The sequence below is a fragment of the Triturus cristatus genome, chromosome 8, assembly GCF_964204655.1.
Source record: "Triturus cristatus chromosome 8, aTriCri1.1, whole genome shotgun sequence".
In the NCBI taxonomy this organism is placed as follows: domain Eukaryota; kingdom Metazoa; phylum Chordata; class Amphibia; order Caudata; family Salamandridae; genus Triturus; species Triturus cristatus.
The window spans coordinates 11,066,202-11,309,994 of NC_140591.1; the positions used below are offsets into that span (position 1 = coordinate 11,066,202).

The 243,793-nt window shown below is 48.8% G+C and overlaps 1 protein-coding gene across 10 annotated transcripts; it reads left to right on the plus strand.

Moving 5' to 3' along the window:
- Window positions 1-29,438: 29,438 nt before the first annotated feature.
- HAO2 (hydroxyacid oxidase 2) lies at window positions 29,439-240,359 on the plus strand. 10 transcript variants are annotated; one of them, XM_085620712.1, is made up of 10 exons: window positions 29,440-29,676; window positions 105,886-106,007; window positions 123,911-123,971; window positions 179,221-179,374; window positions 203,783-203,934; window positions 205,752-206,035; window positions 218,689-218,907; window positions 225,622-225,780; window positions 226,490-226,559; window positions 239,797-240,359. In XM_085620712.1, the coding sequence occupies exons 2-10, from the start codon at window positions 105,975-105,977 to the stop codon at window positions 239,850-239,852; spliced, it is 1,188 nt and encodes a 395-aa protein (XP_085476838.1). In that variant the 5' UTR covers window positions 29,440-29,676; window positions 105,886-105,974; the 3' UTR covers window positions 239,853-240,359. The 10 variants fall into 10 exon arrangements, with proteins under 10 accessions (XP_085476847.1, XP_085476838.1, XP_085476841.1 ...); XM_085620713.1 differs by lacking the exon at window positions 29,440-29,676 and adding an exon at window positions 51,861-51,981; XM_085620714.1 differs by lacking the exon at window positions 29,440-29,676 and adding an exon at window positions 103,100-103,170.
- The last annotated feature ends 3,434 nt before the right edge of the window (window positions 240,360-243,793 follow it).

Here is a 243,793-nt window from a genome sequence, read left to right on the forward strand (position 1 = left end):
CCACCGTGAGTATGAACAAGGAAAATCAGGTCAGGCTGTACAGTGGACACTTGTACTACATTTTACGGCAATATACATGGTGCCAGGGGACAATGGCACAGAGCACAACCTATGCTGTAGACTATGAGAGTGTCCACATTTTGTGATGACACACATGACACCTAGGAAAATAGGCCCCAGGGGACAGTAGTGGCCACTCAACTCCATGGTCCTGAATGGGAATGACTGCAACACACGCCACCATCCCTGCACCATGCGTATCGCACACTCATGCACATCATGTCACAGGCCACAACATAGGACATGCGTGCTGTAAGGCATGACACTTGAGAGACTAACTCCCATGTCTGGACTCAGCATCAGTGCCAACTGACATGGAACCCACAAGTACTGAACTGGACAGGGCACAGGCAAGGTCCCAAAACCTGTTACACACCACCCCCACACATGATGCTGCAAGCATTGGTCACGTGGATAAACTGCCAGCCCAGATGACCTTGTGAAAGAGTGACTACACACAGACCAGGGAACACATTGCAAGGAGGGGAAGGGAGGCAAGAGAGCACCGCTATACTGTGGGTAACCGGATCTGCACAGCACCTTTAAACCCTGGCAGTGTATCCATGCAACTGTGCACTTACAAATGCTGGTGACACACAACAAACACACATGTACCTACCCCCTTCCTGCTGCTGCTTCTCCTGTAAGCGCCTGTCCAAGTCTGGAAAGACCACCGCCAGCACACGCTTGTGGATGTGGGTCAGACGGCGGCGCCCGCGGTTCTTATGGGTCTCAGGTGAGTCCCCCAGCAGGACCCGTGCGATCCTCCGCGTCCAGCACCGGATATCCTGCCAGCGTTTTCTCACCTGGGCCAGGCGCCGCTTGCGACCCTCCGTCCTCCTCACGGCACTGACGGCATTCATCCAGATCTGCTTCTTGGCAGAGGCGCCTACCTGTGAGGATGAACAAGTGACACTACATCAATACACCTGGCACATGTCACAGAGACACATATTAGAACAAATTTGCTGTTTACAACAAGGCATAGTATGCATCCAACGCATTGCACCTTTGTCATAGGGACATGATCCTCAGGGGAAGGGCAAAAGCAGTACGTGCCATTGAAAGTACACAGGTGGAATGAGGGCAACGACACAATCAATGATCCAGGCTCACACTGTGCATCACAAGCTACACCAGGATTATGTGCAGCACCTCTAAGCAGTCACATGCCACAGGCCACTGACGCTACGGCAGCAGAGTACACAGACACACACAGGCACAGGACATTCACCTGCCATTGCCAAATGCTGCTACAAACCTCACTCTGCACATGTGCCACTAGACGGGGGGGGGCTCACAGGTGTGGGGCTGGCTCTGCACGTCAGACACACAGCACTGCTCCCTGCTCACATCAGATGGGCAGGGTATATCCATCCCTCATGCAGGCCGGGTGCTACACACCACATATGCACCCACCCACATGACAGGGGACTTACACACACACCGATGTCCAGGGTACGAACACATCATGTGGACACTCTCAGCACAGGTACACAGAACTAACACACATCTGTGGGTACAGTCACACTGGGCTGACCACATCATCAAATGAGGACTGTAGAGGCCACATTCCCAGGAGGATAAGACAGGCAGAATGTGGCATGCACCATGCAGTGATTGTCACAGTAAACACAATGCAAGTGAGGACGGCAGACATGCACCACAGCATGCTCTGGCTGGGAGACATCAGGCATTCCCCCCCCTGGGACCCCCCCTACAGTACATTGCATGTGTGTCACACCTGATCACAATGCCAGAAGTCACAGTCACAAAAAAGGGACACAGTCTGTGCTAGTAGCTCTGCACTCACCTGATACCCTGGTCGCCCATACAGCATGGGGTACTGTGGGAGGATCACATCCAGCAATGCCAGGTTCTCCTCCAGGGTGAATGGTTGTGACCTCTCCACAGACCTTGACATGGTTCCCGGGAATCAGGAGCAGCAGCAGTGTGGTAGAATCCAAATATGTGCAGGCAAGTGCTCCCTCATGGGACCTGGCTGCCTTATATCAGCCTTGCTGGCCTGTTTCATGCACAGGAGTACAGAGTGATTGGTCACTCACATTTGCATCCTATGTTTCCTCCAATCCCTTCAAACCTAGCACAGTCAGTCGGTTTTTATTGGTTTTTTTCTTGAGCATGATGTCAACTCCAGAACCACATTGAAACAAAGTAGATTCATTCAAACTGACTTCTGCTGTGCACCTGCAGAAAAAAATTCATACTTAAAAATTGGTCTCCATGACAAACAGCATGCATGTAGGCCTTTATACTTGTCCCTCATGTGTCCCCTATGTAATTTGGAGTTTCATACACAGGTACGGTGCGTTCCGGGGCCCTAGGGCACCCCAAATGTAGCTGGGTCCTGGTAGGAGTGTCACCTGGCAGCCATACGTGTCCAGGGCATGTAGCACATACCTGACTCCGTATGTAGCATATGTGTATAGACAGATTAACATGTGCTCAGTACAAATTAATTGTTGTTGTGGTGCACTCACTCTTCCTTGTCACTTCCAAATTACTGCAGAGCGCCGCCTCTTCCCCGACCAATTCCGGACCTGGCTGACATGCGGGAGAATGACTGTATACGCTGCTACCGCTTCCCCCAACCGTTGATTGAGGAGTTGACGGCAAGGCTGGCACCACACCTGCAACCGCTGCACAGGTATCCTACGGCACTGATACCCAAGCTGAAGGTAATGGCAGCCCTACATTTTCTTGCCACGGGTACCTTTCAATATACCATAGCTCATGTTGGTGGCATGTCCCAGAACATGTTCAGCCGTGTGCTGCATGATTTCTTAGAGGCCATGTTGCTTCACCTGGATGAGTTCATCCATTTCCCAACTCCTGAACTGTTGACTGGGGTCAAGCGTGGATTCTATGCCCTGGGAGGGATGCCCCATGTCATTGGGTCCATAGATGGGACACATGTGGCTTTGGTACCACCACAGGCACAGGAGGTAGCGTACAGGAATCACAAACACTACCACTCCATCAATGCCCTTGTGGTGTGTCTGTCCAACATGGTGATTTCACATGTCTGTGCTCGTTTTCCAGGATCAGCACACGATGCCTACATCATGAGGCGTAGCAGGGTGCCTGAAATGATGATGCAGCTGCGCAATGAACGAGCATGTGTTGTTGGTGGGTACACTCTGTCTGTCCTGTATTTTGCGTAGACTTCCAGCACGACCACTTCTCCTGTACTACTTATGTCCATGTGGTTTCCATGTAGGGGACGCTGGCTATCCCAACATGCCATGGCTATTCACACCTCTCCGCAACCCCAGCACGCCGGCCCAGCTCCGCTACAACACCGCCCATGGCCGGACAAGGCGAGTGATAGAGAGGACGTTTGGCATGCTGAAGAGCCGATTCCGGTGCCTCCACAAGACCGGCGGCGCCCTCCCATATGCCCCGTTGAAGGTCTGCAAAATCTTCATGGTCTGCTGCATGCTGCACAACATGGCAGTTGAGAAAGCTGTGCCACTCATCCTGGATCAAGATGACGAGGACCATCCACCCGTGGAGGACGAAGGCCTTGGCAATGGGGCTAGTGATGTGGAGGATGTGGAGCCGCAAGAGGACATCCGGACTCGGCTCATACGCGACTTCTTTGCTTAGTGGTGAGTACCAGTGTCTGTGTGTGCACGCATTGGTCCCCGTGTGGCATGTGTTGCGATGTGTGTGTCCATCTGCATGTATGCCACATGAGTCAGAGGTGTGTGTGGGTGTGTCACTGGAGTGATGGTGGCAGGGATGGTTGTATTTCCCCACTCATAATTGTGACCTAGCATGTTGTCATCCTTACATGTGTCGAGTACATGCACATGCAAGTGGCTGTGCTTTTTGTGGCTGACTTCTTGTGTGTCTCTCATCCCCAGGTACTTGCGCATGCCGTCTGCTGGTTGCATTGTTGTGGCACTGCTATTCCTCATGGACACGTCATCGTGTGCTGACTCAGCGTTACACGCACGGACAAGTTTGGAAGTCTCCTTAGGGTAAGGGATGCATCAGGGGTGTATTGGGTGTGGCAGTTGTTCACGATGTATGCACACTGCCCCTGTCGATGTTTGGTTCCTCTGCAGACATGTAGCATCACCATGGGACACATGACATGTAGCTGGGTACACCTGAATAGATGGTCAGACTTGTTGACAGTCATCTGTGATGGGATAGTGGATTGTGATGATGGCATCAATGTGTGTAACACTGCCCTCGGACACATACGGTTTGCATTGGCTTGACATGGTGTGGGACTTCCACATCAGAGGATCAATGGTGTTTGGCAGCCTCTCCGTGAGCAGCAGGGGGTGTTTAGCTGTTAGCCGACACTTGTGTGCCAGTTCCATGGCTATCACGCATTTGTGCTGCAGAAGGGGGGTTCCAGTGTTGGACCCACATGTTACTCCACATGACCTATGTATGTGTACTCCGAGTTGCCTCTGTATTCCCGAATACATGAATAATAAAGGTGTCCCTATGCCTCCAAGGTGCCTATTCTCAGTCAATGCTGGTGTGTTGCCACGGTGCATACGGCATGTCTGGCATGGTTTTCCCTGATAGTGGCTATGTGTCTATGTGTCGAGTAGCAAGATGCAAGCTGTTTGTGTGGGATTAAACTGTGTATTGTGCATGATGTCCATGACTGTGTGGGTATTGTGACATGTGCCATCCCCATGCATCCAACGTTGGCCAGGCCACCTTTTTCTGCATCCACCTGACTCAAGCTTGCAGGACATGGTTCTGCCACCTGTCCACACATACCTGGGTGCCCCCCAGGACACTCCACATGATCCCTGACCTCTGCGCATGGCTGTCGCTGTACTCAATATGTCTGTTGGCACGGTTGTGCGGCCACCCTCTCAGCTGGTTGGGCCCATCACGGGTGTGTATGGTGCTCCATGTCTGTGTTGCCTAATACATTGTGACCCATGTGTGTCCTGTGCCAGACTCAGGCCCCAGGGTGTGGATGGTTGAAGTCATATGAGAACTCAGTCATGGTTAGACTTTACAAGACACATGTAAGGTAATAATGCAAAATGTAGGCATCATCTCTTTATCGTGTAACTTTTTATTTTTGTTGGGGTACGTGGGGGGGGGGGTATGACATGAGGGACTTTCCGGGTGTGTGGAATCCAAAGTTCACTAGGGGAGTTGGTGTCCTTGCCATTGGAAATCCTCAGAGTCCATGCCACAGTCTTTGTCAACATTGGTCAGACAGTGACCAGCAAGTCCATGTGGCAGAGAATGTCTTTTGCTGCTGTGCTGCTGTTGGTCCAGTGGGCCAGGTGCCAGGCCAGGTGTCCTGGGAGATGGTGCTGTTGTGCCGACCCTCACGGTCTTTTCCGTGGACGACCCGCCCTCCTGCAGGGACCCTCAGAAGCAGGCCGTGACGATGTTTGGGATGCTCCATCGGATGTCTCCTCCTCCTCCTGATCCCTCCCTGTGGGTGGTGATGTTCTACGCCTGGTGGCACAGGGAGGGTTGCCCATGTTGTCGGCTATCCGACGGAGTGTACGGTGAATTCCCGTGAACACCTTCACGAGCTCAGCCTGTCTGTCCTCCATCCGCCCTTGGTGTCGCAGTAGACAGGCATGTTGCTCCGCATGTTGCTGGGCCTGCTGGGTCTTGATCTCCTCGAGGATGGACACAACCTGGGCCATGCCCGTGGTGTCCTGCCGGTATGTCTCCAGGATGTTTCTGACATGGGAATATACCGGTTCCGCAGCCAACTGGTCAGGCTCGCGCCTCCGCCGTCCTCCACTCCCACCACCCCTGCCCACTTGCACCTGGCCTGCCCTTGTGGGCACATCGGGTCTCCGGGACCCCTGAGGGGTGGCATAGGTGTTGTCGCCTGCCTCCTCCTGGGTGCCCGGTACACCGTGTCCCTCCTGGACAGCCTGGCTGCATTGTGGTGGTGGGGCAGGGATCCTGGGTGTCTCCTGGGATGTGGCAGGAGTGGGGGTGGTGGTTGGCCCAGTTGTACCTGACGCAGGTGCTGCAGGTGGTTGGACACCAGAGGGGCCAGGTTGGTCAGGGTCGTCCACAGAGTGGTGAGAGTCGTCGCTGCCGGTGGGTCTGTCATCCCGCCGAGCCGGGTCCTGTGAGTCTTCCCCCCCAGTGTTGGGGGGTGATCCACAACGTTGACCTGTGTGTGAGAGAGACAATGTTAATTTTGTTCCATGCAACATCCATGTTTCATTTGTTTCTAAGTTGGCACATTTCCTCTGGGAATTTGGATATGTCTTGCATTCCACTCACAGTGCACTTGTGCATGGGTATGTCCCTTGGCCACAGCTTTTGAGACTTTACCTATGTGTGGCACAGTCTTACTTGCTGCGTCAATTGTGACTGCAGTCAGCAGTGGAGTGAGCAGGTGTGGCGAGCCATGCATTGGCGCCTTCCGTGTTGCACTGTACGTGGGCACATGGAGTTGTTCCACACACTTATATAATGCAGGTAGCTGGCGTTGTGCTCGTGCACAGGTTGAGACATGGCCCAGTGTTTTACCATGGAGAAGAGAGGGGGATTCAGGCACTGGCCACCCTTGTCTACATGCACGCAGTCCACCTGCTGACGAGCAGACATTCCCACACCCCCAAGGCTGAATTGGTCTCCCTGTGTGTCCCTTTCTCACTCCCTCTCTGTCCCCCTCTCCCTCCCTCCCTGTGTCAGCCTCCTCCCTCTGTCCGTCTCCCTGTGTCTCCCTCCCTCTCTCTCCCCCTCTCCCGCCCTCTGTGTGTCACCCTCTGTCACCTCAGCCCAGCTTCCTAGGCACACACTTTTTGCAGATCTTTGAATGGCCCTTGGCTTGTTGATGTGAGTTTGTTTCTGATCTCCAGGCACCCATTGGGTGTAGTGTGTGTGTCTGCGCTGCTGCTGTGGTGGTGTGTGCTGCCACTCTTTCACAGTGTTGGCTGTTCATTAGCTGCTGTCATGTGCAAAAACGTGCCGTCACCCCCATGTCTTAATGCAAGGCGTCCGCCATTTGCTGGCAAGTCTTTCCTGTGTGGGGACACACTGTTTGTCTGGCTGTGACCTAGGCCATATGGGCAGAGGGCATTGTTGTCTGCTTCTGAGTTGCACTATGTGATTTTTGGGGCACACACTCCCGCCATCCGGCTTACCGTGTCTTGTGTTGGTGTTTTCTGTGGCCTGTGACTTGGCATTGTCCAGCTGGGTGCATGGGGCATGGTGGCGCCAGTGGCATGTGCGTGTTCATGGAGTGTGGTTGAGTCATGCGATAGCTTGGGGTGGTTGCGTGCCTGATTGTGAGTTTGGTTGTGGATGACGTTCCCCCCATGTGAGGTGAGTTGTTTGTGTACTCACCCGGGTCTCGGAGTCCTTCTAATCCGTCCACTGACACCACCGGCAGTATGGCCATCGCCCTCTCCTCCCAGGGATGGTATTGTAAGCGTCTGCGGGGCGGCCCTCCTCCAGTGATGTTGGCCTGGTTGTGGTTGTCGGTCATTTTGGCTCGGACCCTCCTCCGCAGATCGTACCACCTGGCTTGGCTTTCATGCCTGGTCCTTCTGGTGGACGCAACAGCATTCACAGCATCGACAATCCTCTGCCACATGGCTGTTTTTTCGGTCATGCAGGTCTGTCTGACCAATGTTCCGAAGAGGTGTGGCTCGACTCTGAGGATTTCGTCGACAAGGACCTCCAACTCTTGGCTAGTGAACTTTGGATTCTTGTTAGTGGGCATGGTGAGGGGTGTGGATGGTTGTGGGGGGTGTGGGTGTGGATGGTTGTGGGTGTGTGGGTGTGGTTGTGCAGGCGTGTGTGTGTGAATGTGATGAGGGGGTGTTTGTGAAGGTGGGTGTGTGAAGGTGTGCAAGTGTAAGGTGTAGTAAAGGTTCAAGTATGGTGTTGTAGGTTGTCTGTGGGGTCTGGCAGCAGTGAGTCTGTTGCAAAGGCTCATGGTTTGTGTCTGTGGGCCCTTTTTATTGGTCCATTGGTGGGTGTGGCTGTGTTTGAACTTTGGGTGGGTGTGTTATAAGGAGTGGTTGTGTTTGGGATTTTGGCAGTTGCAGGTCAGTGAATGTGTTGTATTTGTGCTTGTTGGACATGTTTTGTGGCTTTGTGCCATTCAAATAGTGTATTCTTGAGTATTTTCTTGCTCAGCCATTCAGTGTGCCTCTGCTGGGTTTGTAGATTGACTGGCATTGGGAGGAACAGTGGCTCCAGAGAGTCTAGATGGGTCAGGGATAGGCTGAATAGACCTGGGCTGCAGTTAGAGTAGCGGGACGGGATTTTCTTTCACCTGAATGGGCCTGGTCTGCCTCTGACAATGCTGTCTCCACCTCCTGCCAGGAAGTTGCACCAGAGAGGACAGAACTGATTCTGGCTAGGCACAGACACTCTCTGCCTCCAGAGAACAAAGGATGTTGGGCTATAAAAAGTGGGGCCCGAACCCATTAACTTTAGAACTCTTTTGGAACCAAGAAGACTGCAAAGAAGAAGAGTTGGAGAAGCTGTGAGGAGAGACTATCACTTTGCTGTGTACTTTGCTGTGTTGGCCTGCAGTGGCTGCTTCTGTCTTGGGCAGGGAAAGGACGAGGCTGAACTTTCTACAACTTCTTTATTGAGTCTCTGCAAGGGCTTGAGGTAGAGGTTGCCCCCTGTTCAAGAAGTCTCAGGAACAGCAAAGACTTCAAGCTCTTCTGCCGTCAGCACTGGGGACTGTGTGTTTTGTGCTGCAACAGAAGAAAAGCAACCTGACGCCGTCTACGATGCCGACTCCGTGTCCTGAAAGCACTGCAGAGGGCACCGCCACACCGCAACCCTGTTCTCACCGACGCCATCTGATGCCGTCACCGAGCCGCTGCTTGTACCGCGACCTGTGGGCACCGCTCTTTGCACCGCCTCACTTCACGACGTCGCCTTGGCATCTCCAACGACGACACTCCACATGGACATCGATGCCGCTGCTTGCACCGTGGTTCGAGGGCACCGTTCGTAACTTACACAGCACACCGTCTTTATCCTGCACCGCAGCCTTAGCCTACCGACGCCAGTGCCATCGACTCCAGCTCATCAGCCAACGACAGCGCCTCAGCAACGACGACGACGCTGCTTGCACCGTGACCTGCCAGTACCGCGACGAGCACCGCATCACTTCGCACCGCAGCCCTGGTCTCACTGACGCCACTGGATAACCGTCACCGAGCCGCTGCCTGCACCGCAACCTGAAGGCACTGCACGCCACACCGCTGCATTGCGCACCGCATGACCCAACGCCTGCTGTTGCCGGCGCTCCTGACTTCAACCGCGAGAAGTTTGATCTGCAATGCGTGTGACTTTAAGGGCCTGACGACTCCTGTACCGACCTCCGGAACTGACGCCTGCGGAGGCCATGCTTTCAGAGCTCAACGAGAGGTTGCGGACGCCCTGCACTTCTAAAGGTACTGATTTGCAAGTCTTCCTGACACTGAACCTGGCCCGCGACGTCGCGGTCAGCCAGAACTGTTTGGATTTGGTTTGGGTTTTTTTAATAACGATTTTTCAAGATAACAATATAGAGCATAAAGGCACGTATTTAAAGACACAGCTGTGTATATAGACTTTACATTGATTGTTCCATTTGGTGCAGCATGGTATTATATAATCAATTGCTTAGTTCAACATATTTTTTATGTGCTTTTCGAAATCCAATCTCACATTATATTAGTGTACAGAGCATTTGCATTAGTTACATAGCATATAATAGAAAGAGGCCAGTTGGCTATTCAACGGAGCGTCAGTGGTCAGGCATACCTTAGGGCTAGATATGAATATAACAAGTGGCAACATGCTGGATGGTCGGCCTTGGGAGGATTTCTAGACACATTATCTGGTGCATACACCACAATTGGTTCTCGTGTCTTCCTATGGGACAAAGTTTAAGGCGTATTTGGTGTTGTATTGTCAGCCGAGTTTTTCCTCGGGTGTGTGAGAAGGTAGCTTGTGAGGGGGCTCCATATATCTCTGGGTCATGATGCGCTGGGGAGTAGTTTCGCATAATGGGACAGCTGTCCCTGGCAATACAGTAGGTAATTTAGCAATCCTTAAACTTAGGCACTCTTCCTCTGCCCCGGCGGCATGCAACGCATCTTTTGGCAATCAAAAGTCCTAGGGAAACGTACTTGCGTTGTGGTTTAGGGATGTTTTTGGTATACCCCAGCAAGGCAAGTAAAGGGGTTTTCTCGATAGTCAGTGCTGTCATTTGTTCTAAGTCTTCCAGGACCTGCATCCAGTAATCATGTACTCCAGGGCAGTCCCAGACTAGATGTAGGAAATCCGCACTCGGGGTCCCGCATCTATCACAACAGTCTGAATCCCTGAGTTTATATTTGTGCATCTTAACAGGAGTATAGTACAGGCAGTGGAGGAATTTGAAGTGCATGATGCATAGCCTGCTGCTTGCAGAGATTTGCTCCGTCTGCATGCAGCAATATGTCCATTGGGCGTCCGACAATGCACAGCTGAGTTCTGAATCCCAGTACGCACGTGCGGGGCATGGGGACGTCCTCCGTTGATTATGTGTTGTGTGATATATCATGGAAACCAGTCACCTCGGAGAGGTCGCGCCGAGCATCAAATGCAGGGTGGTGAGATGGGGAGGATCCTGTGGGAGCACCGGGGTGTTGGAGTGTATGCTCTGCTGGAGACGCACATAAAGTAAAATGTTTAGGGGGGTTTGCTGGTGCTCTCGAAAGATAAGGTCAGAACTTCAAAATGTGCCGGCCTGATACAGATCTCCCCATGTGGTGATATAAATACGTTCTTTGAGTCATCGGAAAACCATCTCTTGTAGGAGTGGCCTATTGGGGTGGTATGCAAGGGGGAGTGATGGAGAATATAGCATATGACTTTGCAGGATAGAGTTTATGCGATTCCAGGCTGTTATCATACATGTGAGTGTAGTGGGCTCTTTATCTCGTGGGTTGACAACAGTGTGAAGTACTCCATCGATGGGTATTGGGTCGGCTAACCAGTGTTCTTCTGCCACTTGTGGCATGTATTGTGGGGGATGTATCCAATAGTAAGCATAGTGAGCTTGCGCGCTGGAATAATATAATTCAAAATTAGGAATGTCAAATCCTCCCTGTTCATAGGGTCTAATAAGGACGTTCCATTGCAATCGCGGCTGTTTGGCCCCCCATACCAGTCGGATCATTTTAGTTCGTAGCGTTTTAAAAAAGTTTCCCCTGGGGTAATAGGGAATATTTTAAAACAAATAGAGTAATTGCGGGAGTATAACCATTTTGATTAGGGACGCCCACCCCGCCAAAGATAGCGGTAATGCAATCCAACGGGTGACACTTTTTCTGATGCGCTCGATTGCTGTGCCATAATTAAAGCGCATCAGCTCTTCCCCGTCTTGAGAGATGCGAATACCCAAGTATCTCATGTCAGTGTCACACCATTCAAATGGGAAATCTAGGGGGAATCTAATAGTTGATGTGGTGAGAGGGAAAATATTGGATTTCTCCCAATTAATATGTATTCCGGATAGCTTCCCAAATACGATGAATTCACGTAAAATAGGATTCAGATCCTCGTGCGGGTCTCTGATGTATAAGGTTATATCATCCGCATAAAGAAACACGAGAATCTGCCGTAAATTGCAGCGGAGTGCCCTGTTTTGATGGTGTTGCCGGAATTTAGCCGCTAATGGTTATACCGCTAGGGCGAAGAGTAAGGGCGATAAGGGGCAGCCTTGCCTGGTGCCTCTAGAAATGTCGAAAGCTTGGGATATATGACCGTTAATAAGAACCTTGGCCGTTGGTCGTTGATAGAGAAGCTTTATCCATGAGAGAGATAGAGGGGGGAAGCCCATTCGTTGCATCCCCCCAAATATATAATCTCATTCGACTGAGTCAAATGCCTTAGTGGTACCGAGAAAGACCGCAGCCGAGGGGAGTTCCGGCGCTACATTATGAAGAACTGTAAAAAGGGTCCTCAAATTATGGGTAGTTGCCCTCCCGGGTATGAAGCCTGATTGGTCAGGAAGGACCAGTTTATCCATGAAGAGATTGAGCCTGTTGGCTATGAGTTTGGCTAGGATTTTAGTGTCACAGTTAATCAGGGAAAGTGGTCTATACGAGTCACAGTTGGTTGGTGATTTTCCGGGTTTGAACAATGAGGTTACCAGTGCTTCCCTCAGAGAAGGGGCGAGCGTATTAGATTCCAGGGAGTCTTCATATACTTCGCAAAGAATGGGAGCTAGTTGCTCTATGTATTTCTTATAAAATTCGATGGTTATGCCGCTTTACCGAACTGTGTGTGCATTATAGCCTCCCGTACCTCGTCTAGTTCGAAAAGGGCACATAAGAATTTGTGTTGTGCATCTCCTAACCATCCCAGTGCTTCATCGCCAAGATACTCGTCTAGGTCGAGTTGGTCAGTTCTAGTGGAAGCGTAGAGCGAGGAATAATGCCTGGTGAATATATTGAGGATGTCTGCTGTGTCGCGATGGAGTGACCCTCCCGGATCATGTATTTCTAGGACGTAATTGGAGAATCGTGGCTTTCATATGGTTTCTGCTAGTGCTTTCCCAGGGCGTTCTCCCTCCCCATATCGTCTGGCCACCCAGTATTTGCCCCTGAATTTGGCTTCTCGGTTGGTGGTGTCTGTGTAGTCCGAGGGTGTCTCTCGAAATTTACATAGGACCTCTCCATTCGAGCCAGTAGAAAGTTATGTCTCTAATGCCTTTAGCTCGGTCTCAGTGTGTTTTGTATGTCCCTAAGTACCCCCGCACTCTTGGATATGCAAATTACCCGAATGGTAACTTTAAAGGCATCCCAAATGGTTTCCACTTTCTCCACAGAGCCCCTATTTCTGCGGAAAAAGTCCTGTATTTCTTCTTCTAATTCATTATGGAAAACTGTGTCTAATAGCGTTGAGGATTGCAGTCGCCATCCGCAGCATGGGGTGCCGTAGCCTGGTGAAACCAGCGTCAATAAACTGGAGAGTGGTCGGAATTTGTGCGTGCCAAGTGTGTGACGCTCGTTATGACACGGCCAAGTCCCCGTGAAAGAAACCAGTAATCCAGACGTGCTCACTATGCTGCCTGTGTAGTAAAATATGTGCCTTCACGTTCGTGCGGGTGTGTGTGCCGCCATGCGTCGATGAGGAAGCTAGCTTTGGTTATGCCTTGTAGGGCTGCGCAGGATTTCGTGTAATGATGTGGGGCAGGGTTGGAACGATCGATGGAAGGGTGGTGTGCTACATTAAAATCCCCCCCCCAAATTATGTGAGTGGAACCTATCTCCACTATCTTGCCCCATAGGGTCGTGAAGAAATCTGGGTTGTCTACATTGGGGCCATAACAACATGCAAGTGTTACAGAATCTGTGCCCAGTCGTCCCCATGCGAGGCAGTATCTCCCGTCAGGGTCGCTGATTGCACCAGCCAGAGCAAATGGTGTTCGTTTTTTGATGATAATGGCTGTCCCTGTAGCATATGATGAATAGGATAAGAAAAATTCTATGATCAGCCCATTTATGTGCAAAGTATTATTATATGTGGGATTGATATGTGTTTCTTGTAGCATCGCTATGTTGGTTTGGTGTCTATCCAGATAGGCTAATATATGCCGCCTTTTCCGTGGATCTCGTAGCCCCCTGACATTCCAAGTGATGATGTTTATTTTCCCAGAAGATATTGTGTCTGTCATGGGTCCAGTAAGTTTGCGGTAAGTGGCTCAAAAGTTGCTCAGTGTATGTGATTTTGGACACGGAACTACATTTCGGGCTATTTTGCCGTGCTGTGAATGTGCTGAAACTGGAAACAACCCCCCCTTCCCTCCCTCTCCCACTGAAGCAGCCCCAACATGCCAGTAGTACATTCCCCACCCACCTACCTAAGTCCCAACATCCAAACAATATATGCTGCACATAGTATGCAGTTGAAAATAGTGGGGGATTGCCCGCTAGGGGGAACCCCTAGGTGCTGGCATGGGTACACCTTGCCATCAGAGATCATGGTAGGTGGTGTGAATGATCTCAGAGAGGGCCGAGGGTGCCCGGCGCTTCATTAACGTAAAGACCCCCAATGTCACCTGATGACGTCGTAATGTTCAGAGTAAGACATTTGGAGAATTTTTGTGTAAGGTAGGATTCTCTGGATACCGCCGTGGTTTGTCGTTTCTCTTGACCGCGTGGTTGGTAACTGGCAAGCGTTCAATGTGGAGCAGACTCTTTGGCCGGTGAGGTGGATCGGGGAGATGTATTAGGTGAACCAGGCTTTCGGTTGGTGCGTTTAAGATGTTTTAAAAATTCGTCCACCTGTTGTGGTTTAGTGAAGAAGAGCTCCTTGCCTTGGTGAGTAATCCTGAGGCGCGCTGGGTATAGCAATGCATAGTCTATTTGGGCCTGTCGCAGCTTGTTTTTTGCATTTGTAAATTTGCGTCGCTCTTCTTGCACTGTCGCCGTGAAATCAGGATATATGGAAAATGTGCTGTCATCGAAGTTCAGTTGTTGTTTGTTTCTTGCCACTCGAAGTGCAACGTCCCGGTCCCTATAATTCAGGAGTCTTCCGATAATGGGCCGAGGCGTGCTACCTGGTGGCGGCCGTGGCCCCAAAGTGCGGTGCGTTCACTCAACTATGAACTGGGGCGAAAAGGACTCTGCACCTATGGACGTCAACAGCAGTTTTTCGATGTACTCTTCCATTTTTCTGGTATTGGTACTTTCCGGAATACCAAGGACGCGGATGTTATTGTGCCTGCTTCTCGCTTCTAAATCTTCATTCCTGGCCGCTATTAGCTTCAAAAGTTTGTCCATTTGTGTGACATGTGTTTTAACCTGAGAGGTGGTGTCTTCAGTGTCTGAGATGCGACGCACCGTCTCCTTGATGCGTTCCACGTGACCCTCGAGTTTATGAACAATGGCGTCTATCCGCGTTGACATGCTATCCATTTTATCAGCTATGGTGGCGAAGCCTTGTCTAACCTCTTGCAGGATAGTTTACATGTCCTCGTTCTGCATGGTGGAGGAATCTTGAGTGACGTCCCCACCGGTCGCGCCCTGTTTGTCCTGTTGTATGTGAGTGCTTTTCTTGGCCTCAAATGTGAGTCGTGGTTGTCTTGTGTCTGGTTTTCCCATTGTAGGCCACAGCAAGGAGCGTCAGTGCAGACCGCAGTGATGTCGTCCCTCGGGTGTATTACAGTGTCAGTAATGCCTGATACACTCGCTGGTTCGGCTGAGGGGGGGTGTACCAGTTTTTTCCCCCGTTTCTTCTCTTTTCTCCTCTGGAAACGTGCAGCAGTGGGACCTACTGTTCCGGTGCCGCGGTTATGGTCAGAACGCAGCGCATGTAATTCACCAAATTTCCACACCCCCTGGACATGCAGAGTTCTGTAAGTGCTGTACCCTGACGCTTTCCACGATTCAGGTATATGTCAGTGGCTTTGTTAGCAGCGGGCTAGGGGGGCCCAGCGCTGTGTGTGAGTCCCCTCTTTAAAGCGTGAGATGGTGGCAGTATTGCAGGGACAGCGCTTAAATGCAGATTTTCCCACTATTGTGAACACGGTCCCAAAGAATAGTCTCATGCAGTGCATTGTGTAGCGCATTAATGGCTGGCAGGGCCGTCCGTTATGCCCAGGGAGAAGGGGGGCTTCACAGGCTCTTCTGACGCATCGTGCCTCTTACCGCATATGCGTCCTCCGGGGCCAATTCAAATTTCCTCCCAATTTCACCACCATTCGGCGCCAGGAGTCGTGCAGGTCTTGCTGCAGCGAAGAGCCACGGGATACGGCTTCACTGCCCCCGGCATAGGGCTTCCCCTCCTCGCTCTGCCTAGGGAGGCCTAGCCGCCTCGTGAGAGCCGCGGGCCTTGCATGATGTCACCCGCCGGCTGGCTGTTCCGAGCTGCTCAAACGGCCGCAGCGATGTGGCGAGGATGGTCTCGCAGTGGCGGCCAGGAGAGTGCTATCGAGTTCAAACTCGCACCGGAGTCTCAGCTGTCTTTGGACTCTTGATTGCTGCAGTCATTACTGTTACAGATGCATATGGGCAGGATAAATAACGACTCTTGACGCCGAGCTGCAGGAGCCTCACGTTAGTGCGGCCATCTTGCGCATGCGCAACCTAGCGCCCCCCCGTTTGGATATGTTGTTCACAATGCCACGATAGCCACAGACAGAGCTATCGACTTCAAGGAACTTTATTTCAAGTCTATTTTGATGACTGAAGACTTCTAAGTACTGTATTGTTGGGGGGCGTGGTCTAGCCGAGCATCGAAATGGCCGCTCTTTGAGAGGGCTCTGCCGGCTGGGTCAATATCCGTGTACAATCCACCTGCATCTGAGAACGTGACGGCTCTACCTCACCAGTAAACCATTCTCCGTCCACTGGGGAGCTGATTGAGCCCGGTCCGGAGGCTGTGCCAGGTGCCATCGGACTGTTACGAGCTGCTCCGCGCCGCGCTCGGGTCTGCGTGTGCGAGCTGCGAGCATGGAGCGCATTGGCGTTTACATCGACACGCGGCATCGGCGGAGGCCCCAGAGCTTGGTGATCGTGGCCTGTCTGTGCCCAGACGAGGTACGAGACTTTGAGCCTGAAGGCCGGACCGGGACTACGTGGCCGGCTCGTGAACGCAGAGAGTGCGCCGATCTGCAGGTGAGAGGTTGGGTGGCCTTGCGGGGTGGCTCTGGCTGTGCCGGCGGGGCTGGTGCGATCCCAGCACTGGGAGCGGCACTGCGAGACGGCACCCTCTTGCTAGCAGATACTGCGATGTGGGCTCTGATGGCAGACTCAGCTGGATTGACAGCCTCCGAGACCCACTGAGCGCCATAGCTGAGGGCGTGTGTGACGGTCCTCGCCGAGTTACGTGGGAAAGGCCCTGGCCGCCGGGAGAGCTGGAGGCCCAGTCGCGCATAAGGAGAATCCATGGCCAAGGGAGTCTGCTGCGGCCACTGAATCAACACTGAGAACACCACACGCGCCTTTTACTGTTATTGTGCTGGGGGAGCCACCAGAGGACTTAGAGGCCAGATCCCACCACAATAATATTCGCATAACTGAAATCCCCTAGACAACAGCCGCGCGCAAGGTGGAGGACTTTGTTGAAAATCTCCTTTGCGGTTTTTTGCGACATCTCTCTCACCATTGTTCATAGTGGAATGGGCCCATAGATACCTGGCCCCCTGACCACCTGTGGGAGGAACACCTAGACCTATCTTGGCCCGTATTTTGAACTACCGGGATAGAGACACTATCTTGCGGGTAGCTAGATAAATGGGCCAGATAGCGCACCAGGGAAACCAGATCTCCATTTTCTCGGACTTCACTCCAGCTGTACAATCAGCGAGACGCGAATTTTGTCCCCGCCAAACGTCTCCTCAGACAGGCAGGTGTCACATATGCCATGCTATACCCGGCCAAGCTGAGAGTTAATCATGAAGGAAAACAGCATTTTTTCACGGATGTGAAATCAGCTTTAAAATTTGCCAAACACGCCGCGCACGGAGGGATCACTTAGCGACAACAATTAACTTGAGCTCACTTTGTATTGATCTGCCTTTAATGTGCTGAGGGGAGAACATCTCATTGCCGCTGTACCTTATGCTACACTCGGCCGTCTTACAGGCCTTTGCTTCAATGGACTGGACGGAGAGTCAGAACACTGTGATCCTGTTCGTTTGAGCCACGGTCTCATGAGAACTCCCAGCATGCACCTGGTTTTTGACCAGGGTGTTCACCAGCGACATTTCGCCCCAAGGGAGATCGCCAACTCTTAATCAGTATATTCATGTTGTTGGTTTGTTTTAAGTTCGGGGGAGGGTGGGATATTGTGACTCAACCTATTTGGGGGTTGGTGTGGGCGGGGGGGTGCAACACAGCAATGCTTGATTTTCTTGTCACACATCACCCACTTTGTTGGAAATGGGAGGAATGAGACACACCCAGCATGGACCGCAATGACGTAAAATGACATCCCTGAGGCTTTTAACCTGGAATATCAGAGGTCTGAACGACCACAGGAAGGCCAGGTTAATACACGCATGCTTGATCCGCCACAAGATAGACTGCTGCTTCCTGCGGGAGACGCGTCTCCTTGACGCATCAAGTGTTAAGCTGCTGCATGGCTGCTGCGGCAAGACGTAGTCCACCGGCTATTCTAATTATGCACGTGGAGTAGCCATATTGACGTGCAGGGGATTGAACTGGACAACAACACATACACACATTGACATAGAGGGCAGGTATATTGTTCTCAAAGGCTCCCTCTGCGAAAGTGAGGTAGTATTTGCGGCAATATATGGGCCAAATACAGACGACCCTGATTTCTTTCACATGATTTGGGCCCTTGTAGCAGGCTTGGACTGCGACACAGTCATTTGGAGGGGGGGGATTTTAATGCTATATTAAACGACTCCTTGGACAGAAGGGGTACGTCCCGCAGGGCAAGTGCAGCACTGAACTCCTTGATCCAAATTAATGATCTGGTAGATATATGGAGACACCGAAATCCGGATAAAATGGAAGGATCATGCGTAACCGTACAGCATAGCGCCTGGTCCAGGCTAGACTTCTGGGTGGTGTCCCTGGACATTGCGGCATGGACCTCGGATGTCTCCCTTCTTCCCAGAACCTTCTCAGACCACAACTCATGGCTATTAAAGCTAGATCTCCCCAAAGTACTGAGGCATCCCTTCTCATGGAGGCTTCCATCAGTCACTACTTCAGTGAAAACGAAGGCTCAGTTGAGACAGTGGGTGCACTGTGGGAGGCGTTAAAAGTGGTTATAGGGGGCAGTTGTATAGTGAAACAGGCCGGAGTTCTAAAATCGATTAGACAGGGGCTCCATATGCTTGAGAGTCAATTGAAGGATAATGAGAACTGATTTTTTACATCTGACAACGGGACACATTTGGCTGCAGCTAGAAAACTGCTCTCTGAATATACGGAGGAGGCTAACCGTGAGGTTAGGTTTGTGGGGAAATATAGCGCAGCTAGAAGGTACGGGGAAGGCGATAGACCTGGGAAGACACTAGCAGGTTTGCTTAGGCTGTTGAGAACCACTAACATTATCACTGAACTCCAACCGAGCGGGGGGACCCCATCAGAGGGTCGCAACAAATACTGAACCACTTAACTGCTTTTTTTATGCAAACCTTCACACGTCCACCATTCCTAATATGCAGGAGGAGCTATGCAAATATTTTGATTCATTATAGCTGCTTTGGCTTAATAAAGCGCATAGGGAGTACTTGGATGAACCTTATACGCTAGAGGATATAACAAAAGTCATCAACAGTCTTCCTAATGATAAAGCCCCCGGTCTTGATGGCCTACCAGCTTCCTTTTACAAAACGTATCGTGACATACTTGCCCCAAGACTTTTGGACGTTTACCAAGAATCGTTGGAAACCGGCTCCCTCCCTCCGTCAATGCGCAAAGCAGTCATACTTACATTACTGGAGCCTGATAAGGACCCTACCTGCCGGATTTCCTATCACCCTTTATCACTTATTAATCTGGATAATAAAATCTTGGCTAAGCACATTGCTCAAAGATTACAACCACTGCTCCTATTGATAGCGAGGCCAGACCAATCCGGTTTCATACCGTGCAGGGTGACGGCACATAACTTGCGAACATTCTTTCCTCTGCTCCACTACTCGCTGGTAGAATAGCCATCGCAAAGATGGTCGCGCTGCCCAAATTTTTGTATCTCTTCGCCAATCTTCCCATTATTCGCACTAAGACCTCTTTCAATAAACTCAGATCCCTGTTCATTATGCTTGTGTGGGCTGGAGGGCAGGCTCGTATTGCTTGGGAGCTTTTAACTCTGCCTCTGAACCAGGGTGGACTGGGTGCGCCAGACATCTTTCTATATCTCTACTGTGCACAGGCTCAGTTTCTGCATCATTGGGTTTTCCCTACCCCGTTCCAACCACATATAGCGATTGAATTAGATAGGGCTGCAACGGTTGAGCAGAATGGTGCAATCTTTTCTAAATTCCAGAGACCGAAAACGAAATAGATACAACAGAGACGCTTAGATGGGCTAGGCATCAACTGCGTACAAGAGCTGGACATAATGTGTTATTCACCCCATCTGCTCCCCTTGCATATAATCTCCTAATACTGGTGATGGCAGAGCAGGGAAAAGTGCTCAGGGCTGGGAGATTGGGCTAGTCGACCGTAGCTGATCTGTATCCGGCGGACACCTTCCGCTTCCCCTCAGATAATATGGAGACGAGCACCACACACGTTTTGGACCTGCTTTTATAATATAGAATCAGGGCCACCTGCTGCAAACTGCACGATTCCCTTCCTTCCCCCCCACCCACCTTGAATGCACTGAACCAGTTGATATCGAATAGCTCCCAGCATAAGTTGATCACTCGTCTCTACACTACGATGCAAACCGACTTCCCTATAGCCAAACATACGTCGTTTGAAGGCTGGAATGAGGAATTACCCACACCCCTGACTGAGGAACAGTAGAAGTTCTGCTGTGGGCAGCTAGAGCTGCTCTCCCCAAACTATAAACTACGATTGATCCATTTTAAATTCCTGCATAGGTACTATAGAACACCTGCGCAACTCATGCGTATGGGACTCCAGGGGGATGCCAGAAGCTGGCGATGGAATGCATTGCAGGCTCCCTTTCTTCACTTGGCCTGGCATTGCCGCAAGATAGCGCAATACCGGGTGACGATTTTTGCCTTCATAAATTAGATACTTGACCTAAGACTGGAGCCATCGCCCTTGCTGGGTCTCTTGGGCTACACTAAAGACATACCAGTGGAGTCCAGACGCCTATTGGCCATGCTGTTACTCTTGGCGAAGAGACGCATGGCCATGTCCTGGGGGAGAGCCGGGGTCCCGCAAACAAAATGCTGGATAGCAGACGTTACACTCTGTCAGGAACAATTGAATACATTTTGGGAACTAATGCCAGCAGCGTCAAGACCCCGGGAAATTTGGGGCCCATTCCAAGCTTGGGTTCGGGCCCGGGCCATGACAAGGGATAGTGCAGAGGTGCTCTAGGGCATCGACACTCAGATGCATAAGCAGAGACTGGGAAGGGATATGATACTGTTGTGCCTATGGGCACGGGGGTCGGTGTCGTGGGGTCAACATATGTTTTTTTTCTCCTTAATATATGCACTCCCTTTAATAAGTGTATCGTTGACAAAGAATACGACGCTGTGGCTTTCCATTTCACCACATTGTGATATAACTTGTTGCTGTTGTTTGTTTACCCCCAATTAGCTGTGGTTTATTTGTGTTTTTATCTCTTGGTTAATGCTAGTCTTTTTGCTCTTTATGGTAATTTTGACCTTTTTGTGTACATGCAAACCTCGATCCTTATATGACCGCTTCTGTTCTATGTATAATGTTACCAGTAGATGACCAAGAATGATATGGGATAGGACAACGGTTCTCAACATGTTTGCTAGACGATGCATTCTATGTTTTTCTATGTAACAAGATTTCAGTAAATAAAAACACGAAAAAAAAAGTACTGCATTGTGAATTTGTGTTGTTTTTGGTCTTGTCTTAAGTATATAAAAATATTGGATATTTTTCTAAACTGGTATGGTGTCCTTTTGTAGTGCTTACACTGTGTTACTGTTGGCTACATGCAAATGCTTTACACACTGTCTCTAAGATAAGCGTGACTGCTCGTGCCAAGCTACCAAGCGGGTGAGCAGGGGTTATTTTAGGAGTGTAACTCCCCAGCCCTGACTAAAAGGAAGGGTCCCTACTTGGACAAAGGTGCAAACCATTGCCAATTAGAGACCCCAATTTCCAACATTGGTTGTCAGCGGTGAGGATAGGTCTTGCGTTTGCACTTGACTTACAGTGATTGGTGTGCACTACTACCACATCGCAGACCATTACGTACCTGATACTGTTTCTTTTGGTCTATTTTTGCCTTTCCATTGGTTTGAACTTGTACTCTCCAGTACAACATGCCTGAATCAATTGCATCATCTGTTGCACCCTTGGAAGTGGCCTTTGAGGAGGAGAGGTTAGGAACCTACACTGTGAAGGGATTGAAGGTGGGCTGCAAAAACCTCAAAGTCCAAATCAGGGGCCTCACCAGAAAAGAGGAGCTACAAAAGGCGCTGAGGGCCTAGGTAGCAGCCAGACATGCTAGTGAGCTGTCTGGGGGTCTTGGCATGGAGGCAAAGGAGGCTAGTCCAAGGGTGGATGTGCTTTTGGGAGGGGGGCACCCTCAAAACCAGGCAGCAGTGGCTTGACCCCAGAGGAGCTAGAGGTCAGGCGGGAAGCAATTAGAGTTGCTGTGGAACTGGGAGAACTTAAGTTATCCATGGAAGAGAAAAGGATGATGCTAGACCATGAGATCAGGATAAAGGAGCTGGATCAGAGGAGTGGCAGCAATTTGTCAGGGCAGGCAGATAGAATTGTGCACATCCCCAAGAATGTAGGCAAGCAATTCAAGAAGGGGGATGACATACAAAGGTGGTTCCAGGGGTACGAGGCTTCTATTCTCATGAATGGGGTCCCTGAAAGGAATTGGGGGGCAGGGTTGAGGCCTCTCTTTCCAGAAGAATCAAGGGACACTCTGATAGCTTTGGGTAAGGGGCAGAACCTCACCGTTTGGTGGAGAGATTCAACCAAAACTTGAAGGTCATGATTAAGGGTCTAACAGAACCCTTGAGGCGTAAGTGGGACGTCCTCTTGCCATGCATTCCCTTTGCATACAGGGAGGTGCCTCAGAAGTCTCTTGGGTTCCGTCCCTTTGAGCTCCTGTATGGTCTCCCTCTGAGTTTAATGAAGGAAGGCGGGAGGCAGCTCCCAGGAAAAATCCCCAGGATATGTTTAGTTACATGCTGGCTTTCAGAAAGCAGACTGCCCGCTTCAGGAAACTCACTCAGGCGAACCTGGAAGCAAGCCAGGAAAAAATTAAGAAGTGGTATGACCAGAATGCCACTCTGGTCAAATTTCAACCTGGGCAAAAAGTGTGGGTCATGGCCCCAGTGGAACCTTGTGCGTAGCAGGACAAGTGGACTGAGCCTTTTGAGGTGGTGGAGTGCAAAAGTGATGTCATCTGCCTGGTTAATTTGCAGACTCCCAGGAACCGCCTCAAGCCACACTTTTAGAAGTCCGAAGTGAGCATGCTCTTGGCAACAGATGATGGGGTGGAAGAGGAGAGTGAACCTCTCCGTGACTTCCTGTCTACCAAGGAGCACGATGGGTCAGTGGAAGGTGTGATCCTCTCCCCTACACTAACCCCAGAGCTTTCCCCACTGTTCTCTCTGACCCCAGGTGTTACTCACTGGTGTACACATGACGTGGACACCAGTGACAGATCTCCTGTGAAGCACAAGATTTACAGGTTGACTGACCGGGTCAGGGCCAGCATCAAAGAGGAGGTCTCTAAGATGTTGGTGTTGGGGGTGACAGAGCCCTCCAACAGTCCTTGGGCCACCCCAGTGGCCTTGGTCCCAAAGGTTGCTGCACCCGGTGCCACTCCAGAACTGCTGTTTTGTGTGGACTTCCGTGGGCTCAGAGCCATCACCAGAACTGATGTACACCCCATCCCCAGAGCTAATGATCTCATTGATCGGTTGGGAGCTGCTAAGTTCCTCAGCACGTTTGAATTAACGTCTGGGTACTGGCAGATTGCCTTAACTGATGGGGCCAAGGAAAGGTCAGCATTCTCAACCCCAGAGGGACACGACCAGTTCAGGGTGATGCCCTTTGGGTTGAAGAATGCCCCTGCCACCTTTCAAAGGTCGGTCAACCAGGTGTTGGATGAACTGGAGGATTTCAGTGCCGCCTACCTGGATGACATCGCAGTGTTCAGTTCCACTTGGGAAGAACACTTGCAGCACCTCGGGGAAGTGTTGAGGGCACTGCAGAGGGCAGGCCTCATGATCAAGGCCAGTAAGTGCCAGATCGGGCAGTGTTCTGTGCTGTACTTGACACACCAGGTAGGAAGCGGCCAGGTGGTGCCTCTACAGCCCAAGATTGACACTATTCTGGCTTGGGAGCCCCCCAAGACCCAGACAAAGGTGAGAGGCTCTTTAGGTCTCACCACTACTACAGGAGATTTGTTAAGGGCCACGGCACCATTGTTGCCCCCTTAACAGCGGTGACTTCCAGGAAGCAGCCCAGGAAGGTGATCTGGACCGAGTCCTGCCAGAAATCTTTTGATGCCCTAAAGGCCGCCATGTTCACTGCGCCCATGCTCAAGGCACCCGACTTTTCCAAGGAATTTGTCGTGCAGACTAATGCTTCAGAGCATGGTATGGGAGCGGTACTCTCACAGCTGAACGAAGAGGGCCTAGACCAACCCGTAGCCTTCCTTAGTAGGAGACTACTCCCCAGGGAACAGAGGTGGAGTGCCATAGAAAGGGAAGCTTTTGCTGTGGTCTGGGCACTGAAGAAGCTAAGACCCTACCTGTTTGGGACTCACTTCCAAGTTCAGTCAGACCTCAGGCCCCTCAGAAGGTTGATGCAAATGAGGGGTGAGAATCCGAACTGTTGAGGTGGTCCAGCTCCCTACAGGGAATGGCCTTTACAGTGGAACACCGCCCTGGCACAGAACACGCCAACGCAGATGGTCTGTCCAGGTTCTTCCCCCTTAGTGAAGAGAACTCTCAGGAGGTTATGTAGTTCTCCCTACTTTCAGCTGGAGGGCACATGTGTTAGACTTGGCATCTTTTGGAGTGTTTCCCCTGTCTTTTTGCCCTCTTACCTCCCGGTTTTTGCCAGTGTAGTGCCTCTGCGCACATTCTTGCTGCTGTTCAGTGTTAAAGTGCAAGTGCCTCTGTTGGAAATTGTGTTATGGATTGGTGTTTCCATGATTGGCTGATTTGATTTACTAGTCAGTCCCTAGTACAGTGCACCGTGTGTGCCCAGGGCCTGTAAATCAAATACTGCTAGTGGGCTTAGAGCACTGGTTGTGCCACCCACACAAGCAGCCTGTAAATGTAACTCTGGCGTGCCATTGCAGAGCCTGTGTGCAGTCTGGTACTGCCATGCCGACTTGGCAAGTGTACCCACTAGCCAGGCCCTAATCTTCCCTTTTCTTACATATTAGTCACCCCTAAGGTAGGCCCAGGGTACCCCTGTGGGCAGGGTGCGGTGTATTAGAAAAGTAGGACATGCCCTGGTGTGTAGGGCATGTCCTGATAGTGAATTACTGCCAATTTCGTTTTTCACAATTGGAAGGCTACCTGTTCCCATGGGAGTATGGGAAGTTAGCTTAGAACATTTTATAAACAAAACTACAGCGGGACAAGGTAGGAAAATAAAGTTTAGTATGCCGGAACTCAGAATCTAAAGATGCATCTTTTAGTGAAGGTGATTTTTACATTCTGTATTTGTAAATACCACTTTTAGAAAGTAGGTATTTTCTTGCTCAGCCATCCAGTGTGCCTCTGCTGGGTTTGTGGATTGACTGTCTGGCTCTGGGATGACAGGGGCTGGGGAGGAGCAGTGGCTCCAGAGAGTCTAGATGGGTCAGGGATAGGCTGAATAGACCTGGGCTTCATTTAGAGTATGGGGAGGAGATTTCCTTTCACCTGAATGGGCCTGGTCTGCCTCTGACAATGCTGTCTCCACCTCCTGCCAGGAAGCTGCACCACAGAGGACAGAACTGGTTCTGGCTAGGCACAGACACTCTCAGACACTCTCTGCCCCCAGAGAACAAAGGATTTGGGCTATAAAAAGTGGGGCCCGAACCCCTAAACTTTAGAACTCTTTTGGAACCAAGAAGACTGCCAAAAAGAAGAGCTGGAGAAGCTGTGAGGAGAGACTACCACTTTGCGGTGTGAATTGCTGTGTTGGCCTGCAGTGGCTGCTTCTGTCTTGGGCAGTGAACAGACTGGACTGAACTTTCTACAACTTCTTTATTGAGTTTCTCCAAGGGCTTGACGTAGAGCTTGCTCCCTTTTCAAGAAGTCTCAGGAACAGCAGAGACTTCAAGCTCTTCTACCAGCAGCACTGGGGACTGTGTGGTTTTTGCTGCAACAGAAGAAAAGCAACATGACGCCATCTATGACGCTGCTTTGACTCCGCATCCTGAAGGCACCGCAAAGGGTACCACCGCAACGCCGCACTGCAACCCTGGTCTCACCGATGACGCCATCTGATGCTGCCACCAAGCCACTGCTTGCACCGCGACCTATGGGCACCGCACTTTACACTGCCTCTATGGTATCCCCGATGACGCAATCCACGCCAACATCAACGCCGCTGCTTACACCGTGGTTCGAGGGCACCGCTCGTAAGTTACACGACGCACCGTCCTCATCCCGCACCACATCCTTGGACTACCGATGCCAGCGCCATCGACTCCAGCTCGTCAGCCGACGACAGCGCCTCATCAACGGCAACGCCGCTGCTTGCACCGTGACCTGCCAGCACCGCGATGAGCACCGCATCACTTCGCACTGCAGCCCTGGTCTCATCGAAGCCGCTGGATGACCATCACCGAGCCACTGCCTGCACTGTGACCTGAGGGCAATGCACGCCGCACTGCTGCCCTTCGCACCGCAGTACCCGACGCCTGCCGATGCCGTGCTCCGGACTTCAATTGCGAGGAGTTCAATCTGCAACGCGTGTGACTTCAAGGGCCCAACGACTCCTGCACTGACCTCCGGAACCGATGCCTGCGGACTCTGTGCTTTCAGAGCTCAACGAGAGGTCGCCGACACCCTGCATTTCAGGTACTGTTTTGCGGGTCTTCCCAACACCGTAGCTGGCCCGCGACACCGCGGTCAGCCAGAACTGTTTGGTTTGTTGTTCACAACGCCGTGATAGCCCCAGACGGAGCTATCGACTTCAAGGAACTTTATTTCAAGGATATTTTGATGACTGAAGACTTCTAAGTACTGTATTGTGGATTTTTATCGTTTTTTGTCTTGTCTTAAGTATATAAAAATATTGCCTAATGTTCTAAACTGGTGTGGTGACTTTTGTGGTGCTTACACTGTGTTACTGTTGGTTATGTGCAAATGCTTTACACACTACCTCTAAGATGAGCCTGACTGCTCGTTCCAAGCTACCAAGGGGGTGAGCAGGGGTTATTTTAGGAGTGTAACTCCCTTATCCTGACTAGAAGGAAGTGTCCCTACTTGGACAAAGGTGTAAACCCTTGACAACTAGAGACCCCATTTCTAACACTGATGCATGGGTGGAGCAGGTTGGCAGCCTTGTTTTGCTGTTCAAAATCCACTAAACACCTTGAGCTAATCAATACTTTTCAGCCAACAGCCCTGTGGATTCTGGGACTTGTAGTTTCGCTGTCACTATTGTATGTTTATGGACTCACAAATCCCAGCATACAGGGCGATGTGAGGTTAAATACCAGTGCTACCGATACTGTCCTATGCAGATGATGCAGTTTTAATTGCAAGAACGGGGATAGGACTACAAAGACTTATAACAGCATTTGTCTCTTTTATGGACTCATTACAGCTAAAAGTAAATCAATCCAAGTCTTTCATAGTTATAGCTGGGGGTACTAAAAGAGACAAAGTCCCGCATTTTAGTGCAGATGCAGGAAAATTGAGGTCGTAAACTCTCCCCTATTCAGGTATTCTTTTTGACAAATATCTGTCATGGGCAAAACTGATGGAAGGAAGGAGGTTGGCGATGGAGAGGAGTATCACTGCCGTAAAATCTTTTGCAAAGAAATTGGGCGCCAAACCCCTATTGGCAATAAAAAACATATATCAGGCTAGAGTAAAAGCAGCCGTGACCTATGGAGCTGGGGTCTGGGGTACGGTCGCACCTACACCACTACAAATTATTGAAAATAAATTCCTTTACGAATGTGATCTTACATACAGAACTGACCCTCCCCTACATATCAGATTATCTACAACTAGCCCCACTCCTCCTACGGCATTCTATTTGGAGGAGAGATAAATGACCTCTGACCCAAATGATAATCAAGAGCTGTATAGAGATGGATACATGTAAAAGATCTAAGTGGCTAAGTGATGTGGAGAGAGTCTTAAAAGAGATAGGCCTCCACGAGCGTTTAAAGATCCTCTGGTGTGAGAGGGTGTCCAAGCAGAGAGTTATTGCCATGTTTATGTTGATGGCTGAATATAAGCGTAGGGGATACTATAAAGAGAAACACGCAGCACAGGCTTATTACCTTCGCCCACCACTCATGGAGGGAGATTTCTCCTACCTAGTCAACATAAACAGTGCGCAACACAGAGTCATGTTGTTAAGATTCCGCACCAATATGATTCCCCTAATGTTTGGTGATCCTGAAAAAAAGTATAATCACTCCAATCTGAGCATGTGCCCGTGTGATAATGCGTCACCTCAAACTGAACTGCATTGGGTTTTATTCTGCGGACTCTGCGAGAGTGGAAGGAAACCAATCCTAAAGAAAATGGGCTTTACGCAGGGTCGGGTAGCACTATTCTTTTTAAAAACACTGCTCGACCCTTTGGTTTGCTTCTCTGTAGCAACATTCTCACAGGCCTGCACGAGGAAAAGGAAGGGGGGACATGCAGCCCGGTGAGTTTGTCTCGCAATCCTGCGATATGAAATGCTTTATCTATTTTTATCTTTTATGTATTCTCATCTCAGTCTAGGATTGCAAAGAAATATTTGGAATTTTAAATGATAATATTTTGTAATAATATCTTTTTATAGATGTATTTATATGTGCTTTTATGGTTATTGTTTAATATGACCGAATAAAGCTGATGATTGCTGGAGGTGTCAGGATGATGTGGCCAATCAGTAAGGGTTTCCTAAACACAGGGGTCTGCCTTGGGATAAAGGCGGTAACATGTAACGTGTGCCCCGGTCCATTTTAATCCACCGTCCGGTGAGTATTAGCAGATGGCTCCATGTCACCAGGACATGACGTTTCCAGGCCTACACTTTCTTTTTACCACTCTTTGTTACCAGGTGACCTGAACCAAAACTACATCTCCCAGGATGCAATGATTGGGTAAATGGCAGCTCGGGCTGGATAAGTGACGCTCCAGTGACGTAGACTCGTGAGGTACAAGGTCCTTTATTCAGCATCAGCCGCGTGCCCAGCGCCTCTGCTCCACGAGCCACAAACAGCCTGAAACCGCGGTGATTGTCGCCCATCTCTGAGAGCTGCTGTCCTGTTAAAGTGACACTGCCTTTACATTAGAATATTATTCTGAACTTTTGCTTGGAAGTCTTAAAGCTGAAAGGGCACCCCTCAGTGAACGTGCCTCCTCTGTTTGTACCTAAACACCGAACCCGCAAAGGGCTGCGGGGGGGGGGGACAGGACACACACAAACCAGGAAAGCGTTCTGCCAGTGAGAGAGGCCCGGGCGCTCTGTGCGGGAGGGGGCAGGTGCTGACAGGGCAGCTCACCAGGGCGCACGGGGAGCTCCACCCCCAGACAGAGGTGACCGTGCCCCCCAGGACCCCCTCCTCGCTCTCGGCCATTATCAGCACAAACTCAGCAGCAGGGGACAAAGGGTGGCGCTTTAACCCCCTCCTGGCTGTGCGCTCCGTGCCATAAAGAGGATACAACCCCCCAGCCGGCCCTCTGCGCCACGAGGCTTTCACTGGGAGCTGCTCACTACACCCTGGGGCCCCTGCAGGGCGGCTTGGCGTGGGAGGGGACCCCCCGACCGCTGGACACCGCAGACTGGACGCCTTGGAGGAGAGGTGAGTGCACAGTGCCCCTCTTCAGGGTGGGCACCTCGGCCCCGTCTGAGCTAAAACACATCTCTCTGTGGGTGGCCGGATGGAGAGGGCGACGGGGGCCCACGCACCTGTGATCGACCACTTCAGTACAGCTGCAGCGTTGTTCCCTACCCCATGTCAAGAGGGGGCCTGGGCTTTCAGCTAGCAGAACTAAGCATGTTGGGGACTCGAGTTTGTCTATAACTAAACTGCTCCGATGTGCCAGCTGTTGTTGGTAAACGTCGGTGATTCATTGCAAAGGTACGTGATTCACGTCAATGCATTTGGTTCAAAGTGAATGACGACTACAACCCCCAGAATGCATTAGGCTTTTTCAAGTTCCGCAAAACAGATTTTGATTTATGTCTGTGTTTTATCGGTATATGGTTCCTCCCTCGCGGTATTACCGCGCGGTACACAGACCTTCAAACACAGATGCAACAGAGATGCATTTATTTTGAAACAAAGCGACAAACGATGTACATTCGTATTTTGATGACCAAGAATTAATGATGTTTCCTGGTAACCACAGATGCCGGCTCGTGTCCTTCGTGGCACCTTCAGCTAAACGCGTGGTGTGTTCGGCTCCTGGAGTGTTGCCTTTTTGTACATTTTTTTTCCTCGTCCCCTTTACTCTGGAGACTCGGTGTGGATATCCACTGATGCTGTGGGGCTGATGATTCTGGAGACCTGCTGTGGTTCTGTGCTGATGCTGTGGGTGTTGTTGACTCTGGAGACCTGCTGTGGTTCTGTACTGATGCTGTGGGTGCTGTTGACTCTGGAGACCTGCTGTGGTTCTGTACTGATGCTGTGGGTGCTGTTGACTCCAGAGACCTGCTGCGGTTCTGTACTGATGCTGTGGGTGCTGCTGACTCTGGAGACCTGCTGTGGTTCTGTACTGATGCTGTGGGTGCTGTTGACTGGAGACCTGCTGTGGTTGTGTGCTGATGCTGTGGGTGCTGTTGACTGGAGACCTGCTGTGGTTGTGTACTGATGCTGTGGGTGCTGTTGACTGGAGACCAGCTGTGGTTGTGTGCTGATGCTGTGGGTGCTGTTGACTGGAGACCTGCTGTGGTTGTGTACTGATGCTGTGGGTGCTGTTGACTGGAGACCAGCTGTGGTTGTGTGCTGATGCTGTGGGTGCTGTTGACTGGAGACCAGCTGTGGTTGTGTGCTGATGCTGTGGGTGCTGTTGACTGGAGACCTGCTGTGGTTGTGTACTGATGCTGTGGGTGCTGTTGACTGGAGACCAGCTGTGGTTGTGTGCTGATGCTGTGGGTGCTGTTGACTGGAGACCTGCTGTGGTTGTGTACTGATGCTGTGGGTGCTGTTGACTGGAGACCAGCTGTGGTTGTGTGCTGGTGCTGATGCTGTGGGTGCTGTTGACTCTGGAGACCTGCTGCGGTTCTATGCTGATGCTGTGGGTGCTGTTGACTCTGGAGATCTGCTGCGGTTCTATGCTGATGCTGTCGGTGTTGTTGACTCTGGAGACCTGCTGTGGTTCTGTACTGATGCTGGGGGTGTTGTTGACTCTGGAGACATGCTGCGGGTCTATGCTGATGCTGTGGGTGCTGTTGACTGGAGACCTGCTGCGGTTCTATGCTGATGCTGTGGGTGCTGTTGACTCTGGAGACATGCTGTGGTTGTGTACTGATGCTGTGGGTGCTGTTGACTGGAGACCTGCTGCGGTTCTATGCTGATGCTGTGGGTGTTGTTGGCTCTAGAGACCTGCTGTGGTTCTGTACTGATGCTGTGGGTGCTGTTGACTGGGGACCTGCTGTGGTTGTGTACTGATGCTGTGGGTGCTGTTGACTGGAGACCTGCTGCGGTTCTATGCTGATGCTGTGGGTGCTGTTGACTCTGGAGACCTGCTGCGGTTCTATGCTGATGCTGTGGGTGTTGTTGACTCTGGAGACCTGCTGTGGTTCTCTGGAGACCTGCTGTGGTTCTGTACTGATGCTGTGGGTGTTGTTGACTCTGGAGACCTGCTGTGGTTCTGTACTGATGCTGTGGGTGTTGTTGACTCTGGAGACCTGCTGTGGTTCTGTACTGATGCTGTGGGTGCTGTTGACTCTGGAGACCTGCTGCGGTTCTATGCTGATGCTGTGGGTGCTGTTGACTGGAGACCTGCTGCAGTTCTATGCTGATGGTGTGGGTGCTGTTGACTGGAGTCCCGCTGTGGTTCTATGCTGATGCTGTGGGTGCTGTTAACTGGAGACCTGCTGCGGTTCTATGCTGATGCTGTGGTGCTGTTGACTGGAGTCCCGCTGTGGTTCTATGCTGATGCTGTGGGTGCTGTTGACTGGAGACCTGCTGCGGTTCTATGCTGATGCTGTGGATGCTGTTGACTCTGGAGACTTGCTGTGGTTCTATGCTGATGCTGTGGGTGCTGTTGACTCTGGAGACCTGCTGTGTGTCTGTACTGATGCTGTGGCTGCTGTTGACTCCGGAGACCTGCTGTGGTAATCTACTGATGCTGTGGGTACTGTTGGCTCTGAAATCCGGCTGTGCTTCTGTACTGATGCTGGGGGTGCTGTTGGCTCTGAAATCCGGCTGTGCTTCTGTACTGATGCTGGGGGTGCTGTTGGCTCTGGAGTCCGGCTGTGCTTCTGTACTGATGCTGAGGGTGCTGTTGACTCTGGAGACCTGCTGCGGTTCTATACTGATGCTGTGGGTGCTGTTGACTCTGGAGACCTGTGGTTGGTTGCGTGATGCTGTGGGTGCTGTTGACTATGGAGATCTTCTTCGGTTGAGTGCTTGATGCTGTGGGTTCTATTGACTCTGGAGACTGGCTGTGGTTGTGGTTGTGTACTGATGCTCTGGGTACTGTTGTCTCTGGAGACCTGCTGTGTTTGTGTACTGATGCTGTGGGTTCTGTTGACTTTGGAGATGCACTGTGGTTGTGTACTGATGCTGTTGGTGCTCCTGACACTGGAGACCTGCTGCCGTTCTATGCTGATGCTGTGGGCTCTGTTGACTGGAGACTCGCTGTGGTTCTAAACTGATGCTGTGGGTCCTGTTGACACCTGAGACCTGCTGTGCTTCTGTACTGATTCTGGGGGTGCTGTTGACTTTGGAGACCTGCTGCGGTATTGTAGTGATGCTGTGGACCCTGTTAACACTAGAGACCTGCTGTGGTTCTGTACTGTTGCTGTGGGTCTGTTGTCTCTGGAGACATGCTGTGGTTCTGTACTGACGCTGTGGGATCTGTTTTCTATAGAGACCTGCTGTGGTTCTGTACTAATGCTGTGGGTGTTGTTGACTCTGGAGACCTGCTGTGGATCTGTACTGATTCTGTGGGTGCTGTTGACTCTGGAGACCTGCTGTGGTTGTGTACTGATGCTGCAGGTGCTGTTGACTCTGGAGACCTGCTGTGGTAATCTACTGATGCTGTGGGTTCTGTTGACTCTGGAGATGCGCTGTGGTTGTGTGCTGATGCTGTGGGTGCTGTTGACTGGAGACCTGCTGTGGTTGTGTACTGATGCTGTGGGTGCTGTTGACTGGAGACCAGCTGTGGTTGTGTGCTGATGCTGTGGGTGCTGTTGACTGGAGACCAGCTGTGGTTGTGTGCTGATGCTGTGGGTGCTGTTGACTGGAGACCTGCTGTGGTTGTGTACTGATGCTGTGGGTGCTGTTGACTGGAGACCAGCTGTGGTTGTGTGCTGATGCTGTGGGTGCTGTTGACTGGAGACCTGCTGTGGTTGTGTACTGATGCTGTGGGTGCTGTTGACTGGAGACCAGCTGTGGTTGTGTGCTGATGCTGTGGGTGCTGTTGACTCTGGAGACCTGCTGCGGTTCTATGCTGATGCTGTGGGTGCTGTTGACTCTGGAGATCTGCTGCGGTTCTATGCTGATGCTGTCGGTGTTGTTGACTCTGGAGACCTGCTGTGGTTCTGTACTGATGCTGGGGGTGTTGTTGACTCTGGAGACATGCTGCGGGTCTATGCTGATGCTGTGGGTGCTGTTGACTGGAGACCTGCTGCGGTTCTATGCTGATGCTGTGGGTGCTGTTGACTCTGGAGACATGCTGTGGTTGTGTACTGATGCTGTGGGTGCTGTTGACTGGAGACCTGCTGCGGTTCTATGCTGATGCTGTGGGTGTTGTTGGCTCTAGAGACCTGCTGTGGTTCTGTACTGATGCTGTGGGTGCTGTTGACTGGGGACCTGCTGTGGTTGTGTACTGATGCTGTGGGTGCTGTTGACTGGAGACCTGCTGCGGTTCTATGCTGATGCTGTGGGTGCTGTTGACTCTGGAGACATGCTGCGGTTCTATGCTGATGCTGTGGGTGTTGTTGACTCTGGAGACCTGCTGTGGTTCTCTGGAGACCTGCTGTGGTTCTGTACTGATGCTGTGGGTGTTGTTGACTCTGGAGACCTGCTGTGGTTCTGTACTGATGCTGTGGGTGTTGTTGACTCTGGAGACCTGCTGTGGTTCTGTACTGATGCTGTGGGTGCTGTTGACTCTGGAGACCTGCTGCGGTTCTATGCTGATGCTGTGGGTGCTGTTGACTGGAGACCTGCTGCAGTTCTATGCTGATGGTGTGGGTGCTGTTGACTGGAGTCCCGCTGTGGTTCTATGCTGATGCTGTGGGTGCTGTTAACTGGAGACCTGCTGCGGTTCTATGCTGATGCTGTGGTGCTGTTGACTGGAGTCCCGCTGTGGTTCTATGCTGATGCTGTGGGTGCTGTTGACTGGAGACCTGCTGCGGTTCTATGCTGATGCTGTGGATGCTGTTGACTCTGGAGACTTGCTGTGGTTCTATGCTGATGCTGTGGGTGCTGTTGACTCTGGAGACCTGCTGTGTGTCTGTACTGATGCTGTGGCTGCTGTTGACTCCGGAGACCTGCTGTGGTAATCTACTGATGCTGTGGGTACTGTTGGCTCTGAAATCCGGCTGTGCTTCTGTACTGATGCTGGGGGTGCTGTTGGCTCTGAAATCCGGCTGTGCTTCTGTACTGATGCTGGGGGTGCTGTTGGCTCTGGAGTCCGGCTGTGCTTCTGTACTGATGCTGAGGGTGCTGTTGACTCTGGAGACCTGCTGCGGTTCTATACTGATGCTGTGGGTGCTGTTGACTCTGGAGACCTGTGGTTGGTTGCGTGATGCTGTGGGTGCTGTTGACTATGGAGATCTTCTTCGGTTGAGTGCTTGATGCTGTGGGTTCTATTGACTCTGGAGACTGGCTGTGGTTGTGGTTGTGTACTGATGCTCTGGGTACTGTTGTCTCTGGAGACCTGCTGTGTTTGTGTACTGATGCTGTGGGTTCTGTTGACTTTGGAGATGCACTGTGGTTGTGTACTGATGCTGTTGGTGCTCCTGACACTGGAGACCTGCTGCCGTTCTATGCTGATGCTGTGGGCTCTGTTGACTGGAGACTCGCTGTGGTTCTAAACTGATGCTGTGGGTCCTGTTGACACCTGAGACCTGCTGTGCTTCTGTACTGATTCTGGGGGTGCTGTTGACTTTGGAGACCTGCTGCGGTATTGTAGTGATGCTGTGGACCCTGTTAACACTAGAGACCTGCTGTGGTTCTGTACTGTTGCTGTGGGTCTGTTGTCTCTGGAGACATGCTGTGGTTCTGTACTGACGCTGTGGGATCTGTTTTCTATAGAGACCTGCTGTGGTTCTGTACTAATGCTGTGGGTGTTGTTGACTCTGGAGACCTGCTGTGGATCTGTACTGATTCTGTGGGTGCTGTTGACTCTGGAGACCTGCTGTGGTTGTGTACTGATGCTGCAGGTGCTGTTGACTCTGGAGACCTGCTGTGGTAATCTACTGATGCTGTGGGTTCTGTTGACTCTGGAGATGCGCTGTGGTTGTGTACTGATGCTGTGGGTGCTGTTGACATTGGAGACCTGCTGTCGATCTATGCTGATGCTGTGGATTCTGTTGACTGGAGACCCGATGTGGTTCTGTACTGATGCTGTGGGTATTGTTGACTCGGGAGACCTGCTGCGGTAGTGTAGTGATGCTGTGGGTCCAATTGACACTAGAGACCTGCTGTGCTTCTGTACTGATGCTTTGGGTGTTGTTGACTCTGGAGACCTGCTGTGGTTCTGTACTGATGCTTTGGGTGTGGTTGACTCTGGAGACCTGCTGTGGTTCTGTGTTGATGCTGGGAGACCTGCTGTGTTTTTGTACTGCTGCTGGGGGTGCTGTTAACTCTGGAGACCTGCTGTGGATCTGTGTTGATGCTGGGGGTGCTGTTAACCCTGGAGACCGGCTCCAGTTGTATACTGATGCTGTGGGTGCTGTTGACACTGGAGACCTGCTGTCGATCTATGCTGATGCTGTGGGTTCTGTTGACACTAGAGACCTGCTGCGGTTCTATACTGATGCTGTGGGTGCTGTTGACTCTGGAGATGGGATGGGATGGGAGCCTGGTGGGCTTGAAAGAGCCAGAGGCCAGGGTGGGTTTTGTTCACCAGGCACCCCGCTGCGTGTTCAGCATTTGAATGTTTTCTGAAAGGGGCCTGTGGGGGCAGTGCAGGACATTGTGCTGCCCTCTTTGTGAACTAACACTAGGCGTGAACAATTGGACACAAGTGTTTGTGGTGAGGCCTGGTGCCGGGGTGGCGGCACAGCTTCGGTGGGGACTGTGAGGTAGATATATTCACTGAAAAAACACCAAAGGGTAAAGTCACATTATAGTTAAATGAATTTGTCGGTGTGAACATTAATGAATTGAACTAAAAAGAAAACACAGGAATTTACCAGTTATAGTTAGCAGCACTAACATTAACTTGACCCCAGCCAAGCCCTGCTTATGACCTCGCATCACTCATGACATTTTATGACATCCGTGATGTCATCACTCATGACATCATCCAATGAGTGTGCTTGTTTGTTTTATAGTTTAGATGATGGCGGCTAACTAGCATATTACTTTTCCACGTAATTTTGTATAGCTTGGGTCCAGCTAATGGGTGTAAGAATTTAGAAAAGGTAGCTGCGTCGAGTTATTGAATGCGTTATAAATCTTTGTAACAAGAGGAACTCTGTGCACCAGTAACAGTAGACTTGTGTTCATTACATAATGTTACTTTACCCGTGGGGGGAGGGGGGGAAGGGGAGGGACAGGAGAGAGGAGAGATTCACTGTTATTGGTATAATCTTTGTACAACAATTGCCTTTTGGTTGTTTGGACGCTATCTGATATATGACGTGTGCATTTCAAATGTCGACATTGACCCAGTGAGAATGCTTTCTCTGCTGTGCAATAGAATGGGCACTTGCCCGGTTTCCCGTTTTTTGAATTTTCTTTAATTTTTTTACCCTCCGAGGGTTCAAGTATTTACCTTTTTATCCCCCTTGGGCAATTTTAAAGGAATGTAACACAAGCACTTGCCTGACCATGCTCTCCCTGAGGTTTTTTCTTTAAAACTCTGCTCGCAAACCTATGAGTAGTGGGTTTCAAGAGTTTTTTTGTTAATAATTTGAATGTCACAAAATTCATGAATCTATATTTCTTCTAAATTTATTTATTTTCATTTTACTTACAAGAAAGATTATGAATTCAGAATCTCTTTGCCATGCATCTTTTATGAACATTTCCATTGTTTTCAACTGTGTAACTCGGCTGGGTATATTTTAATGACACCTGTCTTCTATGTTCACAGCATGGAGGAGTAAGCCCTTCTGCATTTTGTCCTTTGTTTATGTAATTATTTTTAAAGGTGATTTGACACAAAGGGTATTCAGATTTGTCTGTGACTAAGCCCGGTATCGGGTGAAACGCGTTGCCGCAAACAAATCTTTCTTCTTACTACAAGACTGTGGAGTGCATGTTTACCTTGGATTTATGTTTTTCCAGGGACTCTTTGTACATTTATTACGGGTCCAGCACCCATATACTCGCACCAGCCCCATGAGAGTGAATGTGACCGGTGAGTTTGCAGGACTATATATATATTCACTGAAAAAACCATAGGTTTCAGGGACGTTATAGTTAGTTGGACATTTGACTCATATAAAACCAGAGAAATCCACCCGTTATAGTTAGTTGAGCTAACTATAACTCGCGTGCCCGCAGTGCACTGATGATGATGTCACATATTACATCACTCATGACATGGTCAGTGACATCACTGATGACATCTCAAATGACATCACTGATGACATCATCCAGTGAATGTGTGTTTCTGTAAAGTTAAAATATTTCACATATATATCTATGCCAAGCTGTATTGAAGAAAGAATGAATTTACAAGTCCCTGAGTGGATTATTTAGTAGGTGCGTGCCTGACTGTATAACTGAGTGATTGAACATGTGTTACTGAATGTATGGGTTAATGGCTAAACTGTGTGAAAGTCTGTATTAGTGTCTCAGTTGGTGTATAAGCGGCTGCATGGGTTGGTGAGTAGCTACATGAGTGTCTATATGAGTTATTGATTTGTTGTCTGAGTATCTGTATGAGTGCCTGAGTGTCTGTGTGGGTGGGTGGGGGGTGTGTGATTCTGTGCATACATGTCTGAGTGGGTGATTCACTGGTTGTATGGATTCAAAAGTACATCTGGGAAGGGCTGTATGGGTGAGTTAGTATGTGTATGGGTGTGTTGGTGAGTGAATGAATGTCTCACTGGTATATGTGTGAGTAACTACATATGTTTTAAGGCAGTATATGTGAGTGTTGGAGTATATAAATGACTATACGTGAGAGTAAATTATTTGAATGAGTGGGTGTATAAAAGTGTCTGCTTGTATCAGTGATTGTATAAGACAGTAAGTATGTGTTAGTATCTGCATAAATAAGTCATGTGGTGTGTGTATAAATAACGCAGTTGGTCTGTATAACTGTATACATGAGTAAATGGGTATGTGATAGATTCTTTGCATGACTGACTAGGTGTGTGAGTAACTCTATGGATGAGTGGCGGACTGTATGTATAGGTATACGAGTGCATATTATAGTACTGTATTGATGAGTAACTGCATGTATAAGTGAGTGGATGTGAGTGTACACCTAGGAAATAGTGGGTGGTATGTAGTTTCTGGCATTGTTGTGTGTATGGTTTGAAAAATAGTAATCTGTATTTTAGAGTGCTTGTATCAAAGTTTATATTAGGCCATCAGTATGTGCATCAGATTATCCGGTGGATGATGCCATCAGTGATGTCATTTGAGATGTCATCAGTGATGTCACTGACCAGATCATGAGTGATGTAATGTGTGACGTCATCACCAGTGCATTGCGGGCACGTGAGTTATAGTTAGCTCAACTAACTTTAACGGGCGAATTTCTCTGGTTTTATGAGTCAAATGTGCAATTAACTATAACGTCCCTGAAACCTATGGTTTTTTCAGTGAATTTCTAAGGTTTTTTAAATGCTAGTTCCTAACTATAACGTCTGTTAAACCTATGGTTTTTTTCAGTGAATTTCGAAGGTTTTTAAATGTTAATTTCATATTTTAATATTTATAAAACTTATATTTTTTTCTATTTTTTTGGTAATATTTTGGAACGCTATTATCTTTTTTGTTTTTAATTTGAAAAATATGTAATGTTTTATATCTTCAAAAAAAAAGTATGTATATTTGTATTTTTATTTTTTTGTTGAGAAAACTGAAGTCCCGTACCAGTAGTGTACCAAGCTCCAACAGCACACCTATCCTATCCGCCATATTGCTAAACTCGTAAAGGATGTGCATTTCGTATCCGACGGATTCGTGGCACCGCGTCCCGCGTAACATCATATACGTATGTGGTCGTGCCAGCTGCTACTTTGCTATGCGACGGGTACGCAGTACCAAGCTGCGCCTTACGTCATGTACGTATGGGGTCACGTTCACTGTGTGTTGCGTATGCGACGAGTGCATGCTGCCGGGCCCTTTGTTACGTCATAGACGTGTGGTGTCGCGCCGGGAACGGAATTCCCTCATTTGTTTTTCGTCTCAAAACTATATCTAAATAAGTTTAAAGTGTATATGAGAACAAGCGATAATCTAAAATATTTTAAACACTTATATATTTCTAACTGTAATAAACATATATTATGGTAATATTTTCTCAAAATCGCGTTGGCTGCGGCCCCCATGCTCGCTCGCTGCGCGATTGCCATGTGACCTTAAAGAAAAGCATTTGATTGGTTCATAACATTTCCCATTGTAACAGTTGGAGGACCCCACCCATTTTCGCCATTCTCTACAGCGTTTGATGAGAGACTCCTCTTCTGCTTACAGAGCTTTTTTGAAAACTTTTTGCTATGTACACATATCTGACACTACACACGACATGCAACAATCATCAATATTCATGCTCTGTAAAGCAGCCTTCCACCTGTGATAGCCATGCATCTAAAAGCTACATAACAGAACTTTTCCCCACTGCCAGAGGTAACATGGTTGCATACGCTGTCCACAGCACAATGTAATGTGGTACGGCCCAGGGGCAGTATCATGCATACATAATGAACACACGGACACAGATAGATAGTGGAAGTGGGTACGGACACGTGCGCTCGACTCCTTTTTATTACCAGGGTCACATATCCAGTGACGTCTGTGCTGGATGCGTGTGGGGTGAGTGTAAACCAGCCTTCAGGGAATGGTTGCTGCTAGCATCCACTACAACAGTAATCATTGGATCACACACACAGATTCAATAATAAAAGGGTCAATAGTTTGTGCTGCAGTAAGGTAGGGACACTAGATGTGAAATAATACAGAAAAGATTCTATCGTAAAACAACCATAACTTGTGGTATACTGAGATACAGGCAGTAGATCTGAAATAATACACAAAAAGATTGTATCTTAAAGGGTCCATCAGGTCTAGTGCACTCAGATAACCACATCAAAAGCAATCAGCATGTGCACAGCCAACGATGATGTGTGCTGCGGGCGGGCCGTACTAGGAGCAATGTCTGTTTCCTACAACACCACATCATCTGCAATAGCGACTCGATCTGAATTGTAAACACTGCTGTCTGCAGTGTAGGCCAGAGAGCGGTCAGCAAGGGCCCACAGCCACGTGGCGTTGACTTGAGCTGCCCAGTTTGTCATACGCGAAGCAACAAAAACCGTGTGCGGACCCTGTGATTATGCGTGGTGCGGACAGAGCGCACTAGAGCAATGTCTTTTGCCTACAGGACTGCGTCCTCTACAATAGCGACTCGATCTGAATTGTGAACACTGCTGTCTGCAGTGTGAATTGAAGGCAATAGTGAGCACAGTCATCCATGAATACTTTTTCTCACGTCCTCTTCACAAAATACAACAACATAAATTACACAAAACTCTGCAATAAATAAATCAAAACACTTCGAACTGCGATCTCTGCTGTCCACAGTGTAGACTGTTATTCAGTGTTCTTTATCACTACCAAGAAGAACTTGGTCATTGTACTAGACCTATAAGTCATCTTAAAAAATGTCTTCAACCAAGTATACTAAAAGGCTATTGTGTATATTTCAATAGACGTTGTAGTTAGTTGCCTACTGGATTCTGTAATTAATCAATCCCCACTCCATCTGAATTGTGAGCCCTGTTGACCGCACTGTAGGCCAGAGGCAGTTGTCATTAACGCCTCACAGCCACGTGCCGTTGGATTCGCAAGCACGCAGTTGGTTGCACCTGATCAGAGGGGGAACACAGAAATCATCACAAACTTTAACTTCTGACATCCTCAATCACAGAATCAAGACCCCGTTTCACTGTTCAGACCTGCTGTACCACGGTGTACTCCACCGACTTCAGTCACCCAACCCCAAAAATCATGTGCAGCAGTTAGCTACGGAAGCACAGAGTGTGATGCACCTCAACGGAGGGAGTTCTGTGAATACCAAGCAGCAAGTAATATCAGACATTGTCCATTTTCAGATCAAGACACCGTTCCACTGTTGGGACCTAGAGTTGGTTGCACCTGGTCGAAGGGACTACCTTCATCTGCACTCTCAGATACAGTTCTAACATCTTCCATTGTGGGATCAAGACACCGTTCCGCTGTTGGTACCTCTTCGACTACTGTGTTAGTAGTATACAGAGCACTTCACGGTGCTGGGCCTCAGGCTGGGCGCTGTCTGCCTGTGTCGCGGTAGCCAGCGTTGATCTCAGGAGCCTTCCCAGGTCGCAGACCTCTGCCCAAAAGCTTCCGCCGGCACGTAGTGGACCCTCTTTCACATGCAACGGTGTCGAAAGGTGAACTGTGGGGCATATGTGCGTTGCAGCGGCCATGACGGTTTCTGGGTAGCAGCAGGCTGAGAGCATTATTCCCACAGCCACTTTCGCTCACGGCGTCAGCCTCATGGCGGTGTAAGCTGCGCAGACCTGACAGACTTGTTTGCCATTTCGGAAGAGAACCACACCCAGAGAAACGTGCCTTTTATTCATACCCCTACGATAGCCTTGTGTACGCCGAGCCAGCCCACTACGCTAAAGATTTGGGGGGGGGGCACGTACGCACTATGTTTCCGTAATCTTCCCTACTGACTGTACTATCATGGTTGAGTCCACTGTAGACTTCACTCAATAGACCATCAGTGTATGTTGACATGTAAATGTCTGTGCTCTGCATACTCAAGTCTCTCCGGCACATCCCCTCAACACTTTGCGTTGTATACTTTTATAATCGAGAATCACTTGCCACCTTTGCACATACTTTGCTCCCATCTCTCCCCGCATTCTGCATTGTGTGGCAGAGGTGCCATGCCATGTTTGGTTTGTGTACATGGCTAGCCACGGTTCCCACAGTACGTAGTGTCGTTGTGTCTGCTAGGTGTACATGTTGTTTGTCATGTTGTATGTGATTATATAAGGTAGCGCGTTTATTTACGAGCAGTGGTTTCTCCCATTTACATATCACTATCTTAAAGAGGATACAGAAGTTTTTCTCACAGGTGAAAAGTGAGACCACAATGGCAGTCATTCATTACTATGCAAGAATGTCCAACTGCACGACGCTTCTAAGCTTACAGCCCCCAATCTTGCGTGCTTTCTTAAAAGCACGCCAACTCCCACAATCAGACCAACATTCACGCAGCTTTCTAACGGCAGTTATCTGCTTCTCAATAACATGGACTGCTACGCAATGTGAGCTGGCATACCGTATGTCCTTACTGTTTCAAACCGGATAACTTCCTCTGGCAATCTCTATTCCCAGCCACACAAAGTAACTCCCAAAGTTCAACTTGGCCTTCAATACCTACTTTGAAAACAGATTTTATTAAACGGAGCAAACTGAAAGTGCTTTTGTTTCAAACAAAAGTGTCCCTCACTTCTCCAAAAGTAATTTATCGACTGCAGATAGCACGAACTTCAAGTTAAATACACTCCCTTTAAATATGAACCTCCCATTTATTATTTATTTATTTTATAGAACTTATAATGCGCAACAGCTACTCGCAGTGGGTTTCCCGGCGCCAGGGATAGACTAAAGAAGAAAAGAGAACACAATACTATGTCAGCACCAGCTAAAACAACAAAAAAGCTGTTAAAAAAGCAGGGTCTTCAGTTTTTTCCGGAAACCAAACAAATTGGCTTCCAGCTTAAGGGCAGTAGGCAGTGTGTTCCAGAATTTGGGTCCCAGATGGGAGAAGGACCGACCACCCATTCTTACAAGTTTAAATCTTGGGACAACAAAATCGCCATTTGCCGAGGATCGTAACAAGCGGTTAGGTTTGTAGGCTTGAACAAGACTCTTTAAATATTTTGGGGCCACACCATGTTTGATCTTAAAAAGATAGCACAAGGCCTTAAATTTTATGCGGCTAGGGATTCTCAGCCAATGCAGATCGCAAAGGGCCTGTGCAGCCGAGGATCTCCGCGGTAGATTGCAGAGAAGTCGTGCCGCCGAGTTTTGTACCACCTGGAGTTTATTCAAGGCGAGATATAACTAACGCTTGTACGACAGTTCTCTGGGTGGAATGAGGAAGCATCCACAAAATTTTCTGAAGCCATTACACTTTGTGAATTGTTACACAATTTTCAACACATCTGACATTTAAGGTCCGGCACACTTTTTTAACATTGTCTCCTCCGGCCTTCTCACAGGCTTTCAAACTGTTTTTAGTCTAATACCAGACTTCATTTATTTGATCATCTCTGGAATAACAGCAACAGTGCCCATAATTCTCGCTCTGTTTGCGGCCATCCTACTACTATTTTAGCTTGTTCAAAATGGCTACGCTCCCTGTGGTAATAAGCATGTCCGACAGAATATGCCTCTACGCGAAGCTACATCAATACCATGAAAAAATGGAACAACTTTTCGGCTGCCTGGCTCTATCTATCATCGGAGCCAGCTACAACATGACATTTATTTACACATATACAATCTGCGTGCAACCATCTTTTTATTGCAAAACTTGCCCAATCAACTGGCAAATGGATCTATGCCTTGCCAACATCCCAGCAAATGCTCCCGATATCCAGCAGGTAATGGAGTATCTTGAAAACCATGAACTTGATTGTTCGGGCAGTGGAGCAATGGCGGATGCAACGCAAAAAGGTATCCTGGCTGAATGGGATTTCTGCGCAGCCGCGAAACATCTCCTCCTGATTGCCTGCCAATTCAAATTGCCGGTCCAACATTCGAGGAACATTACTGTCCCTTTGAGGATATGAATTGGATCGCTTCGCTTTTCTCACACAATGGCAACAATCGCCTCTTGGAACTTTACACATCTCAAGCCACTGAAGAACTTCAATCTCCAAGACTTGTAAGAAATTCAATTTATTCTTGGATTGATTTTTTTTCCAACTTTTTTGACTTCTTCCTATTAAATTTTTTAATGCACTTCAATTGAACTATTTTCATATAATAACTTTCTAAGTATGCTTAGGCATTTGAACTCTGTTTTCATTATTGGCCCTTACCTCTCCACACTAACCAGGGATAGATGATGTATGGCCTATGCAAATACGCTATTTACTTGCGAAATTAGCCTAAACCCGACATCCATTTTGAAACCATATCTATTCTTTGTACACACGTCTCTCTGCCTGCCACTTATCCACGAAGCCCTTTCACACAAATTAGCTCATCCTCAGCCCCTGCTCACAAACTGGCGATCAAGATCAAACAAGCATTGGCATAGCCAATAGGTCTCGCCTTTGGGACCTTATAATAAGTGTTTAGCCATGCAACAGTTGCATAACTAAATACTTATAAGGTCCCAAAAGCGAGACCTATTGGCTATGCCAAGCGGCCGTGCGGCCGCAAAAGGGATCGCGATCAAACATCAAAGCGGCCGTGCGGCCACGAAAGTTAAAGTAATCGCGGTAAAAGCGGGGCGCGCGCCCACGCACATGCACTGTAGCTCTAGGCTGGCCTGGTAGCACTTTTTGGAGCCCTCTCAATAAGTCTCGTCAGACCAGCGCATGCGCTGGGTCAGGCGAGACCTAAAAACACGGCATTGTTTAGGAACTGGTTGGCACAGTTTGGTAATCTTATCCTACCTTAATTTTAATTCTACAATTTACAGTCATTCATGTCTAATAGGTATTGTTTATGTCACACGGAACTGTAACATGTATTGTGGAATTGACTGTTGCAGAAGCTTAGCTTTGAATACAGCAGAAGCGGTTGGAGTTTGCCTCAGCTGGATGCCTTAGCTCTTGCACCAGTGGGTCCATTTATGGCACTTACATAAAGACACTTTTTATATAACTTGCAGACTCCATCGCTTTATTACACACAGCCACTTTCTTAGACCTACCTGATTTCACCATTTGTCTTCTGTGGCATTGCAACCTTCTGCATTATATTCCTCACAATTATTTCTTTATTCCTGCTTGCTAAAACACTCCATTCGAGTCTTCAGACCGGTAGCCGTGAGTAGTTTTCAGTTGATCAATTCCATTGAGATTATCTGGTAAAACAATAGCAAGCTGGAATCCCACACGCTGCCACCAATGTGAGAAGTTGGCCTGATATAAGCTGTCCTCTAGTTCGAGTGGGCACCTTGTATCAGTCCAAACAACCCCTTATTGATGATAGGTTAAAGACAACCTTTATTGAAAGCTATCCTAGTGGTAGCTATGGAGAGCAGCCTTCAGGCTAAGTCTTGAAGGAATGTAAAGCAGCTTGTTTTAGCAGTCTATAATCTCTTGAATGACCAAATGAAAGAACAACCACACCAGGTATATATTTAAAATATATGAATTTAAGATCAAACACACCCCTCTAGTCTATTTATGAGCACAAATACACGTTTGGGCCCTAGGGGCGTACCAAACCATACACCAAAAAAGTGGTATAAGAACCACGACTGAACTAGACACAAGGCCCAGAGCCTGTAGAATCGCTGGGACCCCAAGGAACCACCCAAGGTAGTGATACGGGGGCCGTGTGCAGTGTGTAAACACAACCGCGGGGTCCCGTTAGCTTCTAGGGGCAATGTGGCGGTTGGAAATTTAAAGATTAGGGACACTTAGAATCGTGTTAGGACCAAACCCTTTTGGACTTAGGAAGTTCTAGGGCTAGCACCCACAGGAGCACCGGAGTACTTGTGTTACCTCATTCAGGGAAGCCGGGTGCATAGGTGTCTTTTGGTGTCGGGTCGCGTCGTCGATTTCAATGGCAGCTGGCGAAGAAGTGCTGCTGCCGTGAAGAGAAGAAGTGTCCGAAGAAATCCAAACCAGGATCTAGGATGTAAGGAACCTGAAAGTTGAGGAGTCAGAGTCTGGGTCACTTGCCAGTGACCGAGGGTAGGATGGACCAATGCCCACAGATGTCGGGTGCTTCAGGTGAGTTGATGGGTGTCTTGACTCTTCAGCCTTGAGATCCAGGAGGCGTCGACGAAGTCCATGAGCCGGATTCAAGCTGGCCCACAAAGTCTGTCGAGTGCTGCGGTATCGGCGACCAGAATGGACCCAACAAGCCTTGGCAACGGCAAGTCTTGTGGAAAGAGAAGAAGGACGTCGGTGCAGACCAGCAAGGTCTGAGGGACTCACCCAGCAAGGGTAAGTCGGGGCACGTCTGGAGCAAGCAGGAAAGCCCAAGCAGAAGAGGAGTTGCCTTCGTGGGGACCCACTTGCCAACGGGCTAGCGATCACGAAGGAGCCTCGAGCGGTCACACTTGAAACTGGCCCACGGGTCACTTGTGGAGTGGAGGCCAGCAATCTTCGGTGCAGGAGGTGCTCAAGGTTGGGGCTACTTGGAGCCCAAAGCACAACGTCAAGGAAGACCAGGAAGATAGTGTTGCTGCAAAAGTTCAACGTATCCAGGGGTCACGGTTCCAAGTCACCCACAATAGCCACGGGCCTCAGCTTTGCTGTGGACTAAGGGTAGCCTCGGGGAAGTCTGGAAATCAACCTCTGGTGATGCAAAGACTTTGGCGTCTGGTGGGAGCTTCAGCGATGCAGACTGGTCAGTTGCTTCTTTGGTGCCTGCCAAGCAGGGGAGTCACTCCTTGACTCCAAGGGAGATTTCTTCCGTCTTCTAGTCGAAATAGAAAGTCGAAGGTCCAGGATATATGTTGCAGAGTTTCATCCAGGGTAATCTAAAGTCGGAAGGACTGGGTTCCCATACTTATACTAAGTTTGGGGGTTGGACATACTCTAGGGACCCACCTATGGGAGGGTTTGGAAAGAGGGGTGGTTACACCCATTTCCTTTGTCCAGTTTAGCACCAGAGCAGGGGCTGGTTTGAACTGGACTATTTACAGGGACACCAAGTGTGCCCCCAGTGCAGGACTTTAAAGCACCAGAGAGTGCTCCCGCCCAGCCCCAATACACATCTGCCTGTCTGGGGAGGTGGTCACACCTCCCTCGGACAGGAAACCTATTGTCCTGGCCTCCCCTACCGGAGTTTCGGTCAGCAGCAGGAGGCCAGACCTGTGTCTGTGGCAGAGGCATCTGTTTTGTGATGCCAGGGCTGTAGAAAGTCCTACCGGGTTAGACCAGTGTGAACATGTCTCTCCCTCTAGAAGGATGGAATGCTACCCCCGCCGCCAGAACTGGCGGGGGGTAGAATTCCAAAGCGTTTGACACCAAACACGACATGTTTCCGTGCAGCCATCCCAAAGTTAGCATTTACCGCGAGGTTATAATGCACTTAAGAGAATATGGTCAGGCTGCACCACAAACCGCATCAGAAGAGGTACTCCGAACGCTGCAGAGGGGCTCTGCTCATGCAGGGGCACCCTTTCACATAAAAACCAAGCACTCTGTCTTCAGGATTGATAAGGCCTGCCATAGGAGTGACTTATAGGTTTTATATGTGTGCAATGGTAGTGATTTAGGTAACCTATACCACTGTAAGGGGTGCAAGCACACCCTTACCCAAGCTGCAGTAGCAGACCTGTGGTGCCATTTTGGAGTGCTTCCCAGGAGTAGCATAATACATGCTTCAGCCCCTGCTAGGCCTCTGATGTACCTATGCCCTAGGTACATAGTATACCATATACTAGGGGCTTATAAGGCACTCCAGAATCCAATTCGCTATGTACCTAATGTACATGCAAACCATTTTAGAGAGGATTAGCCAGGCCCCAGCCAGACTAAGGTCGAAAAACAGTGAAACACCAGCAAAAAGTGGGGGTACCCATGTGAAGCAGATCCTACTCTCCTACACTCTGTGTCAGGCGGACCCCGTTCACCACCTCAAGTGTGTCAGGTGGACCCCGTTTACCGCCTCCTCTGTGCCAAGTGGACCCCGTTCACCGCCTCCAGTGTCTGTGTCAGGTGGACCCCGTTCTCTGCCTTCTCTGTGTCAGGTGGAGCCCGTTCACTGCTTCCTTTGTGTCAGGTGGACCCCGTTCACCGCCTCTTCTGTGTCAGGTGTTCCCCTTTCACCGCCTTCTGTGTGTCAGGTGGAGCCCGTTCACTGCTTCCTTTGTGTCAGGTGGACCCCGTTCACCGCCTCTTCTGTGTCAGGTGTTCCCCTTTCACCGCCTTCTGTGTGTCAGGTGGAGCCCGTTCACTGCTTCCTTTGTGTCAGGTGGACCCCGTTCACCGCCTCTTCTGTGTCAGGTGTTCCCCTTTCACCGCCTTCTGTGTGTCAGGTGGACCCCGTTCACCGCCTTCTGTGTGTCAGGTGGACTCCGTTCACAGCCTCCTCTGTGTCAGGTGGACTCCGTTCACAGCCTCCTCTGTGTCAGGTGGACCCCGTTCACGGCTTTCTTTGTGTCGGGTGGACCCCATTCACGGCTTTCTTTGTGTCAGGTGGACCCCGTTCACGGCTTCCTATGTGTCAGGTGGACCCCGTTCACCGCCTCCTATGTGTCAGGTGGACCCCGTTCACCGCCTCCTATGTGTCAGGTGGACCCCATTCACCGCCTCCTTATGTGTCAGGTGGACCCCGTTCACCGCCACCTATGTGTCAGGTGGACCCTGTTCACAGCCTCCTATGTGTCAGGTTTTCTCTGTTCACTGCCTCCTGTGATTCTGGTGGACCCTGTTCACCACTTCCTATGGGCCCCATTCCCAGCCTTCTTCTATGGACCCAGTTGCTATGTTTTAGGTGGACCCCATTCACCGCCTCCTGTATAAGGGTGACCCCATTCACCGCCTCCTATGTGTCAGGTGGAGCCCGTTCACGTCTCCTGTGTGTCAGGTGGACCCCGTTCCCGCCTCCTATGGACCCCGTTCCCGCCTCCCATGGACCCTGTTGACCGCCTCCTATGGACCCTGTTGACCACCTCCTATGGACCCTGTTGACCACCTCCTATGGACCCTGTTGACCGCCTCCTATGGACCCTGTTGACCGCCTCCTATGGACCCTGTTGACCGCCTCCTATGGACCCCATTGACCGCCAGCTATGGACCCCGTTGACCGCCAGCTATGGACCCCGTTGACCGCCACCTATGGACCCCGTTGACCGCCACCTATGGACCCCGTTGACCGCCTCCTATGGACCCCGTTGACCGCCTCCTATGGACCCCGTTGACCGCCTCCTATGGACCCCGTTGACCGCCTTCTATGGACCCCGTTGACCGCCTCCTATGGACCCCGTTGACCGCCTCCTATGGACCCCGTTGACCGCCTCCTATGGACCCCGTTGACCGCCTCCTATGGACCCCGTTGACCGCCTCCTATGGACCCCGTTGACCGCCTCCTATGGACCCCGTTGACCGCCTCCTATGGACCCCGTTGACCGCCTCCTATGGACCCCGTTGACCGCCTCCTATGGACCCCGTTGACTGCCTCCTATGGACCCCGTTGACTGCCTCCTATGGACCCCGTTGACTGCCTCCTATGGACCCCGTTGACTGCCTCCTATGGACCCCGTTGACTGCCTCCTATGGACCCCGTTGACTGCCTCCTATGGACCCCGTTGACTGCCTCCTATGGACCCCGTTGACTGCCTCCTATGGACCCCGTTGACTGCCTCCTATGGACCCCGTTGACTGCCTCCTATGGACCCCGTTGACCGCCTCCTATGGACCCCGTTGACCGCCTCCTATGGACCCCGTTGACCGCCTCCTATGGACCCCGTTGACCGCCTCCTATGGACCCCGTTGACCGCCTCCTATGGACCCCGTTGACCGCCTCCTATGGACCCCGTTGACCGCCTCCTATGGACCCCGTTGACTGCCTCCTATGGACCCCGTTGACTGCCTCCTATGGACCCCGTTGACTGCCTCCTATGGACCCCGTTGACTGCCTCCTATGGACCCCGTTGACTGCCTCCTATGGACCCCGTTGACTGCCTCCTATGGACCCCGTTGACTGCCTCCTATGGACCCCGTTGACTGCCTCCTATGGACCCCGTTGACTGCCTCCTATGGACCCCGTTGACCGCCTCCTATGGACCCCGTTGACCGCCTCCTATGGACCCCGTTGACCGCCTCCTATGGACCCCGTTGACCGCCTCCTATGGACCCCGTTGACCGCCTTCTATGGACCCCATTGACCGCCTCCTATGGACCCTGTTCACCACCTCTGGTATTCACCCTCCAATCACCCACCCCTTCCCTCACCGCACTGACCCCTCCAGCTCCATCCCAAGGGATCACCCTTCTCCAGGGGCCTCCTGTGCGGACGGAATTCCACGTCACCTCCTTGTGACGTCACAATCTCGGTCCATCCTGCTGAAGCACTTCCCACCCGGTGACGTCAAACCTCATTCAAAGCCATGATGGACTATGGCGGCAGCATGGAGACAAAGTGCAGCCAATCCTGTGTCTTCTGAGCTCCAACACCTGCTCTAAATGTGACGAGGATCCCTAAAGCTCTTAGAGGGGGACCACTGACGTCACTGGATCCGGGCCTGGGAGCCGATCGAAGCATCCCTTTGGCACGATGCACGCGGGAAGGAACGCCCACAGGTCAGAACTCATCGTCTCTCAGATGTACCTTGTCCTCTCTGCACCCCTCGGCTCTCCTCCTTGTTTCAACACCCCTCCACATTCAGGGGGGGTCTGATGAAAAAGCTTGCTTGCACCCCCGGCCTGCCTACACCTTTCACTCCATCATCTCACCTGTCAGTTGGACACCCTGGGCTTCTTGCCTCAGACATTATAATGTATTATCTTGTTAGAGGGAAGGAAGTGAGATACAATCCTGGCTTGTTGTCAGTAACCCGGAAGAGAATCTGTTCCTTCCACTCCTAGCCTTCAACTGCCCCCAGAGGTACACGTGCGTAATTCTAATACAGAACCACGACACCCTGTAGTAACAAGCAGATCTCTTTAAGGTGGGATGGAATTAGAATAGGGCTATGTAATAAGAATGTCTGGTGAATCGGTGAGATGAGAATGCTATGATTCATTCTCCAGCTGTTTTTGTACTGAGCTGCATACATTTGTACCTTTCTACTTAATAAATCTTCAATTCAAGTTTCTGCATTAAGTGTGATTACTACACTTAATTTGGCGACGAGCGGGCACCCAAAGGAGTTTAGCGCGCATTGCCTGAAGGATTCATCAAGTACATGAAGGAAGCGGGACGACGCTTTGCCGATCGCATATTTCATCTTTGCGGATTGTGAGTGTCTATGCATGAATTTCGAACACTTTATGGAAGTAGACGGCGTTTGAGACAGCGGGTGATTTATTAGTAAGTGTATATTTGTAATTACACTAATACGCTTACCTATTGTATGAATCAACGGCATTAGGCAATTTTCCAAATGCCGTGCTGCTGACCCGTTACGAAAGAGGACCCTCGATGATCAGCGTTCTTCTTCAACCGCGCGTCACAAGTCAGAGTCACAAACATTGAAAGAGGACAGCATGTTTCAACGTAGTTACGCTGCTCTTCACACATGGCAGCCATTTTGAAGGTAGTTTGTTATTATTACCTTTGAAGTGAAACGCTCCGTGCATAAGGGACACAGTGGACCTCTGATGTTGTTGAATGAAATATCGGTAATTTTGGATTTCGCACGCCAGGAAACCTCCAATCACGGTATTTGTTTGTGACTGATTGTAATTTTAGGTACATTCACAAGTGCATGCAGCTCTATTTACTTGAAGTTCAATACTAGAATGAGTGGGCCATCCATTTTCATTTTCAACTATCGTGATACTGTTTTTCCATTTGAATTTTCGACATTTTCCAGTTGGATATATTGTGTTTCTGTCCTCAGTGGGGTTTTCTCCATGTGCAAGAAGTCTCTGTTTTTCTTTTTTCAAATTATTACTGTTGCTTTCACTTGTTTAGCATATTGCTTATCTCAAGTCATGCCTACCAATGCTTCTGACGCAACTTCATCAAGAACAAACTCTGCAGGAGATTTTAATTTGTCAAACTTGCATATAAATTCTCCAAAAGAATGTGTGCCAACACCTGGCGAACCTGCAGTGGCATGGTTGGACTGGAAAAAATATTTTTGCAATTACATTGCGAACCTAGAAGATGTCAGTGGACCTTTCTATCCTGAAAGAAAAAAAGGATGTTATTATGTTCCTTGGGTCCAGAAGGGTTGCGCATATTTAACGAATTGCATAAGCGTGAGAGAAGTGAGGGTGATATGGAGGTTTTTAAAATGGCTATCTTAGACCTTGATGACCACTTTTGCCCTTCTGTGTGTATTCGCTGTCACGAGGCACACTTTCTTTCACAGGAAGCAGGAGAAACACGAAACAATTGAAGAATACGTGTCTGCTTTAAAAAAAATTGCAATTAGGTGTAGGTTTGCACAACTACACGACGAGTTCATTCGTGACCAGGTTGTCATGTATACTAAAAATAAGAGTTTACAGGACAAGTTACGGGTGGAAGGCGAAGGGTGTTTGAAGGGGATGTATGATGGTACATCGCAAACGCTTACATCGTATGCCATTACGTCGTAATTGTTACATCGCATGTTCCCTTAGATCGTGAGTAATCACAACGCATACCATGACATCGCATTTGTATAGCAATGCATGCAAAATACATTCACACCGCATACAGACACCCCGCATGCTTTTAAATCGCGATTTTTACCCATATGCGCATTTCCCTTCACCCGACCCTAAACCCTAATCCTTGAATCATAAAACAGTACCCTACAATATGGCACGCTAACACTTACCTAAGCCCTAAACAGTAAAGGCTGTATAGCAAGCCTACACTACAACCTCAACCCTAAACCCTAATCCCCAAAGGCCAAAACAGTACCTACACAGCAACTAGTCCTAAGCCCTAACGCAACCCCAAAATAGAGCCTATACTACTAGTAGCCCTAAGCCCTAATGCCTGAAGCCAACAACAGCACTTATACTACCATTAACCCTAAGCCCTACCGCAATACCAAAACAGTACCTATATACTAAAGGAAAAAACAGAACCCTACACTCTAAGCCCTAAATACGAGCAGCCTCCTTACCTGTCTCTTGTCGCTGTTCCAGCGTTGCCTCCTTGTCGTCTGTGTCCCCCGGAGCCCGTCTCGATGGCCCCCGTAGCCCATCTCGACGCGCGTCCATTACATCCCATGCGTTGGGAATGCACGCGTTCTGAAAGCGCATGCGATGTAATGGCGTGCGTAGACAACGCACGCATCGTGACGTCGCGTGCGTTGTAAGTGCACGCAATGTAAACGCATGCGTCATAACGCATGCGTTGAGATGGTTGTCTCCCGTTTGAAGGAAATTATTGCAATGGTAAAGAAAGCTGAACTCTCTGAACGTTGTGCAAAAGCTACACTTTCTCAAGACAAAAAGAATTCTGAGGAAATTGTGGGGAAGGTCGTAGAAAAAAAATCTAATTATAAAAGTTACAGAGGTGCGAAGTTGGAAAGAAGAAAGCCAGATAATACGGAACAAAAGAAATATGGTTATTTGATTTGTTACAGATGTGGTAGTTACTCACACTCTGCAGCGTACAAGAAATGTCCTGATAAATCTGCAAAGTGTTTGGGATGTGGCTTAATTGGGCATTTCTCTAGGGTTTGCAAACGTAAGCCTAAACCGAAGTCTAAAGGAAAAGTTGTCTGTGTACAAGAAGGGGATGATGAAAGTCGCTCAAGCTCTAGTGATGAGGATGTGCAGGTTAACTGTGTCCAGAAGAAGAAAGTGGTACTAAACATCACTAGTGGTTCTTCTTCAAAACCCTTGTGTCTGGTCTCTCTTGGGGGCATCACAGTCCAATTAGCTGCAGACTCAGGGTCCCCCTTTACCATTGTTTCCCAAGACGTATGGAAAAGTCAATTCAGCAACAGTATTGGGATATGGTTAGAACCAGATGACATTTCTGCTGAGAGTTTCACAGGGGAAAAAATTGACATGTTAGGTTTTAGAACCTTAGTATTTTGTTTTAAGGAGAGACAATCTGTTGGGAAACTTTATATAGCTAAGGAAGGACCATCGGTTTTGGGGTGGAAAGACCAACAGTTGTTAAACATCATTCTGGATCCGAACAGTAAGGAGCAAGTTTTAGTGTCTTGTGATAGTGAGGACACTAGGAAGTGGGTCCTAAAAGACTTTCCCGAAGTTTTTGACAATAGTATGGGAAAACTAAAGGGCTTTACGCATCAAATTTGCCTAAAGGAGTGAGCTATTCCGAAAGTACACAAGGCAAGAAATATTCCCTTTAAAGATAGGGAGGAAGTTAAAGGCGAATTAGAGAAAATGTTAAGCATTAAGCAATGACGTCATTGAACCTGTGGAAGCGGGCAAATGGGTTTCTCCATTGGTCGTTGCTCGTAATTCCAATGGGAAGGCCCGTCTATGTGTCGACTTAAGATATCTGAATAACAATATTTTGATTGACCAGTTTCCCCTTCCCAGGATTGACAAAATGTTATCGTTGACACGAAATGCTAAATGGTTTTCCACGTTGGACCTATCTGCTGCATATCACCAAGTGATGTTAGACAAAAGGAGCAGACAGTTTACCACATTTTGTACACCTTTTGGTTGTTTCAGATTTAAACAAATGCCTTTTGGTTTGGCATCAGCCGCTGCCGTATTTCAGAGGCTGATGTCAAACTTATTTGGTCACATTCGTGAGGTGGTATTCTTTCGGAATGACATCCTGATAATGGGAAAAAACAGATCACAGCATGATGCCATTCTTAGAGAGGTTTTGAGTATTCTTAAAGACAATGGGTTGGTCGCTGAAGGCAGCAAATGCAAATTTGCAGAAAAGTCTGTTACATATTTGGGGCATGAGATAGGTGGAACAGGCATTAAACCTAAGAGCAATCTGGTGGAAGCCATACTCAGTGCTCCTTCACCAAAATCAAAGGACGAGCTCAGATCTTTCCTTGGCTTAGCAGAATTGTATTCGAAGTTTGTTAACAACTTTTCACAGAAAACGTATGAAATGCGGTTACTAATCAAGAACAGGGTTACTTTTGTATGGAATGACGCTTGTCAAAGGTCATTTGAGAGCATCAAGGAAGCTATTGCCTTTTCCCCTACGTTACAAGGATTTGAGCCACTCGCAAACACATTTGTAACTACTGATGCCAGTGGAACTGGGTTGGGTGGTGTTTTGTCCCAAATGTCTGAGCAAGGCAAAGAGGTTGTCATTGCCTTTGCCTTTCAGTGATAGAACGAGAAACGTTGGCTTGTGTGTGGGCCATGGAGCCTTTTCGGAAATTCATATGGGGCAAGAAATTTATTTTACGCTCTGATCATAAACCATTGACTAAACTGCTCACTACTGAGGGTCTTTCGAGAGCCTTGGCAAGAATTGCTAGGATGTCAATGAGGCTTCAAGGTTTTGTATACGAAGTACAGTGTGTCCCTGGAGCAAAAAACGTTATTGCCGATTTTCTCAGTAGACTGTCCTTACCTATGAAGGAAATTGACCCCGATGCATGGTGTGATTTTTGGGTGGCTGGGGTGTTTACTGACACTACTGGTTTGCGTAAGAGTGATTGGGAAGAAGAATATAAGAAGGATGATATCTTGCTAGATGTCAAGAACAGGATCACGAACAGGTGGTCTAACGAGTGCAAACTCAATGCAGAGTTAAGATCATTCTGGGAGGTACGTGACGAGTGGAGTATGGATGGTGAATTCATTTGTAGAGGAGAAAAAATCATACCGCCTAAAGGCATGCGGGCAAAAATTGTTTCAATTGGTCATGAGGGACATCCAGGGGTATCTCGTACTAAGAGAAACATTAAGGTGTTGTATTGGTGGCCAAAATTTTTTTTAGACATCGAAAGATTTGTTCGTGCTTGCATAAGTTGTGAGAGTTCAGACAAAGCACAAAAGACCCTCCTATGTCTTCACTTGCGTGTCTCAATTTGCCATGGGAATGCGTCGCTTTAGATATCATGGGACCCGTGGTTTGGCAAGATGGTGTTGCCAAGTATATTTTAGTATTGATTGACCTTTTTTCAAGGTGGCTGGAGGTTGATGTTGTCAAGAAGGTTGACGCTGAGAGTGTTATTGATTTCTTGAGTAAATGTTTTTTAAGAGCAGGTTTTCCGGTTTCCATATTAACCGACAATGGAGTTCAATTTAAATCAGATTTGACGGAAAAAGTTCATGTATAAGACTGGCATTGAACAGAAATGCACTGATTTGTATCGCCCCAGGGGTAACTCTGTTGTAGAGAGAGTTAATAGAATCTTGAAAGGTGTCTTACAGTTAGCAAAAAAAAGCAACAAAAATAGGGATGATGAACTCAACAAGCTGATTTGGTCCTACAGAATTACTGTCCATGATACGGATGGGGAGAGTCCGTTTGGATTAATTTGTGGAAGGTTCCCTCATTGCAAAATTAATCCCGGATGGATGGGTAGAAGTTAAACGTACGACTGGGATTGTGAACAGGTGAAGGAATCCACAATCAACTCTCAATGCAAAAATAAACTGTATGTTGATGCTAAACATGGTACTAAAGATGTTTGTATAAAGGTTGGACAAAGTGTCAGGGTTAAATGTGGATGAAAAGTGAGTAAGTTACAGTCCAAGTTTTCTGATCCAAGGATTGTGACTAAAGTCATGCGTAACACGGTTGAACTGGATGGTGGTGGTGTACATCCCATGAGTCGTATTTCCATTTCAGATGTTTCTATTGTTAGAAGGAAGACGCGTTCTATGGAAGGAAAACAAAATGATTGGTGGATGGATGTTGTACCTTCTGTTGAAAAGGGAGAAGATGTGACTAAGAAGTCTAATTTGTCTGAGTCTGGTTTCCTTTCTGGAGTTCAGGATCCCACTTGTTGGATAGTCCACGGGTTACACCAAGTTCTGGCGGCGTAGTGAGTTTTTAAGTTCCTCAGGAGAGGTGTAGCAGTCGATGTGAGCTGGGGATGGATCCCGAAGGGAGTGAATCTGATAATCATGTGAATGTTGGGGAATCTGGTTTGCAGAATGGAGTCGTGACCAAAGAGAACAGTGTGCAAAACAAATCCAGCAAATTTGGAAGCCGCATAATAACTCCAAAGAAATTTGAGGAATATGTTCGCTTTTGAATTTTTCTTTCTTGTATTTTTTTATTTTTATTTTATTTTTATTACGAAGGGGGATGTGTAGTAACAAGCATATCTCTTTAAGGTGGGATGGAATTAGAATAGGGCTATGTAATAAGAATGTCTGGTGAATCGGTGAGATGAGAATGGTATGATTCATTCTCCAGCTGTTCTTGTACTGAGCTGCATTTGTACCTTTCTACTTAATAAATCTTCAATTCAAGTCCCTGCATTAAGTGTGATTACTGCCCCCCCCCCTGAACTGTCAAGCAGAGCTGTCCTGGTGTGCCCACGGCCCCACCTCTGTCTTGTCCAGGTGTGCCCACGGCCACACCTGTGTCTTGTCCAGGTGTGCCCACGGCCACACCTGTGTCTTGTCCAGGTGTGCCCACGCCACACCTGTGTCTTGTCCAGGTGTGCCCATGTACACACCTGTGTCTTGTCCAGGTGTGCCCACGCCACACCTGTGTCTTGTCCAGGTGTGCCCATGTACACACCTGTGTCTTGTCCAGGTGTGCCCACGTACACACCTGTGTCTTGTCCAGGTGTGCTCACGTACACACCTGCATCTTGTCCAGGTGGGCCCACAGTCACACCTGTGTCTTGTCCAGGTGTGCCTGCGGTCACACCTGCATCTTGTCCAGGTGTGCCCATTGTCACACCTGCGTCTTGCCCAGGTGTGCCGACGGTCACACCTGCGACTTGTCTAGCTGTGCGCCTGGATCCTATCAAGTGCTGTTTGACTGGTCTGCACCTGGCTAGAGATGGTTCACCACGGAGGCCCCTCGGATTACGGCACAATGGATTTGTGTTGTTTCTCTGCATGTTTTAGTGTTCGGCAGCCTCGTAGGTGGTAGGGGATGTCAGGGCATCCAGTGGTCTGGTGGCAGTACGCATGCCACTGTGGTAAATATTTCATTACCGGTACTATTTTTTATGCGGTAAAGTCTAGTAAGAATAACTCAGTAAATATAAGAGGCAGAATCCGTGGTATTAGAGGTTCTAAAAGGCTTTATTCCTATACAAAGGAATACAATTCGAATTGCAGGCTTCTATTCCATCACCACGAAAGTTCAGGAAGGAAGGGCATACATTATTGACAGATAATCAGTTTTATAGGAAATGCATTACAGTGAAACAGATGCAAGAGGCGTAACAGCTGATAATACAGATAAAATGTGCATACGTAACTAATAGAGGCGGACATATAGGCGTAACTTAGTAAACGTCATTATACATGATGTCACAAGTGGGTGGATCCATAAAAGAATCCTGCAATGTCAGCAGAAATATTTGGCAGAGATGCGCGCGCAGCCGCATGACGTGTGATTGACGTGCAACTAGAGGGTGAAGGGGACTTGACATTTAGCTCTACATGTGGAGACAGAAGTCTGGGGGGTCATGTCAACCTAATCCCAAATCATATCTAATATCCTATGTTTAAAGAACTGTGTTATCCAAAAGGAAAGGTCTCTAGGATAGAATCTATTCTATACTGACTGTTAGTGCGTGTACAAGCGTCTAAGTGTCTACACGAGATGCGAGGGGGTAGGAATATTCCATGGTAACAGGGGCTATGAATTACTTGCATGAGGACAGCGAGGCCTGGCTCTTTGCACAGTAGCTGGAGGAATGTTTACCTAAACTACTAGACAGGAATGCATCGGATGAGGAGCGGAGCAGATAATCTTGAAGGTGAAATGCAGTTTTTGGCAGGCAACAGGCTGGATCAGGCACCGTTAGCCGCGCAGGGAGTAGGACAAAGTTCATGGATACAGATGCAGGCTCAGACTGGAGCTTTCAGAGGCAGAAGGCAGGAAAAGGCTTGATGACAGAATTCAGGGCCTACTCGCCTGAATCTGTAAAATGTGGAAAGTGAACCACATAAAGTCGGTGGCCTTTCATACTTAGGAATGGAATATCTGACCCATTCATGGCGGATCTGAAAGAGGACATGTTGACGGTGGACGCACATATATTTGCGTCTTCAAAACTGGAACTGGAGGGAACATACATGTACTTATAGCATGCACATGGAGCCGTTGGGGTCTACGATAGGGGACATAACTGATCACAAAATTCATATTTCCTCACCACCATCAGCAGCCTGGCATCGTGCAGCAATGCTGTGGTGTCCATGTGGTAAGTTAAATGTACCCCAAAGTGCAGGGCCGGCTCTAGGGCGCTGCGATCGGTGCCATCGCACCGGGCGCTGACTTGGGGTGGGGGCACCCTGTTTGTTGTTTCAAAAGCACCAGATGCCACATTCCTTGACTCGGCGATTTTCAACCATCAACAAAAATTTCACAATCTCTGGTGATTAATGTTCTTCCTGGACAGAGACTGGAGCTTTGTCTGGTAGACGAAGTTTTGACTCATCATAGTGCAGAAGGTTAAAGTGCCTGCTGCAAAGAACGTGTCCCTTTCAGATCACAAAGTGCATAGACTATAAATAGGCCAGTGGGTTATCGCTTTGTCAGAGAGATCCTTTTGTGCCTTGCAGTTAAAGAGTTAAAATCCTGATATAGAGAAGTGAGCGCTTACCTGTCCTGGAAGAGCTGCCTGCAAACTGCAAGGAATATATTACAGTTACATGTGTGAAGTGACCACGATCACAACCGATTAGTAGAAGAAGAAGTATTTAATACTGCTCATCACAACAACAGCTTCCAGGGAATGAGTCTCTGCTTCAAGCACAAACATTCCATCACCCAGGAGCTAATAGAACATTCAAGGTGCCATGACATCACCACTGTAGCTATTACAATATCTCCCTTCTTTGCAGAAACAATATAGCAACACAATAAAGAAAAAACAGCAGAACATAATAAATGAACTACATACATACAAAGGAAAACAAATAACAAGAAGAATTACTTAAAATACAAAAAGCAAACTTAATAAAAACTACAAATACTGTAACATTTTACAAATCCATACGTTTGGGAACAAATCTTTTGCGGGTACTCCGCCTTATCGAGGAAGAAAATCCCTCTGGAGACCTTTCTTGAGATGAACCATTACAGGACCAACTTTTCCCACTCAATACAAACTTCCCATCCTCAGGGGAAGAATTATTGAAAAGAGAAACAGAGTTATCCTTTAAACCCATTCGAAGTGCAACCTTATCAGGGATTCTATAAACCCTAGACACATTCCACCAATTCTTACCATTGACTCTCACAGCATGACGCAAAACCAAATCTACACACACAGGTTGACTGAATTTAGAAAGACCCTTGGGTACATTATGCGGCATCTTTATCTTAACCCAATCCCCCTCTTTGATATTGTGAGACCACTCATCTTTAAGAGAACTTTCTCCAGAAAGATAAGAAGTGTTTTCCTCAGCATAATTTTTATTGCATACCTGTGAAGGCACATTCCCCTCAAATCTCTCGAGAGAAGATGACAAAACTGTACTTGACAATAGTCCCCACTGCCTCATCCAAGCTGGACACATGTTAAACGTAGCAACTCTCCCTCTCAGTAATTCAAAAGGACTTTTCCCAAACTCAATACCCGGTGTAGTCCGATGCGCCCACAACATGCTCTGAAGAGCTCCCCCAATATCCATATTTCCAGAAACAGCCCATTGCACATAATCAACCAAAATACGATTCATGCGCTCAATGAAACCATTTCCCTGTGGGTGATAGAGAGCCACACGCTTATGAAGAATACCAGATTGATTTAAAAAACAAGACATTTCTTTGGAGACAAATTGCACTCCATTGTCTGACACTAATTCCTTAGGAAAACCTTCCCTTGCAAATAGGCTTTCCAAAAAATTTATAACTTTTGTCGTATTAGGCTCAGTCATAAAACACACTTCCCACCACTTGCTGTAATAATCAGCAACTACCAAAGCGAATTTATACTTGTTAGATAAGACATTGAACGGACCAATGAAATCTAAAGCCAGTTTCATCCAAGGCCCCGATGGTAGATCAACTTTTACTTTGGGAGGAATGACAGTCTTGATCACTTTGTCACTGGAACAACATGTATAACAATTCTCAACCATACTCTCTATATGCCGATCCATTGAAGGCCACCAATAAATGGAACAAATTCTGCACTTGGTACATGTTTGCCCCAAATGACCTTCGTGCCCTGCCATAATTATGCGATCTCTCAAACTCACTGGAGGTACAAATTTGTCACCACGTAAAATCATCTCACCTTCTTCTAAAGAGAGTTCATCAGCCACTTTAGCGAACGGTTGTAATTCAGAGTCTAAATGTTTTTCCTTTGGCCAACCCTGAATGATACACCTTTTAACCTCCTTAAGAACAGAATCTGATTGTAACGCATCAAACCATTCATCCTCCTTGAAACACCCCTCTTTACAAACATCAATACTTGCAATTAAGCATTCCTCATCCTCTTCAGCAACACATTCCTCTTGCACCATCGGCAACGGCAATCTGGAAAGAAAATCTGGTCTAATGTTTTTTCCCCCAGGAATATGTTCAACATTAAAGTTGTATTGAAGAAGCTTAGAGCTCAATCTAGCAATCCTGGGCATGTGATCGTTCACAAGAACACCATTAAGAATGGGAATAAGAGGTTTGTGATCAGTCATCAGCTTGAAAGATCTACCCCAAAGAAAACCTGTAAACCTTTCAACGGCCCAACAACAAGCAAGAAGTTCCCTTTCGATCACAGAATAGTTTTTCTCACTAGGACGCTATGATCTAGAGATAAATCCAACCGTGTGTTCCGACCCACCTTTCATTTGAGTCAACATGCCACCCAGACCATCCAAACTAGCATCCACTGACACAATGGATTCTAAAGCAGGGTCATATGGAGTTAAAATGTTACAATGGTTCAGTTCATTCTTAATTTTGTCAAAATCAGTTTGACATTCCTGATCCCAAAGAAAAACAGTTCCTTTCTTCATAAGCTCACGTAGATGAGTGGTCTTAGCTGAAAAATTAGAAATGAGTTTAGCATAAAATTCACACATACCAAGAAAAGATGAAACCTGTTCCTTGGATCTGGGGGACGGAACCTTAACAATTGCTTCAATCAAACCAACTCTTGGAAGAATGCCCTCGCCTGAAATACAATGCCCTAGATACTCAATGGACTGCACTCCAAAAACAAATTTGCTCAAATTCCCTACAATACCCTTTTCTTGTAATCTGTTTAACACCTCAGTTAAACTCTTATCATGTGAAGACCTGCAAACACCAGCTACCAGAATGTCATCCTGAAAAACAACTGTATTCTGCACACCCATTAGAACTTTTTCCATGACACGCTGTAATACAGAAGCTGCGGAAGCTAATCCAAAAGGCATCCGTTTAAATTGGAAAGTTCCAGATGGAGAAACAAAAGCAGTCAAGTGTTTAGATGACACATCCAACTCCACTTGATGGTATGCTGAAGACAAATCTATCTTTGAAAACCATTTGAAACCTTGAAACTTTGACACTATGTCGTCAATGCGGGGTAGTGGGTGTGAATCCACCCAGATGTTCTTATTGAGACTGCGTAAGTCAATGCAGACTCTGAGATTCCCATTTTTTTTCCGTGCGACGACCAAGGGACTTAACCAAAGAGATGATTCAACCGGCTCAATCACTCCTGTCTCACACATCCTTTCCAACTCTTTCGTTAAATCATCTCGAACACTCAAGGGTACATTGCGCAGTTTGTGTTTGCAAGGAATGGCTCCATCTTTTACCTTGATGAGATGTTTAATACCCTTGATTAACCCTAGTGATTCAGAAAAAACTTTTGGAAATCTGCTTCTCCAGCTGGAATATTCATTACAACCTATTGACTCCTTAACAATGGATACAGGTTCCTTAGTGCCTGGCCTAAGAGTCATTCCAAATAACGCTTGGTGGTACCACCCCAAGATATTTAATCCTTTGATAGCCACATAAATTTTTCCTGTGATAGTTTTTTCTTTGAACATTAAAGTGCTTTCAAAGAAACCTTTTAGTTGAATCTTTCTTCCTTCATAGGACACAGGACTTCTATCTGGAGGTTCCAAATGCCTGTCACCCCATACAGATTCAAACAATTCTTCCGTGATCATCGTCATGCGTGCTCCAGAATCAGCGAGCAATTTTAGAATCTTACCGTCCACTAATATGTCAACTATCGGGTCTGCACACTCCTCACAATCATCCTTTACTACTAACATTAAGTCTCTCATGGAGCTCACAACTTCTGTGTTGTTCCCTAATTTGTCACTCTTTCCACACAACATTGATGTTCCTTCTGGAATTACACACCTTCGCAAAATGTCCTTGTTTGCCACAGTTTCTACACAAAGCATTACGAGCAGGACAAACTCGTGAATTGGGAAAATGTGTAGAATAGCCACACTTTGAACACATATTCTTCTTTTGTAAATAGAATTGTTTCTTATCTGGTCTTACAACCTGTGACTTCCCCTTAACCTCATTGCTATTTTTTTCACTACTGTTTTTTTCAGATATACTATTCTTATCTGCACCATTTTTTTCCTTCATTTACAACACCAACAGTGGCTTTATCTGATCTGAGCTCATTGGAAGACGATTGCGATAACTCAATGCTTTTAACAATGGAAATTGTTTCTTCAAGTGATGGGTTTTTCAAAGTTAATAACTTTTGTTGGACTTTTTTGTCTCTACACCGTACTACAATTTGGTCTCTTAATTAGTTGAGATGTAAGAGTCTCAAACTCACAATCAGACGCCAATATACGTAGAGAAGCAACATATGACACAATACTCTCCGAGGTTTGTTGTTCCCTCGTGAAAAACTTATGCCTGGCTACTACCAAACTCTTTTCCACATCGAATTGTTTTTCCAACATTTGAATTGCTTGATCAAAATCATTAAGCGGTTCGACACCCTCTGCTTGCTCTGGCAAGGTAAATGTTCAAGTACAGCTTGACCCTCCAACCCAAATTATGTTCAAGAATAAATCTTTTACGTTCAGCACTGAATCTGAGACCCCCAATGGCTCCTAAGTACTTCGTGAATGCCCTGTACCATACCTTCCACTCTACTGGTGGGTCCCCTGGAAACTGTAGAAAAGGAGAAGGTGCTTGTACTTTCTGCATGATAAAATGGCTGAAAACAACAAGCTAAACAATAACCTAGAAATGCCACAAAATTTTCACTAGCACTGTAAGTTTTCCCCTTTTTCCCTGACCATAAAATGACACTGATGCTGTAGTATAATATTCTACGTCACCTTAAACCTTATGTATTTACGGATTTTCCGTTTACAAAAATAGTGTGTGAATTTGCACTTTGTATTTGACCATATGTGCTATTTTCAAATTTATGCTGCAGCATAGAATGAAGCAAAATCCTTTGCTTAAACAAATATCCACAAGATGGCGCTAAAGTACAGGTGGAATAACATCAAGTAAAACAATAACCGATCCGATGGTTGTGCTTAAAAAAACTATACAGCATGAAACAGTACCTTGAGCACAACTAACTGTTTATTCATATGCTGATGTCTTGTCCACTGTTCACGTCAAAGGATTGACCATATTCCCGACGTGCTTGATACTAACACGATGGTGTGGAGAAAACGGGCGCTGTAATCTTTTGATGAGTGATGACCAATAGGATTAGAGCATGTCTTGAGTTGACGTCAAATGCGCACAGAAACGTATGCCGTGTGGCTCAGGGCGCCCTCCTGCTGCTGAGCGTGAAGAAGCAGGCACAAAGAACGAGAAGTCCATGGAATCCTGGTGATAGACTCCGCGCGACTCAATAAAGACGGTGAGTACGCGAGCTAGTTTCAAATGGCAATTAATCGTAACTGTCAAGGCAAATATGCAGCCAACACCTCCGACTCGAAATTTAGGACTGCAAGTCTGTTGACTATCCGACTTCAATTCTGTTGAGTGTCAGACCCCTTCAGTGTTGCTTGTTAGAAAAAAACAATCACCGTTCGTGCATTTCGTCCGTGCACACACCTCCCGATGACACTCCCAGGAGACAACGGTGCGGTAGAGCACACCCAAAAGGTCGAATCCAAATTCAGGGATACATACCCATGCACCCGCTCAGGACACAGTCAGCAGGCCAACACCTCTCTTTTTGCCCACACGTTACTGGCAATAGCAACGTTCCGTGGACAAACAACTGGTGAAATTGACATCCGATATGCCCGTAACCGAGACCGAATGTCCCATCGGCTATACGAGCAAACATGGCAAATAACAGAAGTCCTTGATCCAAAGCTGGTAACGGTTTTTCCTCCAATAAAAAAAATCCACAGGCAAAAAAAACCTAAAAAATAGCTAAAACAACGCCACACACGTGGGTATGAACCAAGGATGAGCAGTTGATCCCAAAACGCGTCGCCAATTGAAGTGACCACGATCACAACCGAGTAGTAGAAGAAGACGTATTTAATACTGCTCATCACAACAACAGCTTCCAGGGAATGAGTCTATGCCTCAAGCACAAACATTCCATCACCCAGGAGCTAATGGAACATTCAAGGTGCCATGACATCACCACTGTAGAAAACCCCTAAAAATGGTGTTACATTTTAAATTTTGAATTTGTGATTTTCCGGATCACAGACTCTTAAATTATACTGCCTACCAGTATGGATGGCATGTGACTCCTACACCTTGTAGGCCTCTGTCTTATGTAACATTTTGTGGCGAGGTGTTCATGGGGGTGCCAACAAACATTGTCGCACAGGGCGCCACCAGTACTAAAGCCGACCCTGCCAAAGTGGCTTCTCCGTGACCGCTCGCTTCTCCATGCCATGGTCACACACACACCACAAAGCAGTGCTGTCGGCAGTGAGTGTGCACTGCACAGCTCCAGCGTCTGCAGGAGGCCGGGAGGGCTGGCCCAGGGTCCAGAACTGGACGTCCGCTGAGTCCAGATCTCATTCCACAACGGTGCCGTGTAGTTTCATGTTTGTATACAGTACGCACTCTGGATAAAGCGCCTAGAGGCATTATCAGATGGCATCTCCAGCGCTCTATATTGGAGACAATAAGTGCAGATACTCCTAGCATTGGGTCTGAAGCGAGGTAAGGGGCGGGGCCAGTATCCTGGCTAACAGGGGGGTCTATTGGGCTAGCGCTGAGTGGTACTAACCTGCGCTCTAAGCGCTTCTGACATGCAGTAGACAGGACTACGCCAGCGCTCGTCCGATTATGTGATGGGTTGGGACTATTCTTCTCTGGTGCACCCCTCAGGAGAGAGCTGTTCTAGTTCATGTGAGTCTCTTCGCCTCCAAGGGCGTTCCTTGGACCCCAAACGTCACCACTGAACACGTCCTTCCACGAGTGAGCACCACGGGTGTGAAGGTCGACAGCAGAAGTCATTCTTGCAACAGACAGAGACCTGTTTCTTCTCAGCATCCGAGAGGTTGTCATCACTAGAATAGAAAGATAGACTCCTTGGCTTTGTCAGTGGTTGTTATGCGCCTGGAGACTTCTAGCAGAAAGTGAGAAAGCGTGATCAGTCACTGAGTTCATAATACGTCATTTTATGTCTTATCTTGATTTAAACGTTGTCTCAAAACTTCAATAAGTCATTCTTCACTGCGTGTCAGCCGAACATTACAGCTTTCAGGACTCCTACGGCGGTTATCTGGACGTCATAAAGCTGACGCAATGTATCGATGTGCGTCATCTAAAACAGAAGCATGGAATGCTTTCTCTTCACCAGGGGCGTTGCGGCTCAGCGGCTATGGCGTTTTGCGCATAATTATGGATCAGCCACACTTGCCGCATAATTCTTCATATGTACATCGTTTATTAGACTTGCAAAAAAGAATAGTTTGTAACTTCTACAGACCGGAAGTTACTGAGAACACTGCCAGCTTTGAGGCCCTGCAGTGGAAGGGCCAGTGCAAAGGTGGATTGGTCACTCCACATTTTCTGAGCGCTGAATCTGGGTGTTCCAGAGAAACCGAGGGGCTGAAACATGTCTCCAGAAAATGCTTATGATGCAGTGCGAATTGATTCTTAGTCACAAAGGTTCATTCATTCATTCATTGGTGGGGCCCATAACACCAACACGCTTCTCATCCACACAAACTCACTCGAATCTGTACACAGGAGAAGGGGCTGCTGGACAACGTGGGTACCTTATTACCTGTCAGGACTCATTTTCTACTATTTAATATATACATTGTAGGAGATTAGGATCTGCTTCACATGGGTACCCCCACCTTTTGCTGGTGTTTCACTGTTTTTCGACCGTAGTCTGGCTGTGGCCCTGCTAATCAGGACCCCAGCCTAGCTGCTTCCTCTCTAAAATGGTTTCCATGTACATTAGGTACATATCCAATTGAATTCTGGAGTGCCTTATAAGCCCCTAGTATATGGTATACTATGTACCTAGGGCATAGGTGCCTCAGAGGCCTACCAGGGGCTGAAGCATGTATTATTCCACCCCTGGGAATCACTCCAAAATGGCACCACAGGTCTGCTACTGCAGTCTGGGTAAGGGTGTGCTTGCACCCCTTACAGTGGTATAGGCTACCTATATCACTACCATTGCACACACATATAAAACCTATAAGTCACTCCTAGGGCAGGCCTTAACAATCCTGAAGGCAGAGTGCTTGGTTTTTATGTGAGAGGGTGCCCCTGCATGAGCAGAGTCCCTCTGCAGCGTTCGGAGTACCTCTTCTGATGCTGTTTGTGGTGCAGCCTGACCATATACTCTTAAGTGCATTATAACCTCGTGGTAAATGCTAACTTTTGGATGGCTGCATTGAAACATGTCGTGTTTGGTGTTAAACGCTTTGGAATACTACCCCCCCACCCCCGCCAGTTCTGGAGGCGGGGGTAGCATTCCACCCTTCTAGAGGGAGAGACATGTTCACACTGGTCTAACCCGGTAGGACTTTCTACAGCCCTGGCATCACAAAATGGATGCCTCTGCCACAGACACGGGTCTGGCCTCCTGCTGCTGACCGAAACTCCGGCAGGGAACGCCTGGACAATAGGTTTCCTGTCCCAGGAAGGTGTAGCCACCTCCCCAGACAGGCAGATGTGTATTGGGGCTGGGTGGAAGCACTCTCTGGTGCTTTGAAGTCCTGCACTGGGGGCACACTTGGTGTCCCTGTGCATAGTCCAGTTCAAACCGGTTGCAGGGGCTACCTGCCCCTGCTCTGGCGCAAAACTGGACAAAGGAAATGGTTGTAACCACCCCTCTTTCCAAACCCTCCCATAGGTGGGTCCCCAGAGTATGTCCAACCCCCAAACTTAGTATAAGTATGGGAACCCAGTCCTTGCGACTTTAGACTACCCTGGATGAAACTCTGCAATATATATCCTGGACCTTTGACGTTCTACTTTGCTTAGAAGACTGAAGAAATCTCCCTTGGGGTCAAGGAGTGACTCCCCTGCTTGGCAGGCACCAAAGAAGCAACTGACCGGTCTGCATCGCTGAAGCTCCCGTTGGACGCCGAAGTCTTTGCATCACCAGAGGTGGATTTCCAGACTTCCCCGAGGCTACCCTGAGTCCACAGCAAAGCTGAGGCCCGTGGCTATCGTGGGTGATGTGGAACCATGACCCCTGGACATCGTGAACTTTTGCAGCAACATCATCTTCTTGGTCTTCCTCGGAGTTGTGCTTTGGGCTCCGAGTAGCCCCAGCCTTGAGCACCCTCTGCACCGAAGACTGCTGGCCTCCACTCCACGAGTGTCCTGTGGGCTAGTTTCAAGTGCGACCGCTCGAGGCTCCTTCGCGATCACTAGCCCGTTGGCTAGTAGGTCCCCAAGAAGGCAACTCCTCTTCTGATTGGGCTTTCCTGGTTGCTCCAGACGTGCCCCGACTTACCCTTGCTGGGTGAGTCCCTCAAACTTTGCTGGTCTGCCCCGCAGTCCTTTCTCTGATTTCCAGTAACTTGCCGTTGCCAAGGCTTGTTGGGTCCAATCTGGTCACCGACACTGCAGCACTCGACAGACTTCATGGGACAGCTCGAATCCAGCTCTTGGTCAACATCGGCACCTCCTGGACCTCGTGGCTGAAGAGTCAAGACACCCGTCAACTCACCTGGAGCACCCGACATCTGTGGGCATTGGTCCATCGTGCCCCTGGTCACTGGCAATTGACCCAGACTCTGTCCCCTCTGCTTTCAGGTTCCTTCCATCATAGATCCAGGCTTGGATCTCTTCGGACACTTTTCTTCACGGCAGCAGCAGTTCTTCGCCAGCTTCCATTGAAATCGACGACTCGACCCGACACCAAAAGACACCTATGCACCCGGCTTCCCTGTTTGAGGTAACACAAGTACTCCGGTGCTCCCGTGGGTGCTAGCCCTAGAACTTCCTAAGTCCAAAAGGGTTTGGTCCTAACTCGATTCTAAGTGTCCCTAATCTTTAAATTTCCAACCGCGACATTGCCCATAGAAGCTAACGGGAACCCGCGGTTGTGTTTACACACTGCACCCGTCCTCCGTGGGTCCCCTGTGTCACTACCTTGGGTGGTTCCTTGGAGTCGCAGCGATTCTACAGGCTCTAGGCCTAGTGTCTAGTTCAGTCGTGGTTCTTATACCACTTTATTGGTATATGGTTTGGTATGCCCCTAGGGCCCGAACGTGTATTTGTGCTATTACTGTTGATTGCTAACTTGTAAGTTAAGTACTTCAAACTCCAGTCTCATAAAGAGACTAGAAGGGTGTGTTTTATCTTCAATACATATATTCTAAATCTATACCTGGTGTGGTTGTCCTTTCATTTGATCATTCAGGAGATTATAGACTGGTAGAACAAGCTGCGTTACATTCCTTCAAGACTTAGCCTGAAAGCTGCTCTCCATAGTTACCACTAGGATAGCTTTCAATAAAGGTTGTCTTTAACCTATCACCATAAGGGGTTGTTTGGACTGATATAAGGTGCCCACTATAACTAGTGGACAGCATATATCAGGCCAACTTCTCACATACATTCTATATACACTCTTCAGAATCCTGACTTTATCATCAAGGCACTCCACTGTTTGGTTGATGGACAAACTAGTTGGACTGGTTGATGGTGAATTAGAACCAGCTAAAACACAATTAAAGTCTAGCAAACATTTGATATCTTCAGTGATTAATTTAAGAACCACAAACTCATTTCTTGTTATTTCAATTTTGTTTATCTAATTATTCAATCCCTTTAACCTTACATTTATATACTACAGCTCATAATTTGAATTTTTGATTTATTAATGAGTAAATAAACATTTAGAAATCTCTTTAAGCATGAACTTAAGAAAAATGCAGTAAATCATTTACCAATAAACAGGTGACGAATAGCTTCAGGTCGAACCACCCAACAAGAACTTCCTCTCAAATAATAACCTAAAGACAAACGTAGCCGCAACTCCAACTGCTACTCTCGAACTCCTCCCGAACCCACTAACTCCACCTCCAAAAACCAACTGCAGCTCTCGAACTCCAACAACACTGAACTCTGACTTCGACTTCCCCGTAAAGACAGATGAGGGGTTATTATACCTTTTTGTGTCTTACTTCATACAAACTATGGCAACTTTAGGGGCAGACTAAATGTTCTGATTGGACGGCTCGGGGTTCTCAAAAGTTCATTGCACTCTTCCCAGTGCAAACTGTTTCTGCATAGTGCCTTGGCACAAGAGTTTACAAGTTGTCCCGGTCCCTTCCGATTCCCATGCGGGACCAGTAAATGTATCTTTTCAAGGCAAAAGGGTCCGATTGACAGGTTCATTCTTTGTCTCTTCCGTGGTTCTCATACGCTCATCTTCTGGCTTGCGGTCAAGTCCCCATCACATCGACCTTGGCAAGGAACACGATGTCATGAGTTCATGTCACCTCGTGATCTCAAGAACCATCTGCGCATGTGCAGAAATCATCGCGCGCACAGGGTGGCATCTGCTTCAGAGAACTCCATCTTGAGTAATGCGGTCTAGTAGGCCCGAACATTTACTAAGCGAAAATAGACATAGAAGCAATTAATGTGTAGAAATGAAGGTTCTAATGTTCAGACCCACACTAATCCCACTTCATATTAGTATTTTCCTAGCTGCAGCAACATTTAAAGCGATAATACTTCCCATACGATAACTTTAAGCCACAATACAATCACAAAGCAATATAAATAATGCAATTTTACTATCTCACCACAATCTAAGGTTAGTTTGCGTACCATTGTTAATTATTTAATTTTGTCATGCAATTAGCAATTTAGTCCCACGTGTATTTGGGTTTATCAAGGTGCAAATATTGATTAGTACCACCTCCACTGCAAACATGTTATGTAAATTAATTTTAGAATAATTACGTAATTAATTTCATGCAAATTAGAGGAGGTATACAACATTTGGTTTTACCTGCGCCATCACTTACATGTGTGTGAAAAAAGGTCAAAATAACGAAATATTCGCACAAAATGTGCTGCATTATTCCACATAAGGTTCCTTTCCTTGCCACATAATCAAGTCTACCCCCACATAATCTTCTCCTCCTCTTCTGTATCATTTGAGTAGTCTTGGTCTTTCTCCCTGCAGTAAATGTTCAAACAATAATGCATTGTAAACATTTTAAATCATTTACAGAAATGAAGTGGAAATGAGATGTGTGTTGCAGTTCCAGGGTCAGAATGCCCGAATGTTCCTTTCCGCTCTGACGTGTTTGCATACAGGGGCTGCCAGCTACGCCATAGAGGGTGGGGTGTGGTGGGAAGGGCGTTGTCTCTGTTTTCTGATCCTTTGTGGGAAGTGATGTGTTCTATGGCACCGCCACGCGTGTGTCTCTTGTTTGTGAACCTTGCTTCCGTTCCACCAGCTCCTCAGTCGGGGTTCTGGAGCCTTGTCCGGTTCAGCTGGAGCCAGGGAGTGGACGGAAGGGCTGCTTTGCTGTGGTTGTAAAGCTGTTCCAATTCTGTGAATAAAGACGCTTTTAATGAATGATACGACTCTACGTGTTGCTGTGTGTGTGTGATGGCCGCGCGGTGCGGTTGTCGTGGTATGGGACGCACTGTGTAGCAGTGTGGCGGATGGTGGAGCATGAGAGACAGACGTGCAGTTCATGGTTGCAGGATGCTGGTAGCTTTGAGCAGCTCCGCAGGTTCTTTGATGACATTTCTTATGGTTATAATATGCTTAGTCGCTGCACCGGCTTGTTGTGTATAGTTGTGTATAGTTGGCGGCCCTGACGTGCCATGGCTGGCGGGTGGCGAGTTCCGCCAGGATGTGCATTCTTTCCATCATCTCATATCCGAGTGTCCTTGTGAGATGTAAAGGAGCCGCCGTAGTGTAGAGATGATTGGGACCTGCCGTCGCACCCTGGGTTAAAGTCCTCCGATTGGCCCGCAGCGTGTGACCGACCTTTTCAGCTGCTTCGTGCCTGTTCATTTAGTGATGGTTGGTTGATTGGCTGCACAGTACTGGTGATGGAGAACCCCTGCAGAAGATATGTCTTTTGTGAATGTAAGAGGTGTAAGTTACTGTTGGTTGCCGACTGCTGAGTGTTATGGTATTAGTATTGGTGTTGGCCAGACATTTATATATGAAATTTCAAAGCTATAGAATGCCCGGCGAACCATGGGTCAGCCCTCCTTAACTTACCTAGTTAACAAAAGTAGTTTGCTGGCTGTGTTGTTTTCAGTCTGTGGGTCGGAAGCTGAAGACTGACGGTGCGACTGCCTTTCCAGGTTCTGTTGCCTGGATGTGTTGTGGTTGTCTTGGAAATAGGCATGTTTTATTTTCAACTCTCTTTGGAAGTGTGTGTGCTTCTGAGAGCTTCTAATGCTGGTTGGCAGTGAGTTCCAGGGCTTTGTGTCTTGTCCAGAGACAGCAGTGCCGCCTATGGATTCCTTACGGTACGGTGGTACGATGATAAGTGGTGCAAGCCGGAGCGCGGCGCCCTGATTGACTTGTATTGCTTGAATTTAACTTGCAGGTATAGGGGTCCATTACCTTGGGAGGCTCTGTGGACCGTGCGGAGGGCCTTCAGCGTTGCCCATCTAGCTACAGGTGACGCGATTGCACGACTGAGGTCACGCGTTCTCTGGGGTGAAGGCGGAGAAGACGTCTCGCAGCATCATTGTGGATGGGTTGTATTTTGCATATGATGAATGTGGGTGCGCCAATGTAAAGGCTGCTGCCATAGTCGAGTGTTGAGATTACGAGCGCGAGGACGGCTTACAGTTCATATTGCCATGCGAGGTCAGGGAAGATGCAATGTGGTGTTTTTGTTGTGTAAAAGCTGCTGTTCGCATGAGGAATCACAGACGGGGCTGAGTCCATGGTGACGCCTGTGGTCCTAAGCGCCCTTGATATTCTTGGAGGGGCCTCGTGGTCCTTAGGCCGCGTGACGTAGGCTGGCATTCCTGCCACTGTCCACGGGTCCTGATCTCTGTTGTTTTGGTATCACGCTTTAGAGGATTATTCATCATCTGTGTGTTTATGGTACGAAGGCAGACATCGAGTTATAAAATTGTTGAGGTCTTCTGGGGAATCCCTTTTTAAACTGATGGGTGTGCCATTTACATGGTTGTAACAGGTGAGGTTGATTGATTTAATCTGGTTTGGTATGGAGGTTGGGTAGATGTTGAAAAATAGAGAGGGTATGATGAACCAGGAGGGACGCCACAGTGTTGTGTGAGAGGGGGGGATGTGAAAGGTGGTACCAACACTAGCTCTCAGTCGCAGCTGAGAGGCCAAGAATTCAATGGGCATTAGCTGAACTCCCGTCTCACCTTTCACACATGGTAGGTCAGACAAGAAGTTGCAGTGTGCACAACATTGAGTTATGTTCTTAAGCCAGCAACTTCCATGACCTTTCCTATTCCTGATACAGAAGTGGTTGTGACTACCTACACCTCCCGGCCATTCAGAAGCAACGTCCAATCAAGAAATCGTCGATTCCAATATGGCTCAGTGCTTTGATTAGCCGAGTGTGCTGGAGCAAAGACATCACCAGTCAGCTACGACCCACATCTGACTGACATTGCTGCAGCCTACACTGCCCTCTTGTGAAATGTAGCCTGGCGTGATAATGTATCTACTCTGGAGATCTTTATTTTGTTTGCAGGAGCCAGATAGTTTGTTGGGGTATTGTGCCTGCGGCAGAGGGCTTCAAGAACCCTAACTAGCAGTATTGTGAATCTGAAATGACCCAATATAGCCGAGCATGTCACAAAGGGCTGCTGTCACAGACTATCTATCTATCAGAAATGGTTCAATATCTCGATAACCCTGCCAGGGTCAACATGCGGAGGATTCACCTCCTTGAACCAAGCATTGTGGAAGCCGTAATCCGGGCATCTGAGGCTGAAAGAATGTTGTATTATATTTGTCCTCTCTACACATCCCTGCAGAACGTCGGCTAACATTTTCTGATGTTTATATATTGTGATTTAAGATCTCTGTAGTATGGATCTGTTTTTTATTTGGGAGAAGTGTGCAAACTCTGAGTGGTAGGAATTTTAGGCCCTCACAGACTCTGGAAATGTTCTTCACAGACATGAGGAAAAGGTATGACTTAGCCAACGTTTGGTGTTTGCAGGGCATTCTGGGTAAGGAAAGATATTGGGATCCAAGCAAGCCACACCACGTGTGCTACCCTAGGGGACTTTATTTGTCTATTAAATGGACCTGGCAGGTTCCCCGGGTACCGACGAGCCCTGGCCTAAGTATGGCAGGTACCCAAATCGCAGACTAGCTCAATTTGCGAGGCGAGCTCCTGATCTTTCCTCGTTGCATTTTGGGGCCTCTTTTTCACGGGTGCGAGCCCAGCCACACAAGTGGGCACTATTATTATCGGGAGAAGTGTAGGAACCCTGTGTGGTAGGAAATGTGTGGATCCCCTCAGATCCCATTCGTGCGGTCTGCTTTCACTTTCGTTTTTTTGTTTTGGTGTGATATCAGTGCGGAAATCTCTATACCTTGGCTGGAGCCACTATCATGGCCGTTTCTGTCAGTGCAGAAAAACGTTGATGGATGACTCTGTCAAACAGGGTGACTGAAACAACCAGCAAACTTATGGCTACTTTAATTGTGTTTTTTCGGAAAATGGGCACTTACAGGCACATGCATCACAGCTTTTTGCGATCGCAAACTGAGCGATTCGCAAAAATAGCTTTTGCGATGCATGAAACAATTTGCCACTCGCAATTTAAGAAATCGCAAATTTTTGTGATTTCTTAAATTGCAATTGCATTTAAGGAATCGTAGATTGCAATTCCTTAACTGCAATGCAAGATGCCTGTAAAAATAGCGATTTCGCTATTTGGGCCCGCTATTTACCGTGGAATCATACCACATGGTAAATAGCGAAAACTTTGAAAAATGCACTAAAGGGCATTTTTGCAAAGTCGTAGGTTACGCACACACATGTCCACATTTGTGCCCAGATCGATTTCAGGGGTGCAACGGGGTGTCGTCTTGACACCCTTGAAATTGCATTCACAAATTGAAAATGTCTTCCCATTGATTCCTATGGGTCTCTAGGCCCATAGGAATGAATGGGGAGGTATTCCTTAATTGCGACTCGCAATTTGTGAGTCGCAATTAAGGAATGTTTAGAAATCGCTATTTTTCAAGCGATTTCTACATGCATAGGCTTTTGCGATTCCTTAATTGCGATTCCTTACAAATCGCAATTAAGGAATCGCAACAGCCAATATTGATGCATGTGCCAGTTAGTTCCCGCGTCCAGTAAATAAGGCCACAACGTTTCTCTCTAGCTCGCAGCCAACTCATCCGAGGTCCACGAAGCAAAAGTGGCTGACAGCAGAAAAAGCTCCCTTGTCCAATCAGATCAGAACAGATTCAAACCAAACCAAGCAAGCTGTTTTAAGGGCGGCTCAGCACACCTCTCTGACCACAATGAAATAATTAGCGAAACAAGGAGGTCTTTCAGGCACATGCATCAAAGCTATTTGCGATCGCAAACGGCGCGAATCGCAAAAATCGGCCGTTTGCGATCGCAAAAATAGCTTTTGCGATGCATGAAACAACTTGCCACTCGCAATTTAAGAAATCGCAAATTATTGTAATTACTTAAATAGCGATTGCATTTAAGGAATCCCTAATTGAGATTCCTTAAATGCAATGCATTACAGTTTCCAAAATAGCGATTTCGCTATTAGCGTGAGCAAATTACCATGAGGCTGGACCTCATGGTAATTTGCGAAAACTGAGAAAAATGCACTTATTTGCATTTTAATAAGTCTCATGTTGCCCACACACATGCCCTTAGAGCATGTGTGTATGCAACATTTGTGCAGAGTGAACATACATGGGTGCAATAGGGTGTCATTTTGACACCCTTGCACCATCGAAATTGCGGGAGCAATTTGCGAGTACCTACTGGTACTCGCAAATTGCTCCCGCAATCTCTAATTCATTCCTATGGGCCTGGAGGCCCATAGGAATGAATGGGAAGACATTCCTTAATTGAGACTCGCAATTTGCTAGTCGCAATTAAGGAATTTGTGGGAATCGCTATTTCTTTAGCGATTCCTACATGCATAGGGTTTTGCTATTCCTTAATTGCGATTCCTTAATAATCGCTATTAAGGAATCGCAAAACCCTATGATAATGCATGTGCCTGTTTGTGCCTCCGCCGGGTTTGCTCCGTAGGTTACAGCTGTTGGAGGAGATACATGCAATGTGCAGCATGCAGACCAGCATGTTCTGTCACTATGTCAAATCTGTGTCTGAGAAACATTCCAAAGCAAAAAGAATACTGATAATTAACTGTAGAGTAAGAGGTTTCCGAAATGTACGTAATTTGCTTTCGTGTAATGACGTGAAATTTCAGGAAAATGGCTCACAGTGCAAATCTGTCCCTTCGTACCACATTTACCAAGAAATGCATTCTTGCACCCATGTTTAATGCGAGGACGCATTTCTCAGTAAAAGGTTACTGCAAACAGCTTGTAATGACGCAATGTGGTGTAATTTTAGGAATTACACATAACGTGTTAACATAAAATAATAATTTAATAATATGAAAATCATGCGAATTATGCCGGTGTAATCTAGATTTCATGTGGATGTGGTACGTGTGGGCCAGAGGTACTAACATTAGGAATACCAACTTCCTAATTGCGACTATCTCCGGATCGCAAGTAGGATATCGGTGTTCCTAATGATGAACCTTTTTATTTCCAAATAGTGATTCATAATAGGCCGTAAATTGACCTACCTCATGAGTATTAATGAGGTATATTACAATATAATAGGTACATTGCGACCCCTTAGAAATCACAGCCATCACATGACTGGTGGCCTGCTGGGGTCAGCTGACCACCAGGTTTGTGATTGCTTTTTAATAAAGCAATTCCATTTTAAATGCTTTCCGTTTTCCTTAAAGGAAAACCGGATGCGTTTTAAAAGAAAAAAGTGAATCTTAAAGCTTCATTTTGTAAGAGTGGGCTGTGGTCCTTGGGACCACCACCTGCTCTTAAAAAATATTTTCTCATTTGCTAATGGGTTACCACCACGTTTAAAAAGTCATCAGGAATTACGTCGCGAAATAGTAATACATGCCATACCGCTTCAGTATTTGGAAAGGGCGCCCAAAACACGCCCTTCCCAAATACTGAATCGCAAATGCAAATTGCGATTCAGTAATAAGTTACTGAATCTTATTTTGTACATTTGAAAAACAAAAATCTGGTTGCAGACGTCCAGATTCTGATAATGTGGCTGTTTGCAGACAGAGATACTAGTTGACGCCAGTCCCATAGGCTTCAGGGCAGTGCTAAGCCAGGAGAGGGAGCCAGGAAGATGGGCGGCTCTGGCGTATACCAGCAAGGCTCTTTTACTCACTGAGAAGCGCTATGCACAAATTGAGAGGGAAGCCCTGGCCATCCGTTGGGCGTGCCGTCATTTTCATTTATACGTCTGCAGCTAGCCATTCAGGGTTATTACCGACCACCAGCCGTTTATCAGAGGGTTAGCACTACACCCACCCCGAGGATCGAGCGATGGGCCATTGGACTCCAGCAATATGAAATGGAAGTGGCCTACCGACCAGGCGCCAAAAACCCTGACGACTTCTTATCGAGACATCCGGCCCCCCAAGATAGTCAAGGTGAAGACAGACGTCGAGGCGCTTGAAGTCCACCTGAACATGATCTTAACCATCACGTGCCCAAAAGCCCTGATGCTAAAGGACGTTGCCACTTCTGCGGAAAGGGGTCCTGTAATCACCAAAGTATGCGCAGCCGTACAAGGAGGCCACTGGCGCCAGTTCTTGCGGTCTGCCAGCGATGGGGCCAGACCTGAGAGGGAGGGCCGCATGAAGATGTGGAGGATCAGGAACAAGCTAAGTGTAACTCAAGGAAGGATTCTGTAATCACCAAAGTATGCACAGCCGTGCGAGGAGGCCACTGGCGCCAGTTCTTGCAGTTTGCCAACGATGGGGCCGGACCTGAGAGTGAGTGCCTCATGTGGAGGATCAGGAACGAGCTAAGTGCAACTCAAGGAGGGATTCTGCTAAGAGGGTCCCGAATCGTTATACCGTCGGCCTTACAAAATCAGGCAACCCAACTGGCTCACAGAGGACAACAAGGAGTTGAAAAGAAGAAGGCCCAGATGTGAGAAAAGGTGTGGTTTCCGGGGCTCGAGGTCCAGATGGAAGAAGCTGTGAAAAGATGCCCAGCCTGCCAGTTAACCAGCGCCTCGGAAAGACCAACACCCGTCCAGACGGAAGAGCATGGGAAGGCCCAGTGGGAGAAGGTGAGCATCGATTTTGGAAGTTTTCCCGATGGCCGGGTGACCGTGGTCATAATCGACAGCTACTCCAAATATCCCCGTGGTAGAGGTCGTCAGCTCCACTGCATTCTCCCGGGTTGCCCCAGTGCTCGAGAAGACCTTCGCAATGTTCAGATGCCCAGAGGAGATCAAGAGTGACAATGGGCCTCCGTTCCAAGGGAACGAATTCCACGACTTCATGCAGCACCACAGCATACGACATCGTCGCATCACCCCACAGTGGCCATAAGCCAATGGAGAGGTTGAGAGGTTCATGAGGACCCTCAACAAAGCCCTGCGGATTGCCGTGGCAGAAAATACAGACCCCGAGCGACACCTCCAGCTATTCCTCCGAGAACATAGAAGCACCCCCCACAGCACCACCCGCTGTACACTGTGGGCGCTTATGTTCAACGGAGCCCGCCGTGACACCCTCCCTGTCTGCCCAGGGTGGACCCCGCATCCATACAGTGAAGGAGACGCCCTCGAGCAGAGAGAGAAGCAAAATCTCACTGCTAGCCGGACCAGGAGAGCGGTGCCCTGGAAGATGCAAAGAGGGGACACGGTGATAATGAAAGACCGGAGACCAGGAGGAAAGTTCAGAACGAGGTACGAACTGGGCCACTGGACGGTGGTCGGGGTAAAAGGGACCATGATAACAGTAGAGTAGGGAGGAGAGAACGTGACCCGAAATATCTCCTGGTTTAAAATAGTTCCTGAACCTCCCTCCAGTATGGAAGCTGACAGTGTCCAGGACACCAGAGGAAACAACGGAACAGAGGAAGAGGAAGTGCCTATGAGCGCCATGCCACCAACGGGCCATGAGGCACACAGTGGAATGTGCCAAGAAACAGAACCAACTACACCAAGGGACTGTGAGGCAACAACAATAGCATCTGAGCCACCAGAGTCCCAACTCGTCTGGGGGGACCACCCTAGGTGTACAGACTGAGAGAGAATCCCAGACCAAGCTCCCGCCTGAAGAACTGTGTGTGCCAAGCGGGGAGACGGCGGGCTCACAGCAAAAGGAACAATCATTTGCAATGCATTAGGTCTCGCATTACTGAATGTTTGAGCTATGGGTGTTGCATTATTATTAGCAATGCCAATAGCTCAAACTTTAATAATGCGAGACCTCTTGCATTGCAAATGCTTGTTTAAAACTTGCATGGGCGAAGGTTGCACCCCATTAGTAACAGTATAAAACCCACGTATAGAAATAAGCAACAGAAAGATGAACAGTCCAGCTTAGCAAAGGGCTTCCACTGGCCAGCAACATGTGTCCCTGCATTTTTTGTAACTTTTGACCGGTTTGAGCTAGAAACATTTTTTTATAACTGCAGATTATGGGCAGATGATGGATTACACGTGAATTGGGCGCATAATCACATAATTCCAATGTCCCTGCCAATAGCTAAACCAACCCATCCGTAGGAGCTATAAACCAAGATGCTGCTGTGCTGGGCCTCACCAAAGAAGTTAGAAGAGACCGCACCAGCTCAAATTAACCCTATCATTATTCTGTGCCATACTACGACAGTTCAACCAAACCTTCAGCGACTGTACAGCACGATACCCCGGCATCATTCCTCTATAGTACAACATAACCCATTTACAAAGAGGCATCATTTCAGGTTCAACCTCACAAGAAGCCATTTGTTTCTTGTTTGTCTTTTAAGATGTGGACACTCCGACACCAGCCTATAGATGAGGGGGGCAGCAAACAACATCCAGTTGAGCAACCAGTTGCTACATGCCGGGGGAAATATGCCGTTCTATAACTGGGCTTTCAATTATCCTGATGTATTCTGGGATTTGTAGTGTTGGTGCAATAGATGGTTCTGCGGCCCCTCACCTCGCTTTGGAAAAGACAGTATTGATTTCTGCAACCCCGCCCTGAAAACTCTACCGCAGCTTCTGGTGAAACAGCGGTTCTGAAGTAGAGGATCACACAAGCTCTAAAAAGTGAAGCCAGGACAGCGGGGCGACTCAGGGTCACTGAAGGAAAACCGTACTATGTATAAAAGCAGATGGGTGCTCACGACACGTGGGAGCCCGTCAAGTGACAACACGTCAAGTGTGGGGAAGAGTCTGCTGTAGGTATCCCCTGCCCCCACCCCAGCATGTGCACGAGGAGGAGGGCGGGGGCGTGAAACAGGAGCTGCATTCATTATGGTGTTACCAGCATTGACTGAAGACATCCGTGGTGGGAGTGCACCCCCACCCCACCAAGGGAATCCATCTTCATTTTAAAAAAGAAATCATCGTTATTCAGGTAACCTCTCACCTTTTCAAAACGCAGACACATTTCAGAAGAAAACACAGATTACACATTTCGTAAGCAAACCACCTCGCCCCGCCCCCATTGCTAAAGCGACTTTTGGGAGCGTGTTCTCGCTTTGTAAACAAGGTGAACAGCGCGATTTGAACCTGTGGCGCGCGCGCACCACAGAGGAGCGGGAATCGAAACTAGTAGTGCGTGCGCACCACAGAGGAGCAGCGGCGAGGGAGCCTGTTGTCTGTGCCGCGCTGATGCACGTAACGGACACCGACGGGAATGGGCTGAGCAAAGGCGGGACATGCGCCCGCCTTTGCTCAGTTGAGTGCCTTATAAAAAATAAAGCACGCTAAAGCCAATGGCAGCCGACGAAAGCCCCACCACACGCACGAGTGTGTGGTCAGCTTCCAGAACCCCCTTACAAGACATCTCATGCTGCGCGAGCAGTGCTGCACACTGCAACGCTAGGCGCAAGACCTAAAAAGGACTAAGTTGGGATGGGATGTGATAATTGAGCTGTCTATTGGATTGTCCCGGCTGAGGCCGGATATGTCGCACTCACGCCGACGGGCAGAGCGCGCAGCAATAAAAGAAGGGGCGTGCCCGGTGCTGGGCAGTCTGCACCCAGACCGTACAACTGTGTGGTATATATTCGATTTGTATGCGCACCCAGACCAGCGTGCACTGTGCCCTGAGACAAGGGGCTTACACTTGTAACTTGAAATGTGTCCGAGTTAATGTATGAAGTGCAGAGCGCATGGCTCACTGGCAGCGAGAGAATATGCCTGCCAGCGTTGGATTGGGGCAAAAAATAGGCCCAGGCACCTTTATGTGGCCCACTTTTAGTGCACCCCTAAGTGCACCCCTAAGGGCTTGTTTGCCCCTGGCCCACATCCCTAATTTGGCGCAGAGGCAACGTGATGATCTCATTTGCATGGGGCCATGCCCCATGCAAATGAGGGAACACCTTCTGTATTACAGAACTGGACGCACAAGAGTCTGCAACCTCTTTTGTAATATCATTATGATCTGGGGGCACACTAAGCAGATGCACACTTCCATTACACCCCAGGGTACAATGTATAATACGGCCCAGATAGCTTTAAAAAAGTGGCCCCACATTTGCAAGCCAGGCCAGCTTTGAACTTGCGAAGACACGTATGGTTATTTTGGAAAGTCCAGGAGACAACATGCTGGTGTTTTTAGCTTGAAGACTTGTTTGAATACATTGATAAAACTTTAGAGTTCGTTAGATTTATAATTCGACAAAGAAGCAGCGTGAAAGACTATAAATGGCCCAGTGACTCCTTCTATTAACATCATTCATGCTCCATTCCCCAATGAGGTGTCTCTTGAACAATCTGTGAGTCCCCTTAAAGTGCTGGTCCAACATCTTTTGTTTTTTCTAACAATAAAAAGGCCACGTTTATGAGGTTGATTTACTGTCCAATGAATTCAGCATTATTCCCTGCATTGTTGTGGGTGGCTAGCTTGCTTCCCAAATGGTTATTTATTTATTTAATATGTTTTCCATAGTGAGGAGGCATCCAACGACTACATATGGCCCTTTTATGGCTCACCGTCTCCAATACTGTAAACACTTATGTTGTCAAAGGGCCGTGCCCAAGGGGAAGGCCAAAATGGCCGCCCAATTGCAAAGCTTTGTAGCCAAATATGTACCAACGGTGTCCATCATGCCTGTGGTATATCAGGTACTGAACTGGTGAGACATCCAGTGCAAGGAAGGAACTGGTAAGAACCTTGGATTGAAACCTGAGAGGGCTTGGTGTGCTCAACGCTGTGGGCCACCTGTGGGAGGAGCCCAGCGCAGCATAGCCTCAGAGGACTGGTGGTGACGGGGCCTCCTTGTGAGCCTCAGACTGCACCCATTCTTACCCCCAAACCTTCCCAGTCAGAGGTACCAACACACAGTGGCATCCACAAGGCCCTGCTGAGGCCTGCTCGTCCTGGCTGTGGTTGATGGACCTTGGCAATGCCTTCCCATGTTCACATGTTCTTATAGGTGAGATCAATTGTGCTCCTGTACATGGGTGAGAAACACACAATCAAACTGAGGTCTCGGGGGAAGCTCATAGAGGCATCAGGCCAGCATATATAGGTCACGACAGTAGATTCCTGATTAAATCGTGGTCATTCGTCGACACACCAATAACCCCTGTAAGTATAATGCACTCTCACCTGCATTTGTGATTATGGGGCATATGTATCAACATCACCATTTGCGATTCTCAAATAGCGATTTTTAATGAATCGCTATTTGAGAATTGCAAAACGGGATGTATTTAAAAAATTGCAATCTTTTTGCGATTTCTTAAAATTCCTTAATTGCGATTAGCAAATTGCGAAATCGCAATTAAGGAATACCTGCCCATTCATTTCTATGGGCCAGGAGACCCATAGGAATGAATGGGAAGTAATTCTCAAATAGCGAATTCGCAATTTGCTAATCGCTATTTGAGAATAATTTCAAAGGTGCAAGGGTGTCATGATGACACCCTGATGCACCCCTGAAATGAGCATGTGTGTGCATATGGCGCACATACATGCCCTAAGGGCATGTATGAGCGCCACGTAGCACCTTGCAAAATTCAAAAAAGTGCATTTTGAAAGGAAATCGCAAATTACCACCAACTGGAAGTTGGTGGTAATTTGCGATTTCTTAAGGACAATTCGCACAACTTGGGTGCTTTTTACATATCATTTAAGAAATCGCAATTTGCGATTTCTTAAATGCTTACGCAAAATTAAGAAATCGCTAAATTTGCAATTCCTTAATTTTGCGATGGGATTTGGCTCATACATCCCGATTACCGATTTTTTTAATCGCAAACGCTGTTATTTTGCGAATCGCAGCGTTTGCGGTTAAAAAATCGTTTGATACATATGCCCCTAAATGTCCTAACGTGTGCTGTTGGTCAACTAATTGTAACAACGTCTGTGCTGGAGACTTCAGTCTAGATTTAATCCCATGCTGGATAATCCCAATCTGTCTGGGTGGTCGAGAGCTCAGCTGGGAGGGCAGCGGTTCAAGTCATGGAGATACTTGAGTTTGAGGAAGAGGCGTTTGAGGATACCCCAGGCCCAGCTCTCCCCGTGCTGCTGCAGCGGTCCGGCTCCTGCCTTCTCTTTGCTTTCCCCCTGTTTTTTCACTGCTTTCTCCTTGCTTTTCCCTCATTGCGACTGAACGATCAGATCACCATGAAGCAGTTAGTAACTCCAGCACCTTGAGACCCTCACGGGTGATATGCCACGCTCCATAACTCCTGATTGATTGATGCTTGGTGTGTGAACTGGGGTGACAAACTAGCATTTTTGTGCTGTCCTTCTCTACATGACTCTAGGCCACAAGCGAAGCATGGGTTGTTCTCCAGAAAGATGACTACAGATATCTTGAATGTTACATGCCTCATATCCCAGGACTCTACGAGCTGCCTGCGGCTCCTGAGTCTCCACTCGTTGGATATTGGTGATTCCGTAAAGAAGCACTCCTTGATTGAGTGTTTAGGAGCAAGAGGAGGTTGCCTATACAGACTACTTTGACATCCTGGTGGGATTAGTGCTTAAATATGCCTGTGTGGGAGGTGTTTAAAGTCTACATATGGGGTATAAGCCTTTTTAAGCAACTAGAAGTCCTTAAATATAGGCGTAGACACAAAGCCTAGGGACCAATTTACCGAGCTCGACGAGAAATATTTCAGATCTGGACAGAGAACAATCCTAGCAGCGATAGACTCAAAATGATTGGTTTTTAGGGAAACAGCTGATACTGAAGTCAAAATCTCAAATAAATATGGAAAATTCCAGAACCATGGTGAAGAGAAAAGACCAAGGATGGATATGGTGAGGCGGACCCGCAGAGCATTGTGACAAGCCTGCTGGACTCTTTGGGGTTTGAGATGGGATTCGTGATGGAATGATGAAAACATGTTGGTCCTAGATGATTGTAGACTTAACCTATGGCCCTCCTTCTGATGGACGCCACACTTGCTTGGAGGGAGGCCTCAGTCAGTTATTGCTGAGATCAGTGCGGCCATAGGCGGCGTTGCTGGCGCAAAGGCTCCTTGGGTAGGTGCTCTGATGATGGAACTCTGTAAGGAATGTCCGGAGGTTCTTGTTGCGCATCTATGCGAGGTGAGTGAAGTCGCCTTCGCAAATCGAGAACTCCTGTGCACCGCATGAGGGGAATTGTGACTATTTTGAAACTGAGCAAAAACAGTAAAATGTGTAATTTGTGTAGACTTCTGTCTCTTTGTAAAGTAGACAAGATTTTTGCTAAAATAATTGCAAAAGGGCTCACCCGGTAATCACGGGCCTGGTCTTCACAGATGAAGCAGGATTCATTCCTGGTAGGAAGAGAGCTCATGGTTTGCACTCCATGTCCACTAAGACCGGAGTTCGCGACAGTGATTGTGTTTAATGATGCCGAAAAAGCCTTCGACTGAGTGGAGTGGCCATACCTGTCAGCCGTACTGTAGAAGGTAGGCATGTGTATACAGCCATACGCAACCCAACCCATTATCCTTTTATCTGTGAATCTTGAAGCAATAGTTAGAGAAAATGACTATTAGTCTGGGTTTATCAATAAGGGGCGGCTCTATCTGAGGGTGCTGCACCCTCCTTGTTTTCTGGGCATCTCTGTGTGTCTAAGTGGGCGAGTGAGAGCATGGGCTTGAGTTGGCATCTGTGTGTCTATGTGGGCGTGTGAGACCATGGGTTTGTATGATCATCTGTGTGTCTATGTGGGCGTGTGAGACTGTCAGTGCAGGGTTGAGTCAGTGAGTGATAATGAGAGATGGGAAGACTGAGTGCGAGTGAGAATGAAAGAGTGAAAGAGAATGAATGTAAGTGTTAGTGAGTGTGTGAGAGAGTGAGGCACAGTCTGATTGAGTCTTAGTGGCTCAGAGAATGAGTGACTTGGTGTGAGAATGACTGGCACTGCCTGAATCAGAGTGAGTCAGAATGAGTGAGACTATGCTAGTCTGAGTGAATGAGATTCAAAGAGAGTGAAAATGAGTGAGATCGAGTCAGAACGAGTGAGAATGAGTGAGTTAGAGTGAGATTGATTGGGAATAACTGGCACTGACTATGAATGAGCGAGACTGAGTGAGTCTGAGTTAGATTGAGAGAGTCACAATGAGAGGGATTGAGTAAAAATGAGTGAGCAACGTTGAGATTGAGTGAATCAGGAAGAATGAGTGAGTGAGACTGAGTGGGAATGAGTCGGCCATGGTGAGATTTTGTGAATCAGAATGAGTGAGACTGACTCAGTTTGAGACTGAATGAATCAGAAAGAATGGAACTCACTTACAGTAAGTGAGAATGAGTAAGAGTGAGTGCGTCAGAGTGAGGATAAGTGAGGGTGCATGAGTCAGTGAGACAGAGTAAGTAAAAGCGAGTGCAAGTGTGAATAGGAGTAACTGAATGCGAATGAGACTAAGTGCAAGTGAGTGTGAGCGAACCTGCCGAGAAGTCCGGCTCGCTCATGGTAATTCAAGCCAAGGGTCAGGCTCTCCACTTTTAAAGGTCACCAGCCGCCACTGCCATTAAAATTGGTTGGAGGACAAGACCGGGATGTCAACTTCCAATAGAGTCATTGCCTTGTTGACTCCAGGACCATCGTGCCTTGAGAGGACTGCGGTATCATCGGGGTGGGGTACTCATTTCTGTATATGAAGATGATATTCTTGCCTTTACCAAAAATCCAGGGCAGAATGTATCTGCAGATATATAAGATATAATAGAATGTTAGGACTGATTGACATTTTATGTTATTTGGGAAACGTTGGAGGTGTTCCTACTTATGGTGAGCGAGTTCCGCTGGAATTCCCAGTGCACAGGTGTATGTACACAGTCAAACACCTGAGGATTAGGATAGATGGGGTCTGAGAGGTGTTGATCAATAGAAGTTATAGGTGAGCAATGGATTGGGTAAATACCCAAGAGGACCAATCGATCACATGGTCGTTATTGATTGGTGGCAGCATAGCCTTAAATAAAATAGTAGGTTTACCTGAATTTTTCTGTCTATTCATCAGTATTCCGCAAAAGCTGTATACATGTTTTTTTGCCAGTTTGAGATTTGCCCTAACCTGAATTTTGGCGGGAAGGAAACCTCGCATACTTTGGGAAATGAAGACGTCCCTGTTTGACAAAGCTGGGTTTGTGGTCCATGACTTGGAGTTATATGTCTGTGTATCTCCGGCCTGATATGCCACGTTCCAGGATCCTCCCATAATCCTTTCACCCACATAGAACAAGCGTTGACATAGCCAATAGGTCTCGCTTTTGGGACCTTATAAGCGTTTAGCCAGAGCTATTGGCTTTGCCTGCGCTACCAGTCTCTGATGTCAGTCTTTTCAAAATTGGCACAGGTGTTCCCTCTTGTCTCTGGAGGTGGGTGCACTCCCTTTGGTGGGTGCACTCCCTTCGGTGGGTGCCCTCCCTTCGGTGGGTGCACTCCCTTTGGTGGGTGCACTCCCTTTGGTGGGTGCACTCCCTTTGGTGGGTGCACTCCCTTCGGTGGGTGCCCTCCCTTCGGTGGGTGCCCTCCCTTCGGTGGGTGCCCTCCCTTTGGTGGGTGCCCTCCCTTCGGTGGGTGCCCTCCCTTTGGTGGGTGCACTCCCTTTGGTGGGTGCCCTCCCTTCGGTGGGTGCCCTCCCTTCGGTGGGTGCACTCCCTTCGGTGGGTGCACTCCCTTTGGTGGGTGCACTCCCTTTGGTGGGTGCCCTCCCTTCGGTGGGTGCCCTCCCTTTGGTGGGTGCCCTCCCTTCGGTGGGTGCCCTCCCTTTGGTGGGTGCACTCCCTTTGGTGGGTGCACTCCCTTTGGTGGGTGCACTCCCTTTGGTGGGTGCCCTCCCTTCGGTGGGTGCACTCCCTTCGGTGGGTGCACTCCCTTTGGTGGGTGCACTCCCTTTGGTGGGTGCACTCCCTTTGGTGGGTGCCCTCCCTTCGGTGGGTGCCCTCCCTTCGGTGGGTGCACTCCCTTCGGTGGGTGCCCTCCCTTCGGTGGGTGCACGCCCTTTGGTGGGTGCACTCCCTTTGGTGGGTGCCCTCCCTTTGGTGGGTGCCCTCCCTTTGGTGGGTGCCCTCCCTTCGGTGGGTGCACTCCCTTTGGTGGGTGCACTCCCTTTGGTGGGTGCCCTCCCTTTGGTGGGTGCCCTCCCTTTGGTGGGTGCCCTCCCTTTGGTGGGTGCACGCCCTTTGGTGGGTGCACTCCCTTTGGTGGGTGCACTCCCTTTGGTGGGTGCACGCCCTTTGGTGGGTGCACGCCCTTTGGTGGGTGCACGCCCTGCTGTTGTCACTGGGTTTGGTTAAAGGGAAAGGGCTTGGGTGAGAGAGAGGAGAAATTATTTGTTATGCTCCGTGTCCGATGAGTTCAGAGCTAAGAGTTGGAAATAATGCCAGACGTCAATAAAAAATGTAAAATGTCTGGAAAGGAGTATCTTCAAATGTAGCACAGGAACGGCCACTCTCAGCTTTAAAGGTTTCCACATCCCACGCTGCGTCTCTTCGTTGTCTCAACCGCCTCGGTAGCTGGGAGATAAGTTTAAAGAGACAAAATTTGACATTTTGACCGCCTGTCACTTTCACTCTTTCAAAAACATTGACTTTTGGAATTCCTTGCCATGAATAAAGTGCAATTATCAATTACTATCAAGCGTGGCCTTTGTACCTGCGACAAAACTTTCCATTTTGGAAGTTATCTTACTGTAGGTGCTGTCTAATTGTGAGGGGAAAAAACTAATTGGAAACCCTTTAAAGACAGCCGGGAAAACACTCGGAGCGCAGCTTGTGCACGGGCTCTAAGATCCGAGCCGGGCCATAGGATTGACTCTGACCCGGCTTTCCCTGTAGGTGGGCGGCCCGCCCAGCTATGGGTGTTGCTCGGAAACACGACTGTTAAAAGGTCGGCCTTGCGTGGCCTTGTATATCGCTAGAAGCTTCTAGATGATCGCGGACTGGCGCGCCTTTCTGTGCATCCTTCCTGCTTTTTATCTCGACCACTCTCATGTCTCAATTACAATTGTTTTATTCTTGTTACGTCTTGTGATATTTTTAAAACTTAGATGTGTAGATTCGGGAATCGGGAGGAGAAGGAATAATTCCACTCAGAAAAATTCCTGCGCTGCCACAGACAAGAACGGCTGACAGCTGTCAGCCTCTTGTCATGAACTGGCACAAGAACAGTCCATGACACACTGATTATTCACCAATGAGAAGGAATAAGGACGGGTGGGGGAGGGGTGAAGGAGGAACAGAGGGGCGGGTGGGGAAACCAGTAATCGAGGCAGAACAAGTCAATTAAAGTAACGTGCTGATCAAATACAAGCATTTTTACTTGTCCGTGGGTAAACTCACATTTTAAAATCTTCTGACCTACGTGGAATGTTGCCAAAGTCCCTGTAGGTTCCGAATTGGGTGCCATCCAGCTCCTGCTCCTCCGCCCCATCCGCGGCCATGAGGGGCTGTTTATGTAGAAGCTAGATTCTCTCTGGGAGTGTTTTCCTTCGAGGAAGAAGCTTAACTGTTTTACTAAACAAGCATTGGTCGCGGGGAATGCAAAGATGGGGCTGCAGCGGGAGAGAGAGGCGGAGGGAGTTGTGTGCACACGCACGCGCGCCGGCAAACACACAAGTGGTGCGGGCACAGCAGCGCAGAAAGTGAAAGTAATCAGAAAGCTGGCGGCTGTGCACGTTCACGCTCGCATGAACACAAACATTAGGCCAGCAAAAGCCAGTGGGAAGCACTTTTAAAACCCACTTACTAAAAGTCGAGCAACAGCGCATTCGACTGTAGGCTTGACATAAAAAGGGAACGGGAGGCGTCTCTCTCTTACCAGGGACAGTTTAGGCTAATCCAGACTCCGTGTTAGGAGACTAATGACCCTGTCGGAGGAGCTCGTCAACTGGCACGCCCTATTTAGGGCGCATCCGTTAAAGAAACCGGCCTTGGGTTGCTTGTGTTCTGAGTCGGCAAGGACCTGGCTTGGAAGTTCAGGCTGAACTGTTCCTATTGGAGCAGGGTCAAGACCGATTTGCATACGGCTGAGTCCAAATTGAGGTGGCATGGTGAGCAAGAGAACGATGAGTTGGAATGCTAGACCAAGCAAATGCCCGTGGTTCGACTTCTTGTAAAAAAAGGGCCTCTTGTTGTATGATCACCCTCCAAGCCTTTGAACTGCTGCTGTTGGTTTTTCGACTCCAGCACACGGTGCCCTGCTGACCAGCCTCCAGTGCATGTGCTCTGACCCCTCAAAGTGTGTTTACAATTGGCAAATCCCTGATTGGCATCTTTAACTTACGATAGGTGCCTGGTATATTGTACGAGGTGTACCCAGGGCTAATATGTTGAAGGTCACTCGTGGATCACAGAACTTGGTGTGCCACCACTACAGTGACGGGGTGAAAACATGGCTCTGGGTCTGACACCGCAGCCTAGTCGGGTAGCTGTAAAACTGCTAGCTCGGCATGGCAAAATAAACCCTTTTGCCGGGTCAGAACCTTTTTTTTTAATAGTTCTAACACACCCCTAGTGAAGGCCTTAGCAGCCCACAAGCCAGGTTGCTAATTTTTAAAAAGAAGGACCTCTTTCTTTTGTGATTGAGATGTCCAGACAGTTAAAACTTGAAATTGTTGTTTTGACTGCAGCATGGCCGGTGAGCCCGTTGCCTAACACTGCAGCAAGGCCGGTGGTCTCGTTGCCTAACGCTGCAGCATGGCCGGTGAGCCCGTTGCCTAACACTGCAGCAAGGCCGGTGGTCCCGTTGCCTAACGCTGTAGCATGGCCGGTGGTCTCGTTGCCTAACGCTGTAGCATGGCTGGTTGTCCCGTTGCCTAACACTGCAGCATGGCCGGTGGTCTTGTTGCCTAACGCTGCAGCATGGCCGGTGATCCCGTTGCCTAACACTGCAGCATGGCTGGTGTCCCCGTTGCCTAACGCTGTACCATGGCCGGTAGTCTCGTTGCTTAACACTGCAGCATGGCCGGTGATCCCGTTACCTAACACTGCAGCATGGCTGGTGGTCCCGTTGCCTAACGCTGTAGCATGGCTGGTGGCCCCGTTACCTAACACTGCAGCATGGCCGGTGGTCCTGTTGCCTAACGCTGCAGCATGGCTGGTGTTCCCGTTGCCTAACGCTGCAGCATGGATGGTGGTCCCGTTGCCTAACGCTGCAGCAAGGCCGGTGGTCCCGTTGCCTAACGCTGCAGCAAGGCCGGTGGTCCCGTTGCCTAACGCTGCAGCAAGGCCGGTGGTCCCGTTGCCTAACGCTGCAGCATGGCTGGTGGTCCCGTTGCCTAACGCTGCAGCATGGCTGGTGGTCCCGTTGCCTAACGCTGCAGCATGGCTGGTGGTCCCGTTGCCTAACGCTGCAGCATGGCTTGTGATCCCGTTGCCTAACACTCCAGCATGGCTGGTGGTCCCGTTGCCTAACGCTGCAGCATGGCTGGTGGCCCCGTTGCCTAACGCTGCAGCATGGCTGGTGGCCCCGTTGCCTAACACTGCAGCATGGCTGGTGGTCCCGTTGCCTAACCCTGCAGCATGGCTGGTGGTCTCGTTGCCTAACGCTGTAGCATGGCTGGTGGTCCCGTTGCCGAACGCTGCAGAATGGCCGGTGGTCTCGTAGCCGAACGCTGCAGCATGGCCGGTGGTCTCGTAGCCGAACACTGCAGCATGGCTGGTGGTCCCGTTGCCTAACGCAGCATGGCCGGTGGTCCTGTTGCCTAACGCTGTAGCATGGCTGGAGGTCCCGTTGCCTAACACTGCAGCATGGCCGGTGATCCCGTTGCATAACACTGCAGCATGGCCGGTGATCCCGTTGCATAACACTGCAGCATGGCCGGTGGTCCCGTTGCCTAATGCTGCAGCATGGCCGGTGGTCCCGTTGCCTAACACTGTAGCATGGCTGGTGGTCCCGTTGCCGAACAATGTAGCATGGCTGGTGGTCCTGTTGCCGAACACTGCAGCATGGCCGGTGGTCCTGTTGCATGGCCGGAGGTCCTGTTCCCTAACGCTGCAGCATGGCTGGTGGCCCCGTTGCCTAACGCTGCAGCATGGCTGGTGGTCCCGTTGCCTAACCCTGCAGCATGGCTGGTGGTCCCATTGCCTAACCCTGCAGCATGGCTGGTGGTCTCGTTGCCTAACGCTGCAGCATGGCTGGTGGTCCCGTTGCCTAACGCTGCAGCATGGCCGGTGGTCTCGTTGCCTAACGCTGCAGCATGGCCGGTGATCCTGTTGCCTAACACTGCAGCATGGCCGGTGGTCACGTTGCCTAACGCTGCAGCATGGCCGGTGGTCCCGTTGCCTAATGCTGTAGCATGGCTGGAGGTCCCGTTGCCTAACACTGCAGCATGGCCGGTGATCCCGTTGCCTAACACTGCAGCATGGCCGGTGGTCCCGTTGCCTAACGCTGCAGCATGGCCGGTGTTCCCGTTGCCTAACGCTGCAGCAGGGCTGGAGGTCTCGTTGCCTAACACCGCAGCATGGCCGGTGATCCCGTTGCCTAACACTGCAGCATGGCTGGTGGTACCGTTGCCTAACGCTGCAGCATGGCCGGTGGTCCCGTTGCCTAACGCTGTAGCATGGCTGGTGGTCCCGTTGCCGAACACTGCAGCATGGCTGGTGGTCCCGTTGCCTAACACTGTAGCATGGCTGGAGGTCCCATTGCCAACGCTGCAGCATGGCTGGTGGTCCCGTTGCCTAACACTGTAGCATGGCTGGAGGTCCCGTTGCCAACGCTGCAGCATGGCTGTTGTTCCCATTGCCGGACACTGTAGCATGGCTGGTGGTCCCGTTGCCTAACACTGCAGCATGGCCGGTGGTCCCATTGCCTAACACTGTAGCATGGCTGGAGGTCCCGTTGCTTAACGCTGCAGCATGGCTGGTGGTCCCGTTGCCGAACACTGTAGCATGGCTGGTGGTCCCGTTGCCTTACACTGCAGCATGGCCGGTGGTCCTGTTGCATGGCCGGAGGTCCTGTTCCCTAACGCTGCAGCATGGCTGGTGGTCCCGTTGCCTAACGCCGCAGCATGGCTTGTGATCCCGTTGCCTAACACTGCAGCATGGCTGGTGGTCCCATTGCCTAACGCTGCAGCATGGCTGGTGGCCCCGTTGCCAACCACTGCAGCATGGCTGGTGGTCCCGTTGCCTAACCCTGAAGCATGGCTGGTGGTCTCGTTGCCTAACGCTGCAGCATGGCCGGTTGTCTCGTTGCCTAACGCTGCAGCATGGCCGGTGATCCCGTTGCCCAACACTGCAGCATGGCCGGTGGTCCCGTTGCCTAACGCTGCAGCATGGCCGGTGGTCCCGTTGCCTAACGCTGTAGCATGGCTGGAGGTCCCGTTGCCTAACACTGCAGCATGGCCGGTGATCCCGTTGCCTAACACTGCAGCATGGCCGGTGGTGCCGTTGCCTAACGCTGCAGCATGGCCGGTGTTCCCGTTGCCTAACGCTGCAGCATGGCTGGAGGTCCCGTTGCCTAACACCGCAGCATGGCCGGTGATCCCGTTGCCTAACACTGCAGCATGGCTGGTGGTACCGTTGCCTAACGCTGCAGCATGGCCGGTGGTCCCGTTGCCTAACACTGTAGCATGGCTGGTGGTCCCGTTGCCTAACGCTGTAGCATGGCTGGAGGTCCCGTTGCCTAACACTGCAGCATGGCTGGTGGTCCCGTTGCCGAACACTGTAGCATGGCTGGTGGTCCCGTTGCCTTACACTGCAGCATGGCCGGTGGTCCTGTTGCATGGCCGGAGGTCCTGTTCCCTAACGCTGCAGCATGGCTGGTGGTCCCGTTGCCTAACGCTGCAGCATGGCTTGTGATCCCGTTGCCTAACACTGCAGCATGGCTGGTGGTCCCATTGCCTAACGCTGCAGCATGGCTGGTGGCCCCGTTGCCTAACGCTGCAGCATGGCTTGTGATCCCGTTGCCTAACACTGCAGCATGGCTGGTGGTCCCATTGCCTAACGCTGCAGCATGGCTGGTGGCCCCGTTGCCTAACGCTGCAGCATGGCTGGTGGCCCCGTTGCCAACCACTGCAGCATGGCTGGTGGTCCCGTTGCCTAACCCTGAAGCATGGCTGGTGGTCTCGTTGCCTAACGCTGTAGCATGGCTGGTTGTCCCGTTGCCTAACACTGCAGCATGGCCGGTTGTCTCGTTGCCTTGTGGAAATATGGATTTTTCTGGTCAGTTATGTCCCCTATCTTGGACCCCAACGGTTCCATGTGCATGTCACAAGTACATGTATGTTCCCTCCAGTTCCAGTTATGAAGACGCAAATACATGTGCGTCCACCGTCAACATGTCCTTTGACAGATCCGCCATGTATAGGCCGGATATCCCATTCCTAAATATGAAAGGCCATCGGCTTTATATGGTTCACTTATGCCACTTTTCAGTCCAGGCAAGTAGGCCCTGATTCTGTCATCAAAACTCCTCTTGCCTTCTGCCTCTGAAAGCTCCAGCCCGAGCCTGCATCTGTGACCATGAACTTTGTCTCATTCTCTGCGCGGCTCACGAAGCCTGACATCAGCTTACTCTCTGCCAAGAACTGTATTTCACCTTCGAATTATCTGCCTCCCCCTCAGCCGATGCATTCCTGCCTAGTAGTTTAAGTAAACATTCTTCCAGTTACCAAGCAAAAAGGCCCATCTTCTCTGTCCTCATGCAAGTAATTCATAGCCCTGTTACCATGGAATATTCCTACCCCCTCGCATTCAGTGTAGACACTTAGACGCTTGTACACGCACGCACAGTCAGTATAGAATAGATTCTGTCCGAGAGTCCCTCTTTTATGGATAACATAGTTCTTTAAACATAGGATGTTAGATATGATTTGGGATTAGGTTGACTTGACCCCCCAGACTTCTCGTCTCCACATATAGAGCTAAATGTCAAGTCCCCGTCACCCCCTAGTTACACGTCAATTACACGTCATACTGCTGCGCGCGCATCAATGCCAAGTATTATCTTATAGATCCACCTATGTATTACATCATAACCAATCATGTTCCTTTTTACTCATTATTACACCCATTTTCGGTTACGCAGACCAAACGTCAATGTCCTTATCAATTGTTACGCCTACTGTATTCACTTCATTATAATGCATGTACTATAAAAGTTACTTCTTGTCAATAAAATATGTACTTCACTTCCTGAACCCCCGTGGTGATGGAACTTGAAGCATCCGATTATAATCGATTATTGGAATAAAGCCCATTCCGAAACTCTAATATCACGGATTCTGCCTCTCATTTTACTGAGCTATTTTATAATGTTTCTGTATCAAATTCAGTCCCGGTAAAGGAATTTTTATTTACCACAGCCTAACGCTGCAGCATGGCCGGTGATCCCGTTGCCTAACACTGCAGCATGGCTGGTGGTCCGTTGCCTAATGCTGCAGCATGGCCGGTGGTCCCGTTGCCTAACACTGTGTCATGGCCGGTGAGCCCGTTGCCTAACATTGCAGCAAGGCCGGTGGTCCCGTTGCCTAACGCTGTAGCATGGCCGGTGGTCCCATTGCATAACACTATAGCATGGCTGGAGGTCCCGTTGCTTAACGCTGCAGCATGGCTGGTGGTCCCGTTGCCGAACACTGTAGCATGGCTGGTGGTCCCGTTGCCTTACACTGCAGCATGGCCGGTGGTCCTGTTGCATGGCCGGAGGTCCTGTTCCCTAACGCTGCAGCATGGCTGGTGGTCCCGTTGCCTAACGCTGCAGCATGGCTTGTGATCCCGTTGCCTAACACTGCAGCATGGCTGGTGGTCCCATTGCCTAACGCTGCAGCATGGCTGGTGGCCCCGTTGCCTAACGCTGCAGCATGGCTGGTGGCCCCGTTGCCTAACGCTGCAGCATGGCTGGTGGCCCCGTTGCCAACCACTGCAGCATGGCTGGTGGTCCCGTTGCCTAACCCTGAAGCATGGCTGGTGGTCTCGTTGCCTAACGCTGTAGCATGGCTGGTTGTCCCGTTGCCTAACACTGCAGCATGGCCGGTTGTCTCGTTGCCTAACGCTGCAGCATGGCCGGTGATCCCGTTGCCTAACACTGCAGCATGGCTGGTGGTCCGTTGCCTAATGCTGCAGCATGGCCGGTGGTCCCGTTGCCTAACACTGTAGCATGGCTGGTGGTCCCGTTGCCGAACACTGTAGCATGGCTGGTGGTCCCGTTGCCTAACGCTGCAGCATGGCCGGTGGTCTCGTTGCCTAATGCTGCAGCATGGCTGGTGGCCCCGTTGCCTAACACTTCAGCATGGCTGGTGGTCCCGTTGCCTAACACTGCAGCATGGCTGGTGGTCCCGTTGCCTAACGCTGTAGCATGGCTGGTTGTCCCGTTGCCTAACACTGCAGCATGGCCGGTGGTCTCGTTGCCTAACGCTGCAGCATGGCCGGTGATCCCGTTGCCTAACACTGCAGCATGGCCGGTGGTCTCGTTGCCTAACGCTGCAGCATGGCCGGTGATCCCGTTGCCTAACGCTGCAGCATGGCTGGTGGTCTCGTTGCCTAAGAAGGAGTTACACTAGCCAAGTGCTATTTTCCCTTTGTGGCCACCAAATATAGTATTCCAAGGTATCAAAGCATTTGTTCCATTAAACCAGACAATGCTGACTTCGGATTTAAAGTAACGTTTAATGCTAAGGTGACTTTAGAAAGTCACCACTTTCCTGCCCCAAACTTCTGGGATCCTTTTCTGGTTCACTGCAGCAGTTGTCACCTGAGACCACATGCTGCCCTCCTGCCAGGAGGTGTGAAGCGTTCCCAGGAAGGGGAACAAAGGTTCTGCTGGGGAGAGGAGGTGTGACCTCCTCCTGCCAGGATGGCCCAGGGGCAGGGGCCACAGATGACCCAGCTTCAGAGGGGCTTCCACCTATGAGAACCAAAGGGAGTCACACCTTAGCTTTTCCACTGCTTTGTGTAGGTATAGAGGCTCTGAGGAGTTGTTCTCTCTGGCCCATGGGATAGCCGCCTTCAAGTTTACTCCAAACCTACAAAAAAATCTATAAAACTGTTTGGTCGTACTATAGTCCCAGTAGCTGATAGGAGTGTGTGTGTTGTGCGTCATTTTAGGTTTCTCACATTAATTCTCAAACCTAAATACTGATTATTTTAAAAAGCTATACCCATTGCTAGGTTTTGTGCTAACTCTGTGTGAATATATTTTAGGAAACAAGGGAACCCAATAAACAAGGGAAAAACGGCTCCGGCAAGAGAGTTTGTTCGCATCTTATACAACTACATACGGCAAACAAAAAATGCTTCGGACTCCAATACATATCAGAATTATCCAATAGGTAAGTGTAAAAGGTGTACTTATTGGTCGACGATGTTTCGATCCCTTAACCACCTATATGGGATCATCATCAGGACATTGCGGTATTGCTTGAATAAATAGCCTGGTGTAAATTGCGATCGGTGGAGAGACCAGAAGAACAGTTAAGGTTACGACGAGCTTCCGCCACGGTCCTGGTTCGGATACAAGTAGACCGCGTGCCTGCCGCAAAGCCACCGTTGGGCTTGTAACTTTAGGTGAGGGACGCGTCCGCCTTGCTGGAGCTGCTCAGGGTCTGAATTGACCTCTGAATGAGCGGAGAGCAATGCCAACACGTCAGGGATCCGATGATTCTGGGAGACAGTGTGGGGTTTTTGTTTGCCATATGTAGATGCATAAGACGCAAACAAACTCTCTTGCCTGAGCCCTTTTTCCCTTGTGTGTTATTAGGTCTCGCCTTGCTATCGCGTAAGCGATTGCAAAGCGAGACTATTGTAAGCGGGTTTTAAAAGTGCTCCCAAAAAGCGGATTGCATGGCTAGCACGCGCACAATCACGCGCATCGTGCCGCCATGCAATCCGCTTTTTGGGAGCACTTCAAAGGGTCCGCTCCCCCGCCTGGAATGCGCTCACCCGCCCCCAAGCGCGCGCGCACCATGCTCCGCCGGGCTTGTCTTTTTTTTCGTTTTTTTTTTAAACTTTAAGCGCGAGGCGCACGTGCGGCCAATGCTTGGTTGTTAGGCTGCTCGTGTCTTTGGGCCAGAGCCTGCTCTCTTTGTACGCAATGCTAGCGACCGTCTTTTTTTTGTGTGTCTTTGTACATAATGCTAGGGACCGTCTTTTTTTGCTTTTTAAATAAAACATAGTTTGCGCTTTTCCGAAACGCTACAGTATACATGTTTCTAGACTCTTCTCCTCCATCTCATGTCTCAGCTCTGGCTCCCCCTCTCTTTCATTCAGCCAGCGGGCTGCAGCCTGAGTCAACGTCGCAGAAGAGCAGCGGAGCCAGGCAGATGAAGGAGGGCTCTGCTAGGGTGAAAACATAGCAAGACGTTAAGGGGCTCATCGCTGCCTAACACTTGCCTGCTGGCTTGCTGCACTGCAGTATCCAGCTTGAGACGACATGGGCTGCTGCCATAGAAAAGCATGCTAAAGTTAGGCTGCCTAATCCGACACGCACACAGAGCCAGGCTCAAAGGGGATCTAACAGTACTTTAAAGACAAGCACAAAGAAGAAGGGCTTCATATTTTATGTACAACTCTCTGCTTGCCCACAACAATACAAAGTGAATCCCTCAGAAGTGTTGCATAGCATCACGAAAGAGCACTTTGTTACTTGCTCAATTACTGTGCACGGGCGCCACGCTTTCTTTTAGCATGGCACCCTCTTCTATATTTACAACACAGGTGCCACGCTTTATGTTCAAGCATGTCACCCATTTTTATGTTTAAAAAATAAACAATACCTTTAAGTCTTGTTAAATACTTGGGACAAGCGTTAACTGCTAGCGAGGTGTCCGTGGAACATACTTTAATCGCGGCTGCCATTTCAGGAGCGCCTTGCTTAGTTGAACCATCATGTAAGTGGGGGGGGTGTTTATGTAAGTAAGTGTAAATGCTTCAACGTACACTAGAATTGGTACAAAGCACTTTTAAAAAAAAAATCATTCATTAGCGCTATTATGTTTGCAAACGTGAAGAAGTGCGCTTTATTTTTTCCCGGAAATGGCATTCTAAACCGTGCAGTTCCACCCGCGATTTGGTTTCATCCTGTCGAATGTTTTGCTTCCCTTGGGTTTCGCTGCGCGTTCTCAGTGGTTGTCTGTACTCCGGGTTCTTAAAGGAGGCAAACTAGTCTTTTTTGCAGTAGGGAAAGTAAAACAAGTTATTTTTTTATCATTAGCAATGTTTATTGTTTATACCAGCACGGAGGAGGGTAATGAGGGACTTCAAACAGTGTGAGGTCTGGACATGTTTTTTTTTTGTAGCAAGGGCTCAAATTACATTCTCAGCCGGGGATCAGAATGGAGTGGACACCCATGGTGAGCATGTTTCGGACGTAAAAATATGGACCTTTACAGTGGCTTTGTCTGTGAAAAGTAGATTACCCGCCCCTTTTCCTCCAAACAGTCCTGCGTTTCTTCTCATCCCGTACCCAACCCTGCTCATTCATTTCATTCTACCGGCTGGCTTGTTGCCAGCATTCCTTACTGTGGCGGAGGTCCTGCTGCAGCGCATCTCTGTAGTCTCTTTACGAGCATGGCTGCTAAGCTGTAAATGGGAGAGCCTGCTTCTTTCCATTCCCCACTCCTGCATCCCTCTCCTTCCATAGGCGCCGGGTTTCAAACACACTCTTCTACTTTAAAATGACTTTAAGAGCCCCAGCATCGGACTGTAATGGGGCAGAGCAAGGAGATTACATGGCTGGTGCTTCCATAACAAAAGGTTAAGAAACAACCTCAAGGCACCACCTATTGGCGATAGTAAATTGCCATTTCAAAGTTTTTGGAAAGTGCTCTAGAAGGCAAATTTCTATCCTGCCTGCAGTGCTAAAAATCCTTACCCTGTGCTGGTTTTCGATGTGGCACATTAAAGCTCTTGTCGGCAGGTGCTTTATGATGCTGCCTTAGTGGGCGCTACAATTCAACTCGGGCTTCACACCTGGCCCTGTTGCTAAGGCAGAGGAAGCACCAAAATAATGCCAGGGACTCTGAAAGTACCAACAATGCCAGGTACTGCTCATTAGATAAGCATATCAATGACTCACCTAAAGATTGCTTTGTTGTTGCAATTTCTAAATCACTTAGACGGCACACACAACAATCTGCTGTACCTGTCGCTACTTTACTGAAAGGCAGTGTACTTTTTAGGTCTCGCCTGAGCCAGCGCTTTAGCGCTGCTCTGGCGAGAGCTATAGAAAACGGGGATCTGGAAGTGCAAACGAGTGCTTTTCAGGCCCCCAACTACAGTGCATGTGCGCCGGGCGTGCGCACCATTTGGCAGCCTGCGTGTACATTTTGCGGGTGCTTTGATGTTCTCAGTGAGCCGCGCGGCCACTGCGAACTTCAAAGCGCCCGCGAAATGATTACTTTCACTTTAACGTTCGCACCTACTTGGCAGACTGGTTCTCTGTTGCTCTTTCCTCCTCTGCTCTCTCTCCTCAGAGTCCGTCCCTCCCCCTGTTGCAGCAGCTGGCATTACGCGGGAGGGTGGCTCTTCGTGCCTACCAAAAAACAAGCATTGGCATAGCCAATAGGTCTCGCTTTTGGGACCTTATAAGTATTTAGTTATGCAACTGTTGCATAGTTAAACACTTATAAGGTCCCAAAAGCGAGATCTATTGGCTATGCCAATGCTTGTTGTTTCAATGAGGAGAGAAACCCGCAGAAAGGTTGCTTCTAAACTTGAGTGCGAGAGGGGGGCGGGAGAGAACATTGCATATATCTCTGGGGTGTTAGAATCCCAGTAAACACCGGGAGCTTTCCTTGTGGGTTTCTGGTGTGTGGTTCTGTATTCTTCTCGAATGCTGTTGCAGGTGAGCATGAACTATATCTCACCCTCGTATCCTGGCAAGTGGAGCTGATCGGCATCCTTTTGAACTAATAGGGGATCCATCTGTGAATATCTGATGTTCTATCGTGGTCGCATTGTTTCACCTCTGGTTGCTAATGACGTATCATTTTTGTATTCATAGATTATCATTTTGGGGTGTATCCGTGGGGTAAAGGCGAGGTAGATAGGTGGTCGTTTGTTAATGTTGCTTTGTTGTGGGGTACTGAGAACAGTTGGTGTATCGCTTATGGTGCGTGTGGATAATGATATGTGCACTCCTGGCTTATTCCTTTTTGTTATATGTATTGTAAACAACTTTAAATAGGTTCTAAGTGTATATATTGGGGCAAAATACAGGGTATCACATCTGCATTCACTCGCACCAGGTTAATTGGGAGCCATCCAGTTATGTTAATTATTGTTTACTTTTTAACAAAATGCTCCCATCGTGTAAAGTATATAGCAAAGACATTAATAAAATCTTGGGAAGTAAAACAAATAGCTATAAATCAGACATCTAACATTTACATGTTACTAATGTTTAAAGCAAACTGTTTTCTGCATTTTACGTACGGGTTTTGCAGGCATTGTGCTCAAGTCGCTGCTGGCAAAAGCCTATTGAAATTCACTCCCAGCCCGTTTCATGTTTAATTTTGTTTTATTTATAGTTGCATGCTACTGTTACCTTTTTCACCTAAACCTAAAGCGCTACATTACCTTCGAGTCAGTAATAACAAGCATTTGCAATGCAATAGGTCTCGCAGTTACACGAGTTAAAGCTATTGGCATTGTAAATGACAATGCCTTTTATTTATGTTTTTAAAATGAAAACAAATATAAAAGGCATTGTTATTTGCAATGCCAATAGCTCAAACTCGCGTAAATGCGAGACCTATTGCATTGCAAATGCTTGGTTAAGTTGTGTCCCTTAATTTGAATGTAAGGCTTGCAAATTAAAAACATAGATAAGGGCGAAAAGACACGCCCCTTTCACATGCCCCTGGTTGTAAAAGGAAGTGACACGTAGGTTGAAAGCCCACAGCATGTGTTGTGAACATGAAAGTGACCATCCGGAAACAAAGCAGGCTGGCCGGCTCTGTGGTCTGCAGAGATCTCATCGGCGCTATAACGTCTCCACCATCAATGGACCCTAAACACCATCGATCGCCCAAGTGGCCCTATGCTAAAGTGATGCTTCACGTTAATGGGTGTTTTCCACTTTGAATTCTCCCAGCTCTGCCCGGAAGAGGAACCTTTTCGTTTCAAACTGCTGTGCCCAGGGCTGTTCTATTCACTTTATTTCTGAATGTGAAATTGTGCTTGCATTCAATTTGTGCACACAAACGAAATGGATGTGTTCCTAAAAGTAGGGCATAAATAAATGGAATAAATGCAACTTTGAGTCTTTCATTAAGGATGAAAGCTTGTAAGAGCGCCTGTGTCAACCAGGGAGGCCTTGAGGACACACAGCTGTGCTTTCAGAAACGTGGTCCGAAACACGACTTGCTAATGATATGAATGTATTCTTTTTTTATGAGTGACTACGTTTATATTTTGTGACTTGGAGATAGCACACACACACATCTAGTCAGGCGCAAAGGCAGCATCCAAGAGTTAGCACATGAAAGTCCGATGGTTTGCCCTCAGCAAGGCACGTTATGAGCTTCACTGGCCTCGGGACAGTTTGTGGTTCATGAATGCAGCAAACAGCTGTGGTAAGAGATATAGTATTTGCATTAACAGATGTATATTATTTGCAACAACTGATTACAGAATATGGGCCCTCCATATGTGCGGTCTGTGCGGAGACACAAATGTATAGCTTATGTAGCTTTAAAAGCCACCTTATTTTTCGTATTTTACAGTGGCAGTGAGCTGCACTTTAAGCAGGACTTTGCGTGCCACTGACACGGCCCCAGCCCTTCCAGTGTATCCAACGTGGTAACATGGATTTTTTTACTTTAACTAACAGGCGCCATAGTTTTCACCTTTTACAGTGGCAGTGAGTTGCACGTCAAAGCAGAGTTTGCCATTTCACTAATACTGCCCCAGCCCTTCCAGTCTTTCCAATGCACAATCCCACTACAAATAATTCCAGTACACTCAAAACCACATAATTACTATCCACATAATTCCACTGCACACAATGGCACATAATTCCAGTACACACATCTGCGCTACACCACACATTTACGCGTCACACAATTCCACAATTAGCAATTTCAATCTAACGCACATAATTCCACTCCACGTTCATGCACTCCGCTCCATAACACATGGGTAAAGCACATTGTCATTTACAGCGCCAATAGCTCCAACTCTCGCAAAAGTGAGACCTATGGCCATTGCACACAATAAATTCAACTTTGTAGCATGCCACATAATTCCAGACAATATAATGCTACTCCACACCATGCCACATAATCCCACACAACACCACACTATTTAATGCCACACAATTCTACATCACACAACATAATTACACTCCACACAATGCCACTCAGCGCTGCATAATTACACTCCACATAATAACACTCTACTCAATACAACATGAATACACCCCACATAAATGTACTTTATCCCACATACCAGCAATCCACATAAATGCTCTCCACACCATGACACATAATTCCAATAAGCATAATTTCACTCAACGCCACACAGTTCCAAGCCACACAATTCAACTCCACACATTTCCAATACATACCGCACAATTCCACATCAAACAACATATTTCGAATACACAATACAATTCCACAACACACTACATATCCCCAATCCACACCACATATTTCCACATCGTGCCACAAAATTTAACAGCTCACCACATAATTCAACTCCACAACATGCCACTCCAAAACACACAATGTCATTTTACACAATAAACTCCATAACACACAATCTCACTCAACATAATTCCAGTACACCTAAAACCATTTAATTACTATCCACATAATTCCACAGCACACCATGCCACATATTTCCACTACGCAACTCCCCACCACACCACACAATTCCATGCCACACAATTCCACAACAAACAATTCCAATACAACAAATCTCTACCTCCCCCTTCCACCACCACTGTTATCTCCCTCACACACAACCACTGCCCCTCTCATCTCCTCGTCATGCTGCCACTACCCCCTCTTACCTTGCAATCCCACTGCCCCCTCTCATTCCTCCCTCACATTCTCTCTATACTGCCTCCTCACACATGGTGCCTTCCAGTACCTCCTCGTGCAGTGCACTGGTCCACCTTTCAACTCCCCCCCACCTCTTGGTGTCTCTCCCTCTCAGCCTCTCTCTCACCCCTCTCTCACCCCCCTCTCGCTCTCTCATGCACTCCTCCTGCCTCTGTCATGTGGTTGACTTCAGGTCTTTGAGCACGATATCTTCCAGTGCCTTTTTTCAAGGTTTCCGTCCCTCAATCCCGCGCTCTCCTCCTCTTCTTGGGGTGTCTTCTGCGTACACAGGCGCTCCCTCTTCATGCGTCTGTGGCCTGCTCTCCACTTCTTTCTCTTTCTCAAACCCTCTCTCTGCACCACTTCCTGCACAAACTACCTATCCCTCCCTCTCGCTTCCTTTCTATCTATTCTGTGCAGCTCTCACCACATCTATTCACCATGCCACATAATTCCACTACACAAATACACTACACACCACTCAATTCTACCCACTCAATTCCATTCCAACCCACATACACCCACTCCACTCCAAACCAAAACACATAGGTAAAAGACATTGCCATTCACATCGCCAATAGCTGTAACTCTCCGAAAAGCGAGACCTATTGCATTGTAAATGCTTGTATATTTCCTTTCTTGTCTGTCCCCTGTACATGTACCTCATTGTGTGTTGTTCTGTGTGGTAGGCTGGGATGCATGCTCGTGTCCCACCGGTTTATTTTTGTCCTAATCATTGAAAGTAACGATTAAACGTATTTGGCCGGCTGGACAAACCACAATATAGTACTGATTCTTAATCTATATGTATGAGTTGTTCCCATCCAAGCCTTATCTCGGGAACACTGTGCCTTATAGCTAACTGTGTCAATGCCGCATAGCAGGGGAGAGGCGCACACAACAGGGGAGAGGTGCGGTCGAGAGGTGCACACAGCAAGGGGGAGGTGCACATAGCAGGAAAGAGGTGCACACAGCAGGGGGGTACACACAGCAGAGGAGAGTTGCACACAACAGGGGAGAGTTGCACACAACAGGGGAGAGGTGCACACAACAGGGGAGAGGTGCGCACAGCAGGGGAGAGGTGCGCACAGCAGGGGAGAGGTGCGCACAACAGGCGGAGAGGTGCACACGTAAGGGGAGAGGCGCACACGGCAGGGGAGAGGCGCACACGGCAGGGGAGAGGCGCACACGGCAGGGGAGAGGCGCACACGGCAGAGGAGAGGCGCACACAGCAGGGAAGAGGCGCACACAGCAGGGAAGAGGCGCACACAGCAGGGAAGAGGTGCACACAGGACGGAAGAAGTGCATATAGCAGGTGAAAGGTGCATACAGTAGGGGAGATGTGCACACAGCAGGAAGATGTTGCATTCAGCAGACCCTTTCCAGCTATCAGGCAGGGTGCACGCCTGCAGACTGTGTTTTGTGGCTGGGGGTGTCTGGTCAGTCGGTGAACTCAGATTTTGTCTTGCAGGAAGAGACCCCAGACCGAGAATGGCTTTGAAGACTGTATCTAGCGCCTTGACTCCTGCCTGACCTTGAGGCCCATGGAGACTCCAGAGGATGGGCGTGGCCGCTGCCCAGCAGGAGGAACTGGTGAGCAGCCGAGGGGCGTTGACATGCATGACTTTTAACTGCCTGGTTTGTCTTCGTGCCAGACGTAGGTTTATGAGTTTACCGTAAGCTGCCAGGCAGTGTCTTCTGGATATGAGTTTACCGTAAACTGGCAAGGATGATATTGTGCGTATGAATTTACCATAAGCTGGCAGGGGTGGTCTTCTGTATGTGAGTTTACTGTAAGTGGGCAGAGGTGGTCTGTATATGCGTTTACCGTAAGCTGCCAGGCAGGGTCTTGTGTATATGAGTTTACCGTAAGCTGCCTGGCAGGGTCTTCTGTATGTGAGTTTACCGTAAGCTTCCTGGTAGGGTCTTCTGTATGTGAGTTTACCATAAGCTGCCAGGCCGGGTCTTCTGTATATGAGTTTACCGTAAGCGGGCAGGGGTGGTCTTCTGTATATGAGTTTACCGTAAGCTGCCAGGTAGGGTCTTCTGTATATGAGTTTACCGTAAGCGGGCAGGGGTGGTCTTCTGTATATGAGTTTACCGTAAGCGGGCAGGGGTGGTCTTCTGTATATGAGTTTACCGTAAGCTGCCAGGTAGGGTCTTCTGTATATGAGTTTACCGTAAGCGGGCAGGGGTGGTCTTCTGTATATGAGTTTACCGTAAGCTGCCAGGCAGGGTCTTCTGTATATGAGTTTACCGTAAGCTGCCAGGCAGGGTCTTCTGTATATGAGTTTACCATAAGCTGCCAGGCCGGGTCTTCTGTATATGAGTTTACCGTAAGCGGGTAGGGGTGGTCTTCTGTATATGAGTTTACCGTAAGCTGCCAGGCAGGGTCTTCTGTATATGAGTTTACCGTAAGCTGCCAGGCAGGGTCTTCTGTATATGAGTTTACCGTAAGCTGCCAGGCAGGGTCTTTTGTATATGAGTTTACTGTAAGCGGGCAGGGGTGGTCTTCTGTATATGAATTTATCGTTAGCTGGCAGAGGTTGTCTTGTCTATATCAGTTTACTGTTAGCTACTAGGGTTGGTCTTGTGTAAATGAGTTTACCGTAAGCTGCCAAAGATGATCTTGTGTATATAAATTTACCGTAAGCTGAGGTGGTTTTTGTGTGTATATGAGTTTACCGTAAACTGGCAGAGGTGATCTTGACTATATGAGATTACCATTAGGTGACAGGGGTTTTCTTCTGTATATGAGTTTACCATAAGGTGGAAGGGGTGATCTTGTTTATATGAGTTTACTATAAGGTGGCAGGGGTGGTCTTGTTTATATGAGTTTACCATAAGGTGGCAGGGGTGGTCTTGTTTACACGAGTTTACCGTAAGCTGCCATGGTACGGTCTTCTGTATATGAGTCTACCATAAGGTGTCAGGGGTGGTCTTGTTTACACGAGTTTACCATAAGCTGCCATGGTACGGTCTTCTGTATATGAGTTTACCATGAGGTGGCAGGAGTGGTCTTGTGTATATGAGTTTACCATAAGCTGCCATGGTAGGTTCTTCTGTATATGAGTTTACCATAAGGTGGCAGGGGTGGTCTTGTTTATATGAGTTTACCATAAGGTGTCAGGGGTGGTCTTGTTTATATGAGTTTACCATAAGGTGGTAGGGGTGGTCTTGTTTATATGAGTTTACCATAAGGTGGCAGGGGTGGTCTTGTGTATATGAGTTTACCATAAGGTGTCAGGGGTGGTCTTGTTTATATGAGTTTACCATAAGCTGCCATTGTAGGGTCTTCTGTATATGAGTTTACCATAAGGTGGCAGGGGTGGTCTTGTGTATATGAGTTTACCATAAGGTGGCATGGGTGGTCTTGTTTACATGAGTTTACCATAAGGTGGCATGATAGGGTCTTGTGATGAAAGAAGGCTCAAGGTGGGCCACGGATTAGACGTGAAGAGGGTCTCGGAGCTCCATGGGACACCTACCGATTTCCAAGCTCATCACCTTGTGGGGGGGGGCAGTGATTTGGAAGGCAAGGGTCTTCCAGTCTTTTCCAGGTCAGTGATTGGTCCAAACCAGGAAGTGTTGGCTCTGAATAAAATTCTTATTTTTGTTTCACTGGTATTTTGTTTGTTCTGAACTTGAGATATTTACCAAACTTCCACACAGACCGGTTGTTTTGTTGAATCCCCGGTGTGTATGTCTGAGCTCAGGTACATCCCATACACCTGGATGTATTGCCGCATTAAGCCCTCTATAGGCGGAAGCTTCTTGAAGACCATTTCAATGATTGCATCCGCCTTAGAGCCTGCGCATGGGTGACCACGGGTCTGCTTCATTGTCAGCTTCATCTGTGTGGTTGTTATCTGATGGCTGTCCTTCCTCTTCATGCGTTTGTCCCTCCCAAGGAGCACTCCCTGTTTACCATCCTAAGTCTGCCTGACTTCTCGGCGTGGCTTAGCACGCGATGAAGACGGACGTGCCTGGGTAGAGCTCCCGGCTAAGCTCTCCTGTCCCGGGCCGATTCTACGGCGAAAGTTATCCTGCGCGGCCCGAGGCTGCTGGCGAACCTGCCTTGGGCCCCGGTGCACGCTCCGGCTGCCTCCGGTGAGGAGCGGCGGTGAAACTTCGCACCGACCCCGGCGGCGGGGCTGAGGCCGCACAGGCGACGACGCTGCGGGGACTCCTGGCGCCGCAAGTCCGCGGCTTCCGGCGATTTACTGGGCCCAGTGCTGCGGCCTGCAGAGGAAACATCGCGGCAACGCGTAACAACCCGCGACCCTCCCGGAGTGGTCCCCCGTACGGCTGTGGCTGGGCTTGGCAAACACTGGAGCCATTTCCCCCCCCCCGGAGCCACGGAGCTGAGGGCGGCCTGGGGGGACCCACGAGAGGGGAGACACGGACGCCTGGCCTGCCTGTGAGTAGCCTGCCTGGGACCCCGGGGGCGGCGGGGTGGCGCCAGGGCGAAAGCAGTGCCAATCCGCTCTCACGCAGCAGTAGATGCTCTCCGGACGCTGCTGGGACTGACTCGCTTGCTGGGGGAGTGGGCTACTCCCGAGGATAGTGGACACTGGGGGTGCGCGAGGGGCCACCGGGGCTCCACCCCCCCCCCCCCCCCTGCTCCGAAGCGGCTTCTCCTGAGCTGGGGCAGCTTCCCCCACCCTTTCCTGGAGAACACTGGGATCTGGGGACAGCCTTCGACCGGCTGGGGGTGACGCCTCTGATGGACATGGCTGCCTTCGACACCGCCGCTCGCCGGCGCCCTGGGGCCTGACGGCGTGACTGGCTGGAACTCATAGCCCCTTTGTAGTGCAGAACCTACGCCTCTGGACGCTGCGGGAGGTGAGCGACTCCGCGGGGAGGGTGAGAGACGCGGATGCGATCACACGACCGGGGTGGGGGACATCTGGCACCCGCCTGCTGACGTCGGGCCCCTGGCTGCCTGGAGCCCCCCGAGGCCGCGACGACCAGGACACACTCCACGAGACCCGGCGGCTCACAGCTGCGGAACCCGGTGGCGCACGGGGGTGAGCGCGTGGGACACCCCACTTCTTGGGGGCGGCCCGCGACCTGCATCGGCGGCCTCGACGTTGCGGGGGAGACACGCCACGTGGGACGGGCCTCCACCCCCCCCCCGCGACAGGGGGGAAATCCTTGCACGCACCGCCAGCCCCATGCCTGGAGGGGTGCGAACACGCACCGGATCAGGGACCACGTCCACAAAGGGAAGGCAAGCAAAAGCGGCGCCCAAGATGGATACTGAACAAGTGGCGTCGAAGCTGGACAGCGTCCTAGCAGCCATGGAGAGGATGGAAGACTCCCTCCAGCAGACACGCGCCTCCCTGGAGACCAGAATAGACGGCGTGGCAATAGACCTGACCCACCTCAGAGCCGACCACAAGAAGCTGCAAGATCGCGCTAAGGCGCTGGAAGATATGATGGCGGCCATTGAACCAAAGGCGGCGCAGACTGACAAAAGAGTGCAAGACCTCCTGAGCAGAGTGGAATTTTTGGAAGACCGAGCTGAGGATGCGGAGGGACGGGCGCGAAGGAACAACATCCGCCTAGTGGGTATCCCGGAGAAATGGGAAGGGGTGGACCCGGCTCGCCGTGTGGAGGAATGGCTAAGAGACCTGCTGCCTGCGGGCGTGCTCTCCCCCTACTTCGTGGTGGAGAGAGCCCACCGAGTGCCCACGAGACCGCTCCCCCCTGGCTCTAATCCTAGACCGTTTCTCCTCCGGATCCTCAACTACAGGGATCGCGATGCCATACTGCGCGAAGCCAGGAAACTGGGGGACATCCAAATAGATAACGCCCGGTGATGTTCTTTCCGGACTATACGGTGCAAGTACAATGACAGAGGCATTCCTTCCTGGCAGTAAAACGGCGACTGCGCGAAGCAGACCTCAAGTACTCGCTACTTTTCCCTGCCAAGCTCCGAGTGATAGCACAAGACAAGACACACTTTTTTACGAGCCCTGAGGAAGCGGAGGCCTGGCTGGATGGAGGAATGCCTGAGGCGCCGAGAAGAGGGCTGGGAACCGCCACCACTGAGCGGACCCGAGTAACACGACGACGACGCCGCCGCAAATCGCACACGCCTCCACGGGCTGGAGCTGCAATGATTCACTCCCCATCGGTGGACCTAATACAGCACGAACAACGAGATGCCCTACGCAAGGTGGCGGCAATCAGCAACTCTCCGGCGCAATCGCCTCATCCGGGCGCTAGCCCTGCTGTGTCCTTGACGGATGATGAGGCGATCTATGGCATCCCGGATACCCAGTGCTCTGGGGAACCCCAGAACATCACGCCGCAAACAGTGGATCTCTTTGGCTGACTGGGACCCGGCGGCGGCCTGCCCCCTGTGGTAAGGTACAGACCTACCTAAGCTCCAGCCTTGTCCTCTTTGACCCCCCGCTGGGAGAATTATGGGCATCCCTGCGCCTGGGCCGTCGCTGCTCCAGGGACTCGAGAACGGAGCCAGACACTGTGAGTACATTTTCTATTTGTAGACACCAGACTCCATCACCTGACCGGAGATGCTGTCTCACCGGCCTGCTGGCACAAGGGACGCTTAGAGAGGGATATGCCCCCCTGGGAACCTTGCGCACGCCTGATAGGCACCCGGGCACGCCGCTGACGTGGCACTGAGCGGCAGACACTGGGCGTCCGCCGGACAGCAACGGCCTCCACTCCTCGCCCGGGAGGGATGCTGAGCACTTCAAAGACTACACCGTTTTGTTTACTGTTACAATCTAAGTCACAAGATACCCCCTAAGACTGTATAGTTTACGAGCTCACTCGAGCGTTTGGACGGCGACATGTTGTGCAGCCGACCTTTTGGCATTTTTGACTTTGTTGCCATGTTGAGGCTCTATGTTTTCCCCTTTCTCCCTATCCCCATGTCCTGCTGGAGATCATGGCATTGCATGTATGACACCAAAGATAACTTTGCGGTGGGGGCGAAGCGCGGGACCTGGGGGAGCACTGTGCTGGGCGCTCCATCTTGGGAGGAAGCGGGGGACGCGCGCACACACGAATGCAATGGCTAATGTACAAATCTGCACCTGGAACGTCCGGGGAATGCACACACCGGCTAGACGCTATCACATTTACTCTTATCTAAAACGACATAAAATCAACATAGCACTCCTCCAAGAAACGCACTTAAACGGGGCTGAGGTTCGGGTGCTGCACCGCAGATGGCGAGGGCAACTGTATGCCACGGACTACTCCTCATACGCTCGCGGAACACTGATATGGGTCCGCCCCGGGACCCCTTGGGAGGTCACAGATGTTGCAACAGACCGGGAGGGCAGATTTACTGCTGCACAAGGCCGGCTAGATGGACAGCACGTTGCACTAGTGTCCCTCTATTCCCCCAACGTAGATCAGGGCAGCTTCCTGGCGCGTCTCTCAGCGACCATGGCACCTTGGCATGCAGCCTCGTGGATACTGGGGGGAGACTATAATTGCACCCTAGATACCACATTAGATCGCTCCTTCCCGCCCCCAGCTAACGCCTCTACACGGGGAGCCACGAAAGCACTACTGCGCAGTGGGACCTACACGATATTTGGAGAACGCGCAACCCGGGGACGAGGGCATATTCCTACTACTCAGGCGCTCATAGATTGCACATCCGACTGGATAGGTTCATGGCATCCACTGGCCTTATACCCCACGTAACAGATACACATTATATGGGTCGCACGCACTCAGATCACAACCCACACTTTATGTCCATAGCCTGGGAACAACCGCGCCCCCCTGTGCCCACATGGCGACTGCAACCCGCATTGCTACTAGACGCGGCTTTCCGCGATTCCCTACTCGCGCGCGCTGCACAGTACTTTGAAGATAACACAGGCACGGCATCCACCCCCAGGTGGAGTGGGACGCCTTCAAGGTAGTGCTCCGAGGACACTGTCTGCACACACAGGGCCACATGCGACATCAACTGGAGCGGGACCTCACCCGGCTGGAATCTGACTTGCTCGCTAGGGAAGAGGGGGCTATAGAAGGGGACGAGGACCCGTTACACGAAGCTCGCACAGAACATGCGCGCTTATTAGAGCGACTCCGAAACATCAACTACGCTGCACACTCGGCGAGAACGCACCACCTGAGTGACAGACCAGGCAAACTACTAGCCTGGCTAATTTCCCAGGACGCCCGCTCGGCCCCAGTGGCAGCCATACGAACAACGGGAGGGGACTTAGTATACACGCAGCGACGTATACATGACGCCTTCATCGCCCACTATGAAGCGTTGTATCGCTCCCGCCTACCAATCCCCCACCCTGATATTGCTGGCTACCTCTCCCCCCTGCAACTGCCGCAATTGGCCATCGCGCAGCAGGATGAATTGGGAGCCCCACTCGCACCAGACGAGCTCCGAGAAGCTATCTTTAACCTGTCAAATGGCAAGTCCCCTGGCCCGGATGGGCTACCAGCTGAGCTTTACAAGGCCGGCTCGGATCTTCTCGTCCCGGAGCTCCTGAGAATGTACAACGCGGCGGCGGACGACGCCGCTCTGCCCCCCACGTTAAACGAAGCCACCCTGGTCTCCATTCCCAAACCTGACAAAGATAGCACGCGGGTGGGCTCTTACCGCCCCTTGGCGCTGCTGAACACGGATTACAAGATATTGGCCTCGGCATTAGCCAGGAGGCTGGCCCCCCATGTGCCCAACCTGGTGCACCAGGACCAAAATGGCTTTGTCCCCATACACCACACTTCTCACAATATCCGGCGCCTTTTTCGAGTGCAGGAATACGCCACACAGCACTGGCCCAGAGCGGGATGCCTGATACTGGACCTGGAGACGGCCTTTGACTCGGTCGAGTGGCCGTACTTGAGAGCAGTTACGGAGAAGTACCAACTGGGGGGAGGGTACGAAGCCATGTCTGCACGGGGCAGCTCCTCTCCGACGTCATCCGGGTCCGCAGGGGCACGAGACAGGGCTGCCCACTGTCGCCATTGTTGTTTTCCCTGGCCATGGAACCCCTGGCCGTGACGCTCAGGACACATGGACTGGAATGGGAAATCCCATTGGCGGATGGTCTACATGCGGTGTCACTGTATACGGATGGCCTCTTGCTCTACGTCAGAGATATAACTGCCATCCCCGCCTCCCTTACTGACGTTTTCCGCACCTTTGAGGAAGTGTCGGGCTTGAGAGTCAATTGGTCCAAATCGAGGGCCTACCCCTTTGGCCCGGACACGCCTGAATGTGACATCCGCCTGGGCGGGGACAGGCTGCAATGGTACCCCACCACCTTTCGTTACTTGGGGATAAGAATATATAGAAACCCGACAGACGTCTTGGAGGGTAACCTCCTCCGAACGGTAGCTTCCATCTGAGCGCAAGTCGGCTTCTGGAACACCCTACTGCTCAATGTGCCTAGCCGCATTGCGCTGACCAAGATGATTGTGCTGCCTCGACTGCTCTACTATTTTGCGAACGTGCCCACGTATGTTCCCACCAAGATATTCCGCGACTTAGAAGTGCTGCTGCGCAGCCTCATCTGGAACAAGGGGAGACCACGAGTGGCACTGGCCAAACAATACATGCCCGCAGACTCGGGGGGCTTGGCAGTCCCAAATATGGAGCTATACTACATCGCGGCGCAGATGCAATGGGTGGCGGGATGGCTAAGCGGCAACCACCTCGAGGATACTGCCTCGAACGCAGCTGCCTGGACGCATACGCAAATTAACATGCTGTTCCATCCGACCACCCGCACTCCATGCCCCTCCCAGATATACCTGGCGGTGGCGCGCAGGTGTTTCCTGCGGTGCCTCCATCTCACACGAGCGACTAAGCCCTATGCCCCGAACTTACCACTCTTAGGCACACCTGGGCCAACGGGACCGATTACTGAGGCCCATTTGGCTAGCTGGGAACGTGCAGGGGTAGACACGCTGGGCGACCTATACGCAGATGGTGAGCTGCTAACCTTCGCAAACCTGGCTGATGACGTAGCCCTCCCGTTGGGGCAGTTCCTACTACACGCGTCCCTTTTGCGCACGCTCACTGCTTCCTGGGGCGACATCACAGAAGAACTCCCGATGCATAGCTTCATACAATACTTGCATGTTATGGGCAATGGCTCGCACATCATACACTGGCTAGCGCAAGCTCTGCAGTCACACTCGAAACCCTCCACACTACCGCTGCGAGACCGCTGGGCGACAGACAGGGGAAGAGACTGGACAGATAAGGAATGGACATTGATCCTGGCTGGACCGACCAATATCCCCCGTAATCCCCGCTTCAAGCTTATACAATACTACATATTGCAACGTGCATATCTCACGCCCGACAAGATAAATAGATACTTCTCGCTGACGGACGCAGCTTGCCAGCGCTGCTCGCTACCGGGAGCAGACCTCCTACATATGCTGTGGCACTGCCCTGACATACGGGCGTATTGGGACGACACACTGACACTACTCGCGTGCGACACGGAGGAGCGCCTGCCCCGCACATGGGAGGCGTGTTTATTAGGCTTGTATAAGCGCACCAAGAATAACAAAGTGCAGGCACGCTTTTGGGACATGGGGCTTATAACGGCTAAGCGCTTGCTCACTAAACACTGGAAGGCCACGAGCCCCCCGCACATTAGGCACTGGAAAGCCTCCTTCATTAACTGGGCACAAGCGGAGAGCACGGTGCTCCTTTGGGAGGAAACCGCGGGTCTTCGGAAATTCCCCATCGCCCAGCTCTGGGATGACCGCCTTAAGGCATTCCAGATGGCTTGCCAGGAACGAGGGATAACCTGAAGTTATAGAACTACCTGATCTCTAAATGACAGGCAGAGATGGCCCCACGGCTGTGGCGGAGTCGACTCCCGACCCCCCCCGCTCGCCCCCGGTGACCTCTGCCCTCGCCCTAGCTGAGACCGACATCCGGGATACAACAACGTGCAGATGTCACATACTACGCACATGCTGCTGCCCAGCCCCGCAGTTGCACACATGACATTTGGCGGGAAACACAGACGAGGAGGCATAACCACCTCGCCGCACTTGGCTCTTCTCCCCCCAACGCAGCAGAGCGCCCGGCACACCAAGGAGCTACGTGTAGGCGCCGAAGCACTGAGTTTACGACCTGCCTGGGGGCCCCTCCCCCCCCCCCTCTTCCGCCCGCTGCCACCAGCACAGCCCTGCTGCGCCCCAATGGACAGTGGCCAACCCCCCCTCGCTGCAGCACATGTTGATCTCCCCCCACTCCCCTTGAATTTACAACCCTTACCCCTACACTCCCTATCGCCACGCAAGCATAGGGAACAGTTAGTTAACTGGCCATGTTCCCTGGCCAGATTCCTATCTTATTGCGGATAACAGAGAATGGACGCGTCGTCCGGTATCCCGGGAGCGATGCCCTATTGAGCACACGTCGCTCTCTGGTAGCAGAGAGGCGATGATGTACGCACCCCATTAAGGGCGGGAACGTCCAACGCTCCCTGTGAGATCCTGACAAGGACACATCAAGTAGATCACTGGACATAACCCCGACACCCGGCGACCTCAGGGGCGCAGCGCTAGGGGGATAGACACGCACCATACGCCCCGCGCATGGACCCTAACTGCGAAACTGTAGGCTAGCCTCGCCGCACTTCAGGGTCAACTCTCATGCCTCTGTGAGCTATACTAAACCACTACTGCGGTGCTCCGGCCAGCGTTGCGAGCACGACACTGACACTGAGCAGCCCGGGGGCCCTCACGTTAACGATTAGCCACCACACTTAGGACAATTCTCACTCTAGGCTTGGGGGACAACCTGCAGGCCGGAACACTGCGTCACCACTGTTGCCGCTATTAAGAATAAGGAAAAAGGTAAAAGCAGAAAACCATAGACCTGTAATTTCTCAAGATACTTATCTAACGACTGTACCAACAACACCATGTACAACACCGCCGGACCCCCGGGTTACCGGCTGAATGGCTGTGTCAATCTGTCTGGCAGCATAGGTTTAATGTCTCCTTAATCGACCAGCATGGGAGACAAATGTATACTGTACTATGACTCAGCTGTGCAAAATAAAGGTCTTTCAAAAAAAAAAAAAAAAAAATGTCTGCCTGACTTCTCTTTCCACTCTTCACATTTAGGGAACTACTTTTTTCTTTTTCGTTCCACACTCCTTGATAGAGCATGTGTTTTCCTGCTCTCTCCCTTGTGTCATGCTTCCTACTCCCTGCCTGCCCCCTTACCCGCAAAGGCCACCCCCTCATGCTCTGGGTTGCTCCCACCCGTCCCAGCTTGTCTGTTAAAGCACAGTCATACATTAATTTGTTCCAGCGTGAGGCTGAAGTGGAAACTTTAAGGGTTATTTTGTTTATCCTTCTGCCGTCCACATGTTGCACAGAAGGTCTTGGGACAGAGAGGCGTTTCTGCGGCTTTGGGAGGGAGAGCCTGCGGCACCTTTTCAGATAGCGTCTGAGGGAGAAGGTGTCATTGGACTCGGCATGACTGAAGAGGCGATGCTGCTCTTTCATCACTCCGCCCTCTGGGCTGCAGCAGAGCACCAAGTGGCTGGAGCATGTTCATCTGAGGCAGAAGGTGTCATTTGCTTCTCCATCACTCTGTCCTCTGGGCTGTAGCAGAGCATCAAGTGACCGCAGTACGTTCGTCTGAGGGAGAGGGTGTCATTGGACTCAGCATGACTGAAGAGGCGATGCTGCTCTTTCATCACTATGCCCTCTGGGCTGCAGCAGAGCACCAAGTGACCGAAGCATGTTCGTCGAAGGTGTTATCGGACTCGGCATGACTGAAGAGGCGATGCTGCTTCTCCATCACTCTGCCCTCTGGGCTGCAGCAGAGCACGAAGTGGCTGGAGCATGTTCGTCCGATGGAGAAGGTAACATTGGACTTGGCATGACTGAAGACGAGACGCTGCTTCTGCATCACTCTGCCCTCTGGGCTGCAGCAGAGCACCAAGTGGCTGGAGCATGTTCGTCCGATGGAGAAGGTATCATTGGACTTGGCATGACTGAAGACGAGACGCTGCTTCTCCATAACTCTGCCCTCTGGGCTGCAGCAGAGCACCAAGTGGCTGGAGCATGTTCGTGTGCCGGAGAAGGTGTCATTGGACTCTGCATGACTGAAGAGGCGATGCTGCTTCTCCGTCACTCTGCCCTCTGGGCTGAAGAAGAGCACCAAGTGACCGGAGCATGTTCGTCAAAGGCAGAAGGTGTCATCGGACTCGGCATGACTGAAGACGAGACGCTGCTTCTGCATCACTCTGGCCTCTGGGCTGCAGCAGAGCACCAAGTGACTGGAGCATGTTCCTCGAAGGGAGAAGGTGTCATCTGACTCGGCATGACTGAAGACGAGACGCTGCTTCTCCATCACTCTGCCCTCTGGGCTGCAGCTGAGCACCAAGTGGCTGGAGCATGTTCATCCGAGGGAGAAGGTGTCATTGGATTCGGCATACCTGAAAAGGCGATGCTGCTTCTCCATCACTCTGCCCTCTTGGCTGCCGCAGAGCACCAAGTGTCTGGAGCATGTTCATCCGAGGGAGAAGGGGTCATTTGATTCGGCATACCTGAAGAGGCGATGCTGCTTCTCCATCAGTCTGATCTCTGGGCTGCAGCAGAGCACCAAGTGACCGGAGTATGTTCGTCAAAGGGAGAAGGTGTCATCAGACTCGGCATGACTGAAGACAAGACACTGCTTCTCCATCACTCTGCCCTCTGGGCTGCAGCAGAGCACCAAGTGGCTGGAGCATGTTCGTGTGCCGGAGAAGGTGTCATTGGACTCGGCATGACTGAAGAGGCGATGCTGCTTCTCCGTCACTCTGCCCTCTGGGCTGCAGAAGAGCACCAAGTGACCGGAGCATGTTCGTCTAAGGCAGAAGGTGTCATCGGACTCGGCATGACTGAAGACGAGACGCTGCTTCTGCATCACTCTGGCCTCTGGGCTGCAGCAGAGCACCAAGTGACTGGAGCATGTTCCTCGAAGGGAGAAGGTGTAATCTGACTCGGCATGACTGAAGACGAGACGCTGCTTCTCCATCACTCTGCCCTCTGGGCTGCAGCTGAGCACCAAGTGGCTGGAGCATGTTCATCCGAGGGAGAAGGTGTCATTGGATTCGGCATACCTGAAAAGGCGATGCTGCTTCTCCATCACTCTGCCCTCTTGGCTGCCGCAGAGCACCAAGTGTCTGGAGCATGTTCATCCGAGGGAGAAGGGGTCATTTGATTCGGCATACCTGAAGAGGCGATGCTGCTTCTCCATCAGTCTGATCTCTGGGCTGCAGCAGAGCACCAAGTGACCGGAGTATGTTCGTCAAAGGGAGAAGGTGTCATCAGACTCGGCATGACTGAAGACAAGACACTGCTTCTCCATCACTCTGCCCTCTGGGCTGCAGCAGAGCACCAAGTGGCTGGAGCATGTTCGTCTCAGGGAGAAGGTGTCATTGGACTCGGCATGACTGAAGAGGCGATGCTGCTTCTCCGTCACTCTGCCCTCTGGGCTGCCGCAGAGCACCAAGTGTGGCTGGAGCATGTTTCAGTTCTGAGACCTGAGTGAAACGAAATTAGGTCTTTGCAAGCAGTGTCCTTTAAAATTCCTTATTCTTTTTAAATGCTGTTAAGAGTTTCTTGAGTAAAATGTTTTTGAAAAAGAAACCATGCCATTTATAAAGCTTGCGGGGAGGGGGGGGCCCTAAGGTCTTGTTACACCACTGGTGTGCAGGCAGACTCTGCCCCCGCCATGGGTCTACAGAGCCTTTTTCCGTATTAGAGAGGCCCCTTGCGCACGTGTCCGTCCTGGTTCCCTCTGCACAGACCCTCAAGTTATCTCTGGGCGCCTCTCTCAAGATTAACCTTGTAGGGAAGAGTTTTGGTTTGGGTTACTGCCTCTGACAAGCCCTAGGGGTATTGTGTTGCATATATGTAGTGCTTACTACCCGTGACAAGGCATCAAAGCGCTGTTCAACGATTAGCACGCTACTCCACAACCCATAAAAGATTAGTGGTGAATTAGAATAGTGAAATATGAAAGTAGTTTGAGTGGTGGATATGTTAGTCAGTTATTTGGATGAGAAGGTAGCAGAGAGATAGAAGAAGGAAAAAGGTTTGCATTTATATAGCACTTGCTACTCCTGATGAGGTGTTGAAGCGCTTTTTCGGCAAGTAGCACGTTACTCCGGAACCCATAAAGGAATAGTGGTGAATTAGTATAGTATAGTGAAATATGAAGTTATTTGAGAGGTGAACATGTTAGTCTGTTATTTGGATTGAAAGGATAATGGAGGGATAGGAGAGGGAAGGATTTAGAATTTTTGTTTGTTTGTTTGTGTTGGAGGTCATAGTAGTAGGAGGGGGCTTGGGACGAGGAAAAGGGAGGGAGGAAGAGTCCCAGGGAAGGGTTTAGAAAGGCTTGTGTTTTAGGAGATCGGAATAGTAAAAGAGGTATGAGATGGTGCAATGAAGAGTCTCGAAAGGGTTATTTTGGGGATCATAGTAGTGGTCACAGACCTGCTCTCTTCCCCAAAACCTCTGCTGGTGTGCCGCTGCCCTGCTAAGGTAGGTGTTCGAGGCCCTCCTCCACCCGCAGGCTCCTGCCTGCGCCTCATCCCTGGTGGTCCAGTCGGAGAGCCTGCTCTTCTGCTTGTCCGCTGTTGTCTGTTTTTTGTTTTGTGCCCTGTTTCTGTTTTCTGTCTTTTGTAATTGTACCTGTATTTTGTATTGTATTGTAATTGTACCTGTATTTTCTGTTCTTGTACCCGTGTTCTCTGTGCCCATTTTTGCTGCCTTTCTCCTGCCGCTACCCCTCCCCCCTGCCGTTTCCTGCTTCTGCCTGTGCTTCCCTCCCCCTTCCTTATTTAATGACAGCTGCTGGCAAATGCAAGCCCGTCTTCACCTGTACGCGACCCGACCAGTGCCAGGGACCCTGGATCTCCAACCACCCACTGCTGCGACTCAACTGCCCTTCTCGCACTCAACCCCGGAAGGAACAACAACTGCCGGCTGTCTACACCAAACACCACCCCTGGCGAGTCTCCTACCGACACTGCCGCCAAACCTTCACCACCCTCCGCACCCCCACGGCCGCCGTCCCCACGTCGGACGCCAGAACCCCCAAAGCCATTAAGTGTGTCCTCCTCAATGTACGCTCCCTGCACAGACACGCTGTAGAGATCTGGGACTTCCTCGACACCCTCTCACCAGACGTCGCCTTTTTCACAGAAACTTGGAGCAACCCCACCTCCGCCCCCGACATCGCCACCGCCATCCCTGACGGATACAAGATCCAAAGGAAGGACCGCCCCAACCACCCGGGAGGAGGACTTGCCATTGCACACAAGGGCTCCCTCCAACTCACCCCCTCCAACACGAGCGACAGTCCGCCCACCACCGAACACCTCCATTTCCAGATCCAGAACAGCCCCAGAATGACCCTCCAAGGTACCCTCGCGTACAGACCTCATGCACCTCAAACCGTGTTCACCACTACCATCAACGACCTCATTGCGCCCCACACCATCACCTCCCTGGACTACTGGACTACATACTCATTGGAGACCTCAACTTCCACCTCAACAACCTCAGCGATCCCAACTCCGTCACCCTCCTGGACAACCTCGCCAACCTCGGACTGAAACAACTCGTCACCACCCCCACCTACAAGGCAGGACACACCCTCGACCCCATCTTTGCAGGAGTTAACATCCACTTCAGCCACACCACGCACCCCACCAGACGGATCACCACTGCATACTCTTCCATGTCGACAAACCCACCGCCCCCAAACCTGCACCCCACCCTCCGCAAAGGAACTGGAGCAAGGTCACTGAGGAGCAGCTCAACTCCACCCTCAACCATGATGCCCCCTCAACCATGACCAACGCCAACCTCGTAACCAAAGAACTTCACTGATGGATCACCAGCTGTGCAGACGAGCTCGCACCCCTCCACAACCCCGACAGACTGCACCCCAAAAAGGCCACCTGGTTCACTGCTGACCTCCAAGAATCCAGACGCACCTGCAGAAGTCTCGAAGAATTGGAGAAACCTGCAAATCCTCGGAAGACCGCACCATATACAAGAACGCCATGACAGAATACCACCAACACATCAGATCCACGAAAGGGACCTTCATCCAGAACAAGTCCTCGCCAACTCCAACAACTCAAAGGAACTCTTCAGCTTCATTCAGGAATCCACCAAACCCCCCAGTGAGACCACAGACATCTCTCCCTCCCAGGACCTGTGCAACAAGCTCAGCTCCTACTTCCATCTGAAAATCAAGTTCCTCTACAACAACTTCAATGAACAGAGACCTGACTCCGAAACCACTCCCTCCTCCAGCAATGCCAGCCAGCCCACCATCTCCTTCTGGACCCCAGTCACCAACGAAGACACTGCATCAACCATGAATGGCATTCACTCAGGAGCCCCCACAGACCCCTGCCCTCCACACATTTCCACAGAGCCACAGCCGCCATCGCACCATTAATGCCACCTTCAAAACCGGCACATTCCCCGACAACTGCAAGCGCGCAGAAGTCAAGCCCCTACTCAAGAAGCCCTCAGCAGATCCTACAAACCTCAAGAACTAGCGATCCATCTCCCTCCTCCCCTTCGCGGCAGAGAAGACCATCAACGTCCAACTAACGAAATTCATCAAAGAGAACTCCATCCTTGACCCCTCTCAATCTGGATTCGCAGCAACTACAGCAGCGAGACTGCTCTACTTGCTGCTACAGGCCACATCCGCACCCTCCTCGACCAAGGCCACACCGCGGCCATGATCCTACTTGACCTCTCTGCAGCCTTCGACACATTCTCCCACCGCACACTCACCGCCAGACTCCACGACGCACGCAGACAGGGAAGTGCCCTCGACTGGCTCCGCTCCTTCCTCACTGGCAGAACCCAAAGAATCAGACTTCCACCCTTCCTCTCTGAACACACAGAGATCAGCTGCGGAGTACCCCAAGGGACATCACTCAGCCCAATGCTCTTCAACATCTACATGGCCCCCCTTCATCGCCATCATCAGACAGCACGGACTCAGCATAGTATCCTATGCCAACGACACCCAGCTCATCCTCTCCTTCACCAAGGACCCCATCACCACCAGACTCTGCTTCTAGGAAGGAATGAAGGACGTTGCATCCTGGATGAGCAGCAGCTGCCTGAAGCTCAACTTGGAGAAGACAGAGGTCCTCGGACCCTCCCCCTCTGCATAGGACAACACCTGGTGGCCCATCCCCCTCAGCAGCCCCCCCCCACCCCTACGGACCAAGCCCAGAACCCCAGCATCGTACTCAACTCCTCCCTCTCCATGACCCGACAGATCAACGCCGTCATCTTCACCTGTTTCAACACCCTCCGCATCCTTCGGAAGACTGTCAAATGGTTCCCCCCCCCGAATGAAGAAAGACCGCCACTCACACACTCAAAACCAGCAGACTGGACTATGGAAACACCCTCTATGCCGGGATCAACAAGTCTCTGCTCCGCAAACTCCAGACCATACAAAACACTGCAGCCAGACTCGTCCTCGGCAACCCTCGACACGAACACATCACCAAACACCTGCGAAACCTCCACTGGCTCCCCCTCAAGAAGAGAGTTACTTTCAAGATACTCACCTATGCCTACAAATACCTCCACAACACCGTACCCCAATATCTCAACGAAAGAATCTCCTTCCATGTACCCAAGACCAACAGAAACCTTCGATCTGCCGACTTCGCCCTCGCCGTACTCCCGTGCATCCGCAGAGCAAGAACAGGTGGAAGAACCTTCTTCACATCACGGCTAAGACCTGGAACGATCTCCCGATCGACATCACATGCTGCCATTCTGCACATCTTCAGGAAGACCCTCAAGACCAGGCTCTTTGACTGACTGGAGCTGCTCCCCTCCCTCCCCCCCCCCCCCCCCCCCCCGGCGCCTTGAGACCCTCATGGGTGAGTAGCACGCTTCAAAATTCCCTGTTTGATTGTTTAGGATGAATGAGAGAATGGAGGTAGAGGATATATTGAGAAGTATAGGGTGAAAAATAGGGTGCGGCATTGGATATGCTGAATTAGAAGAAAAGTAATAAATATAAAGATCCATAAGTGCATGGAAGGTATATAGATGCATAAAGGAAGTAAGTATATGTAGATTAAAGATGCATTAAATAAACTTCAGCTTTCAAGTGTCGTTGCACTTGAAATGAATATATATATATATATATATATATATATATATATATATATATATATGTATATATAGTATATGTGTGTATATATATTCACTGAAAAAACCATAGGTTTCACACATGTTATAGTTAGCTGGACATTTCACTCATAAAAAACCAATGAAATTCCCCCGTTATAGTTAGTGCAGGCAACTATAACTCACGCGACCGCAATCCTCTGCTGATGACGTCAGATATTACATCACTGTATTTAGACACTTATTTACCCATGTCTTCTTCCATTCATGTTTAGCTATACATATATTACATTTTTTTTTTTCAGAAAGACACATATGTCATCAGTGAAGTAATATCTGACGTCATCAGCAGAGGATTGCGGTCGCGTGAGTTATAGTTGCCTGCACTAACTATAACGGGGGAATTTCATTGGTTTTTTATGAGTGAAATGTCCAGCTAACTATAACATGTGTGAAACCTATGGTTTTTTCAGTGAATTTGCAAGGTTTTTTAAATGCTAATTCCTAACTATAACGTGTGTGAAACCTATGGGTATTTCAGTGAATTTGTACGGTTTTTTAAATGCAAATTTTTTTTTGAGATTTTTTGTAAACCTATGTATAAAATAATATATGTACTATATCCTGCATTATGGAATGGTTAAATTTTTTTTTTTATGCATTTTTTTCCGTGCGCGTACGGTAAGCTGACGCTACGTGCTCCGTACGTCATAAGTACGGTGCGCTTACGTGATAGGATGCGCGTACGGTAAGCTGACGCTATGCGCTCCGCACGTCATAAGTACAGCGCGCTTACGTGATACGTACGTGACGTACGCGTACACGCGGAAGCAACGTCGCAGTAACGCAGGGGCGTGTAATGCGCATGCGCGAGTGCGTCTTACGTACGCGCTCCATAAGCGCTCCCTAAGCGTCACGTTTGCGCATGCGTACTTGTTTGCGAGCGCGTACCGTAAGCTTACGGAGCGCGCACGGTAGGTCATGTGATCCACAAAGAACACTTTTCATTGGTTGAAACTACTTTCAGTTCCAGAAACTTCCCACACTACACCCATTCCCCTCATTACTGCTTGAGATCCCCTAGGAGAAGGAGCTGAATTGACATTGAGATACAATGGCAGAACAGCAGACCTCTTCTGAGAGTGAGGCTAGCAGCACCACCATCATCCAGAGAAGGAGGAAACAAAATAATTCTTTTGTATGGGAGTATTTTACTTTTCCAGAGGGGGAGAAAAAGGTCAATGCTCCATTGGTCACTTGCACACTTTGTGACCGTGTTTTATCTAGAGGAAATCCAAGGAAGAAGTATTCCTTTGGAAATCACTCTATGATGAGACACCTTAGGGATAGACATCCCAGGACCTTTGCTCGACATACTGGAGAAAACTCTTCAGTAAGTCACCAGAGCCCAACCTCAGAAGCTCAGCCGAGTACATCATCGGCAGCTCAGCTGAGCCCTTCCTCTGAGGTGGGAGCATCACCTTCTTCTGCTCCTCTGGACGTTAACCCTCGATTTGGGAGGGTTGTAATGAGGTGTATAACGTGTTCTGGTCTTATTGTTTTTGGGGAGACCAGTGTTCCCCTTATTAACAATAAGATAGACCAGCACGTTTGTAGACGCTCATAATATTCCCATTCTTTCTTTCCTCCATCCCTGTATTAACCCAACGGCTCTTTTAAGAGCCAACCTTACCTCACAATTTTTTTTATTTTTTTTAAGCTTTCCTTTTTGAAAATTTTTTTTTGCCGTGCGCGCACGGTACGCGTAATTACACGAAGTTCGCGGAATTTTTCCTCGCGGAATTTCTCCGTTTACGCCGTGCGCGTACGCTGCGCGCATTCGGCAATTTTTTTGAAAAAAAAATTTAAATTAATTTTTTGCCCTTGGGGGTCCTTCTGAGACCCCCTGACAAAGGCTAGGGGGTCAGGAACTGTCCAGCCTGCCCCCTTTTCACGTTATCCACCTTTGTTTTTCACCCCCTCAGACTGCGAGAGACAAAATGGCAGCCGTCACTTCCTGGTTTCGACCGATTCGAATGTTTACTTTGATCTAACAACCAATCAGAATCGCGCTCGCGCACGGCACCGTGCGCGTACGGTAAGCTTACCGTAAGCGCACGGAGCGCGCCCATAGATATATATATTGATTTAAATGCTATTTTCTCAGGAAATACTGAACAGATTTACACAAGACCTTCAAAAGGCACATCCCTGACCTGAGGGCTACCTCTCTGCCAAATTTCACATAATTCTGTTCAGCCGTTCGGGCTGTAGCTCGGACTAAAGGTCCTATGGAAAAATGCATGGGGAAAACGCGTTTTGGGACCCCCCTTTTTTCTCAGCCCCCGCTTGACGAATCCCCCCGAGACTTTCAGGGTGGGAGCGGAGCGTAGCGCCCCATTAGTTTTGAAAATTTTGCGAGGATTCGTCAACCGGCGCCAAAGTTATTCAAAATAGAATTTTGAGATTTCCTATGGAAACACGGTCCTAACTATAACTATCTACTGGCGACCGCCAGTAGATAATATATATATATATATATATATATTTCCATTGCTCCGTCAACAACATCCATTCCAGAAAGACGAAGATAGACCCAGGACAAATGTGGTGTTTTTGGATGTTGAGCTTGTTGTCAATCTAGACAAATTAGACACTAGACTCCATAGAAAACCTACGGCAGGTTATGCCATCCTTCATGCCAAAAGCGCACACCCAAAACACTTAGTGCAAAGCATTCCATATGGGGAGTTACTGCGCATTAAACGCATCTGCAGTAACGATAAATATTTGGAAACAGCACAATTGGAATACTTAACCAGATTCAGAGAACGAGGCTACAGTAAAACATGTTTGATTAAAGCTCTTAACAAAAGCAATTTGAAAACAAGGGATAATCTGCTAAAGCAAAAAAATAAAAGCGAGCGAATTAGATACATCAGACAGTAAATTTAGATTTATCCTGGAATACAATCAACATGAGTCATCAATACGCAAAATTATCAACAAGAACTGGTATCTGATTAAACAGGATCCAATCATAGGTGAAATAATTTCTAAAAAACCATCTATAACATATAGAAGAAACACCTCTATGAAAGATACTTTGGTGGACAATGATCCCTGTGGCGTTATAGCCAAGGGGTCATGGCTAGCTCAAAGGACCGGATTTTACAAATGCAAAACATGCAAGGCTTGTCAGTTTGGAGTAACGACCACCGAATATTCAACCCCCTTCGGTGGACCAATCAGACAGATTACTAAGGCCTTAAATTGTAAAACCGAATTTGTAATTTATGTGTTGGAATGTGCTTGTATACTGAGATATATCGGCAGTACCATCTTGCAAGGACATAAGCGTATACTCCAACACATACGGGCCATTAAAAATCATGACCAGGCTTATCCTGTGGCCCGCCATTTTCATGAGCAACATGATGGAGATCCAAAGGATCTCAAGTATTTCCTATTGGACTCAGTCCCCAAAAACAAGCGAGGGGGCAATAGGGAAAGAGCCCTCCGTATCTTGGAAATGAACTACATCCTCAATCTAGATACCAAACAGCCAAACGGACTCAATAGTTCTGATGAATTACATGCCAGCCTGTAGTAACATCTATGGTCCACCAGCATTAATACCAAATGAGTCACAAAAAATGCTCTTCAGAAGTACATCTTGGAATAATCTAAGTGAAATGATAAACTAAAATGATAAAATGAGAAATTGCCACAGCCGCAAAAAACGGCCTCAGTAACAAATGTATTCGCAAATTAAACCATTATAAAGTTACCGTCAATATTATAATCAATCGACCTACTGAATTTTCCCTTCCTAAGTGTATTGTTTTTAACCACGTTTTTTAGATTAATTTTAGGCACACAGCACTTTTTTTACCAGCACTAAATTCTTACACATTCATGGGTGTTATTTATTTAATAAACACAACCAATAATCTCAAAATGAAATTAACTAGTAAGTAAAGATATTAGACATCACTTTGAATCCAGTTTCAGACTAAGGTGGATAAATTGCCAACGCATTGGCTTAACAATATCCTATTAAAATACCAGCATTGGAAAACTAATATATGAAAATGATTAAAACCAAACCATCTATCTGGATCAGCCTACACTCAGTATAAACACTAATATAGTGAATGAAAAGAGCATTTTAGGCAGATCGAATGATTAGGGATTTATCCATCATATATAATTTTTGTGCATGCATTTATTTATTTATAATAAAAAAAAATTATCATGTAATGCAATGTATTTAAACATCATATAATATTGCTTTTACTGATTTTATGGATGTATTTTAAGCAAAAAAATTGTGTTTCATTTGTATATTATTAAGTATTTAACTATTTATTTATTTATCTATTTATTCAATTACAAATTTGCACACAATGACTTGAACTTTATTGTTATCCACAAAATAAAGTCTGAATCGTAGATTTAAATGATTTAAATATTGATGACAACAAACAAGCAATATATGTTGATGTCTTTTACTTGCTTTTAAATGTTGTTATTAACAACTTTAAGATACAAGCACAATCACAATACATAAAGTTAATGTATTAGAAGGAAAAAAAACGAAATAGAAAAAAACAAGCTTGGAAAAAAAAGTGTGTATCCTATAAAAAGCATTCCTATTGGCAAATGCGCGTCATGTGATCAAGTCCCCAGGGAGGGACGAAACGCGTAATGGCTGCCGTTCCTGTTGTGTAACTACGAAAATAAACTGAGCGGTATTATGAAAGGATTTTGTGGTCCGTGCTCTTTGTATCCAGTATCCAGTATCCAGATGGAAGGAAATGTGGTGAAAGAGTATTGAAGCGATATATATATTTCCATTGCTCCGTCAACAACATCCATTCCAGAAAGACGAAGATAGACCCAGGCTTGTGTGCTCATTCAAAGATTTATTTTCCAATGCCCTGCACCATCGCCATTACGCGTTTCAGCCTCGCGGAGGCCTTGATCACATGATACGCTGATAGAGTTTTTTTCTACTTTTAAAGTGCCAGTGCGCAGAAACGTGTGTTTAAACACTCCCACATTGATTCATAGACATAGAGAGCAGATTGTCCCCACGTATGCAATGTGTTCCCTTAATTGTGCAAATAAAGCAGCGTAATACAGTACCATGATAAAATACCAAAGTGCAAAGTGACGCTGAACATAGTAAATATATACAGATATAAATATATAAATACTCATGGATAAAATCATAGCATTGATAAAATACCTTAAAAATGCTAAAACTAATCCACAACTAAAATGTTGTACTCGTTAAAACCATCACACCTGGTAGAGTTTGGCAGCATAATGCCCAATCCCATCTCTATCTAGGGTGCACAGTTAAACATAAACATCATTTTCAGTTGTCATGGAATCGATTTTTAGGGATAAATGCCCATTGTAAATACCAACAATTAGGGAACAATAGTCTCCGTCTTACAGCATTGTGAGCTCATTGCATGCATAAAATGTCCACATGGGGAGCAGCATGTGTATATATATATATATATATATATATATATATATATATATATATATATATATATATATCTCACCACCAAGTGCTCACTTACGGGTACGAAGTGGGCAGGACACAGCTCCGGGGTTAAAAGTGGCTTTATTGAAGCAGTAAATGCGTGCAAAGAAGTCCGTGAAACGTCAAGGCAGACGCGTTTCTAGCCGGAACGGCTTTCATCAGTGCCGGAATCACAGGTATGTTCTAATTCACGTGGAGATCTTTAAAGCATTCAGAAACCATTCACAGTGTAACAGTTTCTAGCTCCTCCTTATATACCAGGTGCGTCCCTCGTCACGTTGCATTTCCTGGTGAGTTGCATGCTGGATCATGTGGTCTATCGTGGAAACCTCATCAGGTGATGACAAGAATCCAAAACACACAGTGGTGTCCCCACAATCGGCGATTTTTCACATCTTCCGCTGCAGCTCGCCAAGGTGAGATTGTCCGGTTCATACCATTCGTGTCCCCTACATTAGGCAGTACAGTTACTCCTCCTCTCTCCCCTTGCAGAAAATTACTGCTCCATGGCAATTACCCGCTTGGGGGGGCTCTGCGCTGCAAGTTCATTGCGCCAACCAAAAGTTTGTCACTGAACGAGAGGGTGTGTCCTTTGCCGGCGTCGACAATGCCGGCTAACCATCACCTCCAAGTGCTCACTTACGGGTACGAAGTGGGCAGGACACAGCTCCGGGGTTAAAAGTGGCTTTATTCCGGCTAGAAACGCATCTGCCTTGACGTTTCACGGACTTCTTTGCACGCATTTACTGCTTCAATAAAGCCACTTTTAACCCCGGAGCTGTGTCCTGCCCACTTCGTACCCGTAAGTGAGCACTTGGTGGTGATGGTTAGCCGGCATTGTCGACGCCGGCAAAGGACACACCCTCTCGTTCAGGTGCTCTGCGAGAGTTGACAAACTTTTGGTTGGCGCAATGAACTTGCAGCGCAGAGCCCCCCCAAGCGGGTAATATATATATATATATATATATATATATATATATATATATATATATGGAAAAGGGGTCCTAACTATAACTACCTACTGGCGACCGCCAGTAGGTAATATATATATATATATATATATATATATATTCACTGAAAAAACCATAGGTTTCAGGGGCGTTATAGTTGGCTGGACATTTCCCTCGTACAAGACCCTAGAAATTCCCCCATTATAGTTAGTTCAGCTAACTATAACTCACGCCCCCGCAATGCACTGCTGATGACGTCACATATTACATCACTCATGACATGGTCAGTGACATCACTGATGACATCACTGATGACGTCATCCATGTGATAAATTAGTGCCCCTTCTCACACCCTTTGATATACTCAATCAAAATTTCAGACGTCCATTCTCAAAACTATAGATACTCCAATACCAATAACTACATACCCACTCATTGACTCTTAGATCTACACACACATCCACTCACTCACCTGTACAGTCACTCATACTTACAGTCACTCAGTACAGGACTATCATATGCATTTATACACCTACATAGACACTCACACACCACCATTCATCCATAGAGGTACTCTCACACTTAGTCGTTCATGCAGATAATTAATCACACTCCCATTTACTCACCTATGCAGTTATACACACACAAGTTCACTTACTCATAAAAATAGTACCACATTCTTACGCTCTTATACAATCACTGATACAAGCACACACTCATCCATACAGCCACTGTCACAATCACACACTCTCACATATACCCACTTATATACTCTTACACATATATATATACTGCCTTTCACATTTGTAGTTACTCACACATGTACCACTGAGATATACATTCAATCACTAACACACCCATACATACACTCACCCAACCATACAGTCCATCACAGATGCACTCTTAAAACCATGCAACCATAGAATCCCCCACTTACACATGTATGCACAGAGTCACACACACCCCACCCACACAAACACTCAGGCACCCAAACAGATACTCAGACAACCAATCAATAACCCATAGAGACACTCATATAGCTATTCACAAAACCATGCAGCCGCCTCTACACCAACAGACAGACAGATACAAACATTCACACAGTTTAGTCACTAGTCTGCAGTAAGATACGTTTAATGACTCACTTATAGAGTCAGTCATGCACCTACTAAATCATCCATTCACACACTTATACACCCACTCATTCTTCCATAGGTTGTTCCCTATATATATATTAAACATTTTTAAAATTTATGGAAACACACACTCACTGGATGACGTCATCAGTGATGTCATTTCAGATGTCATCAGTGATGTCACTGACCATGTCATGAGTGATGTAATATGTGACGTCATTAGCAGTGCATTGCGGGGGCGCGAGTTATAGTTAGCTGAACTAACTATAACGGGGGAATTTCTAGGGTTTTGTACGAGGGAAATGTCCAGCTAACTATAATGCCCCTGAAACCTATGGTTTTTTCAGTGAATTTCAAAGGTTTTTTAAATGCTAATTCCTAACTATATCCGGCCTGAAACCTATGGTTTTTTCAGTGAATTTCAAGGGTTTTGTAAATGACAATTTTGAATGTATTAATTGTTATACTGATTTTTTTTATACTGATTTACTATATTTTTTAACTATTTATTTTTAGATTATAATTACATTATACATTACAATACAAAATATACTTTCTCAGAATGAATTACTTTAGTTTAAATACTTGGCAAATAGGCAACAGACTTTCAAGTACAGTAGTTATAGTTGTTGCAATGGGCAACACAATTTCAAACACAAAGCAACATTGAGCTCAATGTGAATTTCTAGTGAAATGCAATTAGTAACTTTATGGATTACTTTTCTAACCACAGGACTGGATCCTAGATTCAGTCCTTGGACATCTCCTGTAAACAGTTGAGTAAAAGCGCTTTGGTTACAGTCGTTATTTTTAAGGAATATTATTGTATTTTAAAAGTTGACACTTAGAATTTTTTTCACATAGAATCACCAATGTTATCCTTTGGCAGTAAATTCACTTAGCAGGTAAGTAGTGTTATCATTACTTTTTCTTACTCAGTGGTGGATCCTGGATCCAGCACTGGCCAACCTCCTGTAAACAGTTGAAAGAATGTGTTTAAGTCATACAGACGATTTTTTAAGAATATTTTTAGTTTGTGAAAATAGACACTTAGAAACTTTTCTGGTGAAAACCTCACAATGGATTCCTATGGAAGGAAATACAAGTTACTGGTAAGTACGCTTAGAATTACTTTTTAGGGTCAGTGCTGGCCTAAAAGATGCAGCACTGGGTTCTCTCCTGATTACAGGTGAGTAAATCGGAATTCGTAGTTCGGCTGATTTTAGAGGAATATTTGTACAATGGTAAAGGAAGGGGGCGGGGCCTGAGGTGACGTGTGCAAACACGCCCTGTGGCGCGTTTTAAGTTGGGGAATTAATTCCTCTTCAATCCTGCGGTCCCCTGGGGGCCAACTAGCCCACCAGGTACCTCCAGTATGCGTCAGGGAGCTGCGTTGCAGAGCGGTGTTCAGAGGCCACGCCCCTTTTTACAACACAATGCAACGCAGCTCCGTGGCGCTTCCTGGGGGTACCTGGTGGGCTAGTTGACCCCTAGGGGACCTCTCAATTGAAGAGGAATGATTTCCCCAACTTAAAACGTGCCACAGGGCGTGTTTGCACAGTATCATCTCAGGCCCCGCCCCCTACCTTCACCACTGTGCAAACGCGCTCCGTGGCACGTTTTAAGTTGGGGGATTAAGTCCCCTTGAATCTTGAGGTCCCCTAGCGGCCAACTAGGCCACCAGGTACCTCCAGTGAGCGCCACGGAGCTGCGTTGCAGAGAGGTGTAAAAAGGAGTGTGGCCTCATTACACCTCTCTGCAACGCAGCCCCCTGGCACATACTGGAGGTTCCTGGTGGGCTAGTTGGCCCCCAGGGACCCCCAGTATTCAAGGGGAATTAGTTACCCCTGCAAACGCGCCAGGGGGCGCGTTTGCCGAGTGGTGTAAGGAGGGGGCGTGGCCTCCGGCCCGATCTTTTCTGCCGGCATTGCTTTTCGACATGGGGAGCAGCTAACATGCTGCTCCCCATGTGGAAAAGCAATCAGCTTTGCTACATTGAAGCGAGAGCAGGTTTCCCTGCTCTCGCTTCAATGAAGCAAATCAGTTTGCAATGACAGGGTGGGAGCCGCGAGGCTCCCGCCCTGTCATTGCAAACAGCAGTGTCCCGGTGGTGGCACCCCAGGACACTGCAGGAGCTGGCCCTGGGGGGTGGCGGTCCCCAGGGCCATCATTGGCTCCAGGAGGGGGGCCACGTGGCCCCCCTCCCACACGGACAAGTTGCCCCGGGGGGTGGCGTTCCCCGGGGCTGGGGGGGCCTGAGGACCCCCCCTTCGCAAATACTTTCAAGCCCCGGGGGTGGCGGTCCCCGGGCCTGCGAGCCCCCCTACCCATTTTCTATAAGCCCCGGGGGATGGTGGTCCCCGGGGCTGGGGGGGCCTGAGGACCCCCCCTTCGCAAATACTTTCAAGCCCCGGGGGTGGCGGTCCCCGGGCCTGTGAGCCCCCCTACCCATTTTCTATAAGCCCCGGGGGATGGTGGTCCCCGGGGCTGGGGGGGCCGTGAGCCCCCCCATATAGTATCTCTGAGCCCCCGGGATTTGGCCCCCCGGGGGCCAATTACCAAAGAAGCGCGGGAGCCCCGCGCTTCTTTTTTTGTTTTTATTTTCGGCCGAAATTCGCGCTGGGTGCGCGAATCTCGCTGATTTTTAAAAAAAAAAATATATACTTTTTTGGGCCCTGGGAGTCATTGTGGGACCCCCTGAGCAGGCCTAGGGGGTCAGGGTGTTTCTACCCTGCCCCCTTGTCCCGTTTTGCGCCTTTGTTTTTGTGCTTTCTTGTGCCTCGGTTCTACCGAGGCACAAGATGGCTGCCAACACTTCCTGATTCAGAGTGTTGGCAGCCAATTAGCATTCAGCTCGTGCTCGGGAGGGTTCGGGGAGGTTGCGGGGAGGATCCGCGGATCCTCCCCGGCCATAGATATCACTAACTTTTAACTCTAATTTTCTCAGGAACTACTGTGCGGATTTACACCATTTAAGCAAAAGGCACGAGTCTGAACTGAGGACTACCTCCTTGCCAAATTTGGTGTAATTCCGTTCAGCAGTTCGGGCTATAGCTGCGACAACAGGTCCTATGGGAAATTGCATGGGGAAAATGAGTTTTGGGACCCCCCTTTTTTCTCGGCCCCCGCTTGACGAATCACCACGGAACAGGGTAGGAGCGGAGCGGAGCTGGCCAAAAGTTGGGAAAATTTCGCGAAGATTCATCAACCGGCGCCAAAGATATTCCCAATAGAATGTTGCGGATTTCCTATGGAAAATAGGTCCTAACTATAACTATCTACTGGCGACCGCCAGTAGATAATATATATATATATATATATATATATATATATATATATATATATATATATATATATATATATACACCATCACAGGAAACCCATTTGAAGTAGAGCCACACGAAGGGTAAATTTCGCTCACTTTTAATGGAAGACAGCCTGCCAGCAGGACCCAACAAGGACAGTAAAGTTCAAAACATCTGCGCCAGACGCGTTTCAGGGGTAAACCTTTCTTCAGTGGCGTTTCTTGCTGAATGACTGGAAATGTAGCTGAGAGCACGGCTTTTGATTTCGATCACCTGTCCCAGTGGGCGTGCCTTTTCTCACGGCCTTGTGGGTGATTTCAATTACCTGCCCCAGTGGGCGTGCCTTTTCTCACGGCCTTATGGGTGATGTAGTGCTCTATAATGATCCCCAGTGGGTGCACTCTCTCAGTCTCTATTGCAACTTGTTAAACAAATGTCCAGGGCGGGACCTGCCCCGCTTTGTGGCTGACAACCGGAGCGTCAAACTGGCTCCCTCCCTGCAAGGGCTCCAGCTCACCTTCATTCTCACTGTAGACGCGCCTTCCTGGTGCTGTCAAAAGACCCGCGATACGCGGTGGGCTCCTCTTCGCGACCGGGTAAGGGCCGCCTTTTACATACACCATCACAGGAAACCCATTTGAAGTAGAGCCACACGAAGGGTAAATTTCGCTCACTTTTAATGGAAGACAGCCTGCCAGCAGGACCCAACAAGGACAGTAAAGTTCAAAACAATCTGCGCCAGACGCGTTTCAGGGGTAAACCTTTCTTCAGTGGCGTTTCTTGCTGAATGACTGGAAATGTAGCTGAGAGCACGGCTTTTGATTTCGATCACCTGTCCCAGTGGGCGTGCCTTTTCTCACGGCCTTGTGGGTGATTTCAATTACCTGCCCCAGTGGGCGTGCCTTTTCTCACGGCCTTATGGGTGATGTAGTGCTCTATAATGATCCCCAGTGGGTGCACTCTCTCAGTCTCTATTGCAACTTGTTAAACAAATGTCCAGGGCGGGACCTGCCCCGCTTTGTGGCTGACAACCGGAGCGTCAAACTGGCTCCCTCCCTGCAAGGGCTCCAGCTCACCTTCGTTCTCACTGTAGACGCGCCTTCCTGGTGCTGTCAAAAGACCCGCGATACGCGGTGGGCTCCTCTTCGCGACCGGGTAAGGGCCGCCTTTTACATACACCATCACAGGAAACCCATTTGAAGTAGAGCCACACGAAGGGTAAATTTCGCTCACTTTTAATGGAAGACAGCCTGCCAGCAGGACCCAACAAGGACAGTAAAGTTCAAAACATCTGCGCCAGACGCGTTTCAGGGGTAAACCTTTCTTCAGTGGCGTTTCTTGCTGAATGACTGGAAATGTAGCTGAGAGCACGGCTTTTGATTTCGATCACCTGTCCCAGTGGGCGTGCCTTTTCTCACGGCCTTGTGGGTGATTTCAATTACCTGCCCCAGTGGGCGTGCCTTTTCTCACGGCCTTATGGGTGATGTAGTGCTCTATAATGATCCCCAGTGGGTGCACTCTCTCAGTCTCTATTGCAACTTGTTAAACAAATGTCCAGGGCGGGACCTGCCCCGCTTTGTGGCTGACAACCGGAGCGTCAAACTGGCTCCCTCCCTGCAAGGGCTCCAGCTCACCTTCGTTCTCACTGTAGACGCGCCTTCCTGGTGCTGTCAAAAGACCCGCGATACGCGGTGGGCTCCTCTTCGCGACCGGGTAAGGGCCGCCTTTTACATACACCATCACAGGAAACCCATTTGAAGTAGAGCCACACGAAGGGTAAATTTCGCTCACTTTTAATGGAAGACAGCCTGCCAGCAGGACCCAACAAGGACAGTAAAGTTCAAAACATCTGCGCCAGACGCGTTTCAGGGGTAAACCTTTCTTCAGTGGCGTTTCTTGCTGAATGACTGGAAATGTAGCTGAGAGCACGGCTTTTGATTTCGATCACCTGTCCCAGTGGGCGTGCCTTTTCTCACGGCCTTGTGGGTGATTTCAATTACCTGCCCCAGTGGGCGTGCCTTTTCTCACGGCCTTATGGGTGATGTAGTGCTCTATAATGATCCCCAGTGGGTGCACTCTCTCAGTCTCTATTGCAACTTGTTAAACAAATGTCCAGGGCGGGACCTGCCCCGCTTTGTGGCTGACAACCGGAGCGTCAAACTGGCTCCCTCCCTGCAAGGGCTCCAGCTCTCCTTCGTTCTCACTGTAGACGCGCCTTCCTGGTGCTGTCAAAAGACCCGCGGTGGGCTCCTCTTCGCGTCTACAGTGAGATTTTTCCCTGCTCGTGCTCGCTAAGTTCTAGTTGGTGAGCGCAAGCAAAGGAACTCGACCTCTAGGCAAGACTTCTCAACGCGGGCGGTCAGATTTGTCAACGCGAGTGGTCGCGGCAGGTCGCAACCACTCACGTTGAGATACGTTCCGCTGCACCCACTTGCGCTGCGCATGGTGCCGTTCGTGATGAGTTTATAGCATAGGACAAACAACCGGCGCTCAAAATCACTGTGACTGACCCTAACGCGCTCTGCCCCTTTTTGGAACTCCGCGTAGCCCGAAGGTGTTCGTTTGTCACTTCACGGAACTCCACAAACTCCTCCTAGGCCTAGTAAGTATGAGTCTGGCTGGACGGACGGATGCATGGAGCAAAGATGAGTGAGCGTGCATGCATGAACACCTGAGTGCGTAAATCCACTAATGACACAAAAGACACTTTCATTGAAACATCCACCCATATTGGCATTGCCAATGCTTGTTATTAAAGGCACGGAGGTTCGATTTCACAGCAGCCAAGTGTACCGTGGCATGCGCGACACTTTTAGTTCTGACTTTTTAGCCTACAGCTTCTTGGTGGACTGGGGTGCGCGGCTTGGAACGCACTTAAAATGGTGCCCTATTCACCAGGCACTCGCCCCAAAGCGCTTCTGGCTAAGGTTCAGGACGTCGTGACGCTAGCTGGCAACCCTGCTGGTAACCTCGCCGTGGAGGGGAGTAGTGTCTTCACTTCCGGTGTCAGCCTGTGCACCGACTGCACACACTATTACTACAGAACCTGCTGCTGTCGGGACTTCAGTCGTGCCCCACACACCTGAGCAGGGTCGTCAGTCTCAGCCGTGGCCAGCAGGGGTCAGTGTTGGTCCAGGCTGGCGCTCTGCTCTCAGTGCTGAGTGTTATTATAGCGCTAGGAGAGAAGAGCGCCCCTCTGCCCGCTGCAGTCCCCTCAGGTATGTTTAGTGCTGCACCCCCGCCCCCACCGTGGGCATCTGTTCTTCTGACGAAGCCCCTCCCCTGAAAGGTAGCTGCCTTATCGTGGCCCCCCCAGCCCCCTCCAGGAAGCCAGGGTCCTCAGACCAGCCCGATGCCTGTGTGATGCGATTAAACTCTAACCATAAAGTAACCATTAACTCCCCCCGAGGTTAAAGGTCAGCACCCCCCTTCTCCTCGCCGCAGTGGGGCCTCCAGTCCAAGGGCAGAGCGGGGAACGCGCAGGTACAGCCGAGTTTAACTTTTCAAACTCTCGGAACTTTAATGTGTGTTACATGTCAACTGTTTATGCCTCCTGTTCAGCTATGTTCTAACTCCCAGAAACATACAACACGTGTGTGAAATGCTCCGTGTGTTCTTAAAACTTGGATCTTTCAAAGGTACTGAAATGCTACGTTGTATATATTATTTGTTTTAATCTAGGTGCAGTGGGGTGGGGGGCAGTGGGGGACACGCTGCTACTGTTCGAACAGCCAGGTCTTAAGAAGTGTCCTGAAGGGCAGCAGGTCCTGGGTCTGTCGCAGGTGGATGGGGAGGGTGTCAGGGGCGTAACACAGGCCCCCGTATCCCCCGCGGTGCGGGCGGGGCGAGGTGCAGGGGGCCCCCTCAGCATAGTACTCAGGCCTGAGCCTCCGGATTAAACATTGCAGGGGGGCCCCTTAAACTTTCGTTACGCCACTGGAGGGTGTTCCAGGTCTTGGTGGCAAGGTGGGAGAACGATCTGTCGCAGGTGGTTGATTGGCGGATGCGTGGGTTGGCGGCGAGAGCGAGGTCAGCGGAGCGACGCTGGTGGTTGGGAGTGTAGAAGGTGAGTCGTTTTTTGAGGTATGTTGGTTCGGCGTCATGGAGTGCTTTGTGTGCGTGGGTGAGGAGCTTGAAGGTGATCCTCTTGTTGACCAGGAGCCAGTGCAGGTCTCTCAGGTGGGCCGTGATGTGGCTGTGGTGGGGGATGTCGAGGACGAGGCGCGCGGAGGCATTCTGTATGCGTTGAAGTCTTTTCTGGAGTTTGTCCGTGGTTCCCGCGTAGAGGGCGTTGCCGTACTCTAGCCTGCTGCTGACGAGGGCCTAGGTGACTGCTCTTCTTGTATCTGTCGGGCTCCATCTGCAGATCTTGCGGAGCATGTGGAGGGTGATGAAGCAGGAGGAGGCGGCGGCGTTGACTTGCTGGGCCATTGAGAGCGATGAGTCCAGGATGAACCCCAGGCTGCGTGAAAACAAAGCACCATGTACTATTGGTACGTGGTTCTCGTGCTTTGTAGCCAGGGTTTTTTGTATGGACAATGAATATGCTAATAATCTGGAGTTACGTGCCTGACATGCAAATGTCTGTCATTAATATGTATTTTGGAAACCTGACCTGCCTGTCAGTGTTATGAGCACTCTTGGACGCCAAGGCATGGTGACCGGTTTGAGTAAACTACTAAGCGGAACTAGGCCTACGTGTTACCCATTGACAGGGCTACTGGAATTATGTGGCAGGAGAGGGCCACATTGTGTGGCGGGTTGAGTAAATTATGCGGGAAAGAGGCTAATTATGCGGCACAATGCAGCACATTTTGTAATGATTTGATTTTATAATTTATAAAGCGCAATGTTTTTCCGCAGGGCGTCTTGCCGCTGCCCATAACAGGTGAATGAAACAGAAGAGCCGCAACAACTAGTAAAGAGTAAAAAGCCGGTCTTTAAGGCTTTCCTGAACCTAAACAAGGAGGTGGCAGCTTTGATCTGCAGACTCGCAGCGGCGCCTCCGCTAAGGTGGGGGAGCGTCGCCCCCACGGCTCCCTGAGCAGTGTCAAAAAGGAAAAATAAAATCATAATAGCTTCTTCTTTAAATCTTTATTTCGGCAATATTTCAGCCATAAAAGAGTACACAGCATATTATACACAATAAAATTACAATATTAAAAAAAGAACACCTAAAATGACATAGACAATGCAAATCAGTAATGTAAATCAATGTCAGTGTTAATATTAGTGTTAGGACAGAGCATTGTATCTAGAACTGAGTTTAGACAAGCAGAAAACATGCCCAGCTACTAGGCGGTATTAGATAGTATAAAACTCCTTTTAATCCAGAAAGCATGCAGATACTTGGCTAAGGCAAATACAATGTGACCTGCAGTTTCAGTCTTAAAAACCCTTAGTGCGTCGGAACATTTCCTAAATCCAAGGTTCCTACAGATAGGTACAATCCAAGTCTGCCTCGCTCTAGTATAGAGAGGACAGAAAAAAAGGATGTGGCTTTCATCCTCTTTACTCATACCACAGCCAATACAATGTGAGGACCTAGTCGGGTACCATTTGCTTGTTAAACACGCTAGGGGAAGTGCACCAAACCTCCATTGTATATATAGCTTCCTAGCCATAACAGGGAAAATTACATCCATGAAATCTTCAAATGAATAAACAGATTTGATCTCAATGAATGCTTTCACCATGGTACCATTCTTTGAATCATGGAGCCACGCATTAGAGCATCGAAATCGATATAACTCAGTGAATGTTTTCCCTGAGATCTCTCTGCAAGCTATTGCTGGGTTCACCCACATATCTGCAAGACCCATGTTCGTAAATTCATCTTTGATATAGGAAAGCCAGGGGATATGTGCTGCCCTACCTAATCTCAGTATTTCTTGGAGCTCTGTTTTATACTGCTCCAACTCAGGGGTCAGCCAGATCCTCCTCCAAAACCTGAGAGGTTTGATAGCTAGTTCCTCCTGGATGGGAAGAATATCTAAGTCAAGCCTCAGCGGTAGTAGGGGTGTACTTTGGGGGAGCGCGAGCAGTTGTCTCAGGAAGTTGTTCTCAACTTTAGACAATCCTGGTCTAATAACGTGCCCCCATAGTTCCCCTCCGTATAGTGCAGCCGCTCTGGCCCTCATCTTGTAGATTTCAAGACTAGGGCTGATGGGTTTAAAAGTAGAGGCGTTTGTCATCTTTAATATTCCCCCAGATATTTGGGTCAGTTTAAGTTGGGATTTTGCAAGATGTGGGCCCCAGGAAAGTTTTTCACCTAGGGTAACACCAAGATATTGAAAGGTGTGAACTCTCTCAAGTGCAACTGAATCAAGGGTAGGTGGTGGCCTAGTGTGTGTTGGGGGATTAAAAATCATGTATTTGGTCTTATCTACATTGATCTGTAGTCCGTGCTCCCTACAGAAGTTGCTGAATCCCTCCAATATACGTTGAATGCCCATTGGTGTTTTGGAAAGGAGCAGGGTGTCATCCGCAAACATTATGGCTGCTACTTTCCTACCTGCCAACCTGGGTGCATCGTTGTTAGGGACTGCATCCAGGCTGGCAATCAGTCCATTCACGTAAATACAGAAGAGAGTAGGGGCCAAGACACACCCTTGCCTGACTCCCTTGTTTACAGCAAACCTGTCAGACAGTACACCTCCTCTTGCACACCTGACCTGGGCAAAATTCTCGGTATGTAACCTCACCAATATACCCAATAGGGAGATGGGTACACCTAGATCGCGTAGAACAGCCCAAAGTTTGCCCCTAGGAACAGTGTCAAACGCAGAGCGTAAATCAACAAATACCATGTGGAGACTGCCACCCTCCAACGCCACAGTCTTCCAATACAACATTACTAAGCGGAAGATCTGATCCATGGTAGATGTTTTGCTTCTGAAGCCAGCCTGATAGGGAGAAAGGATATCATTCTCATTGATCCAGTCCTGCAAGCGATCTAAAATAAGTCTTGCCATTATTTTTTGGGGGACATCAATGAGGCTGATAGGCCTATAATTAACGGGGAGCAAGGGAGAACCCTTCTTATATATCGGTACAATTTCCGCTCCCAGCCACGAATCAGGGACCTCCGTGCCATGCAAAATTGAGTTAAAAACTGCACAAAGGTACGGTGCCCATATCTTAGGCTGATCTTTGAGCAAATCCACGGGCATCTTATCTATGCCCGGTGCTTTACCCAGTGCCAGTTTCCCTATGGCAATCGAAACATCATCTACAGTGAATTCCAAAGCTTCGGCATCCCCCGCAGACGGAAGCCAAAAAGGCAAGAGATCTAAATCAGAGGTGGCAGCGTACAAGGTTTTAAAATGGGATTCCCACACCCCCGGGTCAAGATTAGCTTCGATTGCATTGCGGGGTTCCGCGCACCCAGAATTCACAATGGCCCAGAATCTGTTCAATTCCTTATTAGCAAGGGCTGATGATAAACTTTCCCATCTCTCCCAATCCCAATCTATCCTTGCCTGTTTTAAGACTTGTTTGTGGGCACCCCTAAGTGAGCAGATTGTTAGCTTATCACTGCCAGTTTTAATAGCATTAATCAAGGCAGTTTTAGCACTCCTGCATGCGGCATTATACCAGGAGGGCTGGGTAGTCCTTGGTTTCCTGTCGGGAACTATGGGGTTTAAAAAGCCTGCAAGGATATCAACTAATTCCCGGTGCACAGTGAGGAAGCGTGCAGAGTTATCCTCAGACTGCCCTTTGTCCCAGATGTCACTTGCCATCTTGAGCAGGGGGAGAATAGATGAGTATAAGCTTGGCAGTGCATCTCGCCTTTCACATAGGGTTTCCCACTTAACCCTCCTCCTATTGTTGGTAAGGACCAATCCTAGATCGGCGGTTGGTTCCGTATGGGCTTTAGCAGAGTTTGGCATTTCCATTCTCATCAGTAGGGCGTTATGATCGCTGTCTGATCTATTCATGACCTCCAGATCTATAATTTTGGACCATAACCTAGTCTGGACCATAAAATAGTCCAGATGGGATTCATGGTCTTTTTTATTATAGGTGCATTTGGATGGAATGTCCGAAGGCATTCGGCCATTAACCGCCCTAACTGAAAACTGCAAGGTTAGAGTCATGACCTGGATAGCCAGTGGGGTCCATGCCTTTGCATAGGTGGACCTACACTGTGGGATACCCCAAAACTCATCTTCTTCCTGCAATGCCCCCTCACCCAGCCCTGGGAGGGGCTCAAAGTGGCAATTAAAATCTCCTGCGATCACACAGGTAACATCATGGTCCAAAGATTCCAGGAAAGATGATAGTTCCCCTACGGTGTTAGATTCTTTAGCCATAGCAGTAGGGCGTGAATATACATTCACAACTGCCAGCTTATATGAGTTGGGCCAGGACAGTTGGACACAAAGGATGTCATCCCAATTGGTCTGGATCAAATCCACACTACAACCCAGGTGTACACCTATCCATGTTGTCAGGCCACCAGAGGGGCGGCCCTTGCCTCCCCACCGAGCTGCGATGTTAAAGGAAGCAAACCCGGCTCTATGAACCACCTCCCTGGCCCAGGTCTCCTGCAATAGAACCACATCAGCAGCATCTACAAAAGAGCCCCATTCAGGACATGCCATCTTATTTGCTAAGCCTGCCACATTCCATGACAGTAAGTTCATATGTTGGTGGCGAGGTGTGTGCTGGGATGGGGGATCTAGTACAGAGGAAATGCTACTCTTCTGGGGAGGATCAGTTCCCCCTATAAGGGTAAGAATAGCACTATGGGAGGTGGCTGGCATTGGAAGGGAAGCAGAAAACTGCAGAGAGTACGCTTGGGGATTGCCGAGATTGGTCTCCCCTGTACTAGTGGTGCACCCCATGGTGTCAAGAGTCAAATTCCCTTCGTCATGCAGCCCAAGGGGCTCTAAACCTAGAATACTATCCCCCATAGAATCCTGAGCTACCTGGGATGGCTTGGCCAGTCAATCGACCTGGTCGAGGCAGCTAAACCTGTTTGAACAGACAGGATAAGCCCAGTCTGCATCAGAGGGCAGATGCCTTGATTTCCCAGCACCTCCCCTTTGTAAATGCGGAATATATGTCCAACCGCTCTCTTCTATTCTCATACGATCATTTGGGTAGAAGTAGGAGAGGGGGCGGACCGCAATAGTGGTGTCTAAGCGTGGTTTTTTCCAGTTGCAGATGTAGTCTGCTATCCTGGCATCCCGGAAGTTAACTATGACACAATCGCCAGCTAAGTTTTTAGGAGTGTGCCCTACCCACCCCACCCTTCTAACCATAATGACCTCACAACTAACCTGCGGTGGCAGGGGCCTGTGGTTTGAGAGCCAGTGGATTGCCTTGTTTTTTAGGTTCGAGAACTCCTCAATACTATTATCATTTATTTCAGGAACCCCTGTTAGGACAACCATATAAGGGCTAGCTTCCGGGGGCAAGTCTATTCTAGAAGTCATCCTATTAGCCTTATCCTGGGTTCGCTTTCTCACTGTCCTCATATTGTCACTAATATTACCCAAAGTGGCCTCTCCCAAGGTGTTACTGTCTGCGTGGTGGTCAATGAGAGACCTATCTTCATGATGTTCTAATGAGGGAGCGTTAAGTGTGGCTGGAATTGCCAGTGATGTAGCTTTCGGGACAGATGGTAGCCGTGGAACTGCACAGTGGGCCGCCGGGGCTGGTAGAGCCCCGGCTATGGTGGGACAGTGGCAATTGCAAAAGCATGCGGGGAATGCTTTGTTATTGTTAGCACCCTCAGTGTGTTCCTTAATTCCTTGTTCAAGCTTGGTAATAAGGGACGCTATTCCCTCCAACCTGGATTCCAGGGGTGCCAGTAGCGCGCGCAGCATTAGATCTAGTTGTTGCGGTGCTACTACATCCTCTTGTGACTGTGTCACCAATGCAGGAGGAGCTGATGCCTGAGCTGAATGATCCCCAGGAGACTTAAACGAGGAACACGAAGCTGGAGGGAGGGAGCAGCTGCCCTGACCATCTCTAGCCAACGAGTCGGCCACCAAAACTGCACCATGATGTGCGGATTTAGCTCCCCCTGGCTTGGAGCGAACATGCCTGATGGATTTTGGCTTGGAGTTTGTGGACAGCCCTACCTTAGTGGCCCTTTTTTCCCGTAGGATCGGTCCCGACCTAGTCACTGGGGGGGATGTAGTTCTAGAGTTGACCCCGGGTTCATTGTCACTAGAAGTTTCACTGCTTGAAGTCTCATCAATGAATTGAGTAAGAGGAAGGGCATTGCTACCAGTGCCATTTGGGGTATGTGCAGATGCAAGGAGGCCCAAAGAAGATCTTCTTGCTAGGGCCAGATCCTGCGACACTCTGCGCTCCATAAGGACAATGCCCTGGTCAATCACCGAGTTGGCTCTAACTATGAATTGATCTAGTGTACCAGTGAGATTGCTTTTGGTCGCATGGTTCTTACCCTCTTTAGCTGCCATGCTTAGTTAGGATGCAACACAGTGCGCAATTACTCTGATTTGGCAGCGATATGTCCTCCACAAAACAGTATAAACGATACAACCACATGCAATAAAAATGACACGTAATAAGCCCATACGCGCTGGAGCCGTAGGTGACAGAGGGGTAGCCCGGTCCGGTCTCTCTCGGTCTCGAACGGGCTACAACGGGCCCGCCCTTGGCCCGGGCTTCGCCCGCGCTGCGATCCGCGCTGCGGATTCACGTGGACATGGTTAAATATTAAGAGAGGGGCGGGTCGTTAGGAAGAGGAGCGGGTGAGCCTGATTAGCGGAGCGCAATGCTCCCCGGTCCTCGCAGTCCCGATGTGTTCAGGCGAGTCTGGAGCCCCACAGCAGCGTAGCGTCCTTGCACAGGGAGCAGAAGGGAAACCCAACCTTCGTAGCCCAAGCCGAGTTTCTAAATGTTGAAGGAGCCTTCGAGCGGCTCCCGCGCAGCGGGGGCCGCGAGGCGTGGCGTGGGCGAGATGGTCAACGGGAAGAGGAGCAGGTGAGCCTGATTAGCGGAGCGCAATGCTCCCCGGTCCTCGCAGTCCCGATGTGTTCAGGCGAGTCTGGAGCCCCACAGCAGCGTAGCGTCCTTGCACAGGGAGCAGAAGGGAAACCCAACCTTCGTAGCACAAGCCGAGTTTTTAAATGTTGAAGGAGCCTTCGAGCGGCACCCGCGCAGCGGGGGCCGCGAGGCGTGGCGTGGGCGAGATGGTCAACGGGAAGAGGAGCAGGTGAGCCTGATTAGCGGAGCGCAATGCTCCCCGGTCCTCGCAGTCCCGATGTGTTCAGGCGAGTCTGGAGCCCCACAGCAGCGTAGCGTCCTTGCACAGGGAGCAGAAGGGAAACCCAACCTTCGTAGCACAAGCCGAGTTTTTAAATGTTGAAGGAGCCTTCGAGCGGCTCCCGCGCAGCGGGGGCCGCGAGGCGTGGCGTGGGCGAGATGGTCAACGGGAAGAGGAGCAGGTGAGCCTGATTAGCGGAGCGCAATGCTCCCCAGTCCTCGCAGTCCCGATGTGTTCAGGCGAGTCTGGAGCCCCACAGCAGCGTAGCGTCCTTGCACAGGGAGCAGAAGGGAAACCCAACCTTCGTAGCACAAGCCGAGTTTTTAAATGTTGAAGGAGCCTTCGAGCGGCTCCCGCGCAGCGGGGGCCGCGAGGCGTGGCGTGGGCGAGATGGTCAACGGGAAGAGGAGCAGGTGAGCCTGATTAGCGGAGCGCAATGCTCCCCGGTCCTCGCAGTCCCGATGTGTTCAGGCGAGTCTGGAGCCCCACAGCAGCGTAGCGTCCTTGCACAGGGAGCAGAAGGGAAACCCAACCTTCGTAGCACAAGCCGAGTTTTTAAATGTTGAAGGAGCCTTCGAGCGGCACCCGTTATCATTTAATTTTTAGTAAGGGCTAAGGGGCGAAGTTAGGGCGGGGCTCACAGGGAGGAGGAATGATTGGTGCACCATACTTGCGCATGACAGTTTGGCCGGCCGTCTTGGACCGGCCCAACAGACATGTGCACTAAGCATTTCTCCACCTGCCTGTGTTGCACAGCCGGGTGGAGAGCTGTCCCAGGCACTGCCCTACCAGCCAAACAGGCCGCTTACACCAATGATGACGCTTCTGTCATGCTGGTGCCAGCAGCGTCGTGATTGGCTTAGGGGAGCCTGTGTGCTTCTGTGCTGCCGGGAGTCAGGAAGAGAGTGAGGACCGAGTAGAGGCGGCGGCTGTTCACAGGCAAGTCATCTTTATTTAATTTTTCAACCACCCCAGTTCAGTAACAGCCGCCACTGCTCCAGAGGTAGGCGGTTCCAGTTTTGGGCTGAACAACGAGCAAGGCTTCTGCGTCCCCAGGCAGAGAGTGTATGGGCAGGAACTGCGAAATCTCTTGCAGACCTGGAGCGAATGGTCCTGCCTGGATGGTACCATCTAAACCGGTCTCTGAGATAGGCAGGGCCAAGGCGTGGAGTGCCTTTTAGGCAGTGCAAAGACCCTTAAAGATTATACGCTTTCTTGCCGGCAGCCAGTGCAGTCTGCTGATGGCTTGAGAGGCCGATGCATAACTAGGAATCTTCATTAGCATACGGGCTGCTGAATTTTGTAGGATTTGCAATTTATTCAGAGATTTGTTTGGCAAATGTTGAAATCTCCCATTGCAGTCGGCGGCCTTTAGCAGGTCAACGGATAAGAATTGAGCAATTTTCCGCACCGTGCACAAAGAGAACAAGGAAGCCGGAATGACTGCTAACTCGCTCTTTATCAGTCAGTCAGTCGACAATCATGACGCCGAGGTTTTTTACCTTCTGGACCAGCTTTGGCCGGTGCCTAGCTCCTCAGGCCACCAATTGGGGGACCAGTAAGTGGGATTTTGTCCGAACAAGATGAGTTCTGCCTTTGAGTTTAATTTTAGACATTTTTGATCCATCCAGAGTCCCACTGCACTCATGCAGCTACGAAAGGTCCCACTCTTATCCGGGCCCTTATCAAATAGTGAAACCAAAATCTGAGGGTGTCGTCAGCGTAAGATACCAGAAACAACCCAAATGACTTAATTAGGGCTGCCAAGGGGGTAGCATAAAGCTTGAGCAACGTTGGGCTCAGCGATGAGGCCTGTGGTACCCCAGAAGGCAGCGTAAGGGGTGATCTCAAGAGGTTGAGGGTGCACCCCGGATCCCCAGGCTCTGTAACCGGTCATCAAATGATCATGATTGACCATATCAAATGCCGCAGATGTGTCTTACGGGATAAGGGCGGCATTACCCCCCTATCCATTGCCGCCCTGATCTCCTTGGTTGCCACCTTCAGAGCTGACTTTGTGCTGTAACCATCACGGAAGCCACATCATCAAGCAGACCGTTTTCTTCCAGGAAAGCTGCGAGCTGCGAGTTCATGGCGTTCTCGACCAGTTTTGCAGGCGAAGCGAGCCTGGAAATGGGACAGTAGTTGTTTGGGTTCTGCTTGCTCAGGTTCGGTTTCTTCAGCAACTGAAGCAGCATTTCATTGTTTTGAGAACGTCACCGAGCTAAACATGGTATTAAAGATTTTTGTCAGATGCAGGGCTACTGCTTCCGGAATTGTATGAAAAATGGGTGGACAGGGACCTGATGGAGATCCTGGCTTTGACCAGGCCAGGGTAACGGGATCCACGGTCAGCGTGGAAAACTCAGTGAGGGTGGACTTGTTTCAGGACCCTACAGTGGCCTCAATACCAGCCTGGTACGTAAAACCCCTGGTGTAAATTTATTAAAGATGATCTCTTTCTGTCGAAAAAAGCTTTCCAGGGAGTCGCAGAAGGCCTAGTTGCCTTCTTCTGAGTTGCGGGTAGCTGGAGCCAAAAGTTTAGTGACCGCTTGAAAAAGGGCTTTAGTTGAATTGTATAGGGAAGTGCCTCTTTTGACATGTGTAGGACGGTGGAATCTGACTGCATGGATACCCCCACTTTTTTCCTGGTGTTTTGCTAGTTTTCGACTTAGTCTGACTGGGATCCTGCTAATCAGGACCCCAGCCTACCTGCTTTCTCCTGGTAGTTCATGTACTTTAGGTACACTCCAGATTGGATTCTGGGGTACCCTTATAAGTCCCTAGTATATGGTATACTAAGTACCCAGGGCATATGTACCCCAGAGGCCTCCCAGGGGCTGCAGCATGTATTGTGCCACCCCTGAGAGACCATTCAAAATGACACCACAGGTCTGCTACAGCAGCCTGTGTAAGGTGGTGCATGCACCCCTTACTTAGATATAGGTTCACTATATCTATCATATATCACTGCACATATAAACCTATGAGTCACCCCTATGGCAGGCCTTATCCATCCTGAAGGCAGGGTGCTGGGTTTTATGTGAGAGGGTGCCCATGCATGAGTAGAGCCCCTCTGCAGGCTCCAGAACCTATTTTCCAGGGTTGCCTGTGATGCAGCCAACCATATATACTTAAGTGCATTATAACCTCACGGTCAATGCTAACTTTAAAACAGCTGCATGGAAACATGTTGTGTTTTGTGTCAAACACCTTGGAATCATAACCCCCACCAGTAACTGATGGGGGGAGGTATGATTCCACCCTCCCAGAGGGAGAAATATGACATATTGGGCTACCCCGTACCAGCTTTCTCGACCCTAGCATCACAAAATGGATGCTACCAGCCACAGACACGAGTCTGCCCTCCTGCTGCTGAGCCAAGCTCGAGCAGGGGAAGGCTTGACAATAGGTTTCCTGTCACAGGGAGGTGTGACCACCTCCCAGACAGGCTTTAGTGTATTGGGGCTGGGTGGGTGCACTCTGAGAGTGCTTTGATGTCTGCACTGGGGGCACATTTGGTGTCCCTGTGCATAGTTCAGCTCAAACCGGTTTCAGGAGCCATTTGCTCCTGCTCTGGCGCGAAGCTGGACAAAGGACATGGGTGTCGCCACCCCTCTGTCCTGACCCTCCCCTGGGTGGGTCCCCAGATTTTGTCCCACCCCTTCCGTGAGTATAAAGTAGAAACCCCTGACTACAGGACTTTAGATTTTACCTGGACTAAACTCTGCTACAGAAACCAAGTACTTCGACGATCTGCATGACGCTGGATGACTGAAGAATCTCCCTTGGAGTAAAGGAGTTACTCCCCTGCAAGGCAGGCACCTGAAACGCTTCTGACCGGTTTGCATCTCCTGAGCTCCTGAGTACTCCTAAGATTTCTGCAACACAGGAGGTGGGTTCCCGAGGTCTCTGAGGTTAATCTGTGCTCTCAGTAATTCTGAGGCCCGTATCCCTCGTGGGAACCGTGCAACCGGAACCCCTGTGCACCGCGCACATTTGCAGCAGCATATGCTTTTTGGCGATCCCTAAGGCTGTGCTTTGGGCTACTTGTAGTCCAGGCCCTGAGCAGTATTTCCACCAAAGATTTCTGGCCTGCACTCCACGAGTGTTCCGTGGGCTGGCATTTTGTGATTCAGCTCGAGTTCCCTTTGCAATCCCTGGTCCGTTGGCCTGTGGGTCCCTGTGAAGGTAACTTTGACTTTTCTTGGGCTTTCCTGGTTGCTCTAGACGTGCCCTGACTCTCCATCGCTTGGAGAGTCCCCAGGACCTTGCAGGTCCTCACCGAAGCATCTTTCCTCTGACCGTGTGGTTTACAGTTGCCAAGGCTTGTTGGTGTTCAGTCCGAACACTGACCCCCCCCAGCACTCGACATCCTTCGTGGGACAGCTCACCTCTGGACTTTGGTCATCGTCGATGTCTCCTGGTCCCCGTGGCTGCAGAGTCAAGCTTCACCTTTTCTCACCTGAAACACCCAACATCGGTGGACATTCGTGTGTCGTGCCCCTGATCACTGTGAAGTGACCCAGACTCTGTTCCGTCTGCTTTCAGGTTCTTCTCAGCTCTGATCCAGGCTAGGACCACACCAGACACTTTTCATCTTCACGGCAGCAGCACTTTTCTGCATCACGCCATTGAAAACTACGAAGGTTTCCGACACCACTTGACCCCTATGCACCTGGCTCCTCTGGGATAGGTAACACGGGTACCTCGGTACTCTCAAGGGTGCTGGCTTTAGAACCTTCTATATTTAGCTGGGTTTGCTTAAAGTCCTCTCCGAAGTGTCCTTAATCTTTAAAATTCCAACCACGACTTTCCCATAGAATAGTACGGCGCTCGCGCCTGTGTTCTCACACTGCACACGTCCTCCGTGGGTCTCCTGTGTCACTACCTTGGGTGGTTCCTTGGGGTCCCAGCGATTCTACAGGCTCTAGGCACTGTGTCTAGTCAAGTCGGGGTTGTTATACCACTTTCTTAGTATGTGGTTTGGTCTCCCCCTGGAGCCCACTGTGTATTGTTCTATTTACTGTTGTTCTAGTGATTTAATATTGTGTGCTTTGTTCTCTAATCTCATAAAGTGGTTAGTAGAGAGTGTTCAGTAATAAATACATATATTTTATATATTCCTTGTGTGGTTGTCCTTTCATTTGGTCATTCAGGAGGTTATAGACTGGTAAAACAAGCTGCTTTACATTCCTTCAAGACTTAGCCTGAAGGCTGCTCTCCATAGCTACCACTAGGATAGCTCTCTATAAAGGTTGTGTTTAACCTATTCATCAATAAGGGTTGTTTGGACTGGTACAAGGTGCCCACTTTAATTAGTGGACAGCATATACCAGGCCAACTTCTCACAACGTGGTTAGCCTCCCCTTTTTGCCTGATGCCTGATGTGATTTTGAATTGAAAGTGCACTGGGTCCCTGCTAACCAGGTCCCGTTGCCAGATCTCTTTCCTAAAACTGTACCACGATCGGTACAACTTCAGCCACCCCTGTAATTCACTAGTAGATGGTACCCCTGGTACATGGGACATGTGTCCTGGAGACGAACTTCCAGGGCTGCTGCACAAATTGTGCCACCCCAGAGATCCCTCATCAATACCTTGCAAACTGCCTTTGCGGGCTGTGTGTCTTGGTACAGAGAAAACCGAAGAGTCGATATGGCACACAGCCCGAGGGCCACGCCCCCATAACCTGCATTAGGTATAGGTAAGTCACCCCTACTGCAGGCCTTATAGCCCTATGGCAGGGTGCACTATGTCCCATGTGTGGACATATCTGCATATCTAAGTCCATTCTTGTATATTGTAAGTGCACAGGAAAGCCATAGAGAGTACACGGGCTGGACACTCGTTACGAGTTTCCGAGCTCCATCTCCGCTTCACTGTACCCTAAGATATTTGGTACCAAACATCTTGTCTTAATAAATCCTCACTGATTCCAGTGTTGGATTTATTAATAAATACACACAATAGACCCTTTATAGGGTCCCCTGAAAACCTACCAAGCACTGGTGTGGTCGCTGACTAGTATTAGCCAGCCTGTCACCATGAGACATGTTCCTGACCTCGTGGGGTGAGAGCCACCTCTCCCAGAGCCCAGGAACACAGCCTGCTCTGGGCAGAGGTGCTTGACACCTCCTCCGGGACAGGATGGCCTGCCAGGACGGGAAGCTTCAAAGGCTGTGCCGCCTTTGAAATGCAACCCAGGCCTCTCCAGGTCCTGGAGGAGGCCAACCCCCCCTGGCCCTGTCCTGACCCCACTTTTGGTGGAAGGACAGGGGAGAAAATTAATTGAATTAAGAGGTGGGTCCCCATTCAGCCAGCACCACCCCTAAGGTGAGGCAGGTGAATTGGAGCCCACTTTTCATTTCCGTCCTTCTTGGGTTGAGAGGGAATTAGCCAATTAGTGTCATTTTAGTATCTCTTCCCACAGGAAGTGGCCACTTAGAGGATCTAGACACCCACAAGGTAGATAGCCCATAGGTTACTATCTGTCATCCCCTTTAATGCTCCTAAATTTAGTATTTAGGTGGCATCCCTGAACTCTGAACTCAGATTTGATGGACACAAAGAAGATATGGACACAGAAGGACGGCTCAGCCAAGAACTGAAGCCCTGCTGCAGAATTCTTGCGCCAAACCCTGTTTTAAGGACTCAACAAACATGGTGTACTGTTTCATCCTGCAACTGTGAGGCCTCCATCAACCTCAGAGCCCCTCCAGCCTTTAACAAATCGCCAAAGAACTACCTTAGACTGGAGGTACTGCTCCCCTGTAGGCCCTGAACCGCAGAATCCGGTTTTAGCGACTTGCTGCTCCTCTGTGACTCGAAAGGAGCACCTGAACCAAAAGTGGTAGACCATCTCCGGAGGATCAAATCTGTCTACTCACCAAGTGTGAAGACACCAGGATGTACCGGAGCCGTGCCACATCAATACCCGGGGTAACAGACCTCCTGCAGCATACAGCGAGACGAACAGTCCACTTTGCACTTCAGCTGCCCAGGAAGCAAACACCCATTAAGGGACGTTGAGACCCACTTTGTGAGTCACCCAACTGTCCTGGAATCGCCTCTACATGCTGCCTGTTCCTGACTGCGAGGACATCTTGACACGGCTACTCTGCACTCAGCCCGACTGGCCTTAGTAATGATGATCCAGCTGTGCTCCCGCGGTCCAGACGCCCTTGCAACCTCTTCCCTTGAGTGGGATCCCTCTGACTTATCTTTAAGTCTCTTTGTGCAGTTTGTTTTCAAGTGGCCCCTTTCTTCATCGCGCATCAGCTACCAACGACCTCCGCTCCCTGCTCTTGGCTGAATCCAGGACGTTCTCAAGAATCCGCTGATGGAACATCGGGCCTGGCCCTTTTACTTGCTTAAATCCAGAAGGTGTACCTTGAAATCCAACTCTATGATTTTATATGATTTTTAAAATTTTTCCCCATTGATTTCAATGGTGCTTAATTGCGCACAAAAGTGATTTCTTTCGCAAACTTGAAAAATTGAGGTCTCTAAAAGTACTTTCTGTAGAATTAAGTTCTTGGTCTTAGAAATTATATAAAAATGTGTGTTATTTTTGTAAATTTGTCTTGGGTTTATTTTTGAGTGTGTTTGTCATTTATTGCCTCTGTGAGTACAACAAAGGCTTAGCACTCCCCTCTGATAAGCCTGACTGCTCGCCCACACTACCACAAATAGAGCATAGTATTGTCTACTTTTGCCTCTGTGTACCAACCGGGGCCTCACTGGACTCTCTGCACAGTGCACTTCATTTTAGTGCACTATATGGAGAGCCAGCGTCCTCCAAATTGCTAGCAGATTTTATTTGTTTGGGGAAGAAAGCTGATTTTACCTCTGAAAGGAGCTTTTTGTATTGAACAATACAAGATTTGTGTTTTTCTCCCTCTAGGATATTGTATTCTCGCCTCCAGACTCTTGTCCACAGCTCTGTTTTGCAGTCCTGAGGGTGTCCTAAACCAGTGTGAGGTTGGCTTGCATCTCCAGTTACCTTTGGTTTGGCTGGGGCTAAAATGGTACCCGCCGCATTTATCCATCCTCTGAAGCTTCCCACCACAGACTCTGTAGCATTGGCTTCGGATTGAGAGTTGACAAGAATGGCGCTTAGTTGTGATGCTTGAACCCTATGCCTTGCGTACAAGACGACCGATTTCCTGACTACATTTATACACATGGATATATTGGGAAGCATTATATCCCAGAGTAATGCCTTATGCTCTGTCCAAGTTAGCGGGAGCGTGGTGGGACAAGAGAAAAAGCGATTGTTGGTGAACACTCCATCGAGGATATGTCCCGCTGAGTGCATAGGTCCGGTTACTAGTTGTGCAAGACTGAAACAGGTCATGGTATCTATGAGCACTTCTGTGTCCGGATCAAAACTGTTCTCGAGATGAAAATTAAAGTCTCCTAGTATTGTAAAGTCTGATTTGGTGGAAGAGGATTCCAGGAATGATTCTGAAGACTGAATAAAAGGACTTCAAGGCCCGGAGGGCAATAGAGCAAGACCCCCATTAAACAACCGTGATTTGGTGAGTTCAAAATTGAACAGAAAAACTTCTTGGACATCCAACGAAGCAGGAGTGACTATCGCAGCGAGGGAATCCCGGAAGATAACTGCTATTCCTCCGCCCCTTTTGTGGGGTCTGTCTAGCCTAGAACCGGCATATCCTATGGGTACCACCGCTGGTATCTGTGGGCCAGAGGCCTGATCGGCCACGGTTTCGGTTATAAAAACTATATCGATATGATGCACCTCGGTAAATTCAGCCAGTTCCGCAAGGTGTTTAACCAGTGATCTGGCATTGATCAAATCGCACCTGACTTTGGAATTCCAGGCACCTGCTATATTAGGCCCATCCCAACGTTCCCTACTTTAATGGCTGAACTTCCTTCTGTGGTCCTAAGTCCATATTCTTGGCCTTATAAGCAGAACAACTGAGTTGAATACTATCCGGGGCGACCGGACTGAAGGGCTGGAGGTCCTTTTACTTACATGAGGGTCGGAGCGATAGGAGAGCATCCTTTGAGGAGGTCTGCCTGCCGCTGCGCGTATGCGCTCTACGGTGCCGTAAATAGCCTGTCATGGGGAGGGCCGTATCCAGGGGCGTGGCAACCCTTACAGCTCAAATTGACCTCTGTAACTCCAGAACTATGGTCCTGGATGAGGGGGTGCCCCAGCGATAGATTCTGAGCTCTACCCTCTTTAACATATATGTGGCTCTCCTGGCCAAGGTTATCACGGGGAGAGGAGGTAGCCTTACAGCTAGAGCGGTCGACGTCGAAGCTGGGGAACCGGGTTCAAGTCTCGGCAACGACACTCAACATCCTGTGATTCTGGGCAAATCACTTCATCTCCCTGTGCCTAACAAAAATGAATGTGTCCTTGTCTAACGAAACTGGTGCTATGTAAAGCGCTCTGATACCCGATATCTTCGGGTCTAGTTAGCGCTATATAAAACTCAAAAAAAAAATATATATAGATCAGGGCATGTGGCTTTGATACAATTTCATATGCTTATGACACACAATTTGTCATCACTATGGACCCCAATCCAGAACTTACTAAAATCAAATGTAGAAATTGCACGTTAAAAATTGCTTCCTGGATGACGGACAATTTCCTTCAGCTTAATTCTAGTAAGATGAAAATTCTGCTATTTGGGAAGGTGCATTGAGTCTGCTCAACCGATTGGTGATCGTCTGAACTGGGACTGTCTCACATGTCCCTCATAAATGGCAAAAAATCTGGGTGTTCTCCTGGATGATAAACTTTCGATGAATGAGCATATTAATTCAGTTTCTGGGACATGATTCGGTGTGATGCACATGCTTAGGGAAGCCTTTCACTGGGCCTCTCTAAAAACCAGGAAAACCCTGGTCCGGGCGTCGATAGTGAGCTGCCTGGATTATGGGAACTTCCTCTTGGTTGAAATAAATGAAGGCCTTTACTCTAGACTCCAGGTGGTACAGATCACGGCAGCCCGCCGTGCCTGCAATCTCCCTCCGTAAACCCCCTCAGCACCGTTCTTACGCTCTCTTCACTGGCTTCCCATTAAAAAGCGCACACTTTTCAAACTTTTGTGTCTGGTTTTTAAATCCTTGCATGGGAAAGGACCATGTTCTCTTAAAAACAAGTTGGAGCCAGATATTCCGGCTTGTCCACTTAGATCCAGTGAGCTATATTGCTATGCCGCAAGCACATACGTACGGCCAGGCATGGGGGTCGTTCTTTCTTATTTTTGGCCCCCAAACACTGGAATTGGTTACCCTCACAGCCATGCTTGTGCTCTGGTTTACCCTCTTTTAAGAAATCCTTGAAAACCTGAATCTTCGATCTTTAATGTTTCTCATTGAACTGGGACCTTCAGGCTGCTCAGGCACCAAGAGATCTCTTGGGGGATGATTCATCCCCCAAATACATTAATTCAAATTTAAGCACATTGCTTTACTGCACGGGCGGAGAAACCAGGTGGGACAAATTAAAAGGTAGTAGTAATACTTCACTGTTATGTCATTTTTAGGTCGAGCCTAGGAAGCGCATGTGCTGCTCTGCGAGCCATGCTGTTTTGGAGTATGTACTTGAAGCCCCGCCCACTCTCCGCCCATATTTGTCATTGGCTTGTGTTATTGTCCTTTTGTAAATGTTGGCTTCTGATTGGCTAATAGGCTTGTTAGTCCCTCCTTAGTGCTGCCTTGTCTTTATTTGTAACCTCCCATGAGGACTGGCCCTTTTACTTCGGTTGTTGGACGTATGCTTTCATTGGAGCCTGGGAGCACTGCTTTGTTAATTGTCTTTCTTCACCTGCTGTTGCAGGCAGGACACTGCTCCTTTGGATTTTATGAGATTCTTTTCAACTAAGCTCCAAACTTGCGCTTCAGCAGTCGCGGCGCTACTTTAGCAATGGTGGCAGCTACTTCTATTTCAGTTTCATAGAGGCGACGCGTGCCTTCCTTTCTACACCGCTCTGGTTTTGACAAATTGCCATTTTGATTAACTTAAATACAAATTAAATAAAAAGGTTGCTTCTGCAGGAAATGTTCCTGTTGCCCCAGTCTCTAGCAGTTAACCCCTTCCTCCGCCTCTCAGCACAACAATGCTCCCCTCCCAGCAAGGTGGCGAGAGCCACAGCAGACCTAACTACCATGCTTCACCTGGATTCTCAATCCCCTGACCCGCATGGCACCGCCCACACGCTGGCCCGTCCTGTCTGCTGACGAGAGGAGGAGTGCAGACTGCAACCACCTCCTGCTCTCCTATGCCTCTGCCTCTCTTTTTTTAGGTCAAACATTCGAGGCCTCTTGTCTATACTTTAGTATATACTTGTATGTGTATGTACTTTGTGGGCTCTGGAGATCAGCCCTAGGACTTGTCTGCTTCTGCTTAGGACTTTATTTTTCTGTTCAACTGCCTCTTTTTAATTGTCTTAATAGAAAACGACCAGCAGAGGTCAGTAAAACACCAGAATCACTTTAGCATTCTCTAGATTCCAGTCCATAGAAATAGTCTTCCACGAGCACCCGTACGCAATAATATTTTTTTCAAATCTTGTTTTTTCACTTATATGACCTCCGAAGGCCCTGATTTTAAATTAAGAAAAGAGTTTTGAACTATACCATTTCCTACTGAAAGGCAATATTTCTCTCCATGTGTTCCCATACCTGGCGTGTCACGCAGTTTGGTGCTTACTTTCCCTCCATGTTAAAGAACAGTAGATGTTTCAGCACCCAGGCTAATGTGCTGAATAGCTAACTACATATAAGTTCTCAAAGGCGAGACCGATTGAATTGCAAATGCTTGTTTTGTTTTGTTGGACCATCATTTTGTTTGCTTTAAACCCCTTCAGTGCGTCGGATGGCTGGGGGCCGTCCGATGCACCAGTGCTCATGCAAATAGGACGGCCTCCGGCTGCCCAGAATGGGCATGTCAAGGCCGCCCACCCCCAAACAAATGCTGCAGTCTTTCTGCCCCCCACTGAGAGGCATATGGGGCAATAGAGCCTAATCTGCCCTTGGGGGTGGGGGGCAAAAAGTCCATTAACCACCAGGGATTTTGTTTTCTTCAAAGTTCGGGGGGGGGCTGATCAGAATGGGCATGCCAATGCCCCCACCCACCCCAAAACAGATTCCACAGTTTTTCTGCTCATCCCAAGAGGCAGATGGGGGCAGGAGCCGACAGAAGGCCCACTATGCACCAGCGATTATGCTGGCTTTTTTATACACAGGGGTGGGGGCTGACTAGAATGGACATCCCAATGCCCCCAACCCCTGAAAAGAATACCCACAGTCTTTCTGCTCCTCTTGGGGGCATATCGGGCAATAGCCCCCGATTTCTCCCCCCTCCAGGGCGGCAGAAAGCCAGTAGGCACTGACTTTTTTTCAGAATGTGCCTACCTGTGGATTTTGGGTCCTAGCGTAGCCGGCACCTAGGGAAACATAGCAAACCTATATATTTTTAAAAAATTTTCCTCACATTTCTGTGGTGGAAAGTCCTGGAATCTGCGTGGATCCACAAAATTTCACCCACCCCGCATTCCCCAAAGTCTTCCAAGAAAAATAGTACCTCACTTGTGTTGCAAGGCCTGGTGACCGTGACAGGAAACGGCCCAAAACCCAACGTGAACACACCACATTTTCACAGTGAAAACTGACCCTTTTTTTGCAAAGTGCCTAGCTGTAGATTTTGAACCCTAGCTCTGCCGGCACCTAGGGAAACCTAGCAAACCTATACATTTTTGAAAACTAGACACCCAGGGGAATCCAGGATGGGGTGACTTGTCTGGCGGTCACCAGGTTCTGTTACCCAGAATCCCTTGCAAACCTCAAACTTTGTTAAAAAAAACACACAAAAAAATAACATTTTCTTCACATTTCTGTGATAGGAAGTTCTGGAATCTACATGCATCCACAAATTTCCTACCACCCAGCGTTCCCCCAGGTTTCCCGATAAAAATGGTACGTCACTCATGTGGGTGGATCAATTACCCACGACAAGCAAGGGTCCAAAACGTATTGAGGAGACATCAAAGTAACACACAAAAAACTGATTTTGTGAGGGGGGTCACCTGGGTTTTTGGCCACAAGCTCGGCCGCATCCTGGGAAACCTACCAAACCCACACATTTCTGAAAATAAGACATCCGGGGGAGTCCAGCGAGGTATGACTTGCGTGGACCCCCCCCCCCCCCAACGTTTTCCTATCCAGAAATCCCTGCAAACCTCAAATGTAGCTGAAAAAATCAAATGTTTCTCAACTTTAGGTGTGGGACATAATCGGCATGGATCTACAAATTTCCTACCACCCAGCGTTCCCCTGGGTCTCCCGATAAAAATGGTACCTCACTTGCATTGGTGGGTCAAGTGCCCGCAACAGGCAAGGGCTCAAAATGCATTGAGGAGATGTCAGAATTACCTATCACAAAACGTTATTTTGCAAGGGGGTCAACTGGTTTTTTGGCCCCGGGCTTGGAGGCCACCGTGGGAAACTACCAAACCCACACTTTTTTTAAAACTATACACCCAGGGGAGTCCAGCAAGGTATGACTTGCGTGGATCCCCCAACGTTTTCCTACCCAGAACCCTCCTGCAAACTTCAAATGTAGCTGAAAAAACACAATTTCCACATATTTATGCGTGGGTGGGGCAAGAGCCTGTGACTGGGAAAAGCCAAAAACATAGGGATTAAGGGTATAGCACGAAGAATTCTAAGCGCTACATTTGTTTAAAATGTTTTTTTTTGCCAATTCTGCATTGGACACCCACACAAGTGGTGTATCATTTTACTCAGAAGGCTAAGAGGAACGCTGTGGGGTAGAACATTTGTGCTGGCACGGTGTTTCCACACAAAAATATGTGGACAATGTGTTTCTTTCAGCTAAATTTGAGGTTTGCAGGGGCTTCTGGGTAGGAAAACGTTGGGGTATCAATGCAAGCCATACCTCGATGGACTCCCCCGGGTGCCTAGTTTGCAGAAATGCGTGGGTTTGGTAGTTTTTCAAGATGGCCGCCGAGCCCAGGGCCAAAAACCCAGGTGACCCCGCCTTGCAAAATCAGGTTGTTTTGTGATAGGTCATTTTGATGTCTCCTCAATACATTTTGGGTCCTTGCCTGTCGCGGGTTCTTGACTCACCCACACCAGTAAGGTACCATTTTACTCTGAAGACTTCGGGGAATGCGGGGTAGATGGAATTTTGTGGATCCACGCTGATTCCAGAACTTAACACCACAGAAATGTGAGGAAAATGTGTTTTTTGGACAAATTTTGAGGTTTGCAAGGGATTCTGGGTAACAGAACCTGGTGAGAGCCAGACCAAGTCACCCCATCCTGGATTCCCTTGGGTGTCTAGTTTTAAAAAAATTTATAGGTTTGCTAGGTTTCCCTAGGTGCCGGCAGAGCTAGGGTTCAAAATCTACAGCTAGGCACTTTGCAAAAAAAGGGTCAGTTTTCTTTGTGAAAATGTGGTGTGTCCACGGTGCCTTTTGGGCCGTTTTCTGTTGCGAGCACTAGGCCTACCCACACAGGTGGGGTACCATTTGTCTTGGAAGACTTTGTCGGATGCGGGAAAGGGGGAATTTTGTGGATCCACGCAGATTCCAGAACTTTCCACCACAGAAATGTGAGGAAAATGTGTTTTTTGGTTTTTTACAAAGTTTGAGGTTTGCAGGGGATTCTGGGTAGCAGAACCTGGTCAGAGCCAGACAAGTCACCCCGTCCTGGATTTCCCTGGGTGTCTAGTTTGAAAACTGTAAAGGTTTTCTAGGTTTCCCTAGGTGCCGGCAGAGCTAGGGTTCAAAATCTACAGCTAGGCACTTTGCAAAAAAAGGGTCCGTTTTCACTTTGAAAATGTGGTGTGTCCACGTTGCGTTTCGGTCCTTTTCCTGTTGCGGCCACTACACCTACCCACACAAGTGAGGTACCATTTTTATCGGGAGACTTGGGGAAATACAAAATTGTAGAGCAACTGTTATTACCTATTGATTTTCAATGCATTTCTGCCTTCCAAATGTAAGACAACGTGTAAAAAAGAAGTCACATTGAAAAATGACCTATAATTCTCATGCTAGTATGGGTACCCACAATTTCGGAGTTGTGTAAATATCTACTGTTTCTAAACTCTATATTTTGTTCCCATTTCAGAAATGCATAGGTGTCTTTCATACCGATTTTTTTCCATGTATATACTTTCCCAAATTAATTGCTATACACTCGGTACATAATAAAAAACCATTGCAAGACGCTGCTCAGTTATTGGCTCTGGGTTCGTCGGGTTCTTGGTTAACCTACACATCCTATATATCCCCACAACCAGAAGGGTCCAGCGGATGTAACGATATATTGCTTTCAAATATCCTTCATACTTAGTAGAAGTTACATGTGAAAACGTTGGCACAAATGGCTGTTTATTTTAACTCCTTTTCAAATTTTTTTATTTTCAACTGTTAGTTTCTATACGAAAACCTTGAAGGATCTAAACAAATGACCCCTTGCTGAATTAAAAATTATGTCTACTTTTCAGAAGTGTACAGCTTTCCAGGATCCATTCTTGCATTCACACCCATTTTCACCATTAACTGGAAGAGGTTGAACGCACAAAAAATAGCAAAAATAGGCTGTGTCCCAGTAAAATGCTAAAACTGTGTGAAAAATGTTGGTTTTCTGTCAAAAGTCTGTCAGTCCCTAAAAGCTGGGAAGATGGTGATTTCAGCACCAGAAACCCCTTTGTCGATGCCATTTGCAGGGTAAAAAAACAGACACTTTCATCTGTAGCCCTTTTTTCCCATTTAAAAAAATAGAAAGAATGTAGCTGTATGTGGGCTAATTTCAGGGTCCCTTCCAGGGGAAACAACAAACCCTGGGTACCTTTAAAATCGCCATGATGTTGGAAGAAAAGGAAGCAAATCTGACGTGGATACCTTATGTGGTCAAAATGTTACAGGGGCCTAAGCGCGCACTACCCCAAATAGCCAAAGAAAAGGCTGGGGGGGTGGGGGGGGAGAGGCCTAGCAGCCATAGGCAACAGAATTCTGCTCCTTAGTCTGTCTTTTCATTTCATGCGTGACCGTTGGCACCCCAACACACAGCTGCAGGATATGGGGCGCCGTGACATTTGTACAACAAGCATTGGCATAGCCAATAGGTCTCGCCTTTCGGACCTTATAAGTGTTTAGTTATCCAGCACAATATCCTTGGTGCAACAACATCACCTGTTGCATGGGTAAACACTTAGAAGGTCCCAAATGCGAGACCTATTGGCTATGCGAGAGGGCAGAAATATAGACCTCACATGAGTTCTAGTCTTTATAGCGTGTAAATAAATAACTATTTTGTCTGATACATTTTACATCAATTTTCTCTTAACAAAGTTCCTCACTTCACCAGGTATTGCAACTTTAAGCACCATTTTTCACGATTTTAAACCTATTTGATTTGGGAGTCCAATGAAAAGTGCAGTTTAAAATTGAAATGTTTTAATAGCACCCCAGCTGCGGCATTACGATGGCTCCGAACTTTATCTCTGAACATTACTTTGCTAACGAAGTGTCGCCGTTACACTGAACAGCACAGGGCCTATTCGGACGGATGTACACCGAACTCGTGCCTTGCCTATTTCGTACAAACTAAAACATCACATTGTTGGGATGAAGTCAAAAGTAATCTGGAGACCGAAAATAAGCTATTTGGGTTTGCTAGATTAGTCTCCCAACTGCACCCAGAGAAAGAACGAAGCAAACCGGTGCAGCAGACACCGCCATTTATATTTCACCGACCATAAAATAGCCGATTTCACTATTCCGAATACATGGGGATTCTGCTCTGCGGTAGAAAGCTGTGCTCCTCGGTAGAAAGCTGTGCTCCGCGGTATGAAGCTGTGCTCCACGGTATGAAGCTGTGCTCCGCTGTATAAACCTGTGCTCCGCGGTATAAAGCTGTGCTCCATGGTATAAAGCCCTGCTCCATGGTATAGAACTGTGCGTCACAGTATGAAGCTGTGCTCTGTGGCATAAAGCTGTGCTCTGCGATATAAAGCTGTGCTCTACGATATAAAGCTGTGCTCTGCGGTATAAAGCTGTGCTCTGCGGTATAAAGCTGTGCTCTCCAGTATAAAGCTATGTTTCACAATATAAAGCTGTGCTTCGGGGTATAAAGCTGTGCTCCGCAGTATCAAGCTGTGTTCCACAGTATAAATCTGAGCTATGTGGTATAAAGCTGTGTTCCGTGTTATAAAGCTGTGCTTCACAGAATAAAGCTGTGTTCTGCAGTATAAAGCTATGCTCCACTGTGCTCCACAGTATAAAGTTGTGCTTCAATGTATAAAGCTGAGCTCACCAGTATAAAGCTGTGTTCCACCGTATAAAGCTGTGTTCCACCGTATAAAGCTGTGTTCCACCGTATAAAGCTGTGCTCCCTGGTATAAAGCTGTGCTCTGCCGTATAAAGCTGTGCTCTTCCGTATAAAGCTGTGCTCTGCCGTATAAAGCTGTGCTCTGCTGTATAAAGCTGTGCTCCATGGTATAAAGCTGTGCTCCATGGTATAAGCTGTGCTGCACTGTATAAAGCTGTGCTCCATGGTATAAAGCTGTGTTCTGCAGCACAAAGCTCTGCTCCACGGTATAAAGCTGTGCTCCACGATATTAACATGTGTTCTGCGGTATAAAGCTGTGTTCCGCGGTATAAAGCTGTGCTCCGCGGTATAAAGCTGTGCTCCGCGGTATAAAGCTGTGCTCCGCAGTATAAAGCTGTGCTCCGCAGTATAAAGCTGTGCTCCGCGGTGTAAAGCTGTGCTCCGCACAGTATAAAGCTGTTTTCCGTGGTATAAACCTGTATTCCGCAGTACAAAGCTGTGCTCCATGGTGTAAAGCTGTGTTCTGCGGTATAAACCTGTTTTCCATGGTAGAAAGCTGTGCTCCGTGGTAGAAAGCTTGCTCCGTGGTATAAAGGTGTGTTCTGGTGTATAAAGCTGTTCTCTGTTTTATAAAGCTGTGCTCCACAGTATAAAGCTGTGCTCCACGGTATAAAACTGTGCTGCACTGTATAAAGCTGTGCTCCACGGTATAAAACTGTGCTGCACTGTATAAAGCTGTGCTCCATGATATAAAGCTGTGCGTCACAGTATAAATCCGTGCTCTGTGGTAGAAGGCTGTGCTCCAGAGTATAAGGATGTGCGTCACAGTATAAAGCTGTGCTCCGTGGTGTAAAGCTGTGTTCTGCAGTATAAACCTGTGTTCCATGATATAAAGTTGTGCTCCGTGTTATAAAGCTGTGTTCCTCAGTATAAAGCTGTGTTCCTCGGTATAAAGCTGTGCTCGGTGGTATAAAGCTGTGTCTCACATAAGCATGGTGATAGCTAGAAATGTCACACATTAAGCGTGGTGATAGCTAGAAATGTCACACATTAAGTGTGGTGATAGCTAGAAATGTCACACACTAAGTGTGGTGATAGCTAGAAATGTCACACATTAAGCATGGTGATAGCTAGAAATGTCACACATTAAGTGTGGTGATAGCCAGATATGTCACACATAAGCAAGGTGATAGTCAGAAATGTCACACATAAGCATGGTGATAGGCGGAAATGTCACACATAAGCATGGTGATAGCTTGAAATGTCACACATAAGCATGTTGATAGCCAGAAATGTCACACATAACCAGGGTGATAGCTAGAAATGTCTCGCATAAGCAAGTTGATAGCCAGAAATGTCACACATAAGCATGGTTATACATAGAAATGTCACACATAAGCATGGTTATACATAGAAATGTCACACATAAGCATGGTTATACATAGAAATGTCACACATAAGCATGGTGATAGCTAGAAATGTCACGCATAAGCGTGGTGATAGCCAGAAATGTCACATCTAAGCAGGGTGAGAGATAGAAATGTCACACATAAGCACGGTGATAGCCAGAAATGTCTCACATAAGCGTGGTGATCACTAGAAATGTCACACATAAGCACGGTGATAGCCAGATATGTCTCACATAAGCATGGTGATAGCTAGAAATGTCACGCATAAGCGTGGTGATAGCCAGAAATGTCACATCTAAGCAGGGTGAGAGATAGAAATGTCACGCATAAGCGTGGTGATAGCCAGATATGTCTCACATAAGCGTGGTGATAGCCAGAAATGTCACGCATAAGCGTGGTGATAGCCAGATATGTCTCACATAAGCGTGGTGATAGCCAGATATGTCTCACATAAGCATGGTGATCACTAGATATGTCACACATAAGCACGTTGATAACCAGAAATGTCACACATATGCAGCCTGAAAACTTGGCAGCTGTGTGATGTGGTACATTGACGTAGCATTTCTAAAACATTCCCCATGTGGGACAGGGTGCAAAGTAAATAACACAAGCGTTGCGTGGTATGTGGACAGAAAAAGGAAAATATATTGTATGATGGTGGGTTTTAGAGAAATATACAGATTTGGTCAAGAGAATCCTGTTTAAAAGTCTCCCTCCCAGTGATACAGGTACTGTATCTGCTGCTTAAAATGCCCACACAGGTCAAAATATGGGGGCAAGAACAAGAGAGAGATGGAAGTTAGACCATCCAAACAGACCAGCAACATATGTGACACAAATCCAAAATCAACGCTTGCATCACATCTGGAGGAGTTGAGACCTCATTTCAGTTCATTGAAGTTCCAGATTTTGGACACCATACAACTAGGCGTGGAAACAGATTTGTTAAGGACTGTTTCAAGCCTTTTTGCTCCCCTTCCCCCCTCCCTCGTCGCCCTCTCCCTTGGCTCATCCACACTGGGTGATGCGAGATGCCCACTGATAGGGTATACAGACAGGTGCATTAAGAGTTGTACCCACACGCCGAGATCGACCTATAGTTTTCTCTCTTTTTCATGTTATTGTACATTATTGTTCACATGTGACTCAATGATGGAATTGATCTGTTTCGTAAGAAAGAATGTTCCTGTTATACTCACAACTCGTGTAAATAGTACATACAAGTATTCTACTATGGACATGTGTGGCGACATAGAGAACACGATGGACATTCCTTCTCACTGGCTAGGATTCTCCGGACATCCCGCCTGAGCCACTCAAATTACTGCCATTGTAATGTCAATATTGTAATAGGTTGTAATGCAGATATTAATGCTATCATAATGTGGAAAATCATCCATCATTTTTTTTTTTTAAAAGGACTGTTTCAAGAAGATATTGATTGGATGAAGGAATTGGATTGCATCCAACCAAAAGGTCTCAATGATAGAAAAGGAATCTCATTGTCTTTTTTAATAAAAGAAAATTCATTTGTTTTTTCGGTTTTTACCCCATTTTTGTTTGCAATGCCTCGTTCTTGCTTCAGAACCAGGAGGCGTGAGCCCGAATCAAGGCTTACTTCATTACCAAAAATGCTTGATCCTGGCAAATCATTTCACATCCCTAGGAGGCAGGTCCCATATCTGCTAAAAATTGGGAGCGTCCCGTGGCCGTTCAGTTTATAGTGTGTGCTGTGCAAGACAAAGCATTCATTCATTCATTCACTGATAAACACTATGGTCGTCCACCAGGTTTCTTTGTGCTTGTACAAGATCACATGCGTGATTAACTTAATGTCAAGAACTGCAGTGAATGAGAGATTTCGGACAAGTTGTGTGCAGCTTGTTGTGGACAGGTTGTGGGGAGCTTGCTGTGGACAGGTTGTGGGGAGCTTGCTGTGGACAGGTTGTGGGGAGCTTGCTGTGGACAGGTTGTGGGGAGCTTGCTGTGGACAGGTTGTGGGGAGCTTGCTGTGGACAGGTTGTGGGGAGCTTGCTGTGGACAGGTTGTGGGGAGCTTGCTGAGGACAGGTTGTGGGGAGCTTGCTCTGGACAGGTTGTGGGGAGCTTGCTGTGGACAGGTTGTGGGGAGCTTGCTGTGGACAGGTTGTGGGGAGCTTGCTGTGGACAGGTTGTGGGGAGCTTGCTGTGGACAGGTTGTGGGGAGCTTGCTCTGGACAGGTTGTGGGGAGCTTGCTCTGGACAGGTTGTGGGGAGCTTGCTCTGGACAGGTTGTGGGGAGCTTGCTGTGGACAGGTTGTGGGGAGCTTGCTGTGGACAGGTTGTGGGGAGCTTGCTGTGGACAGGTTGTGTGCAGCTTGTTGTGGACAGGTTGTGGGGAGCTTGCTGTGGACAGGTTGTGGGGAGCTTGCTGTGGACAGGTTGTGGGGAGCTTGCTGTGGACAGGTTGTGGGGAGCTTGCTGTGGACAGGTTGTGGGGAGCTTGCTGTGGACAGGTTGTGGGGAGCTTGCTGTGGACAGGTTGTGGGGAGCTTGCTGTGGACAGGTTGTGGGGAGCTTGCTGAGGACAGGTTGTGGGGAGCTTGCTCTGGACAGGTTGTGGGGAGCTTGCTCTGGACAGGTTGTGGGGAGCTTGCTGTGGACAGGTTGTGGGGAGCTTGCTGTGGACAGGTTGTGGGGAGCTTGCTGTGGACAGGTTGTGGGGAGCTTGCTGTGGACAGGTTGTGGGGAGCTTGCTCTGGACAGGTTGTGGGGAGCTTGCTGTGGACAGGTTGTGGGGAGCTTGCTGTGGACAGGTTGTGGGGAGCTTGCTGTGGACAGGTTGTGGGGAGCTTGCTGTGGACAGGTTGTGGGGAGCTTGCTGTGGACAGGTTGTGGGGAGCTTGCTGTGGACAGGTTGTGGGGAGCTTGCTGTGGACAGGTTGTGGGGAGCTTGCTCTGGACAGGTTGTGGGGAGCTTGCTGTGGACAGGTTGTGGGGAGCTTGCTGTGGACAGGTTGTGGGGAGCTTGCTGTGGACAGGTTGTGGGGAGCTTGCTGTGGACAGGTTGTGGGGAGCTTGCTGTGGACAGGTTGTGTGGAGCTTGCTGTGGACAGGTTGTGTGGAGCTTGCTGTGGACAGGTTGTGGGGAGTTTGCTCTGGACAGGTTGTGGGGAGTTTGCTCTGGACAGGTTGTGGGGAGCTTGCTCTGGACAGGTTGTGGGGAGCTTGCTCTGGACAGGTTGTGTGGAGCTTGCTCTGGACAGGTTGTGGGGAGTTTGCTCTGGACAGGTTGTGGGGAGCTTGCTCTGGACAGGTTGTGGGGAGCTTGCTCTGGACAGGTTGTGGGGAGCTTGCTCTGGACAGGTTGTGGGGAGCTTGCTGTGGACAGGTTGTGGGGAGCTTGCTGTGGACAGGTTGTGGGGAGCTTGCTGTGGACAGGTTGTGTTCTGCTTGCTTTAGTTTATCAAGTGCTACAGTTTGCAAAGCGACCATTGGTTGCGATGTGGGATTACCGCTACAATAGCGAGTTAGGGCAAAGGCAGACTCGAGGCAGGAGAAGCTAGGAGTAAAGACTGTGCTCTCAGAGGGGGTTGAACCCATACGTAAAGGAGTTGTTGGGACCGGTGGTGAAGCTCCGGTGCTCTTCTTCCCAGCTGGCATCCAGCACTGCACCTTTGAGGTGGACCTATAATGGTGGCCATCTTCAGCTTCAGTCGCTGGTCTCCATCTTGGGTTGTAAGTTACAATCTCTGGATCCTGACTTTATGGCTGAACCTCTAGGCTTGGCTGCCACCTCTTGATCCTGCTCAGAAGCTCTTTTGGGCCCTTGGACCTGCAGAAGGCGGTGAACAAAGACCCAAGTCTTGGCCGTGGAGCCGTGCCTCTGTTGACACCAGAGGTTCTGCGCGGGGAGTTCAATGTCACTCCAGCTGACCCTCAAGAAGACATTCTCAGCCCATCCTGAGCTGCTCAGGTTTTCACAGCTCAGACCTTCACTCAGTTCAGGTAAGTACCATGGACGACCGTGTCGAGAGCCGCATTCATGGCGGGTGGCCTGGTCCGTTTGTTCCAAGAGGTGCCCTGCGGAAGCCCATCTCTGGGTTGGCTCTTCGTTGAGGCCTGATGCCCGGGTGAGGGTCTCCAGTGGAGTTGAGGTACCACATCGTCTCGCTGGGGTTTGGTTGCACCCCCTGCAGGATCTTGCGATGGTAGCAGAACAAGGCCGGTGGACACGGTGGCGTGACCGGAGGATCGCAGCTGACGTGTTGGTTACATTTTAAACAGTTTCACAGTAACCAGGACAGCTCCGAGATGGTGCACGCAGTACCTTGTGCCCAAGACACACAGAAATGTGTGAGTTTGGAGGAGAACAATAAATGGACACCACAGACCTGAGCCACAGCTGTAGATCAGACCGAATACTGGAGACCCCATCAAGAAATTGAAAATCAGCACCTAGAATTTGAAAATACTGCCTGACGGCTCCCCTGCGAGGGCGCCATTCGGCTTACATTGCGCGACATCACAAAGATGAGCGCAGACATCGGACCACAAAGGAAGACAGGTGAAGGCCACACCTGGCCAGTCATACTAGTGACAGGGGGTGACATGACAGAGCTCCAGGTGGGAGCAGGGCCGAGGCAGGGCTCAGAGAGAGTGAGTGATCCAGAGAGGTAAGTGTCAGGGTTTGACTTCTCAAGGGGAGGGGCTATCACCACGTCCGGGTGACCCTGGCCAGTCATGCTAGTGACAGGGAGTGACATGACAGAGCTCCAGGTGGGAGCAGGGCCGAGGCAGGGCTCAGAGAGAGTGAGTGATCCAGAGAGTTAAGTGTCAGGGGTTAGACCTCTCAAGGGGAGGGGCTATCACCACATCCGGGTGACCCTGGCCAATCATGCTAGTGACAGGGGGTGACATGACAGAGCTCCAGGTGGGAGCAGGGCCGAGGCAGGGCTCAGAGAGAGTGAGTGATCCAGCGAGGTAAGTGTCAGGGGTTAGACTTCTCAAGGGGGCTATCACCACACCCGGGTTACCCGGCCACATTATCACCAAGGTTGGACATCCTTCAGAGTGAGATGACCATGGGACCGTGTGGATGCGCTGCCCTGGACCCAGACTGCAGGACCGCTCCCTGTGCCTCTGAAGCCGGTCGAAGCGCTTTAGTTCTCCAGTCGGTGATGGCTCCTGGGCCTGGATCCAGCGCGGGATGTCACCCCGGGAGGGAGGCCACGAGGGAGCCAGGAATGACGTGCGGTGGCCCTGGACGGAGCCACCGAGGGAGTCTTGTCTCCCAGAGACGGGTTTGTTCTTGTTTCAGATGATTGCGATGTTCTCTAAGAGCACTGGATATAAAGACCCCCAGGGTTTCCGAGCCCACCCAAGGTCGGATGTCGTTGCCTTTTCCAAGAGTCCCCATGTGATGTTCTGACCTCCCCCGAGGCTTCCTGGGGGTGCCTGCGGTCCCCAAGACATTGAAAAACACGTTCATGGAAAGACGTTCTAAGACCCCAAATAATTCAAAACCCATTTATACGAAAACCAAATGTATAGAAAATAAATGGTACAAAATAATAGAAAAAACCTAATGACACATAAAAAATGAATAATCATTTATAAGAAATTAACTTTTTAGATGGGGTAAAATAATTGTGGGCCCAATAATGAAGCCCTGTTGAAGGATATCGTTTTAATATTAAGGCTTTGTTAGTAAATTAAGTGAGAGACGTCATTTTCAAGATCAATTTCTGTAACACTTTTTAAAAAGAAGCAATTTTGAAGGCAAGACGTTCTAGGAATTGTTTTCTTTCAAATGTTAAATGCCAGTCAACTTGAGAATGTAATATAAATGATTGATTTTCAATGGCCTCTCACTATTGCAGGGGTACTCGCATACTTTCTCTCGGGGCCAAATTTATAGTGTAGTTTGTGGCCGAGGGCCGCACCGTGGGGGTGGGGTCATTGAGGGAGGGGGTGGGGCTAGAGCAACAAAAAAAAACTGTGATCATGAGGTGGAACACAGGCCCCTGCAGCGGACGCCGTCGTCCACTGAGCCACCAGACCCGGCATACACCTCTCTCTCTCCCTCTCCCTCTCTATCCCCCTCTCTCTCTGTCTCCCTCCCTCTGCCTCCCTCTGTCTGTCTCCCTCTCCCTCTGTCTCTCTCCCCCTGACTCCCTCTCTCTCTGTCTCCCTCCTCTATCTGTCTCCCTCTGTCTGCCTCCCTCCCTCTGTCTCCCCCTGACTCCCTCCCTCTGCCTCCCTCTCTCTGTCTCCCTCTCTCTGTCTCCCTCTCTCTGTCTCCCTCTCTCCTCCTCCCTTTGTCTCCCTCCCTTTGTCTCCCTCCCTTTGTCTCCCTCCCTCTGTGTCCCTCCCTCTGTCTCCCTCCCTCTCTCACCCTCTGTCTCCCTCCCTCTCCCTGTCTCCCTCTGTCTCCCTCCAACTCCCTCTCTGTCTCTCTGCCTCTCTGTCTGTCTCTGCCTCTGTCTGTCCCTGTCTCTGCCTATATCTGTCTCTGTCTCTGTTTGTCCCTGTCTCTGTCTCCCTCCATCTGTCTCCCTTTCCGTCCCTGTCCCCATCTCTGTCTGTCTCTGTCTCTGTCTGTCTCCATCGCTGTCTGTTTCTGCCTCTATCTGTCTGTCTGTCCCTGTCGCTGCTTCTATCTAGCTCTGTCTGCTCCTGTCTCTATCTGTCTCTGTCTGCTCCTGTCTCTATCTGTCTCCCTTCCTTTGTCTTCCTTTCTGTCTCTGTCTGTTTCTGCCTCTATCTGTCTCTGCCTCTATATGTCTATCTCTCTCTCTCTGTCTGTCTCTACCTCTATCTGTCTCTGCCTCTATCTCTCTCTGTCAGTCTGTCCCTGTCTCTGCCTCTATCTAGCTCTGTCTGCCCCTGTCTATATCTGGCTCTGCCTCTATTTGGCTCTGTCTCTGCCTCTATCTGTTTCAGTCTCTATCTGTTAGTCTGCCCCTGCCCCTGTCTCTATCTGTCTGTTTCTGTCTCTCCCTACTGCCCTCTGTCACCCTCTATCACATCTCCCGACTCTCACACCCTGCTGTCCTCTGTCATTCTTTGTCACCTCACCCCTGCTTGTGTGGCAGCTGAGTAACAAAAACAATGTCTCAACAGGGGATGTGGATAAGGGGACCAATCAATACACAATTCAATCAAAGGCAAGGAGGGACAAGAGAGACCAAGAGATTGAAAAAGAAAACAGATTTTATAATTAAATACACAATTGGTATGTATAATTTAGAATAACCATAACAAACATATGTGCACTGACAGTGAAGTGAACAAGTGAACGACGCAGTGACATAAGTGTTAAAATGACAACAAGGTACGGCAAAATAATTCAAATAAATTCAGAGTCGAGGAGGAATATATACAATGAATAATTCGCACATAATCTTTAAGGTCACACAGGACCCTTTAGTTAGCCGCAAATAATGCTGTCCGGTCGACGACGTTTCAACCTCCTTGCGTTGAGGTCATCATCAGGACTATGGTTATTGAAATATTTAAAAATACCTGTGTAAGGGGGTAATTAAATCACCACCTCATAACCAATTGCAGGAAAGTGTAGGACAAATAAATCTAGTCCGTCAAATTAGGAGGGTATCTTCAGGTGTCTATAAATGACACAGGAAAGACGAAGGCCCATAAAAATACCTTGAAGCATATGAGTTGCTCTATTGTAATCGGCAATCGGGGTTCTAATTGTGAATCTTATCATCAAGTATGGAAAAAGCACGAAGCATCCAGCGGTGAAAAATCCGCGGCTTTGAATGAATCAAGGCTTGGGATGGGCTTGTCAAATCGCCGAATAACGGGATCAGTCCAGGCAGGGCCAAACAGTCAAAACGAGTCAGACGTCTGAGGCAGCTTCCCTTCCAGGACACACACACAGCCCACCCGAGTACTTCACAGGTCTTTAAGAGACCAATTGCATGATAACGAGGCTTTGTTGTATTTCACCTCTTCTTAGCGCCCCAGCAGCTCCACTCGGACTATCACTTGCATCGCCCAGCCCCCACAGAGCAGAGTCTGTGTTTACTGACACTGGGGAAAAAATAAATAAAACAAGCATTTGCAATGCAATAGGTCTCGCAATTACGCAAGTTTGAGCTATTGGCACTGTAAATGACAATGCCTCTTATTTATGTTTTTGTTTGTAAAACATAAATAAAACGCATTGTCAATTACAATGCCAATAGCTCAAACTCCCGTAAATGCGAGACCTATTGCATTGCAAATGCTTGTTTTTAAGAGACTCTTATTCTGTCTCCTGTTTTTTTTTGTTGATTGGTTGAAAAGCTTGTGGATTCTACTTGTTTCTTATTCACAAGACGGGTTTACCGAGCTGCCAAAATGTAAAACTTAATACATTAGCCCATTATGTCACAAAATGGCTTTCTGTCAATCATCTAGGCAAAGTGCTTCCGAGCGATAGTGTGCACTGAGAAATTCTCAGGAAATGCTCCGGGGAAGTTCAAAGGACACTCTAGTGTTTTACTGAAACCGGATTGGCTGCTCGCTTGCATGGCAACAGTGTAGATTCCGCCCCTAGAGTCCTCGGAAGCTCAGGCGTGGTAACGTGAACAGAAGGGCGCCTGTTGACGCCTCTCCACCGCTCCTCCCGGTCGCTAAGGTTTGCTCTGCTAGCCGGGGAAAAATACGTTTGACTGCAGTTTAAGTGGGTCTTAAAAACATAGTTTAGGATACGTAATGTTTTATATTGGTGGGGCGGAAGGGAGGGCTGGGTAGGAGGCACCACCGAGTGACAAGGGAGGGTGGGTGGGGGCAACACGTACAACGGCAGGTCTGTGAACAACTGTAGGGCATGTATTGCGGGGCAGGAGGCAACGGGGAGGGAGCAGAAGGCAACATGGAGGGAGGGGGTGGTGAGAGGCAACATGGAGGGAGGCAACACTGAGGGAGGAAAGGAGAGTGGACAGGCGGGGTGGGGCAGTGAGGAACACGAAGGAAGGAGAAGTACATGAGAGCAACTGATAAAATAAACAAGCCCGGCGGAGCGTGGCGCGCGCGCGCTTGGGGGCGGGGGAGCTGTTACAGGAGCGCATTCCAGGCGGGGGATGGGAGAGCAGGGCTGCATTGTATAACAAGCGCGCACTGAAGTTGACGAGGAGGGAGTGGGAGGGGGGAGTGGGGGCGGGCACAGTGCAAATGGTGTGCACTTTGATGTCCTCAGTGGCCGCACGGCTCACTGAGGACATCAAAGGGGCCGCGAAGTGATCAGGCAGTGCTTTTCAGGCTGCCAAATGGTGAGCGCGGCCGGCGCACATGCACTGTATTTGGAGGCCTGAAAAGCACTGTTTGCACTTCCAAAACTCGCTTACTATAAGTCTCGCCAGAGCAGCGCTAAAGCGCTGTCTCAGGCGAGACCTAAAAACACCGGTACGATGTCTGCAATGTCCGCGGGCTGCCAAGAAAGGCTTGCCGGGCCGTACTATGAGTACCCATGCACTATTGGTACTCTGTTAGTTCGTCCCGGCGGGGGGGGGGGGGGAGGGGGCAGTGGTTAGATCAGTTTTGTAATATGCCACTGACCCTAAATGGATTCACTGGGACGAGGATCAAGTGACCTGAACAGTGGATGCAACCAGTCTGCGCCCCCTGGACATGACTTCTGTTTCCTATATATACTTATATTCCCCTCACTACGATCTGACCCCCCCCTCGTTTTACGACCCCAGATCGATGCTTTTCCTGTGCATCTCTCCCGCTCATGGCTGTCCCTATTTCTTGTGATAACTCCTGCACCCACCCACCGCTGTAAACGTACGAGTTTGATTACTAGTAACGTAAACCGCTTCAACCCTGGTATCCTCCTTGTTGTGAAGCGCTCTGATGCCTTTGGACCATGTCTGCGCTATATAAAATTGATAAAATGAAATAAATAACTCATCTGTGGGGTCGCCGGACAGCATTTCATCTTTGGAGAGTTGATTGTTGTAGCGTTGTTTGCAGGTTGAAAGGTGGGTTCAGGGCTGGATTTTGCGCTGGTGGCACCCGGTGCGAAAATGTTTAAGGCCCCTGTGGCCTCCTTCCCCGCAGACTCCCTCACTACCACCCTCCACCAGTGTCCCTCATCTCTCCGTAGCCCCTCCCCCTCATGACATCCTCCTCGGACTCCCTCGCTGCCGCCCTCCACCAGCTCCCCTCATTTCTCCATAGCCCCCCTCTTGACCACCACCTCAGACTCCCTCACTGCCGCCCTCCACCAGCACCCCTCATCTCTCCATAGCACCCCTCTTGACAATCCTCGGACTCCCTCACGGCCTGCCTCCACCAGCGCCCCTCATTTCTCCATATCCCCCCTCTAGACCACCTCGGACTCCCTCACTGCCGCCCTCCACCAGCGCCCCTCATTTCTCCATAGGACCCCTCTGGACAATCCTCGGACACCCTCACTGCCACCTTCCACCAGCGCCCCTCATTTCGCCATTGTCTCCCTCTTGACCTCCTCCTCAGACTCCCTCACTGCCCCCTCCACCAGTGCCCCTCATCTCTCCATAGTCTCTCTCACGTGCATATCTATTGTTTTATAGCGCTACTCATACCAGTGGAAGGTGTCGGAGCACTTTACATCACACACACATTATACAGAGACAATGGATCATGCATGTGTAAATTAATGCATAGGAAACGTTATGCATGGTGCAGTCGTCACAGGCAGTCTATTTGAAGAGTGCTTGGTCTGGGGCAGCACAGACTCCGATTTTCAAACGTTACCCCGGTGCTTGGGTTGACTTTACTGATAAGAATTCATTTCTTCCCAAATGATCCCTTCCTTGGCAAACTTGGAATAATCAAAGACTGGGGGATCCTAATCCTGTCACCCCTGCCATGCAGTTTGCAAGCAGCTCTTTGACTGTTAATAGCTCGTGGTGCTTTGTTAGGATTGTAGCATTTAATCTGCAAGTAACTAAAGAATCTCTGTGACAAAAGCAACAACCCACTGAGCTATCCATATATGCACTTCTGTGCTCTGCAGGGTGCACATGCTTTGCGGCAGGCACGTTAACCCTCTGCGCTACATTATGATGAGTCAAAACTTCCATAGACAAAACTCCGATCTCTCTCCAGCAGCAACAGTGAAGATCGCTGGAGGCGAGGAACTCCGCAGCTGGTGATTTTAAATCCAAAATATATTTGAAAACTTGGTGCCCCCCAGGGTCAGCGCCCACAGCGGTGGCACTGGTCGGACCACCCTAAACTCCAAGATTAAAGAGAGTCCCCATTTCATGCCAAAAGGCATGGGTGAGTTATGCCGTAATCAAAAAAGTTCCCCTTTGTAGAAGCTTACTCCTATATGAGCCCCCAAATGACCAGCCCTGGGCTCAGTCAGGATTCACTAAATATATACAGTGAACGCTTGTCCTACAATAAAAAGCTCTTACAACTCTCTCCTTACTTTAAAAAACAGTCACATTTATTTACTCTTTAAGAAAATACTATAAAGTATACAGTTTCTACACCAGCTAGTACATGCAAATTAAAAAGATTGAAACACACATTTCTTACAGTTCATCATGTTCTATTGTATGTATGCGTGCCAAACGTCATTGTCACTACATGTCATGAACCGTGTGATGCGTGAAATGGCAGATTCTGCGTATGAACTGTGTGCCATGCTTGCAGACACTGCATGTCATAAGGGTAAGTAACCCCTACAACACGCCTCAGAGCCTAAGGCAGAGGGCACTATATTACACGTGTGGACATATCTGCACAGGCAGGTCCGCCCCTGTGCCGGGCAGTTCAAATGCTGGCAGCACAAGTGACCAGGGAAGCCATTTTAAGTACATGTGCTGGGTACCCGTCAAAACGAGTTCCCCAGCTACGTGATGGCTTCACTGGAACGAAAGATGTTTGGTATCAAACATCTCATATTAATAAGCCCACACTGATTGTAGTGTTGGATTTATGAATACATGCACCCAGAGGGCACCTTAGAGGTGTCCCCTGAAAACCTACCACCTACTAGTGTGCTGGCTGACTGGTCCTGACCAGCGTGCCACCACAGACGAGTTTCTGACCCCCTGGGGTGAGGGTCTTTGCTCTCAGGAGATCAGAAACAAAGCCTGTCGGGCAGAGGGTGTTTATAGCCCCACCAACAAGATGACCTGCGAATTAGCATTCCATGGCAGGGAGCTTTAAAGAGCCGTAGCAAACATAGGAACCCTGGGACAGGGTTATGCCCACCTCCCACAAGAAGTAGTCAAATAGGGGCGTAGTGACCCCAGGAGTAGATAGACCATTGGCTACTACCCTACACTCCCCTAATGCACCTAATTCAAGTATTTAGGGGAGCCCCTGGCATCAAGAACTCCGATCCTGCCGGCCCAAAAGAAGCACAAAAGCAGGAACTGAGGAAGCAGAAACTGACCTGGCGCCAACTCTGCCAGCTGTTTGTCTATTCCCAAAGTCTGCTCGTCCTGCAAGCTGCTGAGCTTCTAAAAGTTCTGAGAGGACTGCAAGCACTTCTAACAAGGCCCTGGAACTCCTGTTTAGCAGTGGAGATGTCCCCTGGCACCATGCAGGCTCCACAGACCGACCTGTGAGGACTTTGGACCGTCAAAAACCCGACACCGGAAAGCACCACTGCGCCTGAGCCACCTAGCCTGAGTTGAAGTGGGCCAATAGTGCCAGCATGGTCCCCAGACCCTCCAGACATAAACCCACCTTGGGGTTTCCAGCTATGTACGCTGCCGGTATCCTTTGTGTGCAGGCCCCCTCTACTGCGGGGGTCTCCGGTGAGGAACACCCGACGCCTCAAGACACCTCTGCACCCTTCACCCCTGGCCTGAGCATTAGTGGACCGAAGGTTTCTCCACGTCCCCTAGTATCATGAGGCCTGAGCCTCCCTGTTGGTTCCGACCGACTGGCCTCCCAGTCCAAACCTTCAGCCTCTTTGTGAACGGCTCGATCCCCATTGACTAACACTGGGCAGCCGTCGCTGTATTGCGTCACTGCGCCCCGCTGCTCTATTGCCGCTGTGCATGACCTGCTGGTGGCGCCTTGGACCTTGCCCTGTACTCACCCTATATGCAGTATGCAGTATTTGTTTTTCCTCCATAAGATAACATTGCCGCCTATGAAAATTGCACTCAGTGTCCATTTTTTAAACCTAAAGTAGTTCTTTCTTGAAACATACTTACCTGATCGTATCGCTTCTGGTGCCTAAACATATATAAATATGCGCACAAACAAAAGTGATGCGGACAAACAAATATCCTAAAGATTAATAATAGGGCACATTCAATTACTCCTATACACTGGTACGAGGCCCCATCATATTAACATATATTTCAATAACGTCCCCCCCCCATGCTCATTCCAAGTCATAACCACAGTTCGTTTCTTTTAATTTTGTGTCTGGTTAAGACCAATAATAATTTTTGGGGTCAACCTGAAGAACAAAATCCAACAAAACAAATGTGCACAATATACATTAGAAACATACAGAATTACACAAAAACAAAAATAGTCGTTTCCTAACCCCCAAATTTACATAGAAAGTGTCCGTTCCTACAGTACAAGGCGGTCCACTGTGAGGTCATCCTCTGCACGTTAGGGGTACCCTATCCACCTCTAAAACACTTTCTCTGTGTGCGTGTCCGTTATTGAATTTGATTCAATTATTATTCAATTTAATGCAAAAATGTATCTAACATTTTATGAATGGGCGATGAGAATCCTGTTTTGTATTTACTGCCGGTCCTTGAAAATGTGCCCAAATCTCCTGTACCTTCTCCCCAGCTTATTCAGGACGAGCACAGCAGTGGTGTAACGCAAAGTGATGGGGCCCCTCGACAGCATATGACGAGGGGCCCCTTAGTCTCCTATATCTCACTGATTGTCATTGACCTTAGGCTGAATGGGACACCCGTAAAGGTTCAGGGCCCCCTGAACGATTTGGGGGTCCCCTGCGCCACAGGGGTTGTAGGAGCTTGGACTAAGCCCCTGGAGCACAGCCTTTGCGTCATTGGGAATCCAGATCAGAAGGCGTATGGCTCTTCTGTCCTTCGGAGTGCCTCTCCGCATCGAGGAGTCCTCTCTAGGTGACAGCTGAAATATGGAATTCTTATACGGTCTCAGATGGAATAAACGTGCGTCCGTAGTCGTTTCTTACTTCCAAGGTGTGCCAGGGAATGCTATGTTAGAAAAATACAGTTTCAAGGCAGTAAGAACATAGTGTGGAATTTACTCTGAGGGAGAGGATAATCTTGGGTGCCGATGATCGCCCCGGCCACATTGTTTTAGCACCTGCTCTGCTGCTATAGACTGACACCAGACATTTGCATATTGGCTTTATCTGTGCTCCAATAGGAACAGTCCTCACCTGGACTTCCTCGAAAAAGGGAGAGGAGCCTTTCTCTCAGAAGAACAGTCTTACTGAGAAGTACACCATGGCAGACTGCGGCACGGTACATCTTTTTTGTATACTTTTTCGTTGCATAGGAGAGGGTTGTAACAAGTTAAGTGGGAGGTTCACCTCCCAGTCAGAATTTCAAACTGTTATTAAGTGTTTGCTGCCCCTGACCGGCTTCGGTGAGGGCAGTTTATCCCAACTATGACAGTCCCTTGTGTGAGTCTACCTGTCATGCAGCATGTTGTGTGACACCCAAACCTGTCATCTCGTTCACAGTTTCCCAGTGTCCGCATTCTACGATGGCTCTGATATGCCTATCTGACTTCGAAGACTACGCCAAGGATCACCTTCCCAAGGCCACCTGGGAGTACTATGCGGCTGGAGCGGATGAGTGCTGCACCCGAGATGACAATCTCCTGGCATTTAAGAGGTAAAGAGCAGGCTGTGGGGAAGAGTCCTGGGGAGTTTGGGGGGATGTATTCAGAGAGCTCCTCACTCCAGGGACAGTGCCTCTCTACCTACAAAGAGGCATACATATGATGGCGCATACGTGGTTCCCATCGCCGTACCTTGTTCTTATACATAGCTATCACCATTTACATTGTGAATATATTATTGTTTCAGCTCAAGTTTAGCAGCATGTCTGGGATGGGCATGTTGTTGGCTCTAGAGTGTGCCAGTGGATGAAGTGTGTTTAGCTGTCTGAATCCCTTCTTTGCTTTTTATTGAAGTTTACAGGCTGATGACATCTGTTGTTGCCAAAAAGATGTTTGGCTGCCAGTCACTATCATGGAGTTTGTTTAAAGCATCCTTTGTATCTTGAGCATCGGGCAGAAGGTCCTTCGTGAAGGGTGGTAGCTGTCAGATTAAATATTCCCTAAAACCGGAAGAGACCAAACCTCTCTCTGGGATGATCCGGCGGTCTGGTGGTACAATGTCCCCCTTGTGAATTTTCGGGAGACTAATAGAATTTTGCCAATCTTGGGTGCTCCATGAATAGGTAGTTACTGTCTCTTCTGCAGTCAGATGGCCTTAATGGCACAAGCTTTCCAGATGTTGTTTCAGAAGCAGCTGGATCCTGTGCATTGGGTCAGAATCCAGTCTCTTATAGCAGGACTCGTCCTTTAGTGGCGTCTTCATGGTGTCTTTTCTTTGGAAAGTAATAATGTTCCCTCCTTCTTCCTCCTCCTTCATGAATATTAGGGGGGTGCGAAATTCAAGTCATTTGCCTTTGTATAATTATGTGAAATTTCGGAAAAGTTAAGCTTAGTTATGAGTAATGTAACAGTGGCATTTTGCCCTGTGTTTTAGCACAAAATGCATCTTTGTGTTTACTATGTGAGGATGCATTTTGCTCTAAAAAGAATGCCAAAAAGAAAAAGTACCACAAACAACAGCTGCTCGCACTCTGCTGATCATGTTGTTCCCTTGTGTTCACAGTAAATATTTACAGCGAGAGCTGCACTCCTGATAAAGTGTTACATTTCGCGTCAAAGAGTAATGCAAAATGTCAAAATACTACGCTAGAGGAACAGAGATTTTGTGCAGCTCTTCTAATTAGGTATTTTTTGGTGAGGCTTTGAACAGCTGCCCTTTCCTGGTCAGTGGTTCTTGTTGTATTTCTTCAGAGCTTCTCTAAGTGCTGCTTGAAAGAGGCCAGTAAACTTGCCCACAGGCAGGGTGGCTTCTTACAGGGTTGGCTCTGACTTGCCCAGGGTCAACTGGTCTAGATTTGGGCGGACACTCAAGCATTATGTCCATAAATGTGGAGGGAGCGACCTAAATACAGCGCTTCATGGTTCTTCTGAAAACCATAGGAGCAGAGTGCTGCGGGGTGGATTTATTATCTAAAGGGCTTTTTGATATATCATCGCCAAGCACAGTGATAGCGAAATAAACCAGCAGCGTGTAAAGCAAGTGGTAATCTGCAATTTAAGATGTGAGCGCTGTGTAGGGGAAGCCAAGGATTACCAGTACAAGGATCACTCCAGTGAGTACCTGGTGCTACCTTGAACAAACCTCTGCACCTGTTTCAAATCTGTCTCCCTTCATTGATTGGTGCTGATGTGCTGTCTCTGCTTGCTTGAAGCATCTGGTGTCTTTGTGCTGTCTCTGCTTGCTTGAAGCATCTGGTGTCTTTGTGCTGTCTCTGCTTGCTTGAAGCATCTGGTGTCTTTTGTGCTGTCTCTGCTTGAAGCATCTGGTGTCTTTTGTGCTGTTTCTGCTTGCTTGACGCATCTGGTGTCTTTGTGCTGTCTCTGCTTGCTTGAAGCATCTGGTGACTTTTGTGATGTCTCTGCTTGAAGCATCTGGTGTCTTTGTGCTGTCTCTTCTTGCTTGAAGCATCTGGTGTCTTTGTGTTGTCTCTGCTTGATTGACGCATCTGGTGTCTTTTGTGCTGTCTCTGCTTGCTTGACGCATCTGGTGTCTTTGTGTTGTCTCTGCTTGCTTGAAGCATCTGGTGTCTTTTGTGCTGTTTCTGCTTGCTTGAAGCATCAGGTGTCTTTGTGTTGTCTCTGCTTGCTTGAAGCATCTGGTGTCTTTTGTGCTGTCTCTGTTTGAAGCATCTGGTGTCTTTGTGCTGGGTCTGCTTGCTTGAAGCATCTGGTGTCTTTGTGTTGTCTCTGCTTGCTTGACGCATCTGTCTCTTTTGTGCTGTCTCTGCTTGCTTGACGCATCTGGTGTCTTTTGTGCTGTCTCTGCTTGAAGCATCTGGTGTCTTAGTGTTGTGTCTGCTTGCTTGAAGCATCTGGTGTCTTTTGTGCAGTCTCTGCTTGCTTGACGCATCTGGTGTCTTTTGTGCTGTCTCTGCTTGCTTGAAGCATCGGGTGTCTTTTGTGCTGTCTCTGCTTGCTTGATGCATCTGGTGTCTTTTGTGCATTTTCTGCTTGAAGCATCTGGTGTCTTTGTGCTGTCTCTGCTTGCTTGAAGCATCTGGTGTCTTTTGTGCTGTCTCTGCTTGAAGCATCTGGTGTCTTTGTGCTGTCTCTGCTTGCTTGAAGCATCTGGTGTCTTTGTGTTGTCTCTGCCTGACGCATCTGGTGTCTTTGTGCTGTCTCTGCTTGCTTGAAGCATCTGGTGTCTTTGTGTTGTCTCTGCTTGCTTGAAGCATCGGGTGTCTTTTGTGCTGTCTCTGCTTGCTTGATGCATCTGGTGTCTTTTGTGCTGTCTCTGCTTGAAGCATCTGGTGTCTTTGTATTGTCTCTGCTTGCTTGAAGCATCTGGTGTCTTTTGTGCTGTCTCTGCTTGCTTGAAGCATCTGGTGTCTTTTGTGCTGTCTCTGCTTGCTTGACGCATCTGGTGTCTTTTGTGCTGTCTCTGCTTGCTTGAAGCATCGGGTGTCTTTTGTGCTGTCTCTGCTTGCTTGATGCATCTGGTGTCTTTTGTGCTGTCTCTGCTTGAAGCATCTGCTGTCTTTGTGTTGTCTCTGCTTGCTTGAAGCATCTGGTGTCTTTTGTGCTGTCTCTGCTTGCTTGAAGCATCTGGTGTCTTTTGTGCTGTCTCTGCTTGAAGCATCTGGTGTCTTTGTGCTGTCTCTGCTTGCTTGAAGCATCTGGTGTCTTTGTGTTGTCTCTGCCTGACGCATCTGGTGTCTTCGTGCTGTCTCTGCTTGCTTGAAGCATCTGGTGTCTTTGTGTTGTCTCTGCTTGCTTGAAGCATCTGGTGTCTTTTGTGATGTTTCTGCTTGCTTGAAGCATCTGGCGTCTTTGTGCTGTCTCTGCTTGCTTGAAGCATCTAGTGTCTTGTGCTGTCTCTGCTTGCTTGAAGCATCTGGTGTCTTTGTGCTGTCTCTTCTTGCTTGAAGCATCTGCTGTCTTGTGCTGTCTCTGCTTGCTTGAAGCATCTGGTGTCTTTGTGCTGTCTCTTCTTGCTTGAAGCATCTGCTATCTTGTGCTGTCTCTGCTTGCTTGAAGCATCAGGTGTCTTTGTGTTGTCTCTGCTTGCTTGACGCATCTGGTGTCTTTTGTGCTGTCTCTGCTTGCTTGAAGCATCTGGTGTTTTTTGTGCTGTTTCTACTTCAAACATCTGGTGTCTTAGTGCTGTCTCTGCTTCCTTGAAGCATCTGGTGTCTTTGTGTTGTCTCTGCCTGACGCATCTAGTGGCTTTGTGCTGTCTCTGCTTGCTTGAAGCATCTGGTGTCTTTGTGTTGTCTCTGCTTGCTTGATGCATCTGGTGTCTTTGTGCTGTCTCTGCTTGCTTGACGCATCTGGTGTCTTTTGTGCTCTCTCTGCTTGCTTGAAGCATCGGGTGTCTTTTGTGCTGTTTCTGCTTGCTTGAAGCATCAGGTGTCTTTGTGTTGTCTCTGCTTACTTGAAGCATCTGGTGTCTTAGTGTTGTCTCTGCTTGCTTGAAGCATCTGGTGTCTTTTGTGCTGTTTTTGCTTCAAACATCTGGCGTCTTTGTGCTGTCTCTGCTTGCTTGACGCATCTGGTGTCTTAGTGTTGTCTCTGCTTGCTTGAAGCATCTTGTGTCTTTTGTGCTGTCTGCTTGCTTGAAGCATCGGGTGTCTTTTGTGCTGTCTCTGCTTGAAGGATCTGGTGTCTTAGTGTTGTCTCTGCTTGCTTGACGCATCTGGTGTCTTTGTGCTGTCTCTTCTTGCTTGAAGCATCTGGTGTTTTTTGTGCTGTTTTTGCTTCAAACATCTGGCGTCTTTGTGCTGTCTCTGCTTACTTGAAGCATCGGGTGTCTTTTGTGCTGTCTCTGCTTGCTTGACGCATCTGGTGTCTTAGTGTTGTCTCTGCTTGCTTGAAGCATCTGGTGTCTTTTGTGCTGTCTCTGCTTGCTTGAAGCATCGGGTGTCTTTTGTGCTGTCTCTGCTTGAAGCATCTGGTGTCTTAGTGTTGTCTCTGCTTGCTTGACGCATCTGGTGTCTTTGTGCTGTCTCTTCTTGCTTGAAGCATCTGGTGTCTTTTGTGCTGTCTCTGCTTGAAGCATCTGGTGTCTTAGTGTTGTCTCTGCTTGCTTGACGCATCTGGTGTCTTTGTGCTGTTTTTGCTTCAAACATCTGGCGTCTTTGTGCTGTCTCTGCTTGCTTGAAGCATCTGGTGTCTTTGTGTTGTCTCTGCTTGCTTGATGCATCTGGTGTCTTTGTGCTGTCTCTGCTTGCTTGAAGCATCTGGTGTCTTTGTGCTGTCTCTGCTTGACGCATCTGGTGTCTTTGTGCTGTCTCTTCTTGCTTGAAGCATCTGGTGTTTTTTGTGCTGTTTTTGCTTCAAACATCTGGCGTCTTTGTGCTGTCTCTGCTTGAAGCATCTGGTGTCTTTGTGTTGTCTCTGCTTGCTTGATGCATCTGGTGTCTTTGTGCTGTCTCTGCTTGAAGCATCTGGTGTCTTTTGTGCTGTCTCTGCTTGACGCATCTGGTGTCTTTGTGCTGTCTCTTCTTGCTTGAAGCATCTGGTGTCTTTTGTGCTGTCTCTGCTTGAAGCATCTGGTGTCTTAGTGTTGTCTCTGCTTGCTTGACGCATCTGGTGTCTTTGTGTTGTCTCTGCCTGACGCATCTGGTGTCTTTGTGCTGTCTCTGCTTGCTTGAAGCATCTGGTGTCTTTGTGTTGTCTCTGCTTGCTTGATGCATCTGGTGTCTTTGTGCTGTTTCTGCTTGCTTGAAGCATTGGGTGTCTTTGTGCTGTCTCTGCTTACTTTATGCATCTGGTGTCTTTTTTGCTGTCTCTGCGTGCTTGAAGCCTCTGGTTTCTTTTGTGCTGTCTCTGCTTGCTTGACGCATCTGTTGTCTTTTGTGCTGTTTCTGCTTGCTTGACGCCTCTGGTGTCTTTTGTGCTGTCTCTGCTTGCTTGAAGCATCTGGTGTTTGTTGTGCTGTCTCTGCTTTAAACATCTGGTGTCTTTTGTGCTGTCTCTGCTTGCTTGACGCATCTGGTGTCTTTGTGCTGTCTCTGCTTGCTTGAAACATCTGGTGTCTTTGTGTTGTCTCTGCCTGACGCATCTGGTGTCTTTGTGCCGTCTCTGCTTCCTTGAAGCATCTGGTGTCTTTTTTGCTGTCTCTGCGTGCTTGAAGCATCTGGTGTCTTTTGTGCTGTCTCTGCTTGCTTGAAGCATCTGGTGTTTTTTGTGCTGTCTCTGCTTCAAACATCTGGTGTCTTTTGTGCCGTCTCTGCTTCCTTGAAGCATCTGGTGTCTTTTTTGCTGTCTCTGCGTGCTTGAAGCATCTGGTGTCTTTTGTGCTGTCTCTGCTTGCTTGAAGCATCTGGTGTTTTTTGTGCTGTCTCTGCTTCAAACATCTGGTGTCTTTTGTGCCGTCTCTGCTTCCTTGAAGCATCTGGTGTCTTTTTTGCTGTCTCTGCTGGCTTGAAGCATCCGTTGTCTTTGTGCTGTCTCTGCTTGCTTGAAGCATCTGGTGTCTTTTGTGCGGTCTCTGCTTGAAGCATCTGGCGTCTTTGTGCTGTCTCTGCTTGCTTGAAGCATCTGGTGTCTTAGTGTTGTCTCTGCTTGCTTGAAGCATCTGGTGTCTTTGTGCTGTCTCTTCTTGCTTGACGCATCTGGTGTCTTTGTGCTGTCTCTTCTTGCTTGACGCATCTGGTGTCTTTGTGCTGTCTCTTCTTGCTTGACGCCTCTGGTGTCTGTGTCTCTACACCTGGTACCTCTTACCACACTGCCGCATGACTGTATGAGACCTGTACGAGGATGTGGTGTGAATCCCAAGAGACCTGTGGTTGCCAGTGAGGTCTGCTCAAGAATCGCTCAGTCACGCATGACTGCTCAGCGTCCGTGACTGACATCCAAGCCAAGGTACCCTTGTGTATCTCCTCTCTAGGCTGCCCCAGTGTAGGTGCTTGTGGAGGGGGGGGGGGGGGGGGGGTAAGCGGGGGAGGCACTGGAAGCAAGAGTGCCTGAAACCTCGGTGTCTGACCGGTCTGTGTGTCTGAAGAGAGAGTGTTAGACTTCTTGACAAATACAAAGTGACACAGGGAACAGCAAACCAAACTCACCTCACTCGCGGGCTAGGTACAGCAGGTAAGTAGCCATGCAACCTTCCCCCCACACAATGGATCGGTGCTGCACAGACCGCAGGAGTGCAAGCGTCCCTCACTTTCGGATTAGGTGTCACACAGTCAACAGCACTGCAAGCTTCCCTTCTACGCAGAGTTGGCAGTGGTGCAAGCGTTGTCTATACACACGGCAGTGTCTTTTGTCCACACACACAGACTGCTACTGCAAAGGCAAGAGCGGAAGTGCTAGCCACACGCACACACTCATGTGTGGCACACTGTATCACGCGTATCACACTGTACTATAGCATTACACGCTTTAATCACACACACAACTCATGCTCAGCACAGACGCCTGCTGCCAGGCCTAACCTCACTCACAGAGGTCTCAAGGCCTCAATCCATGTCCCTGGCTTTTCAGCCTGCCCTGTGCTGAGAAGGGCCTTCACCGTAGGCTGGACTGCCAGTGCCCTTCCAGCCTTTCTGCCATTGAGAGGGGTCAACACTCTCCCTCTAGCACCCTGAGAGTTGCACAAGGAGGCTTGATTGGCGGGTGCATCCCTCCTGTCACTGTCTCCTGCCTGGAGAAAGGGTGATGTCCCCAGAAGGACCCACATCACATCCCATCTCCAGGAGCTACGCTGGCTCCCACTCAGAAGAGATGCCAGTTCAAGATGCTGACCCACGCGTACAACAACGAAGGACCAGCTAACATCAACAAACACCTGACCCCCCACCAACCGACCAGACGCTGTCGATCGGCCTCCCTCTGTCACCCCAGAGATCCGTTGAGCCGACAGCGAGAGAAGCTTCTCTCACACCCGGCAGCAGAGACTTGGAACAACCTTTCCCTGCACCTCAGGACCACACCGTCGCTCCAACAACTCGGGAGAGAACTTAAAACCTGGATGTTTTAATAATTAAACCCCCGTGCAGAAGCCTACAGCTCCCACGCCTCGAGATGCTCACGGGTGATTTGCTGCGCTCTATAAATGTCTGATTGATGTAAATCCTCACTGTCTGACTGTGCAGACGCTTCAGCTGGGAGTTAGGAAAGCACCTGAGATCCCGGCCATCTCCCAGTGCCCCGTCTTCTGAGTTCATCTGGCTCGTTAGGCTGAGAAGTCAGCCCTGCCAGGTGCCACCCATCGCCACACTAAAACGCAGTGTGACGCATTGAAGAACCGGGGTTTAACCCAGCGGCATCAGGGACACGCCTAAGATCTTCAAGTTCACCTGTCTTGGTATACAGAGACACGGAATACTTCTGGATGGCATCAGAGACCAAGTTTATTAGCTGCAGCTAGTAACAGTGATCCTAGAAATACATCATGGTGTAAATTCTCAGGAGACTGCTCATTTTACTAAGGCGAGACGTCTCCTTTTATACCCAATATTCACATTATAAATGTACACCAACTGCACAAAATTCTAGCCAATAAGGTACATTTTCAAACAAAGTGTCACATAACAAAAACTCAATTCACAGTATCCCAACCCAAAAATTATTAGGAATGTCCCAAATTCAATCTCCACACGCTGGACAAACCTATAATTGAAAGCATAACCCATGTAATGAAGAAACATACAAAAAGAAACGGTAACAGATGCTGAACAAGATAAGGCATGTGCAAGGAAACTAAAAGTTAACGAGGTCCTGAACATTGATTTGCAATCTCAGACAAAGATCGATCAGGGAAATTGGCTTCGCGGGGTCAGTTTCTTACAGTTCATTTCAGAGTCAAAAAGAAACCTAGTTAATGTATACATGAACTAAGAAGGCCAGGCCACTTTATTCGCCAGGCTACCTTCAAGGGCCTACGTGAGGGCAACACAAAATGGTGGCACAGAACAAAATGGAGTCAGACTCGAGAATTACAGAACCTCAGACCCTCCTTTTGCCATTACGTAGGCAATAACCTAAGACTCGTGTTAATCTGAATCTAGGTCTATGTCGATATTCATGAGGTCATCAAGGTGTTGCTGTAGCATCATCTTATTATTCTCTACTTCTCTCGGGACAGGTCTCCGAACACACATAGTAGCACAAAGACTACAAATGGCGGGAGCACACTGGATGCAAAGACGACAAGAGAAAAGAATGGTTAAAACCATACCAAGGAATGTCAAAATCTTCCATCACCATTTGGACAGCAGTCCCCAAAACCATCCCGTCAATGACCAGTCTCCTTCGTCTACATGGATAGACTCAGAGATTTTATACAACCTAGAGATGGCTTGGTACACTGTAGGGGGAAGTAGAAACGCCACATAACACGTTCCTGAAAAATCAGGTGGCAACCATGTGTAGGCTCTGTCATGACAAACAAAATATGTGCCTTTAGCTGGCACAAACGGTGGAGAAGTCTGAGATGAATAGACATAGGTTTGAGCACACACACTCCTACCTAGCTGAGCTTACCTTGAAAACAAAAGTGGCCTCGGTGGGGTACAATCCAAATAGGGGGAGACCTTTTTCGTATCTCCTTCTCTGTCAGACTGGTACTATATCCAGTCACATTCCAACCAACGTAAGCCTGCACCTCATCCTTAGGGATAGCATTACATGCATCAATATCTCGGATCATAGCTACTATTCCCCTTATTAAGGCACGATTGCTCGAGTTATCTTTAAGGGAACGTAAGGGGCGTACCTCATTTGCATAGATAAACATGGTCTGAAAAGCCCACACAGACCCATTAAAAGAAAAAGGCAAAACCAAATATGGCATACCTTTATCTGTCGTAGTAGGCATAAGACCACAAACCCAACAATTAGTGGTATTTACTACTAACTGATGCTGATGCAACAACTGTATAAACGAGTTGTTGACAAATTCTGATCTCCTTGTCTGTTCATGTTCAGGCAACGTATAAAACTGGTGCAAAGGAACAGTAGTGAAAGAAAGCATAGGTTGGGAGGTGGGTGCAGATGTCTGTTGTGTAGCATAGACAGTCCAACCCACACAAGCTAATGTGATACTTGAAAACATCAAAAAGCGCAATATTATAAAACATTTGCTATGTATCAATGTACAAAATCTTGTCTTAAGATCTATTCTCTCAACATCTCTTTCAGTTACAACAGACTCCATCCTCTAACGTGCTGCTCGCGGCAATTTTCCTTCTTCACTCAAGTGTGCGTCCAGGCGTCCTAGACGTCCCTAGAACCACAGACCTTTCGTCAATACGCGGGCCACCCCTTAAGTTCTTATACCGCAACCCTGCAGCTGAACCCGGATGGTGGTTCAAAAAAGAAAAAGAAAAATAGTCTCTTGTCTGAAAGAGTGTAATTCACACACAAATTAAAATTTTATTTGTCCTTTTTAGACCTTAAGTTGTAGCGTTCTTTACCAGGCACAGTTTGATCCTGAAAGAGTGTCTCTCGGTGCGTAGTATCAAGTCTCAAACATGGCGGCACAGCTTCTTGCAAGACTTTATCATCCGCACGTTCTGACTGAGTCCATTCCAGATGTGCATCGCTAAAAGGTACAAATCTCAGGATCCTTTCACTCTCGGAATCGGCAACACCTTCCCGGACCCACTTATCGTACGGTAAGGGCAAAGGTATCTTCTTACAATGGGTACCATGTACCCAGTTTTTCTTGCCGAACACCTTAATAGCAGTCTGAGTTGATAACAGGACTTGGTATGGACCGGTCCATCTTGGTTCCAAGTTCTTTGACCTCTGGAAATTCTTGGTTAGAACCCAGTCGCCAGGTTGAATCATGTGGCCTGCGTCTACAGAAACTGAAGGCAAAGTGTCATGGACCTGTTGGTGAAGAACACGCAATTTAGCAGTCAAATCATGTAAGTAGTCAACCAACATAGGGTACTCGATATCACTGTACTTCTTAGGCCTCGGCACACTCCAGACATTCGCCGGGCGTCCAAAAACAATCTCGTATGGCCTAAGTCCCATGCAAGAATGTACTGTCGTTCTCGTGGACAAAAGTGCCAATGGTAAGGCATCAGGCCATGTAAGACCAGAGCTCGCTTGCACCTTGGCCAACTTCAGCTTCAGAGTGCCATTATAGCACTCAACCAGGCCTGCTGACTGGGGGTGATTCGCAGCGTGGAATTTCTGTTTAGTACCCAGACTCGCACATACTTTCTTCATAATCTGACCCACAAATTCACTTCCATTATCACTCCATACCATCCTCGGCAAGCCATATCTGGGAAAGAATTCTTTAAGCAAAACCTTGGCTGTAGACAAGGCAGTATTATCCTTTAGGGGGTAGGCCTCTATCCATCTGGAAAAGGCACAAACAACCACAAGGACATACTTCAAGTAATTGCATCTTTCCATATGAATATAGTCTATCTGCAGCACCTCGAACGGATACGTTGGAGGAGCAAAATGACCCGCTGGAGTTGGGGTTCCCTTTCCAGGATTATGCATCAAGCAAATCATGCAGTGTTTAACCAAATTCTCAGCACACTTAGGAATTCCACCATTCTGCCATACCGGAGCCAACAACTTACATATCCCTTTTGAACTAATGTGAGCCAACCCATGAGCCATAGTAACCACCGGAAGCACATATGCATCCGGCAACAACCATCGCTGGTGCTCTGACAACTCAACCCAACAGCCTGTTGAATCCAACATTCCCATACTCTCTCTCCACATACTCAATTCTTTCTCAGTAGCTTCTGCCTGAATCATCTTCACACTTTCTGTTGTATCTTCACACATTCCTCCTTCCACAACCCATCTGGCAGGACCTGCAACATACATCCGACTCATCACATCTTTCGCCGTTTCTCTCGCTACTTCATCTGCAAACGCATTCCCTTGACCCACATCATCCGTAACCTTCTTATGCGCACTACACTTCACTATCGCAATTTGGGTCGGCAAAGTAAGTGATTCAAGAAGTTCACTCACTAATTGTCCATGCTGTCCTAACTATCATTAAAACCAGCACTCTCACTTCCAACATAATAATCATCAGTGTAGTACTGAGCGGATTGGACGGTCGGAACATTCTGTTGGTCAAAATAATTCATAGAATTCTGAGGAGAAAAGGAACGTTCATTCTGGGGAAACGTACCACGTCCCCTACCCTTAGGTACTTGTTGGAAACCACCACGACCTCTCAGACCAGACATACCATTTGCACGCTGTAGCAAGATCGGGCAACTATTCTTGAAGTGACCTTCTTCTTTACAATAAGCACACTGATTAGGGCCTAGCGGGAGTCGCGAAGCAAAAGACTCAGGCTTCTGCAACAGTTTCTGAAACTGTGGGGGTTGCTGAAACTGGGAAGGTTGCTGAAACTGACGCTGATTAGGGCGAGGCGGATAAGCCTGCTGCAGAAGAACTTTCGTTTTTAATTCTCTAGTCTTCTTCTCTACTTTATCCTTCTCATCTTTATCTCTATTCTCATAGTATTGTGCAGTAGCCAATATCTGAGCCGAAGAAGAAACAGCCCATGAACTCTCAGAGTCCTTTAACTTATTAGAAAGTTCAGGAAGTAAATTAAAAACAAACTTATCTACACACAACCTCTGACCACCTTCTGTACTCCTATCCTGACCACTATGATCAATGAATGTTTCCTCAAACCTAGTGAAGAAATCAGACACACTCTCGTCTTTCTTTTGTTTGCATGCTGCTAACTTGTCCCAATTCACCCGCAGAGGAGGCATCATAGTTTTCATTAAATTAATAATCCTACCAGGTAGTTCTGCAACTAAGGGTTCAGGTTTGGCACCTCCTACCTGCCGACCATCTGCAGCAGTAATATTAACCCACGTATCTCCTAACTCTGGCGCGTGATCCTCATGACGGATCTTCGCCCACAAAGGTTGAGAAACTACATTACCCATCAACATATCTATGTCAGCTAAATTCATAACACACGCATCAACTGTCTGAGACAACTCCTTATAATAACCAGCAGGATTTTTACGGGGGTCAGGCAAAGTCTGCTTAAGAGCCAGGACATCAGCTCTCTTCCAAGGGACATGCACCCACACTCGCTGAAAATGAGCCGGTGCAGCCGCAATACCATGAGCGGCATCAGCCACAACTGCCTCTCTCCATACAGAGGGAACCTCCCTCATAGGATACTGCTTCACTTTTCTCCTAATAGAAGGGTCAGGTTCGAACAATGACTGAGGTGGAAGTCTAGACCTAAAAGTGAGTAGTGTCTCTACCGCTTCCTCAACATCGGAACCCACAATCGTCCCTTTAGCAAATTCAGACTGAACATTAAGCAATTCCAGTGGAATTGAACCCAACTCATTATCTTCCCACTCCTGACGAAGGAAGGTACACATGACATCAAAAACATACCTTTGTTTTGGTGCCTCCCACTGTAGGAAGATATCCATAACCACTTGTGGACTGTACTTGGAGGTATTCGAAACCCATCTACGAGCAAGGAGATCTAACACTGCCCGCTCTTCGGGACCAGGAAGCTGACTACGTCTCTGCTTACGTTCAGAAACAGGGGTCATATTCAGTGACCCAAAGAAAGGAGACAAAAGACTAGTGACAGTCTATGTCATTCATTGCCGAGCAGAAGGAGAAGAAGTTGACATGAGGACAGGAGACAAAGTGTTTTGAGGTGACAGAGACGTAGGGACAGAAATAAGAGAAGTCGAAGATAAAGGAGTGTAAGGCAAAGGAGTTTGAGGCAAGGCTGGTGGCAAGGCTGGCGGCCCTGGAGGGGGCTGCGCCGGGGGAGGAAGAACCACCTGTGAAGCAACAGGTGGCTGAACAACAACAGGGGGTTGAACGACAACAAGGGGTGCAACAACTGGAGGTAACGGAGGTGCAGTAGCACCCTGCACATAAGGGGGTGGTAATCTCAGTAAATGTGACATCAAAGGATCCTTTTCAGGGTCTACAGTCACATTTGAAAGGGGAGGTGGCAAAGCCGGGTAACATTTGTCAATGGCCATGCAATGTTGTCTATCTGACACTTCAATCGCACGATCTTCTTCATCTTCTTTAAACTGCCTAGCAGCTTGCATTACCGATATATTCCTTTCCTTCCTATCTCTCTTAGCTTGCTTAATTTCTCGCTGTTTGGCTTCCTTACGCCAAAGGCGGAAAGAGTCCAACATCGCCGGCCGGGCTTTCTTCTGAAATAGCGCAACTTCTAGGTTATCTAAAACATCTGATTCAAAACTACCATGTTGGGGCCATCGTAAAACACCATCTTTCCTTGTATAACGGACCCATACTTCATTAAAAGTAATGGGACCTACACCATGCTTTGAATAGAGCTCATAAGTTGGAGTTCCAACCGGAGGTATCGGACACGAGTCCTCCAATCGGGATTCCCTATTACAACTACAACAAAACCATTTCCTAAATTTGCTAGAACCAGGCATCTTTTAGCTCACTAGTCTTGCTTCAAACTTCAAGGGGTTATCAAAAATGATACACCCGCAAATATACGAACCCCCCCCCGGCTTCGACTATTGCAATGGCCGAATCAAAACCAAGAAACAAAACAAAGTCGTGGGAGCGACCCACTTATACTTAACCAAAATGTCTGTCACGCCACCAGAAGACCGTCTAACGTCTCGCCTTACAAATCATCACAAGAGGGTCCAAGACAGGGCGACAGTCAGGGCAGCAGTCCTTCGCAGCCGTCGGAAAAGGGAAGCCTCGCACAAAAAAACCTTCGGTCCACGTCGACATGCAGGGGTCAATGAAGTGGCGGCCGTCCTCCAGAATTTCCTCACGGGGCTCCTCACAATCTTCGGGCTTGGACCAGTACCGCTGAAGTCGCCCCACGTTGGGCACCAGTTGAAGAACCGGGGTTTAACCCAGCGGCGTCAGGGGTACGTCTAAGATCTTCGAGTTCACCTGTCTTGGTATACAGAGACACGGAATACTTCTGGATGGCATCAGAGACCAAGTTTATTAGCTGCAGCTAGTAACAGTGATCCTAGAAATGCATCACGGTGTAAATTCTCAGGAGACTGCTCATTTTACTAAGGCGAGACGTCTCCTTTTATACCCAATATTCACATTATAAATGTACACCCACTGCACAAAATTCTAGCCAATAAGGTACATTTTTAAACAAAATGTCACATAACAAAAACTCAATTTACAGTATCCCAACCCAAAAGTTAATTATTAGGAATGTCCCAAATTCAGTCTCCACAAGCCGGACAAACCTATAATTGAAAGCATAACCCATGTAATGAAGAAACATAAAAAAGAAACGGTAACAGATGCTGAACAAGATAAGGCATGTGTAGGACTTTCAAGACGTGTGAGGGGTTTCAACTGGGCTCATGGTGTATTAGAGCCAGTGGTGCTCCCTGAGGTGCGATGTGATGTGTGTGCTGTGTGGATGTTGAGTGCGATCCTGGCAGCCGAATTCGGAATGGTTTGAAGCCACCTGGTGAGTTGCTTGCTTACATCGACGTAAATGGTGTTTCCGTAGTCCAGTTTGCTTGGACTAGGTGACAATTTTGCAGGTGGTGGCAGATTGCCATTTGACGATTTTCCTCAGCATCCTCCTGGTGTGGAAGTATAACGTTGTGATGGCGTTGACTTGTGCTGTCACGTTCAGTTGGCTAATGAAGTCAATCTCATGGTTTTTGGCATGGGTGAGAGGGCATAAGCTGGCATCGAGTATATTTGTCCACCAGGTGGAATCCCACAGCGCTGTTCAGTTTGAGGTAGCTGGGCTTCATCCAGTTGGTGACCTTGGTCACCAACTGACCCTGCTTGCAGGCAGGTCGCTCCCACGCCGCTGCTCGTCACCTGACCGCTTGGTTTCTGCCTCCTTGCTACCTCCTTGTTCCTGGGTTCTTTTTCCTTTTTTTCCCCTCTGTCCTGCGCGCCAGTTTCTCCGCCCCCCCGCCGCTCCCTATCCGGCCCTTCCCGCCGCTGCTCCCCCGCGGCCCCGCCCCCTGCACACCCATTGGCCTCCCGCCTCCCAGCTGCTCCTCCCTCCCAAGCCAACTCATATGCAGGCCGAGAAGCGGTAGCAGGAGCGACCTCTGACCCTGCTTGCAGGCAGGTCACCCCCACGCCGCTGCTCGTCACCTGACCGCCTGGTTCCTGCCTCCTTGCTGTCTCCTTGTTCCTGGGTTCTTTTTCCTTTTTTTCCCCTCTGCCCTGCGTGCCAGTTCCCCCCCGCCGCTCCGGATCCGGCCCTTCCCGTCGCAGCTCCCCCACAGCCCCGCCCCCCTGCGCTCCCATTGGCCTACCCACTCCCGCCTCCCAGCTGCTCCTCCCTCCCAAGCCACCTCATATGCAGGCCGAGAAGCGGCCGCGCAGCGGACGCGCGCAGCTGGCGCGCCGAAGGCGCTCCTAAGGCAAGCCTGTCTGCGTCTGTCCACGCCTGGACCGCACCCAGCTCCAGAACCCCTGGACCCCGCGAACGCCACGACACCAGAATCTCCTACGACGCCAGCACCCTCCACGCACTCAACGCCGGCCGAAACCACACCTGCTTACAGGCCGCCCCGAAACAGACCCACGGACCCTTCTCCTGCCACACTTGCAGCTTCACCTGCGACAGAGCCACCAAACATCCAAGGACTGGACCCAACCACCTCCGCTGTATACTCCTCAACACCCGCTCTGCACGCAAACACGCCGTCGAGCTCTGGGATCTGCTCGACACCTCCGCCCCAGACGTGGCCTTCCTGACCGAGACCTGGTGGAACGACTGCTCGGCGCCCTACATCGCCATAGCCATCCCGGACGGCTACAAGATCACCCGCAGGGATCGCGCCAACAGAAGCGGAGGAGGAATAGCCATCGTCCACAAGTCCACCCTCAAGGTTGCCACCCACGCCGACGACACCCTCAACACCGCCGAACACCTGCACTTCCGGATCCACACCGACCCCAACACCACCCTCAGAGGAACACTCATCTACAAACCCCCCGGTCCCCGGGCTCAGTTCAGCGACTCCATCGCCGACCTCGCCAGCACCCACGCACTTGCCTCCACAGACTACATTCTCCTCGGGGACCTGAACTTCCACCTCAAGAACAACAACGACGCCAACTCTGCCACCCTGATCGACAACCTCTCCAACCTCGGCCTCAGACAACTCGTCACCGCACCCACCCAAGCCGCCGGCCACATGCTGGATCCCGTCTTCTCCACAGGCTCCCACGTCTCCTTCGACCACACCACCAAACTCCACTGGACCGACAAACGCTGCATCCATTTCACCTTCAAAAAACCAACCACGCACCACCGCACCCAACACATCCATCACCAAGAACCCACCCACCGACACCACTAACCCAGACGCCGCAGCCCACAACCTCAGACAGTGGATCGACGACTGCGCCAACACCCTCGCCCCGCTCAAGAAACCCTCCAACAGCCACGCCAACAAGAGAGCCAATTGGTTCACCGATGAGCTCCAGACCTCCAAACGCGCATGCTGGAAACTGGAGAAGATATGACTCCACGAACACACACCGGACAACCACGCAGCCCTCAAGGACGTCACCCGCAGACACCACCACCTCGTCAGATTAGCCAAGAGATCATCCTCCAAAGACCGCCTGGATAACAACGCACACAACAGCAAAGAGCTCTTCAGCATCGTAAGGGAACTCTCCAACCCCAGCACCAACGCCAACGACATCCCACCCTCACAAGAACTGTGCGACTCACTAGCCTTCTTCTTCCACCGCAAAATCACTGACATCCACGACAGCTTTAACACCACGACCGCCCCGACTACGCCAGACTCCACCCCCCCTGTGAACACCACCAGCGCCAACCGCCTGACCTCCTGGTCCAACGTCAACGACGACGAGACAGGCAAGGTCATGAACTCCATCCACTCGGGATCTCCATCTGACCCGTGTTCACACCACGTTTTCAACAAAGCAGACGCAGCCATCACACCCTAACTACGAAAGGTCATCAACATCTCCTTCGTAACAGCGACATTCCCGGAAAGCTGGAAGCACGCCGAAATCCACGCCCTCCTCAAGAAGCCCAAAGCGGACCCCAAGGACCTCAAGAACTTCCGGCCCATCTCCCTGCTCCCCTTCCCGGCAAAGGTCATCGAGAAAATCGTCAATATGCAACTGACCCGCCACCTGGAAAACAACAACATCTTGGACCCGTCCCAATCCGGATTCAGACGAAACCACAGCACCGAGACAGCCCTCATCGCCGCCACAGACGACATCAGGCGCCAACTAGCCAACGGCGAAACATCAGCCCTCATCCTCCTGAACCTGTCAGCAGCCTTCGACACAGTCTGCCATCGCACTCTAAAGACAAGCCTCCTAGCAGCCGGAATCCAAGAGAAGGCCCTTGACTGGACCACGTCCTTCCTCTCTGGCAGAACCCAGAGCGTCCGCCTCCCACCCTTCCGATCCGAAGCCACCGACATCCTCTGCGGCGTCCCCCAGGGCTCATCCCTCAGCCCGACACTGTTCAACGTCTATATGGCCCCCCTCGCATAAGTGGCCCGCCTTCACGACCTCAACATCATCTCCTACGCCGACGATACCCAGCTCATCCTCTCCCTCACCAAGGACCCACACACTGCCAAAACCAACCTCCACGAGGGAATGAAGACCGTCGCCGACTGGATGAGGATCAGCCGTCTGAAGCTGAACTCGGACAAGACGGAAGTCCTCATCCTCGGACCCACCCCCTCAGCCTGGGACAACTCCTGGTGGCTGACCACACTGGGAACAGCACCAGCACCAATACCCACCGACCATGCACGCAATCTAGGATTCATCCTCGACTCCTCCCTCTCCATGTCTAAGCAGGTCAACGCCGTCTTCTCCTACTGCTACAACACTCTCCGCATGCTCTGCAGGATCTACAAGTGGATCCCGACCGAAACAAGAAGAACGGTGACACAGGCCCTCGTCAGCAGTAGACTGGACTACGGCAAAGCACTCTACGCAGGAATCCCAGCCAAACACCTACGACGACTACAACGCATCCAAAACGCCTCCGCCCGACTGATCGTCAACGTCCCCCACCGCAGCCTCATCACCCCCCACCTGAGAGACCTACAATGGCTCCCCGTCGACAAGAGGATCATCTTCAAGCTCCTCACCCACGCACACAAAGCACTCCACAACACCGGACCAGCCTACCTGAACAGCAGACTCAGCTTCTACACCCCCACCCGCCAGCTCTGCTCCGCCAGCCTCGCCGCTGTCCCCCGCATCCAACGAACGACCTCCGGTGGCAGATCCTTCTCCTACCTCGCCGCCAAGACCTGGAACACCCTCCCCACCCACCTACGGCAGATCAAAGACCTACTGGCCTTCAGAAGACTCCTCAAGACCTGGCTCTTCGAGCAGTAGCAGCACCCCCCCCCCCCCCATCCCCTCAGCGCCTTGGGACCCTCACCGGTAAGTAGCGCGCTTTACAAGTACTCTGATTGATTGATTGATTGATTGATTGATGCAGGCGGAGAACCTAGTCCAGGTGGTGGAGTTTTGTCTGAGAGGAAGATGATCCACTGAGTGTCGTTGGCACAGAATTGCATGTCGATCTCATGGGCACAGTAGATGCTTGTGAGCAGGATCCTGTGTTGAAGAGGGTTGGGTTGAAAGACGATCCGTGTGGTCCTCTGCAGATGAGGAGCAGAAGAGGCTGACTGGATTATTCCTGTCAGGAAGGGGCATCTACATCAGAGTGCAGAACCCTGGATTTCAAAATCAAGCAGACATTGGGTGAGGATGGGGTGGGGTACCATGTTTACTTCTATAGTGACTACAAAGTGCAGCTGCGTAGACACTGATGTCCAGTTTGTCTAGTTGAGCCCCCACCAGAGACTCCCAGCACTGACTGCATAGACAAGGCTGTAAGTACATGTATTTTAGTTCAACCTTCTGGTGCCCTGACACCATCTTGTAAAATGTTGGGATGCATCTTGGGGTTCATCTTTGGGGTTTTATTGACACCCAAGTTTATCAGATAAAATGCTGGCCATTTGCTTCACTTGTTACCATCCTGGGACATCCAAGATCTGCAGCTGAAGAATAATTTGTGTAAACTACTCAGGATTCTTTTGGGACACAGCAATTATCCTTCTCTTTGCTGTAATAATCAAATAAGATATTTAGAACAGATAGCCTCTCTGTTTCTCCGCCTTGTAGAGCAGACTATCTCTCTGCCTCTGTTTCTCCATCTTATAGAGAAGACCGCCTCCCTGTTTCTCCATCATGTAGAGCAGACCGCCTCTCTGATTCTCCATCTTGTAGAGCAGACTGCCTCATTGTTTCTCCATCTTGTAAAACAGACCGTCTCTCTGCCTCTCTGTTTCTCCATCTTGTAGAGCAGACCGCCTCTCTGTTTCTCCATCTAGTAGAGCAGACTGCCTCTCTGTTTCTCCATCTTGTAGAGCAGACCGCTTCTCTGTTTCTCCATCTTGTAGGGCAGACCACCTCTCTGTTTCTCCATCTTGTAGAGCCGACCGCCTCTCTGTTTCTCCATCTTGTAGAGGAGACCACCTCTCTGTTTCTCCATCTTGTAGAACAGACCACAGAGCTGTTTCTCCATCTTGTACTGCAGATCTCCTCTGTGTTTCTCCAACTTCTAGAACAGATTGCATCTGATTCTCCATCTTGTAGAATAGATAGCCTCTCTGTTTCTCCATCTTATAGAACAGATAGCCTCTCTGTTTCTCCATCTTGTAGAGCAGACCACCTCTCTGTTTCTCCATCTTGTAGAGCAGACCATCTCTCTGCCTCTCTGTTTCTCCATCTTGTAGAGCAGACTGCAGGTCTCTCTCTCTACTTCTTGCACTGTTTCTCCATCTTATAGAGCAGACCGCCTCCCTGTTTCTCCATCATGTAGAGCAGACCGCCTCTCTGTTTCTCCATCTTGTAGAGCAGACTGCCTCATTGTTTCTCCATCTTGTAAAACAGACCGTCTCTCTGCCTCCCTGTTTCTCCATCTTGTAGAGCAGACCGCCTCTCTGTTTCTCCATCTTGTAGAGCAGACTGCCTCTCTGTTTCTCCATCTTGTAGAGGAGACCACCTCTCTGTTTCTCCATCTTGTAGAACAGACCACAGAGCTGTTTCTCCATCTTGTACTGCAGATCTCCTCTGTGTTTCTCCAACTTCTAGAACAGATTGCATCTGATTCTCCATCTTGTAGAATAGATAGCCTCTCTGTTTCTCCATCTTGTGTTTCTCCATCTTATAGAACAGATAGCCTCTCTGTTTCTCCATCTTGTAGAGCAGACTGCAGGTCTCTCTCTCTACTTCTTGCACTGCAGGGCTCTTCTTCTATATGTGTCTCCTACACTGCAGCAATCATTTTCTTTGTTTCACATCTAGTACTGACCTACACTTCTCCATTTCTCCATCTTATATCAAGGACACCCCTTTTTCTCTGTCCTTTAATACAGACCTCTTCTCTGTTTCTCTCTTCTTCCTGTCAGATCTCCTCTCTGTGTCTCTCCTACCTGTGCAGACCATTTCTCTGGCCTTCTCTTTCTCACGCGTGCACTGCAGATCTTGTCTTATCTTCCATTCACCACAGACATAGATAAAACAAAGCTTGGGACACTATGTTAGCAAAAAATAGAGACATTTATGGAACCTCATTACAGAAAAACAACCAGATCTTTTTTATATATACATTTATTTTTCAATTTCCAAGTTGACCATATATACAGATGGGTATATTATGTCTGCAACATATGAAACAAATATATTATGCAGCAAGTGAGTAGGCAAGCTTCAAGGGCCCCCATAGATATTTAGGCGTCGACTTTAGCAGCATCAGGTCTACATATAGTTCCATTTGTTTGTTGCAATACACACCAGAATCTATCCAAGTTTTTAAACGTCGGGGACCCCCCTCCCGCCTCCAGTGGCGCTCCACCCTCTTTTAGCTAGCAGGAGCACCAAGGCAATGAATCTCCTAGGAGGGGCGGGAACCTCCTTCACCAAACCCAAAAGAGCAATCGTGGGGTCTGTGAGCCTCTTCCCGCCGATCATCGAGCCCAGGCCTAGTGTAGGAAACCTGCTTTTGGTTTACTACATCTAACACAGCGTGCGCCATCTTTATCTCTACACAACCTTAGGAGTATAGTAAGCTCTCTGTAAGACTTTATAGTGGTCAATGAACAGCCAAATGTTGCCGTCTACCCATCCACTTTCTGCCCGGAGACCAGGGTGAACATTAGCAACTATTTCCCAATCTGGCAGAATGCGACAAACTACAGCTGGTGCTCAGCATTGCGTAGAGCAGGCATGCTCCCTACTTCAAGAGTTGCCACTCAACATTCCATCGCTGTAAATGCCCAAACCTTTCCGTCTGGACCAGCTAGTCCAAGAGGTATGTCCACTTCAGGCAAAGAGGAGCTTCCCCAAAGTGATCCACGGCTAGCCATTGTAGACTGAGCTTTGAAGGTGCCTCTTTGCATGTTTCATTTGCCAAGAAGCATTGCCAATCTTGAGGTTTGGAGGAAGTCACCAAGCATTACCAGGATCTTCTCTTCAGACTCGCTCTAACGTCTCCCACAAGCACCCTAGTACATGGCGGTGATAGTCGCTCGTCTACAGAACATAGTAATGAAGCAGAATGCTCTTTAAGATTTTCAGATATTCTTCAGACCCATCAAGAATCTGTGACTCCAGTTTATACACAGATAATCCACATGTTTCCTTGGGAAGTTAATTTGTTACTTGGCAGCTGTGTTACTCTCAGGGAACACTGGAGTATTTCCTTAAGAGGTAAGTCGATCTATCCATGAAAATTGCCTACTTCCTCAAATCCGGTCCTCTTCCAGAACCCAGGTGAATCTCACGACTTCTGGGATCAATGGAATCCTGCATTTTCCTAGCTCTTCATCCCTGCCTCTTCAACAAAATCTCAAAGATCGGAAGTATAAGAAGTTTGAACATTTCAATCGACACCACTCTCCAAACTCTCCCCGTATCATGTCACATAATCTACAAATCATAGTGTCCAACTAGGAATAGACCAACCTGGCATCAGTGGTGACTAATGCTTCCGTGTCAGGGTCAGGAATCTTCGGAACCACTCAGGAATTCAAGGAGTCTGGTCAGCAGTGGCGGCTGGCAACCCCCGACAGTGGTGAGCAGGCAAATGGGTGGTGGGTGGGTGCATTCACGCGTGGTATATAATAAAAGAAAAAGCCACTTACCTCAATGCAGCAGAGGACATGTCCTCCTCGCTCTGGTCCTCTTTTCTTGTTGAGACTCCAGCACGGGCCGCAGCCAACTCGGTAAACCAATCTTTGTGCTGCTCTCATGCTGTTAAACAGGATGAGAGCAGCACCAGGATTGGAGGGAGCAGCCTCTCTCAACGCTCCCAGTGCAATGGAGGCCTGTGCTTGCTCTCAACCCAGCTATCTGAGACAGCTCGGTTGAGAGGTTTAAGGTCCGCATGTCTGGCTGTCCATCGCAGGACAGCCAGCCAGGGGTGGCTCCTCCGTCATGGCAGAGGAGCGTTGCCCCACTTTTTTCTCGCAGTGCAAGAAACGAAAACATAAAATGGTAATAACTTTTAGTCATTACCATTTTATGTTTGCTTTGCGGGTGGGCAGGTGGGCGGGGCTGCTCTGCTCTCCGAGCAGGGCAGGGGAGGAGTGGTTTGCCCACTCTTGAGTGCCCAAACTAGTCATGCGCACTTTGCCCTTTGGAGAACATGCCCACTCCTCTTTCTCCGGGCCGAGCACCGTGTCACGGTGCTGCAGACCAATCACAATGCTGCATGCAGCCTTGTGATTGGCTTAGGAGAGCAGGAGCAGAGAAGATGCAGGACTCGGGGGAAAGGTAGGTTTTAAAATGATTACTTTTTAAAATGATGACCCCCCCCACCTGCGAGCCATGCCAGCCACTACTGCAGCCAGCCAAAGAGACATGCAGCCTTTAAACCAGTGCACAGCTGGCTCCCCACTCCTCCCAGCTGCTGCTGCCGCTTAGCAGGCCCGCCTTGTCCGGCCGCTTGCTTCGGGACGGGTTGATGAATTAACTTCATTACCATTTTATTTTTCGTCTCTGGGGGCCTTCAAGTGAGGGGGCGATGGAGGACCCGCCCCTATCGGTCAGAAAAGTAAAGCTCTAATCACATCATTCTACTGGAACTCCAGGCAGACCGCCTTGCCTCGACTCCCTCCTTCTCTAATAGTCTCCAGTACAGTACTGACACCAGCAGACCCCCCCGGCCTGCGGGTGATATCAGTTTGCTTAATAAGAGTTTGATTTTTGCCTTTTTTCCTTGCTTTTTTTCTCAGTCTTCCTTTGGTTTGGTGAAGGACTTGCTATTCTAATCAGTGTTTCTGAACATTAATGAATGCCTTATCTTAAAAAGTAAGTGTCTTAAGTCAGTGAACAAAAAACACACCAGTCCCCCCCAAGGAGCCAGTAAACTAGCTTTAGAGTACCAGCCAAGATCCTTTTTCCTTAAGTGGAAAACTTGAAAAGATCCTGTACTGTGGGACTCTGGAGTAGCCTGGCTACCTCAAAGTGTCACAGTTCTTCACCTCTGCCTCTCAGTATGCATCGTTTGGTAAATTCTGCTGACTACTCAACAGAGACAATTTCAGATAAGAACTTGTTGTTAACGTGTCAAAAGCGATATTCTTTAAAAATTCTCAAGACCATGCATATGTGGAGATACTGTCTATAAATGATTCATCAAAAGTTTAAACATTTCATGGAGAATGTTTGAAATATTTAAAGTTCTCTCCTGTGTGACGCGAGACGGCTGTATATTCTTGGAATTATCATATGCCCTTAAATTGTAAGTGACCTGAAATGTTGTTATCGAATAGAAGCTATTCTGCAACTCCTGTTAGTAGCAGACCAGAGTATTGTTTAATCATGAATGTGTTTTCAGATTTCCTGTTTAGTAATGAGAAGTGGGAAGGGAAGAGTTGCTATGGTTTGATTACCCCTTGACGTATCTTTCCTTAAAGGATCCGCTTGCGGCCACGCATGCTGCGCGACGTGTCCGTGACCGACACAAGAACCACGGTCCTGGGCACAGAAATCAGTTGCCCCATAGGAATTGCCCCAACTGCCTTCCACTGCCTGGCCTGGCCTGATGGGGAGATGAGCACAGCAAGAGGTAAGGCTTCCAAGCACTGAGCGTGGCCCTCATTCTTGCACTGGGTGGAAGCGACGAAAATCATTCACTTCCATTAAGCTTATAGTATGGAAGTTCACCCATGCTTGTATACACACTGTAACATCTTTCCACATTTACACATGCGTACGCATACTAAAGCATTTAAAATAGTAATGTACTACCTGGTCAGGTCTGTGTTTACCATCACTGTTGGGCTAGGGTGCCATAAGAGATGGGACTTCTACGTCTGGGGGCAAAATGACATCACTTTCTGGTTATAACGTCTGTGCCAGGGCTAATGGGTGACATCATTTCTGGGTCCAAGCTTCTAGAAGTATTGTCCCTCACTGGGCAGCGCATGTTATGCAAAGCCCCGCCCCTTTTGTTGGTTGATAGAAGCTTTCCCTTTATACTGCTCTGCTCTGCTCCTGTATCTATGACCCCAAGATTTACCAGTTCCATGTAGATGACGCAATATACATCCTGCTGTCCTGTATCTATGATTCCAAGATTTACCAGTTCCTTGTAGATGACGCAATATACATCCTGCTGTGTCCTGTACTTATGAACCCAAGAGTTACCAGTTCCTTGTAGATGATGCAATATACATCCTGCTATGTCCTGTATCCATGATCCAAGATTTACCAGTTCCTTGTAGATGATGCAATATACATCCTGCTATGTCCTGTATCCGTGATCCCAAGAGTTACCAGTTCCTTGTAGATGACGCAATATACATCCTGCTGTGTCCTGTATCTATGATCCAAGATTTACCAGTTCCTTGGAGATGATGCAATATACATCCTGCTATGTCCTGTATCCGTGATCCCAAGAGTTACCAGTTCCTTGTAGATGACGCAATATACATCCTGCTGTGTCCTGTATCTATGATCCAAGAGTTACCAGTTCCTTGTAGATGATGCAATATACATCCTGCTATGTCCTGTATCCGTGATCCCAAGAGTTACCAGTTCCTTGTAGATGACGCAATATACATCCTGCTGTGTCCTGTATCTATGATCCAAGAGTTACCAGTTCCTTGTAGATGATGCAATATACATCCTGCTGTGTCCTGTATCTATGATCCAAGATTTACCAGTTCCTTGTAGATGATGCAATATACATCCTGCTATGTCCTATATCTATGATCCAAGATTGACCAGTTCCTTGGAGATGATGCAATATACATCCTGCTGTGTCCTGTATCTCTGATCCCAAGAGTTACCAGTTCCTTGGAGATGACGCAATATACATCCTGCTGTGTCCTGTATCTATGATCCCAAGAGTTACCAGTTCCTATAGATGATGCAATATACATCATGCTGTGTCCTGTATCCGTGATCCCAAGAGTTACCAGTTCCTTGTAGATGATGCAATATACATCCTGCTGTGTCCTGTATCTATGATCCCAAGAGTTACCAGTTCCTATAGATGATGCAATATACATCATGCTGTGTCCTGTATCCGTGATCCCAAGATTTACCAGTTCCTTGTAGATGATACAATATACATCCTGCTGTGTCCTGTATCTCTGATCCCAAGAGTTACCAGTTCCTTGTAGATGATGCAATATACATCCTGCTATGTCCTGTATCTCTGATCCCAAGAGTTACCAGTTCCATGTAGATGATGCAATATACATCCTGCTGTGTCCTGTATCCGTGATCCCAAGAGTTACCAGTTCCTTGGAGATGATGCAATATACATCCTGCTGTGTCCTGTATTTAGGATCCCAAGATTTACCAGTTGATCGTAGATGATGCAATATACATCCTGCTATGTCCTCAGTAATCTGCGCCTTTCTCTTCCATGCTAAGCTGCTGAAGCCATGAACTTGTGCTACATCGCCAGCACCTATTCGACCTGCTCGGTGGAGGAAATTGTGACCTCAGCTCCCAACGGCTTCCGCTGGTTCCAGCTCTACGTGTACCGAAACAGGAAGCTCTCGGAGCAGCTGGTGCACAGGGTGGAGGCCTTGGGGTTCCAGGCCTTGGTCCTCACTGTAGATGTGCCCTACACGGGGAAGAGGAGGAGTGACATCCGCAACAATTTCCGACTCCCAGCCCACCTCAAAGTCAAGAACTTTGAAGGTGTCTTTGAGGTTTGTAAGCAAATTCTGGTTGGGTAAAGAGCGGGGGGTGGTGACACTTATGAAAGTTTCTTGTTCAAAATGAAGGACCTTGAGTGAAACTTGAAGGTGGTGGGGATAGGATTGGAGAGGAGACCCCGGGTAGCCTGATGTAGGGTCAGGGGAGGAGCAGTTATACTCCACTTCGGATGCGACGTTGAGTGGTTTCCAAGGGTGGCCGGATCAACGAAGAGCTAAGTACCCACTAAACTGAAGGCTACTTCAATTAGCCTCTTGTTAGTTGTTTAGTATTGTACCACTCTGCTTGCTTGTTTGGTTGTTTGTGCAGGTGAGGGGGCCTCAAAAGTCATATTGTACCCTTGCTTGCCTGCAGTAAATACATGTGTCCGCTCCACCTCAAGGCTTCTGTCGATCTTCTCCCTTGCTAAGAACTTCAGACTTGCCTTGCCGCAATGCACATACTTTCCCATTAAGTGCGGAATTGTGCCCTCCTTAACATATGCATTAGACCACCTAAGCGACAAGCTACTATATGTACACTTTTAGCTCTTTGGTTTGCCAGTATGCACTGCCTTCTTTCCAAGATGTTGGGGAAAAGTTTGGAGATCCATAATCTACAATTATAGAGCACCAACTTCTTGTGATAAGTTTCTGTCAATAGGAATTCTGCCTATATTTGTAAAATAATACTCTCTATATGTGGACGTTTACCAAATCACTACTTTACGATGGTTCATACCTGTTTCTTACAGGTACTGCACAATATAAGAACCGTTACCTTAATGCAGCAGGTTCGTTCGTAAGACACCATAAGCGTATTCATTTGTTGTCCACCTGCACTTTTCTAGGGAAACGCATTCTATAAGGACAATACTTAGCACACCTGAGAAGTGATGCCCCAGTTACCTCTCAGTAACCGGCATACAAGTCTAGCCTTCCTCCTCATGGTCCTTGCGCCTGAGATGAGCGTCAGCCGCAACGTTTTCAATTCATTCAGAGGCTCCTGTCTCGAGGAACTGTCCTTTCTTGGCTCGCAGGAATCTTTGGTTAAGCTCTCTCGATCTCTTTTGAGTTCTACATGTAAAACGTTCCTTAGTAGAAAGTCGCTCTCTAGGGTACCCTGACATTGAACTTTGGAAAGATCATTCCTTTTGCATCTGCCTACTTCAGAATCTTTTTTCTTTCAGTGAAGCCCCAGGACATTACAGCTCAGTTGACCTCTCTGCTCATATATTGCTCTGTCCCTCGTTCCTTGATGTATTCCTTGTCCGCTCAGGCTGCTGTTCAACAGTGCCAGACCTATGCGTACGCCTAGACGCCATCCATGGCAAACAAAACACAGCTTTTGGGTGATTGAAACTCATCCGCCCGTGCTGCTGGCAGCTGTGGTTCTTGCTTCTCCCTGCTGTCTTGACTGCCAAGGACTCCTGGGGACATAGGAGTTGGTTGAAATTCCGCAGAGTTATATAAAAACTCTGCGAGATTCCGTGGAGTTCCATGAGCGGGTGAAATTCGGCATGTTGCACTGATTTTTAGCACCAGGAGCTTGTTCCACACTGTAAAATCAGTGCAAATGGCACTACGCGGTGCGCCAGAGGGCGCTGTTACTTTCTGCCGCTTGGGTAGATTTTCAACTCGAATGTTGCTTTCTCAATGCGAACGGTCGTGAACTGCTGTGCCCCCCGCATCGAGGAATCTCACCGGGAGGCATTCCAGCACCTGAAAATCACGCTTGGGACACAAATTCATGCTCACACTCGCCAACTTAACGTTGACGAGCTGCACGCAAGAAAAAACTCTACCACGCTGTGGAGTTTTACTTGAACTCCGTGAGTTAACGCGGAGTGGACAAACTGCACCGGTGGTGCGGATTGTTTCGCCCAGTCCTAAGGACGATGCGCAAACCCATCCTCTTGGAACCACCAGTGCAGTGGTGTCCGACGCTGAAGCTACACAGCCTTCTGGGGCTGCTCTGGCAGTGGCACAGACCGTTCTTTGTTGAAGTGGTGGCTCTTGCGTTGACTCGTCTCTTTCGATTCACTAACCACTGCACAGTAGTGTGTTCTTATGCCAGGTCTATTCAGCAAGTATCACCAGCCTGCTGCAAAAGAAGATCATTGTTTTTCTCACAGTTCTTCAAAATAAGAGATAAAATGTGATTGACGCATCGTAATCGCAAACAGCAAACTTTTACATGTTTGTGTAAGTCCTTTCCCTAAATATGAGATTTCGCCTCTTTCTGTCTGAATACACGCTCATGATTGACACAGGATCTCCACCTTCAGTAATGTTAGATCAATTAAATTAAAATTTGCCAATAATAATAAATGTGTTGCCGCCGATAAGAATCAAAAACCTTTGGGGCATAAAAGAAGCACCAACCATGGTTTTCTTCAGACCTTGTGTCGTTTGAAACATACTGGCACCAATTGGAAAGGAAGCGGCAGAAATGAAACTTGATTGATCGATCAATCTCGAATCATACATCAAAATTGATCAACTGATCAAACTCAATTAATAGATCAGCCGGTAGAAAACTTTATTGAGGTTGTAAAAAGGCAGCCAAACGCAGACACTACTCCGACCGTATCGGCTCGGCAAGGAGTTCCACACAAGACTTATCTAAAATCTACCATGTGCTACCCAGTTCATTCGAAGGAGAGGCAAACAAAGATGTGGTTCTTTGGTGTTTTGTAAGTGTCTCTTCAATTGCTTCCACCCAAAACTTGATGTAAATGTGAAAATCAACTCTGAGTTGGGGACATCTGAACCTGAAAGTGTAGACTTATCTTTCAGCACAGAAACAATAGACTTTAAACTACTTTTTCCTACTGGTGCTGAATGCACGCCAGCTAAGCTACAACCGAAACACCCACAACATGTCTCTTTGTTGAATAGGACGCAAGAGTAGAGCAGCAAGTAGGGCGTTGATGTTACCATGTGAAGATGAAGCTAGGCAAGCTGTCAGTTTGTTATACAACTGAAAGTCAATGCAAAGAAGCAGATTTTTTACCCCAGTATAATGTAATCTAAGTCTATCAAAGCCAAGACTACTTGATGGCAGCCTCTGCGGTCAGAAGACGGGTAATTTAAGGTCGAAGGTGCAGGTTGTTACTGCTGGTGACACTTCGGTTGTACATTTTTTTTTTCCTTAAACATTAACAGTAATTTTGCACCTTTCCTTATACAGAGTTCATGTTCACGACACAGGTTGTATTCATCTCCGTCAACATTAACATAGGTGATAACACTTTGTAATGGCCATACGTCATCTGTACATACAACACAGGTAAACTCCCACAAGCAATCCCATACGTGGACCCCATCCCCTCTAATAGTGGAGTGTATCTTCTGCATTATTCGCTGAGGTCGGACTCTGATCCCGACAATGGGGGTTCGCATATATGACCCCTGAAGGTGTTCCATTTTCCCCATATCCTCTGCCATCGCCGGGGGCAACCCCTATTACCACATACCACCTTCTCCGCTACCATGGCGCCATCCAAGTCACGACACCACCATGCGTGCGAGGGGATTGCTTGCGCCCCCCAGTGCCGTGCAATATTCCTCTTTGCCAATATCAGTCCTATGGTCACCCAGGTTTGTTCAGCGTGGTTTAGGTCTGTATCATCCCATATATTCAATAAACACATCCGAGGCTCAGGGGGAACCTCACGACTGGTTACTCGGGAGACCGTTGCCCTAACCTCCCTCCAATATCCGGCAATGGCAGGGCAGTCCCAAATCGTGTGAAAAAAGGTACCCTGGAGGCCGCATCCCCGCAGGCAAAGCGGATCAACCGCTCTCCCCATTTTATGTAGCGTGGATCTAGTGTAGTATATCCTGTGTAGTATTTTAAACTGTACCAATTTTAGTTTGGACGAAACCGCCACCTCCCGCGGTCCCGCCACTGTCCCCTATGTCAATCTCCCATTTCCGTTTAAGAAGTTCTGTGGCGTCTTTTTGATGGTTCACTAACTTACGGTATGTCAGTGATATAGCTTTCTTGGTCAGATAGTCTATGAGTAAACGATCCTCAAGTGGGGAGGACTCGGGTGGGGTGGTTCCTCTAGGTATGAAATTCCTCAAGGCATGTTGAATTTGTAGAAATTTGAAACTTTCCGCCCGTTGCAACTGATAATCTATCTGCAGTTGCTCAAACGGGACCATCTCACCCCGCTTCCAGAGGTCACCGACCTTGGAGATGCCTATCAGGTCCCACCCCGCAAACTCCTTACTTAAATGCATCATGCCTATCGCGGGAGAGACCCATAGCGGTGTCTGTCGAGTGATCACACCCTCCCAACCAAGTCTGCGCTGCGCCGTGTGCCATATGTGTAGGGTGTGTTTTGTGGGGCCCGTTAGGGTATTTTTTAGGGATTTATCATATAAGGCACGAAGTACTCCTGTCACCCCATCTTATGCCTATCCATGCGCAGGGCCAGATCATCCTGCGGCGCATGCAGCCACTGATTGACTACCGTGAGCTGGGAGGCCCAGTAATACAAGCGTATGTTGGGTAGGGCAATTCCCCCGTCGTACCAACTTATCAGTTTGCAGAGAGCTATGCGGTGGGGCCCGCCCTCCCACAGCAGATTACCCACCTCCGCCTCCACCAATTTAAAGTAGGAGTCAGGGATCGGCATGGGCGTGTTTTGTAGCACATACAGAAAGCGCGGGAGGGCCATCATCTTGAACAGGGCTGCTCTTCCCAGCAAAGTCAGCGGGAGAGAATGCCAGTGCTTGACATCGCTCCGGAGTCTGCGGAGGGGCGGAAGTAGGTTGCGTTCAAAGAATAGGGCTGAGTCAGGCGTGATGTTAATGCCGAGGTATCGGAAACCATTCACCGCCACCGACAGTGTTACTCCTCTAGGGAGTTGTGGTATGGGTCCATGCAGGACGTAAAGTACTGACTTTGCCCAATTGATCAAATAACCGGATAATCTACCGTACGATTCACAAATGTCCAGCAGGCTACTGATAGTATACCTGACGCGGCCTAAATGGTCTAAGATATCATCTGCATAGAGCGAGACACGGTCGTCCCAGCTCTCAGTCCACTTCAATCCTGTGATGATCGGATCCTGCCTAATCCATGCCGCCAAGGGCTCCAGCACTAGGGCGAACAGCAGCGTGGAGAGAGGACATCCCTGCCTAGTTCCCCGCCCAAGCGGAAAGTCCTCCGATAGCCGTCCGTTCACCGCCACCTGTGCCAGAGGCGCTCTATATAACAAACGCACCCAAGCACAAAATTTGGGCCCAAAACCAAAACGCGTAAGCACTGCAAAGAGGAAGGGCCATTCCACACGGTCAAAAGCCATACTGGCATCCAACGATATGATAACCGCATCCGCCTGAATGCAGGGTCCTCCGGCCAGTATGCCATGCAACCGCCTAATATTCATCGCTGTGTTGCGTCCCGGCATAAAGCCGGATTGGTCAGGGTGTATGAGCGTCTGCAAATGAGGCTGTAGACGGGTCGCTAGCACCTTCGCTAGGATTTTTGCTTCTACGTTAAGGAGTGAGATAGGTCTGTAGGAGGCGCAGTCATGAGGAGGCTTCCCGGGTTTTAATATCGCCACCAGTGTCGCGACTCTCTGGTCACGGGGGAGTATGCCCTCTTTCAAGCTGGTTTCATACATTTTCAGCAGGTGGGGAACTACCGTGTCTGCCTCTCTCTTATATAACTCTATCGGAATCCCATTCGGCCCCAAGGCTTTCCCGGACTGGAGGCCCTGAACGGCTAGGGCGATCTCTTCTGCGGAGAGGTCAGCCTCTAATGCATCCGCATCCTCCTCAGTCAAGCGCGGAAGACGTATGTCCCGCAGGGATGCTAGGTTGTCGTCCACGGAGGCCGTTACCACGGGGGTGTACACTTTTTCGTAGTGGGTTGCAAAGGCTCTCACTTTGTCGTCAGGATTCGTCACATCCTCACCCGTGGCCAGCCGTATCTGCGCTACCCATCTGCTGGCCCTCTCTTTTTTATCTAGCCAAGCTAGTAGTTTGCCAGCCTTGTCTCCCACTTCATATATTGTATGTTGCGTTTTCGTAAGACGCGACCGGGCTGCCTCCCATAAGTGGTCCCTGTATGTTTGTTTAGCGAGTTGCAGTGCCTGGACGCTCGTGTCGGTGGGCTCTCGGGTGTGCTCCCTTTCTGCCTCGGTCACCGCCTCCTCAAGCTCTAACACCTGTTGTGCCAAGTTACGCTTGTGGGCTGTAATGGCCGTAATGGCCTGTCCACGCAGCACTGCCTTGTAGGCCTCCCAGAGAACAATGGGTGAGCCAACCGATTGCGTGTTGTCTTGGAAGTAGTGTTTTGTGGTTTTGTGTAGGGTCTTGCGTACGTTAGGAATTTTTAAAAAGCCGGGGTGTATCGGAAAAATGCGTCTCCGCCCTAGCAGGCCTGAGGAGCATGACAGCAACACCGGGGAGTGATCAGATATACCCCTGGGGAGGTGTTTGACCTCCTGTAGTTTCTCAATGCATGCCGGGGAAGTAAGGAGGTAGTCGATACGTGAAAGACTGTTGTGCGCGCTGGAGTGATGTGTGTATTGACGCTCCTTGGGGTGGTGTATGCGCCAGGTGTCCTGCAATCCCATCGCGTCTATAAAGTCACGCAAAGGCGAGGAAGCTGCGCTCCGCTCCCTGTGGGGGTGCCTGTCCCACTCATCGTCTACTGTGGTATTGAAGTCGCCTCCCAGTATCAGTTCTCCAGGGGGTAGGCCTAGCAGAAAACCCCCCAGAGCCGGGAAAGCAAGCAAGTGCAATGCCGGAGGGATATATACTGTGACAAAATTAAAGCTGCGCCCCTCCCACTGCCCAGCCATTGCTGCAAAGCGTCCCTGGTCATCTGCCCACTTCCCTTTCACCACCAGGGGGGAACTTTTCTGGATGAGGATCCCAGCGCCCCTGGAGCCAGCGGTAAACTCTGAATGCGCTATCATTTTAAAACCCCATCTATCGAGTGCCTTAACGGCCGTTCCCACTATGTGGGTCTCCTGTAGGAGAACCACTGATGGAGTATGCCTCTTAAGGTATTGTAGTACTAACCCCCGTTTAATTTTATTGCCCAGGCCATTCACATTCCACGACCGCACCGTCAATGGGCCACCCGGGGTCTGGCAATCAGCCCGTTGCGGAACCGTAGTCATCATCAGAATGGTTGCTATTCATGTGTGAGTCGACCCGTGTCAGGATCAAATCCTGTAGCGTATCTACCCTGTGCGTTATAGTCTTAGTATTGTGTATGAATGTGCCCATGACCCACTGAAGGTGACTGACGAACCAAAAAACTAAAAAAGAAAACATAAAAGTCCAACAACTCCGTAATGAAAACCCTCGCCCCCCAACTACCCCCCTCCCTGCTTCCCTGCCAGACGGACCCCGAACTACCCGCCACCCCAACATAGCAGAGTGCTTTAATCCCATCAACAGTACTTGCGTGTAGAGGGAAGGAAGTCCGAGAGCCGGCACCGCTCCCCCAGCCTCCACACTGTCTCGTAACCATTCAAACTGTGCACCATCCGATTCCCTTTGTTACTCGTAGGCACTGGAAGCATTTCTCGTAAGGAAGGAGCCCCATAATGAACAATCCCCGTGCCACTCATTTTGTCCCCTTTTGCGGTGGGTGCATCTCTTCCTCCTCATGTCGCCGGCGCGTGGCAGGTACCAACAGTTCAGTCATCCGAGTCTGGACCCGCGGGGCCCGGCTCCGTCCCCTCCTGTCGACACGGCTGGGAATTCCCGTTCCATTCTGTGTCTTGTCGCTGCCGCCTCTTCGATCTGTCGGCACCACCCACAGGCCGCCAGCCCTCGAGCCAGTCGTGGGCCTCCTCTGGCGTTTCAAAGAACCATGTCTTGCCCTGCGCCACTACTCTCAATTTAGCCGGAAACAGCATAGAGTATGAAAGTTCCTTGTGGCGAAGTTCTTTTTTAACCTCTATAAAACTTCTGCGCCGCTTGGCCACCGCCGCAGTGTAGTCCGGGAAAAAGGAGATCAGGAAATTTTGAATGCGCAAGGGCGGCGCCACCGGCGCTGCCTGCAGTATAGCATCGCGGTCCCTAAAATTAAAGATACGTGCCACGATTGGCCTAGGGGGCGCTCCGGGCTGGGACCTACCTCCCGGCACTCTGTGCGCCCACTCCACCGAGAAGAGGGTGGACAGTCCGCGGGGCTGAAGCTTGGATTGTATGAGTTCTTCAACATAGAGGTCCATGACGGGGCCCCCTTCGTTCTCGGGAACCCCGGTAATTCGGACGTTGTTCCGTCGGGAGCGTCCCTCCTGATCGTCCAATTTCGACGCCATGAGCCTGTTATCCGCCTCCAAACGACCGACCCTCTGGAGCAGTGAGGCAGTGTCCGCCGTGAGGGATTTTGTCACCTTTTCCACTTCTTTCACCCTGTCGGTAATTTTTGAAAAATCCGCGCGCAGGAGGGAAACATCCGTGGAGATCGACCCCACCGTGGTCTGCACGTTAGTAAGGGCCGCCATGATATCCTCCAAGGTCACCTTGGGTGCTGCTCCGGAGTCTAAGGCCTCCCCCGACAGCTCCTCGCGTTGCGGCGGGCCCCTCGAGTCTTTGGCGAACGCGTATTTGTCGAGTTTTGCCTGCGCGGTCTTCCGTTGGCCCTTACCCCCCATCGCCTCCCAGTCCAGACAGGTAATCTCCGCCGCCCGCCGCCTGACCGGACGCCAAGCGCGGCCTGTCGGTTTTCCCTATCGGACGGGCAACAGCCGGGCGAAGGGGTCCGACGACACCGCCGTCTCTCACCCGCAGCGACAGTCAGGGTCTAGTGGTCTCCCAGCACCACTGCGAGCGGGGCCGCGGGCGGTGCAGCGTATAGATGGCCGGCCTTCCCACTTGTTCCACGGGACTCACGCAGGCCGACGGTCGTCAGTTCTGGGCCTCCTGAGCCTCCTCCAATCCAGCGAGGCTGCCAGTAAGACCCTCTGGGCCCAACAGCGCCGACAGCCCTCGAGGGCCCCCCCAGAGCCGATCCACAAGGGGCGTCCAGATCGGGCAACCGGCGCGGCACAGTCCCGAGGGGCCAGGCGTTACCGAAGCTGCAGGTGCGCCCCCCCTCCAGAGCCCACCACGCAGGAGCCTCTCCTGCCGTGCACACTCCCAGGGGGACTCACTGTGTGGCCCGGTCCCAGCACGCGTCTGCCCACGAGTTCAGCTAGTGCCGGAGTCGCCGCAGGACTCCTCCGCCGCACCCCAGCCTCCTCCGCTGATCAGGTGCGAGCAGCCGATGCCTCGACGTTGGGCCGCTCACCCACCTTCTCCTCTCCGCTCCCGCCGTCACTCACAGGGATCCAGGGGGCTCGCGTCACACCCCCGCCGCAGGGCTGCACCGCCAACGGCCAGGTCGAATCACAAATTGAGGTCCCGGCTGCAGGCTCGCATCTAGGCCGCCGCCTGTCCCTCGGCGCCAGCAGCGTGTCCGGGCACCGGGCGGCCTCGGGGTCGGATCATTCGGTGCCTCTCACCCTCCGATATGGCTGCACGTCAGTGGGGGCCGGATAATTGCACGGATGGTAGCTCGGATCATCGGGGGAGCTTACACCGCTCCCGGAGCTTCGCTAGTTCGTGGCCATCGCTGGTGCCGCCAGGCCACGCCCCCGGTTGTACATTTTTACCACTTTTTAAAGGGTTGGCCATTAGTCCCTAATCCTTTGGCCACAGAACTGAGTGCCAGAGGGCATGATTTCCACCTGTCATATCTGGATTGACTTTCAGCCAATGTCTTGCCTCCATTTCCCTGTCTCCTGTAGATAGATGTCCAAGGATGCATCATTCCTGGCCAGTTGTCTGTAGGAAAGAAGATCTGTGTAAGTAACTAAACGGAGGCCATGAAAACGAATTAACGAGGGCGGTGATGGGGCACGCAGGTTAAAAAGTTAAGGCGAGACGGAGAACTATACTTGCACACCAAAGTTAATGAAAGAAGTATCTGAGTATTAAGGGTCCAAGCCAGTTGTTACGTATGGTTATTAAGAAAATAATTAAACCGCATGTTTGCAGTCAGGCTCCATAATGCTGTACAATTGAAGTTTTTACCTCATTCATAAAGGAAGCCTTATTAGACCCTGCACTGCCAGACAACTGTAGCACAACTTACACTCCCCTCTTTTTGGCAAGGGTCATTTGATACACCTCAGGGACGATCTGGAAAAGAATTCTGTCTTTTGTGACTGCCAATCTGGGATTCACTTCTAAGGGAGACAGAAACGGGCATGTAAAACACCCAGACATATGTGGTGGAGCTTTGCCCTAGGGCCACTCGGGGGCCTAAATCCTATTACACCTATAGAAACACTGAGCCATGACTTGTATATACTTGATACCGCGGACCACGGACTTGTTTGCGAGAGGCTAGATCCAAAGCTTGGGTAGCGAGGTAGTTTTCTAGAATATATCCAGTCCTGAATCAATATAATTCAATGTGTCTAACTGGGTCTGTGCTGAGCGGATTCCAAGAATGGCCCTTGGGAAGTGTCCAGGCTCCGCACTCGTTGGGCTTGTTCGTTAATAGTTCCATTGGTTTTTGGCCATCAGTAATCAAAGACCATTGTGCATGGTTTCAGATGTACATGGGTGATACGCTGACGTCCAAGATACAAAAGAGGTTAGTTTGTCTGAAAACAAAATTACCTTTCTGATGATGAGGAATCGCTGACGTCTTAAACCACGTAAGAGGGAAACTTTGGTTTCCGGTGCTGATGAATCTTTGCTGGGGGGGTTTGCGGCCAGAGAATTAGGTGTGATCTTTTCCGCAACACAGATTAAGACCTTGAGTGTCACTTTTAATTCATCCTTATTTATTTATTTAAGGCGTTTTGTATAGCGCGAACAAGACCCGTCCGGGTATCGGAGCGCTGTATAAATAGCAAAACAAGTTAAGCACGGAAAAAAAACAGGCAATAAACCAATAAGAATACACTTAGCAATATGTTGTGCAAGTAGCAAATAAGAAGTATCAGCAAAAGCACAAAAAATGGAATAGGACCGAAACAAATTATATACAATGGGAACAAACGGCTTAGAAAACATAGGATACAGAAATTAATATGGAAGAATAGAGGGAAGGGAAGAGGTGTGGCGCTGAGGCCAGGGCGACTGACTCCAGAATCTGGGGATCACGGTTCGATCCCCGGTGCCGGCGGCAGATTAGCCCAGCACCATGTGACTCTGGGCAATAGCTTGCTTAATCTTCCCGACGGCCCCCAGCGCCTAGAGGCCTAGAGACCCTTACGGGGGATTGTTTGTACTTTACAAATGTGGATTTTGGAAGGGTAGAGAAGAGGTGTGGCGCCGCGGCCAGGGCGACTGACTCCGGATTATGGAAGGGTAGTCCGACTTGGTGGGATCAGGAGCTCCTGGACCTAATCAGTAACTAATGCTGAAGGTATCTCTCCAACGAGAGCTATTATAATTGTTTTTTGAAGGAGGTGGTCGAAGGATTAGATCTAGTTTCAAGGAGGAATTTCATTCCATATTCTGGGGGCAAGATACAAAAAGGAGCGGTTCTAAGTTTTCTTTTTGTTGAACTTCTGTGGCTTCACCAATAGAGAGAGCTTCTTGGCGAGCGACTCCCACCCAATAGTTCAGGTTTTTTAGCCAGGTAGATGGGAGTGTTGTGATGAACAGCCTTAAGAGCCATGCAGGCTATCTTAGACAGAATCCTTGCTTCCAACGGGAGCCATCTGAGATGTTTCAGGTCAGTTGTGATGTGGTCGCGTTTGCTCGATCCCATGATGAGCCTCGCAGAGGAGTTTAGAATGGCCCTTAATGGAGTCAGCCTGGCCCATAGTCTGGGCGGGAGATGACCAGGGATTGGACTGCTGAGTAAGCCTGGCCCGTAGTGTGGGCGGGGGATGACCAGGGATTGGACTGCTGAGTCAGCCTGGCCCGTAGTCTGGGCGGGAGATGACCAGGGATTGGACTGCTGAGTCAGCCTGGCCCGTAGTCTGGACGGGAGATGACCAGGGATTGGACTGCTGAGTCAGCCTGGCCCGTAGTGCAGGCGGGAGATGATCAGGGATTGGACTGCTGAGTCAGCCTGGCCCGTAGTGCAGGCGGGAGATGACCAGGGATTGGACTGCTGAGTCAGCCTGGCCCGTAGTCCGGGCGGGAGATGACCAGGGATTGGACTGCTGAGTCAGCCTGGCCCGTAGTCTGGGCGGGAGATGACCAGGGATTGGACTGCTGAGTCAGCCTGGCCCGTAGTCTGGGCGGGAGATGATCAGGGATTGGACTGCTGAGTCAGCCTGGCTTGTAGTCTGGGCGGGAGATGACCAGGGATTGGTCTACTGACTGAAAGTCATCTGGGGGTAAGCAGGGTTTGATTCTTCTTCGAGTGCTCAAATGGAAAGTGGCTTCTCTGGTAGATGCACTGGTGTGATCTGCATATTCGATATTTGTCCAATGAAATGCATAACGATCTAGTAGAATAAACATGTGGGGCGCAGTCGAGCGACTTGGTAAAAGTAAATATATTTTCATTTGTAAATAATTGTAATTTATGCTTCCAAAATCACAACCTAAGCAAGCCGCGCGTCAGTCTCAAGCTGTTGCAGTTTGATGATGTTTTACCGTTCTAGTGGTCCAGGAACCTGCGTGCTTCGGTTAATCACTGTAGGCGTCTGTGCCTCTCTCTATAGGAAGACCATGGCCCAGACAACTATGGGGTTCCTCTCAATACCCTCGACCCGTCCATCAGCTGGAAGGACATCGGTTGGCTGAAGAGCCTGACCCATCTGCCAATCATCATCAAGGGAATTCTGACAAAGGAGGACGCGGAGCTGGCCGTGGAGCACGGTGTTCAGGGAATTGTCGTATCCAACCATGGCGGAAGGCAGCTGGACGGGGAACCGGCCACAGTAAGTACATGTCTGGTCGACGGGTGAGATCTCTATGCCACTTTGAACCCAAGCCAACATAGGTTCAGAACCGTCGGGTAAGCATTCTGAGGTCGGTGAGCAGCGGACGTGCCAGAGACGAGAGTCCTCTGATTTCTTCTGAAGTTACAACAGTCCAGTGAATGAGAATTATTCTAGAATCAGGTGAATGGGATACAAACACTGTAATCATACTTTTAATGGGGATTGTTTCTGTCTAACCTTTTCTTTTGTTATTTCTTTTGCCATATATTCCTTATTTGGGAGGGGGTTATAAAGTCTAAGTTTTCTCGTAGAATAGTGTGCTATAAGAATCATATGTTCCTTGGATGTGCATTAAAACTCAAAATGGTTCCTTTACTTGTTCTAAACACATCTGCGTCCTTGAACACACCCACACTGTGTTATTAAAAGTGTATGCAATAGTTAATTTACTTTTAAAGTGTTTTTTATTGCAAGCATATACCCTCCACATTTAGAAGATGGCATGTTTTGTGACATGTATACAATTAAAATAAAGTGTTAAAAATGGACATTGCAATGGTTTTCCTAGGCCAGATCTATTGCCTTTGCCAATGCTTGTTAACATGTGCATTCAACTGCTGAATGCCTCAATATTGTCAAAAATGAATGTGTTGCTTTAGAAAGCCCCAGAATCCTGTTACATGTAACCTTAAATCAAGAATCCGAGCTGTAGCGTTCTCAGGAAGAATGCGAGACACGGTTCAGATTTAAAGATGTTTGTAATAAATTATTAATTCGAAGTACAAGAAACATGCAATCGATACTGTTAGCAGCAAAACCTGCAGCTCATAAGTATAAAGACCTCAGTAAAGTTCGATGCACAATCCAGCATAGATTCGCCTCCTAAGATTGGGCACAAGGGTTCTCGCACCCTTGGATTGGACCCTGTACAACGGATTTCATCCATCACTAGGCGAGCCCAGGGTTCTTGGGATATGCACCAATGAGTGACTGGCAAGAAGGAACATTTTACCACAGAATACACTTGGGAATTCTCCCATATACCGTTGCGTTGAGTTCAGCTGCTCCTAGAGTTTATGCAGGGATTACAATTGGACTCTTCGTATGAGCGATAGTCTGAGGCTGTCGGGTGTTGTTGGTTCGGGTCAGCGCGGGGTGAGGAGGCTCTATCCACGCCCGCCATCTTTAGCGCACGGCCGGTTCATGTTAGAACAAGTCAGGTTCTAACTCATTTCAAGCTAAAGAGAAGAAGAACAGCCCCCCCCCCCCCATGATTTCCAAATCATAACTTTCACATGCAGCGTTCATCAACCTCCTGTTTTTTTTTTTTTGAGTCTCCCGAGGCTTTCATGGTGTCACAGAGATCACGTTGCACCCCTTCAGCCTTTACATCGACTCTTTGTATGTTTCCTCTCGTCGCTGACGGCTTCTTGATCAGTTCTTTATTCATCCCAGTTGGAGCCCCGCAGTGTCAGTGGCACGCCTGTCTACTGGAGTTCATGGCTTCATAATCTTTTTTTTGTAATTTAAGAAAAGTTCTATTGGGATTTTATCTTTACAGGAAGACACAGTGAGAAGGTACAGATGATTCAACCTACAGGATGCATGGTGCCGGCCGGCTGTATGAATACACGAGCACAGCCCCTAATCCAGGAGTTTTTATAGTGGTAGAGGGGAGGTGTAAGAGTAACTGTGTATGGAAATGAGAGTGACGGTCTGATGTCTAATGTTTGTCTGACGAGAGGGTGGAGTCGCTGACTGGGGGAGGTGTGGCAGGTACCTTACCTGGGTAAAGGTGGGTGCAGAGGGAGAGAGAAAGAAAGGTGAGAATAGAGGAGAGGACAGGAGAGCGCAGTAGGGCCTTCTTGTGGGGGCAGTGTGTGGAGAGGAGCAGGGGGGTGGGAGGGGGATGCAGGGGTGAGGTAAGGTTAAAGGGGTGGGGGAGTGGGGGTGGGAGTGGGATGCAGGGGTGAGGTACAGTTAAAGGGGTGGGGGGTGGGAGGGGGATGCAGGGGTGAGGTACAGTTAAAGGGGTGGGGGGTGGGAGGGGGATGCAGGGGTGAGGTACAGTTAAAGGGGTGGGGGAGTGGGGGTGGGAGGGGGATGCAGGGGTGAGGTACAGTTAAAGGGGTGGGGGAGTGGGGGTGGGAGTGGGATGCAGGGGTGAGGTACAGTTAAAGGGGTGGGGGGTGGGAGGGGGATGCAGGGGTGAGGTACAGTTAAAGGGGTGGGGGGTGGGAGGGGGATGCAGGGGTGAGGTACAGTTAAAGGGGTGGGGGGTGGGAGGGGGATGCAGGGGTGAGGTACAGTTAAAGGGGTGGGGGAGTGGGGGTGGGAGGGGGATGCAGGGGTGAGGTACAGTTAAAGGGGTGGGGGAGTGGGGGTGGGAGGGGGATGCAGGTGTGACGTAAGGTTAAAGTGGTGGGGGGGTGGGGGCAGTAAGGGGATGTAGAGGTGAGGTACAGTTAAAGGGGTGGGGGGTGGGAGGGGGATGCAGGGGTGAGGTACAGTTAAAGGGGTGGGGGTGGGGAGTGGGAGGGGGATGCAGGGGTGAGGTACAGTTAAAGGGGTGGGGGTGGGGGGTGGGAGGGGGATGCAGGGGTGAGGTACAGTTAAAGGGGTGGGGGAGTGGGGGTGGGAGGGGGATGCAGGTGTGACGTAAGGTTAAAGTGGTGGGGGGGGTGGGGGCGGTAAGGGGATGTAGAGGTGAGGTACAGTTAAAGGGGTGGGGGGTGGGAGGGGGATGCAGGGGTGAGGTACAGTTAAAGGGGTGGGGGAGTGGGGGTGGGAGGGGGATGCAGGGGTGAGGTACAGTTAAAGGGGTGGGGGAGTGGGGGTGGGAGTGGGATGCAGGGGTGGGGTACTGTTAAAGGGGTGGGGGAGTGGGGGTGGGAGTGGGATGCAGGGGTGGGGTACTGTTAAAGGGGTGGGGGAGTGGGGGTGGGAGGGGGATGCAGGTGTGACGTAAGGTTAAAGTGGTGGGGGGGTGGGGGCGGTAAGGGGATGTAGAGGTGAGGTACAGTTAAAGGGGTGGGGGGTGGGAGGGGGATGCAGGGGTGAGGTACAGTTAAAGGGGTGGGGGTGGGGAGTGGGAGGGGGATGCAGGGGTGAGGTACAGTTAAAGGGGTGGGGGTGGGGGGTGGGAGGGGGATGCAGGGGTGAGGTACAGTTAAAGGGGTGGGGGGAGTGGGGGTGGGAGGGGGATGCAGGTGTGACGTAAGGTTAAAGTGGTGGGGGGGTGGGGGCGGTAAGGGGATGTAGAGGTGAGGTACAGTTAAAGGGGTGGGGGGTGGGAGGGGGATGCAGGGGTGAGGTACAGTTAAAGGGGTGGGGGGAGTGGGGGTGGGAGGGGGATGCAGGGGTGAGGTACAGTTAAAGGGGTGGGGGAGTGGGGGTGGGAGGGGGATGCAGGGGTGAGGTACAGTTAAAGGGGTGGGGGAGTGGGGGTGGGAGGGGGATGCAGGGGTGAGGTACAGTTAAAGGGGTGGGGGGAGTGGGGGTGGGAGTGGGATGCAGGGGTGAGGTACAGTTAAAGGGGTGGGGGGAGTGGGGGGGGTAAAGGGATGCAGGGGTGAGGTACAGTTAAAGGGGTGGGGGAGTGGGGGTGGGAGTGGGATGCAGGGGTGGGGTACAGTTAAAGGGGTGGGGGGAGTGGGGGTGGGAGTGGGATGCAGGGGTGGGGTACTGTTAAAGGGGTGGGGGAGTGGGGGTGGGAGGGGGATGCAGGGGTGAGGTACAGTTAAAGGGGTGGGGGAGTGGGGGTGGGAGGGGGATGCAGGGGTGAGGTACAGTTAAAGGGGTGGGGGGAGTGGGGGTGGGAGTGGGATGCAGGGGTGAGGTACAGTTAAAGGGGTGGGGGGAGTGGGGGGGTAAAGGGATGCAGGGGTGAGGTACAGTTAAAGGGGTGGGGGAGTGGGGGTGGGAGTGGGATGCAGGGGTGGGGTACAGTTAAAGGGGTGGGGGAGTGGGGGTGGGAGTGGGATGCAGGGGTGGGGTACAGTTAAAGGGGTGGGGGGAGTGGGGGTGGGAGTGGGATGCAGGGGTGGGGTACTGTTAAAGGGGTGGGGGAGTGGGGGTGGGAGGGGGATGCAGGGGTGAGGTACAGTTAAAGGGGTGGGGGAGTGGGGGGTGGGAGGGGGATGCAGGGGTGAGGTACAGTTAAAGGGGTGGGGGGAGTGGGGGTGGGAGTGGGATGCAGGGGTGAGGTACAGTTAAAGGGGTGGGGGGAGTGGGGGGGGTAAAGGGATGCAGGGGTGAGGTACAGTTAAAGGGGTGGGGGAGTGGGGGTGGGAGTGGGATGCAGGGGTGGGGTACAGTTAAAGGGGTGGGGGAGTGGGGGTGGGAGTGGGATGCAGGGGTGGGGTACTGTTAAAGGGGTGGGGGTGTGGGGAGTGGACGGGATGATCATTAGTGCTGCTGTAGGGACAGGTTTGAGTTATAGCTCTCTAATCTGATCCAGATGTTTCCACTTTCCAGTGGTGGAGTCCTACGATAAGTGCTTAGCGAGTTCCTTGCACCTCTGGTGACTTGAACCCCTTCCCACCAGGTGTGGGAGGAGGTTGGATGCGTCTTTCCATCCAGAGAGGATTCCTTTGAGGCCGGTTGTCACCAAGATGCCCCATAGAGTTTGTTTGTCTTTGTTCAGTGCATGTTTTTTGTCCGGGGGGAGGGTACCTCGTGTAATGGCGAAGGGGATTTGTGATCTGGGACTGCTAATGTCCAGCCAGATCCTTCTAGTGAAGAAACACTCCAGGAGCGTCCTCCTCGCAGCACCAGCAGGTGTCCGAGGGCAAAAGCCCAGTGTACAGGGTTCGGCTGCAGTCCAGTGGGCCATACTGGCAGTCCAGTACAGACATTGTGCTGGGGATGGGGTCATCTTGCTGGTAGGGTGGTTCTCCCATATGGACGGCCAGTTTGACGTCCTCCTGGGTGAAGTTTGAGTCGGAAATGAGCGTTTCCCATTCATCCTGGATTGGTTTTCTTTGCCAAGATTTAGTGGGAGAGAGTGGGAGCGTGTTAGTAGGGTGTGAGAGCTTGGTGATGTACGTCTAGCTATAAGTAATTTAATTTTTAGGAAGTGGAAGAAGCCTAGATCATTGAGATTAAATTAATCTTTGAGTTGTGAGAAGGGCATGGGTTCTGAGGGGCACCGAGACCCCCTACCAAGAGTTTAACCTTTTCGCCCATTTCTCTATGTGAATATCACATCTGTTGTGTAGTCTGTTGTCTATTTTGTGTAGGGCCTGTACTGTATTCGAGAGAATGTGTGCAGAATGGTCTGTTTAGTTTTCTTGATAGTGATAAGGGATGCAATTGATAGTGGTTTAGCAAATTCTTTTTCGCTGGTGTCAGGGGGTGTATAACATTACGCTGACACCTAGGGCTTCCCTATTTCGCTAGGAAAGCGTGTTTATATCTCCTGTAGTAGGTATAGGCGCCTAAGTGTTTTGTGAAGACTTAGTTTCTTTAGAGCAAATCTGGGTGTTTTGGAACACCTTGGGAACTCAGTAAGATTTGCATCTATTTTCACAAAAAGGCTTCAGAAAGGTATGCGGGGAACACTGCCACCAGTATAAACCTTGGACGGCCGACAGATCTAGAGTGGACAAACACATGACCAGTTTTCACTGTCCGTCCCCGCCAGGTAAACCCTAGCAGTTAGAGACATTTAAAACTGCGAAATGCCCCTCTCTTCATGGGAGAAAGGCCCCATGGTGAGAGGACGTCGTTTCCAAAACAAAATCCCAGTTTGGATTTGTGAATTGGCAAATTTGAAAAAACGTACATTTGTCGTACGGCTCCATCATGCTGACAGTCATCTGGCAAACTAGCAATGCATTGACAGAACCTGCTGTGACAGCGATATCTGCCAATACTGGAGATGTCCGCTGGACCGACGGACATCTAAAAATTTGGCAGGCGAGAAAATCCTGAGGGCAACAGAGTACTTTACTTCATCTCCCTGATCGACTAAAACCGCGTCCACCAAAACCACGTCCACCAAAGCCAAAATCAGGCCGGAAGTTGGACCACACCGAGGATAATCATTTTAGGGGTGCGCTACTGAAAGTCGAAGTGGAAGGTGTGAGAGACAACCTATCTGGCACCCGAGGGCATAACTCCTGCAAATCAGGGTCATTTGTTGTGTCGTTCAGATCAATATTATCCTATCACCGTTTCTAAGTCACACAGAGTGGAAACTGAGGAGGAGGTTTTGATACAAGTATGCAGAAGGGCATGACTTTGCTTTCGCTCCTGTACTTAACACGTTTCAGTCTCCTATAATTAGTTTCTGGTCTGGGCCTGGAGCCATCGTTTCCCATTGACTTGGTCATCAGAAGGAGGCTGCAGATTCAGGGTCTCTCACTGGCTGTACAGTTGGTGTTTTGAAACACCTTGACCTGCCTGTGTTTAATGGGTGGACTGTAGCGGAATACATTACCTGACCATAGAAAAGTAAAGGATTTTAATTTCTGGCAAACATGATGTTAAAATGAGGAGCAGTTTGTTAAGGTTTACTGAATCAATGATGAACTCAGGAATGTACATCTCACAGGAGATCATTATGAAATGAATGGGCAGGACTCTGCACATATCCTGCCCATTGGCCACTCTTGCGTCATATGGGTTCACCAAACTCTCTCACCCTCCAGGGGTGTAGCCGTGCCAGGTAGGAGATCCTGCTGTCGTAACTGTTTCATTTGTTTTCAGATAGATGCGCTGTCGGAGATAGTGGAGGCTGTACGAGGAAGGATCGAAGTATACATGGATGGAGGGGTCCGAACAGGAAGTGATGTCCTAAAGGCTCTTGCTCTGGGGGCAAAGTGCGTCTTCATCGGACGGCCAATTGTTTGGGGCCTTGCCTACAAGGTAGTGTAAAGAACTCCAGTAATTGCTGCCGCTTTGTAGGGGGGTCTGTAGGGCTGTTGTGTCCTGCGTCAATTCTCACACAGAGGTGGGTGCTGTTGGGGTTTCGCGGAGTGGCTAGCGCTGCATGGGAGATGGGGATCCAAGCATGTCAGTGTGTTTTGCTGCCTGATGCGTAATGTTTTCAAAGAAGATAAGTATTCCATCCCAGTGAGTTGATTGACCTATGAAAAGGCACATAACGCTTTGCAAACGATGAACGTTGAAAGAGCTTGGCTGTGGCTGCAGTGGGTGTCCTATGTCACTTATTGCAACTCTGCATATACCATCTTCTGGGAGCAAATCCTCCCTACAAACCATTCCTGTGTTCCCCTTCAGACATAGTGCACCCACACCCCTTACCAGCCCTGGCCAGACCTCTTCTGGGAGCATACCTTCCATTCTACTCAGGGTTGGAGGACCACCATGTGCACACATGTGCCAAGTACTGAAGGGGTGAAGTAAGGTTCAGGTGTGCATGTGTGATGAGCACTGCAAGGATTGAGGAATACTGAGGTCTACATGTTTGCTGGGCACGTAAGTAGAGTGGTGACATGTTGTGTACACGTACAATCGATGCTGCAGTGTTGGAGGGTGATGCATTGGTGATGGGCAGGGGTAGCCTCAAAGATCACTTCAGGTGCATATTAAGCTACTTCCTGTTTCCTCTCAGGGTGAAGAAGGCGTGCGGGGGATCCTGCAGATTCTGATGGACGAGTTCCGCCTCTCCATGGCCCTTTCTGGTAAGGTGTCTCCTTGGTCATTCACTAGGCACTATAGGAAGGATGGAACCAAGAGCCTTGGGGCAGCCAGTGTTCTGAATGCCACCATGCCCAGCTCCCTCGCAATGAATCTCTGATTCATCTATTTATTCATTTTTAGGGTGGTCTATGTAGCAGTAAAGAGGTCATCTCTCTACTGCTTCAGAGCATTTTGGGTTTGTGGGTGGGGGATGTGAGCCATCATGGATAGAATCCATGCCTGACCCGCTGATGATTGGCAGCCATCGGTGGTGCCAGCTCCTGATAAGTACTGTTCATCAAACCTTCCACCAATATTAAATACAGAGCAGCAATCTAGGCAAACAGCACAGCTCTCCAGCCTCTAGAACATTGTCACCAGGGCCTCTTACTGCCTGAGGGTGGTCTGTATAATTGTAATAAACAATCACTTGTATGAATAGGGCTGTTTTCAGATATTTATTTACCAATGCAGCTTTTAGCCAACCAGCTAGTTTTGTGCTATATAAATACCTGCACATACATAATACATACATACACACGTACATATATACATAACTTTTGGATGGCTCAATGTCGGCTTAGTCTGATTCACTTTGATTTAAAAGTTAGGGACTTGCTCGCAGATTAGCACTGGCTCTCGGTATTAAATTGCTGCCCGTTGTTAACGATGGGGTAGCATCAATAGTGTGCTGGGTCTTAAAATCTATTGAAATGCAAATCCTTAGGCAAGTCTCCCTTGGCAATGTTTGCCGCTGCAGTGGTTGTGCGGGAGAGCCGTCCAAGCCTATTCTAGACGACGCCATAGGGTTGAGATTAGCTATAGGATGGTGCACCCTCACGTGCCCTAGAGGTCAGTGGGGCTGATTTCTACTTCGCCCAGCAGTGTACAGGCCATCAGGTGGCAGGAACTTACCTACGCCACCATGGCGGACTTTCGTCCACCAAATTTAAAGATGACCGCTGGCCTACGCTCATCTGTGTACGTTAAAAAAAAAAATGATTTCACAGCTTTTTTCTACAATGTTTTGAAAGTTTTGTGGATGGCCGTCATCTGTTTCTACTGTGGTAAATATTTAAATTACCTGTACTATTTTTTATGCGGTAAAGTCTAGTAAGAATAACTCAGTCAAAATAAGAGGCAGAATCCGTGGTATTAGAGGTTCTGAAAAGGGCTTTATTCCTTACAAAGGAATTATGGTTCGAACCAGGCAATCTTATTCCATCACCACGAAGGTTCAGGAAGGGATAGGCAATACATTATTGACAAGTAATCATATATATATGAAAAGCATTGCATTAAGACAGATGCAGGAGGCGTAACAGCTGATAATACAGATAAGAATACACATACGTAATGAAAATAGGCGTAATAATGGGCGTATACTAGAAACGTCATTTAAAATGATGTCACAAGTGGGTGGATCCATAAGAGAATCCTGCAGTGTCAGCAGAAATATTTGGCAGAGATGCGCGCGCAGCCGCATGACGTGTGATTGACGTGCAACTAGAGGGTGAAGGGGAATTGACATTTAGCTCTACATGTGGAGACATAAGTCTGGGGGGTCAGGTCAACCTAATCCCAAATTGTATCTAATATCTTTGTTTAAGGAACTGGTTTATCCAAAAGGAAAGGTCTCTCGGACGGAATCTATTCTATACTGACTGTTAGTGCATGTACAAGCGTCTATGTGTCTACATGAGATGCGAGGGGGCAGGAATCTTCCATGGTGACAGGGGCTATGAATTACTTGCATAAAGACAGCGAGGCCGAGCCTTTTGCTCGGTAGCTGGAAGGATGTTTACCTAAACTACTGGACAGGAATGCATTGGATGAGGAGCGGAGCAGATAACTTGAAGGCTGAATACAGTTCTTGGCAGACAACAGGCCGCGTCAGGCACCGTTAGCCGCGCAGGGAGTAGGACAAAGTTCATGGATACGGATGCAGGTCCAGGCTGGAGCATTTCAGAGGTAGAAGCAGGAAAAGGCTTGATGGCAGAATTCAGGGCCTACTCGCCTGAACTGTAAAACTAGAAAAGTGAACCATATAAAGTCGGTGGCCAATCATACTTAGGAATGGAATATTCGACCCATTCATGGCGGATCTGAAAGAGGACATGTTGGCGTTGGACGCACATGTATTTGCGTCTTCATAGCTGGAACTGGAGGGAACATACATGTACTTGTAGCATGTACATGGAGTCGTTGGGGTCTAAGATAGGGGACACAATTGACCATAAAAATTCATATTTCCTCATTCCCTCCTTGTCCCCTACGGACCCTTATGAAATATCCATCTTCATCAATCCATCAATCTGTTCATATAGCATCATTTGTTCTTCTTTCTTCTTCCGGGATCTTGAATGAAAATTCGAAGGCGGGATACACGATGTGGCACACAGACCACAAATCGCTGGCCCACATTGTAGACACAAGCAGCAACTGAATAGTATGAGAAAGCCAATACCTAGGAAGGATAGGATCCTCCATCCCCAGGCTGACAACACGCTCCAGAACCAACCGGACCAAGTCCAGGTGCCTGGATTCTGGTGTATCTGGCTTACGATCTTATGAAGTCGAGTTATGGCCTTATATACTGACGGCGCGTTTTCTGGTATGAAAACACAGCAACTTGATCCGATGACCCTACAAGCTCCGCCCCTATCGGCCAGAATGACGTCAAGGACAAGACGATTTTGAAGAACAACAATCCGCATCGCAGACTGCTCCTCTGTTAAGTTGCCTAAGGCGGAAGTAGTTTCATTCACTACTGCTTCAAGGGTTCTAGTTAATCTACGTATCAGCTTACTATTAGTGACTGTACCTATGTAGGGAAAGAAACCTTTATTGAAATCTGTATATTGCTCCCATGCTGTTTCAGTGTAGTCGACAATCGGGAGATCTCTCTGCTGTCTATTGTGTACTAAATGGGTATTTCTGTGATAATCAGGAGGGGCTAGGAAAACAGGTGGCAGAAGGAATCCGATGTAACAGGTACCATCCCAATCTAGGGGTAGGCGTATGTATGCGGTGTGACCACAGATGAAGTAGGAGTGACGAGAAGCTCTAAATGTAGATTTGCCTTTATCACTGAATTCTATTACAGTGGTACATTTACTATGGCCCATGTGTATTGAACCATTCTTTCTTACACATAATTCGCCTCTAACTGGAAATACTGACATAGCGGGCAAGATTGGTGTAGCTTCGGATTCAACGTTCAGGATCATGAGATTAAGTGTAAAGTTACCTAATCCATATACTTCATTTTCTAGATCAGTTCCTGTTCTTTTGGGGAGTCCCTCCTTGTTAGGGTAGCAGACTTTAAGCAAAACTAGGTTCAGGTTTCCCCATACCCAATTGTCTTGATAAACTACTGAATTTGAATCTAGGGAATTAATCAAACTAAACCATGCTCCACAGGAGCCATTGTGTGTGAATGGATACGGAAAGAGGGGCAGAACTCCCTGGTATTTCTGATAGGGAGGGAGTCGGCCACATATCCAACAATTTGTAGCATTGCTGGTCTGATGAGAATGATGTAACATACTAATGAATGTGTTGTTGCGCAGCGCAAATCTATAGGACAACTCATGCGGGGGTAATTCGCTAAAAGAATGTTCGGCAGTAGCATTGAAAGCACGCTTGGAAATAGGGTAATACATGTGTAATAATATACTGGCAATGATAATCAGAAGACTTAGAAAAAACATAATTAACAATGTCACTATGCAGTGACTACGAAGTGATTTACAGTACGCATGTTTCTTGAGCTGTTTCTGTCTATTTCTCTCTCTATTTCGGTCTAGAGGATATATGTCAGAGACAAATTCAACCGATTCACCTTGGAGAGGACTTAAACAATCAAATTGTCTGACTTGCTAGACCTTAGTTTCAGTTTATAGTTTTCTTTTTCTGTCTTGTCAACCAGGGGGAGTTTTGAGTCAGTCTGTGAGGGAATGCAGGGCTGATAATTCAAGTCGGATGATAGTCCATGAAATTTTTTGATATGGCTCGAGTGCAACCACCCTTTACGTCCCTCAATCTTCACAGCTGTCCTTGTGGTCAATAAGACGAGTTTAGGCGACTGCCAGCGAGTTCCTTCTGTCGAAGTTCCTTATAAGTACAAGATCTCCTGGAACCACGTCATGGGGCTTCACCTCAGTGTTATCGGGAAAAGCTGCAGCTACCTGTGAACGACAAGATTGTAGTGCAGACATCAAGGAAGCCAGGTAATCTGTCAGCATATTACAATCAACATCAGTGATTTTACGAGGTATAGGCGTCCCCCACATATTTGGTGGTCTACCGAAGATCACATCATACGGGGATAGCCCTGTTCGAGAGTGTGCTACCATTCTCATGTAAAAGAGCGCAACTGGTAAAGCTACTATCCAGTCGACACCTTTTTCTCTACATACTTTGGACAGTCTAATTTTAAAGTTTGATTATGCCGCTCCACGAGACCTGCTGCCTCGGGATGTCGGACACAGTGGAATTTCCATTGATAGCCTAACAGAAGTGAAACATGTTTCATTAGCTCGGATGAGAATGGCTGGCCATTATCTGAGTATACGACACGGGGCAAACCATACCGTGGGAAGAATTCTCGAACTAACTGTTTGGCAGTAGTCGGGGCAGTGTAATCTGAGACGGGATACGCCTCTGTCCACCGGGAAAGAGCGCATACAACTACGAGGACATATTTGAATCCTCGACATCGTTCCATCTGGATATAATCCATCTGGAGGACTTCAAAAGGGTGATCGGGGGGTTGAAATCCACCCTGTTCTACAGGTACGCCTTTTCCTGGATTGAACTGACAACAAATCATGCAGGTACGTACTTTCTGTTTAGCTGCTGCTCGCAAGTGTTTATTGAACCAAATGTGTTGAATACTGTCTAGCATAGCTTTCTCTCCTAGGTGCGCTGGACTATGTATTGTGTTAATGATGACTTGAACCATTGAGTCGGGGAGAAACCATATAGATTTTCCCTTCGTCATCCATCCTTGATCCGTTTGGATCCCTCCTAATTCAGTCCATCTCTTTATTTCTTCTGGTGTAGCATGTGTCTGTATGTCAATTACATCAAGGGCGGGATCCTTAACTGTCATGCAGTGTGTTGGTGTCGGAACTATTGTCTTTGTCGTGTCAGTTGTATGAGTCTGATTCTGAGCAGTTTGTTTAGCTGTTCTGTCAGCTAGGTCGTTACCCTGAGAAATAATGTCAGTCACTTTTGTATGGGCTTTACACTTCATAATCGATATTGCAGTCGGCAGATGTATTGCATCTAACAGAGCTTGAATAAGGGGGCCGTGCTGGATGTGGGCACCGTGAGAAGTTAAATAACCTCTCTCTCGCCAAAGCACGCCGAAGTCATGGACGACTCCGAATGCATAACGTGAATCTGTGTATATGTTGACTTTCTTATTTTTGGCTTGAATACAGGCTTGTGTCAGAGCGATGAGCTCTGCTGCTTGAGCTGACAAGGTATCGATACAATTTGTTTCAATAACTTCTGTGTCTGTTGTGACTGCATAAGCGGCCACTAACTCTCCTGTGTTTGTTCTCATGCATGAACCATCTACATACAATGTTAGGTCTGGATCTGATAATGGAATATCTGTCAAGTCTTGTCTGGGTTTCGTCGTAACAGTAATAACTTCAATACAATCATGTGCCAATGGGTCTGTTCCACTTAATGGCAAAAGTGTGGCAGGATTTAATGTACTACAACGTCTGATTTCTATGTGTGGCTGGAACAATGTCAATTCATAACCCGTCAGTCTTGCTATAGTCAAATGTTGTGTTTGGGTCCGGTTCAAGAGAACCTCTACTGCGTGTGGTACTTGTACTGTCAATTGATGTCCTAACACTATGGCATCGCTTTGTCTGATTGCTAAAGCTGTTGCTGCGACTGATTTCAGGCACGCAGGAAGAGCCTGAGCTACGGGATCTAATGTACTGGAAAAATAAGCACATGGCTTGTGTGATCCTGCTTGTTCCTGCGTGAGTACTGACAAAGCAGTACCTTCACGTTCTGTAACAAAAAGTGTAAAACGTTTACTGTAACATGGTGTTGCTAAAACAGGTGCTTGACATAAAGCTTTCTTTAAGCTTTCAAAAGCTTGCGTATGTTCCTGAGTCCAAGGGAGGACAGTCGATGTCGCTGCCTCCTGTGTTGTCAACTGAATGAGTGGTTTCGCTAGAAATGCATATTGAGGGATCCACTGCCTACAGTACGAAGTGAGGCCTATGAATGCCCGTACCTCCTTTTGTGTCTTGGGTGGCGGCATGTTAACAATTAACTGGATACGGTCGGGTGTAAGCTGTCTTCCCCCCTTGGACAGCAAGTGCCCAAGGTACACAACTTGCTGGACACAGAATTGCAGCTTTGAAGGAGACACTTTGTGCCCCTTGTCGGCTAAGAAATGTAAAACCGTCAGTGATGCTTTTTCACATTCAGGTTCGCTTCGGGCGGTGATCAGTAGATCATCGACGTATTGAAGCAGGGCAGTGTTAGCTGGCATGTGGATACTGTCAAGTTCTCTTTTCAGTGCTTGGCTATAGATGCTGGGGCTTTCTGTGAATCCTTGAGGTGCGCGTGTGAATTTAAAACTTCGTCCATTTAAACTGAATCCGAACAAATATTGGCTTTCCGGATCGATTGGGACGCTAAAGAAAGCGTTCTTGAGATCAATTACAGTAAAGAACGTTGCTTCTGAATCTATGGCTGTTAGCAATGAAGAGATATCTGGGACCACGGGGTATTGTGGTACAATGCATTTATTTAATTCTCGCAGATCAATAACTAATCGATATACTGGTGGTGCCTGTGGATCAGTTCGTTTAAGAATCGGAATTATCGGGGAATTACATACATTGGAGTCTGTTTCCACAACCACTCCTTGTGCAATGAGCTCGTCAATGATTTGCAGTAAAGCCACAACAGCATCTGGGGGTAACTTGTATTGTCGTATTCGTGGTAGTACCACTCCTGTTTTGAGTGTGACTCGATATGGTGTAATATGCATACAACCTACATCAGTGGGGCCTTGCGCCCATAAATGTGCAGGTAGATTCTGTAACCGGTGATCCATGTCTCTAGACACGTAGTGACCTTTAAAGTCACGCAAAAACAGTCGTACTCCTTCCGGAGAACAACATATTACAGCTCCTAGAGCCTTCAATGTTTTTATACCTAACAAGTTTTCTGGACATGATTTAGTAAGCAATAGATCTGTAGTCCGTGTTAATGGACCGACTGTGAATGCAAGTGGTTGCGATACTTCGTTAATAGTAGGCTTTCCTGAAAAACCAAGGGAAATATTTTGTGAGCCTGAGAGGGGTGCCCCTGGGACTTCGCTGTGACTGATAGTGGTTCTGCTTGCCCCTGTATCGAGTAGAAACTTTCTGTCTTTCCCTAATACTTGACTCTGTACGTAAGGACCCTCTTGATCTACGGGAACCTCAATAAGGGGTAGGCCAACTTCCCTCTCTAGGCTATTTCATGTGTAGCGCTGATACTCTGGATAGTCATTTTGTGCATACTGGTACATTTGTTGTGTCGTGTTTTGTATTGCAGCAATAGGCTGTGGCTGTTGTTGTGGTTGTTGTTGTTGTTGTTGTGGTGCGGTCTGTTGTACAGCTGGCATAGGCTGTATATTCTGAGGTACTTGTTGTTGGATCTGATCCTGTCTAGGCGGACGTGGTCTCTCTTTCGTTATACCCATAGAGATATTATGTTTCAGAACTGCACAATCGTGTATATAATGACCTGGCTGTTTACAATAGTTGCATGTCCCTCTAACAGGACCTACTGAATCATTGGACTGTGTCGTACCCTTTTTATGACCGTCAGCTGGAACTGACTGAGCAACAAGCATTTTCATTTTCGTGTCTTTCATACGTCTTTGTTCATGTTCTTGTTCTTCTCTAATTCTATTGTGATGATATTGTAACATTTGTAACATCTGTGATGGTGTGTTACCTTGCCAAGTACTCTCGAATTTTAATACTCTACTCTTAACTTGGGGCAGGGAATTTTCAACTAATTTTGTCTCAAACAGATGTGGATACGACTCACTACTTGCTTTTATGCCACTATTAATACCAAAACATTTTTCAAATCGGGAATAGAAATCACTAGTGTCTTCATCTTGTTTTTGTTTACAGGCTGAGATTGCACCCCAGTCTTCCTTTTTCGTAGTTAATAAACGTGGTAGTACCTGCACTAATAATCCTGGTAATGCTGTAGTCCTTTCCCCGAGCCCTGAACCTGCAGCTCGGGCCTTTTCTTCGTTTTCTAATGCTGTCCAATCTATCTTTTGGTCTCCCACCTCCCATTCCTTTTCTTTGAGTTTCTCGTAAATACCGGCAGGCAATAAAACTTTTAATATTTTCATAATGTCAGGATAAGTATACTCTCCCATGAGTAACATGTCTTTTATCTCACGGTGGAAACCTGCTGGGTCTTTGTCATGGCTAGGTACTACTTTCTTCATTTCTAATAATTCAATTTTAGTTATGGGCGTGTACACAAACACGCGTTTAAAAATATTGTCCTCACCTCTGATTGGGTGTACTTCGCGTAAGGGATTCTGTCTGTCTATGTGGTACGTTTTTCTTTCCAACTTGGGGGGAACTGAAACATGTTCTGGGCATACGAAGACAATGTACTGGTGTCGATATTCTAGAATTTCTTTAATTAAATCAGTACCTGAACCTCTCCATTTATTCGTGAGTAATTCTATCAGTATATCAGGTAGGGGACCAGGATCGGAGTGTTGGCTTTTATATAATATAACGAGGTGTTGTATCATGTATATACCAGCTAAACGCTGTTCGTCTGGGGTAAGATTCAAAAACGTGTGTGCCAACGCATCATCACTGTATTTTTCAGAACTGTCAGCCCATTGTACTGCTGACCTGGCTAATTCTTGTTCATCCATAGAATCGAGCATATGGTACCCCCTTCGGTCTCGGAGTAATTTATCAGCAGCCTGGAATAAGTGTTCAGGGGACTTCGTATTTAACATAGGGGCTTGAAAATGTCTGTTACATTCTGGACGTATCGGACGTATCGAGTCATTAAAGTATCTGGTATTATTACAAGGTCTTCCCCTACCTACATAGGCTATTGTTTCTAATTGTCCTGTGGGCATTTCTGGTTCTTCCTCCTCCTCTCCCTCTGATTCAGTTTTGTCTGCCTCCAATCTGGCTTTATGTATTCGTTCTACTTCTTTGCGGATCTTTCGGCACATAGCTACTATACACGTCTGTTTATCATGTTTTCCCTCAGATATATTCTGACCCCATCGGGTAAGTACTTGCATTTCATCCTGGTCTACCTCGGACCTATCTCTGTCTCTGATCAAGCAGTTTATGAAGAAACGTAACAGTTGTCTCTGTATATCCGCTTTCTGGTATTCCATGGCTTCGTCAATACTTTCAGGGCCTTGCCCTGTTTGGACAAAGCGATATATATTGTCTAAATGTTTAATCATTCCTGGTAGTGTCGTTATATATATTGAAGCTCGTCGTATACGTAGTGATGATAGCAGCATTCTGTCATTTTTACCGGGAACTGGATCATATCTACAATCTACAAGATGTTCTTTAAACATGTCGGACGTTGCTATTTGGGGTGTACGTTGGTTTGCTAAATCTCTAAGAGACGATTTACTTCGTGATGGTGGCGTGGCAAAAATTGCTGCCGAACCTCCTGTCGCACCTTCTGAGGTGCTAGGCATAAAAGGATTTGTTTGATGTGAGGTAGAAACTGTAGATGCGGGAAAAGCGGTGGAAACAGATGGACCTATTGGAATGTGCGGAGGAGTTTGTGGTTGCGGAGTTGGGGGCGGATGATCTCGGAGTTGAGCATCATCGACAGGTGACGTGTGTGGTGGAGCATTAACATATTCGGGAACTACATCGTCTAAATAGGAGGAAAGGAAAATATCTTTTGCGGTCTTGGGATGTGCTTTAATCGGGAGTAATGGGGGTGGCAAATCTCTCGGTATTTCCGGGGTGGCCTTAGGCAAACCTTCGGCCAAAAGAGGATACATACCATTCATAAGAGTGTTCCGTTGTCTGTCTACTTGTTCTGTTTTTACTCGGATACCTTCCTCAACTAATACGTTTTCTTGGGCTTTATTTGAGTTCTCCCTACTTTTCTCTTCCTGTCTGAGCGCTTTCTCTGTGCGCCTATGTGATTCTTTACGCCATAACTCAATGGCATCTTTCTGTGACTGTCTAGCTTTCTTTTTCCATAATTCTTCTTCTATTCTCATGATGCAATCTGCATCCCATGTCCCAGCTGCGGGCCACCTCTGACTTTCTGCTAGATCCTTGGTGTAGTCCACCCATAAGTCAAGATATAGTACGGCATCTAGGCCATGTTTATGATACATGAAATACCCTGGAGTGTCCCTAGGTGGAATGGGAACAGCTTCTTCGAGTACTCCTTTTCTAGTTTTGATCTGTCTTAATTTTGAAAAGAACGGCATCTTCAAACCTTGCTACTTGATTCTTACTTGAACTGGACTTGAACGCAATTAATACGATAAATACAATAATGAACACTCATTCATACCACAATTTTTGAACACAGTAAAACATTTAACTTTTAACATTTAACATTTAACGAACAATGATAATTAGAAGAAAACTAGTTACTGACACAATACTAATACTATATAATACTGTATTATATACATGAACATACTGGATATACTGCTAAACAGTACAGATACACTGCTAAAACAGTGCAGACCGGATCTGTGTACCCAAACCCGTCAGGACCGGCACAAATTAATGTGCACGTCTAACTGCCTCTCCAGCAACGGTACTCACCGGGTAGCACGGAACGGAAGGCCTCGGAACTGAACTGAACTGGACCGGACTGGACTCGACTCGACTCGGAACTTCGGAACCTGGTGGGCCTCTGTATACCTCGGATCTTGCTCTCTCAGCTAGGCTCTGGTCGGGATACTTCGCACTTCTCACCGCCTCGTCTGGGTGTTGATCGCAGCCTCAGTCACCCCCGCTTGGCCGGAGGGAGATACAGGAAATCCTGCGGGTACGCGTTTTTGTCCGTCCAGCTGTGGCAGGAGACCGGGCCTGCAACGCACCTCCGGCGCGTGAGATGAGAAAGTGTCCCTGTTCGGGCGCCAATTTATGTGGTAAATATTTAAATTACCTGTACTATTTTTTATGCGGTAAAGTCTAGTAAGAATAACTCAGTCAAAATAAGAGGCAGAATCCGTGGTATTAGAGGTTCTGAAAAGGGCTTTATTCCTTACAAAGGAATTATGGTTCGAACCAGGCAATCTTATTCCATCACCACGAAGGTTCAGGAAGGGATAGGCAATACATTATTGACAAGTAATCATATATATATGAAAAGCATTGCATTAAGACAGATGCAGGAGGCATAACAGCTGATAATACAGATAAGAATACACATACGTAATGAAAATAGGCGTAATAATGGGCGTATACTAGAAACGTCATTTAAAATGATGTCACAAGTGGGTGGATCCATAAGAGAATCCTGCAGTGTCAGCAGAAATATTTGGCAGAGATGCGCGCGCAGCCGCATGACGTGTGATTGACGTGCAACTAGAGGGTGAAGGGGAATTGACATTTAGCTCTACATGTGGAGACAGAAGTCTGGGGGGTCAGGTCAACCTAATCCCAAATTGTATCTAATATCTTTGTTTAAGGAACTGGTTTATCCAAAAGGAAAGGTCTCTCGGACGGAATCTATTCTATACTGACTGTTAGTGCATGTACAAGCGTCTATGTGTCTACATGAGATGCGAGGGGGCAGGAATCTTCCATGGTGACAGGGGCTATGAATTACTTGCATAAAGACAGCGAGGCCGAGCCTTTTGCTCGGTAGCTGGAAGGATGTTTACCTAAACTACTGGACAGGAATGCATTGGATGAGGAGCGGAGCAGATAACTTGAAGGCTGAATACAGTTCTTGGCAGACAACAGGCCGCGTCAGGCACCGTTAGCCGCGCAGGAAGTAGGACAAAGTTCATGGATACGGATGCAGGTCCAGGCTGGAGCATTTCAGAGGTAGAAGCAGGAAAAGGCTTGATGGCAGAATTCAGGGCCTACTCGCCTGAACTGTAAAACTAGAAAAGTGAACCATATAAAGTCGGTGGCCAATCATACTTAGGAATGGAATATTCGACCCATTCATGGCGGATCTGAAAGAGGACATGTTGGCGTTGGACGCACATGTATTTGCGTCTTCATAGCTGGAACTGGAGGGAACATACATGTACTTGTAGCATGTACATGGAGTCGTTGGGGTCTAAGATAGGGGACACAATTGACCATAAAAATTCATATTTCCTCACTACCACTAAAATTTCAAAATGTTTTGTTTTTCAAAAATGAACTCTTCATGTGTGAAGTTTGTGGATGAAAGACAAAAACTAATTGACTCCAATACCCGGGAGGTTCCTCCTAGGGTGTGTGAGTGGGGTGGTCCTAGTAGTGATGGGCATCACACCATCCATCCTGAATAAGGTGGCTGTGTAATACCTTTCCTTTGATGGCCCCTACCCATTCTCTGATGGCCCCTTCCCTTCATGCTGTATGCAGTGTCCCATGCAGTGTATTGGACACGCTGTGCAGTATTATATAAGGTTTTAGGGACACAGTATGGAATGTTTCATGAGGTGTATTGGAAATGTTGTGCATGATACTTGTCTCGCCATATGCAGTAACTCATGCAGTGTGTTAGACATGCTGTAGAATATTATGCGAGGTATATACAGTGGTGCATGCAGTGGACTGGAGATGCTAAGCAGTATTATATGAGGTGTTAACATGCTGTATGCAGTGCCCCATGCAGTGGATTGGACATGCTGTACAGTATTATATTTAGTTTTGGACACGCTGTATGCAGTGCCCCATGCAGCGGATTGGACAATCTGTGCAGTGTTCTTTGAAGTGCTAAGCATGCTTCATGCAGTGTCCCATGCAGTGAATTGGACATACTGTGCAGCATTGAGTTGGAAGTATTTGGCACACTGTTCTCTGGTCTTCTGTGGGATGGATGTGTTGAACATTAGTGTAATGTTCCATGGGTACGTTTGCTGTACACTCCCTAGCATTTCTCTGCTGTGGATTTAACATCTCATAGAGTTGCATGACATTGGAAAAGTCATTAAAAAGACATCTTTTTGGAAAACTAACAGGTGTTTTCTGTTTTTAGGCTGCAGAAATGTCTCCGAAATTAATCGAAACTTGATCCAGTTCTCGAGGTTGTAGAAGGCACTGCCCGCGAGTGTTGGCACGCACCAGAGAAAGACAACCAAGGTGGAAGAAGGACTAATGAATCGAGCATTCATCACTCATGCTGCGTTTTATCCTGTACAAAGACATCTGACCTCAGCTTGTAAAGACCCAGATATCTCCACAGCTTCCAAGAAAGTCCAGTGTCCTTTCTGGTTTGATGGTTCAGCATGTCAGTCGAGAGCCCGACTGGGCTTCTGGTGGTAGAGCCATGTCTCAGTCTTTCTTCCCTGAGTGCTTCTCATAAACTACTCCCCCGCTCCACATATGCCATAGACACTCGGGTGGTCTGGTGAGGCTGGCAGTTCAGGTCAGAGCAGGCGAGCACCTGGCATCAGCCAATGCCACGACACAAGAGCTCTGCACGATGTTAGATCGAGTAAGCCGTTGGTGAAGGTGATCTCAGGAAGCCACAAACCAACATTCTCTGCTCCCTGTCATGGGGCTCAAAACTTGTATAATTCAATAAAGTACTTTAACTTATTTTTGTGTTGCTTGACTGTACATAACAAGCTTCACCTCTATGCACCTTTGCGACATATAATCTTCACAGTATATAGGTGTGGGGTTACGAATAATAAACCTTTACTTCCCTTTATGCACTTATTATTATGGTCTTTAGGTCTTGGACACTTTGGCCCCATGATATCTGTGTCTTCGATGTTCTGACACAACCAACATTGTTCCGTGCAAGAACAGCCACAGAAGCAGCTTAGCTCTGCTTACCTTCAGCTTGAAGGAAAGATCCCTCAAAGTTCATAGAAAGTGTTTCTCTGTGAGAAATTCATGGTAAGGGGTCAATGTTTAGAGGAGCGTCTGCTTCCTATCGCAAGACTAAACCATTTCATTTCCTTAACACGGCACGTACTATTGAGAGCACCGGTGAGCAAGAGGGCAGAATATCTGGAGGAAGAAATAGTAAGAAAACCATCTGGGATTTGATAAAGATGGCACCAGGATGCCTTGACATATCAAGGCCACTTGAAGGAGTACATGATGTAAGTTGACATAGTTTCTTCACATATCTTTCTGAGTCAATGAAGAGTCTGGCGGGTGTTTATGGTACAATACTGAAGTGCGCTAAAAACAAAACAAATCTCTTTGAATGAGGTCCTTACCAGGACATCTCAAGACAAGGGCTTGACTCGGGTTGACTGAGATGTTTGCCAGAATGGATTAACTTGAGATGTCCACATGATTTGACTACTCTTTCTAGCATGAAAATTTGCCATTTGTTGCCAAGACAACTTGCCTTAAAAGACATTTTGGACGTCGATCTGCAGTTTTCATATGAGGATCCGGTGGTGTTAGTAGGTGCCAGGCGGTATCAACGAAGGTCTCCCATTGTTGCATTATACTTAACCCCTTAACTGCTGAGGCTCCCCCCACCCACCAGTGCTGAGCCCTTTTTTAACTAATTGGGTAGTTTGACCTAGGGCTCCATAACTTTTTTCTGCATAAAGTATCTACGCAAGAATGGGAGGCAGATCGTTTGCCTACCTTGGTCCGTCCCTCTGGAACGCACTCCCTCCTTTCATTCGAAAAGAGGATAACTATGTCAGGTTTCGAAGAAATGTTAAGACCAGGTTATTCGAACAATAACTAGAATAGCTAGTATTCGCCCCTGACATTCCTTGCTGTATTTCGGCGCCGGGAATCCCTTTTTGGGTAGCTGTTGCGCCTTACAAGTTCAAAAAATAAATAAATAAATATACGCCAAATTTTTGTTCTATTTCTCAACATCCTGGGGATTCTAAAGGTGCCGGAATTTGTGGATTCCCCTGGAGAGGGGCAATAAAATAGGCAAAATATAGCAAATGTTTGTGTTTTTGGGGAAAAATAGGAAAAAAGTGCTCTGGAAAAAGTGTCTGATTTATTTCCTAAAAAACGTATCAATTCACAGTTTGCTGTGCTAAACTCACCTTGTTCCCAACTTTCCGGAAAATGCAGAGCTGAATTAAAAAAACAAATATTTTACCACAGTTGTGGCATTTTTCGAAGAGATAGTCCACTTTTCCCATCTTTTGTGCTCTTAAGCTACTTCCATTTTGTGGTGGAAAGCGGTGTGAAACCCATGGGTGACTCAGGACCTGTAGATTTCTGGAAAGTAGAGGACATTCCAAATTCAGTAAGGGGTCATTTGTGTAGGTCCCTCGAGGTTTTACCAAAGGAACTAACTGTTAAAATATGGAAATATTAAAAATGAGTAGGAAAAAAAGGGTATTTCTTTTTATCAAGAAGTCCGATTTAAAGAGGCAATGTACCATTACGTCTGCTAGACCCTTCTGCTTTCGGGGATATATCGGGTTTGTAGGTTCTTCAAGATTCCAAGGTACCCCGAGCCAACAACTGAACTGCACTTTACAATTGTTTTTCATTGTGTAATGAGTATAGACCAACTAATATGGTGAAATCGTAGAGTGAAAAATGGGAATCCGGGTAAGCTATGTATTTCTAAAATGTGCACAAGATATGGAGTTTAGGAGCTGTGGTTATTTGTAGTTAAATTTGTGGTTACATTTGTGGGTAGCATATGGTTTAGCGAGTATTTTTTTCAAAATGTCTTCTTTCTCACGTAATTACATTTGGTAGTCACAAATGCAGTGACATTCAATTGGTAATAACAAGTGTTCTACTATTCTAAGCCCCCAAATGTCTTCCAAAAAATAGTACCCCACTTGTGTGGGTAGGTCCAGTGCCTGTGACAGGAAACGGCCAAAACACAACATGGATCCATCACATTTTTGCACTCAAAGCTGCCCTTTTGTTTAGCAAAGTGGGTAGCTGTGGATTTTGGACCCTAGCTCAGCCGGCACCTAAAGGAAACCTAGCAAGCTTGCACATTTTGAAAATCTCGACACTTAGGGGTATATGGGGTAGGCTGACCTGCAATGGCCTCCACAGGTTTATGGACCCAGAATCCCTTGTAAACCTCAAACTTTGACAAAAAAACAAATGTTCTTCACATTTCTATGATGAAAAGTTCTGAAATTCACTGGGAGCCACAAACTTCCACCCACCCAGCATTACCCCAAGTCTCCCGATAAAAATGGTACTTCACTTGTGTGGGTAGGCCTAGGCCCGCAGCAGGAAATGGCCCAAAACGCAACGTGGAAACATCACATTTGTCCACTCAACACTGACTCTTTTTTTGGGAAAGTGCCTAGCTGTGGATTTTGAACCCTAGCTCAGCTGGCACCTAGAAAACCTAGCAAACTTACACATTATTAAAAACGAAACACCTTGGGGAATCCAGGGTGCGTTGGCTTGTGTGGTTCTCACCAGTTTTTTTTTTTTACCCAGTATACCTTGCAAACCTCAAACTTTGAGTAAAAAACGAATTTTCCTCATATTTCTGTGATAGAAAGTTCTGGAATTTGTGGGGAGCGACAAACTCCCATCCACCCCGCATTCCCACAAGTCTCACTATAAAAATGGTGCCTCACTTGTGTGGGTAGGCCTAGTGCCCGCATCAGACAACGGCCGAAAACGCTACATGGACACATCACATTTATACACACTCTTTTTTTTGAAATGTCGGTAGCAGTGGATTTTGGACCGCAGCTCAGCCGGCACCCAGGAAAACCTAGCAAACCGGAACATTTTTCTAGACTAGACAAGCAGGGGAGTTTAGTGGTGCATGGCTTTTGTGGCTTTCAACAGGTAATTTTAGCCAGAAGCCTTTGCAAAAGTCAAACGTTTTAAAAGGAACACACATTTTCCTCATATTTCTCTGACATAAAGTTAGGAATCTTCGGGGAGCCACACATTTCCTACCACCTGAATTCCCACAGGTCTCTCGATAAGAACAGTACTCCACTTGTCTGGGTGGGCCAAGAGACCAGGACACAAAAGGTCCAAAAGCGCTACGTTGATAGATAAGGAATAGGGGTAGCTGCTGCACTTGGGGTGTGCTG

Excerpts from the sequence above, each read along its gene's own strand:
- HAO2 (XM_085620712.1), top strand. The coding sequence starts at position 105,975 with ATGGGCGTGGCCGCTGCCCAGCAGGAGGAACTG. Across the intron at positions 206,036-218,688 it reads ACTTTGAAGGTGTCTTTGAG|GAAGACCATGGCCCAGACAA; the intron begins GTTTGTAAGCAA and ends CTCTCTCTATAG. Across the intron at positions 226,560-239,796 it reads CCTCTCCATGGCCCTTTCTG|GCTGCAGAAATGTCTCCGAA; the intron begins GTAAGGTGTCTC and ends TTCTGTTTTTAG.